The following is a 235,728-nucleotide window of genomic DNA, read 5'->3' as shown; positions in this document are numbered from 1 at the left end:
CGCTAGTCCGCGCCGCGTTTTGCGGGCGCCCGGCGCGTAGTAGCGGGGCCGCGCCAGCGCCCGCCCGTTGTGTTGCTGTTGCCGCCCGCCATCTTGTCGCCAGCGCTGCTGCCGGCGGGGCTGAGCCGCGGGGGCGGCGCGGCGCCTGCGGCCGGGCCGAGGAGCGGGCGGGCGGGCGGGCGGCGGCGGCGGCCGGGGCCCGCGCCATGAGCATCGAGACGCTGCTGGAGGCCGCGCGCTTCCTCGAGTGGCAGGCGCAGCAGCAGCAGCGGGACGCACGTGGTGAGACTGCGCGGCCGGGGGGGCACCGGCACCGGGAGGGGGGCGAGGGGGGGGAGGGGGAGGGCAGCGGGCGGGGGGGAGGGGGGCACCGGGGGGAGGGGGGCAGCACGCGGGGCCGCCCCCGCCCCTCCCCGCCCCTCCCCTCCCGCCGGGCGCGCGGCCGCTGCGTGACGCCGCAGGCCCCGCCCCCCTCCACGTGCGCGCGGGGCCGGCCCCGCCCCTTCCCGCGGGCCTCGTGCCGCCGGGTCACGTGGGGGGCGCCGAGGGGGCGGGGCCGGGGCAGCCCCGCGGGGCGGGAACCGCGCGGAGCCCCCGGGACCCCTCCCCGGGACCCCCCCCCGGGACCCCCCCCCCGGGACCCCCCCGTGGCGCTGCGGAGCGGCCCCCGCTGGGTGCCGGGAGCCGCAGGCGCAGGGGCTCCGCTCCCGGCTCCGCTCCCGCCCCCAGGACGCGCCCCGTGCCGCTGGCAGCGCCGTGCCCGCCGGGTGCTGCTGCGGGGGCAGCTCTGGCTGCAGCTCCCTGCCCGGGCAGCCTTTCTGCGGCCGCTTCGGCTCTGCCTGGAGCTGCTGCCCCCGTGGGCACGGGCAGCCATCGGGGCAGAGCGAGCTGCGGAGCTGCCCAGGCCCTTGGGTTCTGCCCTGGTCCTGCCCTCCCCGTGCTTACGGACACACGGGGAGGCACGGGGCTGGGGCGGTCGCACAGACAAAGCGCTGCCTGCAGCCGGCAGCTGCTCCCTGCCGGAGCAAGGCAGGATTCCCTCCGGTTTGTGGACGCCTCCCTCGTGTCTCACCGCTGCGCTTCGCCCTGCTCCCAGTCCGTGGCTGCGCCTTGCGGCCACGCTGAGGGCTCAGGCAGAGGAGCCGAGGGGCAACGAGCGCCGTGGGGGGCGGCTGCCCCCGGGTTCTCCTTGTTGTGTTACGGAGCTGGGAGCCGGAGGGTGCCTGGGGTCCGTTCCTTTCCCCGAGGACAGCCGGCTGCTGTCAGCTCCAGCGGAGGTGCCCCCGGTGCGGCCGTGGCACAGAGCACAGCGGCGGGCGGTGGTCGCAGGGCCCAGGGCTGATACAGGAGCTCCTGTCCCCCAGGTGCACGTCCCGAACAGGTGGGAAGTGCCGGGCAGGTCGGGTCTGGCCGTGACTCGGTGTGATGTGGGGTCACCCAGCCCGTGCCTGCCCCAGACCCACAGGGCAGCAGTGAGACAGGAGCGGGGCTCTGCTCAGCGCGCCGGCTTTATTTCTTTCTCCTTCCCACCAGGAGTTAGTTGCAACTAAAACACAGCTAAAATGACCACCCAGGGCTGCATCAGGGCTTGAGTTGGGCACTGGAATAGCAAACCCAGGCGTGAGATAAATTATCCGTAGAGACTTGGGTGGTTGTTGTGTTGGGAAACATCTGTGAGGTTATTACTTGGTTATGGCCGATTCTTCGCTGAAGCTTGGATGGTGAACCAGGAGATTTCTTGGGGGTCTTTCCAGCCGCCCTTCCCATGTTTGGGAGCCTCAGTGGGTTTGGTGGGGGGAAATGCTGGCTGCTTGGTAAGCCCTCTGTCCCTCTGTCTCGGTGAAGTAGGAGTGAAGCACGCCTGCTCCCCGCGTTCCCTTACCAGGGTCATCTTGTCATTTCTCTAATCTATCTCAGGCTTGGGGACCGGGGTCCCTATGATTTCCAGAGCTAGAGCTAAACCCACGGCACTGAAAGCACCGATGGGCCGTGCTGGTGGTGCTAAGGAGGGGTGGTAGATGCAAAGGCCGGTTTTCCTTTGCTCTTACAGGTAGGGCATGAATGTGTCATAACACTCTGGCTGAGAAAATGCAGACCAAAGGCTTTCTGTTGGCACCACCGGACGGTGACACCTCCCGCAGATAAGGTCTGGGGAGCGTGCGGTGTCAGCGCGCCGCGGCGGCTCGCCGGTCAGCCACAGGTGGGCCTGGAACCGGGAACTGCTTACACCAGGAGTGGAACCAAATGTAAAAGCCCCAGAATTGAAATCCCAGCAGGGCCGGTGAGCTCTCACTCCCCAGGAGTGCACCGCCAGCTCCTGAGTCCTTTGCCAGTAGCGCACTTTAAATGCGACCCGGTCTTCCTGGAGGAGCGCAGGGATCGTGTGCCAGCCTCTGTGGGTGGGCAGAACAATGGGGCACTGGGTCGGGGCTGACACCCGAATGCGGCCCCTGGGTCGGCAGCAGCCGGGGGGGGCTTGCTGAAGGGAGGAGAGTTTTGGGGGAGCTGCGTGTGGCTGCTGGAGGAGCGGCGGTGCGGAGGCACGGGCTGATCTCAGCACACCACGGCAGCCTCCAGGTCCTCAGCGCCGGGCACGTCCTCGCGGCGAGACTCCGGAGCTGGGAGAGGGGTGAGAAAACGGAGGGGTTCTGGCAGAGATGGGAGAGAGGAACGGGGCTCGTGTTCTGCTGCTGTCAGCCACGGTTCAGAGGCGCCCAGATAAAGGGGTCACGGCTTTGTCAGGGCTCCAGCTCGTTTCCAGGCACTTGGAAGTGCCACGGCTGTTCCCTGGCGTGTCCTCTTATGTCAGCACCATCCGAGTGACTCAGCCCTGAGTCAGACTGCGCCTTCTCTAGCGTGGCTGGCCTCCCCTACGAGTGCAGCCCAGAGAACAGCCTCGGTTGTACGTAGGAATGAGGAAACAGGAACCTTGTTTATTCGATAACGAGCAATCAAAGGAATTGTGCTGCAGCACGCGGGGCTGGGGCGAGAGTGGGAAGGGGAACGGCAGTTCCTCAGCTTCCCCCCTCACTTCTGCAGAGTCACTTCTTCCCCTTTTCTGCGGGGGAATCTCCTGTCAGGAGCTGACAGGAGCAGGTGTTTCTTTGGGCAGCCACCGCTGGCTCGCACACAGGCGTGCCCAGGAGCGAAGCTCTCCTCTGTGGCATCGTCCCCCGGCCCCTGGCTGCGCCTCCAGTGCCCGCGGCGTGCCGGGGAGGTGCTGGCTGCTGGCAGGCTCCATGTAGGAGCTGAGCTGGAACACCAGATGGCAAAAATATGTCCGTGCAGGTACTGCCAGAAAGTTGGGCTGAGATCTGGTGCTGACACCCAGCAGGATCTCCTTGGACTTTTCCTGCTCCCTGCTGCAGACCGCGGGGCTGTGCGGGAAGGAGCCACCCCCCTGCGTGCATCAGGGACCTTCCTGAGGTGTTTGTAGTCACAGTGCTCAGCATCGGCAGCTGCTGACGGAGATCAGCAAAGCCCAAACCACGCTTGGGCCGCTCGGATTCTGCTGGAGATCACCGTGCTGCCATGGGCTGCAGCTCCCTGCTGCTCCCCGCGTGGCTGCCAGGAGCCTGCACCGCACGGCTGGGAGGTGTTCCCAGGGCAGGCCAAGGCAGGAGATAAATTTAAACCTGGCAGATTATTAGATGACAGAGTTAAGAGTCCCTGCCACCGCGTATTCCTGGATCACCAGGGCCCCAAAATAGCACCAGTCCACCGGTCAGGGGCTGTTGACCCCGTTTCTTTGCCCTGCTGTGACAAGACCTGCCGCTTCCCCGTGGCTGCGGGCACTGCTGGCCCTGCTGTGCTAGGCGCAGCCCGGGAGCTCTGGCCACAGCCTCTTGCCTGTCTCAGCTGCAGTTCAGAGCCCTGAGGGGCTGCCTTGAGCCATTCAGTCCCCAGTCCCTGTGCTGAGAGTGTCAGGAAGGAGCTGGGATCGCATTGAGTTCCGTGTGTGCCTGCCTGCCCAGCCGCCCCCTGCCCTCTCAGCACTGCCGGTCCTCGCCCTGGTCTGTGGCTCCGACAGAAAGCTGGGGAATTGCTGCTGGTGGGCAAATCGAGAGCCCTGTGGGCCCTTTGTGAGGGGTGGCTTTGGTTTGTTTGCAGGCTGTGGGTGCGAGGCGAGCAGCAGGCACCTTCCCAGAGCCTGGAAGCGCTGCCGGTGCGGGGGGGCTGCCCAGGGCTGCCCAAACACCCTCAGAGGAGGGAGCTGAGAGCTGGGCTCCTTTTGCCGGTGAACGAGTCAAGTGCAGGGGCAGCGGCTCACTGGCATCAGATTTTGGCTAACAAAACCCCTGAAATGAACTCTTTAGCTTAAGGGAGCTCAAGATTTGGAATACCAAAGGCCTTGCTGGCAGCTCGTCAGCAGCCTGAGGGCTGCACCTGCTTCACAGAGACATTTACATAAACATTGCTGAGCAGTAACGCTCGCTCATAACCTTTCTTTCCTGTTCTCTTGGCTTCCCCAGCGAACAGAAATGGTTTGTTGTAGGAATTTCACTGCCAGCCCCTGTGGATGCCCCGGAAAGCCTTGCCATCAGCACGCTCCCTGGCTGGATGAGCTGTGCTGGGTGAGGCTGCCAGGGGCCGGTGCAGGACACATCCAGCACGAGCACAGCCGCACGGCGCAGGCAGAGCTGGCACTCCACCGCTGCCCCGTGCTGCTGCTGGCCCGGTCTCGTACCTGGAGCTGGGCCCGAGGGCGTTAACGAAGGCTGGGGACGTGCCAGGGTGTGCTGCAGAAACCTGGGCTGAGGGCAGCTGCCGGAGATGCCCGCGAGGTCCTTGCGTTCCCTGCCCGCTGCCTGCGAGCACAGCGTGCCGCCTGCCTTGTTTCTCGCAGCCCGTGCTCGATGAAGCCAGGCACAGTTTTCCCCCCAGGTCTTGGCACGTTCCTAGGAGGAGGTGACGGCCCCGGGCCCGCTGTCAGCGTCCCTCCAGTTGTTCTTGCAGCTCCTGGCCCTCTGCCGGGGGCGCCGTGCACCGAGCTCCATGGGCAGGGTGCGGGGAGGCGTTGGGTGAAGGCCGCGAGATGTCTGGAGGCCGGGGCCGCTGGCGCCACAGGACATGGATAAATAAATTTCATTTGTGCCGTGTTCACACAATTACAGCCGGAGACCTGGAGCACGTTTAATGAGGTTTATTTTGCTAGTCGGGCCACACAGATCGCGTTTACTTTGTCTGGTGTTCGAGGAACATACAGGAACAGCTCCATCAAAGGGAAGGCTGGGAGCCTCGGTGAAGTCCACAGCAGCACAAAAACGCCCGCAGGGGCTCGTATTGCTGGAAAGCCCACGGGGTTACCGTGCCCACTTGAGGGCACAAGATGTGGGGCTGCAGCCCCAGGAGCCCGCCCGGCCCCAGGGGTGGCTGCGGGGCCCGGCCTCTGTGCCCGGGGTGCTCCTGGCCCTGCTCCTGGCCCTGCCTCGCCTCCCGCGAGGGGACGGCCCCGGCCGTGTGATGCCAGCAGGGCCACGGCCGGCTCCTTGGCAGAAGGTCGGGTGTAAGCACTGAAGAGGAAGAGCTGAGATGTTTGCTGTGGGTTGCCCTGTGCCGTTCGGACCCAGATGTGAGCGGGGGCTCTGGGTGGAGGTGTCGGGGGGAGCGGTGCCGGGGGCCGCGGCCGTCCCACGGGGATGGGGGCTGAGCCCAGCTCCCACGGGCATCGCTTCCTTTTTCTCCCCGTTCCTCCCCATTTTGCAACTGTACGGGCTGTTGGGGAGAAGCGTGGAATAAAACAAACAAATTCTCTCTGATTTTGTCAGTACCGGCACTGCAGATTTCTGCTCACACCCCAGAACCGAGGGGGGGCCAGGTCGGAGGTGCTGCCTGGGGCTCCTCAGCGTGCCCTCCTGTGCCGCAGGCCGTCTGTCAGGGCTGCGGGGTCTCTCTTGGCGTGGTCATTTTTCCTCTTGCCTTGCGATTTGGGCGTTCAGGCCTCGGGACGGAGAATCGGCTGGCGCTGGCCGTGTGCCTTGGCGCTGGGGTGGGGCGAGGAGGCGGCGGTGGGGCACCCAGCTCCTTTCTGCCTGCCAGTAGCAGGGCAGGCAGGAGGCAGCCCGGCTGATCGCTCTGAGGGCCGAATTTGGGGGCAGAACCCGTGGCGTGTGTAAGACGTGTGCTGGAGCAAAAGGGACGTGGGAGGGGAGTGAAGCACGGCTGGAGCGCGGGGCTGAGCCCGGCTCCCACAGCTGCTGTGAGGTGTGCCTGGGGGAAGGCCTCGGCTCGGTGCTGAGAGAGGCCGCAGGGGGAGATGTGGGGCGGGAGATGCCGTGGCGGGGAGTCCCGTTACCTTACTCACTGGCGGTGTCCCCTTTCTCTTCCAGACGAGAATGAGAAGCACGAGAAGCTCCGCCTGGAGCGAGAGCAGGAGCAGCGGAAGGCCAGCAGCGCGCCGCGGGCCAACCATGCCGCCCCCCTGGAGGAGCCGCGGGGCGAGCTGCTGGTGCCCATCTCGCCCCCCGCCCCGGCCCCGCCGCCGCCCCCGCCGCTGGCAGCCCCCATCTCCGTCATCCCCATCCCGGTGGTCGCCAGCCCCCCGCAGCCGGCAGCCCAGGCCGCGCTGTCCCCGCCGCTCGCGCAGCGCCACCAGCCCCTCGTAAGCACTCCGGGCGTCACCAAGGAGGCGCCCGCGGTGGCGCCGGTCATCCAGCGGCCGCCGGGCCCGCTGCTGGCAGACGGCAAGGCCGGCACCCCGCCGTCGGGCAGCCCCAAGCAGCTCCAGCACTACGCGGCGCCCGTCCTGGCCATCTCGCAGCACCATGTGGTTCAGCAGCCGATCCAGCCCCAGCCCCTGCAGCACCCGGGAGCCGCCCCGCAGCTCGGCGCCCTGAAGCTGGCTCCGGCGGAGGACGTGAAGCCGAACGAGCAGAAGAAGCGGCCTGGAGGGTGAGTGTGAGACCGGGCAGGGGCAGGCGGCGGGGCCTGAGCACCGCAGTGCCCCCGAGCAGCTGCTGCTTTGTAAAGAGCGGCCAGATCAGAAACACCGAGGTCCAGGGATGTTTGGGTGGCTCTTTGTTTTTTTTTGATTGCACAGTTTCTTAGCTCGGTGTCTTTTGCCCCCCCCCCCCCCCCCCCCCCCCGACTAGAATATACAAGGGTTTTTTGGTTTTGTTTTTCCCCCAAGCCAGAAGCGTGTTAGGAAGCAAGGCCCAGCGCTGCCTGCCTGCCCTCAGGCAGCACCTGCTGATGGGCTTTGGGCTCTGCTGATGGTGCTCAGGGAGATCGTGCAGCAGCCCTTGCAGGAAATTTGTTGAACACTGGACTGTGCTCTGGGAAGTTGTCTCCCAGGACAGAGATCAGAGGAGTTGCCGAGGGCCTCCTGGAGCTGGAAGGGACTCGAGGCTGTTTACTCCGTCCCCACCCTCAGACAGGGCTTGTGACTCTGCTGCTGCTCCTGGTCAGCGTCCACCTTGCTCCTAAGGACTTTGGCTCCAAAGCACAGCGTGCTAGGACGTAGCCTGGTGTTATTTCTTGGGCTATTTCCAGCGGACTGGGAGAAGAATTGATTCCCTTCCTCTTTGTAGCAACCTTTTACCGCTTTCCTTTGCCCCCTGCAGTCTTCCTTTCTGCAGGATAAATGACCTGGATCTCTTCGGTCTTTCCCCTGGGCCCTGTTACCAGACCTCTGACCATCACCACGCTGCCTGCAGCTGATGGTGTTTCTCTGGGACTGCCCAGACCGGGGGGGCTAACCCCGCAGGGACACGGCTGCGTGCTGTGCCCTGCCTTGGGGCTGGGGCCGGGCAGCGGGGCTGTGCTCGGGCTGTGCTCAGGGGTCCAGAGGAGGTGCTGGGGCCCGGTGCCCCCTCCTGCCCAGCCAGGTCGCAGTGCCCAGCTCATCCTGCTGGGCAGGGCTCGAGCTGCTTCTCGTCTCTGGTCCTCCCCACCCGAACTGGTGCTGGTGGGAGCTGGGCAAAGTGCAGTCCCCTCTCTGAAGCCGCCTGCTCGGGAGAGATGTTCCGGCCAGGTCAAAATCTGGCCTTGCTGCTTGCCCCCTGCCCGCTGGAGCTGAGCGCTGGGCGTGTGGCAGCGCGCTGGGACATGGCAGCTCGCTTCCTTCCCCTGGGTGCCCCGCGTTCGCTCCCGTCCCCTGTGAGGCAGCACGGGAGGAGCACGAGCCGTGGGGTGGCACCGTCTGAAACGGTGGAAATAACGCAGACAGAACTTCGCAAAGATAAAAGCCTTGGTAAAATGCCAACGCAGCTCCTCGCAGAGAGCTGGCGATCTTCAGCCCCTGTCTATAAACCGCTCGGCCACGGGGCTGGCGCTCGGTTGCGTGCTGTGGGCAGGGTGAGCGGGGCCCGGGGGGTGCTGTGCCCCCAGCTGGGGCAGCCCTGGCCCCGCGGGGTCGCTGCCGGCGCTGTGCTGGGGGTGCACTGCGTCTCCCGCTCCCCAGAGAGGAGCTATTCTGGGTGTAAGCGCTGGGAAGGCGCTTTTTCCAGCTTGTAAATGTTTCATGGGAAAAGGCTGTCAAATATTTATTTTTAAACTCCTGAGCAGTTATTAAATATTAACCCACCTCCTGCAATGCTCACCTCGCTGCCGGTGCGTTTTCAACCAAAAGCACCAGAAGCAAATAATCACTTTGCGTACTGTCAGGAGGGTATCAAACTCCCCACGAGCCTGCTCGTGTGCTTTATCACCACTGTAGCTGCAGAACTAAGGTAACGTGAATTTGGCCTTTCCTAGAAGTTCTCCCATGACCTGGGGAGGTAGGGACAGACCAGAGCCCCCCGGGAACAGAAGCCGACCCTGGTTTCCCTTCAGCAGGGCCTGGAGGATTCCTGGATTACTTCACTTCATACTTGTGTTTGGCTGTGTTATTTCAGGCACAATAAAAACGAAAGAGGTTTGAAGTATGTCTGCCAAGTCATGTGTACTTTAATTTGCAACCGCATAAATCTCACCCCGCTGGAGTGTAGGCGTAGCTCAGAAATGGGTCAGAATCTGGGCAATCCAGGGCTGCACAAACACACACAATTCAGACCTGGGGTCTCCCCCTGTAGCTGGCAGTGGCCGTGTCTGCGTGCACACCGACGCGTTACCCCGGTACCTCCTTGGAGCTTGTGTGCAGCCTGTGGGTGATGCTTAGCCCATCTAAATGCATGCGGAGTATGGGGTTTATCTTGATAGAGTACAGGTAGATTATGTATGCAAAGAAAGCAGTGATAGCTCAACAACTCTATTGCTCGTTAATATTTGCCTCCGTATCCTAGACACACACACGCTGCTGAACGTAGAGGTTGAATGGCAATAGTTTTAAACCTGACACTGAGTTTATCTTTGTTCTGTTTGGGTTACAGGGTTGGGACCAGGGAAGTACATAATAAATTGGAGAAGAACAGGTGCGTAGAAAGCCAGGGTTTTGCTTTTTTTCAATTATAATTCCCTTTCACTTTTTACTTATTTTTTGGCCTATAGTCTGTCAATATTTGTTTGGCTTGGGTTTTTTGCTTTTGTTTTTAACAAATGACTTGAACAAAATTCTTAGTTACTTTTAATGAATCTTGCAATATTGCTTTGCTTTCTTATAGCTCAATTCTGCATCTCTTGCTTCCCAGTATGTTTTATTTAGCTGCATAATTGCATTGCAATAACCCTGCAAAGCCCTGATCCCGCAAAGTAAATCCCCACGTGCATAACGGTGTGATTTCTTACTTGATTTGAAGTAACAAACTAACACGTGTGCAGCCAGAATACAGAATAAAGACCAGTCCCTGCTCTGACGCTCCTGTAGCCTAAATAGCCAAATCAGAAATGTGGCGCGAGTGAAGAGAACAGCCCAGGGAGACGTGATATTTTATTTAAGATCGCACGATGGTTTCCTGCCAAAGCTAGGACGAGAATCCGAGCCGCACAAGGCACAGCCCAAAGCCTGTCTGCTGGGTTGAGGGGGTGCAGCGTTAAGCACGCAGGTAGTCCCGGTGACTGCTATGCACATGTGTAAGTGCTTTGCTGGATTAAGGCCCAAATTAAGCTTTAGCCCTCTGTGAAATTGATTTCTGGTGTGTGCTCGCAAGCTGACAAACCACCTGTGTTTTCTTTAGACGTGCACATTTGAAAGAATGCTTTGAGACATTAAAACGCAACATCCCCAACGTCGACGACAAGAAGACCTCAAACCTCAGCGTCCTAAGGAGTGCCTTGCGATACATCCAGGTACCGATGGCGTTCGGGTGGCTGCTGCTTACTGTTGGCCGTTGTCGTACGGCGCTTTGTCTGCTGAAACAGAGAGAGACAGTGCTGACCTGCCTTAAACCGAGCTAAATATCTGCTTCCTGTAGTGAAAAGGAGAGAAGTGAACCCGCCCTGCTCTACCCCCATGCAAGTGTAGTCACGTAAGCTCCAGATTTCCAGGACTCGTAGGTCTTCTAGGAATGCTTGCTTCATGCAGTCTCCTTGTACTTGAAATCTTATCTCACTGTAAGCCATCAGTACCAGCAGCAGTGATGGACCGGGTGGCTTTCACCCTGGTGCGACAGATAATCTGGATGACCCTAAAAAGGGACATCTAGTCCAGTATATGCTGCCACTTTTTTACTTGGGGAATTTTAACCCATGTGATTTGGGGAGGTTTTCTGTTTGCTTAGCCAGAACAGGCAGGCTTGTTCTGAATGTCTCGTTTTTGATGAGGTGGAGGTGTCAGTGCGTGTCGCTTACGTGGAGGCAGGGAAAGACTGGAGTTTAGGGTTAAGTGAAGTGTTAACGTTTGCTTAATTGTTTTTGTCATACTGACACGGTCGGCAGTCTCGTCAGCTGGCTTTGTCCATTGCATTGTTCTTAACCAGTACGTTTTCCATGTTGATTGTGTGGGAGAATGGTTAATAGTTGCCCAGAAGTAGTTCTTAGAGGTGTCCTCCGTGACTGTGAAGCCAGTAGCATGTAATGCAATCAAACTCTTTCTAGAAAATGGAAAATTTGCTAAATTCATAGCACTCTCTTGCAAGTGAAGACAGCCAGTAGACCTCCAGCATTTTGGCTGGAATAAAGGGTGCTGAGGACTGCTCACAGGTGGGCTTTCCACAGTGGTGTGTTGTCTGCTTTTTTCTCTTTCTTCCCGTATTTCTCAGTATCTCTCAGATGCCATTTTAACTGTATATCAGAGGTACTGGGCACTCACTGCTCACCTTACCTTTTGTGTGGAGCATCTCTAGGTACTCGCTGACTGTGAGAATTGGGCCAGCTCGCCCCGTCTCAGTGGCCTTAACCCGTGATGTCCCTTGCAGAGCCTTTGGCTAGGGCATGGAAACCAGATTGTAATGGGACCCGGCCACTAGAGAGTAGCAAACAAAAAGAAAAATCTGTGTTGTTTAAAAAGGTCACTTCTGGAGATGTGGTTGTATTATGGCTAATAGGCATCAGAGAAGATAAGAGCATTTCATTTGATTTCGGGCAGCCTGGTGTCAGCGAGGAGATGAGCTCTCATTAGCGCTAACGGAGATGGAGTGATCGCATCGCCTGTTCTTGCACTTGGGACTCGAGTCCAGTCGTGATGCCACGAACAGAGCTGTTCCTCGCCTGCTGACACTCTGTGAATACTGATGCAAGTGCAGGTCTGTCCGTGAGCAGGCACTGCTCTCTGGCAAAATTTTTGCGCTGTGCTTTTACAAGACAGCTTAAAATGCTCTTTGAGGCTGTTGGTGGGGGCGGCCGATTCTTTTTCTCCTTCCCCTCTAGATCTGTCATGAAATCCGTTGACTCTGATGCTCTGATGCAAGGCACTTCTGTGCTCCCCACGTGCGTGTGTACAGACAGCTCTGTAAATTGCTGGGAATGGAACTCTTGTCGTGTTTTCTTAGGAAGCGTAAACTACTTTTTGATGGTCCACCATGTGCCCATGGATTCAGAAAAACACTTCAGTTTCTACCACGTGGGTTGCAGTTCAGTGCCACCTCTGAACTGCCGTCACCAGCGTGGATCCTTTGGCCCACTTCTGTCTCTCTGGTTTTGCCACCTGCAAATAGCAAAGGGCAAACGAGGCAGGCTTGGTTGCTTGGTTTTGGTTTTACTTCCTATCTGCCCCTCTGCTCACCCCTGGAGCTTTGCACAGGTGAAGGGAGCTCCGACCCCAAGGCGTTTGCCCTCAGGTGAGCAGCTGCAGGTAGGGCTCGGAGGGACACGAAGACGCAGTGCTGGTGCTCTGGGCCCGTGCAGCGTTTCCACTTGGGGTTTGAGGGAGGTGTAAAGATGCAGAAAACATGTCTGGTGACTGCTGTGGTTCACTGGTGCGTAATTGCTGCTGACAGGTTAGGTTAGGAGTTATTTATTCTGCTGGAGAGTCAATGTGCGTTCCTCATAAGCTGCTTTGAATTTCATAACAAGAAAGGGAAGGGGAAATTCTGAGCTGCCCTCACCCAGCCCCGGCTCTGGGCACTTGCTGCCCCTGGGCTGGCAGAGGGGGCCGGAGGGGAGCTGTGGGCCATGTGGGAAGCGCGTGCCTCGGCAAAGAGCTGGCCCTGAAGTGCTGGGTCCGGAGGCCACGGGCTTGCTGCCAGCTGCCTCGCCGGGAGGCTGTGCAGACACCGCAACCCAGAGCGGCCTCGGACCCGCGGCGGGGCACGGCTGGAGAACCAGGTCAGGGCCAGCGCAGGGCCCGCTGCGGCCGGTGGGTGGAGGCAGGAGACGGAGCCTGGCCTGCGTGGTGATGGCGAGGAAGGTCGTGCTGACTCCATCCATCCTGGCCCGCCCTCCCTCCCTCCTTCCTTCCTTCCCGGCCAGGAGCTCCCTGGCCTCCAGCACCCTGGCCACGTGCGCAGCGCACTGATGGTGGCCCCGGGCTGCCCACCCTCAGTGCCCACGGGCCCTGGGCACGGCCGAGCTGCCTCCTGCGTGAGCTCCGTGCAGTGCTGCTGGCAGCGCCTGCCCCTCGGGGGGCTGCCCCCAGCACCGGCCGAGCATCCCCGGGGGCTGAGCAGAGGAGGTGCCACCCCCGGCACGTGCAGAGCAGCAGTGGGGCCATGGGCAGCACCTCGCTGTAGGGCTGGGCGAGGTGAATCCCAGCCTCCTCTGCAGACAGGAGCCGGTTACAAGAGCAAACAAAGGAAACTGTCTATTCCTGGCAGCAGGAATACAGAGCTAGCACCCCCACACGTGGAGCGTCTCCGTCTCAGCCTCTGCAGCCTTCCAGCTTTCTGCAGACAGCCACAGGGTACCGCGAGTGCCGCGCCGAGCCTGCACGTCCCGCTGACGGGCTTGGTGCTGGCCTCTCTCCTGCAAGGAGAACATGGGATTGTACAAAAGGGGTTTAGAAATCAAGACACAACATGGCAAAGTGTTTGTTCACAAAAGAAAAAAAAGCCTTCCACAGGAGGAGTGCAGCATGCCAGCCCTGAGGCTCTGCCTAGCTGATGAGCTGTGCCCGCAGGAGTATGAGAGTGCGCTGACTGCTGCAGCCTCTCTTCCTATGAAATCCTTTTTCCCCATTCCAGCTGGAACTTCTTAGAAACAGGCTGTTTGTTTCCTTGGCCGGGTTTGAACATTTGTATCTGCATCAAATCAGATCAGTCAAGAAGTTAAATTCCAAACTTCCCATGGAGCCATCATTCTAATTTATCCTTCGAGCTGGGTCTGCGCTCTACAAGAGTAAATTAGAATCTCTGCAATTAAGCACACTGTTGCACAAAGGAAATTAGGCTGAACACAGCTGGAAGTTAATAATCCTTTTAAATGGCGATTCGGTTTTAGGCAGTGCAGGCTGTTGTGGTGCAGACCAGCTCTGTGGCTTTCGGCTGAGGGAGTTTTGTCCCCTGCAGGTGGCGGTGGCTTGGGCTCCGTGCCTGTGCCAAAGTGTGTGCTTGTGCAAGCCACCTGCCCTTTGTGCCTCGCCGTCCTGCCTGCTGCAGGCCTCCTGAAAGTTCCCCTAGGTCCTCAAGTGCCATGGGGAGAAATGCAGTGGGAGGAAGATGCTGGGGTCTGCTTGTGGGGAGCAGTGCCCGGGTGCCCGTGGCAGGGTCAGGACCTGGGCAGAGAGCAGCCGGCCGAGGCCATCCCTCGGCGAGCAGCACGTGGGGGCTGCAGCGTGCTCACTGCCTGGGGAAGGTGCTGCTGGGGCGGCTGGGGAGCAGAACTGGGAGCAGAGGACTGCAGACGCAGTTTGTAGCCAGGACTCCGGTGCAGCTGGGTGTTGTGATTTAATTCTCTTTGAAGGATTCCTTGCCCCCTAGGAAATGTTGTAATCATCGTAGTTGGAAGCTAATTGAAGCCCTTAAGCAAGGCTGTTTTCTCCTCTGTGTTCTCAAACTGCGCCTGTCGCTATGGTACCTGAACACCTTCCAGTTTCAGGGGTTATTTCCTATTGCATAGTGAGTGTGAAACAGCATCCAGGCGATGAGCTCACCGGGTAACACCGGGACAGCCAAAGCGGGCAGCCTGCGAACAGCGCCGAGCCGCAGCCCCACGGCCCTGTGCTCACACTGCAAGTCCCGTTTGTCTGCCAGAGCTTCCCGTACAACCAGAGGCAAATGCTGGTCAAACAACAGTGTGCTTACAAAATACCAGGCAAAGCTGAGCTTCCTGAAGCTTGCAGGGGGCAAAGAGGAGAATCCCTGGCAGCCCTCTGTGAGCAGGACACGCCTGATCCACGGGACTGCGTGTGCTGCTTAGCACGAGGCTTGGAAGAGCACTGAGGGGGGAGAAAAGGTGCTGTGATAACACGCCAGCTCCAGTTGTCCCAGAGGGATACATGCTCTGTATAAGCAGTGGACTTCCCTTACAGATTCGCAGAGCTCATCTTCCAGTCCGACTCGCTGCTTTTGTCGTATTGGAGATAGAAAATAACTGAAAATAACTTAAATGAACTAGGGATTGACCCAGATGTCATGTGTTGCCAAGGAAAGGAGCAGGAAGGGGACAGTTTCTCCCTACCTCAGGAGCCAGGGTTTAAATTATGCCCAGCGTCCTGCTGATGGAGTGATACGGGAGCAAAGCCACTGCCACCAGCTCAGGCCTTGCCTCCTGCTCTGTTTCTGCAGCCTTCCCAGTAAGCACAGAGAAATTCTTGTTGCTGAACAGTCTTCTGATTTTTCTGGATGTAGATGCAGTGTAGAACAATCTTACGATTTTTCTGCATGTAGATGCACTTAAATAAATCTGTACATGAGTGACAAAGCCTTCGGAAGTTACACAGCTGCTGGGGTGAGCGGGTGGCAGCCCCGTGCTCTCACTCAGGCTGCCCACCAGCAAGCCCAACAAGTGTGTTAGCGCAGCACAACATCACATCTGCCCCTGGGCCGGGCTCTGGGAGCAGGGTGCTGCCTCAGGGCAGATGAGGTGCTGCAGCAAAGCTGTTCTCGGGGACGCCAGTGCTGAAGCAACCCTGAGCCCCATCCCGGGATGCGGGAACAGCTCTGGGACAGCTCCAGGAGCAGGAGCAGCGCCTGCCAGGTTGTGTGGCCCTCGCTCAGGTGCCCCCTCGGGCTGAGTTCATGCTAAAAGCACAAAATGAAATAGTGTTGTACTGGACTCGAGGTAATTGACATCTCTTTGGATTCACATATAAATGACCGCATTGTTCATTTTGAAGGAAATGTGCCCAATTTCCTCGTCTGATTGCAAATGCAGGCTTCCTCCGCTGACCTCCCGTTGCATCGCTGCCGTGCCCTCAGCTGACCTGCTGACAAGGATCAATGTCATTGCCCTGTGTCAGACGTAACTGCTTCAGAATGAAGCTAACGCAAGGACAGCATCCGTCAGTCCCAGATCACTGCCAGATGGAAAGAAAAATAGTTTGGCAAACTGAAACCAGTGGACAGGGATGTGAAATAGGAATAAAGCAGGGAGTGATGATCCTAGGAAGCAAAAGGGACTCTCTCCTTTTCTAAACAAAGAAAACCACCAACAACATGACCCTGCAGTAGAGAGTGTGTCAACATCAACGTCAGTCACTGGGTTTTGATGCAGGAACCTTGCCTCATTTTGTTATCATTACCATGCTGGTTCCTTCCATTTTCCTTGTGTCTGCTTCCTCCTTTGTCACCTCTTTGCAGCCTGAGCTCTTCTGCCACCTCTCCTCAAGTCACCACCTGAGCTGAGAGCACAGGATGCTCTCATAAGGTGAACAATAAATTACAGAGCTGGTTCCTGACCTCCTGCTGGGAGTAGAAACCCCTCATAAACTGATGGATTTGCGCTAATCAGTAATGCTAATTGTTTGTGTGAAACATTTAAAATATCCTCACCTGGTCTCTTTGGCTCAAACTGCATGAGGTGACACACTGTGCACCTAAAAATGGTGCAGTTTCCCGTCTATGCTAACAATAACCAGAACAAGATGAGTGGATTTGTAAAGCCCTTTGGTAATGCCTGAGTTAGGGTTCACACGTTTCATAGGTAAAGGAGGACACCCCCAAGGGAGCGCCTTGTGCTGCAGAGAGGTGCCGTGCCGCAGACAGAGCCCACGTATCTCTGGTTCGAGTTTGGTCTGCCTGCAGTCCTGAATAAGAAAAGAGAGCTCCTCTGCGTTCCTGCCCTGTAGTGGCCGGGTTGTTGATCAGGATGCATAAAACCAAGCGGTGATGCTGAATCTGATCGGTCCCTCACCTTGGAAAGCGTGCCCGTGGCTTGTTGTGTCGGTGTCGTCGGGTTGTTTTAATTCAGTGCCAGCTACCGCCTGTAAAACTTGCCCGGTAGGAACCTGAGTCCATGACCAGGCTCAGTGCCTGCTTCATGTGAGCAGCACTCACATGCAAAGCGGAGCTGCTGTGTGTTGTTTACCTGGCCCGATCAATTGATTCTATCTTGTCTAATTAGCCTGAATTTCATCGCAAGTAATAAAGGCTTCCAGCAACAATAGGCTGTGGTCATGGAACAAGGGTATGGGATCAGCTGTGGGCGTCAGAAAGAGATGAGAAATCGGACTTAAAGAAAAGAAAAGGTGTTCAATAAGTAAAGCGAATTGGAACCTCCTTACAGCTGTGAAACACTGAACTGGAGCACGGGGCTGGGCTCCGCTGCAGGCAGGGGGAGCTGCACCGGCACAGCAAGTGCAGCCCCTGCTCCTCGTGGAGCCACTGAAGGATTGATTTTAGCTTCAGGGCCTGACGTCAGGCTGCATCCGCACAGGAGGAGGGGTTCGGAGCCTGAGAGGCTGGGGGAGGCTCTGAGCTCGCTGTCCCTCGGCACTCGGCGTGCTGCCTGAGGCACGAACTCTCGAGTTCCCGCTGCTGGGCATCCTTCAGCAGCTTCCAGCACGTAGCGCGGGGCCGTGCCTCGCGTGCAGCAGCACTGTCAGATTGTTTTCCCTTTGGATAACCTGCACAGTCATCGAGTACGAGGAACTCGGGATTCTCTTCTTGAATCAGGGCGTGCAGTGCTCCGGCTGGCGCGTCTGCTGAGGGTGATGTGGGCCCCGGGGGGCTGCGGACGTCTGAACCCAGATCCCCAACCAGCCCTCACCACCTGGGGCGAGACATCCCCAGAGGGAGGCTCTGTCTAGAGAGCAGTCGGTGGAGTAACTTCATTTGCAGCAGTAGCCACAAAACATGTCATGCAATAGAAATAAAAAAGCCGGTGTTTGGACCTTGTGGGGTGAGTGGAAGCCGTCCCCTTGCCAGAAGGGATGGTGATTTTCCTGAGCGGTGTCTCACTCGTGACTCACACACAGGAGTTTGGAGAGAGTAAACAAATTAATAAATCTTTTACATATTTTTTTTAGTTGCTAGAAAACCCACAGCTATCACCCTGCTATCATTTGGTAATAGCTTTAGGAAGCGCTTAAGGTTCTGAAACACAAACCAAAGCTGGCAGAGCGTAGCAGAGGGTTTGGAAATGGCAGCTGTGTTGCAGTCCGTTTCGAGTACCATTGCTCATACTCCTGGTTGCTGTCAGAGAGCAGGCACGGGAGAGGCGTGCACGGGATGTGACAAAAGCAGTGATGTGTACAACCTGATTGCGTGGGTTTTATTTCACGTATAACACTGCAGAAGTCACCTACCATTAAAGGAAGGCAAAAACCCCAATCAGCGACAGCGAAAAAACTCACTAACAAAACAACCATTTTGTTTTGTGATTTTGCTTTTCTCTGAGAGCCTGATAGGAAGAGCTTACAGCCCCACGGCCCGTGTTACCCGGGGAGCTTGGGTTCCTGTTCTTGTTAGCAGACAGCAAAGGTGTGTGCTGATACTCTTTGCAATTATAGGGAAGTAAATACTGACCTCGCAGCACTACAAACAGTCACAAGAAAACAGAAGCGCTGTGTGTGCCTCACACAGCAGAGTTCAGCCCATGTTGCACAATGCTTTGCAGCCATAGGTGTCAGGGCAGTCCTGCTCAGGCAACTGCAGGATAATGAATGAGGGGGGGTTCGAAATTACAATACAGCAGCAGGAAGTGGTATCAGCTTCACCTCCCGTTGTCATGTCAGTGCGACTATGATGTGATGGAAATACTGATAAAGCGTCCTTTGGAGATGGTGGAAATACAAGTACAATTGTACAGGGCCCCTGTCTCAGTTCTTTGTATAACCTGCAGTGATGCTGATCCTGCTTGTGCCTTTCTTCCCTGCCAATTCTCACCGTTCTGCCCGAACACTTCTCTGTGGGCAGCTGTGACTTCTGTTCCGTCTCTTTCTCTTTGAGTCAGGCCATGGGAAACCGGGTGACTGTAGGAGGTGGGTGCCATCTGTTGGGCACGATCACTCCCTGTGTCTGTTCTTTGAGAAAAGAGGAACTGGCCCTGGGGATGGTCGGGCATTTTTCTGCAGCACTAGAAAGCCCAGCTTGTGTTTCGGTCCACATCCCAAAAGGTCTGAGATACTCCCAGCGGCACTTTCCCCTCACGTGGTGGTTCATTCTGCAAACAGACTCACCCAGGCAAAATGCTTCGTCAGGTTTTGAGCACGTCGGGTGCTCCCAGGTAGCTCAGAGCCTTGTGTTAATCCTGGGGCAGTGTCTTTAACGAGGTGACCTGGCACCAGGGCCTGGCTGTCAGCTGCCGTTCCGAGAGTAGGCTCCAGGATGTGTTGGAATTGGTTGCTGAGATACTGCATTTTTCTCTGCAAATTGCTACACCAGGGAGAAAAGGCATCTGCTAGATACTAATTTGTGTGGCCCTGTAGGAATGCCCCGTGAACCTTGCAGCTTACAACGTGTCTTGGCCAGTCAGCGTCTCAGTCACATTCAATTTTGATAGACTTCAATAATAGCTAATATATTTAGTAACACAAAAGCTGTTGAGTGTCAATAGGCTGGTCTAAAAAGGGGATAGTTTTAGGACCAGTTAGGAAACATTACCCTTTGTTCCCCTTCCTGCTCCCCCATCATCTTGGGGCCAAAGCATGGCTTGCATGTAGGGGTGCCCAAAACACCTTGTGGCTGCTCAGGGCCTCTGTGAGATTGAGCAAAATCGGAACTCACTTCTTGTAACACCTTCTGTGTTGCACAAGTCAGTGAATTTGTACAGGTTGGGTGGCTGAGAATTACGAAAACTGTCAGAAAGGATTGAACCACAAATACAACTTTTAATTTAGAATTCTTGCTCTGCTCCGCTGTGCTAGCTTAGAATTCGTTGGGATTCAAAGCTCATCGTCCCCAGCAGCTGGCACCATCCTGTGGCTTTATGCTAAGGGTTTTGGGGGGCTCTGGGGCTGCCTCAGCCCAGCGGGGAGTGCTGGGGCCTGCAGGGGTGCCCCCGCTCCAGGGCCACGGCAGTGAGCAGCGGGGGGACTCCGGGCACCGGCCGTGCGGGGACGGTGGGCACAGGGCAGGCGCGGAGCTGCTGGCGCTGGCAGCCGTAAACCCTCCCCGTGCACGTTTGTGGCATTGATTTGTGGCCTCGCGCAGGTGCAGGCGTGGTTTGTGTTTAACCACGGGCTTCTTCATGCTGCCCTGAGATCGGTTCTGTTCCCTCCGTGGCCGAAGCAGCGAGGGAGGGAGGTCGACAGAAATCCTCTGGTGACCCAGATCCGATCTGTGGGCCGTAGGTGGAGCTGCCCGATGTGAGTCACCAGCGCTGCCCTCCTTACGGCGGGGGAGAAACAGGGGAAGGAGGCGATGCAGGAGCACCGGCGCCTTCCCGAGGCAGCAGGAGCTCAGGCTCCTGAGACCCGAGGCCGAGGCATGCGGTGGGTGGGAAGGGGCCACCCGGCTCTGCCCAGGCAGGGCCCCCGGGGAGGCCGTGCAGCCAGCATCTGCCAGGGGAGCGCTCATCACGGGGAAGCCTTCGCCTGGTGCTCCCCGGTGGCAGCCGCTCGGAGCCCCGGGAAGCCGTGTGTGCGCCTGGGGGCTGAGCCAGACTTGCAGAAATAGGCACAGAGGGGGGGCCGTAGCCAGGGCCCATCCAGAACCGTGCTTTGTCTCGCGCAGCAGCCGCAGTGAGATGCCTCCAAGAAAAATAGAAGAATCCCGCAGCACGTAGATGCAGCGATAACGTCTCCACATTTATCTCCTCCTCGTCTCTAGCTGTCAGAGATTCGGCTGTAGCCGGAGCTCAGCTGCGGGTTGGCTCCCAGAGCTGCTGTCTGCGCGTCCCACGTACACCCAGGAAAGGCTCAGGAGTCTCTAATCCGGTGATTTTGACACTAATAATAATCGCTCCTTGAAACGCGGCGTGATTGATTTTAGCTTGCAGAAAACTATTAGTTCTACCACAGACATATTTGCCGTGTGAAGCAAATTAAAATTACTTGATCAGTATAATTTTCCAAATAACAGACCCCACATTTCGGGGTATTGGGGCATCCAGTATCTCCTAGCATCATTGAAAACATCTCACATTTCCTGAATGACAGAGATTATTTAAAAAAAAAAAACAACAAGAAAACCACACAAACACTCTTAACACATTGTCATTGCAGACAATACTTCAGTGTTTTTTTAACATTGGATTTCTCTTACCCTTGAAAGCCATGTCAAAGAATGGGGCAGACCTGCTGAACTGGTAAAAGCCAGCGTGGTTTTGGTGATTGCCACCGGGAACTGCTGCGCCTTGCCTTGGTTTGTGTTTGCACTGCGTGTTCCAGTCATTTGCTGCTTCTCTCTCTTCTTTTTTAAGTCCTTTATTCTTTGTCTTTTTTTTTTTTTTTTTGGATTCTTTGTCTTTTTTTTTTGGATTCTTGCTACCCTCTATCCAGTAACTATTTATACCTCCTTCAGAGAGCTGTGCTCACGGGAGGCTCGATCCTCTCGGAGCTGCAAGGCCAGTGCAAAAAGCCATTTTTCAAGTGCATTTTTGTTCCAGAGATTGTGGCCCACTGTGTTTTTTATCAGGAATTTTATGTGCTAACAGTGTGCAAATAATAAATAGTAATAATAATACGTGTTCTCATTCTCTCATGACTCTCTTCTCCAGACAGATTCCCTATTCTGTGAAGTATTTCTAGATATTTAGCTCTTCCTCTGCAAACCAGAGGGAGCGTGCTGGGTGCCCAGAAATACGATGGTCACAGTCCCCTCAGCAGCACAGCCCTTGTCACTCGCAGGAAAGCCGGGACAGCAGCTGGCTCATTTCCTGAAGGCACAGAGCTTGCTGCGTACGTGTGAGGCTGAAGTCACATCCTAGAACGTAGCACTGCGAGGTGGGGTTTGGTTTTGGTGGTTGTGTGAAGTGTTAGTTCTGAGAGCTTGGGAGACTGAAACTAATGGAAAGCCAGCGGTAAACAGCCCCGAATCCTTGCTCTGCACCTCCTCCTTCCTTTCCTCCCTCCGCAGACAAGCTCTCACCTTCCCAAAGTCAGCAGGGAAGGGAGCTCCTGCAAGACCCCCCCACGGGCTGGTGCTGCCCGGGGCCTGCAGGGACACGGCTGCTCCGCGTGTGGGCACTGGCAAACAGCAGCTCTTGGTGGATAGCCACAGCCAGATGTCGTTCTGTGTCTGAGACCGAGTGGTTGTCAGATAAAAGGTGCTGAGCCCGTCGGTGCTTACAGGGAAACGCAGCGTGTGCTGCCTCCCTCGGCAGTGTCGTGCTGCAGCCTGAGCCTGTAGGTGAGCCTGCGCCTTAGGGCCCCGGAGCTCTGCACGCTGTCCTCAGGTTCCCTTGCCTCTGGGTTGGTGAGACCGGAGCCCTCTGCCGAGCAAACGCTCCCAGGAAAATTCATGAGGGATGGTGGCAGGTCGGTGCCCAGCTGGACCTGCTCCCGGCTGTGCGGCCGTGGGCAGCAGGGCAGGGATGGGGCAGGAACGGGGCAGGCGCTGCTTCGGCCGCTGGTGGCGGCGCTGTGCCTGTGTTCTGCGGGAGCCTGCGCGGCCCCGCTGCGAGATGGCATCTGTAAGAGCCAGCCGAACCATGCAGTTGCCATGGAAACGAGGGATTTTGTTCCCATGGCAACCAGCCGAGGCTTTCCCACCAGCCAAGCGAGCTCCCGAGAACAAGCGCCAGCCTCACCTCCGCTTGGGGCCTCATCCTGCCCGGCGCTGCTCTCTGCCAGGGGCAGCCCAGGCCGTGTGTGGAGGCTGCGGGCACGGCCTGACGCCACGGCCTGACACCACACAGGATGCCCATGCAGGAGGCAGGCACCTGGATTTTGGGCTTGCTCTGGTTCTCCTTCAGCACTGCAGGCTCGGTCCAGTTGGGCACGCGGTTGCTTCAGTTTTAAAGAAACTGTTCCTTGCACCTGAAGAACTTGATAGAAGACATAGCGAGATACGAAGCAGTAATGTCCATAATTAATATGAGTCATATAACATCCCAAAAGTACCGCAGGTGGGTGTAACACCTCTGCCAACAGCCTCGGGGACTTAGGCTGTTTGGGGCCTGCGCTTCCCACAGCATGCTGCCTTCCTCGAGGCGTTCCAGGAGGCAGGCTGGTGCCATCCCGCTGCCCTGCTGCAGCGTGGCAGTCCGTGCAGGGGTGGGAGCCTTTTCCTGGGATTTAGCTGTTTTCATTGTGCCCAGGTGTCAGCACGGTGCATGGCACCGCACAGCCCGCACTGACCGGTCGGGTTCTGCTGCAGTCTGCGGGGTGCCGCACGCAGGATGGCGGCAGGGGGGCTCCTGGGGCCCGAGAGCTCCGCGGGGTGTGCTCCGGTGTGTGCAGCCACAGTAGCCAAGAGTTAAGGAATCTGGTTCAAAATCACAAATCGCTCTCATGATTGCTCATTGATGGGGAATTTTTAATCGGTGCGCGCTGTGTAATAGAGCACAGCAGCTGAAATGTACTTCTGGAAACGCTTATAATTGAAAGTGAGTTTTTAAATTGCTAATATAATGCCTATAAGGGGAGCTTTTTAATAAGACCTTTTAAGCCTCACTGATGCCAACTACAGGGTTAGCATTATTCTTGAGGCAAGCGCAGAGAGCGTCGGGAGCATTATTTTCCATCTTGACATAAGAATAAGCAATTTAATTACAGCCAGCTATAAAATGGAAAATTCTTTACAGTGACAAATGAGCTTTGCAGTGTAGTGACAACAGTAGTTTGTTTCTGGTTTGTTTACCAAATAATGGCAAGTGGGATGCACACAAGGACCAAATAATGGCTCTGCAGTGAGAACGGGCACAAAGGCGCAAAACGTTCCAGCTCGTATCGCACCGTGTGCTTGCTGCCACTGCAGTTGTTCTGGTTTGCTTTAATAATCCGTGTGGGAAAAGGCGGCTTTGAAGCTGGCAGCTGCATGTGTTGGAGGAAAAGCCGATCGCATGGGTAGCAAAGGCAAACCCCGTATGGATTTCGACTTGGTCGCTGCTGTTGCAATAAGAGATGAGAGACCTCACCATGCCCTCCCTTCCTCGTCACCGTCTCCACGTGTGCGGGGCGGGTTTGGGGTCAGGCAGCACCGCAGCCGATACGTGCAGCTGCCCGGCATTGCCTGGCTCGCACCCAGCCAAAGGACAGGTGTGTTTTCCCTGGGATTGCTCCCGTACTTTGCATCGAGGCATGCTGACGTGCGTGGCTGAATGACCTTGTAAATACAGCCTTCACTTTCAGAATTGTTCCGCCCTTCTGGGAAATGGAAGAAACTGCCCAACAAGAGGGATTCTCGTCCCTGCAGCACACTGTTCCTGTGTGCTTTACGTGGCCCCTGCTCCCGGTTTCACGTGTGGTCAGGAGTTAAGCTGCAAGAACTCTGAATGCTCTGAGTGAAACCACCAACTCCTTTTCACTAGAGCTGGCAGCTGGTGTGCACAACTTCTCAGCCGCCAAAAGCCACGGGCACATCCGCATGAAAAGCAGGAAATCCGTGATTTCTTCCTGGGGTAGAGAGATCGGCTTCTCCCACAGCACTGTCAGGGGCCGTGATGTGTTTGTAGGTTTTTTTCAAGTGCCTAAGGAGTAAAACAAAAGCCAGATTTAACGGTGTGATTGTCACGATACCTTCCTTATGCTGCAGCGTAAGAGTTGCCAGAGCAACCAACGCTTCCATTCCTTAACGTCGAAAGAAGCAGTCCTGCAGTGCTACTGGCACAGGAGAAGGGTCTGGGCCGAAATGTGGTGCCTGGGGAAGAACCATGCTGGCGGAGCCGCGCGGCGTTGCCCTGTGCCAGGCTGGTGCCCTGGGCCCAGCCCCGCAGCACGGTGGAGGCCTCACTGCCGGCAGCGCCATGGCAGGGCCGGGGCCCGCAGGCCTGGCGGTGACCCAGGGGCTGTGGCCGTGGCTCCTGCTCCCTCAGCCCTCCTCCAGCGAGGGTTGTGATGTCCCTGAGAGCGCTCCTGCTGCCACCCGGTGCTGGCGGAGCTGCCTGGTACACGGCAGGGATTCCTGGCCTACTGACCGCAGCGGCAGGGCTGGGCAGCCTCGTGGTTCAGTGTTTGGGGTTCAGCTGCTTTGGGTGCAGCCGTCCTTAAAGCAGTGGCTCCCGGGAGTCTCTGGGGGACTCCAGACTGGTCCTCGGCTGCGGGCAGGGAGCTCCCGCTGTGGGACCACGGCCCAGAAGAAGCTGCAAGGCGGTGCAGAGGAGAGCAGCATCTTCTGGGCAGTGACGGTCTGAGTCTTTGGGCCTGGATCACACCTGGGGAGTGCATCCTTCCGCATCCTGGCTGGCAGCTCAATCTTCGTCCCAGTTATAAGCACTTTATCAAAGCCTTCGCTGTCGCCTTCCCGGCAGCTCCCAGTGGGAGCGGTGCTGCAGAAGTGGGTCAGACACAGCTACAGGCCTGCAGCTGGCCCGCGCACACACCTCAGCTGAATGAAATTTCAGACCTGGAAAGACAGGTGGTTGGCCATTTGTATGAAGTCCTTTTGTTGATGTTTAATTCTTAATTGCGTATTTTATGGAGTTTCAGGGTCTCCTCTGCCTGTTTGAGTTTTAGGTCTACGTGCTAATTCTGTTGGAAGATCCCAAGGGTTTGGGTTTGGTGAAAGCAGTGTCGGTGTGGTCGCTGCTTATTTTAAAAATAAATGTAACCGCCGTGACTTGCTTTTTTTTTTTTTTGTATAGAGTAGGATCTGTTGTGATAATACTGCTGCAGCAAGAAATTCCTGTTTCAGAAAAAAGGTGGAGGAGACCAGTGCATGTCTCTGAAGGTGTTTTCTGTTTGAGAACATATAGGCAAGCGCAGTCACAATACTAAGGTCTGGCTGACCCTGTGGTGTTTCTGATGTGTGACTGGAAAGCCTGGCACCTGACGTGGGCAGGGTGATGCGCAAAAATTGACCCATCGACAGGCAGGTGCCAGGTTGGCAGTCTGCCCAGGGGGCCGCCGATGACACTGCTCAGGAAGGAGCACGGGCAGATGATCACCCCCCCCATCAGTACCAGGCCCCCAGCGGCACCGATAGGAAGAAATGCAGGGGCAGGAGGGGGTCTGCTCCCTGTCCTGCCATCCCTTCTGGGCTGCGTCAGCCCCTCTTACCCAGCCCAGCTTGCAGGGCATCCTCTTGCCCTGGTACAGGAGATCCAGGCGTGGGAGATGGCAGAATGGCCAAGCTCCTGCTGGGGACACGGGCGTTGTGCTGCAGGGGCTGGGGGGCTGGGGACAGCTCTGCTGGAGCCTCCCGGGCTCCCCTTGCAGGGTAGCACACACGTGCAGCTCCTGCAGGGCCCTTGGGACTGTGCCTGCAGGGGGATGCTGCTGGCACAGAGCAAGGGGAGGTGCTGGAGAGGGAGGCAGGCTCTGGTTAATTACACTAGGTTCGTTACTAAGCCGAGTAGCAGCTCAGCCGGGAAATCCGTCTTTACGTGGCGAGCTACAACAAAACACATCCCAGAATAGTTCCTGAAGGATGACTGGGGCCAGCAGACTCCGGCCATCTGCTCTGCTGCCTCCCGGCACCTTCCCCTGGAGTGCGCCTGGCCCGACGGGTCAGAAGTGGAGAGAGAAAGAACTGTGGAGGTCAGGAGAGAGAAAGAATGCAGGAAGAGGGTTTAATTTTCTGTCTGTAGAGTGGCAGAAATACTCTTTTTATTTTTTTTGGAGAAATACTTTTTTTTTTTTTTTTTTCAGAGAAAAAGCTTCACAGATTTTCCTAAGGAGCTTTAGGCTGTTACCCCCGCAGCTGAAGTGCCTCACCCCTGGCGTGGTTAACCATTTCAGCTTTGGAGGCTCATCAGTTTTCCTTCAGAAAACAGAAAGCGGTTGGCCAAAGTAACCCTCCAGGCTTTCATGGCCAGGTCTCCTCCTTTCCCCTTCTGCATGAATTCGAAAGGCATAACTACATCTGATGAGGTCTACACCAGTATAACTGGTAACAGAAGAAAACCAGTAATGGATGTGGGAAGGACCGGGTTGGCATAGGTTACATTTGTCTTTTTTCTCCCTAGATATATTTTTTTATTTCTTCCTGTCTTTAGACTTTAAAGAGAAAGGAAAAAGAATATGAGCACGAGATGGAGCGGCTGGCAAGAGAGAAGATTGCTACCCAGCAGCGACTGGCAGAAGTGAAGAATGAGTTGAGCCAGTGGATGGACATCATGGAGATCGACAGAATTATTCGACAGACAGTTCAGCCAGAGGATGACCAGGCATCTACCTCGACAGCATCAGGTATCTGCAATTTCTCTCTTCTTTTATCATCACTGTACATCACCGGCACAGCTGTGTAGTGGTGGTGGTGTTGGGAGTCTTCATTTAGCACTAGCACAGTTTCTTTGCATTCAGAATGAAGTAAGAGGTTTTTAAGTGTTTTGTAATCATTGATGCTGGTCTAATAAAATACTTCTACTTGTGTAAAGTACACTGAAAATCATGCCTCAGCAATGTTAGGTAAATACAAAGTGCAGGTTTGCACATTCAGCCTGCTAGTATCTCACATGAAGCTCCCTGCTCTCAAAATGTAGTTTCCCTCTTGCACAGCTGTGCACCACTGCTCAGTAGAACTGACTGGTGTGTAAGCATCTTGATGTATTTGTGCATGGAGGTGGGAAGGTGTTCAGCCATGCAGAGAAGAAGGAATTGGTACAGGAGAGATCACCAGAGCATTTGACCAACTTAACGAGCCTTTACGTTGCATGAGAAGGATTCACTATGAAGATAAAATGATACTAATGAAAATCGAGTGTGCTGCTCCCAGTAAGAAGTTTCTGTGAGGTAGGAGAGTGCATGCGTTTCTCCATACCAGTGATCTGCAGCAGGAAGAATAGGCAGTCGTGGATGGACAGTGCTTTGCTTTCCAGGGATTGGAAGGGGGTAGCAATTCTTAACTATTGGCAGCAACTCCTTCAAATCATAACAGCGTTTGCTCTTGGTGCTCCAGGCAGACGATACAGCAGCTTCCAGAAAGGGAAAACATGAACTTTCTGGTTCATTCGGAGTCCTGTATTGGGTTCGTCACCTTTGAACATGCTCTCAACCATCTCCAGGTGGAGGCTGAGAGTAGGGGTGCTTTGTAAGTAGGGGCATCAGCCGGCTTCAGCTGAAAATGATGTCTTCGAACTACTCCTAACCACAGCGCTTGCAAAAGGGAAGTACGTTCCCTGGTTTTCCTGCTGCTTCCGTGTCTTCTGAGATTTTTAGTCTACTGCATGGCTGTCCTCAGAACATGCAGTGCAAGGTGCCCTGCTCACGATCCTCATCTCCTTAGGGTCAGTATTGCCGCATTAATTTGTGGGCTGAATGGAGACTCCTTTTTCCAGAAGCAGGCTGAGGAACTTGCTGCCATGTTTCTTCATCGGTGTTTCCTTTCTGCTCTGGGAGCAGAAGGGGTAGTTCCAGCTGGTAGAGCAACTTGCCAGGATGAGAAGTCCTGTTCTCTTTGTGCACGGAGCACTCCTAATCCCAGGTTGTCTGTCTGCCTCTGCTCAAGTTGCTTCCCATGCCTGCCAAGTGAGATCTCTCAGCCTTTTGTGGGCACCCCTCTCTGGGCTGAGAGCCTGGCTCTGTGTCCTTGTCCCACACGCAGAGAAGAGAGGGATGTGCCCACCCCACTGGGGCTCAGTGAAGCCTGCTGTGCTGTGCTGCCCTTCTGTAGCTCAGCGTCTCCTCCTGCTGCCATCTCTTCTGCTTGTGCTGCCATGTAGGAGAGGCTGGTTACCCCAGTTCGTGCTCTGCTTTCTTTTTTATGGGAGTTTCTTCCTTTCGTTTTTTTTTCCAGAGGGTGAAGACAACATGGATGAAGACATGGAAGATGACAGGCCAGTGAACTCTTTACCAAAACTAACCCAGCGCCAGCACCCAGAGCTCCTGAAAGCCGTCCCTTCAAATGCTGCTTCCCATCACCCAGCAGTTTTGCCTCAGCACCTGTCTATCCAGCAGAAACAAACCCCAGCCCACGCACAGCCTCCCATCCAGACACAAGCACTGGTCCAGCCGCAGGCGATCGTCCCAGCACAGACTCACATCGTGGCGGCTTCGACCGTGCAATCGACTGTTATTGCCCACACCGCCACTACCCACGCCTCGGTCATTCAGACTGTCAACCACGTGATTCAGGGTCCACAGACCAAGCACATTGCTCACATTGCACCTTCCACGTCCAGCCCTGTGCAACTTACCACTGCTGCTCAGCCTATCGGCCACATCACTGTGCACCCAGCCACCATCAACCACATGGCCCACCTCGGCCAGCAGCTGCCCATCTACCCTCAGCCCGTGGCCGTCAGCCAGCCTGTGGTGAGCCACATTGCTCACACTATCTCTCACCAGCAAGTGAATGGAACCACAAGCCTTGGCCAGCAAGCGGTGATGGCCAAGCCTGCTGTAGGAACCCAAGTTGTCCATCACCCGCAGTTGGTTGGGCAGACGGTCCTAAACCCGGTGACTATGGTAACCATGCCATCATTCCCAGTGAGCACACTGAAGCTGGCCTAGAGAGGATTGTCCGACGGCGCAGTCGTTGTTGGGAACCTTTCCTAAACTCCATACATTCCAACCACGTCCGACTCCGCGGGAGGGAAGTGCAGCAAACTCGGAGTGGCGGGGTGTGCGGGGCTGGGGCTGGCTCAGCCGCCCGGCCGTGAGCCTGCCGGTGATAGCGAGACGGGGCCGCTCTGCACTTGGGTTTTGCTAATCCGAGAAAACTTCAAAGACAGTTGTTCATGGTGATTTTTTTTTCCTTTTATGTGTAATCAGTGAAATATGGATATGATGTTCTTAAGACTTTAATTTTCCCCTTATATGTGTTGCTTCTTTGTAGAATAAAATTGCTGATCTCTTTATTGAGACATTGCGTAGAATGGGAAAAAATCATAGAAGTCTATATTTATATATATGTGTGTATGTGTGTGTATATATATGTATATACATATATATATATAAATATAACATTTGAAGAAGGCCTTTTGTAAGGTTGATTATTTTGCAGGATTATTAGACAAAATTCATTTTTGGAGGAAGAAGACAGAGTGTCCTCTCTAAACAAGAAACTTTAAGATAGATGGTTTGGTGGACCAGGGTACATATACAGTGACAAAAAATGCGTTAAAGGTATTTCCCGTCAATATATTTCAAAAAAACATCTAAAATCACTGTGACTTGTTATGGCATTTCAAGGAAATTCTCCTACCTACTGAAAGGAAGAAGGCAAAAACGCCAGGAGGCCTGCATGGATGAACAAGGTCTCCTGATGAGCTCCTGGACAAACTCCAACATAAAAAGGAAGCCTCCAGAGGGTGGAAGGAAGGAAGGACAGGTAGCCTGGGAGAAAATAGAGAGAAATTGTCTGAGCAGCCAGGGATCAGATTAGGAGAGCTAAGGCCCTGATAGAATTCAATGTGGCCAGGGACATTAAGGGCAACAAGAAAAGTTCTGTAGATACATCGGTGATAACAGGAAGACTAGGGAAAATGTGGGCCCCCTCCAGAAGGAATCGGGAGACCTGGTTGCCCAGGATATGGAGAAGGTTGAGGCACTCAGTGACTTTTTTGCCTCAGTCTTCACTGTTAGGAGCTCTAGCCACGCTGCCCAAGTCCCAGAAGACAAAGGCAGGGACTGGGAGCACGAAGAAGTGCCCAGTGTAGGAGAAGATCAGGTTTGAGACCAGCTAAAGAACCTGAAGGTGCACAAGTCATGGGACTTGATGAGATACATCCATGAGTCCTGGGGGAACTGGCAGATGAAGTTGCTAAGCCACTATCCATCATATTTGAGAAGCTGTGGCAGTCTGGTGGAGTCCCACTGACTGGAAGAGGGGGAACATAGCCCCCATTTTTAAAATGGGAAAAAAGGAAGACCCAGGGAGCTACAGGCCAGTCAGTCTCACCTCTGTGCCCAGAAAGATCATGGAGCAGATCCTCCTGGAAATTATGCTAAGGCACATTGAAAATGAGGTGATTGGTGACAGCCAGTGTGGCTTCACTAGGGGCTAATTGTGCCTGACAAACCTGGTGGCCTTCTTTGATGGGGTTACAGTGTTGGTGGATAAGGGAAGAGCAACTGACATCGTCTACCTGGACTTGTGCAAAGCATTTGGCACCATCCCACACAATGTCCTTGTCTATAAACTGGAGAGACCTAGCTTTGATGGAAGGGTCACTTGGTGATGAAGGAATTGGGTATGGACGGGCATGCTCAAGGAGTTGTGGTGAGCAGCTTGATGCCCAAGCTGAGAAGAGCGATGAGTGGTGTTCCTCGGGGGGTACTAGGACCGGTGCTGCTTAACATCTTTGTCAGCAACATGGACAGTGGGATCGAGTGCACCCTCAGCAAGTCTGACAGCCCCAAGCTGAGTGGTGCGGCCGACACGCTGCAGGGAGGGGATGGCACCCAGGGGACCTGCAGGCTGAGAGGCGGGCCTGGGCAAACCTCGTGAGGCCAAGCACAAGGTCCTGCAGCTGCGTTAGGGCAGTCGCGAGCACAAACAGGCTGGGTGGAGAGCAGATTGAGAGCAGCCCTGAGGAGAAGGACCTGGGGGTTCTGGTGGACGAGGACGAGAGGCTCAGCATGAGCCAGCAGTGTGCACTTGCAGCCCAGAAAGCCAGCCGTACCCTGCGCTGCACCAAGAGCAGTGTGGGCAGCAGGGCAGGGAGGGGATTGTGCCCCTCTGCTCCGCTCTGTGACACCCCCCTGGAGCCTGCGGCCAGCTCAGGCCCCCGGCACAAGAAGGACATGGACCTGCTGGAGCGGGTCTAGAGGAAGGACACGAAGATGATCAAGGGGCTGGAGCCCCCTCCTGCGAAGACAGGCTGGGGGAGTGGCGTTGTTCAGCCTGGAGAAGAGGAGGCTCCGGGGGGGCCTTATAGCACCTTTCCAGGGGGCCTACAAGAAGGCTGGAGAGGGACTTCTTACAAGGGCACGTAGTGATAGGACAGGGGGTAAGGTCTTTAAGCTGAAAGAGGATAGATTTAGATGAGATATAAGAACAAATTTTTTGCTGTGAGGGTGGCGAGGCCCTGGAGCAGGTTGCCCAGAGAAGCGGTGGATGCACCATCCCTGGAGGTGTCCGGTGGTTGGAAGGAGCTGTGGGCAGCCTGATCTAGTGGGACGTGTCCCTGGCCATGGCAGGGGGGTTGGAACCGGATGATCTTTAAGGTCCCTTCCAACCCAAACTGTTCTACGGTTCTTTGAATACACAACCAGACTTCATTTGTTGCAGTTTTATAAATTACTTGACTTTTATAGCTATGTCAAAAAAAAAAAAAAAAAAGTTTGTTATTATTTTAATGGAAGACAGTGTTTTGTTCAGATGTTTTTGGTGGGGTTTGTTTTTTGGTTTGACTTGGTTTTGCTAATGCAATAATTGGTTTTTCAGAATTCTGTGCTTGGCCCTCCCAGTTTCAGGATTCCTTGTGCCAGTCCCAAACCCCAGGTTTCTTGGGTTTATTTTTATTTTTTTACAGAGGCAGACACTTTGTGCTAGCAACTTGCAATGTGTTCATCTGGCCTGATAGGATGGAACTTGGGACAAGAAGACCAACGGAAATTGAATTAATTTGCTGCATGGGTTACTTTTCTTTGTTAGTTTGTTCCTGAACTGACCACACTTTAGTGTGGAAGTTAATGGATTAGAGAAGGGATAAATGTGCATGTGATATCTTCCAAAGTGCAAGCAATTTTGACATCTTTTTTTCTTTTGGGGAAAAAAATAGTCTTGTGTAGGATAACGGTATAGTCCACAAGCTCAGTATGCATAACCTGACAGTGAGTCTAACAGACTACAGTGAGACGTGCACCAAAGAAACCCCACATCCTAAGTAACCACCTTGTTCCATCTTTTCTGGTAGTGAGGTCAGATCTCGTTGCAGTTAATGGCAAACTCCCACTGAGAGTGAGGGATACTGATTGCTGGTCCCTGCCAGGCTGCCTGGGAGGTTGCTTTGGATGTGTTTTATTGCTGACTGAATATTCTGCTCCTTGCACTGTTCTGTCTGTATTGCTACTGTTCATGATCTTTCTGTTCCTTGCACCATTTTGCATGTAGTATTACTATTAACGTTCTATTTTCCATCTTCCTCCCTTCCTAAAAACAAAAGCTCTGCAGTCCTTAATGCAGGTAGAATTCCTGTTGTAGCCAGGGGACGTTCTCCTTGAGGCAGGATGAGAGGATGGTCCCTGCTAGCATCCAACCAGTTACACTTTGGAAATGACACCCATTCAGAGGAGGAGGTAAGACGGGGTTGAGCAGTCATGAGACCACCTTCACTGTGCTAGCCAGCTAAATCTAGTTTTGAGTTAAGATCTTCCACAGGAGGACTTGATCCGTAGTCTGTCCAAAATGCCTGTCAGCTCCAGCAGGACTTTAGCTTGGTTGTGGACTGCTGTAAACAGTGGCAGGGGTAAATTAAAAAAAGCTTGCCAGTTCTAGACTGCCCATACTATAGTTGAAACTGTGCTGGAGGTGGCAGTAATTACTGCAAACAGGAATCAAGTGTGATTGTGCCTTCTGAGCAGTCATGGCTGAAAATTGCATTTAATCTGTATTTATTAAGCTGTGGGTTGCTCAGTAGTTAGTACTGGTTTTGTTTGTTTGCTTTTTCTTTCCTTGCATCCTCAAGTCCAGGAAACTTTTGCTCATGTTGCTAGCACGGTTTCTACAGCAGAATGGACAAATCTTTAAGGATTCCTTATCCTTGAACCACATTTAAATAGGTTGTTCATGCTCACGTTTAGTCTGCCATTAATGCTATGGGGAAAAGGGAGTCACCACAGCTTTATTGTCTCCCTTGCACATTCAGGTGCTTGGCTGAGACAGTTGTGTTCTGTGTGCCAGTGGGAGCCTTTAGGTCGTATTTCTGGAGATGGGTGTTTGAAAGCAGGACAGTTACTCTTCATCAGAGACTCTTAAAAAAGGAGTATTTGCAGCAGGGTCACCTCCCTTCCTAGGCAGACCTGCACGGCTTTGTCTTCTGCAGTTGTGTCAGGAGGAGGAGGAAGCAGCCTTCTGTCATTCTTTGCTGTTCCAAATCATGGAGCCATGCAAAATAACAAAAATCATGGCAGAAGGTCTAATTTCTGGCCTACAATGGTTGAGCTTATTGAAGAAGAAAAAACCCTGCTTGGGAAGCGGAGCTTAGCAGTGCATGGCTGCTGCGAACACAATAGCAGCTGGGCACCAGCAGTGAGCCCCCTCCTCCCCAGGACATCGTTCCCCTTTTGCAGGTGTTGACAGAGAGGTACAACAGCAATATTTACACGTTTGTCCTGTGCTTTTTACATGGAGTTTTGAATGATGGCCTGCTTTCTGCATTGAAAATTTAGCTAATTCCATTGGCTTCTTACCCCAGGAGAGCTGGTACTGGGTTACTGGCAGTGACACAGACACGGTTACTCCTAAATTGTGCAGTGCCCTGTCAGTGTTTCCACAGTAAAATACGTAGGAGATTGAGAGCAGGGTTCCCATTTCATTTAATACAGACAGAAGAGCTTTCTGGTGGATTAATGGCCTTCACCTTACGGACACGAGATCCCACTGACCTCTTCATCTTTTACTCCCGTATGGTTTGAAGGTATCAGTGTCACTAGCCCTGCTCACACGTAAGTCCTGCTTTTACCACTTTTCCTCTCTCCCTTGGCTTTCTGTGACTAGTCTGAACCTTTCCTCAGTGTTAAACTCCACCTGAAGAAAGGCTTGTCCCACCCAGCCAGCCCGTGAGCTGCTCCAGATGTCACGGGTCATCCCTGCACTTGTTTGCCTTCTCCACAGCTACCAGAAACATTTCTTTATTTTTGTTTGTTTGTGTTTTACAGTCAGCAAACTTCTTTCTGTTCTGTGGGGAAAAGAACAAACCACAGCCCTTCTTTCCTCACAGCTGTCATTCCTGCTCAGAAACTTCAGATTTATGCTAATGCTCTTAGAAATCATGTTCAGTACTGTATAACAAGGGGCACTTTAGAAATGTCTCTCCTCCTTTGATATATGTGTTTTCCCTATGGAGAAAGCTATATATAAATATATATATATGTACACTTTGGGATTCAGAAGATCTAATTTGTCCCAAAAAAATCAATAAATATGAAGTTTACAAGAAATCTTTTCTGTTGTTGAATAATATTAGTTACTGGTAACCATACCGCAGGAAAAAAGGAAAAAAAAAAAAAAGAGTTCTCAATGTAGTAGTTTTGAGAAGACTTTTCTGTCCTTTTCAAGCCTGACTCAGCCTGTAAGTTGGTGGAAATGCTTCCAGCACTTTGGCAGGCTCTGGCCAGTCACCTGCAGCGCTGTTTCCTGACCCTGCAGCCTGTGTGCTCGCCATGGTTCATCTACCGCCACCGCTAGCAAAAATGTGCTCAGAAGCTTGATCTGTGCTTAAACCTTCAGTCAGCACAGCCGTGTTCATTTGAAATACACACCAACAGGCCTGTGTGAGCAAAAACTGTGGGACAGCTGCAGTTGCACATAAAAATACTCTTTTGCTTCCATAGCTTGCCCTGGCTGGGGAGCAGATGGTGTGGTCCCGGTGGGAGAGCTGTGCCTGCGCTGAGGAGAGCCCCTGCACTGAGCTGCAGTGGGTGGCCAAGAATAGTCCGCAGGTCAGGCACCTCCAGGTCTTTGGTTCAGTCTGATTTCTGGCTTCAACCTGCCTAGTGAATGCAGACAAAGGGGAATAAAACCAGACAGTTACTTCAGAATTATTCTGGAAAGAGTTCTTACAGCTGACACTAAGATACAGCAAGGCATTCCTGACCTCTCCAGTAAGAACCATCTAGAACCCCTGTAGTTTAACGTAGGAAGATGAACAACCTGATTTTCCACCATTGCCTGCAGTTGCTTGGGTTGTGTCTGAGACCCGGAGGGGTGGGCATCCTCGTGCATGTGTGTGTTGGCGTGCATGGTTGATGGCAGGTGGCACTTTGCTCTCCCGCAGTAGAATTGTGAAAGGAATTGTGAGACTGGTGACACTGCCCTGTTGTTTCTAAAATTCTCGGTGTGGTGACGTGACCAGTGCTGGTGGCAGTGGTGGCCTCTCACTGGTGAAGCGTTTGCTGGGGCCCTGGCTGAAGCGGTGGCTGTCCCTTTTGGTCACCCTCAGGTTGCTCAGGATTTTTAAAAATGATCAAAGCAAAATAGGCAGAGAAGTTGAGGGAAGGGGAAGAGTTAAAAAAAAAAAAGGCAGACAGATTTACAAAAAGTAATTACAACCATTTTTTCATTATATCAGGCAAACACCAGGAATCTTTAAACTCCTAGTTCAGTAGCTATGTTTTAAAGCCCTATTCAGGATTATTCCAGCAGACAGAGGGCTTGTCCTGGCTGCAGAAACACCCGAGCTATTCAGTGCAGTAACCGCCGCGGTCCTGTCAGTGCTGCCATGGAGGCAGTGACTCGCGGGGCCGCATGGCTCCTGCAGAGCCCCCGCCCGGCTGCATCCTGAAGTCTCAGCTCTGAACTTCCAGGGGCCAAGCCCGTGCTGATCTCAGGGAGGACTGAGAAGAGACTTCAAGACAGCGGGTTGGGCTGCAGGGACTGAGCTGCTCACTGGGCCGCGTCCCTTGTCCCCTCAGGCCAGAGCACGAGCGTGGTGCTGTGTGGGCGGTCAAGTTTCCAGAGCTGGAGATGGCATGCAAACTGCATCGTTTGTAAAACATAGATCGTTTTTATTGGAGGCTAAACCAGATCATTGGCTTTGGCCTTCCTGTTGAACAAGACCATTTTCTGCTGGTGTTTGATTTGCTGCTCTTGCCAGCCCCACTGCTGGGTGGCTGTGGAAGCTAGTTTTGACCAAAAACATTTCTTGTACATTTCACAGTATTGAAAACAAAGGAAAATTGGTACTAATAATGGCATGCTTTAATGAAGATGACCCAGAGAAGGCATCGCGTGCTTTGTGGTTTGTGCTCAGGAGCGCCATGCCCTGTGGGGCGACGCTGAGGGGAGCGCGGCAGGGCCGGAGGAGGGGCGGCCATGCTCCCGCCTCAGCAGGGCCCTGTCAGCACAGTGGGGGCCGCGGGGCAGCTCCCCCTGAGCCCATTTCCTGCACGTCTGTGGGCCCAGTCAGACACCGGGTGCCTGAGGAAGCAAAGTTCAGGTATTAAATCCCTGCGGGGGAGCCCTGGTGATGGGGGGCGCTCAGCAGGAGCACGGCGAGTCTGTCACAGCGCAGTTAGCAGCGAGCCGCACGTCCTGCCGGGTGTGCGGCCCCTCAGACCCCTGTGTGCCCCGGGCAGGGCTGGGTTTGTGTTCCTCTTGGCCAGGCTGGTGTGGGGCCAGTGCCAGGTGGACGAGGAGGAGGGGGTGATCGGTCAGAACCGCTGCAGGCATCCAGGAGCTGGTCCTGCATCACTTGGAGCCATCCCACTGCCTCCTGCGGAGGTGGAACTGGGCCCAAATAGAGCAGGAAGAGGTGAATTAATTGTGCTTTGCTTCATCCACCTGCTGGGGAGCGTGGCAGAGGCGGTGGGCCTCCTGCAGAGCTTCTTCAGTCGTGTGCCCGGGTCGGGACAGCCCCCACCAGCGGCTGGTTTTTGGCTCGCTGCCGCGCTGTGAAGGCGGCGGGCCCAGGGCCGCGACAGGCTGTGGTGCTCTGGTGTTGGCCTACTGCTCTCTTTTTCTTTTCTTTTAATTAAAAGTGGCCTTCTGTAACAAAAGAACAAAAGAAACAAACAAACAACAACAACAACAAAAAAAAACAACATAAAATGCCTTTGAGTGGTTTAGATGGAGGTGAGACTTGCTGCTTTTGTCAGTATTGGTGTGGTTGTCTGTATGCACGCCTGTTTATATACGTATAGAACTTCAAGACTCTATCGTGTCTCCGATTTTTGTATGTAGCCTGTGTCTCTTTTGGACTGATTTGCATCTTGAGTGGATTTTTTGCATTTAAAAAAAAAAAAAGGTGTGAAAATTGTTTCTGGTTGGGTGGGGACAAGGGGTGTTTGAAGACCTCACTTGTGTGATTTTGGGAGGGAGGGAGGGAGGGAGGTTGTGGGAAGAAGACGTAATTTGCCTGGTGTGAAGACGCATTTGTTGCTTGTTTGGACCCCCTTGCTTTCTGTGATGTGTATTGAAGTGTCTCCGGGGTGGAGGTAAATGTCCTGGTGCGTGTGCGGGCAGCCTGAGCTGCCAGATCCTCTCCGTCCTGCAGGAACAGAGCTTTCCTGGTTCCTCGGTGGCTTCCCTGGCTCCTCAGGGTCTTGGGATCAGATTTAAGGCCCAGATAAATCACCCAGTTCCTGCCTACCTGCACAAGACGCTTGCTTGGTCCCGTCAAGTTACAGGCACTTGCTTAAGCTCAGTGACACCTGTGCGTCGCTGGGCTGCGACCCCAATGCCTTAAGTCTCTCGGGAGTGGCACAGAGGCGTGCGGCTGATGATCGCCTGTGGGTGAGATTCCTGGGCTTTGCATCCCATTTTTCTTGAGCAGCTGTTCATTTAAATTTTACTTTAATTCTGAAAAATTGGCATTAGCAAAAAAAAAACCAAAAAATTCTAATGTTTCTGACCTATTTTCCATCCTTTGTTATCATTCTGAGAACTGATTAAAACGCTATCTATCTTTAGGTTTTTTTTCTTCTTTAGTCAAACATCAGTTGCTAGGACCAAATGTTTAGAGTTAAGGAAATTACATTGTGTAGTTTCATGGCATCCTTCTCTTCCTGATTTGTAGAGCTGAAAAATAATAATTCAAAACTTGAATTATCAAAATATTAGCATAAATGCAGCACCAGAGAAGTGCAGCTTCAGCAAATGCTGTGTTTGGGTGTTTGCAGGCAGTGTCGCAGGGCCAGCAGTCCGCCTCCCTGGGAGCTGTGTAAGGGTTTGTGTGCAGCAAATGCTAAGGACCCGTTCTTATTTACTTGCACAGCTGCTCTGCGCTGCCAGTGCCGGGTGGAGGTGTTGATCTGTAATTGGAATTGGTATTTATGCCTCCCGTGGGATGCAATTTTAGTCTCTCAGAGGTATTGCATGGTTCTGCTGTAAAACAGTATGAGGCCCCTTAATTTGACCCCTTTCTTTATGCTGAGAAAATGGATTTGAGTTTGAAGAAGTGTTTCTGGCAGGAGGCAGAGCACGCCGCTGCCCGCCACAGTGGGGCCACCTGCTTCCAGGGAAGCACCCGAACTCTCTTTCCCGTGTTTGCACGGGGATCGTGCCCTCCAGCTGCCGGCACCCCTGCCCGTACGTGTCTGTTTGTGCTCTGGAAGGCCCCAAACCATGGGCTCTCTGCAGTGCTGTGTGGTGAGAAGCCAGAGAGCAGCGCCCGGCCAGCGCGAGCTGCCGGTGCCGTCACAAGACATCCCGCTCGGATCCCCGTGCTTGCAGATAGTGAAGCCTGAACGAATGCCTTACAGATACGCCTTAAGAATCTGACCCAAAAGAGTGTTTCTTCACAGAGTAAGAGACAAAGTGTTAACTGAATCCACCAATATGAATTTGCTTGCTTTAAGCACTCACCGAGGTGTTCTGCTTAGTGAGGACCCATGGCAGGAGCGCAGAACCCTCCCGTCCCTGCTGCCCCCACTGCTGGTATAGCACGCAACCAGCCTTGTGGCTAGGAGTTGTTACCCTTGTCACTGCTGAGCTCTCTGCATTAGGGATGTTTCAGTGAAGATCCTGATTGTAAGTGCAAAATTGCATCCAATGCTTGCCTCTGATTCGAAGCCCTGGAAATACATTTGCCTCCCACTGCACATCACAGGAAAGCCACAAATTGGCAAACAATCACACTGGGCAAATGCAGTCTTTGTTTACAGTGAGGACTTGTCACTGTGTTATCAATTTATTGAGATATTAAATATTGAAAAACTTAGACTGTAAAGATTTTTATGTGTTTGGATACATCTGCTATGTGAAAAAAAAAAAAAACAACAACAACAACAACTAATTTTGTACATATTGTATTTTTACTATTCAGCTGTATTATACTGGCTCTTCATGCTCCAGAATTTAGGTATCCAACATGAATAATATCCATGTAATAAGCACTTGCCTGAAATAAATATAAAACTGAAATAAACATGCACTGAAATCTGAAACAGGATTCTGCATTTTCATCCTCGTGCTTTGCATGCAGATATTTCACTCTGTCATTTTCCAATTATAAGGGCAGTGTTTTCTCTGTGCATGGCTGTAGCTTTCCCCCCAAGTCGGTGTTGGTGAGCAGCAGGTCTGCAAGCGCTCCCTAGGCTGAGCCCAGAGCTGCTCCTGTGTGCTCCCGGATGTGCCTGTGCCATGCTCGAGAGGAAGCGAGCCTTCCCTGCAGAGCCCAGAATTTATTAAAACTTGGAAAATGGATGTTACTCGGCCATCCATCAGCAAAGCACCTTTAATTCACTGGCGTCCTTTAGAGAAGATTGAATTGTGTTACCTGTCAAAAGTGTGAATGGGGGGATTGGCCACTGGTGCTGGCAGCACTGTGAGAGCTCTGCAGCGTGCTGTCCCTCGGCCAGCTCTGAGGCTGGGTGCTGATGAGCCAAGCAGGCTCTTTCTGGTTCACAGCCACCATTCCTGGCTATTGCTATTCATCTTTGTTTAGGCACAGGACTGTGGCTCCCTGAAATTAATAGCTGTGTGTGTAGGAGCAGCAGTGCTATGGTGGGAGACCCGAGGCACCTCCTGACCTGCAGGCTGTTCCTAACCTGTGTGGGATTTGGGGTCGTTTCTGGGCAGAGCCCCATAATTTTGATGCTATGGGGGTCTAGCTCTGCTCCCAAGCCTGTAAGCTTTGTCCCGAGGCAGTCTGCTCGTTATTGTCTGTAGCTGAGACCACTTCTGGTCAGGAATGTCAGGGAGAGTCATTCTGACATGTTTTAGCATTGTTAACACTGTTAAATAGCAGTTTGATTAATTTTAGTTAGCTGTTATGAGATGTAATAAAACAGCTGCTGCTCTCCCTGCCTGTGATTCTGAGGAGGGCGTCACGCACAGGCTGGGGCCCGTAACCACACCTCTGCCAGCAGCCAGCAGTCAGAAACCTCCGGACTCTGCCAGTGCTGTTCCTGTCTGGGGGATGCTTCGGGGCCCTGGGAGTGCCCAGCCAGGCCCCAGGTCTCCGATGCGTCCTTCCTGCCAGGTGGGTGTGAGGACAGGGGAGCTGCGGTGTCCGTGCCGCTGAGATGAGGAGCTAGAAACACAGCCTGGATCAATCAGCTTCACCTAACCCAGATCTGAATGCTCTGTCCTACAGATCGCAAAGTTGGACGTCTCAGGTTTTCAGAAAATCCTCCTGGTTTCCCTGCCTCTGGTGTGTGGAGTCAGAGCCAGGTAAGCTGGAGCAGTCAGCCCCGGCACTGTGTCGTGCCCCAGCTCATCCCTGTGTAACCCTCTGCTCGAAAATCAGCTGGGCCAGGGCTCACAGCTGCAGCTGAGCCCAAACCTTTACAGTGCCTGTGGCGGTGCTGGGTATTTGTGCAAGCTCTGGGCTGGGGGAGGTCTGGTCATGCCTCTCAGGTGGGACGGGGCTGCCACACTGAACTCAGCCTTCGCGTGCTGTTCCAGCTGTGTTTTTGGCTCTCTCCAGGCATGCAGGAGCCAGCAGTGAGAGGTGTTTGGTTCTGGACATCACAGAGTGAGCCTGAAGTGGAGGAGGGTAACAGAGGAGCCTCAGACCAGCTGCTTTTTTCCTTGCCTTTCCTTCCCACACAGGTAAGCGTGGCAGTAAGAGCGGGGCTGTGCCAGGCCGGGGAGAAACCTGTGAGCACCCCGGGATGGGGCTCGGCCCCGGCCAGCCAGAGAGCTGCAGCCGGTGGCGAGCAGGGCCCGGGGGGGCTGCGCGGTGCTGAGCAGCCGCCGGGTGCTGGTGAGCACATCCAAGCCTCCCGCTCGTACCGGGAAGGCATCTGGAGGTGTCTTGCTCCTCCCGGTGGCCAGGTTAGCACTGAGGCTCGGCCTCGTTGTGCAGTGAGCTCACCGCAGCGCTGCCCTTTGCATTTTTAACAGGCTGTAGGGATCCCTGGTCCTGCCTGCCGGCCTCGGAAGCACTCTGAGTTATGCCCCACTTGATTTCCAAACTGCTAACGAAGGCCTTTTGCTGAAACGTTGTTACACTATTTTACAGTCTGCCCTGTCAGCCCCAGCAGATTGGGTTTGGTTAATTAGATGCTGGTAAATAGTCAGGGTAGTTCAGTAATTTGCTCTCATTGGTATGTGACTGACCTGTCCTCTCTTTTATCCACACTCTGGACGTGTAAGATAGCGTTCATCTCAGTGTTTATAATCAGTTGTCTGGTTAGACCTTACAGTGGATTTATGAAACATTCTGGAAAGGGAAACGATGGCTTTTGAGGCTGAAAGGGCAAACACGGTGGGACCCAAACTTGTGCTACTGCCAGTGGTTGCTCAGCTGTGCCTCTGATGCTGCCCCAGCTACACCTGGGCAGGCACCAGGCTGGGTAGGATTGCTGTGTGGAAACGGATGGGTTGAATTGCAGGGACACTTGAGGAGCAGCACCTGCAAAGGAAATTTTCTGCTTTCCACATTTCTGAAGAGTTCGTTTGGCTTTTCCACCCCCCCATCAGAGGTTTCCAAGAGCACTACGTGATGGTCAGTAAGCAAACTTGGATGAATGCGTTGGGGTGGCGGCTGTGCATGTTTCAGGCTGAGACACGGGAAGCACGTTTCAATGCGACTGCACGACACAACTGGTAAGTTGTAAGGTGGTGGAACCTGTGTCTTGGTGGGGCAAAGAACAGTGGGCATGGGGCAGGTTTAGTAAGTCATTAAAAGTGTCACTGAGCTGTAGCAAAAGTTATGTCCAAGCGTGCATCAAAAAAAAAAAAAAAAAAGCTGTGCCTGGGCAGGCTGATGTGGCAGGCTGTTACCAGCAGTATCAGGACCATGCCTGACGGAGTGAAAGGCACATGGGCGTTAAAAGGGACGGAAAGTTGGAAAGTTTTATGGAACATAAACAGTGGTGAAGCCTTTGACCACCCCACAGTGCCAACTTGCTCAGACTCCTCTTTCTGAGCTATTTAGGAGGCACGGGGGAGATCCCTCATAAACATCCAGACAAGGGGATGCCTGGACCAGGCAGGTGGGGGTCTGGGGAGGTTGGAAGTGAAGGCCCCTGGGCTGAGCACATCCTCAAGCAGCCGCCAGCTTTGAGGGCAGAGGACCCTCCCTCTGCCCCTGAGCAGCACCCAGCGGCAGCGGTGAAGCAGAAGGCGCCGCTCACTGCCCAGCAAGGCTTCTGGCAGCACGTGGAACAGCTTGGGAGGGTGAGGTGGTACCTTCCAAAAAACAAACCCAAAGCAGTGCTGTCAGTGTGGTTTGGGGGCCGAGTTTTTATTATTATTGTTGCTGTATTTTCTTTATGAACCTGTAAAGGTGAGGTAGAGCTTCTGAAGGCAGAAGGAAGTCAGTCCGTGGAATAATAAATAAATAGACTGGCACTCAGAGTTTAGTGCCACCTCTTACAGCAAAGTTGTTGTGTTTGGCAAAATTGGTGGTAGGCTGGAGGAAACACATGAAACCTAACCAAGCACGCTGTTAGAGCTGTCTCTGGGTTGCAGAAAAGGGGGGCAGGAAGCAGGGGAGATTTCTTTTGGTTTGATTTTTTCTGCTGGCACTGGGTAGAAGTGAGAATTTTGGGGTGATGAAACTTCACTGGGACATTGCATCTTGCTGAAATAAGTTCATGTTGCTGCAGGGACTCTGCAGCTTTGGGGGACAGCTGTCTAAGGTAGAATACCTCGTTCAAAAGTTTCTGAGAACTTGCTAGAAGAAGAATGCTGAGGGATTGGGGTGGGGGGTGTTGGTAATAAGAAAGAAGGTCCTGTAGAAGAGAAAGCAAATGTGTAGTTGTAGCTGTGCTGTGCATGTCTCCCATCCCAGTCCAAGCTCCCACCACGTTACAAGATGAAGGCAAAGGACAGGGTGGCACCAGATACACCTTGTAAAGAGCTTATTCTCTTTTATAAGGATAAATACATGATTAAGAGCTCTAACAGTCACGAGTAATGGCTGAGGGATGGCTGCATGCTCTCCAGTACAGAGAGCCATTATACTTGGGTGTTTTTACAGCCGGTAGACTAGGGAAATGCTCCAGTGCCCTTCAGGAACCACCTCTGGGCAGAGCTCTCCTGCAGAAACACAAATGAGGCTTACCTAAAAACTTGGAAAGGCAAAAAACTCTCTACAAAAACTGGTAACAGAAAAAAGAAAAAAAAAAAAAAAAGGACAAAAAAAAAAAACAAACAAAAAAACCAAACACACAGAAAAGGCAAGTAAGATAGCAAGTTCTGGAAGAGGGAGAGTCACTGCTCTAGAAGAGGAGCAGCAGGAGGATTTTTTATAGGTTTGGAGGATGAACTGGCAGTGCTGGAGGAGGATCTATCCTGGAAGCCCAGCAGTTCTGCTAGATTTTAATGTTAGCTGCAGCACGATCAGGCCTAAAAATGTAGGATGAAACTTTATTTTTTAACACTTGTCATAGGCCTACTTCTGTTCCCACTCCTCCTCTGAAGCTGAACTGCCAGCAGGCTCAGCATGTGACGATAGGTGTTCTTAGGCATGCACTGTATGTAATTTAAATCTCTGCTTAAAGTCATCTAAGGGACATCAGCGGTCTACTTGGTGATGACCTATTTACTTTAAAGCTACTGCTTAGTACAAAACCCATGCGCGCTGATCATTGAAACATTAATTACATATCACGCTCTCTTCCCAGACAGCCCGCTCCTTAGGGCTCCGTGTTCTGTCTCTGAAATTACCTTGGAGGGAGAGAAATTATTTCCAAATTGCTCCACAGAATGCCTTGACAATCAGTATTTATTCATATGTTACATTTAAACATAAATAATTGAGCAATAAAGAGAATAGTCTGCTCTTGACAAAAATAAATAAGTTAATACACAATATTCATAAAATACAATTAGACAGAACATTTTAACAAGTACAACAAAGTTTGTAGAGGATTTTTTTTTTAAACAGTAGAGTGGTATAGTACATTCCCAACAAAAAAAATAGTGCAGTTTTTATTTTTTACATCACTTTCTCAGGCTCTGTGAATTGGAGGGCTTTTTCGCTCATCGTTTTTTTTTAAATACTATTTCACTTTTCAAGTGAACAGACAAACACACAAACTGAAGCGCTTTGGAGACCTTTCAGCAGCCATGCACTGGCCTACAGAACAGTTTGATGCACAGCTACAGGTAACGACGAGTTCAGGCTGTGAGCATGCCTGCAGTACAACTTCTTGGCTTCTAATCCTGAGCACACCCTAACTGTGGGAGCACGTGGCGGGAGGGGAGTAAAGCTTATCATAACTTTCTTCCTTCTGTAACTCCCACTGCGATTATTTTAGCACTGTTCTGTGTAGAAAGGGGGTTTCCTTCTAACCCGCCTCCTCCACAGTACCTTTTTCAGCATTATGTAGGCTCATCTGTTCGCACTTGTTTTGTGACCATGGTGCTTCTGAGCATCGAGAACAGGCTTGATCCCACAACAGCAGCGAAGGTGCGTGTGCCTACACCAGGGGCCTGATGACCTGGTCTGGGGGGGCAGGACTGAAGTGACGCAGGCTGTGTGACAATGGAGGGAGGGATGGGTTGGGTTGGGTGTTTTTCTTTACCATCCCATCAAATTTTCAGAGACCGGTTTAAGGGCTTAGTTATGGAGCTGAAAAGCACTTTGTGTCCATTTGGACTACTATTCATATTTTTTATTTTCCTGCAATCATAAGAAGAGATCTAATCACAGATGCTCATTCTAGAACCAAATCCCTCTTGCATGTGCAAGTAATGCTTGGCTCATGAGGCCCCAAAGGCAGTACAAATGTAGTGCAAAAAGCAAGAGGAAACTGCTCACTGTTTGTGCAATAATGAGAGCAGAGTCACCTCTCAGGATTTAAATCTTCAGAGTAATTTGATTTCCTACACCCATTTTGCTAAAAATCTGATTTTAGAAGCTCACGTGAGCTGATCTAATCAATATAAACTTCTTAAAAGCAGAGTTGAAAACTGTTTTCTCTATGAGGTTCAATGGAAACAAAGCTATGTAACCCTGCGTGCTCTGAATGATTAAAAAAAAAAAAAAAACAGATTCAAACACTCTTTTCTCTCTCTTTTTTTTTTCCTTCTTCTTCTAAATCACTGAGGTTCTAATAGCCAAGGGTGGAATAGTTAAAGTGCTTAAGCTAAATCACTAGGACTTCTAGGAGCACAGGTCACATATCCATGAAATCTACAGTTAACCCTATTTGCAACAAAACTGCTCCTTCCCTTCATCTCTTATGCTAATACAGAGATACACTTTTATTTAGAAACAACACCTACCCTGGGAAAGTAGTTCAGAGTATACATGATAAATGTTATCTAGTGTGATGAAGTGCTAAGATGGCAATAGATTTGTTTAAAGCTGCACAGCTGAGCCCCAGCTAACTCTATGTCACCTTCGATCTCTATAGAGCATGGATTAAAGCCTATGCTGCTACTTAAAGCATGCAGCCAAGCACAAGAAAGAAATGGCACAGAACTGCCATGGAGTGCATGGATGGCTTGACAGAACAGCACAGTGCTACAGCAAAATGGAGCCTGTGCAACAATTTGAACTGCTTAATCTAGCAAGTACTGACACCTGCTTGAGTTAGTGAGTGCCTGGTTTGTGTTTGCAGGATCCCAAGGAAAGTCCTCCCAGAAAGCTTTGCAGAGCAGGGAGGAGGAGGCTAGTAGTGAGCAGTGAATAAACTGGAGGAGGTGAGGCTCCGTGGTGTCTGCTCCGTAAGTAGTGACTGAACTTCATGGGATTCCACACAGATGCAGTGTGGGACTTGCTAACATGAGCAAGGAAACTGTTTCTGTGTGCTCAACTTGTGTTAACCTGAACTATATTGGGCAGGTTTGTCATTTGGGAATACTTGCAGAGTAAGTTTGCAAAGTAAAGTGAGGGCATGTTTGTGGCATGTGTAGGCCATGAAGACTCAACAGCATGCGCTGTCAGCAAAGGCTAACTCCCATTTCTAGCCAATGCTGCCAGATCTTCACTGCTCATCTTAATTATGTTATTTACTATAAGGCTATTTTCTCAGTTGGTAACCTTGTTTATTTTACTTGCTGCTAAATACTCTAGTGAATATAAATTCAAATGTTTTAGTAACAGGAGCTGCATATGCATTCTCTTCCACTTTCAAGGCATAGTCCACAAACTGTGTCCGTAACTGTGTTCTTCCAGGGACCCAGTTCAATGCTTGTGACACTTGAGTACTGGATTAGGGCTTACCTCCTTGAAAAGCTCTGTCAGAGCACAAAATGTGCTATTAAGGGTGCAGTAAGTCAAAACATAAGTTTTCCAGTATGTCACCCCCCCCTTTTTAATATCTCAAATATGTAGGTAGACAGTCTTCTAGAGAGAGGGAAATACAAGAATGAAAAAAGATTCCGTCTTGAAATACAAAGTTGAGTGTAACAAGGACTATCAAACACAAAGCTTATCTTGTGAAGGAAAAGTTCAATTTTTAAAAGTATTACAAATCTGTTAGATATTTATTACATTACATGGAAGATGCAATTAAAACACCGTTTTGAAGTTACAGTGCAAGAAATGCTCCATCCAATAGCTCACAACAAGGCCCACAATGACAGTCTGTTCGTTATCACTTATTTTCAATCAGTGTCTGCACTTTGTAGACAAGGTCTCTTGCTATCCTCAGTATTTCCTGGGCATTATGATGCTCTGCCATTTCTAAAAGACACAGACAAACATTCTTAACTGTCAGTGACAGGAACTTTTGTGCCCTAGCATTGATAGTACTATAACATTAGCATTGATTAGTTAGTGTAACACAAGCAGCAATCCAGAAGTATTGCTGGGCTTTACGTTTGTAGAATTAACAGTAGAATAAATGAACGAATCCCTTAGTGCTATAGGTCCTTGCATGAAGATCTAATCCTTCAGATGTCAGTTCTCTTGCTCCAGAAAACCCCAGTGCCTTGTGACCACAGAACAGGAATGGGAGGTCTGCACCCACACATGCCTGTGAACAGCCCTCCTGGACTCTAAAAAATGTAAAGCTGCAGAAACAGAACCTAACTTGATCAAAAGATGTCCTTCCAGGAAGGGACCATTGCTGGATTGACTGGGATGCAAGTGATAATACAGTTAGGAAGGGCTTTGTGTACCTGGAGCAATGTGGCTAAATAGTTCCACATAAAGAAGCCTGTACTAAAGTAAGATAGCTAGAGTAAAGTAGCTCTTGACATCTTGACAGACCAGAATCTTTAGTGTGTTTTTGTTTGTTTTTGAGGGAAGCAGGAATGCTGCTGTTTGTGTGCCAAGTAAGATCTTCAGGAAGTATTTGAAAATCTGGGCTCTTCACTTCCATGAAAAGCAACGTGATTGAAGGGGTAAGAGATGTGCAGCTTAAACTGAAATGGGGCTTTTCACATCAGCAAGAACACTGCACAATTGCAGGTGGTTTGTCAGAATACGGGAGAAGCAACAAACTCTGAATACTTCCTTCTTATCAAAATGACTCTCTTAAAAATGTCCCTTACCATTAAAAAACTTGATGATATCAGTGAAGTCCATGTTGTTATCACGGATAATCTCTCGATAAACTTCCACAAGTGCTAAGGCAATGAAAAGGACAAAATGTTCTGAAGAGATGTGCTTTGCTGCCCAAATAACTTCCCACACTGTAAATACATCCTCGTACAACAATTCTGAATGGGAATAAACATTACAAGAGCATCTGATTATTCAAATTGACCTTTTTACCCCCTCTAATTAATGTCTTGCAGGCCTTATGCAGAAAAGAATAGAATTTGATGAATCTTCCCCTTCCCTCTCCCCTTCTCCAGCCAACATCATTCCAATGGTAGTTAATCTCTGAGAACTCTAGTGAGCCTAGCTGCTGATCATCCAGACAACATCAATTCAGTTTTGCACAACCCTAAACTACAGGCATAGAACATTATTACCTCTTTTAAAGTCGAGCAGGAACCAGCGATAGCAGAAGTAAAAGTGAGTGTAATCTCCATTCTGGTGCATCAATTCAAAAAGCTCTGAGTCTAGAATCTGAAATGCAAAACATCAGATGTTAAACGTTATCTTGTCTGAAAGTAGCCCAAATCAAAGGTGTTGGAGGCTGGTGAAGACTTCTTTGCTACTTCTTATCAGCTGACCCTATGGTTATTCTGAGCAGCTGCTTAGCACAGATCCGCCCTTTTGTTATGCATTTGCAAAATGCTGATGGTGTGGGTGCCCTGACAGACTGACAGGGTGAAGGCTTACTGTCTGTGCAGCTGTGATGTGACTGGATTTTAATGTGATTTCTCCTTGACTTCAGCTGAAGCTGGAATGAGCCGTAAGTGTGAGTCATTACATGGGATAGCTGGTGTACTGAACGCAGAAGTTTTGGGAATTTGTTTTGTCAAGTTAATATGAGCTGACCTGCCCTAATGCATAGTCTATTGTGACAGCAAATATCGTTCCCTAAAAAGCAGAAAATCATTCTGGGGCTGCATAAATATCCTCCACAGCTCTGAAGTACCAGATAGCTAGGAATCCCATTCACTGGAGTCCTTGCCCTTCAAGCTAGTCCTGAGCCTCTGAAACAATCTCACCTTCTTTCAAATAAAATTCAAAGAGACTCACTTGGATTAGGGACCGCATGTTGGCAAAGTGTGTGTCCATAGCACCTCCATTGGGGAAGTTCTGGCTCATCCTCTTCATCAAGTGGCTGAAGCAGCTGTAAGCCAGCTGATCTGCAAGGTATAATGCAGAACACTTAGTGTTCCAAGTCTTCTGATGTCCTTGAACCAAAGTAATGTACAGCAGGGCAAAGCCAAAAAAAAAAAAAAAAAAAAAAAAAAAAGAGGGTTTTCCCCTTTGCTGTTCCCTATCCCCATCATCAGTATTAAGGTGAAACAGAAGACAGTACCCGACTCTGGACCATTTTAATTATGTTTCTAAACAACACAGCTTAAGGTTGAGTTTTCAGCGTAAGCAACTGCTGGAACACAGCTGCTTAGAAAATGTAGTAAAATTTAATCTGGAGTTGGTCAGTAAACAGGGAACCTCTGAGATACTAATGTTGGTCATTTCAACAGCCACATTTAGAGAAAATATGGATCAAGAGCTGCAAGTTTGTTTTTCCTAGTGAGCTAACCTTGATTAATGGTTCTTCTAAAACAACATTTATAGAGAACTCCCTAAAGATACCAACATATTCCTAAAGAAAACGCTTCCTACCGTTGTCAAGTATAACCATCAAAGGAGCCAGGAGGTCACACATGCCTTGAACATAACCAACTTCTAGGTGCTCCCAAACATAACTGCAGAAAGAAGAAAGCACAAGTGATAATAGGATTAAATAATCCTCTTGTCTACCTAGTAGATGTCCTGCAACACTGTATCTGGGCACCTCACAATTATTAATTGCCATTTATAGCACCCCATTGCAGCAAGGATATATTATCCTCATGTGGAGGAAACCAGAGCTAATAATACATTAAGAGAACAGTTCAAGGTGAACGATGGAGTCTGTTTCTTGAGGTAAAAGGAGACTCTCTCAAGTCCATGTTCCAAACGTGGACCACCTATCATATCTGTACTTTCTAACCTTCCATACTAGGAACTACCATTCCTTCTTTTAAGTTCATTACTGATTTTTTTTGTACAATTATTATTTTCATATTATTATACTTCATGGTTTATGACAGTTATGTGAGAAGTATTTCAGCTTACAGGCTGTATTACCTGCACATGACATTGCGGAGTTTCTCCAGATTATCAGCAGTAAAATACCAGTAATTCCGATCACATCTCTGGACATCTTTATCAATTCTGTGCAAATTTAAGGCAACAGTGTCCAATAATTCTATCTAGAAGAGAAAAGCTTAAGCTAGATCTGCTGTTCAGTCAAAAGAGAGGCAGGCTGCTAAATCATTTTTAGGCAGACATTTAGTTTAGATAGATATCATCAGCAAGGAGCATGTAGCTGTAAACAGAGCTCTTATCTTTTTTCCTCGCTCCACAGATCAGAGTTGATGCCAACCTTATGACTACCTTAGGTGGCACTAACAAGAGAATATCCATCAGTAGTGAGTACAGACTGAGTTAGAGCATTCCCAGGTGCAAATTCAGTCTAAGAATCAACAAACCAGAAATAGTAAAATTATGCTTTGGACTTACAAGAGCACTGAACTACTCAATTACTGTCAAAAATCCCAAGTAAACGGTGCATAGTTTCTCTCACAAATGTTCCAAGCCTGTCCTCTTTACAAAGGGTTATGTCCATATGAGCAACTCCAACAGAGGAGTGAAAGAAAAAACTCCATCTGTTAACAGTAACACTAATAGACATGGTGATGTCTTGGATCTTCATTTAGGTTGTGGTTCAATTTGATTAAATGGGGATTTCAGCTTGAATTAAATGACACTGAAATCTTACAATTGGTGTCTTATTCTCTCTTAAAATTTTTAGCTACTAGATCTTTACCATGTTATTTTCACTCTAAAAAGACCCAAAATTTTATTGCTGTCTTATAATCTATCTCAAAATACAGATGAAATAATTTGGATGCAAAGATCCTCAATTATCTTCCCACCACCTGCAGTTCTAGTTTGGGATTGTCTCTCACTAAATCCTATCTGAAATCCAGTACAAGTCTTTGCCAGAAAAAGATTATGATAAATAAGTTGTGACCTACTGTGTAGGATGCAGCACAGACAGAAGCAACATCCATTAAATAATCCACCTGGGAACACAGCTGCTCTTCTGATACAGAATCCTGAGACTGCAGTACAACTGACTTGGCTTTCTGCACATGTGGCACATCTGGATCAGTCCTTTCCAAGTCAGTGCTAGTTTCTTCTTCAGCCCCATCTTCAAAGGAGACACTCTGCCCATCATCAATACTGGACAGGATGCCTGAGGCCACAGAATAGTTCCGTGAGGATGGCAGCCCAGAGTCAGGGGAGTCAAACTCTACGGACTGTTGCTCTACAGCAGCTACTGCTGCTGGTGTGTCGACAGACACCACAGTGAAAGTAGGGTCATCTTGACCTTTTGAGTCTTGTTCTGCTGAATCCGCTTCATCTACTGATATAAAGACCTTTGTGTGGGCAAGGAGGGAGTAAAAAAAAAATAATAAAAAAAAAATTCAGATAAAGCAGGGGAGAACAGAGAAGCAGAAAACATTAAAGTAGCAAACCAACCTCCAACTACAAGAGACAAATAACTACATTGCTGCAGTGAAAAAGATCACTGATTAATGGAGTTTCCCTGCAAGCAAACAATTGAGAACTACTCAGTCTTTATATTGAAACTCTCTAAAAATAATACCAATTTATGATCTTATATCTGTCTCCTAAGATGATGTCTTCCTCTCTCACAATCGTCAATTAGAAATACTTTGGAAAGCAGTGAAGCTTCCCTAGCTGCAACACCAACTCTAAAAGCACCTGCTCTTTTTAAGTTATCTTTGAAGGGGACTAACCTACCTCTGGCCTCAGACAACTGAGTTCAGATACTGTTGTTTAAAGTCAAGACTGGCCTTCAGATTCTTTTAACTGTGCAACCACTTTACCTCTTCTCTTGCTAAAAACTTTTTCAAACTACTGCAAGTTGTATTCTCACTTGCCATTAGTTAGCTAACTGAAGTCTGCATAAGTAACGAATACACAGAGACACTTTTGGAACACAAACGCCAGCTCTCCTGTCCAATTGTGACTATAATCAAGAAACCCCTTTACTGGTTATTTAATTTACCAAGATGTTAACTCAATCTGCCTTTCTACTGCTTAGCATCTTAGCTTAGATTCACAAAGATCCTCTCTCCCAAAATAAAATTACACACAACCTCTCAATCAGGGACAGGAGAGAATCAAAAATACGCTTTAATAGTAGTGATGTCTTGCTCCTATGCTGGATTTGAGTGAAGGACCTATAAATAAAGATAAATAAATAGCTATTCCACTACCGAGAGAATGAGGTGAACCTTAAAGTCTTCAGGCAGGTCCTGCTCAGAACAACTATAGACTACCCAAAATACAGACCGGCTCTTGGCTGTATCGTGGAAGGGCTACAGTTTTAGTTTCCATACAGGATTTAAGTAGCTCCAGACTGATAGAGCTGTGGCTACTGGTAACCTAAATCTCTGCTTCCTTGTGCTGTACCCGTGCCAATGCTAAGCCTCCTGCACTGCTTGCATCAGTTCTGCATCACTGCCTGCAGAGTGAGAGGGAAGGGAGTACTTACATCATTGCTGATGGTGGAGTCCCTGTGTATCAGTCGCTGGACGTGGCTGTCAATGCTGCTACCTGACGAAAACTTTGCCAATGTGGCAGAATGTGATTCTTTCTCTCGCTGTTTTACGATGACCTCACAGGCCTTCCACTCAGCCATGACCTTCTGATACCGGAGAGCAATGTCTTCATCGACCTGCAGACAGGCAGATAAGATACTTAAATGCTGGTCCTCCTTGACAGACAGCATTAAAAATGAATGGAAGCCAGAAGGGAAGAACTAAAGCAAATGTAACGTATCAAATCAAAAGCCTGAAGGCTCCTGAAGTCCTCTTGCTAGAGCACAAATCACTGTAAAATGCAATGACTGGAACAGTAAGATGTTGCACAGGAAGGGCCAATTAGGTATTTACTGCAGGGAACAAACTATCACTGTAGATGCCAGAAAAGATTCATATAGACATCTGTATACGCTATCAACAGTGCCTTGATGCTGTTCAGGAAAGAACCATAGATGTCACTGACTGTGAAACCTCACACAGTAGTCAGATGCAATCTGATGGAGCAATAACTGGATTAATCCTAATTTCATTATACTTCCTTCCCAACTCTTTCTCTATTACATCTCTAACACAGCTCCTGCAATGAATTCCAGGACACAAGTTTATTGACATCAGCCCATGAAGAATTAGATGCTGGAACAGAGTCTTGAATAGTAGAAATCCCAGCTCACATAGCCTAGTATACTGCACATAGCCAGATCTAACCACTCTGGTTCCTCTAGTAATAAAACAGATTTGTGCCATCTCTGGCTTCCTCCATTGAAAGATGGACACAGAACCCTGAGCCGTTAAGGGACACGTAGTAATTTCACTACTCTGTCACTTGTCAGGAGCTGAAGAGAAACCACAATTGTGAATTGGCTCCAGGCTCTGGACTGTGCTGACTGGAGTTGCTACCAGAGCATTCATGCTAAGAGCTGCAGGCTATTTGTCACTTGAGATAGCTGCGGAGTCATAAATCACAAAATACAACAGTTAGTGGAAGGCTGGAGGACAGCCATGTTTCGAAGTCCCCCAGATGCTGATGGATGACTGCAAAAATATCACCAGAAGGCAACGATGATAAATTACCCGTGATGGCTTCAGTTAAGGACAGAAGTTTCCCATACGTGCTGATGTTATGACTGTTCTCATCTTTTTCATTTAATAGACTGTTAGATTCAATGGCAAGCTTTATTTAGAGTCCAACAGCACATTTCGTTTAGGAGTCAGTTATTACTGTTACTTACCGATGACGTTAAGTTAGCTCATAGGAATCCAGGTAAGGTTTCAAGTACCCTTGTGTTCACACGGTACAAACTCAGGGAAAAGAACTGGTTATAGGAGCTTATATTCTGCAGAACAGGATAATATTCTCCTTAATAAAGTAATAAAGACTAATGCTTGCTATTTGAAAACCAAAGGTTACTCTGCAAATGTAATTCAAATCCCCAGAAAATTGTACTTACCTTGTCCATTTCCTTTTTGGCCATGCCGAATTTGTAGTGACCTAACAAGAATGGCCAGACTTCCTTTCGAATCTCATGCTGTACCCCACCATAATAAACTCTTCTTAGCAATTCCAGTTCCTTGTAATTCTGCAGCAGTTGTGAGAAAGAGGTATTGAAGGTAATGCGTCTTTATTTTCCTCAGGCATGCTCATATACACTTAATTTCAAGCACAAAGAACAGTGAAACGCACACAAGGCACTAAACAGATTTTGCAACTTGATGCATGCCTTTAGTGCCCTAGTTCAAATCCAATCTAATAAAAGTTGTCATGTCTCCCATGAAAATAATCTAATTTTTAATAGATTAGAGTCATCATGAGATCAGTTGCTTTGATGTTCATTGACATCTTTGCCATCATCAAAGAAGCAAAAGATAAAGAAGTGTTAGAATCAACTGTCTTTCACTAGAAAGAGAAGTCACCCTGGGAGGACCAGAAAGCTTTAATACATCCTGCGGGCCATTCGAAGGGATACCATGCTCACCACAGCAGCGTATGGGAGTTGGTTTAATGATCACAGAGGTATTCTGTTACTTACTTTTCTGTCCTTCTGATACTTGCTCCAAACCTCTTTAGTCAGACCTCCTGCAGCACTGGATGGCTTGTCAGGTGGGATAATTGTGTGGTTCACTAGGGCAGACAGATGTGTTCGCACTGTTGACAAATGGCGGCAGTAGGCAAGCCCTGGGATTGGGGAAGGAGGTAAACGTGAATGAGCAACCTACACAATATCAGCAGCCTTTTTCAAGATCTGGTTGTGACATTTTAAACTTGCCACTAATAATCCTATACGAAGTAACCTTGTGCTTGTACTATAAAAAAATGAGGAAATGCAACAGAGCCAAAGATTAATCCATTTTACACAGACAGGTGAAACCCAAGTAGAGTACTGCATTGCAGTGTAAAATTACGTTCTGTCTTCACTAAGGATCAATTTCCCAGAACTGTATTAAATCCTACAAATAATGGAATTACGAAGCTGTGATACTTGGGTCACGACCACACTAATGCCTTGAGTTTATCTGACTTGCAACGATAAATTTGGTTTTAGACTACTTTCTAAAGCAATTATTACGTGTTTTTTAGGTAAGCATACAGATACCACAAGGGCTGGATCTAAAAAGCTTCACTTACATCCATAAAAGGCTCTGGAAACTATCTGCCTCTTCATGCTTTCACACAGCATCTTTAATGGAGTTCTGTGGAGACACATTATCGGGAACATGATAGGTCACAGGGACAGAAATCATCGTGAACTTTATGCTGATCCCTATGATCTACACATAGCGATTCTTTCTCTGCATCAAGATTTATTTACCTAAGGGACAACCATAATTAGAAATTATACTTTTAAAAGCATTTTCCCACCAGCATTTTGGCCCCAAACAGATTAATCTGGTGCATTTAGCTACAACTGCTTCAGGTGCGTTGTAAAGGTCCTTGTCAAATTAGATGAGTTGTTGTCCTTCATTATAATCGTTAATTACTTGTTAAATAACATGCTTCCAGAGCTGAATTGCACTGAACTAAACTAACAAACAAAAAAACCAACTGCAAATTTTCTACCAAAATGTGACTTGAGATTCGTTTAATAGGCTAGTTTCAATAAGCTAAGTGTCTTGCTATAAAACTCCATCTTTTCATGTTAGAAGCTATTTGAAAATTGTTATTCTTTGTCTCTGGTGCTGCAACCAATAAAATACCTTTGCTTTCAACTGTGGCACAAATTTTCCCACCTAAGCTGTCTGGACAACTTGCTTACCTATCGTGGATGCAGTTGCAGCAGCTGGGTATGTCATAGGGAGAGCTGCTCGTTGAACAGGAGACGCATGAGGAGCCTTGGCTACAATGCTCCAGCTGCCATGAAAGCAAGTTTGCCCCAAAACCTTGCATCTCTATCACTTCACTCGTGTCTAGGGAAAACAAAAAACAAAAAAACAAAAACAAAAACAGCAGGCCATCAAATTTTTTTTCTTCTTTCCCTTTCTTCCTTCTGTGCATCCTGATGGCTTCATGCTTTACTTCTCAGCAGGCTTTGAACCTTGATTGCAAAAAGGGGAGAGCACTGTCTTAGTTAACCTCAGAAATACTGCTCTCACCATAACCTAAACCCGCAGCATGCTGTGCACATTCACCTGAGTGAAATCCCTTCACCATTTCCCCCTTTCTTGCCCATGCACATCCCAGCCCATATTTAAAGAGAACCGAGAAAAGGGTGCTGTAGAAACAACTAAAACTGGTTATTGTGCAATGTTATGATAATATTATTTAAAGCTAGAAGAGATAATCTAACCTGACCTTCTTTTTAATTCAGGTCTTAGAATTTCATTTTGCAGTTCCTGGAATCAGCCATGTAACTGCTAGTCCAGCTAGAGTGGAAGTTTGAGCATAAAAGAAATAAAAATTGGTTCAGTTATTTTTAGAAGATGCATATTTCCCCCTACTTACAACTAGAACCTAAATTATTTAGCATGGGATAGTTCAAGTCCTACTAACATCAACGTTATGTTTGTAAAGTAGGATTCTCTGCAGGAAAACGTGATCCAACAGTACAGTGCAGCTTCTCGAGTTATCCCTGCTCACCAAAATCTAATTGCTTTTTTTAAACCAGCTTCATTAAGGCAACACCAAAAAATCACCAGTTGCCTTTAAAAGCTTCGCTTCTCTCTTTAGCTTTTCCAGCTGGCCTTTGAGCTTGTGGGTTTTTTGTTTTTATAATAAATAACTGGCCTTTCAGCTCACCCATGATTAAAATTAAGGCAAATGCCATAATACTATATGCCAGTGAATTAACATTTGTAAGCAAAATCCAGTCCCCTGGGCCGTGCTTTTAAAACAGACATTTATTGGGTGGTGGTAGGGGCAATTCCAAACCATCTCATGCATTTTAAATCAAGGTAGCATAAAGCATTTTAGTAGTGCCTATTAGAAAGTGGGCATAGGTGAGGAAGGAGTGGAGTAGAAACATTTGTTAACAGAAAAAGCACAGGCTCATGCGGAAGCAGTCATGTGTATTTCACTTCACAAAACAAAGTGTGATGAAAAAATGCTCTTCACCTTAATTCTTCAAGGAAGGAGCTGAATGACCCAGTATTTATTGCAGCTTCTCATTTGGTTCAAATAAAAACCATTTGGCAAACATTTTTAGATCATTATTTTTTGCCTCCCCTCTACAGACAAGAAAAGTGGGTTTTTCAGTTATTATATATATATATTTAGAGAAAGAAGGAAAGAACCCCACAGAACCTAAATATTCAGATGAAAGGTACCTGAATTAGTGAAGAATTAGAGTGAACAGCATCTTTTATTTAATTGTAGTATTATCTGTAACTTCAGCTACATGCAGAAGTTGAGCATGTTGCAAAATGTAAAAGCAAATAGCTAGCAAACCTGCTACAACAGTGTTGTCATTATTCAAAAGGGATGTTGCTGGACAGACAACAGCAAGTCCAATCTAGTTCAGCAGGAATCACTACTCAAATAGCAGACATAACCCTAGCTATACCATTAACATTAATCCTAGCTACACCATTATACCAAGATATAAATAAGTAAATAAATAAATAAATTTACCTGACAGCCATTCTAGTAGCATAACTTAAAATTTCCATGACCTGACTAAAGACTAAATTGTTTTTGATCACAGCATTAGCTTCTTAACGTGCATATGTCAGCGTTAGACCTCCTTCCTTTCTGTTATCACCCATATCCAGAAGTGATCAGTTAAGACACAGAGCGACTTTCTGAAACAGCACCTTTCTTCAAGGGTAACCACATATACCAGTTTCTTCCCATCCACACATTCTAAGACATCTCTATTAACTTGGGCTGGACTTTATCAGTTTTAGGTGTTACTACCTTGGGATGTATGTGAGGGCAACCTACCAGGAGAATCTCTCTGAATAAACGTTCATATCCTATCTAAACAGATCTTAGGCACTGTATAGATGCAGGCAATTGCACTCTCCTACAGGTGGTTCCACCAGACCAGGGCAATCATCCATCTAGAACTAAACTTACGACTCTGCTATTTAAAGGTGTGAGTGTCATATCTCAACTCAAGATATATTGTGTTTTTCTGAGGGAACAGAAACACCAGAAGAAACATGTTCATGCTAACACAACGAATGAAAAATATAGACAAGAATCAAACTTGCAAGCTGCTGCTCTCCTTCCGACTTCCTCTGCGGATGTTCAGCTTGTGACAGCTACTTTACAGCCTGATAACAGAGAAGCTTTTCTCTTGCTGATAACTGCAGTTTATCAGCAAGAACAGAGAAGCTGTTGTTTTGATTATAACAGGAGCATGCCAGAGTTGGCATGTGTACTCAAGAGGTATCAAGGCCAAAGGTCTGGTGGTATTGAAGCTGTTCAGTAACTGGTAAGCCTAGAGGAGTGAGAGATTTCACATGAACTGGTGGGCAGGCCGGGATGACATCTGTCTGTCCTTTGAACAACTGCAAGCTTTAGAATTCTAGCTGTGCAGGAGACCTTGGGAATGGATTTTGTACATCATTCAGCTTCCTCCTTTGAGGAAGCAAGGACTTTTCCAAGTCTCCAGAACTATACTACTACATCCTGAATGCTTGGAAATACCTATACTTCTTGAGAATACTAATTTTATACATCTGTTACGAATGGTATTAGGAAAAGAACAAGATGACACATTCTGAGAGGGTAGAGATTCTTGCAGCTGATCACCTAGCCTACAAATGCAAGAGATGGAATGAAAGCACCTGACCACAAAAAGGCTTTGACCCCAACCTTCTTTGCACTCTTCTGCTACCTTACGGAGTTATCCAGAGTTTGGGTGGGAGCACACCTACTTGTACCACTGCTGGGGCTCAAACTCACTGCACTTTTGTTCTCCCTATTCTGTTTACACAGGCAGTCTCCATGTGTGACTCTGCCCAGCACAAACCATACTGTTACTGCTGTAACCGTGCACCTCTGATCTCCTATATAAGGCTGCCCTCCACAGTCTGTTATGCTGCACATGAGCAAGACATGGTGGGAGAAAATAAAGGCCTGTTATACTCCCTCCCTCTCTTGTGACAACATGCTCTAGTATTCAGTTTTTATGAAGGTGGGGCAGGAGGCCTCTGGAAGTAAAGAAGATTTGTTTGTTTAGCAGCACAGATGCTCAAAGGAGATGGAAGATGCTGCCGTTTCCCCTTCCCATAGGTTGTGAGCATATTCCCAGCCTCACCACAGTCAACTTAATCTCCAGGTCTCATGGCACAAGTGAAATGTTTTGCCCTGTAATAATGCCAACACTGTTGTACGCATCAGTGGAACGAGCTGCAATAGAGCTCTGGGACACAGGGGGAGGAGGATAAAAACCTTTCATCCTATTAGGAGCTGTGAGGTTCCGAGAGCAGATCATTGATAGCATTGCGTGTAGCTTATCTTCCTCCTCCTCGTCATCGTCAACAGAGGCAGAGCGGCTGGCAGCTAAGTGGTGGTAGTTAATAGTTACTGCTCAAAGAAAATAGTGAAAGAGGAGCATAAGAAGAGAGAACTTGATTCTGCGGGAAAGCTCAAAAGGACATGTTCAGCAAAGACAAAGGATTTGAATCCTGCCCTCTTTCTGAGGGCACAAGCTCCTGTGTGAGTGAGCATGAAAAATGAGGTTCTTACAAAGAAAAGCATGCTCCACCAAACACAGGCCAGCTTCTGATTGTGCATAGGCTGTTCCCCGAGAACACACAGATCATGGCAGTGAAGGAAGGTCCCAATGCTAGCCTGCAGTAGGTGAGTATGCTCCTTAGCCAAACTCCATGGGAATTCAAGGCTCCAACTAGTTCACCTCCTTCACCATGCCAAATCAATACTGGGGCCTCCTTTCCACTCTCATACCCATGTCAGATGCATCCGGGCAGCACGCAGTCTGCTCCCCAGCTCTGCCTGGCACATCAAACGTGCAAGGTATGGGCCAGTCTCTAAGGAAGCCTGAGGCAGGAGCCTGCTCTCTCTGCCTTGCACTCAACAAGCAGGTCTGTGCTGATTGTGCCCACAGAATCTGCAGTCCCTTTGATTCACGCAAAGGGAGAACATGCTTTTGCTGGTGTGCGGGTGCATGAACTTACCTGCGCAAATTCAGAGGCCCTAATAAAGCATAACCACTACTGTGGTTCAGTCCCCTAGGGTACAGAGGGGTCACAATTGAGATTTCTGCTTTCTCAGCTGCAGTCCCAATATAAATAATAAATCCAAATTCCCTGTAAACTTTAAGGTCTTATTTTCCTGGGAAATTCTTGCTTCTTTGCCGTGGGGAATAAAACTGAATGTACTGTTTGAGAACTAGCTCAAAAGCTTTCTTGCATGTAAGGAGTTTGTATTCACTGATGACATGAGGTGGTTTGGTGCTTGGGAATTCATTTAGTTTCCTCAGAAGGGCATTTATTTATCCATTGTTAAGTTCTTGCTTCCAAGCCAGGAAAACTCAGCCCAGGGAGTTCTTGGGGGTACTTTAAGAGTCAAGTTTATGTTTTGCTTGTTTGTTTTTCCTAATAGCAATATTACGAGCAAGCAGCATGGCCAATAAAAAAATATCCTCACTTAAGGAGCAAAACTGCTCCTGGATAGTAAAACAATCTTTTTGGTTTTGGTCTCAGTTTGCAAGCCCAGGGGAGTATTTTGAAAACTTCCTCTGCAAAACACAGAGCAGACATAATATCTCCCACCTCCACTCCATTTCCATGAAGAAATTTCACTTTGTTAAGGAAACCTACAGTAAGCTGTACCTGTTGATCACAATTATCAACCAATGAAACTTTGTGGTAGATTTCCCCAACACCGCTCCACTTCCCTCCACCCCCAAACAGCTTGTCTGCTACCTTCAGTTATTTCCCAGGATATTACTTCAAGATTTTCTTAGCTGTGTTTGGTTTTTGTTGTTGTTTGGTTGGTTGTTTTTGTCTGTTTTTAAACAAAGAAGAACAAAGGCACTTACTGTTATCATGCTTGTGTCCTGGATAGATAATTCTGAACACATAGTCTGTAGAAGTGTCTTCAGTTGGCATTTCTTCTAGGTCCACTGATTTGTTGCTGTTTCGTTTTCGAAGCTTTGGAAATACCTTACCCTAGAGAAAGTAATGATCCCATACATTCATTCAGCTACCAAATACTAACAGAGCACAACAAACTAAGTACTTTGGACCTTTGGCATATTAAGTCCTAAAATAAAATTTTCAGCGTTGGGAAGGGGTGAGGGAAAAAAACACTAGAGTCATAAATAGATGGTGGTTTAGAGATACACAACTTTTCTGTGCACTTAAAATACAACTTTTTCTTGTACTCCATGGGAGCTGGGCACCAGCTTCCTCAGTAATCCAAGCCTCTGACAGCAAGTATATCCCAGACTCTTGGAGTCTCAGTCCCTATTGTTTGGGACTGATACCAATGCATCGTGTTTTGATACAACAGCAGATTCCAGTGCAATGCTCAATGAAGCAATGAAGGTATACACAATTTTTATGGACAATCTTTGTAAGAATCAGATTGGACTAAATGGAGTTATTTTGCCTCCCACTTTGATTTCCAGCTGCTTTATAATAATGCCCGGACTCTGTGGGGCAATTTGCTGTTGCAAAGATGGTAAGATCAGCCCTACTACAAGCAGCTCATCAGAAAAGGCAGTACCTTGCCCTGTTGGGACCAAAGTGGTGGTTCCAGCTGACCACGAGGCAGAAGACCATTTTCCAGACAGGAAAGAAATGCAAGGAGGTGACCTCCTTGGGGGAAGTGCAGTGGAGGTCTCTGAGTTCCATCCTGACTCACCAAGACTAATGTCCATCTGCTTTCTGCTGCAAAGGAGGACAATGGGAGTCCATACTGTTACATCGGAATCTCTATTTGTTGCTCTTACCTTCTAAGCAAGTTTCATTTGTGACCACCTCTAAGTAGATAAATAAACCTCTGTAAGTCACAGCATAATCTAGGGGTGACCTCAGTCCTTTAGTCCTAAAGAAGCTCAGGATTCAAACAAACTATGACAGGCCTCATGCAGAAACATTTAAAGTGATTCTGAACATTAATATAATAAGTAACAAATGAATAAGTAAACTAAGTGTTTGGCGTGTAGCGTAATCTACAAAGGACACGATTTAGAATGAAGGCTAGCCTCATGGATATAACCAAAAGCTTTATTCCTGTGAGAATTAGCAAGTCACATTCCCTGTTGTAAATTCTCATCTATCTTCACTGTCACTAGAAACTTAGCACAAATAACAAAACCCACCCTGGGCTCTGGGTACTCTTTCAAGTGTAATGATCTGAATCTTGAGTAGAATTTTCAAAAGCATATAAGTGAATTAGGCTCTTCATTTTCTTTTTCTAAATATTACTGAATGAAGAACATAACTCACCAGAGTGCTTTTGAAACTTTTATCTCTAGTATTTATTCCTCTACGGCATTTAGAGCCACCTGGAAAATGGGAAACGTCTCAAGAGCAGGATGTGTGCCACAGCGTGGCTGTACAAGTCCCAGTCTGGTAGCTAGGTGCTATGGCAGGACTGCCAAGTGTCTGTCGTCTTGTGCAAACAACAAAAATCTTGCTGTGTATGCACCCGCACCTGTTGCCGAAACAGTCTTCTCAATGAACAACAACAAAGGCTGTCACATTTCACATCTGTTATCCAATTCTCCTTTTTCTAAGAAACTGCCACAAAGCAGAGTGGTGACGCACCTGGCCAGTCAGTTCCACCCTGGACAGGCACAAAGTGTTCTGGGAAAGCTGATCCAAGTGAGGCAAATAAACCTGCACTGGCATTGCAGCTGTCCTCCTCTGCCAGCTAGGACTGTATGTTTTAACATGTCCCCATATGCCTGGGCTGGCATGGGATAACTAGTTCTAAGCATTAACAACACGGAGGGAAAGTGATCAGTCAAGTGGCTCTTCCACTTGCCTATTTTACAGCAGTACATATATAAGCTGTCTTTGAAAATACGCACTTAGTTCAAAACTTCTGTTAGTCCGACTGCAGTTCCAATCTGAATGCAAATGCAATTTCTGTATGTTCATTGTCTTTGCTCTGTGATTTTGGTTTAAGGCTCGTGGTAAGGAAAGCAGTCAGAGATGCATCTTGTTCAGATCCCCCTCTCTACACTGAGTACAACGGGCTCATCAGAACTCGATGGTCAGGCACACTCCATTTCTACAGGTTGATAATGTCACTAACAGACCTGCTTTTTTTTTTTTTTTTGGTAAAGGTCAATGGATTAAGGCCCATGCTTAGAGAACCAAAGCTTCTATGTTAAATACCTGCTGCTAACAGTTTCCAGAAGTACTGTTCTGCACAGACGACTCAGAAAAAAACAGAGCACACAGGAAAAAACAACATGGAAAGCAAGTGACAACTGAAGCATTGCTTGGCAAAGTCCTTACCAGGTCTTTCAGTGAAGACATCTGAAGAAGAAAAATGGTCTGCCTTCTTTTGCATTAACCCCCTAATAGGCACCATATAAAATGGTAGCAGCATTAGCAGCATTAAAATTCACCTGGCAGACAGGGGCTTTGGGGGTACCCCCACGTGAAGAAGGTTTATGCTTACGTTGTTGATGGCAGTGAATGCAGACGATCTGGCAGAGTGGCACTATTAATGCGTAGTCCCAGTAAACGCTAATAGGGAAGGAAAAGTGCAGGAGACATTTTTTTTTTTTTTACATTCAGGAGTACTCGTGGTTCCAAGCACCCCAAAAAAAGACTTTGCTAAGTTAATAACTGCTTTTTAAATTTGTCCGATTAACGTGCATTAATAGTCAAGTAAAAGGCAAAGGAATTAGTTCTCCACCAAACCTACATCTGACACCAGCCTTTTCATGATCTCCCTCCCTCTTCTCGCCCCTTCCTCGCTCTTCCCACCCCCACCTCCACCCCCCAGGTTAGAACAATGTTCCAGCTAAGATTAAAATGCCTATGACAGACTTCACGGTGGTCTTGTAGCTGGGTTTCACAACAGACAGATTCACTTATGTCTTCTTGCACACAGGATTTTTGAGCAGAAGCATGTAAATCCACTGGGGCTCAAGCTTACAGATTAAACACTGGAAACAGCTCTGAACCCTTCTGAGAACAACCTCAACAATTTAGCATTAAAAGCAAGGACACAGGGCTTCAATAACGCTCTATTAGAAATATATATATATATATGAAGTTAAAAAATAAAAATCCCAGTGTGGATTAAGCATTAGAGACCACTGTTCTGGGACTGAAGGAGACATTCTCTGAGGAAGCATACTAGCCTGGTTCAGGACTTTGCATTCTCTTCCACTGAAGCAGAATGCCACATTAAATGAGTAACTGATCTAACGAAAGAGAATGACATTACAGGTCTCTCTTTTGAGGCTGAAATTAGCAATGCTTGTCAAGTGATTTATGACCCTCTGAAGGGAGGTACCAGAGTTGTAAATGATGGAAGGTAGTGTTGAGTCCCTTCTCCAGAGCATGTGGAAAAGTGGGCTTTTGTTTTCCATTTGAAAAGGCCCTGTATCCAACTCACACTTTGCAACATCCTGTTTGTGATGTATATTACTGTATCACTCACTAATCCAGAGGGCCCTTTTTTAGACTAAATACTCTGGAATCAATTAATTTGTTGTTTTTGTTTATTTGTTTGTTTGTTTTAACAACCACCCTAAGCGAGTTTTGAAAAGTTCATTAGATGATTAGTGTGTTACTTAATTTTGAGTTTTACCATCCAGAGGCCCCCTGCAGGGTCCCAATTCATTCCAGTAGTTATGTATCTGAACTCACTTGTGGGCCTGCATCTGGGCCTTGTCTAAACATTTGTTCCTTTCCTGTTTTGTTGTTTTAAGACAAAGTGTACTACAGGACATTTGGAAAAGTCACTTAATCTGTGGCAAAACAGGAACAGAACTCAAGCTGCCTGACACCTCAACCTCTGAGTTATTCAGAAGCCCTTAGATTAAATCACTTCTGTTACACTTATGCCCTATTACCAAGTATATGAGAAATAAGCACCACGAATACTTCCAATCTTTTCCTGAATTCAATGACTACCTTTTCTCCAGCTCTGAATCTCCGAGAGTTCCATTCATCAGCTGATTTGGAGTCCATTTTAATGTCAAACTATCTGCTGACTGATGAAGGGAGAGATACCCAGGAATTGCCTCCAAGTCATCTTTCTGTTCACAGAAACAACAAAAAGAAAATGAAGGTGATTCAAGTGCATGCATGCTTTTTGCTTCTCCTGTTTATCTACCCCTTCCCAATTCTGAGATCTTAGTTCCAGCCCCCTCAATGATGCACACCTCATCATCCCAGTAGGTTTGGCCATAGTCAAATGCCAGGCCATTTTTATCTGGCCTAATCACACTTCCAGGTCCTGCACAACTTCATCATCTGTGCACTTAAGTCTTCAGTTCAAGAAACCTATTTTTAAATTAATACAACTTACAAGATTTAGCATGACATAGTGATGGAGCACTGAAGTACCCTCCTCAGAGACATGAAGATCCTGAAAGTAAGAACTATCAACCTTGTTCTCAATGTTACATTAAGATATTTAAAACTTTTTGGCAACGAGGACAAAGCCTGTTTCACAAATTCAGTAACAAGAATAATACCCAACCACATGTGAAAATACAAGAGAAAAATGGGAAATTTGGCCCACCCTACACATCACTACATTATATATACTTTGTTTCTCTGATGGCCAGATAACACAGGTTTCTGTAAGTATCAGCGTACTTACTGGCTGCACTAAGACGTTGTTTTTGCCATACAGGAGGTGTGTTCGGGAATTCTGGTGCAAAGACTCCACATACTCTCGTGCTGAAGCAGCAAAGCGATCTTCTGATGTGCTCCCACTTGAATGCCGTTTCCGGATCTAGCATGCACACACACACACACACAAACAGTCAAGGCAGATCAAGCAGCATGGGAATGACTGTAATGACAGCCCAGTAAAACAGGAACACAATTCCATTCAGACCAATCTCTGTAGAATGCAACTTCTTCTGGAGCCAAGAGACCTTGCAGAGAAACGATTTGGGCTCTTCCTCACCCCAGGCCAAGGCAGCTCATAATTCTTGTGAATTACTTGATGAAATCACACATCAAAAGCCACAGAATTTGGCCCTGGATCTCAAACTTTTTTAAACAGACAAAATATTTGGGTCCAAATGGACTTTTAACCTGTTATAAAGGCTCCATTACAGAAGAGAAAAAAAAGGTTCTTCTCATTCTTCTGGGGTTGTTTATTGTCAACATAAAGAATCATAGAATAGATTGCTGTGCAAGGGACCTCGAAGATCATCTAGTTCCAACCCCCCTGCCATGGAACCCACTAGATCAGGTTGCTCAGGGTCTCATCCAACCTGGTTTTGAACATCTCCAGGGATGGGGCATCCACAACTTCTCTGGGCAACCTGTGCCAGTGCCTCACCACCCTCTGAGTGAAGAATTTCCTCCTGACATCTAATATAAATCTCCCCTCTTTCAGTTTAAGACCATTCCTCCTTGTCCTGTCATTATCTGCCCGAGCAAAATATTGCTCTCCCTCTTTTTTATAAGCCCCCCTTCAGTATTTTTAAGCTGCAATGAGGTCTCCCCAGAGCCTTCTCTTCCATCCCCAGCTCTCTCAGCCTTTCTTCACAGAAGTGCTCCAGCCCCTTGATCATCTTTGTGGCCCTCCTCTGGACTCACTCTGACATGTCCACATCCTTCTTGTGGTGGGGACCCCAGACCTGGAGGCAGTACTCCAGGTGGGACCTCACAAGGGCAGAGTAGAGGGGGACAATCACCTCCCTCCACCTGCTTGCCACTCCTCTTCTGATGCCCTGGAACTCTGAAATAGCTGCATAGTAAATACCTACTCCCAGCGCTGGGCGCTTTGAAGGTGAGTCTTGGCGACCATGAACTCCATGAATCCGGTGTCGCTGAACAAGTTCATCTGCTGAAGGGTCTGTCCAGTAGTGATCAGCTGTTTTTAGCTTGGTGTACTCCAGGGCACATGGTCCAACTAAGAAAAATAGCCCAGGAAAGAAAACTGAGTCTGTTTGCACACGTACGTAGTCTTACCCTGCTAGTCAAGTACCAGAAGTATTATTTTCCTCTCAAGCCAGGTGAATATTAATGATCACTTACTGATCCTACAGGATCAGCACATAATACAGACAGTACATGTAATATCATATCCTTTTATCTAGGGCTGCATAAAAAATATTTCTGTAGGACGCAACCCTGCCAAAGCAGCATTAACAATTCCAAGCTGCTAGCAAGCATGCTGCAAAAATACCATTTTCTTTCTATTCTTTGATCTAACTGATAATTAATAGGACTGGTCTCAGAGGCAACAAAACATCATCTTCTCTACTGCTCTACTACAGCTAGCCAAACTATGTGCTAGAGATAAAAATCACCTTTTGTAACAGTTATAAAATAAAATGGCTTAAGAAACAGTGTGTTTACTTTAGCATAATAAGAAGTAGCTTTGCAAGAACTTACCTAGAAGAGAAGCAAGTATTGGGCCACAAACAGGATCTGCCAGTAAAGCTTCTTTTTCATAATATTTACTAGGAATAAAAGATTGGAGACCAGTTAAAAACACTGGCTGTTATTTTTAAAAGCTCTTATGTCTCCCAGTAGTATTAGTCCATTAACTTTAAAAATATTACATTATTGCTTAATAAAAAGTAAGCCAAAGAAAGCAAAATAGATAATGGCTGTCATATATGAGGTCATACTTAAAACATAATAAAAACTCAAGCCAAATGCTCATTTGAAGTGTGAATTCAGACAACTAAATTATCTACATAAAAGGGAAGATTTAAGAGTTTGGAGTTCTAAGAGCCTTACCAAGGCTGAAAATTAAATCTAGACTGTATATCTGTAGTGCTTTCCAAGCTTGGTTTTAGTTTCAGTTCTAATGCAAAAGGAATTCCAGCAACAGAATTTAGCTGTGATTATCAAATACACTCTCTCACATAATGGGCAATAAGAAAATTGGCTACCAAAACCACCAGAAGTGGGACCAAAGGGATCCAAAATCCATACATTTCCTGAGCTAGACAGGTAGAGGAAAAGCAGTTGCTAGGAATACCTAGAAATCACTGGTGCATGCACCTCCTCGGAAAGCTCTAATAGGGACCGACTGGCTCATGTACCAATCTCCAAAGAAGAAATGCTGTGCTGGCTTTGCAGGTAGTTAGGAGGCTTTTACCACATGGTGCGTCATAAATGGAAGCACTACAGGACATAGTTTAGTGATGGCACTCTGTAGGTAAAGTTAATGGCTGGACTTGGTGGTCTTGAAGGTCCTTTCCAATCTAGATGATACTATGATTCTACCTATTCTTAAAGTGTATTAAAATATATTGCAAGAAAGCTATGAAGAAATTAACTTGGCCTATTTTAGACACTTCCTTTATTATTAGATCATTTCCCAAACTCTATCAGTAACATTGACTAGATCTCCATGGAGTATAAAGGGAGCCTAGAACAATCAGTTCAATAAACCTACCCGCCAGACTTCTAGATTTAATAAGAGGACCACCATCCCTACTCTTGATCCATATTCTGCCACTCATCAGCTGTATAATCTCAGGCAAGTCACTTCCTCTCAGTATGCTCCTTCTGCCTCATCTATTTTTGACACTGAGCTCAAGAGGCAAGAACTTGCCTTTTGCTAAATGTGTTTACCCAGTATATTTGATTTGAGGCTTTAGACACTAATGCAATATGGAGACAAATAACAACTCTCTGTAAGCAATTTTGCCAGTTTTCCACAGAGACCAAGAGATCCACACATTCTTAAAACATCTTGTTCATCTGTAAGGAATGTTCTTGAAACACTGTCAGGAACAATGAACTACAAATAGTAGCTCTTGCAGTGACCCAAAAGTCTTCCCATCACAGCAGGCAAAGCTGACTTAAAAAAAAAAAAATTAAAAAAAATCAACAAATCTAAACACCCAAATATCTCAAAATGTCATTATCTGCCATCTCTTCCACTAGATGGGGCTCAAACTCTAAATCATCTCTTCCTCAAGAATGAGAAGCTGAAGAACTTAAACACGTAGCATTTGAGCAGTTATTTCACAAAATTGCATGAGAACAAGCCTTATTCACTGAGTGAGGTTCTCAAAATCAGACACCTACAATTAAGGACATGGCCTTAACCCATCTGCATGAATGGAGAAGCCAGTAAGGGAACACCTACAATACATGGCAATGAAACAAGTGTGACCTAATTCTCTTGTCACACATCAAGTGAATTATGTGGAAGTAAAAAAAAAAATCTTGTATCCATGTATCAGCAAACATCCTGACTCACTGGATACAAAATACCTTCAGTAACTGTGTCTGTGGGACACAGCCAACCCTCTCAGTTTCTTCTACATACGGCTCTTGAAATTGTTCTCAGACAAAAAACAAGTGTTTTTTTTCTAAATGACCGAACGATTTTGTAACTGTTTTTCTCCCTACCAGATCTATTTAGTATCAAAGAAGTTTGCAGAAGACTTTTGATGAAATCAAAAGACACATAAACACATCAGTCTAACAAACCTCTGTACTTCTCATTCTTTCCTTACCTGCAGTTATCAACAATATACTGCACAATCTTGTCAAGCACTTTCTCAATCAATGCTGTCCGAACCCATATGTGTTTGATGGCCTGAGGTGTCAGTACAGGTGTTTTACTTGTGGTTGATCCCTGCCTCTTGAGGGGTTCCTGTCCATTTGGCTGACTTTTCCTGCAAAAGGAGATAAAGTAAAATTTGTCAGAATTCAGACTCTCTTCCCCTCACTGGAAACCTTCCAGTGAAAAGAATGCTGTTGGAATACACACCATGTATGTGACAAATGCATACCTGTATACTAGCTGTGTATATTATGGTGTTAGCACTCACCACTACTGGGGTGTGGAGTCTTAGTCAGTCCCTCACCTGGGATTTTCTGAAAATCACAGCTCTGACTACTGATTCAGGATGCTTCTGTTCTGGGCTATCAATCTGAGACGTCTGTAAGGACTAATTCAAGAGATGCTAAACAACTTCTAAAAAAAAGCCCCCAGACAGGCCTGTATTGGGTATGTCAGTCGTCCCTAACAAAAATATCTTCTTGCTATTGAAGCTTTAGAAAAAGCCCAACGTTTGAGCTCCTCCAAGACTTCCACAAACTATAGGCTGAAATGAGCAGGCAGCAAATCTCTTGCAGACCACAGGCCCCAAAAGAATGAAAACACAACAAAATGCAAACTATAACGTAAAGTAAATTGCACTTGAACAGAAATTTGCTTCTTATCAAATAAAGCTTCATACTTATTTGGGAAAGCTACATGGAGGATGGTAAAAAAGATTCTTGTCTCCTAGCTTTCTCTTGCACCTTCAAGCTCAAGCTACCCATGAGCCCACGAGGGCACAAAGCTGCTTCAGCATGAGATATTCCCACTGAGATCAGGAGCACGGAGTAGGATTTGAGATTAACACAGGCAGAGCTGTTGCAGGGAGCTCCTGCCACACAATTGTCAGGCAGTCCTTGGGCACAGGCCCATCTTTTTATTCTCTGTAAAGCACCATGTATAGCTAGCTACAGCACAGTCTGTGCTAGTGTCTTGGCAGTGAGATCCTCTCTCTTACCACCTACAGAATGACAACAAGACAACTAAGAGATAAGCAACATCAAACTGAGAAACCAGAACTAAAGCAAATGAGCATCCAAAGCCAGCTGGGAGCTTGCTTGCAGCCAAGCCCCCTGCTTGTTCCGACAGCATAAGGTAGCAACAGGCCCACTGCAGAAATGGGGAGTTCAATGCTGTCTTTTAGTGACAGGATGGCAAGCTGGTTATACAAAGCAGAATCACTTCCCAAGCTCGGCTGTAAACAAGAACGTGGGCACTGCTCAGCAAGGTGGCCTCTGAACCACGCAGGAGGTTGTCACCCTTCCTGTGGAGTTACCTGCTGCCCAGCAAACCTATTTGATGCCAGCCCAGGGGGCACTTGTGCCTCAGGCATGCTGTGAGGAAGTGTTCTGCTGCAGGAACAGGGCGGTACTGTTTTCTGTAGATCCCACGTGTTATGCTTCGTGCCATGCTACTGCACAGCTTCACATGGTAGAAATGCAGTTTCCATGGAGCAACAATAGTTGGGCACTGTTTTGGGTGAAGTCCATAGTACTTTGCATTTACACAGCCCCTACTCTTCCATTAGCCCATGACAAAACCTCTGCAAGGCAACACACACGTGCAGTGACAATCCCAAGTCAAGAAATAGACAACATCACTGATACCCTTCTTCCCAATATTTAAAAAACTAACTTGAATAAAACACCAGTCTAAATCAGAAGGCACATAAATAATAAATATATCAAAACCAAGTATGTACTTGCTAAAAAACTACATGAGTACATGAGGTCTGATAATTAGAAGAAGCCTAATAAAGATAAGAGCCAGAAAATTACACATAAATATAAGTGCTAATTTAAACAACTGTCAGTTATTGAAGACTTCAATGCAACACAAACATGCAGTCGCTCTCTTGACAAAACCATTTTTACAGCAAGCTGATCAAAAGGCTAAAAAGTTCCTACAATCCACAAATACGTCTTAAGGCTTAGCAGTGCCACTGTACAACAGTCCGTACAAACGGGAGAAAAAATGCTTCTGTCTTGTGTACAATACAAAATACTCTTCCCACAGGCTCATGTGCTGTGATTTTGGAGCACCGCTCCTATGAAGAAAGGCTGAGAGAGCTGGGGATGTTCAGCCTGGAGGAGAAGGCTCTGGGGAGACCTCACTGCAATCTCAAGTCCTCGACTCCAATACAAATTCAGTTGCGCCCAAGCCCAGCGCATGCCTAAATGCACTCCTCCGGTCAGTCTCTCATTGCTGTCCATGTCTTCTCGAGTTCATCCTTTCACCTACTGTTCTTTGTATCCATTAACTCAACCATTTCTGCTGTGATACCCACAAATCAAATCTGTTACTGGTTTGGCAAGAAGCGTGCCAAAGCAGCTTTTCCAGTAAGTCTGTTCTATCAGTTAAAACAGCTTTTCCAGGGAGTCTGTTCTATCAGTTCCTCTTGCCACCCACATCCCGTCCCACTAACAGTCCAAACTGGTCCATCAAACCCTGGCTGTGAGCGCTCTGTCAAATCACCAGTTATTATTAACTTTTGTTGTTTTGTGTGGGCTGGACACCCCCATCCTCTACACTACAAGAAACCACACAAAACACCAAAGACCCAGTTCCCAAGCTCTCTTTGCTAACTATCAGCTTGATGACACAAAAACATTTGTCTTATAGATACAGACACTAAAGAGTCAAAGCTACAACAAATTTGGCTAATAAAAGACTCTCTGCATGAACCAACAAAAGTCCGTAACCTCTCCAGGCTGCATACACATTGCGGGAATTTTGCTGGTCAACAGACATCAGCCTCACCTGCTTTCCACCTGCTGCTGCAGTTCCTGCACTTTCTTGCATATGTCCCCTGCTACCGCGTACGTCTTGCCAACTTTGGTGAACAGCGCAGCGACCTTGTCAGTCCGCAGGAAGCCAGCAGCCCTGCGCTTCAGCATGTGCAGGAGACATGCTTCCACAACACCTGTAAGAAAGGGAAGGAGATAAATTCATGGGTACTCCTGTCCTTCAGTCTTCTGCTTGGTGATTGTCGTCCGCTAACGCCCACTGGCCAGGTGTGGAGACAAAAGAACAGGGAGATGCAGAGAGAGACAGACAGACTGGATCTCAAAATCAGATGATGCAAGTACGTACCTCATCTGCAACAATAAGCACCTTGTAAGTTACAGGCAGTGGAAGAATTCCCGATTCTACTGAAAATGAACCCTGAAAACTAACCCAAGTCCCAGACAAGACTAAATGGCATGTGGAAACACCACCTGCAGTAGCTAGCCTAGAAGCTCCAGCAGCTGAAGGACTACAGGATGTGTCTGTAATGAGCAGCATTAGTAGAGATGTCCCCTTGATTTTCAGCACTGCTACCCCACTGCTTCACTTTGCAAGACTGAGCAACTACCTGCTGAATGAATACACAAATAAGAGAAGCATTTATGAGGTATTAATAACTTCACATTTTGTGTCTTATAACTCTGGAAAAAAAATAATCTCTACTTGGCTTCCTGCTAACACATCCCTACTACACAAATTAACCTAATGTGTGTTCTGAAAACACTACCATTTGCTCTTAAAGTGCTGAAAACAGCATTAGAAAAGCACCTGGGAAATGCGTTGTGGGATAACAATGACACTATTTTGCTTTCAGCTTTGGAGGCAGGTATGTCTTTAAGCTAAGCAGCAATGGATAAATCTGACAGAAGGTAAACTTTCCATGGGAATCCCTGATTTGCCTGTGGAAGAGCCAGTAGAATTAAATACTGATGGTTTGTGGATTTTAGATTGTAGCCCAGGAGAAGCAACAACCAAAAACCCACTGGGAATTGGTGTGGCAACAAAGCAACAGCGCAAATGGTCTCAGCTCCTGCAGAGCCCTGTTCTGCATCTCCTAGGAAATGCACTCGGATTGCATCTCACGAGGCTCCTGAGCAGCACGCCTGACCCTGCTCCCACACGGCTGTACTGCCCAACAAGCCAAAGCGCTGCCTCAGAAGACAACCACCGCTTTGCTTTTGCACCCCTGCCACGTGCAAAAGCTAAAGAGCAGCACTACTCCGCGAAAGAAAGGCCAGGAGCCACGGGCACATCCCTGCCTGGCCCCTCGCAGCATCAGCTTATGCCAGGAAACATCTGCTGCAATCACAGGCCATCCGTAGGTGGCAGAGGCGCTGCCTGTCTGCCTGCAGCCTTACAAGCGGGAGCCCAGCGCTGACGCCATCCCTGCAAGCACGGCTGCTCCTGCTCGGATGCAGGGGGAGCATCTGTGCACCTCATCCAGAAGCAGCAGCGGGGACGGGCGCGTTTGGCTGCCCACAGGTTGTGCGAGGCCAGGCAGGGCGGCACGGGAAGAACAAAGAGCGATGACAGCACGGGGATGTTCACAGCACAGCCCCAGATCCTGTCTAGCAACCATCACAAAGACTCTTAACTCGGCTGCTGTTTTGCTCTGTCTTTCAATTAGAAATGAAGAAAATATAAGAAGAAAAGCAGCTTTCCGGATGCCTGAAGCAACGCACTAATAATTGGTACCAAATCTGAAATGAAGCAACCTGCCTTTAAAAATAACTGCAGAGCGGCGCATTGCTGTTGCTTAGGAAACAGGCTCCCTTCCCACCTTCGCTGTATTTTTTTTTCTTTCTTTAAAACAATAAAATATTGATGAAGCAAATTTAGTGAAAAGCATAGCAGGCACAGCTTTAATTATTCACAAACGTTGCAGCTGCCATGGAGGGCATTTCCACAGCGACTGCCCCTAAAGCTCCAATATTTAATTATTCCATCATGACATTTCTCATCACAAGGACTTGGCGTAACATCAGTACCTGACGGACTGCAACACACATGTAGTGGCTATTTGCAAGGGGAAAGACACTGGTATTCACTCCTGGAAATCCTCAAAATATGTGTTCCACGGGATGAGAGATTAATGCAGCACGTCCAGCTTTATGTGTAAGGTACCCTAAGATCTGGGTTTAGGTTTTAGTCCCAGCTGTAACTTGTGCGACCTTCCAGTCGCTTCATTCGCCTCTACTTCACCACTGGACTGAGGCTAACACTACTATCTCCAACTTTTCTCACAGAGCTCCTCTATGCAAAGGAATTATTGCAGAATAGCTAATTGAATTTGATTTCACACCAGACTTAATGTGCACTGGGTTTCAAACACAGTGGCTTTTATCCGGCTAAGGACAGAGATGTAAGGAGGAGAGAGAAGAGGCAGGAGATGCCGGATGCGTTCCTATTCCAACGCCTGGGCAGAGGAGCAGGTGACGGATGTCACCTCTTCAGTGCAGGGCAGCAGAAAGGCGCCCCTAACACAGCAAGCTGCACAAGAGCTGCACAGCACGTCGGGGGGCAGCCGCCTGGAAGATTCAAGGCCTTTTTGTCTTCTGCGTGCCCAGCGGCAGATGCTCTTATCTCACTGCCCTGCACCTCGTCAGCATCGCCCACAACAGCAGCATGCGTGCACATGCTCCACTTACCTTGTCTCTTTTTTTCCCCCCTCTTTTTAAACCTACCACAAAAACTAGATCTCTGTTTTCTAAACAGTGGATTGAATCAGTAAAAGCACACTTTCTAAAAGGGAAATACATCAGCAATTACAAACTCTTCTTCCTGGAAACCTCCATGCCTCTCCTTCTCTGTGCAGAAAGGCCTCCAAAGTCTGCTGCTCTGCACTTAGGCTGCTTATGCCTCTTGCATTCTGTTAACCTGTAAGAGAATTAGCTTGTTTCTTGACCACCTCTTGGATTTACATCAATTCTCCACGGCATGCTCTTGACATTCATTTTGTAGGCTTGTGGGAATAGGTGAAAACAAACAGAACTCATTTACCTTGCATGTAATACACCCCCTTCTATTGTTACGCTGGACAGTGTCAGAAACGACAAATTTTAACTGAAGACACAAAAGGGCATGGTGTGCACAAACACTCCCCTTCCTCACTCGCACAGTGCCTCAGCATACATTTTCAACCAGCTGCAATTAATGCAGATTATATATTGCACCCACACTCAGACACACATGAACCCAACCACCATCCAATGGAGACAACGCCAAAAATGCATGGAGGAGCTGGGCCAGGGAAATCTTGACAGGACTGTTTTGGGAGAAGAAAGCTGGAGAGTTAGGTAAATCTGGTTTCTGCAAGTTTGCTACCTTTCCTTATTTATTAAGAAATCAGAAAAAGGTAATTGTCCTGCAGTTGCAAAGTGCAGAGCACAGAGATTGCTGCCTGCAAATATAACACAGAGAACGTTTTAGGGGGTATAGTTGGAAGAACCTTTCCTTACTTAAAGAAAATGAGCCATTTTTCCCTTTCTGGAATCTACCAGTCTTGAAAGACATAACAAGAGATGAAGGCTTAGCTGTTTCTGGGGGACCTGGTAAAATCACAAAGACACCAACAGGCAGTTTTGCATACAAACAGGTAGCTTCTACACACACACACATGCTTTTATTTATTCGTCTGCATGCACATGGGTAAATAACTGTTGTAGGCTTTCAAAGCACAGCATAATGCAATCTCCAGCCTGCCTACTGTCGCTGTAGCTACGATATGTACAAGCAAAAACTGACTACAGAAGAACACAGCTACCCATTATGTGCCCACTGGAGGAGCAGCACTGTGCTTGGAAGAAAATCAACACAGCTCAGGTAATTCTTTTCTATCATTCAGCTGACAGCAGCCATCTCAAAATTCATTAACTTCAGCCAATTTTGAGGAACATCCCCCGCAGTATCCACTGCTGAATTTAATTAAGTGCAGATATGTTATTGATTTACAACAAAAATAATCTCTGTCCCCAACAGCTTTAATGAACGTCACATTTTTATGACTTCAGCAGGGATATTTCTTGCAGGGTCAGACCGACAACTTCGCTTTTCTCCTTTTTTGCCTCTATCAAAATCTCGGCAAGAGTTAATGGGCCGAGTAATAAGAGAGCTCTAGGGGTGGGTTTGGAAGGGTGGTAAGCAGAGAAAAGGCCTGTGGAAGGATCATTTATGGGATTTATTTAGCAGATGAGATTTTCCTTAGACAGGAAGAAACACCACAGCTAAATGCCTTGTTTTCATGGAAACTGGGTACAGGGAATAGAATCCATGAGGCTCAAGAAAATAGGAACAAGCAAAAAGAGGAGGATGACAAGCAATAAGATGCTCACGATCTCCAGCCGCTCTTGCTGTACCTAACTCATCACAGACCTGCCCAGCTTGAAACCAATCTCACCCCCAAGTTACAGCATGCCACGTCACTGAGAAGTGCGTGCAGAGCAGGTGAGACACCCAGAGGTACCGCGTTCTGACCAAGAAGTGACTGCAGAGGAGATACCCAAATATGCTCCTTTGTCCCACGGGTACTGCTTTGTGCATTTTAAAGAAGAGGGGAAAACAGTATTGTATATGCTTAAGTCTCAATCCCCTTTTAACATCCTGTTAAAAAGAAACAAATTGCTTCATAGAACAGAAAAAAGGTAAGATTACAGTAAGCAAAGTTCAGTTAAATATTTTCTTTATAATTCCAACCTCAAGATAATGCCTCAGTAGTTACGTACAATCCCTGCTTTATTACCGGGCATTCCTTGATGTGGACGTGCATCAGAGTTATCTGTGCTGATGTGTCGCATCCATTCCTGATGTACTCCTCCAACACTCTCTTTCAGCATATATCCATTTTTCATTTCACCACAAGGTTTTGGCAACTGAAGCTTGCAGCTTCTCTGCAAGTCTGGTACATTTTAACGCTCTTATTTACAGCAGCCCCATCACGGTTACACTGGAACAACACCAGCACTGCTGACAGAGAGATTTAGCAAGGCAGTTAGAGGCACTCTTCCTGCTGTAGCTCATTCTGGCTGCTCAGCTGAGAAGTCACGATGCCTGATGTTAGGCCAATCGTGTGGGCATAAATATGTTTTCGTATTTAATTTCATTTTCCTTTCAAGCTGCAAAAGGTGGACTTTTAAAAACACTTTTTATTACTTTTATTAGCAGCACCTGTGCAATAAACCCCAGGGGAGGTATCCGAATGGACAGTCCTCAGTTCTAAAGATAACTCTGGCTAGGACACATCAGGGCTGGAATTTGGTGACCATTCCTCTTTAAAATCTCGAGCACTAAGTTTCAAGAACCTCAATACTCTTCTGAAAATGGAAGTGTTTCCATTAAACACTATTACGGGCAAATCAAAATAACTGAGGTTTCTCTAAATAATTGAACGTGATCCAATTTGATGGCCCATGACTAACATAAAATGTTTAGCAGAGTGCTGTAAAAAGCATAAGAAATCATATTTCACTTCTCAAGCTAAAAGCACGTGCAGTTTAAAAAATGATTTCACATCAGAGCTAATATTCACTCTTTTCTCCCCTTCTGTAACGCTCTGCTCATTACTTATAAGTAACCTTTGGGGCACAATCAAAAAGCTTTCCAATTTGTGTGAAATAGTATTTGCCTCCCATCAATTATGATAATCTCTGGCACTCTCTTTGGGCTAATGTGTTTATGAAGTGAGGTAGAACCTCTGTAAACTATTTCATAGGCATTATTCATCACTGAAAATGTTCCATTTGTTTTCCAAATAGGAACAGAAATACAGGAAAGCTCGTATTTTGTTTACAAGAGACCTGCATTTCCATAGCTGATTAACTGCACTTTCTAAAATACCAACGCCAAGGATAGAAAGCTAAAAGCATGAAAATAATAAAACGTCCATTTGGACAATGGTTATTTACATCTATTTCTATGTACACTACATCTTTGCAAGCTAAGAAAAAAAGAAAGAGGGGCAACAGATCTCTTATTTTTTTGTCAGACCCCAGGAATATGATGCTATTTAGAAGCCTTGAGACAATTTCCTATAAACCCCAAAGCATAAAGCATCTGTTCCTAATGGAACTGATTTTCAGAGGAACTGCAAACCTGCGACTCCAACTGAACTGCCTGGGAACAGCTTGTTGTGCACACAGACACGCAGGACAGTTCAAAAATGAGGTCCAGGCAAGCTCCAAATCAATTTCCTGTTCCTTTCATGGAACATCTGCTAATAATTTGTTGCCATGCTTTGAAGAGGAGGCAGAGAAAGGGTTTCTCTCAGGAATTTATTTCTCACCTTAAAAATGAACAAAGAAAGGTTTCCCACATTGCTACTTTCCATGATTTTACTGCAAGTTTGTGGATATTTGATATTCTTCTAAAAGCTTTATCATCTTGCAGAATATCACTGGATGAGGATTTCTGCATAAGAACTTATTTAAGAATGCATTTCTATTCCTCAGTTGATTCTATTTTCCTGTTGTAACCTTTAATCCAGTCCTGCAACTTAGGGCCATGAAGGAAAATATTTCTGACTCATGATTTTTCATTACTCGGGGCTGGCAATCATGACGCTTGGTGACTCTGATAATTGCTCGGATTTCAGGTCCTGAACGAGAAAAAGCAGAACACAAGCTCCAGCATCATAGAGTCATTGGTTCCTAATTAGATCTTCTCTTTCAAACACAATTAACTTTGTGCAAAATGGGATAACAAGTCATCATAAAGCTAATGAAGAAAACAGTCCCACAACTAACTGCATTTGTGTTGTTAACCCTTAGGCATGTTACCAGCCTGGGCTCCCAACTAGCACCGCAGGCCCCCCGCAGCTCAGGCACGCTGCTAACCCCGAGCCACCCCAGGCTCCCGGCCCGGAGCAGTCACCAGCCACGCTCGTGTTCAAAGGCCTCCTGCTCTGCCTTTGCCAGCTTTGACAGAGACATTCTGCGGGATTTCAATTAAAACTACTTGATTGCATTCCTGCAACCATTTGCAGACCCTGAAACTTAAGCACTTAACCAATCTCAGCCTGAGCGTCTGGCGGTGTGCTCCAGAAGATGCAGCCTCCCAGCTGCTGCCCTGCTGGCTGCCACTAACCTCCTGTACCTGGTTAAAGCTGGGAAGTAACCGTGAAAAGGTTTGATAAAGAGGCTCTCTGAAATAAAAGCGAGAGGACTTCGTGCCTCACAGCCCCCAGCCCGCCACGCAGGCAGCAGGTCACGCAGCACACGATGCCCTGCCTGGGAACACTGAGGGTGCACTGACACGCACACGGGTTAAAGACGGTGCCTCAGCGTTGCTGTGCCCGAAGGGCAGCACTAACACCAGCCAGGTACTTCACAGAAGAAGCCATTTTCATTCTCGTCAGTCTGGAGCCCAGCTCTGATGTAACACAACCTGTCCAGAGTCAAAAACAGATATTCTGGTCTTGCTGCACTGAAGCATACACAGGGAACCTGGACGAGGTACTGCACACCTCAGAGAAGAATATGAGAGAAATTATCCTGAGAAGTACCACAACATTTCCCTATCGGCTGGGCGTTACGCTATGGACCTGGAGGTCACCCCCAGAATAAAACAGCCTCTCACTGCAGTGCCCTGAACAGAGCTTGCTTTGTGCATCTCCTTCTCCAACATCACACAGGCAGAAGAGAAGAAATTTGGCTGCTACAAAAATAATTTTTTTTCACCTCTCCTGCAGCGCAAGGAGCTCCAAAGGACAGCGGGCACCAAGCACCACGGGAGAAAAGGAACGGAGAGCAGCAGTGACCTAGCGATAAGCCTGTCCAGTCCCCAGCACAGCTCCCGTGCAAACCCCAAAAGGTCCCAGAGGAGGTCTGGTGCCACAGCTGCATGGGACAGCAGGGGAACGCCCCCCCCCACTCTTGTCTCCATTCGCATCCCAAGGACCACGTCGCAGAGGCTCATGTGATGCAAATGTCACGTTACCTTTTCTACTCGTGCACTGCTAACCTCCCTCCACAGCGCAGCAGCTACATTCACTGGGACAAGCAGGGACACTGGATTTACACCTACACAACACACATGTTGACTCTGGTACACCTCAGCTCTCGGTAATCCACCTGATGTTTATGGCTATTATGTCACAGTATGAGAATTAACAATTAATTCACTTAATACACTCAAAATATTTACTTTGAGAGAACAAACTACCAAGACTTATTTTAAACCGTATAAGAACACCTTTAAATTATAAACCAGGTAAAGCATAAATACGTTCAATAAACAATAATTTAATTACAACTCAATTCAAAGTTCACATCTCCTTTAAAACAAATATGAAGTCAATGTTAAACATTTTGTACAATGCCAGTTCTTGGCAGCATCCCTGCTACTCTGAAGTATTAATTACACCAAGCAGAGCGATACAGTTAACTTCACTGAGGAAGTATTGTCTGCTCAAAGTTTGTTTTGAGCTGGAGCAGTTATCAATTTACCTTAAAAATCAAGGCAAATTTACTACATTTAATTACTATTATTACAGGAGCAATATAATTTCTGGCTACATAACTCATTCATGAAGCATCAAGTACACACCGTGCACACAGATTGCTTTCAGTCTTTTCCAGCCGCAGGCTCCCCCTGCCCCTTTCTTTTTCCTCCTTCACCAAATAACGCACACAAATGCAGCACAGCGTTTGTGCAGTCGGGGCAGTTATTGCAGCTCTGCAGACGCAGTAAACAAGCAAAACACGAAGTGCGTTAAACAAACACCACAACGATAACGGAGCAGAGGCCAGGGCAATAAATCTCCCTTTATCTACTAGTCAGATAGGTGATTTAGCTGTAAAGCAGCCCGGCTCTCACACCCGCCTCAGAGTCGGGGCTGCCGTGCTGCACGGGGGCCTGGCGCTCACCCAGGGTGGCAGGGAGCTCGGCCAGGCAGGCGGCACCGCTCAGCACCGCTCAGCACCGCGCACCCACACCTCTGCGCTCGCTGCAGGCACAGCAGAGAGCTTCTGCTCTGCCCTGCCCTGCCGCACAGGGTGCTGACCAGACCTCGGCTCCAGAAGTCACTTTCCAAATTTGTCAAGTTCACTGGAGAAAAAGAACAAAAGGCTGCTGCTGTCCAGCCCCTTTCCAAGGCTCCAGTTAGACTTAGTACAGACGTCTCATGCTCCTCGCAAGAAGTCACAGCATCCTGAACTACGGGAGGAATTTACGAAGAGAAATACTGGAACTGAACATTGGGACTGATTCATAACAACAAGAAAACAGCAGTATTTGCAAATAACGCAATTTTCAGGAAGAAGCTGAAGATTTTCCAGTAAGTTAGGTATCTATCTCAATCAGTTTAAATTAAATTGAGTTAATCTTCAAATCTCTTGTTTCCTTCAAAAATCCTAAACTAATATAATTCATCCTATAAAACAATAACAACAACAATACAAAACCCACACATTCTTTATGATTTAATACAGCAATAAAACTGGGAAAATAGAGTGAAGAAAGAAAACCAGAAGAGTTAACACTACCTATATAAAGTCACAGAAAAAAAATATCACTTTCTAGACACTTACAAAGTTCTGCTTTTAAGTCACAGAGTTTTACTTCTTTTTTTTTTTTTCTTTTGACAAGATGAGGCAGTCTTGTCAAGCACAATTTCACCTTCCAGAAAGTCTTCTGTACATTTTTTCTTTGTGAGTTTATTTATTTATTAATGAGAGAAGAAAATGAGAGTATATATTAAAAGCCGAGCTAATGACATATCTTGACTGGATACAGTATAAAAGAGACCACTTGGAGGAAACAGCCCTGTGAGATTCACATCAGCTACATGCTCTCAAAGGGAGCATGACCAACATTCAGGCAACCTTGTCTTTGGATTCATTCACAAATAAGAAATGTTTTCTGTATGAAACTGATTTAAACAGATTTCTTATTCTTTGCTTACAGCAGCCTGCTGCTGTCAGAACTAAAGACAGGCAACCATGCAGAATAAGACTTAGAGCTGTGGGTAGCTTACAGACAAACGTGGTAAGTGCAATGTGCTGAACTGGAAAGCCCAGCTTGCCGGTAACTGGTAAACACACATCCCATCAGCGATAGATACAAGAAAAGCTTCTTTTTTCTTCCCTCCTTCCCGCGGAAATGTAAAGCTGGGAAGGGCTTGTGCTTCAGGTGACAACGCGGCCAGCCACAAATCCTTTAGGGCAGCTCGTGCAGGGCAGGGTGCAGGAGGAGAGGAGCAGTGTTTGTCCCTGGCCTGCAGGGATGGCACTCGGCTGAACAAGTCACAGACCACACGTAACACGATGTCAGCTGCCATCGCCAAGGCAACGGCACCAGATAACCCAAGCTGAAAACATCCACATCCAGTTCCTAACAGAAACGCCTGTCCACAAAAAATGTAAAAATTGAAACAGAGCCTGCATCAGCTCATTGCGCTTCTGACTGACAGCACAGTATGGGAGAAATTCAACCACGAGCAACCTGCTGCCCGTGTTAATGAATAAACAGTAATTTGGGAAGATGGAAAGTGCAAGTTGTTTTCTCCTCTCACACAGGGCAGCTGCTGAAAGCTTGAGCAAAACGGGCATAACAGCACCCAACCATTCCATGGGTAAGCAGGCTCCAACATCAGAGGGGAAGGTTGTTCAACATCCCAGCTCCAAGCTGAGAAATGGTCAAAAAAGCTTATGCAAATCCCATTTCAATATGCACAAATCCACAGACCCACTATCTAAAATCCTGATCTTGTGCTCATTTTCCCCTAAACATCCGTGATAGCTACTGGGAATTCTGCTTGAGCAAGGTGCTCGAGCCTTGTCTGTACCAATCTCCACATGTGCTGTAAATCACACACGGCACAGCCCAGCATGGTTTGCCCTTGCCAAAACACAAGCAGTTGCCGTAACAGCAGCGTATCTGAAGCAGTTGAGCAATAAACCATCAATGTAGCTCGCTCTGCAGCTGCACTGCTTCTGAGACACAGATTGAGCCCCTGCCTCCAAACGTATTGAAAAAGGCCTGAAAATGAAGATCTGTGCAAGGTCATCTGATCCCCAGCTGCCCTCAGAAGACCGAAGCACACCTGCTGCAGAGGGATTAAAGGATTCCCTGTCCTTACAAACCCGTGTGTACTGTAACAAAGACAGACTTGAGGACATGGGAAAAGTGGCACGCACTATTTAAGTCCTAGTGGTACCTTTAGCCATTTAGGATCTAGGAGAGCTAGGAAATTTTCAGATACTGGTGCAAACAGGCCCTGAAAATCAACTACACCCTGTATTTAAGTGGCTCTTGCTAAACTCAGCCTTGCAGAGAGTAAAATGATTCACAAGAACTCTAAATTTATATCAAAGATTCACTGAAAATGACTCATGTACTGAGCCAATCTAATTTTAAACAAAGGGAAAAACCTCCTGAAGCACACAAAACTGGAATGGGGGAAGAGAACTGCACACACAAAGAACCCCAGCCAGGAGCAGTTGGCCAAACCTACTGGGAACAGCCTGTCCATTCAACTAGCCAAAGTGACGGCGGCAGATTCAGCTTCACCTACTTCTCTTTAAAGTTAATTAAGTCGTACGCTCAAAGCAGCAACCTTTCTGCAGGTTGGAATACTTCCTTAGGACAGGTAGGACTGCTAGGCAATAGTAAGGCAGCTGATGGAGAGTTCTAAGTTCTTCAGACCCTACCAAATTGAGAACGCAAACAGAGTCAGAGCAGGAGAGAGAGAGACAAGTATTAAGATTTTACAGCATTCCTAATTTTGGACAACCAGATTCTAACAGAAATAGCTGCCACCCCAGTACCCCTTACATCAGCATTGCAGCACATCTTACAGGCTGTAATTTCAAAGAGAGAACAGACACACAGCACTAAGAGCAATCCAGAACAAACAGGCAGCCTGCAGCAAGGACACGGAACAAGGGTTTCTTCACCTGCTCCTATCTCAGGACCATTTCCCTGAGTTACTTCTTCTCCTCTCTATAATATAAACACACAGCAGATTACAGGAAAATACTTAACATAATGGCAGATGCAAAACACTGTATATGCAGAGCACATATGACAAAGAATATGGTCATTCATGTAGTAAATCTGGGATTTCTTGTTTCAAACAGAATTGATACAACAGCCTATATTTGCCAAGTTCTTCATGCATCCAGGAAAGCCCCGAGCAAGTGTGAAATACTGATGAACGGTATCAACAGAAAAAGGTCACTGTTCTCAGAATTCTGTGTTCAGTAGTGCGTCAACACTTACTGCTCTAAACAATCCACCTATCTTCAAAGCCAAATCTAACTTCCACTCTTCTTAACCTCTCCACTGCCATTAACATATAACCGGGTATGTTTGGCTGCAATTGCTCCGTTCTGTGCAACCCAGAAGTGTTTAGATGATGGCTATTCTCCAATTATTCTTAAGCATCGCTCTGAGTTAGGTCTTTGATTTGAAGCATGAGGAGAAAGCAGCCAAGAGTTCACAGATGAACATGCCTCTAGCTTTCAGAGCTTTAATTCTCAGTGATACCTTTTTGTGGTATTTTTCCACACACTGAAGTCAGCTGGATAGTGTTAAGTTTTTATTGGCCCCAGTAAATAATGGGCTGGATTACAGAAGCGTAGGACCAACATTCAACAGTTCCTTTTCAGGCACCTGAACAAAGTGACTAAGTCTCCAAAGGAGTACTTGGTATGAACTCCTGGGAGCTGGCCCCTACTGAGAATCCTGCATCGGAGCATTCTTTATCCACCAGCCCACACAGGGTCTGCTTCACTTCATCATCACAATCCACACGCACACAAATCAGTCTGCAGGAACCAAGAGAACAACAGCCAAGTTTTGTAATTTATTCAGCCTTTGATCTTTTCACAGAGAGTTCTGAAACACCAGCTGTCTTTGATGGATGTGATATTATCTCCGAAGAAGTTTTATTTTCTTGTTAATTCTTGGTAATTTCCAAAACACAGCCATGAGGAAAGTCACCAGCACAATGGCTCACTGATTATATTTAAAAATATACAAGAATATCCACAGTGACAAAGCCTAGACCCTCAACCTCTCAAATGCACCATTTTTGTAACATAGCATTCAGGTCACAGCGGAGAGCAGAGAAGTGTTGTGAAGATCTAAAACATGCCAATTACCCAGTGTGGTGATGCTGGCTACAAAAGTCACTGAGGATCACACAGATTTCTGTTGTTGCTCTTCTTTTAAAAGATGGCAACAGCTCTTTCAATGGCTTTCTGGGATGGACTCTGCCACCTTTACTCAAAATGAGAGATCTTATTCTTCAAATAGATTGAGAGAACTTACAGAACAACGTGCCTTCACCTGGAAGGCAGCTGCCAGACTTGAACCCAAGACTGCGAAAACTTTATCTTTAGCAAGTTATTCTCTGGGTTGCAGCTTAATAGTCACTTATCTCCGACTGCATACTTTTAACCTATTAACGCCTCCTAGTAAATCCCTTGTTGTTTTGGCTTGGTACTGGTTTTGGATAATGCCATTTTAAAAAGTTACTTTCTTACTTGTAATGTACACATGGATGTAGCAAATGTAAAGGGAAGTGGCATGGGCCTGAGCTCCATGTTTTCCTAATACTGAAATCCCTGTATTTACCCCCGTCAGCAGAATAAATACATTTCTATAAGAAAAGTAAGACTATGCAGTGTTAATTTTTCTGTGTGCCATTTACCACATAAGGCGATGATATGACTGCTGTCTTCATGTACAAATTTCCTGGTAACCGCTTCTTCCATGATCTGCTTTACCTAAAAGAGAAAAGGAAAAAGAAGTGATTGTAAGATCCCAACGTAAACAAGCACAGCACTTGGGAGTTTCAGTTTGTTTCAACCTTTAATCGCCTTTTCCCCATCAGAAGACCGATAACTCATTTAAGTTACTCTTTCCAGGGAAGAAAAGATAACAGCATTTAAGAAGGGGAAGAGAAGGACAAAACTCAGCACCTTTTTGTGTGATGGGGTAAACCAGTGGGAGCACAAGGACAAGTCTGTTTGGAGCAGACCTCTCAAAAAGACTGAATTATTTCAGGGCACCCAGAACGACCTCAGCAGAAGTTCCAAAGGACTAGCAAGGCTTGTTATATGACGTGTCCTTGGCCTTCCTGTGCACAGTTACTTCCACTCATTAAACAAGACTGTGCATTGCTACACGCTCTTTCCACTTGAGGCACTGTGCTCTTTTTCAAGCAAGAAGTACCTCCGAGCTACCCAGGCATACATCCTAAGCAAGGTTTACGGCGACCTTTCTCCCATTCTGGCTGGGAAGAGAACCGAAGAGCAGACAGACCACAAAAGGCTCGTGGGGAGGTACAAGGCAGCGACATTTTGCAGCCGGTCACACAAACGTTTCCTGACACCGTATCTCTGTGTGAGTGGATTAGAGCAGAAAGAATAGCACATTTTCGAAGAAATCACCATCGGTGTCATCTGTGCCAATCTGGCAAACCAGAAGGAAAGCCCATAAGCATAGCCACATCCTTTGCTGTTTTCTCATCCACATCTGCTAGAAGCGCGGCATCTCCCTCAGTTTGAAAGGAAGCGATACAACAGACTGCCTCTGGAAACAGCCACACCTCTGAGTGCCTGTACTTACATCTATAAAGCACACGTTTTAATGGATGGATGTTGTTAATAACCGGGGACTTCAGATGTCAGAGTAATTACAAAGGATGTTCTCACAGCTCTGCTGTGCCAGACACTATACAAAAATAATACACTACCCATAAAGACGACAGTGCCTTCAGTTAGAGCTTCTAGACAAAATTTAACAATTACAGCAACTAAAATAACATTTATCACACTTCTTACTGATTTAAAACAAAGCTCCCCTACAATTTCAAGGCTGATGCGTCAAGCTCCAGGGGGAATTCGTTACAGATTACTGACTTGCAAAAATTAAGGAAGAAAACAGACAAATCTTCCAATTGGGCCCTTTATAGAGAGGCTGCAGTTACCCTCCATTCATCTGCGAGCTCGTTCCTCCCCCAGTGGCTTTCTTAGCCTGATGCCAGATGAAACCTATTTGCCTCAGTCAACTCATTTATCAGGCACTCATTCCTTTCTGGCCGTGGAGCACCTGCTTCTCTAGAAACAAATCCACAACCATTTTTGGCTTCTCTCATTGTGAGCTATAATTACAGGGTTAGGACATTCTGCCTAAATAAATGCCATATCACTTTTAATATACGGAAGTAAGTGCTATTGTAGAAAAAGATTTAACAAGATACTCTCTGCTACCAACTTTTTTTTTTTTTTTTTTTTTTTATCTTGAAAACAATTTTTATGGCAGCCCTGGAGTCCAACAGAGTGAATTATCTGGCAGGTAATCAGTGTCTCCCCACAGGCAACTCTGTACCAACAAGCTCAGCAGCTCAGCCTGTCCATCAGTCAGCTCGGTGTGACCTGAGTGCCAGTGCAAGCTGCAGAGCAATGCCTGCCACTGGGGCTGGGTTTTAGTGCCTAGGAGACATCGATCCCTGCTTCTCAGCAGGGCTGGCAGCCGTGCGCTGAGCTCTCATTAGGCTGCACCTGGTACCTGCCGTAAGCAGCTCGAAGTTAGCTGGGTTACTGCTTCTCCATAGCATCGACAGGTCCAAAGGTTGCGCGCCTTCCCTCCTGGTGTTGGCAGCAGGAGCTGCCGGAGCAGCACTTCGCCAGCAGCTGGGCTCAGCATCTGCACCGCTCTGCCCTGACGACGAGGTGGCCGCTGGCCACGAAGGGGCTCTCCTCAGAGCCCCACATTCTGGACCCAGCTGATCCTACAGAATTAGTACTTAACACACAGGAGCCCTCAGGGTTGCGAAGAAATATCGGAACAACAAAGCAAATGTGTAAGAGGCTCTGAAAGCAGGAATGTTTTATAGCTGAGGACTTCGAGTATCTTGCGCTTTATAAAACTGCCTCGCTGTTCTTGACAACATCAGCTCCCAGCATGGCAATGTGTCTCTTTCCTGTGGCATTGCTGACATGATGGTAAGAACCTTGGACTTACTGGGAGGTGGAGGAGTGACAGGATATCAAGAAAAGAAGCAATGGTGTGAGAAGGGCTCTCGGGTGGGCGCTCTCATGGGAAGCACCCTAATTACCCAAGAAGAAAAAAAAAAACCTGCAGCAACAGTTCAAAAGAAAAAGGTTTGGGACGCAATAACCAACATGACTGTTGGCAGATTTTGGACCCAGGCCCTCCAGAGCTAAGCAGTGCAGACCAGGCAAGCAATCCATGGCTGTCCCCAACCGCTGCCAAATACAGAGCAACCTTTTCCAATTTCCAGGAGGTCAGTGCACGCCAGCAGAACGCATTTGGGAGCGTAGACAGTAGAGGTGAAGATTCAGAAGCTGGAATGCACTGTTCTTCAATCCCACGTCATCCCTCGCTGCCACGTAATTCAGGGGCGCTTCAGGCAAGCAGCTGAAGCAAACAGCTCTGATCAAGCGGAACGAGCCCTCCCCCTGCCCTCCCGCTCTCTGTGCAGGGAGTCGCGCTGCTGGGGCTCTGCTGCCCGTTCCAGGGAGGCTCCTGGCAGAGACACTTTCGGAGCCTACACAAACACCCGCCTGCAGACACTGGCGGACCGACCAAACTGCCAATTAATCTCATTAAAAGAAGCACGAACACACACCTCGCTGCCCCCCCGTACAGGTACACAGACCTACTAAAGCTGCCGGACTGCTTTCAGCACCACACTTGCTGCCAGGGCGAAAGGCTGCCTCCTCCAGCTGCACCCGCATCGCCTGCCGTGCCTCACCTCTCCGTCCACGACCCACAAGGAGCAGCGCAGCAGCAGAACCACAGAAAGCTGTACTTCACCAGCCTGCTACGACAGCCTCCAAAGACACTCAGCTCTCCCTGGTAAATGCAACAGACTGCGTACACCAAAAGTTTAGCGACCCTTAGAAAGCAAGGATGGAGAAAGATCTAACCACCTGAGTAAAAACCTTGGCATTTGAGGAGCAAAGACCATCACAATGGGATGCTGGAGGAGCACCACTGGGACAGTGCAGTGTCAGAGGCACTGAACAGTGCTCACCAACCACAGGAATAACCAGAACCACAGTTAAAACGCATGGCATTTATCCCTCAAAGAAGAACACCTTATCTCCAACACCCTCGCCTTCTTTGGCTTGTGCAGCTACTGTCTGTTTCATTTATTGATCGCTCCTGCTGTACTTTCTGTTACTCGTGATGAAGAACTGGGTGCTGTAAATACAAGCAGGTAAACAAGTCCCGTATTCCCGTTCAGAACTTGTTGCACTCTAGCTGTAAGATGACCAGCTGCATTTCTGAAGTGCTCTGAAACCTTCTTTGGTGAAACTGCTAAGGTTAATGTTATCCTATTTGTTTCACAGCAAGAAAGAGTGCTGGTTTTAAATCCAGAAAGAGCAAAAAAACTTCATTTCAGTAGGTAGACCAAATGGCTAAAGAAAGCTTGTTTTATGAGCCTACTTGTCACAACAGATTTTCCTGCAGAGAGAGATAAATGTTTGAAACATGAACTTACAAGCAGCCTCAGCATGAATCCCAGTAGAGTCAAATTTTGAAAACACATTACATGTCCTCCTTCCTACTAGAGGCAACAAAACACATTCTTTACCAGTGGGAATGGAAAGTCCATTTGAGATAAAGCAAAAAGCATTGCATTTCCCCAAAGGAAAAACGCAAAAGTTTTTCCTGAGAGGGAGAGAAAAAAAAATAAATAAAAAAAACACTTTGCACCAAATGACTTGTAGAGATTGCCCTTTTATATTTTGTGAAGACAACTGAATTTTAATGGGATTGGTGTAAACAACATACTGAAGAAACAAGCTTACTCTGAACTCCAGTAGATATTGAGTTGACGTGGAAATTAAGCAAGAAGATGAAGAGCCTGCATTTAAAGGACAAAGGGAGGGAGCGCAGCTTTGAAAATGTACACAGACTACTCAAGTTTCCAAAGCAAGGAGACCAACACACAGAATACAAACAGGCAGGTACAAAAGGCTGTGTGAAATGTCATACAGGAAAAAAAGGAGGCGGAAAATTCTACGGGATAAGTTTATTTACCATCATTAAGGGTGGCATAATCTGTTGGCTGTTATACTAGAGATTTGCATTCAATTCCTGGTTCCATTGACCAATTGTTTTAAAAAAGGTCTCCATCTCAGAATCTGCAGCTGCCTCTTGGTACCATTTATCTGAATGGCAGCAGAGCAGGCAGGATCCCCGCCCCCCACTACAGGTCTGTGCAGTGCACAGCCAAGGGCTGTCACCTTGACATAAGCACAATTGTCAAAAAATCTCTCGTTATTATTTTACGGTGGAAAGTTCTGGGCAATCTCCCCCAAAAGCCAAAGCAATATAAATCCTCTTAGAGAGCGTTTTGCGGAGTGAGAGAAAAAAAAAAAAGCGAAAACCAAAGCAGATATGCAGATAACATAGTGTATGAATAACACTTCCAAGTAATTTAAAAGCCAGAGTCCAATTGAAACCACTTTAGAGACTTTGAAAACAAATTAGCTTCAGCTTTTTTAATTATATACGCTACTTGTTCTCAGTTCAAGCTGGCTTGGGTCACGAAAATCCATTTCACTTTCGCTCTCACGCATTAGCGCAATATTGCACTGCTCAGACTGGGAGAACATTTCTCAGATTTATTTATACACTCAAACATTAACCCAGGAGAGCAAGTGATCGCAACTCTAAATCGAGCTTTATGCGACCGTGCTTCAGAGCTGGAAGTTTAAGCCGTAATTTCCAACCGAAGCGGGGGCTCTGGGTGCCAGCCCGCGGTGCCCGGTGACAGCGGTGGCTGCCCTGGCCGGGTCACGCTGGGACACGGCCCCACGGCTTCGTGCTCGGGGGGTTCGTTCCGTGGCAGGGCCTGGAACACCCGGTATCTCCCGCTTCCAGCGCCGGGGATTGTGAGGGCAGCGGCTCCGGGACCCCCGGCTTTGCAGCACCTTTTTGGGGGAGCCTTGAGGCACGCTGCTCTCCTGCCACGTCCCATCTCCCCATGAACCGCGTGAGGAGGGGACGGCGCGGGAGGGTAATTACCTGTCAGGCACAATTTACTGCTGCGATGTTTAAGCGTTACCCCTCGGCTGAGCTCCCCGCAGGAGCCAGCAGCTGAGGCGGGTGTGCCTGATGTGCCCGAGCGCCGCACGGGCGGGATGCGGGGCAGCGGAGCGCGGGGCTGAGGCGCTGCCGGGAGCGGCGGCACGGGGACCCGCAGAGCGGTGCCCCCCGCCCGCTTCTCCTCCCGGGGTCACCTCAGGAGGAGCCGCCGAGCAGCCCGCTGCGGGGGGCGCTCACTGAGGCGGCGCCCGGCAGGCTCGGCTCGCCCTTACCGGCCCCGCAGCCCTCCGCAGGAGCCCCCCGGGACCCGCCGCCCGCCCTCACCTCCTTCTTCACGTTCCACAGCAGCTTCTCCTTCACGGCGTCCGCCGAGCAGCTCATGGCGGCGCGGGGCCGGCCGCCCGCGGGGCCGCCCTCAGAGCCGCCCGCCCGCGCGGCCGGCGGAGCGCCCGCGGCGAGAAGCCTCCGCCTCAGCCCCGGCCCCGCTCCCGCCGCGAGTCGCCGCCGCCATCTTCCGCGGCCCCGCTGACGTCACCGGCCGGCCCTCCCGCGGCGGGGCGGCGCTGAGGGGGCGCTGAGGGCCCGGGGCCGCGGCGCCCCCTGGAGGAGCCGAGCCCGGCACTCGCCGGCCCTCAGCTGAGAAAGTGAGGTAAGAGCAGAGAAAACAGCTGAACGGCACACACAGGTAAGGTTACACTGGCAACCTCACAAGCACACCTACTGCAGAACAGAGGCTGAATCTCTGACTGACTCCCTGGGTCAGCCAAGAAAAGTTAAAGACTTCCAAAATACAGGCTAGGTTACTTTTGTGGTCATATAAGTTGTGTGTAAATCTTAATGTAAGATCGATTTTCTCTGCAATTCTTATTAAAAACTCAAGTTTATTCCCTGAACATGAAAAAACAACATTGCTAACCAGTGGTTTTACAATTAAAGGAAAAGCCCACAGAAAGTCGAAGCCGGTTGCCTGCAGGGCACCTCTGAGCACACTGATGGCTCCTGTAAAACTACAGCCTGCAGGGCATGGGCGAAAAGTAGTGGTAGATCCATGCAAAAAGCCATTTGCAGATCCAGTATTTCTGTGTTCCAGGAATCCTAACTGCTTGGTGAGGATCAATAACTAAAATGCAGAACGAAAGTGCAGAGACCAACACGACAAATAAGAAATTTCTTACACTGGAGAAAAATCAAGGAAGACAAAATATAACACTTTATTAAAAATTGGTGTTCCATTTCCACACCTTACTCAATAGTTAATATGGTTAACTGCATTAATTATTTTATTCATAAGACTGACCTTTAAAAGTTAGACAAAAATAAAACAAAGCCTGATGCTATAAGAAAACAGCTTGATCACAGAATGAGTTTAAACAACAATAGTATTTACTACCTTCTGGATACAAAATCTTATAGAAAACCAAAGTGCTTTATTATTATGAAACAAACTAAACTTCAGCATCCCTCTGACTTAGGGGAGGGTCTTACCCCCATTTTTATTACAGAGGAGGAAAAATTATGCACATACAGAAAAATTGACTTACTGTATGTCATCAAGTTAGTGGCAAAGCTGGAAACAGAGGTCGTGCCCCCTCATCTCTTAATAAAACCTCAGTTATCCCAACAGAACGGATGGTATGAGATTTGGCCGTTAAGGTTTCATGCCAAGGATTGTCAGAGGATATAATCTAATTGTGTAAGAAGGGCTCCTGGGCCAGGCACATTCTGTTAAGGTATACCTCATCAGTATTTCTAAGAGTAAATTATGTCTGAAAATTTAAAACCAAATAAAATCTAACCAAAACCACAAGGAGCACTGCCTGTTCCAAGCAGAAGGCTGTTTTTCAATAACAGCACGATATCAGTCTCTTCAGTGCCCTCCAAGCTTGGGTCAGCTTTTTTTTTTTTCCCTTTAATTTTTAACCAAGAATTGTAAGAGATAAAAAGTCATCAGAATGGAATGTTACAATAGGATAAATGTCTTGCATTCCAAAAACTAAATGTCAAGGTGAAGGTTAAACATTTAGTTTTGTCTTGGCATTTATCAAACAGTTGGAGACTGCTACCCTGCAGAGCTCTCTCTTTTGACATTATTGCCTAATTAACACTGATATTGAAGAACTGTTTAACATAAGATACTCACTCAAGGCACCAAGTCTCCTTCTCTGTTGAAAGGCTGAGGCTGTTTTTCAATATGTTAGGACCCCATTAGAGAAACACACAACCCTTTATTACAGTGCTTGTGTACAGATGTCTGTTACTGTTTTCTATTCATACTCTCAGTCTGCTAATACTATATCTGAATGTGCAAAAGTTCACTTAAATTCAAAGCAAAGAGGACAGCGAGGTTACCGCTGAGGCAAAAAGGCATTTCTTCTTCCTAAAGGCTACTTTAAATTCACAGTCACATCAGTAAACACATCCACTGGTGATGGTTTATGTAGGAGGCCATTACAAGTCTCTTACTTTGCAGACATAAATGCATATAATTAGAAATCTATATTGTCTTAATGGTGATCATAATTTATGATATTTAAAGCCAGCAGAGAAAATTCTTAGGAAGCACAGCTGTTTGCTCTAGAAGTGGACAGCTTACTACAAACAAGCAAATGCTGCATTTCAAAGCTGCATTAGCCTTTTCAGTGCTGCTTTTTCTCCTTTCTAGGAGGTTGTAAAAATGAATGTGTTCTTGTCAAAAGAACATATACCCTGCAACTAGGTAAAGGAAGATTAAGATGAGAATATAAAGTGTTAAAAGTTCTCAGAACCTGGCAGTCAGACTGTGCAATCAATATGCCATGATTTTGGTGGAAGAGACATTCAATTAACATTCAGTATGAGAGCAGTTTCAGATAGGCAGGACTCTTAAGAGAACATAAAGTGGTCTGTATTACTTGCATTAGAAAAAAAAGTTTGACCTATGAACTGTGTTAAGTGATGGCAGCATCCATGTCTACATTTAGACTTTGAGATTTCATGCAACTCACCCAATTCTGTAACCAATCGGGTAAGAAATAACCCAGGACACTCCACATTGTATCAGGAACACACAAGCACTGCAGCCCTACCTAGGAAGGGGATCTCTAGTAGTACAATCATTTAGCCGTGTGCAAGTGTCCCACAACATACCTATGCAGAGGATTTCCTGTTGTTCTCCTATTCCTGATGTGTCCACCAGTGGAGGGAACTATAGGACTGTTAGTAAAATCCAACCACAAATATTTATCTAGGATCTCTCAGCCACATCCTGAAAATCTTATCAGGACAAAAACCAAGAACGTGGTTTTAAAATGTCTTTTAAATAGACAAAGCTTCAGTGTTTATAAAATTAGATTACTACTAAGTAAAGCTAACAGCCTGTCAGTGTTCTGGCTACAGTGGCCAAACGCTATTTAAAATCATTCCAGTTTTATTCATAACTTAATCTAAAAGCAGATGTTTTGCAACCAGTACTAACTGGGAGTAGAAAAGGAAGAATGAATGGCAATGAGGGGAAGGTGGTGAAATGAAAAGGATATCTGTAATCATTTAAAAAAACAAAACAAAACAACTGCTTACAGTTGTGATATTCCACATTTCTCAAAGAGGAAGAAGTTATTTTACACTTTTTAAGAGGGTTCTCATAACACCAGGTGGTTCGCAAAAAGGTTTGTTTTAAAAATTAATCTAAATTCAAACCAGAAATTAGTTCTTGTTGGCTATGGGATACAGGGAAAAGAAAACTTGCTAAATCAAAACAGAAGCTTTTTTCTGCTGCTTGCGGCATAGTCTTTCACAATTTGAATCAATCTCTTAGGGAATACTGGGAGTACAGAACTCAGTCACTGAATGAAAGCATCTGGACCTGCAGACTGACTGGGCACTCCTGTTCTTTCACATCCTCCTTCCCAAACCTGAACTTCCAAGAGAGAAGAGGTGCAAAGATGATGTTTTTCTGCTTATAACTTCTTTTAAACAATTTTGCAAGGCTACCAGCATCATTTACTTAACCTGCTAACATTGACTATTACAGTAGCATGAAAAAAATAATCATTTGCCAAGAAATAGAATGACATTTAAAATTCGTATTTGTGGCACATCTTATTTGTTGCAAGATGGGGAAAAAAGTACAGGAGAAAAAAAATGAAGCTGTTAAGTATAGAAAAAAGATCTATCAGTACAGCCTCTGCTGGTAGCTTCAAAGCACCCACCACAATTTAATTTAAATAATATCAGTGGAGGCAAAAAAAAAAAAAAAAAAGGAAAAAAATCCACATCACACTTCAGCACAATTAAAGAAGAAAAAGTCTTTGTCAAAACTAATCGCAGCAGCTGTATTTTCACAGGCAGAATAGAAAAATGAGCTGGAAAGCAACAATTTGCAGAAAGCAATATAAAAAGAAAAGAGGTTTTTAGAGTTTTAGAGAGGCCTTTCACAAAAAAGGCAGGTGCATTACTGTGGCAACACTGCTTCCTGAATGCCTTTCACAGAGTCCCAGCTAGGCAATAAAAACCCTGGAAGCTTGCAGCCATTAGTGTTTTCTTACCAAGCGTCAAAAATTTCATTTTCAAAAGCCTAATTGAATGGAAATCACTATTTGGTTCCCTCCCCTGCTTCTGTTACTACCAAGCCATCTACCATCCTAGTTTTAGTTATGACTTCACTGTATTTGCTTGCCTTTTGCATTAATTTGCTTTAAAACTTATATAAACATTTGGCACTGGTCAAAGGAGCTCAAGACTAATCACTGTGGAATCTGAAGCTTCCCCATTCACGTACAATAGAAAGAAATAAAAGCCACTGTCACATATCCATAGGTGCCAAAGAGCAACCACCAAGTAGTAACCATTTAAGTGGTAAAATTTGAATCTGCAACCTACACCTGAAACATACAATCAAACATTTAAGACATCAGCAACTTTCCATACTAAACTTGAAACTGGATTTCCAGAGACCCAAATTGCAGAACAGCCTTGACTCCAATCGTTTCAGCAGTCCTTTAAAATTAGCACCCAGCCGAGCACTCAGAATAAAGCTGACATACCAGTTTAAAATTCAGTATAAACCATCTCTCCCCTTTGTACACAACCTCTTGCAGTTTTATGCTAGAACAAGATTTTTATGATTATTCTTCTCTCTCCACTTCAACTTCTATGGTCTAGAAGTGATTCAGACAACAAAACTTAAATTCACTCTTCAGTACGTGAACATTACCTACCACTACAAATATTTAGTCTGTACTTCCCCAGTCACTGCAATTTTTCCCCTGTTGCTTGAGAAATTGGACATCAAATAGCACTTTCGGGCTACAGGAGCAAAACTTATTCTGCAGACTGAGATTGGTTCCATAAACAGGGTTATGGCATCACAGTCCTCAACACTGCCAACCCTGCCACAATCTATTCCTGATGTTTTCTAACCAGATAAAAGTTTCTTCCTTCACCATACCTATTTCTCCAGCTCCCCTGACAAGTTATTCCATATATAAGTCTTTTAAATTTTCTCATTTTCACATGACTCTACTCTTACCTTTTCAGAAGAGTTTGCCTTAGAATTCATGACTTTTAAAGACAGCTATTTTGGAACACAATCTTTTGTATGTGCATTGGGGAAAAAACAGGTGGAAGATATTGCACATGCAGTGCATCTGACTATTGGGTAGCTAGACATTTCATCCAAGGGTTATCAGATGTAGTGTTTATTAAAAGTAGTCACGTTTGAGTTCTGTCTGCCCCCTCTTCAGTATCTTGATTTAGGAACAGGAAGTTCCATTACACCAAACCTTAAGACGACAGATATCTGGAAAAAGATTTTCAAATCATACCATCTCACTCAGAAAAGAGTACTTCTCACAGGAAGTAAGATATCTGGCAATCAGATTTAAAAAAGCAACCACAGACTGTCAGAATCAGTGTTTCAGATTCCACTCCTCAAGTCACATGAAAAGGGGGCCAGTCTGTATTTAAAAAACACGGTGCAAAACAAACATATTAGTTCTCAAAGCCCTTGGCCTTTAGTGTTGCTTTGTGTACAAATGCCCATTTGCATCTCTACGGAGACAAGAAGCCAAATGAAGATCAGTCCACAGAGTCCAACCGTCCCCTCCCTACTTCCTGATCTCCCTCAAAGAATATTGATACAAGCCTCAAAACCAAACCCTTTCTCCTTGACTGATATGCTAGTGGCCCAGCTGACGGTCATCATAGGTGCTGTATCTCTTCACATGGATTCGGCGCACTCGGTCACGAAGTTCAAAACCATCATCGTCCTCACTATGAGAGGCCTGGCTTCGGCTCCTGCTTGTTGCTTCCAGCAGAGAGTTATCAGGAACCCGTGGTGTTTCATACAGTAAGACGTTTAGAGTTTCTTCATAAATTCGTGCCTCAGGGAATTCAACCTGCAAAAAACAACAGATGTCCTTCTCCTGATCTATACATGGTAATGTGACTGGAACACATGCCCATAAGAAAGAAGATACATACAGTTAAAAAAAAAAAAGGCACGCACTATGAAAAGAGTAAAATAATTGTAAATGGGAAAGATGAGCAAAGCAGTCGTATCCCAAACCAATACCTTGGTTTGCTTCTTCTCTGTGGCATACACTATAGAGGTACAACAGACTTCAGCAAGTTTCCGACCCTGTCCGTAGAAAGACCAGCAGCAGATTTCATCCCCTATGACATCCTTAATGAAAAGGACTCTGCCGTTGAATCGGAGAGAGAGCTTGTCAAACAGTTCTATGTTCTTCAGCAAGTTGTCATCTGAATTACTGAAACCAAAAAAAAAAAGGAATGAAGTTTTTGTATTTTTTCAACTGGCTATCTACGATATTTATATACCTATTCCACCAGAGCTTTAAGCATTGATCTGACTGCAGAATACAAGCAGTGACTCACTACCATATGCTGCCAAGAAAAGAGAGGGTAATAGCCATCTTCAGATACAAATAAGATGCTCCTGATCCCCAAGAGCAAGCACATCAGCCTGTAGAGGTTAAGCTACATAATCAATAACAACAGCAGTTTTCCTAATCATTACATCAACTTTCTCTTGATTTAAAGCTGAAGGTGATTAGATCAAATGCTAACTGCAGTTCTGTTTAGCTTAGCAACAGCAAAAGTCTAAAGAGTCAATGTGGTCAAAGGCCAGCCAAAAAGGATGGTGTTCTGCATGTAAGACAAGTGATACCTTATACAAATTTATAGGGTGAATAAACTATTTAGGAAATGAAGTTTTGTTGACAATCAGCAAAATTTAGGATCTTATGTACTTTTCAAAGCAAGATCTAGATGTTCTGAAGACAATAAAGTACAGTGTTGTAGCTTTAAAAATAAAGTAAAGCTACCAGAATGCTACCTGTAAAATTTAAACTATTACTCAAATAATAACACCATGACCAACGCCCAAAAAATTAAAAGCATTACTCCTCTGATAATAGCTTGAATCCAGCTCTACCAGAAGTTTGTACTCTGTGCCCTTTTCTGTCTCATTTTATAGGTGACTGGGACTTACATGCAGTTATGTGGAAGCTATTGAATATATTGTCTAGACAACAAAGCTAACTTTACTACCTTTAACAGTAAAATTCCTTACTCATTGGACCCAGAAGCTCAAGGTTTGCACCTTGCTGCCAAGGATTTACCCAGAGGAATGAAATCATACTGTTTTGTGCAGTATCTTAACTTTTGCAAGCAGTCCTGGAAGGCTAGGAGATACTTGTGAAACCAGACACTGTTAATATGAACAGCCAACTGGGCTCTCCATAAAATACTTAGTCTGAGATGTACTTCTGTTCAGATCTAACTCAAAAAAGCACGATGTACAACCCGACACAGTCTTCAGCTCTCAAGAATCACTTGATAAAGCAATCTGGGATTCCACCGCCAGCAAATCCCAGGTTTTATCAAGTGCAGTACTTTATTAAGTGTGAAAAAAACTTAGAAGTCTTCATCCATTTATGTTATTAGACTACACTGACAAAGTAACTATGAAAACTCATAATGATGAATAGGAAGAACAGAAGGAGAAAACTTTTGCTTGCTAGCCACCAGCATAGAATTTTAAATAACAATTCCTCATTTAAACACCATCAAGGCATGAAGATTCATGTGGAAGGAATAATTAGAACCCTACAGCTAGTTGAGAAACCAACACCTCCTGGTATCGGTTCTGTTGCTCTCATTGCTAGCATGTTTACATTTCCAGACCCACGGTGACTAATGTGCTATTCTGCACTTGCTTAGCATCACTGCCATAAACTAAAGGGTAACACCGTGAGGAACGCAGGATGACTGGCAGATACAGAATGCAGTTAGCTGAAAAACAGGCTGCTCTTCAGCACTCCCTCAGGTAGCATTTCCTGACTACCTGAAATTTCATGATCAGAATCCATCTCTCTGACAGACAGACAATCAGTTTGTCCAGAGAAAAAAAGCTTCCAAGATTGCATGTTAGATTGAAAAGGCTGAAATTGAGGATTCTGCATAGCATAAAGAATTACTCACATCACTTCAATGACTGGTTTGGGAAAATCCAGATCCATTCCAATGGCATCATAACAAAGGGATCATGATAGTTAAACCATAAAACTAAATAAATAATGCTACTTAATACAGGAGGAAAGCCAGTAAATTCTTGCACTGTCCCCATCTGGGTTGTTCCTGAACAGAACAGATGCTTTACTCTGTAGCCAAATAATTAATTCATCTAGAGGCACTGGAGGAGATGGAACATCAAGAATTTCTGTACTTCAGGGTAAAAGAGTGCTGGCATAGGTACATGCAGACTCAAAAGGAAAGCTAAACTGAAGAGCGAGGGATCACAGCTGCATTAGCTGTGTACTGCAGAGGTAAAACCCTGGTAACAGCTTGCACTGCATTACCTAAGTTACACCTGGTTTCAGCCAACATTAATAGTCTCATCATTCTCATCTCTTATCCCTCCTCTCTGTTCGTTTTCATGCACAGACCTCCAGCACAACTGATCTTCATGCTACAGTTCCGATACAGTTTGTCATCTCCCCCAGCCCCATTTTAGATAAATTTCAACCAAAAATTGCACTCAAATTCACAGAACAGCATGGTTGTGAGCTAAGTAAACAAAAAAATACAAGTTCAGCTGTATCACATCTTCCTCCACTCCCATAGTTAAAGGTAAAATTTCCCGTAACAGTGGGGTTAAAAAGTGACATACCTGGTGTAAGAGTATTTGTTGTTGCTTCTATTATAGAGCAGCTTAACAACGGGCTATTGGGAGAGGAAGAAAAAAAAGCAGAAGAGTTAAGTTTCGTGTTTGAATAAATTTAGCAAGCATTCGGTTTCTCAGTGGATAGTTGTGGAAAAGCAGTTACTTTCATTGATGATTCTATCAGTCTTTCTTCTTCTTTTGGAGATGTGATAATAGGGATGTTACAGACAGGTTCATACAAGTCTTTCTTGTCCTGTTTAAAAAAAAAAAAAATGGAGAGGAAATAAACTCAAAGAGATAAATGCTAAAACTAACATCTGCTGCTGCTCTCCCTTCCAAACCCTCCAGCCATGTTCCCAGACCCTGTGATGCAAAGGAAAAGCTCTGTGTTGCCATAGGAACCACACAGCATTACCTTGATCTGCAACCCAGAAATACAGCTGAGAGATTTCCTATTCCCAGAAGGCAACAGTGATTGAAATATTGGGATGCAGGTGGATGTCCTTCTTAGCTATAGCAAGGACTCTGAGCTCAAGTCATATCTGGTTTAAGTGGGTTTACTATTCTACGCTTTTTTTGAAGAAAAGGATAGTATGAGTTTGCAGTAGTTTTAATCAAAACACTGCGGTACGTAAGAGTATCACCCATTATGAACTGAACATTTGGCAAGAACAGCATGTCACCAAAACGGACTTCAGCCCCCTGTGATACAAAAGCAACAATCAAGAGCGTGTGGTACAGCCTGTGACTCCAGATTCCTCATGTAGCAAATTAAGGAGAGCTCAATAGCTAATAGGAAAGCTTTAGAACATTTTGTTTTTAGACAAAACATTTTAAATTCCAAACTAAAAGGAAAATTGTCAGTGAACCTTTGCATTTATTTCAGCGGATACAAGAAGCATATTGAACATAATATGAGAGATTTTTGTCGTGCAAAAAATATTATTTCATAATCTTAAGATTAATGATATCTATTATATCTGGGCTAACCTCATTAAAAAACTGGCGAAACAAGCTGATTTCAGTCAGCTGAACTTGAACTTCTGAGACTAGTGAAGTGAATAAAGCCAACGTGGGCTTACGTATCTGCAATGCCTAGTAATAAAATAACAGAAAGCAAAGTCCTTAAAGTAATGAGTGCTTACCAGATCAATCTTTTTCTCCATTAAGATTTAAACTCAGAAAAAACATGAAGTTACTTGAACGGGTGCTGCTTATAAGCATTATCTAATCGGAAGCAACATAACTTGCAGGACTTTTAGACAAATCCCATAAGATCTTTTAAAACACACATTCAAAACAGCCATGTTTATTCTAAAGATCTCACTTGACTGCTGTTTCATTTTTGCTACGTTACTTTGTCTATCTACGACTGGATGCATCTCTAAGGCCATGAAACTCTCGTGTTGTCTACAGGAATTTTTATAAGCAATGCACACACCAAAAATTTTTACAGGCTACTTCTACTTCTTACCTGCAGGGCTGCCTGGCACATGTCCACTAAGCCTTGAATGAGATAATACTTGGCTTCTGCCATCAGCTCTTTGATCTCCTGCCTGTGTTTTGGAAGTGCAATCGTGTCATCTCGGAGATAGTTTAAAATTGTTCCAAAGTGCTTCCCACAGCGGTCTATAAGGATCCAACCTGAAAAATAACCATCGAGACATTTCAACGACCTCAACGCTAGGAGGCAAGAAAAAGCTGCTCAGAAAGGTTGAATAAACCTACTGCTTCCTGAACTCCACGATATTCTTCCCATTTCGTTCAGTGGAAGTCTTTATTGACTTTCAGCAAATTGAAGTTGGTTACAGAACAGAACCCGACAGTGGAACCATTCTTTTGGTACCTCCTATGTTCTCACTACTTGCCAGCACGCCAGAAGAAAAGCCTCAAACTAAAACTACTTGGCTTGCTATCACTAGGCATTAAAACAATGCAGCAGGCCCATGACTATCAATCAGGCAGTGTGCTGCCGGACCAACGTTATTTTCTGTGCTTCATCTTTTCTGTATTATGTTTTGATTAAAGGAGTGGACCTTTACAACTACCAAAGGAAGTCATTAGTTTACATCTATTTAACTGACTGGCTGAGCATTTCAAGCCTTAAAAACAATATTTATTGTTAGGTAGGTTGCTAGTTCTATTTAGACACTTGTCCTATTCCTAGCAAAATGGAGGTGTGCTGTGTTTGGGAATAGATTTTAAAACTGTTGCTACAGTGTAATGCTGAGCAATTCAAAACTTACCTGTAAGAAAGCCAAGGAACGACTACAATAGAGAACTCAAGAACGTTTGCAACAAATTAGACTGGGTCTAAGTTTTGTGGCCTTATAAGAAGGATTTGGCAGTTTTCCCACCATATCTTCTCCTGCTCAGAGTTAAAGAGAAGTGTTCCAAAGATGCTAAAAGGTAGGCTAGCCCCAAAAAACCCACTGTTCTAGTTTCCAAACAGAAGGAAAGAACAGGACAGGGGTAGATCAGTAGAGAGCAGAGGAGGGATGCAGCACAGGAAACAGCAGGAGACAGTTTTTGCAGTTCCAAACATCCCTGAAGTGACGCTCGCTAGGAAACAGGATGTCTGTCTTGCTGGCAAACAATAGCAGTGGAGGACATACGTAGGCAGAGGTCTTAATACAGTGCCAAATCCTTTTCCATAGCGTGGAAGGCAGGCAAAAAAAAATAAAAATATCTGGGGACCTAAGCATAGAAGACAACACTGGGAAGACGGCTAACCCACTGCTAGTCTCCAGCTGCAGCTGTCTGAAGACGAGCAGAAGAGCTTTCACCGATGAGCATTTGGAAACCACTAGAGGCTAAATACTTGACATCTTCTCTGAACTTCCCCACAGTGCCCTGATTCCTAAGGTACCATTTTTCCCTGGACTACTATAGAGAGGGAAGTTAAAACATTCATATCCACTGCTGACAAATACTACTTTTCTTAATTGTCCTACTCTCTATTATGAATTTTTCTGCTGCCAATACTCAGTATCCAGCAGGAGGTAACACAATACTTGCCTGATGGCCGAATACCACTGCAACATTGTCAGCCACAAGCAGAACATGCTGCTGGGAAGGGTAAAAAAAAGTCTTCAACACAGCAAGCAAGGCTGTCCTGAGTTTTAATGCTGAAAACTGAATCTCCCCTCCCTAAAGACATTTCGATTAATGCCACTGCACAACACCACGTAAATGACAACCCACATGCTGTCTGTTCAGTCCTGATAACAACATCAACAATCTGCATACCAACTGCGATTGCAGGAAAGAGAACCAGTCCTTCCGCTCGTTAATTTTAGTAATGAAAGAACACGTTTTTATAACGCACAGAGGATCGTTACAGCCAATGGGATATGGCCACCTAATGTTCCACGTTATTTTTGGAATACATCTTTACATCTTTCACAGGGCATAGTCTTAACATATCTGAAAAACAAAACCCAGTTGTTTTACAGAATTCTCAATAACAGAAGACATTCCTGTACCTTCCTTGTCCGTGAGCACTTCCATTCTGCCGCTGAACATGGCCTTCAGCATCGTGTCGTGCCTGGTCAGTACCTGCACTGTAGTGTAGTACAAGGAGCCCCCGACGTTTAGCCGCACGTACTTGTTACCGAGGCTGCCTCCTTTGAAGCTGCAAGCTTTGGGCTTGGGCCCTGCAGCTGGACAAAGGGTGGTGGTTAGACACGTGTCCCCCGACATCTCCTTCTGTAGGTAGATGACAACCCTGCAGAGCGTGGGCTTGATGGACTCCGCCGTGATTGGTGACGAGTCACAAGTCACTGGGCGAGGACGGTGAGGCCACAACGGTCACGACCACCGGACCCCTGAAACACAAACGTAAGATCAACACAGAAGCCCACAACTTCCATGAAGAAACAAAACCATGAAGTCCATGTTAAAGAAGAGACAAATTAAGGAGACTCCTAAAGACACATCCACACAGATTCTGACAAAACAAGATCTAGGTGTTTTTCAAAGAACTCTCACAGCACTGCGGTGGCTGCTCAGCACCACGCAGCCAAGTTACGACTGCATCACCGTGAGCGAGGTCAGGTTAACTTGTCTGGACTTCCTGTTGTTCAGGCTCCAACCAACACCACAATCACCACACAATACTGCAGCCCAAGCTGAAATGCTGGATGGAAGTCAGCTCCCTCTCAACTTCCTGAAAGAACGTAACTTTTTTGTGCAGATCTGAAGCAGGATGGAAGAACTCATGGCAGTGCCTTCAGCTGCAGCGATATCAGAAGCGCTTAACTGGAGGCATTTACAGAGCCTGCAGCAGCCTCTTCCTCAAACGCCTTGCCAGTGAAACGCTCCAATACAACTTGCTGTTTCCTGACAACTCCTTTCATTCAAAGCTTTTTTCCTCCATCCTGGAAAACCAGTCAATGTAATTTTAATCTTTTATTATTATTTTTAGGCCCATCCCACCCTCAAAGTATGGCCACTATTTGGAATATCTGTTTCGTTAAAAGCCATATGTTCACTGCTTCTGTCTCTCCTCTGTCTCACTACACTTATCGTTCCATCAAAGATGAGCTCAGATTGGAAACAAACAGAATAAAATTCAGCCTAACAGGTGGGATCTGAAGTTCTTTAATTGGGAAAGTAAAAATACAACCTCCTCATCTATCCTTCTTTTTAATAACTCTTGTTCTCAAAAGCATTTTGCTGTTTCTTTGTTTGTTTGTTTTTTATGTTAAAACTATTTCAGACTACAAATATTTCCTCCCTTCTCTGTTCCATGACTGTAGGACATGAGTAATCTTTTATAAATAAATATAATAACCTGCACATTTGCTAATCTGCTAAGGATGTTACTGTTCTTCCCGCATCCTTCTTCCTTCTCACCCCACCTCAGCTTTCAGTGTGGAACAAACCCTGCGACTCGCTACCATCCATACAGCAAGTTATTTACCAGCTTCAGGTGCATCTTAAAATTGCTAGAGATCTTAATAACTACTGAACATGGAACAAGACCTAAAATAGCATTATTCTGCAACTCCCAATTCAGTTACTGTAACGAAGCAAACACTCCAGACAAAACACGTCCTGTAACAAGCAACACAGACACCGAGCAGCGCATCAGGACAGCGACAGCACCAATTTTAGCACCACGGGAGCACACTTTGTCTGTAAATGCTTTAACGGGGCTCCCGCTCGCTGTGACCGAGCACACCAACCCCAGCCGCAGGCTCCATCGTGCAGCCGACCAGGCGAGGCTTTGCCCGGTTACCTCCGGCAGGCCTGCAGCAGGGAGCCGAGGCCAGCAGCGCTGTGCAGGGAGCCCCCCCCGCGGCACCCGCGGCACCTGCGCCAGGCGGACACCGAGAGGGGCTCAACGCCCGGCAGCGCTCCGGGGGCCGCGGGCAGGGAGCGCTCCGAGCGCCGCCGCCTCCCCGCCGCGCTGAGGGGGCCCCGCCGGGCCCGGCCCCGCTCCCGCTCCCGCTCCCGGGCCCCGCCGCTCACCCGCCCGCGGCCGCCCCGCGCCGCGCCCCGCTCAGTTCCGCCGGCGGCCCGGAAACGCGTCCGGGCCCGGCCCCGCCACCGCCCCCAGCTCCCGGCGGGCCCCGCGGACACCGCGCGCTGCGGCCGTGGCAGCCGGGGCCGGGAGGGGCCGGGAGGGGCCGGGGGTGGGGGGGCCCGGCGGGGCCATGGCGCAGGCGGCGCTGGGCGCGGCGGGGCTGCACTTCGACGAGCTGAACAAGCTGCGCGTGCTGCAGCCCGAGGTGGCGCAGCAGACGGCGCAGCTCCGCGAGGAGTGCAAGGCCTTCGTGGACAGTAAGTGCCCCCCAACCCCCCCCCCAAACCCCCGTGGCGCCGCGCTCCCCTCACGGCCCTGCCCTGTCCCCCGGCAGGGATCGCCGAGTTCCAGAAGACGGTGGGCGGCCTGATCGAGCTGGTGGACCAGCTGGCCAAGGCTGCGGAAAGCGAGAAGATGAAGGTGAGCACAGGAAGGCACCGGGCGGGCACCGCGGCACGGCCCCGAACAGCCCCGAGCAGCCCCGCTGCTGCTGCTCCCCTGTACCCCGATGGCTTCGTGCTGTATTTCTACGTGGCACCAAGCGGTATCTCTTTCCTCCTGTTACTGTGGAAGCAGAAATGAGGTCTCCAATGCCTCGATCTGCCCAACCACTACAGGGACTGCCTGCCTGCTCTGCCAGTGTTTATCATTATGATGCCCCCTTTTTTGCTAGCGTGGCTGAAACGCTTCAAAATCAACCTGCTGGTAGTGAAAGGGGTTAAAAAAAATATCTGGGTACAACAGCATCACTGAACGTCTGTTTTGACAGGCCATTGGTGCACGAAACTTGCTGAAGTCTATAGCAAAGCAGAGAGAAGCTCAGGAGCAGCAACTTCAGGCTCTAATAGCTGAGAAAAAGATGCAGTTGGAAAGGTGAGTTTTCTGTTAAATACTTCTTAGGCATTGATTTAATGGTTGAAAAGAAAGCAGTGTAATATATGAGAAATGGCTCAGTTACACAGACTGGAAAGTTGTTCTTGCTGTCTGTGCCTGGCTGCAGGATGCTGCCTGAAAAGGGTCTGTGTACAGCTAAGGTGCGTTCTGCACAGAGCACACACGGAACAAAGCAGGGCTGTTTGTGTGGTGAACAGAAGGCCCTGACTGCCACTTACTGAGAGTTCGTTTCTAATTGATTTGTACAGCTAAAAGAACAGAGGTGGCCTGAGCTCACGAAGAAATGAATAAAAGTAACAGAGTGCCACGTGTCTGACTTCTAAAGACAGCTTAGAACTGCAAAGTCTTAATTCATGCTACCATTGCTTTAACGATGACTTATATGCCCAGCCTAAGCTTCCTTTACCTCAGACAAATGAGCGTTGTGCTAAACCATCAGCTGGTAACCTTTTATATTCTCTTTCAGGTACCGAATAGAGTATGAGACTCTGTGTAAGATTGAAGCAGACCAGAATGAATTCATTGACCAATTCATTTTTCAGAAATAGAAGATTTTAAGATTAAAAAACAAACAAACAAAAAAACCCACCTGATTTGGAGCATTCCAGAATCCTGGGAATTTCAAAAATATGCAATTTTTCACTGTGTATGAATGAATAGATGGTTTGTACAAATGAAAGTGTCTCTTAACACAGTGTGAAATACACTAAAAGTGGCAATAAGGAGGGCTTTCTAACAGATGTAAAGACTGTTCTGTCCTTTAATTTTTATAAAAATTTTTGTACAGTTAATATTTCAAATTATAGTTGAATTAATACTACTTCTACTGTTCCTATGTTAATATCTCACTTTTTGAAGTGTACAGCTCTTTCAAAGAAATCGAGAAATAAATTATTGTTTTTGGACTTTCTGGGTATACCAGAATTAGTTGTTCCTGCTGTGTTATTTCTGAGCTGAACAGTTTACAACTCCCTGGATATTAATTGTGAAGAATTTCCTATATGTAGAAATTTCCATGTTTATAAAAACACACAACAGAGAGAAACAGCAGTAACTTTTACCTGTATTGACCAGATTATTTTTCTATCTAGTTAGTTAGTTTGTTTTTCTTAGACATAACAGAAGTGATCTATTACAGATACACAAAAAGTAATTAGAAAATATAGCAGAATTTTAGATTAAACTCTCTGAAACTCATCCGTGCAGGTAGTGATATTAGAGTAGAATATTTTCATGAGCATTTCAACTATAGAACTTCAAACTGTTGAGCCAAACCCTTCTAAGTGTATATTGGCACCAGGAGCATGTAAAAATCTAAATACGAACGTGACATTTAAAAACTGAATGCCCATGATTTAAATGTGATCTAAAATCAAGCCTCATGTTGAAGTGCCAATAGATGCATTTTGTATCTTGTCTTTAGGCAACCAACTATGGAAATGTTGCCTTTCTCAAACTTTGTGGAGGGTTTAAATTATACACCAGTAAAGTCCTGAAACACATAGGCAATGACCAAAAAGCCTGCTCAGTGACCTATATTTTTTGCATGAGTCTCCAAATGTCACTTACAGATCTGATTGAGAACTTAAATAAAACCTAAGTTTCCTTTAGTCATTTCCTTGGGAAGATTAAAGGCAATGTGGATGTGTTTAGTTATTTCCATACTAGAAGTGATTTCACAGAAGACAAAAGTTTACAAATCCTTGTTTACAATTAGTGAAGTACTTGAAAATCCTCTAGGAAGAAATATGCCTCATTGTCAAACAAAATTAATTTTAATTCGGAAATCCAGATTTTGGCACATTATCGCTGGCCAGATGTTTGCAATTAATCAAAATTACAGCAGAGGAAGAGAAGGTGAAATTTTAAATGAAGGGATGAGAAAGGTAAGGATTATTACATGATTTGAAATGCTTCAAAAGTTGCAGAGAAAAAGATTATAGCTTTGCAAATTTGTATGTAATCAGTTACGGATTTTGTAGGATATGTTCTTAGAAGACAGATTTCTTACTGAAGTCCTCTTGGAAAAAGGCAAGTTGAAAGAAAAGTGTCAGCTGCAGTTTCCACCCCCCCCCCACGTCCCCATCACACGGTTACACATCAAATGGTTAAAAGTTCGTTTTCCCGATACAAAAGTACCGCACAAAATCGATACTGGGAGCAGAGCTGCTGGGTCCCTTAAGCTATGCACAGCCCAGGCACCACAAGGAGCTGCCAGTTCAGGCTTCTGCCAAAGCTGCTCCTGATTAAAGGAGAGCTGCAAACTCAAGCCAATTCGAACTTTTCTTGCGGGAGCCTGACGCTCTGGTGAGAGGCGTTGCACTGACAACACGAGACAGGTGTTCGTCCCAGAGGACTAGGGGCTGAATCAAAACAAGTATGAATGTTGTGCATCCAGCTTTTACAGCAGACTACTTCCTCTTCCTTTTCTCCACTTGGTTGTACTGGGGGCTGTACAGCATGGTGAAAAGAATCAGAAGTGGTATCAGCAAGTAAGGGATGTATATAGATAGCAGAATTAGGCGTTCCTGTTGTGTCCGAGGACCCAAATGCTCAGACTTTGAGAAATCATGAAAAAGGATGTGAGCAAGGATAGCAACCAAAGATGTAGCTACATGTGTGGAGTATATAATTGCAGGAGTCCTTATCCATTTGCAACCACCTGTATGGAAGCAAAAAAGAAAACTATTTAAAAGTTTTGAAACAAGCTGAATTTGGTGACTTTAAAATCAGCAGTATTATCTGTATCTATCACAGGACAACCATAAGCCATACCAAAAATGTACTAGAAAATAAGTACTGGTAGCAACCCAGAGAAATAATTAAAGCTTTCATGACTAAAACTTCACATGCGCATTCTAAATTTCCACACAGTTAGAAGTGGTGAGTACACAAGCACGATCCAGAGCTTCGCTGACATTTGTAGCTTGCCAGATGTTAATTGTCGATGCTGGTTTCACATAAGTGACTGCTGCTGGAAAGGGTCTGTAGTCTATAGTATTTATTTCTGACAAGGCTTCTTCTACTCTTTCTCAGATGAAACTTGCCATGAAAATAGCACTCCATGGGTTATGTCCCTATAATCACTTAAGACTGATAAAACTGTGTCTGCAGCCAAAAAGCACTACGCATAAATGCTGCACAGGACATTTTCTTACACTTTTATACCAACCTTTTATGAAGGCGTACGCTGCAATGGGAAAGAAAGGCATTTGTAGGAAGGCTTCACAATACATAAACGCCTTAAACCACTCTGGGGGCTGCATCATCATGGGATCTCGAAAGGTGACTGCATACCACTCTAACAACTCCGTCAGCTTAAGAAAAAAGAACAAAGCTGCAGATTAATACACTGAGTATCAATGGCACAAGGAGAAAAATAGTTTTTGGAAAGCAATCGGCACAATTTCCTACCAAAACGAGACCAAAATCACAACAAAGCTGCACGTTGGTATCAGCAGATAGGAACAAACTCTCGCCTCTCCTTCCTGCCCCTGGCAGTGCCCATCCAGGGGGCTCAGCACCTCCCCGGGGGTGGCCGGGGGCAGCTGCCCCAGCCGGGCCCCCAGTGCCTGGCAGCGTGCGGGGCTGGCGGCTCGCTGCGCTGCCCCAGTATGATGGAGGCATCGGGGCTTGGGGAGCTGCGGTTAGTTTCCATGACAGAAACGTAAGCTCCAGCACGGCTTTAAGTTGGACTTTGAACAGAGAGATACGTATTGAGGTTTGCTGGTTAACTATTAATTAGAAATGGTTCCTCTAATGAAGTAATTGTACAGAACGGCAAAAATCAAATGCTCTAAATGTAAAGCTAGTGGGAAGGTACCGGACTCATCCTGATAGCACGGGTCAAACCACTCATCTTCTATTCATCTACCATTTTAATTGCCTTCCACAACGTTATTCAAAACCCAGCAACGTAGAAATTTTTACTAATCAACGTGGCTGTCGGCCTGCCTGCTCCCACGTGGCAGTGACAGTTCCCCTCGTGTTTCCAGCAGGCCGCTGCGAGACCAGAGCTCGGCAGCCCCCAGTGCCGGGTGACAGGAGCCCAGCAGCCCCAGTGCCGTGCTCCCAGCAGTGCTGGCAGTGCTGCAGGTATGTTCCACGCGGGCAGATCGTGCTGGGCCGCTTTGCTTCCCTGCACTGCGAGACGCGCAGCCCACGTCCCCCATACAGCGGGAGGGCCGCTGCCCGGCCATGGATTTTTTGGGCGCTTTTCTTGCCTGAGCTCCTCACTGGAGGCGTTCACGCTGGCAGGAGCAGCCTGCACTGCAGGCTCAACCAGCTGCTGAGCGTCCCGGTGAACTGCGCTAGTTCCAGTCCCTAGGCGGGTGGCTGCAGGCAGAACCTAAATCCCAGCACAGCACAGCACAGCCACGGGAGCGCTGCTGGACAAACCCCGCGCTTCCCCCCCCACCCCACCTCCCCCCCGGGACCCCCGGGCCCGACTCACGCTGCGCGGGTAGAGGCCGTCGGCGGGCAGCAGCGGCTGCAGGTCGATGAGCAGCGAGATGGGGATGTGCGACACGAAGTAGAGCGCGAAGAGCCGCTCCGCGCACCGCCACCACCCGGCCATCGCCGCACGGACCCGCCCCGGCACGGCCCGCGGCGGAAGCGGCGAGCGGAGGCCGGGAGGAGGCCGGGGGGGGGGGGGGGGGCGGAAGCAGCCGAGCCCCGCGGGCTGAGGGATGGAGCCCCCCCCCCCCCCCCCGCTGCTGCAGGCGGCCCCCTGAGCGCTGCCCGGGGCTCGCTTGGTGGTGCTGTGGCAGGGGGCACCGCCGGGCTGCGGCCGTCCTCACGGGGCGCAGGGTGGGAGGTGCCCGTGCAGCTCACGCGGCTCCTGCCCGCAGCCCCGCACTCCCAGTGATCAATGCCACACATGGCTCTACTCGCTCCCAAGCTGGATTGCAGAAGTACGCAATTTTCCCATGAAATTATAATTTTAAAAAATTCTTCTGTCAGGTATAAAGAAGTAGGTACTCTGTTACCGAAACAAATAAAGCATAAACAAGATTATTAGAAAAATCGCTAGCCAGTAACCATTAACACTGTCTGTTCGGTCTGGTAAGCATTCATAGCCTCGTGGTAGCGCAAACAGCAAGTCCCAAAATTGTCTTTGGCAGAAGCAGCTCTTAAGAGCTCTCACTTTCATTGTAATCAGCTTACATTAAAAATGTAAAATGCAGTAGAGGCTACTGAAAACATTAGCATAGCTTTTTTTGTTGTTGTTGGTAGCTACGTGCACACAATTTTACTAACACATTTGTGCCAATTGTGCCAGTTTTAAACTACTCATTCTGCACAGTGCCTTGCCCACATTCATACCAAGACACCCTGGAAGGTAAATGTTCAAAAAAAGACATCTTACTCTTAATACATTTAAGAACAAAATTAACTCATGAGCCTCTAGCGATGAGCTCAAAAAAATACACTGATGAACAAAGTAAACTTCACTAACTGTACCATTTATGCACTCATACCCTAACAAAACTGTGTGTCAAAATGCAAAGACCCAGCTGTATGTACCTTTGTTTCCTAGTCTTATGCTGAAGGAGAATCTAACAAACAGAATAAAAAATGGCAGTGAATGAACAAAAACTAGTTCAGCAATTGACAGCCATGAAGCAATAATGACACCAGCATCACCAGTTCTAAAACATGTTAAAACTTATCTCGTAAGCGTATGAAGACTTGGAAGAAGAGGCATGTACCTGAGTCCCGGTATCTGTGGCACCCCTGGGAAGGCAGACGGTGCTAAGAAGGCTTATCCTCTTTGTGTCACTTCAGTTCTTATGATGTCTTGAGGCTTTAACTACACAGTTCAATTTGTTTAAACAAGTCATACACATAAAACATGAACATTTTTATTCATATTGCTGCAACACCACTGCATGTTGGATTGTTTCCATTTCGAGTATAGAAAAGATAAAAGCATTTGCACTGTAAAAAATGTCACAAACTTTGCAAATAGAGTAAAATCTACACTTGCATGGATGGCTTTCAACCTCTCAAGTGCCAGTAAGTTGCTTGTTTTCATTTAATCAGCAAGTTTTGCCTTTATCCAGGATCAATTTTAAAGAGTAAATGAATATCATTAAAGTCACATATATGTTCATATATATGCGTGTATGCAGATGCATGTGTAAAGAAATCAAAACCATGCCCGAAACAAGATGTTATAAACTCTTTTTACTTGTATTCTTTTAGACAGCATTTAATCAAGATTGTAACAATCGAATCTTAAATAAAGGTAGGAGATGAGATAGGAAATAAAGATAACACACTTCTTTTTCAAATGTCACATTTAATGTTTTCACCACTGTACTTCAAATCTACATTTTACAAAGTGACCAGCAAGTGTGCCACATTAACTGACCAACCTCTGAGATTTTACCTTTCATACCAGTGTCTTCTTGGGCTCTTTTAATTAAACACGTTTCTCATTCAAGTGAATTGAAATGCTTCAGTTGGTTTTATTCTCAGGAGCCTCATAAAAAACAAAGATATTGCACCATCTTTGTTCAGTTATTCAATGTTTGTCTCTTTCACAGCAAATAATTACTTCATTGAAGTTAAAACTTCCAAACATAACTTACTAATAGTCTCCAATTTCAGCTCAGATCACTCGTTGAAAATACTCTGCTAAATACAGATAACTTACAATAACTTTAACAGTTAATTGTCCATAACAAACACCATGGTTTTTCTCCAGACCAATGTTCAAATTTTAAGACCACCCTTTAATATTTCTTTGTACAGGTGAAAAACAGTCTTCAATTTTCTAGTCTTGTTTTAAATATAAAAGTTGGAAGGGACATTCAAGTTTCAAGTCTCCACACTGAACTTAAAAAAAAAAAAATCATGTGGAGGTAAACAAACCAAGTTGTATACTCCAGGAGGTAGAGGCCTTCAATTTGTGTTCATATATACATATGCACAGAATTCAGTGTTCCAACAGAAAAAGAATTAGCCAAAAAGTAATAAAAGTTATTTACTACTGTGACATTTCAAGACTTCCACAGCTTTGCCTAAAGACACAAACACAATTAACATAATTCCCTATGTGCTTTTTTTTCCTTTCCTTTTTTTTTTTTTCTCTCAACTGTCCAGTGCAGGAAAAAATTCTCACAAAATTTCACAGACCTAAAATGTGCAAGCTAGTTTCTCTCTATACAGCAATGATGTCAGGGATCTCTGAAATTAGCCCATAAATGGAATTATTTACACACATAGAAGATGCATGCTGGGGGGTTTTTATGTAAGAAAGAGCAGAAAAAACTTCTAATAAAAATAGATTAAATATATATATATATTTATACTGGGTAAGGAAACAGAAGTTTAGTCTCTCCTAGTCACAAACTCATTCTCTCTACTCACAACATCTGATTTTAGAACAGCACACATCACCATCACAGCTCTAGTGAGAAGCTATTTATAGATTGGATCACCAGGTGACATGCCCACCTACCGTGGTCACTGTCATCTGACATGACTTCATGATTGGTCGCAGTCAAGTTTTCTGTATTCCTTAGTTTTAGAAAACCCCAAATCTTCAGGAATGGCTCAATATCAAAATGTATGTCTATCTTTTTGTACAAGCTCTCTTTGATTAAAAAAAGAAAAGAAAAAAAAAAAGAAAAAAAGAAAAAAAATCCTTCCCAAATTTGGTTCAATTCTGTTTGTTCTGAGCTGAGCCATCACAGCTGCACTAGAATTCATAAAACACGTGCAACTCTGGGTAAAATATTTTCTTCTAAAAGCACAACCACTTTACAAGATTAAAAGTCTAGTACATTTCTAAATATTATTCATATTGTACAAGTAGTGGTTGTTAATTTAAAACTTCATTAGTAAAATTACAGTACAAGCATGATTAACCTCCAGAATTGCAAATCCCAGACTCCAGTGGAAAGCTACATTACATCTTCAGTAGTATATTATCTTCCACTTTACTCCCAAACCAGTGGAGATGGCGGCATCTCAGACGGTTGAGCAACTGTGGAACTAGAATGCAATTGACACAGAAAATCAGTGTTCATTTGCAAAAGCTAATAGACAAGAAAGTTAATGCTTGACCAGTAAGCAAACATTTCAAGTAAGCGAACATTTCATCCCCTCCCCACACCCCCCAAAGAACAAAACAAAACAAACAAAAAAGACCAACAGGTAACAACACTGACAATGACTATTTCAGTATACTTTATCTACTTACTTCCTTAACGATACTTTAGCTATAATTGTCATTCACTTCAATGTTTTTACAGTGCAATTTTACAATCAGAACTCAACTTTTCAATCCCAATTTTTAGTCTTGACTACTGTGCTTTTCTGTATTTACAAAAATATTACTCAAAACCTTTACACATTTTATTTGAATTCTAAGTATTCATATAATCTAAGTGTTCGTATAGTTATTTTAAAAATGTAACTACACACATGCTTAAGGCATTTTTTGCAGAATTTATCTATGGACCTCTCTTATCCTCAGAAACTCAAAACAAAAACATTATGGATGTATGAATTCTGTATTAATAATAAATGGGAATTAATATCAGATGTGATTACATACAGTTACCTAATAAAGCTCTTAAAAGCAGCAGACTGAGGGTTGATGCAGAGAGGTACTCTGTTTCCTTTCTGCTGTTCCAAAATGAACTGATGAATTATTTCTGTAAATAGGAGAAAAATAAAAAAAACAGACTATTAGATTAAAGCTTTGTGCTTCAGTTAAATGAAATTCAGACTGGAGGAAACTAAAGCTTCCTTCACCAAAAGTACATGTTAGTAAGGATAAAAGAACTCCAGTTTACCTAGCTCTAATCTGATAGCATACCTCTTACCAGGAATTCACACAGAACTTTATGTGCACACTGAAATAAATGCATACAAAATAAAACTGTCAGTCAATACTCTAGTACTGAATTGATGATAACCAGTTATAGATTAAATCCCAATTCAAATTATTTCCATCATCTCTTCCAGAAAAGTACCAGAAAGGAAAAAAAAAGACACCTTGCATTGTATATGCATCCAGATTGCATATCCTAACTATATACTACTGAAGGATGGAGCAGGAGGATAAAAGCATATGCAAAGATTTAACTACTACTCACCTTTAACCTGACGAACAGAACTGAGGTTCTTTTCAAAAGTGTCATCAAATTTGGGATTAGTGATGGGTTCAAAATCACTAGTATAAACTCTTCCAGTAGATGTGGAAAAACAGCATTTGCACATACAAGTGTGGTATCGCAACCGCCCTTCATCGAGATATGGGTGAGCTAAGGCATCCTTAGCAGATATTCTTTTGGACTGGAACAATGCATTTAAAGAAATTAAAAAAAAAAAAAAAAAAAAGTTAGTGTATCTCCTGAGGTATTGAAACAGTGTAAAGACTCAACGTTGTTTTATAAACCCCAGATGATGGTGAAGGACTAGCTGATGTCAGGAAAAGTTCTAGCTTTGCAAACACTCTGCCACTAGGGGGAACAATTTACTTAAAAACAAGCAGCATCGCTAAGATGACATTGACCTTTCCGTACCAGAGCTAATGATAGAAAATGCTGCTAAAGATGATTTCTATAAATAATTTTTTCAATAATTACTTTTTCCATATAACCTTAAAGTTAGGACTCTTGCAATACATCAAAAATAAAACCCATATTTATTTTTTGTAATGCTAGCAAATACAGCATTTTGTAAGTCCATATTCTGCAAAACATTTTAATGTGCCCCTAAGTACATATTGAAAGTAAAACAAATTTAAGCATTACTGAGGCCAGTATAATTCAGCATATGGCACCCAGAGTTCTTAGAAATCCCTTACGTGTCATGTTTCAGAAAACAAGTGGTGAAGGAAGAGAAGGGAGGAAGGCAGTCAGAGTAAGGGATTAAATTACAGTCTATTTTCACATTAATGTGACTTTTTTGTGCCTAACCTGAGTAGTCAGGCTCTAAGTGTCCAACACCAAAAAGGAGAACATTCTCCATTTTAAAGAACTGCAGACATCACTGCTATTGCATTTTCAAGGTGTAATGAAATCCATTGTTATAAACAGATTAAAAAAAAAAAAACAGGAATAAAAGTTACTTGCTCAAAAATACAAAGCAAAAACAGTGGCAAAGCTTGAACTAGAACCCGAGTGTCCCAATTCCCTGGACATTTTTTAGATAAAATTAAAATCAACTCTTCTAAAGGATTATCCGTGTTCTTCAAAAAACAAAAACATTTATTCATTTATTGAAATGTGATTTGGGAATAAACAGTGTTCTGAATGTTGGGGGAGATAGAAAGGAAAAAAAAAATACATATAAGTTATGTTATAACATGTCTGTGTTTTTGTCCAGTAAAGGTATCTTAAGACTTTTTTTTTTTTTAATTATTTTTTATTCAAGAGGTACTGTACTGCCTTCTGAAAACTTTACCAGTTACAAGCTTCGTCCTTTGCTGTTCAGTCAATTTTCTATTTTTCATTTAAAATTTCAGGGATTTTCCTGAATAACTAAGGTCACCTGATTCAGGTATCAGATTTTCCTGTAACTTTTTTTTTTTTTTTTTTTTTACAGTAAGCTCAAAGAGATGAGATCTAATAAATCCAAAGCAGCAAATTTCTATTAGAAAAACAGATGCTCAGTGGAAAAAAAGATCCTGCTTTGTGACTGTGTCACAGAAGGAATTTTTCGTGTGTTGCAAGACCATGAACACCCACGTGTCTCTAATTAGAACTGCATCAAAGTATCTGATGTTCTGCTACCTACACCTAGCTAGGAAAAGATAGCATGATTCATGAACACCCTCATCTCTCTCACTCCATCAGAGCTTTCTTCAAAAGACAGATTTTAATTGTGAAATACCCATTCCAGGGGGAAATTAATCGACCAATTATAAGATGATACTTTTATGTCTTTTACAGAACCAGAAGTTCTGAAATGCAATCTAGAAGAAAGTCAGTTAAAGCAACTCTTTACTAACAATATTCATATACATAGCAGACAACCAACATTTTTAAAATAAAATGTATTCAAATTATTTTAAAGCATACTTACTGGATCGAAGACCAACATTCTGCAAAGGAGATGAACTGCTTCATGAGTAGCTTGACTGGAAAGTGTATATAGGACAGGAAGGGATGGCTGTAAGGGAATATGGGAAAGAAAAGCACAGATAGTTATCCCAGCAGATCCATCAGCCAGAAAATACCTCTATAGCATGCACTGTCCTAGAGTTACTGGCGACAAGCTTCGTGCTACGAAGGACAAGCACTAGCTAAAGCTACCCAACAAGAGCATAATCACTAACACAGCAACTGCAAAAGAAACCTAACTGATGATTTTTTTCCTTAGTTGAGATGTTAACCCTGGACATGTCCATATTTCAACCACCACATTTATCAGAGAGTAGTTGCTGCTTTGACCACAATACAAACCTACAAGGTACAAGTTTTTTTCTCTCAAACAAACAAATTTGGTAATACCAATAGCTGCCCAATGCTAACAGTCATTCCTCAGCTACAAGACAAACAAATTTTTATTCTCGGTGAACTACTGCTGTAACTGATGCTGAAAAAGTTTTAAGCAATTTTCTAAAACCATTATAAAAGAGTAACCACCAAATTTTGTAGTGCTTTCTTAAATTATAACCACAAAAACATGGCAAGATGTAATCAGAAGTCATCCATGTATAGTCTTACACTTTAATCAGCACATTTCAGTGCTTTTACTGGGAAGGTTACTTTCATTTCCACTTTACATCCAAGGCATGTAGCAGACCAATTCCATAATGCAGTGCTCCCAGTCCCCAAACACATATCTTCCATGCACATTATGCCATTTTTCGCCTAGCACTTCTGAAGCCTCTTGAAGGGTTGTCTTTAACTCTCAGTTGTTATAAAACCACCGCCTGCCTAGTTCTTAAATATTTATTTTCAACATTTAGTGCAAACGCAGAGTCCTTTTTCTAGGGGAGATATTTATTTCTCTCTGTAAACACTACTTGAAGCTGTGCTGCTGAGAGCTTTGATTGCCCACGTCATTTCCAGTATTTCATTGTTCTGATCTCAATGACTGCCAAATGATGGATTATTTTGCTTTTCTTTACGCAGCCAATCCATATCTAACCGACAGTGTCATCTAGTGCAATTAAAATGACCTTCAGGCATCCAGCGCTTTGTGCAGAAAGAAGCAGGCCAGCCCCCCAGGTCTGAAGGGAAGGGAAAAGGGGTTCAGTGCACGGCACCTCGGGGTTGCAGAGGCTGCAGGAACGCGGGAGGCGATGTGCATCAGCAGGACACCGGCCACATCAGCACCGCAGACCTGTTCCCTGCTGTACCTCCTCAGCTTGTCCATGCACACAGAAGCGCGTCAGCCTGTCCCTTCTGAACGTTTCCAGCTTTAGTTGAAGGTGCAAAACCCTTGCGGCACAAATGCCCAAGTTAGAGCAGATTTTAGCTACATCCAGCACTGTCGGGACTGCAAGGACACAACCTGCCTTCCAGCTGCAGGCCTGGGGCTAGCTCCAAGCCCCTCAGCAGGGCTCACTGCCAGGCAGCCGCGAGGACGAGGCCGGCTGCTCCTCCCCTCTCAGCAAGGGCCCCGCTAGTTCGACAGGCAGGTAATATTTTAACAAGGTTTTACCTGACATACGAGGTTGCCATTTGACAACGTTCACATATTCTCTAGTACAAGACTCTGAAATTGACTCTGAAACTGAATGTTAACACAAAGACAGCAACATGCAAAGACAACCCACGCCAATTCCTAACACGAAGTAACTGCTTGAAGATGTCCAGAGTGAGAAAGAATCAACAATAAAAACTTTACCATTATATGCCATTCATTTGAAAGCATCAGCTACATCAGGGACTCTCTGGGTTGAGCTTCCAAGATATTTTTTTAAAGCCACAACTATGGCATTTGCCAAAACCAAGCACTGTATTTTTCTGCTTCATTTCCATTATTCATATTCCCAAATCAATGCACAGAAAACATAACACACAAAAAATGAAAAAGTTTCCTAAAAAATTCTACGTAAATTAAATTTGATTAACAGAAAATAAAGTTTTAATTCTTTCACGCTATAATCTTGTTGAATTTGCATCAATAATTCAGTTGAAAAAGCTTTCACTACCTCATAAAGGGTGCATTAAGGCCAGTGCTTTTGGTCACTGCAGTAGAGCGCACTACAGTAAGTCTTCAAAGTAAATGAAGTGTCGCCAAACAACTGCGCAGTTTCTCCTTCACAGTGAAAAAAGCAGTACTGGGGTAGGGGGAGAGTCTCAATTTTCACACTTAGAAGAAAATGAGAACAGAATCCTGCCAGAAACAAAACCAAAAACCCAACCAAGCAAAACCCTGCCCCTTGGATTTAGGCCAGGCACTACTCCAAAGAAAATTCCTACCATGGAGTCCGTTACTGTTCAAGACCCAAAATTCTTAAAATTTATCCCCAAACTCCTAAAAATTCTTTTTTTTTTTTTTTTTTTTTTCCCCTTTTGAAAAGGAAATAAACCAATGCGCATACACACAACCACCCCCACATACACCTTGGTTCTCCTCCCATGAAAACTGAAATAGCATTCACACCAGCAAGTGAATGATTAATTGCAGTTGAGGTGGGGGCAGAATACACCAGCCTACGGACAGAAATGACTACAGCATTCTGCAAAAAATTATAACGTCAGCTGAAAGCTAGCTGGTGTACTTACGGGGCAATATTCACTGCCAAACTTAGACCATGTATTACAGCTGCGTGGATCTGCAGGACTTCCAGAACTGCATGAACTCTACATAGACTTAACTGGTATGCGGTGCTAATATTTGGCAGGCATCTATTGCTTCTATCTGTTCAGCAAAGCTAATAAATATAAGTTGTTCAGTTTTTGTAGATTTGTCCATATGTGTAAAGATTTAAAAAAGTGTCACTGTGGAGGTATAAATCTGCAACACCGAATACAGCACCATGCACTTCTCTGTATTTGGTGCAGGCTATAGCATATAAAGCTGTAATATTTGGTAGCTTCGTATGATTTTCTCAGTAGTAAATACCATCCATGCAAAACAGTACGGTCATCCAGGCTTTGTGATTAAGTAGATTTCACCTGCATACTGGGGCAGAAAAATATGATAGCATTCCTCATTTATAGAGCCTGCTGCATCCAGTACAAACAGGGATGCATTTTTCCACTACATGTATGCCCCTTTTTGGCAGGTTGTCTGTCACTCCAGGAGCATCTGCGAACAGCATTTGCTTGAGAAACTGCAACCAAGCCCACTGCTAGAGATAAGAAACAGTCCTGATAAGAGAGTGCTAGCCAGGTAGGAAGAAACTGCTAACCTCTGAATTCCTGTTAAGATTTGATTATCATAGAATCAACATTCAGGCGTTTCAGCAAATATGGTGCATCATACTGGGTCTCCTTCCTCCATAACAGAACGCAAGAGCACAGCAAAGGGAATGAGCTCCAACACATTTTACTTTTAGAAGTGGGTCAGCACGTTCTGGCAGGGAATATGGTAAGGAAATCTGAATCCCTGCTCACGGTCCTCCATGAGTGCAGGAGGAGATGCTCCAACTAGCACTGCTAGTTGAGCAACCTCAGTTCACTTAAAACTCAGTTTGAGGCACAATTTGGTAAATACAAAACCAAAAAAAGTAGTCTATACAGTATGCAAGATTTTATGATGACAACATACGGGGCTTTGTTGTTGTTGTTGAAATCAGAAACTTGACGCATTAATCTGTTTGTACATAAAGCAGCCCAATACTTTACCCCTTAACTCCTGTTCTCACCTACATTGATGAAAAATAGTTTGTGCAAGAAAGCAATTGTCTGCTTCAAACGTTTTTCTCTTCCTGTTAATTCCTTTCTAATTAAGAAACTGGTAACATTTAGTTATTTATAATTACTGTAATCTCCATTTTTAAAGATCAAAAGCCATGAATTTGCATTCAAACATGAAGTGTGCTTGACACAGTAAACAGAAATAATCAGTAAAGAAATCAACTACATGCACTGTAACCCCTATTTCCAAGTTGCAAATGAGCACACCAGCTCCAAAGACTGTTCAACTTCTGTAGCATTCCATGAAGAATGTTATTTTCCTCGACATGGACCCAATTGGTTATGGGTTGTTTCCTATAACTAATAGGCCAATATATCTCTGTTAGAAACATTTTATACCATTTCAACACACTTGCTTTTTTGTACTCCTGTAATTCAGTGGGTAAAAAACAGTTTCAGTGGCTTGTGGAACAGCCTTCACACTGGGATTAGAAAAATCAGAAGACATTCTTGTATCCATTTCAATTCTTGATAGTTAGCCAGGCTTAACAAACTGAAGAAGTCTAGCAAATTCTAAAGTTCTTGCTTGCTCCTATCTAGAGGACAACTACTGCACTTTGGAAGTGTCAAGTGATTATCAGATCATCAGAATTTAAAAAGAACACGTTCCATAAAGTATTTGGACGTATTCATATACTGTTATATAAAGTGCAGTGGATGTATTTCTCCCAGTTCCAGGTACTATCAAATTTTTTTTTTTTTTAAACAACTCAAATATTGAAAGTGCAAGACTATACAGGCTTAAAACTTAGAGCTCTTCCAGCATGTGACAGCAAAAACAGTTAGATTTGATTAGCTTTAAAACCGGCAGAGAAAGTCTTAAGGAAATCCTCCCATTATTAATGTTAAAAGAAAAAAAAATTCATAAAATAGAATACAGACCACAATGTAGTGAATCAAGATTGCCTAGGAGGCAGAACTCCCACATTAATAATACAGCAGAATATATATTCAATGCTCATTTCTATGGTAACTTCCATTGCGGTGAGTAGACATTTGAGAAATTGCTTCAACATGGAGAAAATAAATATGCAAACTTTCCTGGAAAGATCTCATGTATTAACACGTACAGGTTACTCATTTTGTTAATTTTTACTATCTAACAATCACATAAATGGCTAAACTGGGTGGACATACTGCTTTATTACTGAACTAAGCATTCCTGCCTAAGCAGTTCTTTGTGTCTATTAACAGCACGTTTCATTTGCTCTTTTTATTGGCCAGTCAGTATAATGATACCATCCCATTTTTTTTCTGTTGTTTTTTGTTTGTTGTTGGGTTTGTGTTGTGTGTTGTTGTTGTTGTTGTTTTTTGTTTGTTTGTTTTTAAAATTAAATTCTACATCAGTGATGTTGAATGTTGTATCTCAGTTTTCAGTATGTTGTTAAATCTTTCACAAACAGCGCAGTTCACCCAACAGATGTCTGAGGGGACCCTTGGTGATGAGTTACTGGACTATTCTGTTACAGATCTGGATAATGGGCGATTTACACTTCTAACACTCTTGCTCCTGTCAGTAGAGGAGTCCCTTTGGGGCTTTCTGAACTATTGTGCCAGTTTTAATTTATGTCTCTTGCCAACATTATCACTTACATTTAACATCTTCATTTGAAAAAGCTATGAAAACACTGCCTCTTCAAAAAATGGGGAGATGGTCGCTTGTATCAGCAAGTCAAGCAATACGTACAAGACAAAAGCCAGAAATGCACTTTACTAGTGGAAAAAAAACCATCTTGCCTGAATTGGAGTTTGAATAACTCACTATTAAGTAGTGACACTGCAACAACACAACCACCTTTGGAAAATTTAACTCAGTTTACAGGCAGAGACAACTCTGAGATCAGAGATCCAAACCAAATATTTACAAACATACATGCCATGCCATGCCAACCACCTTTTTTCCTCCCCAGCCTGAGAATACAATCAAGATGTAAAACACCGTGACAATGCAGCAATAGCATCCTGCACAGAGGAAATCCTACGCTGTGAAGGCTAAGTGAAGGATAGTCTAGACCCAGTGCTAAGAAGGCCAGTAATCTCCAGCAGTACCTGTTTATGAGGACCCCTGAGTATGTGTGCCTTGGCGCCTTCACAAGCTGTCCTCATCGCTTCCAGTGATGGTGTTCCCAACAGGTCAGTGATCAAATCCAACTGCAGGTACAGAACACAGAAATTTGAGATCTTCGACACTTATTAATATATTTCACTATGATAGAAGATTCTTAATCTAGAGTAACTTAAAGTTTGAATCAATTTGAAACACTATTTTACAGATAGCAAACAAAAGAAGATTAACCTATACATGTAGTAGACAGCAAATGCAAACACTTGTAGCTTCACTGAAAAAAAAAGATTTTAAAGTTTGGAAGCTTTATTTTGTTTATTGGTTTAGTAATGTATTTTATTGCAATTTCAAAAGTCAACTTTGTATCACGAAAAAAACTGAGAAGTGCTGTTAATGATGTGTTATTCATTCTAAAAACCAAACATTCTCAACTGAACATAAGCATTGCATACGAAGATACCACACAAAGTCATCCCAAACCAGGACAACTTCTACTTTACACAAATATTTTGCACTTTTCACAAAATATCAACACAAATAATTCCATTGAAGATGAAAAAAAAAAAACAACTCAGAACTACAGTACAAATGCCTTATACAAAAAAATCCAATATATGGGGAAAATAAGTAAAACAAGCAAACAAACCATATCTATCTATCTATATCCATCCAGCACCAGAGGAAAGAAAAGGAGTGGTGCTGGCTGTAAGGAACATAAAAACTACCTAAAAAAGAACTAAGATGATGCTCTGCTTAAAACTGCTACCAGCTTTAAATGAAATGACATTTCATTCACCTTTTTAATTTTTAAAAGCAGCAGACAAGCATTCACCTTACTTCTGCAAAAGTATGTGCATATGCTCCTCTACTGAATAAAAAAAGCCAACCCCGCAGGAGTCAAACAAACAAAACAAAAAACTCCTGCCAGTGGTGAGCTCAGCTCCCTGGCTCCAAGTGTTCCCTCGTGACCACATCTACTCATGCTAACGAGCAACTGCCTACCTCTCCTCTGAGAATAAACCCATTATCATCATTACACAGCCCTTGTATGCGTGAAAATAACTCATTGACTGTTGGTCTCAACTTGTGAAATGTGACTACTGTCTACACACCAACCATGCTACTCTTCCCTTGGTGTGAGCAGAAACCCTAGAGGTTGCAGGGGGCCTCGAGGTACGTGCAACTTCCTAACCCTGTACTGACCACGTCCTCGCTGCGGCTGTCATTGCTTCACAGAGGAGTGACAGCAAAATACCTACATTTGTAAGGAGAGGGAAAACTAGAGAGAAAAAAAAATCCTAGACCTTGAGGTTTTTGATGTGGGAAAAATATGATTTTGTAATACACACATGGAACAGATACCATAAAAGCCTGGTATATTCACAAAAAATAGGAGGTGCTAGATAATCAGAAAAAAATAGGAGGTGCCAGATAATCAGAAACATTTTCAAATATGGTATTCCCTAATTCTCATGGTAGTTTATCTCATGTCTTATTTTTTTTGTAAGAAATCCCATAACATTCTTATCCACAGTTAGCTATTGTAACTTGAGTAAGTAACCTAGATATATTCATTTATTTAAATATTCTACTATCCAAACTTTAAAATACCAAAATTACCAGTTCCAGTCTGCTTTTGTAATGCAAAGCTTTATGAACTTGATCACAGTTAGAAACTGCAGCACAGTCAGTTTTAAAACTCTTGCCTTACTTCTACCAGGAAAACTTAGTAACACTACTATGGTGCCAATGGTAAGAGCCACTGGACATGACACAGTATTGAAAAAATATATATATGCACAATGCAAAAACATTGTAAATATACAAATGTTTAAAATAGCACATCAGTGTGAATAATGTCTTTCAAACTCATGAGAATACTTCGTGCATAAACAAACAAGAAAAGTATAGGGTTTGGAATGTCCCTTTTAACAAAAAGTTTGGTATGTGTTTTTATTTCTTGCCAGTCAATGTAAGTCATCTCACAATTTTGCTGCTATGTAGTTTCTAATCTACTGATGAATACTAAGGACAAGAAACATTTTTATGACAGCACATCTTGTTCCTGCTCTTACATAAATGAATAAAAGTATCCATCCCTAATACCTTACTGCAGACATCACTGTGGATCTACTTTAAAAATAACACTTCAAGAACAGTAGAGATACAGGCATGTTGCATTAGTTTGCTTACTGCTGGAGTGTTGATGACGTGTTCCAGAAAATCGAATGATTTTACACCTAGCAGTAGCTATATAAGATGAAGAAAATAAGGAACATCTCCTTACATACCTGACCACTACTACAATGAAGTAGTCTGAGCAAAACTACCTACTGGTACGTTTTGAATAGTTCAAGTGCCAATACTGTATCTTCAGTAATAGATTGATAGAAACGTGTTACTTTTTCATATTAGTTGTTACGAAAACCTTGACGCCACTTACATCACCTTTACCGTATCTCAGTAGACTACAGTAGACTTTAGTAATGCAGCAGATTCCAGGGGAATATAACTAATACATATTTCAAAAGCTAATGTTAATAACCACTTTTAATACTGTCTAGAAGCTATCATTTCAGTGTTTCAAAGTAGTTTTTTTTTTGGTTTTGTTTTTTTTGCCTGTGTGTAAACCAAGCAAAATAAAAGCAAGTTTGAAATTCAAAATGCATCAGTAATAGACTCCACAAAGTTATGCAGTAGATTTTTAACGGGAAATTTAATTATACCTGCTGAATGGGACTCTGTGCCTGAAACAATATTCTTCGCCCAAGTAATTCTGCAAAGATACAGCCTACAGACCAGATGTCAATAGCATTGCTGTAGTGACGGCTGCCCATCAGGATTTCTGGAGCTCGATAATACTGAGTGACAACTTCCTGAGTCATGTGACGAGATTCATCTAATTCTTCCACCCTGGCCAATCCAAAATCACAAATCTAAATTGAGAAGGTAAATAAAAAAATTAAAATAACCAAAACACTTAATGCATTTCAAATAGGTAACCTTGTGGTAACGAAGTAGGAAATTCCAAGCCAGCATTTAAATAAATCAGATAATCTGTTGTAACTGCATAAGCAAAGGGAAAAGGGAATAGGAAGAAATTACACTACTTTGTTCCGCATCCATTTATACTCTCTACAATTTATTTGAAATGACAGTATATTTTTATTTGGCATTACAATATTCATAATTTAAAAGAGTACAAAAAATTGCAGTAAAAATAATTACATTGGCAACCTCTTGGGTTCAGAATATTTCATCCCAAAGCAGATTTCATTTGTTCATGATATGCCTCAAAAAGTTACAGAAAGATTCAACCTTCTCTCACTTTGGCTACCTCTGAGGATATTTTTTTAATTTCCTTAACCAGAAGGGTTAAGAAAACAGACCAAAATTTTCACAATTTAGAATGCTTAGCAAATCAATGTAAACAAAACTTTATTGGTATTTGGCATCACTATTCAACTTGTCTCAGCCCTCCAAAGTTTCATATACCCAAGAAGACAATGGAAGAATCTCGAGCATACTGAATTGCCTTTATAACTAGCACACTGAACACTAACACATACCTGTAGAAACTGCCTGCCTTTCTAAACTGCTGAGGGCATGAGATATCCCACTCAAGTCAGACGAAAGAATTGTGTCTGCTTTGCTTTCATAGATTTGGGGAGAGGTAGAGAGAAAAGGGAAATGGAAGACGTTCATTTCATTTCATTTATATTTATTTTTAAGAATCTGTAGGTTTTTTTTTTTCTTTTACAATGACTTTACAGGAAAAATGTTCATATTAAATGGTTTTGTTTAAAAAATTAGACACATCTGATTGATAACGAACAGCATACACATATGTACATTTTCAATAAATTTAAGTAGCACCTTAAGAACACAGTTGCTGTTCACAAGTAGGTTCCCTGGTTTAATGTCTCGATGTAAAATGCCAGCAGAATGTAGGTATTTCAGACCTGAAATATTAAACGAAATTAAAATAAGTACCTCCTCTTCCGTCTCAAAAAAAGTTTAAGGCTGACAACACTTTCCTGAAAGGTCCTGCAACTCCGGATGAGCAAAGACTTCCCCATTGACTCATCTTAATGCAATTCTCACTTCAATTATCTAGTGCATATTTGACCTCTCAATGAACGTAAAAAACTTTTGGAGTATACAAACCAGACCCAGAGAGTGATTTAAGCAGTCTTTTTTGTCTTCCCCCAAAACAAAACCAAACCTAAACATGACCTCTCTGGTTATGACATGGATACTGTGGTAATCACAGCCCTGGAATACGGACATGGCTCTTACTGCTCTGTTTCCCAGTAACAATTTTAATTTCTACAGCACTAAAATTTGACTTAAAAGTTTCCTAGTTAAGAGCAGCACTTCAGAAGTAAACTCAGATTAAATCCAAGCTAATCTGTGTCATCTATATGCTAAGTGAGAATGTGGATATAAAGCAAATAAATTATAGCATGAAACTGGGCAAACACAGCTCTCAGGTCAAATGCAAAATGAAGGAGAAGTCAAATAATTCTTGAAGAAACTTCAAATGACAATTTTGCATTGCCATCTGGATAACAAATAAGAGTTTTGAGCATTCCCCCAGCCATCATAAACCAAGTAATCACACAGGCACAAATGCCTTTTGTCCTTTAGGTGGGTAAATCTTTTCTCTAGCACAACAGGTACTATCAGTAGCCTATATCCACCGGATATCATTCAGATTCCTTTGCTCTGCTCTTTACAAATGTACTACCAGATAAAACTGACTGCTTACTGAGAGCTTACTCCAGTGAAACTATGCAAATAAAGCCAATGGAAATGCAATTGGACTGACAATGATCAGATGTTCAAAAGGCAAGCAAAATAATCTAATTTCTTGGATAGAAGTTTCCAAATAAACTAAAAAAGATCAAAACAACCATGCTTAAAATCATCGTTGTAGTAACTTGTTTTAGATAAACTTACACTTTAGTGGTCAGCTCCCTAACAATTTAAACTAGTGTTCCGAAAAATGCATTAAGTGCATATAGTTATATATTTACTGGTTTGGTTCAGCCTAGGTGTCCTTTCTGTACCTTGATTCAACAAGCATCAGAGGACTGTTAAAACACACATCCCTCCTGAACTTCACTCTTTCATAGACTGTTAAAAATCCTCTGCGGATGAAGCCTTGCTGTCTGCACCCATGTACTATAACAGAAGGCAGCAGGGCTGCCATATTCTTATAACTAGAATAATTAGTGCTTGCTTAATTCATAATATGAAATTTAAAAAAAAAAGGCCAAGTTTCCATAGGAAACTTATTTGAGATGAGGACATCTTAAAAACAAACATTAAGAAACAGAGAAAGAAATATAACAGTACTACATAACTTACATTCATTTTCAAAGAAAAAAAAATTACCTCTTAAAATCTGGTAAAGAAAAACTTTGACATGATCCGAGCTGAGTGGCTGAGGAGAGACGATAATCTTATGGAGGTCACTCTGCATCAATTCAGTGACAACATATCTTCAATTTATTAGTTAAGGCAAAAGCAGAAAGTCCAGCATGTAATCTCTTGAAACGTTTACTCTAACTTAGAAATTCGAGCTGTTACAGGTCAGAGCTATACAGTAACACAGAATAAAGCTTCTTTACGAAACAGAGGTCAGTCTCCAAACTCTTAAAAGAATGAAAATAAATAATAGGTTGTGAAAGAGAAAAGATTATTCAATAAAATACCATTTGCATTAAGGTAGTTGTTACAAAATTATCCCCAAGTCCAATCACGACTCAGAAAACAAAATAAAATTCTTAATATAATTAATGGCATGTCGAAATTTTAATTTTTCCCTTATAATCCGTAAACCACAAATTACAAGCAACAGAAATAGCACCGTCAGAGTGGACATATATCAACACGACACGTGCAGGCCTGTGAAAACCTGTCATCAGAAGTCCTTTGCAGGCTGCTGCGTGTCCAGTTACGCAGACTGTTAGGAACACACATACCTCCCCAAAGCTGCCCAGTATCTGCTATTTCACCTTTGCAAGCATCACGTACACACGCATCCAAACCCCAGCCATAAAACCTCTTCTGAGTTATAACATGAGAAGAGAAAACTAAGACCAACAAAAATATTTTCTGTCTGAAGGAAAAATGAAAAACCAAACAGAGCCCAGCAGCTGAGGTGCCGCAGACATGGCAATAGCTGGGCCCTCTGACAATTTACAGAAACAGCTGAAGGTACAAAGAGATACAAAATGCTGTGGCTTATCCTGAGGTGAGGTGTAGATTAAGAAGGGTATTAAATTTATTCAGGAGACACTGAAAATACTAAAAATAAAATGTTTCAAAAATGGAGGAACATGGAAGACACAAGGAGCATATCTTAACCCACAAAATCAATACCACTGGGCCAATTTCCTGAACGTGTTACAGTAATAAACACTTGCAAAAGTTCAAAGCAAAACCACAGCATCTCAACTTCCAGGAAGAACTCAACTTGCAACACTGAGAATTTTGAAAACACTTATTTCAACTTTTACATCAAATAAGCTGGCTAAGATGACTAAGAAATATTTCTGCTTTAAAAGTTACCTTTAGCAGTCCCAACTGAGACAAAAAAGCACATCTCTGATATTACATTCACAGCTGCAGAAGGTAAAGCTCGGCTGCCAAGCGTTAATTAACTCCTACTTGCAGCACCACAAACACCTCACAGGCTGCTGCGCTGAGCACGGAGCCACACCAAGCCCTGCGACGTTCGAGGCAGACAAAAGTGAGGCGGAGAGGTGGCACACGCTGCCAAGGTCATGCAAAAGATCAAGGAGAGTTAGAAATAAGCTCCGTTTCCTGGGCCCCAACCTCATCGCTCCCCTGGTGCACCGGGTTCACTCGCAGCTCAAGGCAGAGCGGCAGGCAGCGGGCTCAGCCTTCCACAAGCACAAAGGGATCGCCTGAAGGAATCAGGAACACCCCGGTCACCCTCCTCACACCGACGTGTTCACACGTTGCCCTACTGCTCTACAGAAAGGAACAGGGGTTTGCTTTACGTGAGCAAGTCGCAGCCTTGGGTGCTACCTGTCCTACAGACCTGCTGTGCAGAAGCTCCGGTGACTTCACGACCTCGCAGGGGCATTTTTAAGTGTGCCCTGGCCTCCTCTCTGACACCAACGGAAGGGAACTAGGTCAGCCCCAAGGCTTGGGTTTGGTTTTGCTTTTAAATCTCACCATATCCTGCAGGAGCCTTATCAGTTGGTTCAATGCTCTTCATAACCAGCTCTGTTACATATCATGCCTGAAATACAATAGCAAACCCTGACTTCTGTTGAGATATTTATCTCTGGGTAACACAGTAAGCAAGTCAGCGTCAGCAGAAACTTCTACTTCTTCCCATTATCTGCAATTAATCAGCACAGGTTAAACCGCACTTACAACCATCTAGAGAAAACTTAAACTTTCTTTCACCTTCTGTTTTTCAACTTTTTTGTTTTTCAACTTTCTGCCTAATCAATGTTCTCTTTCCATCTGTTGCTCTGCATAACCTACCTGATTTAAAAAAAACAACAGCCAAATTGCTCACCTGTCACTAGCACACCACACAAAAATTCATTTTAGAAAATAAATATCGCCAGCTTTCTGACCTGAAATCCCAATTACAACTGCATTCCTAAAAAAGTTATTAACATTACTTTATAAAGAAAAAACTAACCCTGTAGCACCGTAGTTTCTAGTCCTCTAATTTTTCTTCTCCATTTGCAAAGGCCCTCTTAAATATTTATACCAGCCTTTTTAAATTTGATGCTTTACCTTCTGGCTGCAATACATCTTTGCATTTCATTTTTAATGTAAAGTATTAAAAAAATCCAAAAGCATTACTCTGCATTTTATTATGATAAGATTTCTGTTTTGCTACACCACAAATCCTCCTAAATCTCAATCCTGAGCATAATGTCTCCCAGATGTCTCAACTAGTTGCCATGCCAACTAAAGCAGCTTAAATTAAATGAGGGCCTGAAATGGCACCTGCACCACTCCAGGTCTGCCGCGCATTAAATAAAGCTCTCTTGACAGGGGCTCAGAGGTGCCATTAACTTGAACAGCAGCTATCTGATTATTGTCTCTAGATAATTTAATGAGGGTCTCTAAACAAGAGCAAAAGCAGCACTTGCTTGATGTTCCTGCCTTTTATAAATGTGGCGGCTTCTTAAACAGCTGGTGCCCAAGTGGGTCAATGACTTTACTCCGGCCACTACTATAAATGTTTAACAAAAACAAACTGCACCAGCCCTGGGGGATTTCTGTCAACTACTCAGACAGGTATCTGCATGTTTTTTCTTTTTTTCTTTCCTTTTTTTTTTTTTTTTTTTTTTTTTAAACACACACAGTATGCTGGCTATGAGGTGGTCACTGGAGCTGTAACACGCAGCTAAGCTGAACATCAGTACCAGATAAAAATTGCAACTGACAGCAGTAATTAGTTAAGTAGCTGTACAAAATTAGAACTACAAATGTACCAATTCGCTTCAGAATAATTACCAAGGCAAATGCACAGCCCAGAAAAACGTCACTTACTCTGACTGGGAGACTGCTGAGTTGGTAAGTTTTACACAGTGACAAGCAAATTTTAACAAAGAATAGAGTACTGTGATGCAATATTCTCGTAATGACTCAGATTCTTCTTCACTATGTCTCCGCATACTACAAAATTTAATTTTACAAATATTCTTTCCTGGGATGAGGCCAGCATTTTGTGAAAAAGTTCTGGGGTAGGTGGATTAGCAGGATGCCACCAGTGGAGGGGAGGTGTGTATCTGCAGGACACTAAGAAAGACTTGTAAAAAAAGAAATCCTCAAAGAAATATGCTTTCTTTTTTAAAAAACATTATTTCTAGCATATTTCAAGATTTTCTATAAAATGTGGACACAGGAATCACTTCTATTTTAGTAGGTTATAATTATTTTTACATTTGGATCATATCAAGCTTTGTTTCTGATGCCATCTCTGCTCTCTTCTAACTCTCTGCACACCTTACAGCCTCTTCGTAGAGAAAGTTCTGTAACATCTTCATTTCATATCAATGTCCAAATCACACCCCCACAAAAAGATCTGGTTCATTTAAAAAACTGCATAAGAAATATTAAAAGTTAATTAATCTAGTTACTACTGGCAGTGTGTTTGCTATGGAGTCACCTCTAATTATGCGAGGTAGAAATGGCAATCTGTGGCACATGTCAAAGACTACAGAGGAGCAATAGCACAAGGATTTTGGAAGGACGTGGTTTTGGAGGCAGAAAAAGCACCCCCCGCCCCCACCAAATCAATCAATCAATCAATGAATTAAAAGTCAGTTCTTAACACGAGGAAGAAAACACTAGAACTCTGTCTGAATCTTACTTCTGCGTAAGGTCAGGGCTTTAAGCTCTTGCCGATTTCCTGATACTGAGAAAATTCAGCCTTTCAACCTAATTCAGCCAGGGCACAATGAGAGGAGCATCATCTTCGTGTCCTTCCTCTGGACCCGCTCCAGCAGGTCCATGTCCTTCTTGTGCCGGGGGCCTGAGCTGGCCGCAGGCTCCAGGGGGGTGTCACAGAGCGGAGCAGAGGGGCACAATCCCCTCCCTGCCCTGCTGCCCACACTGCTGTTGGTGCAGCCCAGGGTACAGCTGGCTCACGCTGAGCTTCTCATCAACTTGCACTCCTGACTCCCTCTCCTCAGGGTTGTTATCAAGAATGTTAAATAGTGCCAGTCCCAGTTTACTACTATTACTAATAATTTATTCTACAAATATCTTTTAAACAGATTTAAAAAGATGCAACACCAAATATCGGTGCACACAGTGAAGAGTTCCTACTCAAAGTTAGCAGCTTAAAACCTTCTCTCAGATTGTCACTTAAGTTTTTTAAAAACCAAGTCATAATCCCTAAGATAGAAATTAAGATAAGTTATCAAGTACCTACAAAAGGTTTAAAATTAACAAGACAGAGGGGGGAAATATCAGTCTATTTTTACTGAGTCATTGACAGCCAGACACATCCTGCTAGCAGATTCTGCTTGAAAGATAACTGCTAACAATACCTGATATTCAACTTGAAAACCTCTCCGGTATTTTCCCATGAGTACACAATCTTCTCAATAGAAATAATTTCACATTGATGCATTCCAGGGAAAATCACTGTAATACCAGTATACTTAGATTCAGTAAGTTCCATGAGTAGTTCGTTCTCTTATTAAATGATAATTACACGGAGCAGACAGCTCTCGGTTGAACTAACAGCCTATTCTCTTTTTTTTTTAAAAAACAAAACAAAACAAAACAAAACAAAAAACAAGTCTGTAGTGTCAGCTGGTAATGCTGTACAGCTTTTCAAGCTGGCCTTTAGATATACTTTCACTGTAAGAAGGGACCTTGAACTAATGTCACCCTGCAGAGCCAGCTTCTAATCAATTAAATCCCTCCTGCAGAAGTCTGCCTGGTGCTCATGCATACTTCTGCCCAACTGAAGACAAAATTTTGGGCTTGGGGGATATGCTTGCACGTAGATAGAGCTGACTCCTAGAATTACATTCTCAGTTCCAAGCAATATTATCCAACTGGATACCGCAAATACTACAATAAAGGTATTACAACTTTACTGCTGAATAAGGTGAAATTTTAAACCCCTGCAAGAGCTGCTCTTGTTACAGAGCATAGAGCCATTTTGGTTGACGGTTCATTCAAGCAGACATTTGGACTCTTTCTGATGCAGTTTACTGGTATGACAACACATTTTTTTCATTACCTGTATAACGAATGTCAAGCTATTCTGTTCACAAACTTTTCCATTGAGAATCTAAAAATCTAAGTCACAATTCTTCCTGATCCACCCAGAATATAAACTGTTGTGCTACCAGCTGCAAAATGGCAACCCGTAGCCTTCTACAGAATATACTAATCCTCTTAATCCTTGAAGCCCTTGTTCGATTTGCTTGTGTGGAACTTGCTGCAATGACATTTTAGAAAGCTACTCACCAAACAAGAAGGCAGCCCGTTCTAAGGATACTGGGAAAGACCAGGGAGCAGGAGCACACTGTACGTGGTATCCCAGCGGTGTTATCATCATCCCTTTCACTGGCCGGATGAACCGTATTTACTCCATAAGAAGTAAGGAAATAGTTCTGGCACCTCTTAACATGACCAATGGGAAGGAATTGCTCCACACCATCTCTTTTACTAGCATTAAAATCTTTCCAAGTCAATATACAAGTCTGACAAAAGTTACATCTTTTCAACTAATTCTAATATTCACTTTAACGGAAAAAGTTTTCTGTTGTGAAAGTGGAGCATCAAGGAACTAGTGGATCAAAAAAAAAAACCAAAGTTTTCTAGGCCAGGTCCCCCAGATATGGACTCCAGTTACCTAACCTTCTTAATACGAATCTGAAGCAAGTCTGTATGCTACAGTAAGCAGAAGCACATACAATTAAAAATGTGCATAGAAATTGAAACACCTATACATTCATTTTTCTTGTGAATTTAACAATCCTAAGTGTACTTACTGCAATTACTGCAACAGAAAGGAGAAAGATGATTACAGAGCAAAGCTTTTTATAACCAATATTAGAGTCAGGAAATTCAACAAATAATAAAAAGAACACAGGCCCATAACATACTACTTGGAATGACTTAAAAATCAGTTAACCGTGAAAGAAACTACCATTTCTGGTTTTATATACAAAACTTGGCAGTAGCTAAGCTTATCCCAGGGCAGACAACCCTTAGTATGATTCCTGATCTGTAGCTAGTGAAGGCTGCAGGGAAGAACAGAATCACTCCAATTTTAAATCAGTAATGATACATATATGTTCTAAATCAATCTCACAATACTTCAATATTCCTAGACACTTTCTGTACCACAACAATCTGTACATAATTCACTGCATTAATTTCTAGCGATGTAACAGGCTAATTACTAACACAATCTGCTCTGAGTCCCAGAACTTCTCTTCCACGAGCCAGTAAGAGCGCAATCCAGCTTAATGAATCACTTAACTCCTCAGGATTTTACAACGCAGAAATTCCCAGCCCCAAAACAGTTTACCCAAAGATTGAAAAAGGAAACAAAGCAAAGCAAAACATTCTCATGTCATGTCATGACGAACAAACAATCTAACTTTTAACATGGTTACCCACAGACAGCACATAACTTCGTACCAGTGACACATCCAACAGCACACACTCTGTGAGATCTGTCTTCTTAATCAAGATAGGAGCTGAACAAAGAAAGCCACAACCCAACTAATCTGCTGAAGCATCCCCAAAAAGTCATGATTTCAAAGCATGTGTGACAGCAGTGCTTTTTGAAAGCACCAGAAAGTATTTTAAGGTACTGATAGGAAGATAATTACTAGATATAGTTTTCAGATAAATATTTTGGAGGATTCACAATTGGCAGCAGCAGTATACACTGGTAAATGTCACAATGCACTGCATTTACTGGCTCATATATATTGAGAGTTTCATGTTCCAGCGCTTCTCCAATGCTAACATTAATCAAGATTTCTTAAAAGTAGATTCCCTTCTTCTAACAGAGCTGTTCAGATACAGGCTCAAGGTTTTTGTACTTCCATTAGACAGGTTCCACCAGCTACTTGCAGTTTCTAAGCTAATGAAGATTACACCTACCTCAATTAGGAAGCTCTATTTTATATTTAGGATACATTTCTTCAAAATAGTCAATGTGTGGAGGCTGGAGTATGTCGAGGGCTGAGAGTACCTAGGAAACACCACACAAGATCAAGACCTACCCCAGTCAAACAAAAAAAAATCCCTTTCAAAAAGACAGTCAGACTGCACCTTTCTTTTAGAACACATTTTGTTACTCCACACCGACAGACCAATATTCTGTCTCAGTGGCGTGTGAGTTTCATAGCCCATCTAGTCAGACTTTTTGTTCTGTACATTCAGGTCTCTGTTTCCTTTCCTTCCCCCCCTCCTCCTTTGTTTTTAATTTAAGAAAAAAAATCCAGCTGTTCTGGTATTAGTTTGTAAACCCAAGTTAATCTATCCACTATATTTTTTTAATCTCAAAAATATATAACCATAAAATATTGGAAAGAAGTAGTTCTAACAGAGAAATGCAAAAGAAAAAGATACTACACTTTTTTGCCATTCATCTTCAACTGTTCTTTGATACACTGCTTCCACGCAGGAATTAACAAAAAGCATGTTCACATACTGAATCAGAAGCTCAGACCTAAGTTCTCTGGTGAAGGGCAAAAAGGCAGAAAAGCAGCTGCACAAAATCTACATCCTCTCACAGGAAAAAAATACTACCTGCCTGTAGTCTTTTAGGTCATGTCCTACGCATATCATTTGGGTGAAGTTCACAGACTTCAGTGGTTATCAAGCATGAATTTTGACTGCTTACACAGATGTTTTTATTCAATTTTAGTCCCCAGTAAAAACTCCCCCATAATAAAAATCCTGGTAAGAAGCAGTTGAAGATCCCAGTTCAAAAGAAGTCCTGTCCCAGAACATCTCCCAGGGACGGGCGATACCGTGGAGGAGGAACTCCTTGCAATCTGGCACTAGCTCACGAGCCAGTCCATCTCTTTTGCATCCCCACTAACAACACTTATCTGAATCCAGGGCTTAGTCATAAATAAAATCTTTCTTGGAATATGATACCCTCAGGTAAAAATAAATAAATAAAAAGAGCTATTTTGCGAAAGGAGGACAGGCAGTGAAATAAAGTTCTAAAACAGATTCCCACTTCCTGAACCAGCTCCAGCAGGAGACAGTGCTCCCAAGATGCTTGTTACTGCGCTCCAAAGGGAGAGGTTACCACATGCACAGTTGCAGCTGTGGAGCAGTTACTGAAAGTGCTTTTTTTATTCACTTCAGACACAACCATAAGGGAAATTCAAATCATTTTTAAATGGTTTAACTTAATCTAGCTGATTTAACCTAAAGAAGATTTAGGAGTGCTTGCACAGCCACTCTGCTGGAAGAACTAAGAGCACAATAAACTCTGACAAAGGGGAGAGGAAGATGGAGTGAGAAACAGCTTGGAAGCAAAAGCGTTTCCAGCTGGCATAGCTTTGTGCAGATCGAAATTTATCTAGAGCCTAAAATAAAATTAGGTTGAAGTGTATTGCCAATTTGTAACCATTTTGGAGGAAAAGTGTGAGTACCCCTAGATTCTCGACAATCGAGTTTTTAATTTTTTCCAGTGTTTACAACAGTAGCATCTGAGTTTCCAGGAAATCTGGTGAATATAAAATTAAAGAACTTTTAAAGCATGTTAGATATTCTATAACTTAAAATAATATTAATAAAAAACCTTCAGCTACAGCTAGCACCATTTTACAATTAGGCTGTATAATATACTTCAAAGTTACTTTGAAATATGTTAAAACTACTTACATTGTCATGCTTAAAAAAACACAACATCTTCAACTCCCGGAAGACCCTTTTACAAGAGACCAAATTTTGGAAGACGTTGGGCATCTTTTTGAGTGCAACTCTCTTTCCATCTCGTGGATCTGTTACTGACCTACAGAATAAAAGATTCAGAACATCACATACGACTGTTAGTCAACTTCTCTACATCACAAAAGAATATTTTAGAGTTCTTATCATTGTCAACTTAGACAGTGAGTCAAAACAATGCAATATATATTGTAGAGGGGAAAAAAGTATTAAGCAAGGGTGCTGTGCACCGTATTTTAGACTGTATAACATGTAGCATGATCATTCTTTGATTAGAGTACATATACACATACGCAGGCAAGCTTGGGTACTTCTAAGTGGCTCGACACACACCCATGGGTGCGTGTGCTGCCTGCCACTGGCATACACTGCAGCTGGAGATCAACAGCTCGAGCCGAGGGGCAGATGTGACCACAAACATCTTCATCTCCCAAGGCAAACCTTATTACGAGTAAAACATGTCTGAGCTACAGAGATTTGATTTTGTCAGGACTACTGCTTTCTTCTTCCTCCCAAAACAGGGTGAAAACTTTAATAAGCCCTTTCAGACGGCACAATGGCAAGTATAAGGCTATTACTTGATCTATCCCTAAATCACTTTGCATCTGGAGATGCAACAGCACATGGACTCTTAAGTTTCCACAAGTGTAAGGTGGGCATGACACCTGTCTTTTTCCCAAAGAGCTTATGGGATGTAAGTATAGTAGTTCAGAAATTATAAGGTGCTTTGCACATGGCAAGTGTTTTAATTTAAACTAATTAGATACTGAAAATAGAATTTTATAATGAGAACCAAAGAACTAGAGCAAGGAGATTATGGTGCCTCAACTCCCTATCACTGTGTTTAAGGTGAGGTTGCATGAATCTCACTACAAAACAGGGTTTCTAGATCTTCAGTCATTCGGAACCTTTTATTTTTTCCTGCTTATTTTTACTGGGATGACCAAAATAACCTTCTTCTCAGCACACTCCTCTAACCATGTAAGAATCTACATCCAGCCATGGATCCTGATGACCACGTTTGACCTTAAAAAGTTGCTGCTTTTTCTGTCACGTGAACCTCATGCAGATATCACAGAAAGCTTTCTCTTTTGTCCCAGGTCTCTGCTGTTTTAAGCACTTAAATACAAAATGAGAACTGGCTAAACAAAGAGGTCCTATCTCCAAGCAGCACCTCTGTCTTCAAAACACACACCAATAAAGTCCAAAACATCAGAAGCAGCCCCTGGCACCACCGTTTGGGAGTCAATGGGGAGCTATCCCAGCACACTCAGCTACACCACTTCCAGAACAGCCACTATTTATTTACACTTTAAATAGGGGAGAATAAGTTGGGAAAATTGATGCCAGACTATTTCTGTGTTGGGAAACACAAAGCTGAAAATAATCGGAAAAATTCTTTAAATTCACAGCCTGCTTCCTATGTTGTGCAGGAACTTTGCCTCTTGCCTCTGGCAAGAAAGGGAATGAAAACTGGAAAAGCTACAGAAAATCCACTGCTAACACAAGTCGGCACTCACCACTGGTCATACTAAAAAAAACCCTCCCTCACACCGTGTAGGAACCTGAGCGAGCTCATGTGCAAGGCCCAGTACTGTTCATCGGGTGTAGGGGACATTTCAGGCTGGGCTGTGGCTTTGGGATTACAGCAGAGGCAGGTTCTGAATGCCACCCAGCAGGGCTGCTGCAAAGCTCACAGCTTCACAGAGACTGATCCCAGCACGAGCTGAGAGCTCCCACTGCTCACAAGGTCAAGCACCACTGATCAGCTAATTACTGGGGGCCTTGCTTTCAGAGGCAGCCTTTCTGGCTCACCCCACCTTTCTAAAAGCTAAAAAATAAATTAAAAAAAAAAAAAAATCCAAGCACCAATCCTCTAACCTGTATAAGAAAACTTAAAAGCTGATTCCTGGGCATTAAATGGATATATTCTTGCTCCAATAAAAAAGGCGTAAAATTACATTAGGAAAGATCTGCACTGATTGTGCTACAAATGCTCCCGAACTGCTAATTTTTTCCTTTGGAGTTCCGACACCTGCTGAGTGCTGCACACACACAAGACACTGCCATCAGGAGACCTGCAGGGCTAGGGAAGAAATTCCCGAGTGGATCACAAGGCTGAAAAGCTTCAGTATGACACAGAGGCAGGAGCTGAGACCTTAGGCAATTTGAACATATCTTTTGATGTATCTGACAAATGACCGCTAATATTTGGGCAGTCCACAAGCACCTTCCTCAGCTGTGTTATATTCAACAGCACAGGTAAAGCTACAGTTCATCTGCTGTCCTGGCTATGAAAATTATCCAACTGAAAACTGTCACAGTAATATTTTGTAGTAGTTTTATGCTGTGCTATATTATAGCATGCTAAGAACATACTCTGTAACTACTTTTGAATAAGGGGAAGAAAATGACAATGTGTGGTTTAGTTTCATTATTTTTCATTAGAAAACACAAGTATTCTAAAGCATAACTACAAAAAAAAAAATCTGTAGATGAGCAGCTTCTCTAAAACAGTTTCAGTATAAGACAGAGGAAATCAATGCTTGCCAGATAAAACCCTTAGAAAGATACAAAAAAAGCAAATGTGCTAATAGAAGCTGAAATGCGCTGTGGGGAAGCCATCAGAAGTCACCGAGAAGTACTTTTTGAGGCTAACAACGACCAAAACACCTACTGACAAAAGGCACCGGGACGACTCTGCACTGCTGGGCTGGCAGCGCTTGCATTACAGCAGTGTCGGCCGTCAGGTGCTCTGTTATCACTGATAGCCCGAAGGGCTTTCAGACAGAACGCACTGCGGACCGCATACGCAGGGACAAAAAGCAGCCCCACTACGGCTCCACACGGAGGATTTTGGGCCACGTTCGGGTCTCACACTTGCAGCAGCACCAAGAAGAAGCCATGGAAATTACAGCAGGCGACAGAGCTGTTTCTGAAATGCAACCTGTCAGTAGGCAGGATGAAACCGATCTGCTGGGAGAGGAATAAATACCAAAGCAAGTTTCCACTTGCTTGCCAGCTCATTCCTAACTGAGCGAGGGGGAGCGCTCATCTGTGCTGAGGCCACATCCTGCTCTGCCCGTGACCAGCACCTCGCGGGCTGCACGCTCACCAGCAGCACAGCTCCATGACCTCCAGGGGTTACTTTTACCAGCCACCCTTTAACCACATTTCCTCTCAGAAACTTCCTATCTGCCTTCTTCCAGGCCCTGCGAGAACAAAGATTGTCCCAGCGTGCGACAAGAACGCGACAGCAGTGGCGCTGACCACCCATACACCGGGTTTTAAATCCGTGCTGTATCTTGGTCGTGTTTTAAGGTAAAACTCACCAAGTAGCGTTTGGTGTTATTCATGCAAAGACCAGCCATGCCTGTAGCTGGTAACACTATAACTCTAATGAAGTGGAATGGCAGCGCAGGAATTTCACAGCACGTTGCGTTTGTGCCCGCTGCACGCGGGGCAGCAGCTGCTGCCTCTCCACACGAGCAGCCCCAGCGCAGGAGACGAGTGCTGGGCGGCTCACGGAGGAATGCTTCCAGGTCTCTGCTGCTGAGCTGGGCTGCTCCACTCCTGCAGCACGTGGCCGTCCCACCTCCAGCAGCTAACAAACCTCTGCTGCCAGCTAGCCACCGGCTCGGCCAGCTCCGTCAAAGCGCCTGTCGTCATGACCGGTGACTTTTCAAGCCAAACTTCACAAATTGCAAAAATTGGTGCATGTGAATAGCCTTTTCCTAACGCACCTGTTGTAGGCTGTGATAAAGGACGGAGATAAACGGGGTTGCCGGTGCGTATGTATTTGAGGCTAGTTTCTTTTTTCTTTTAAATAACCCCCTTCTACAACCTAGTAATGATCACCTGCAGCACCCCACAGGAAAGCAGCCCCTCAGCCTCTTCCCCTCAGCTGCAGCCCGATGCCAGCTGCTCTCACCCCCTCGCCCTGGCTTGGGAGCTCTGCGCCACTCACAGCAGCTGTACTTCAAGGGGCAGCACAAAACCAACAGCCGAAGTTATGGAGATCAGAAACGTCAGGACTGCATTCCAAAGAGGAAAAAATAAAGAAAGAAGCCTCCAAAAAACTGGCATTTACATCCAATAAAGATGCTGAAAATGTTGCTTTTTGCTTGTATACAGTACCTACTTCGGTACTAGTAAAATAATTATTTATAGCAATAAGCTATCAGGTCACGTATCCCCAAGAGGAACTAGAAAAGCATGAAAATCTCCTAGGAGCTAATTGAGAGAACAACTAGAAAGGCAGCTTTGCTTACTGCTGTTCTCAGAAGAACACATTTCAATTCCCTCCTCTGCTTTGTTAGGATATTACACCCTAGGTGAATCCAGCAGTGAAGTGAACAGCAGGCAGGGAACCTGTCCATCACTCCGCACACAGTCAATGGGGCGCTCCTGCAAGCTACTACTGACGTCTGCAAAGGCTCCTCTTATTAAGCATCAGCTGTGGCTGGGGATAAAGAGATGAGAGTCTAAGACTTAAACCCAAAATAACAAGAAGCGCTATATAGGCGTGGGGCAAAAACTGAAGTCATAAATATAATCTGGAGGGAAAAAAAGTCAAGGAAGATCTGGTTCAGCTTTCATCACGCCTTTGAGGATTCTGTCATTCCTGGTGATACTGTGAGAACACCCAGCTCTTTAGGAATTTTTTATTATACTGCACAAACCATGGCAAAAAAGCTCTATTAAACCGAGTCAAACATTTTGCTTTCAGAGCAGTTACAAGTCCTTCAGGGCATCTCCCGCTGGCTCTGGGCAGCAGCCCAGCTGCCCGGAGGAGCAGGCTCCTGGCCGTGCTCACACAGCTCCGACCGCTGCCCCTGCTCCGCTTCACCGGCATGGCCGTGGAAGGACAGGAAGCTGCAAAAACTGTCAAACCACACATTTGGTAACACTCAGAAAGGTTTCTTGCGAGATCAAGATGCTCTCCCTCTATTACCTTACCAGTTCGTTAGTACACAGGAGTGCTGTCCCCAGTGCAAACACTAATTTCCACTTCCACTAATTGGCTTTGTGATTCAGCCACTTAAAAATGGTGAGCAACCACAACTATTTGTTGTAGCGCTACCACCTACTGCTACAGGTAATACCAAGACTACTACAGCCAAAATATTACAGAAAATTATTTCTCTTTTCTTGTCTTCCCAATGTATTTGATACCATGCTGTTTTTCTGAGCAGCTTGCTTGCTCTGTAACATCAGTTTGATCAGTTCTGCCTTTTTATAAACATGACAGAAATTATCCCCCTGGCCAAAAAGGGGGAAGAGAAACACAAACACGAAAGGAGTAAAAAGATGAAGATACAGGTAAGCAATACAAAACTATTTGTCTTACTTTAGGAAACATCAAGGTATAATCCGTGATCCCTTAAAATATTTCCCTTAGACAGGCAACCTGCCATATTTAGTATAATAAAACAACTGATTGCAATCATTGGCAAAAAAATCAATAGTTTTGCTGAGTTCAACAAAATAAGCTTTTATCAAGCATAGACTTTAAGGTTATAAAAGTTCTTAAAACAACACTAACTTTGAGCATTCACATAAACCAATACACAGCAGAATATGTCCACTTACACTGTAGCACAAAACCCCACAACAGTATTATTGTAATGTTCTTTACAATTGTCAGCTTTCGGTTCGTACTGTTCGTATCCACAGCTAAAGCTTCCAAAGCAGGGTTAGGTGCAGCACGAAACCAGGCCCTCAGCCATGATGCAACCCCGTGGACAGCGCCAGGAACAGGGACTGCACCTCCTGAGTTACAGCCCCGAGCTGAAGGGGCACTCTTCTCTCCATAAGAACCCTTTTTTTTGCTGATCATAAGTAATGCACATGTATATGTCTTACTATATTTAAGAACTACATAAAAAGTAAAAATCTGACATAAAAGGTACTAAGAAAACAGACACTCCACACAAATTGTAGCTGCTGTTTACATTATAGGCTACTTGCTCCAGAAATAGTACAATTTCATTAGGAACAGAGCACAACCCAGAGCTCTACCTGCCAAAGCCAATGCTTATCGAACAGAATTCTTGCAGGCATTTGGCCTTTTCAATTACCCTTTGTAAGTCTTTAGCAACTCTCCACCTTGTTGCTGGCAACTTTTCAAGGTAGAGATTATGCCAACTGTAACTTTTCCTCTCCAAATCCAGGTCAACACATACGCACTGCTCCGTAGCTTCAACTGCTAGAAAAACAAGTCTGTGACTGCTGCATGGCAATTATTACACAGCAACAAGATAATGAAAGAATGTTCTCAGAGGGCGTTGTGGGAAAATCGCTAATTGAGTTTGTTCTATGAGGGAAGCAAACCTTCCCTCATGTTTACAGGGAATGCCCACGAATTTATACCCAGACTTATCAGAAGGTGGCAGGGGGGCTTCATAGGATTACATTCCAAGTTCCCTTTACTAGTCAAAGAACTTTTTTCCTCAGTTGTTCAACTCTTTTAATCATAAATACCTTCCCCAGAAAGCCTTACCCTAAAACATGCAACAAACATGGTCCCACAAGCATTTCAGCTGCTCACCCAAGCACCTTTGATACAGCACTTTTAAGCAAATAATGCAACTTGCATTCAAGGGTATGTGATACTTGATACACCGCTTTTTGAGTACACAGCACTACAACAAATCCAGGATGCTACAAACAGTTTTATTTTAAACTATTGAGGTTAATAGGTAAAAGAGCTCTGCTTTAGTCTGCCTAATGCTTAGAGGCATCTTATACATTTACTATAACAAAAGCTCGCAAAATATATTTTAAAATGGAACAAAACAAAAAAAAAAAACGTTAGATAAGCTCACAAAACCAAAAGATTCCCAAGACTAGTCAAATAGCAGAGAAAGGGTGTGTGGTTATCACATCACTTATCTGGGAAATGTTTCATCGGGTACATACAGTTTACATACAGGAATAGGCCATCAGATCCAGAATATCTGGTCCAGAATATATCTGTGCAGAATTATTGACAGATAATAAGCCCTACTAAAGCACTACAAAACTGATCAGCAAAATTTAATGGACTGTTGGTTAGTGGAGAGGAGAGGCAGGGAAAGCATGTAGATAGTGTATGAAATCATTACAAATATAAAACATTTACACATATATATTTATTAACAGATTTCTTATTTCAAGAATAAAAAGGAAATTACACTGTGTTAATTAATTTCCAAACATATACTGAATTTTTAAGTAAAAGCAAAGTAGCTGCTTTACCAAGTCTTGTCTTATTCTCACCCAGGGGGCCTGCACTGGACATGAGCCCCAGCAATGCCTCCCCCTACCAGTTAACGGCAGGGCGAGCTGAGCTCTAGCTGAAAACAAACTTTCACTTCTGGATAACCAAAGCTCACTGATTTGAGGACTCTCCTTTCTAAAATTTACTTACGTTTCTTCTTCCCCTGTGTGCCAAGTCCGAATTCAAAGCGGGTCGTAACCCACAGCACTGACATTAATTCCTGTCCTGGCAGCGGGGTGACTTTGTCTTCCCTTGCAAGGAGAAGTGGGAGCGGTGGCTAACTGCGTGCTGCCATCAGAAGACAGGTTTTGTTTTTGTTGGATTTTTCACAAGAGAAGCTGAGCATACACACGCACACAATTAGCATGGCATTATAATGTCTTTTACCCTCTGGCTGTACATACATTGTTTAAGAGATGCAAAAGCTGATAGATTCCAGTTTAAAGGAGATATTCATCATTTTAATTATTCTGTTTAAAGGGAAAGCCACACACAGATGAGTTAGGAGAAGGAGGAAAATATTACAGCAGTGCCATGTTGTTGTCTTCACTTTACTTTCACCACTACAGAAATAGGAACGGATGGAAATCAACAGATCGGACGGTTTTAACATCATCGGGAATGAAGAACCTGAGGTTAGGGAAGTACAAGGTACCTGAGTACGACTACCACCAGAAAAAGGAAGGGCTCTGACAAAAGGAGGATCCTGTACTCATGCAGTGGACAGAGATCAAAGTCTAGGGATAAATTAAGTAATTCCTTATTATCCTACTTGCAAGCTATATTAAATATCTGCTCATACTAAGCAGCTACTCAGGGCCCACAAGACGGGCACATGTAAGACACAAACACTGACACAAGTGTACCCTCATATTTTCACCAGCTGTTCATTGACTTAAAAAAAAGGTTTCCACAAAATCTGTTTATACTCCTGATGCAAATCATTACCTACAAAGAGCTCCTAGTAGCTGCAGCACAGAAGATTAACCCATTTCTAAAAGAGTTTGAAAGAGAACACCGAGTGAAAGTCACTGCTGATAGCAGCACATGGGCACGGAAAAAAATAAAGAAAAGGCTTCATTGTTAAAAGACACATTATCAAAAAGAACAGCTGTTATTTTTGGAGATATTTAAGAAACTGATGTGCTGATAATGACTTTCAGGCCATCATTACTATGCAGCAGTCTCCAGTTGGCAATACTTCAAAGATGCTGAAATGAAATATTAATAGTGGGTAAAAAATCTTTATTTTAAGAGATATGATATGAAAGCAAACAGAAGACAACAGCTGAGAAGATACTACTGAGCAAAACTTTGCTTTTGCTTACACTTAACTTCGAGACACAGGCAACTGAGACCTGTCAGTGTAAGAGCAGTAAGGGACTATGTAGGCAGTGCAAACGACAGTCAGAGGCAAGAGATCTATCAGAGGATGCAACAGCATAGCCACCACTAGAAGACACAATACCTGTTGCCATCTCTTGGATGCATAATTGACTTCTCCAAAACGCACCTTTGCAACATAAAGCAGCAGCTTGCTTTGTTGTCAGTTGGCAATGGCACATGCTGCCCTTAAGCTCGCCTGAAATCTACAAACATATATTCTACCAGCCAAGTATTTTCCTGAAACTTACGCATGTAAAAATAAGTTTCACATTCAGGAATTTGCATCTGAATGCTGGTTTATTTGTGTTTTAAGAACACTGAACATAAGACAAAATCTTTAAGGTAATTAAAAAAGACAACACTAACACCTATATTAGTAATTACTACAGATGTGTACTTTCAGCATCTCCGTAAATTACCTCAAAGTGCAGAATACTGCAAGGTACCCCTCAGCCAGGTGTCCCAAAAAACCTGCACCTGAAGTTCTCCGAGCAGCCGGGTCTCCCCGGAACAGCCCCAGGACAGGCGCTCTGCTCTGCTCTGCTCTGCTGAGCTGGGTGGCTCATTCAGGGAGAGAAAAGACTGGATACGAGTTAACAGATTTCACAGATAACTTCAAGATGAGCCCAAAGAAAGCACCTAGATTTAACTCTCACCAGAAGGTATTTCATGTGAAAGGGTTAAGCAACTCGTTCTTCATATCACACTTCAAAGGTATGCTTTATTCCTGTCTTGCTCAGCTGCCAAATGCAGACCTCTCCAGAGCTCCTTTTTCAGCTGTAGATGTCCTAAAAAGCCTTTTAACGTTGCGCTCTAATCACACCCTCGAGCATGTGCGCCATTATCACTTATTCTTTAAAAATCAGAGCTAAAAGCAAAACTGATTACTGCAAAAAATCCGTCTCCTTGAACAAAAATTGATTCAGAGTATCTTACTTAAAAGAAAAGGATAGAAAATTAAAGGGATACTGTTATGGTTAATATCTTTAAAAATGTTTAATTTGTCTTCCTTCATGGAAGCTTAAAATTGAAACTGCTTTTCAAATCAAATTTATTTCCCTGTTTACATGAAATTTTCTGGCTATGCTTGAGACCTTTTTATTTACTTCCCAACCGCCAACATGAACAATAGCTACAGTAACTACTGCACTACACAGGACATTCATTCTGGGGTTTTTTATTTTTATATGTTTTTTTTTTTCAGTCAATATCATGGCTCTGTAAAGTCTGTGATGCTGACAAATAAACATGCCCAACAGACATATAAATCCCCACGTATTTTTGTTCCTTTCTTTCCCCCCAAACATACACCGTATCTCCATGACCTACTACGTTGCTGTCCCAATTCACTGACCTCCATTCCCATTCCCACCAGCCAACCAAAGAAAATCCAAATGTCAAACCTTCTTCTCCATGTCCAACAAGCCTCTAGGCCTTGGCACAGTTCCTAGAACATTTTTGTACCTCCACAGGAAAGTAGGTTAATAAAACCTCTGGTCATATCCCCTAGATAGATACCTAGCTTCCAGCACTAATCATCCACGGCGTCTCAGATCTCCCTACAAGCTTTCCCGTCTACCTCTCGTCCCCCCTGCCACCCTCTCCTGGGGGCTGGGGGGACCAAAACAACAAAAAAAGCAGCAATTAATTCCTCTTGCCTCATGACTCTAACGAGGCTCACGCGTAATCACGGAGAGCCACTGCCACACCTCCCTAGTTCAATACTTCACCTTCCCAGGTAAATCCCCCCCTATTGCAGCCATCCCAGTTTTTCAGTGCCACCACGTTTGGCTGTTTGCCAGCATAGGAAAAAAATCAACAGAGTATTCAAACCCAAGTCTGCAACAAATATTTGAAATGCAGGAATTGGCTCCAGAATAAGCACCGTCCCGTGTTCTGTGCTACAACCTAGGGAAATAATTGTGTCTCTTGGTGTACTGAGCCTCCAGACTTGGACACATTCGTTGCATGAGGCTGACAGTGCCTTTTAATTTTTGGAAATACTGCTTTTTATGTTCACCCCCAAAATTCGGTAGGAATGAAGAACCATACACCAAGTGACCATACACCAAGGTTTTATCTGCAAGAGGCAAATCTTATTTACTGACCTTCCAAGTTTCAGCTTTTATCCTGCCCATTATCATAATCCAGAACATTCATTATAAAAAATGCAAAATACTGCATTACAACACAGAGTACTTATTAGTTGCCACTCTCATTTCCATTACTCTTGCCAGAAATTATTTTAGGCAACAATATTTGTTATCTATCTGCCTCGGACGGCAATAGACATTAGAATCATAGCCCTTAACATTAAAGTCTCACTTAAACGTGTGCAGCCCCATAATTGCCAACACCACCGTTTCACAATGGACCCAGTGAACACTGACCCAATTCTTCCTCTGCTGAATAAACCAAAATTAAGAGCAGAGAAACAAAACGAACTGTGCTGTCTGTTTTGTCAGGAACACTATCTGACAAAAGCTCTTTTAGTGCTACCTCTTTCACAGACAATACAGTTTCTTTCATAGTGGCAACTCTAACTGAAGATAATCCTTTATCTATTTTGACAGTAGTGGTAAAGAGCACAACTACATTAATGGCAGTTTCCTTGTCCCTTTGCACAAGGCAAGAGGACATCAGGTTTCTGAAGCTTCCTCTGCACATTTTATTCATGTAAAGTACTGAAAATTGCTCTGTTTTTTCTCTTCTCCCGTGTAAAGATTTCTATGTGACCGAAATTGCACAGCCATTCTTTGAATTACTGCAGGAGCAGAAGGGATGCGTCAAAACACAAGTGAAAAATGAACTTAGAGCCAGTACAACCCAAAAGCCTGAAAGATGCTCTAGGTTGTGGGTTATTTTTGGAACATGGAAAGTTTTCTTCTTGTTTTTTTTTAAGTATATATTAATGAAGATTTAAGAAAGACCCACAGCATTGTAAATATATAAATATTACAAGAATACAAGGAAATTGCATTTCTTTCTCCTAAAAACAAAACAAAATGAACTAAAAAAAACAAAACAAAAACAAAACAAAAAAAAAAAAACACACAAAAACAATAAAATCCTGAATTGTTATAAACCAAATTAATTTATATCCTACAGAGCAGCAATTTCAGTTTCACAACTTCACCTGAAGAAACACCAAAGACAGACCTGCAGGGCTCTTGTCTAACCTATTAGTTTCAAAGCCATATTGAGTTTTAAATGATTTCCCATGAACTGACCTGAAAATCCTAATACGTGTTTCTCTATTCTGAAAGAGTCAGAAGCCTTGTGATAACATAAATCCCCATCATGGCTGCAATTCCAGTCTTCTCAGGTCTCTAAGGTGGAATACAGACTCTTGGAAGAAAACATGAAGTTTCAAAGGGGAATTAAGTTAATGGCTCAAAAACAGGTTTGACCCAAAATTTAAACAGCAGTTCAGTATGAAATAAACATTATTATAGAAGGATTCCTTTTACCAAGTCATATGAAGATGGCAAAATCTTCTTGGGAACAATTGTGGGAGTGGTAATATTATACAGATTTAACATTCAAATTACCAAACTTGTCAGTTCTTAAAATTTTAGGTGAGTCTTCAGATGAGTAAACAGTAGCATGAAAATGATAATGTGACAAACCCAAGACAGAGACAGAGAAAAAGCCACAAGTAGGTCAAGGCTGGTCCCGATTCTGTCAACATTCACCTACTTTTCAAATCCTTTAGAAAACAAAACAATCCAAACCTAAATTACCTAAGTCATCTTTACCTTCAGCAGGGGCAAAAGGAAGGTTGCCCTTCAGATTCTGGGCTCGCTATGCATGTCAGTGCCCCGCGGTCAAAAGTGGAATGGAAGACCTTAATCCTCACCTTCCAAATACAATCACTGTGCAAATACGAACCCCACTGGAAAAGCACTTTACTACCTTAACCCATTTTTAAGAGCTTAATAAATAAGTAAATAAAAGGTACTTTCCACTTCATAATTAAACCCCGCTTTCAGTTAAGCTGTTAGAACTCTGACTTAGTTGTTTGAATTAAATCAGATGATGTATGGGATTTTTTTAATTTTTTTTTTTAATATTTTTGCCAGTTAGTATTGCTTTATTACATTCTCTATCAGGATAATCATGCATAAAGACCAGCCCCACGCAGGACTTGTGCTGTGCCTATGGTAGCCACTGACACAGAAGCACCCACAGAAGACGCACTCAGGCACTTTTTGAGAAGCGATCTGGAGCTGAATGGGGAAGATAAATGGCAATTGATAATGGCATTAAGATTTAAACCTGAAGATAATTTTTCCAGGTCTTAATTTCACATTCTTTGGTTCCAATTCATAATCTGAATACTCACTTCTGAAGCAGCACTAAATAAAATACGAACAATTTAGGACACTGTCACAGGAGTGCTAGTTCGGGCACATTGGTGGGCTGCCACTTCCTTGGCTGTGAAATAGCATCCTTAACCAAACTCAGCTCCTAAATTAAAACTGAATCTTTCAACTCCCATATTTACTATACTTGTCAAAAAAGATTAGGCGCTATCACAGAAAAATATAGAGAATGTCGTGGACGGTCACAAGTGAACTCATTAGGCCAATTCAGAGCAGTGGAAGGAATAAGGGATGAGGAAAAGCAGAGTTCTCCCTGTTTTTGCAAAGACTTAAATTAACAGCAATTATTATGTGGGAACTTCTCTCCCCATTGTCCTTCAACTGTACATCATGTTAATGAGATTAGCTTCCAGAATGATGACTTAGAGGAGACGTGCGGTTAAGAAAACTATTGTTAGATCTTCAGTTTCCAAGATGTCACTTTCAGCCTGTGTGTATTCTTGTTTGTTCTGGATACGTCCTTGTAATTAGAAAAGGAATCGTGACTCAAAAAATGCTAATTGACTGTAAGACTCCTCACTTTTGTTAAGAAGCAGCATCTCAATTTTTCTTCTAGTGTTTTGACTATTTTCACTTTTTATTTTTTAATATGCATACGATGAGTTAGCAGCTAGTTGCAGATGCACCTTTCTAAGCATTAGCCATGGTTCAGGCCAGCTGCAGAGCTGTTGAAGTCAGGGCACGCTTGCCTGCCAAGGATGCAGAGTGTTCTACAGAGTCCGCATTCGTAACCTTGTGCAGGATTACATTATGCATATTAATTTTATCAATATCACGCGTCTTCCCATGACCTAGTTGATCCATGCCCCCTCAGTCAGTCAGAACAATAACAAAAGGGATGATTTTGCTTCATCAACATACCCACCAGCTACAAATCAACATCAAGGAGGTCTGGCCTAGAGGATTTCAAAAGCACTCGGGGAAAGCATAGGGGATTCAGAAGCATTACGAGATTCAGAAAATTCTCTTGCTCGTCTTACGTAGAAGTGCTAGCCAAGGAACTTATGAAATTATGAGAGATGGATTGCAAGCAGCCTGGGAATAGCTGCTGATCTGTCTCCATTCTTCCCCGAATACCTACCTGCGAGATAATCTCCCTCCGAATCAGAGATGTGAAGTGAGCAAGCCAACAAGAACTTACAGAAACATCAAGGAAAAGTAATATTGCCCTATTAGAAAGCCCTTTTAACAGCGCTTCTGTGCTGCTCACTGTGTAACCTCTGGGGAGAGCAAGCTCTCACGTAGTGCCCTCAGATAGTTTCAGACGGGTTGTTTTGGGCCTTTAGAAACAAACCAAGGTGGGGAAGCCAAAGGGCTCGCTGCCAAGGGCAGCCCCGCGGCCGCCCCTGTTCCGAGAGCCGCGCTGGGAGCTGCGCCCCGGTCAGCAGTGCTGGACCTACACGAGAAGGGATGCGGAGGGCCTGCGGGGCAGCCCTCACAGCATTTCTTCCAACTGTAGTAAACCTCAACATATTAACTAGTAACCAAAGCACTTAAAGAGTCCACTGAGCTAGACCACAGGCCAGCCTCTCCTTCCTAAGCTGCAACTGGCTGACTTGCAAGGCACACCCAGGGAAATCAACAAGTGCCAGCACAGACCAGCAACTGCCACACAAGGATTACCCATGCCTGAAAAATGCTACTACGTTTATGAAATGAGTTTTGGCTGTTCATTGACAAATATTCTTCAGTGGTTGCAAGCATTTACATTAAATTAAGTAATCAAATGTATTAACTGAAATAAAAAGAAACTCTATAAACACTTTCAAGAAGGAAGAGAAAGTCAGCAGCTTCTCAGAAAAACAAACGATGGAGACCAAAGCCAAGTAAGTACCTGGCTGCCAGGTCAACATCATCCCCAGCCGTACTGCTCCCATTAAGCACAGGCTCTATTCTGCCACTGCACTTAGGTAGCAAAATGAAGAAAACTATAAGAGCACCGCCTGGTGGTGCCTGAATAAGGAAAAAAAATATTATTGTAAAACTAAGAATAGATTTAGGATTAAAATTTGGAACAGCACCATTCCAAAATGACAAGGAAACTAAACTACCAGGTTCTCCAGTAAGCAATTTTCTTTGCACCTACTAAAGCATATTTGCATATGAAAGAGAACGGGGGAAAGAAAATCATTCACTAGAGCCCAAGGATTCCCACATTTCCCAATATATTTTAATTTTCCATAAAATTTCCTGCAACTATTCTTCGACAGAAAGCTCAATTTGTTTTTTCATAATTCCGCAACAAATACCATCAGACCACGTCCCAAGAAATTAAGGAAATAACAGAAGATAACTTATCAAAACGTCTATTCTTTGAAATGATTCTGCTATCACCATTCTGGTGTTACAAACAACATCAAAACCAGCATAGAAATTCCACTCACACACACGCGCGATTCCAAGTCTTTACAGAAAAAAACACAACAGGAAATTAAAGCAAGATACTAGTAGGACACGCTGATCCTGCTCCAGCCCTCACGATGAGGGCCCAGGCTCTTACTGAGCACTTTTAACACGGTCCAGGGCCACGGGCCATGGCCATGAGGTCAGGTAGCACCACGGCTAACCTACGGCTGCCCTTACTTCTTCACCATCACGTACCAAGAGAAAAGCAATACGATTTTAAACAGCATAACGAAGCTCAGGTCATTCTAACACCAACTTTACACCTGTCAGGATGAAGAGAAATCTTTATTTTAGAGGCTTCCGTGGACATTTATCCTTGTTCAGCTGCCTGCAAGCCCTGCACAACACGCATTTTGGTGCGCTGATGGGAGCGCATTTTGGCAATGGACTGAGCTCACCTCGGTCTGCGGCGTGCCCGCTGCCGTGGCACTGCTGTACCCACACCGCCGCCTGGCACCCGCACGCCACGCGCCCCACCGCATTTCTCCCTGATCACAGAAGCTCTCCGCAGGCAATCTGTAGCACAATTACAGTCAGAGCCCTGGAAAAACGTGCTGCCAATCTAACTGACCAAGGCTGTCGGATTGCTCTACAGCACCAGCAGGTACCGACTGCCAACGCTATCAGCACCGCAGCGGTTTGAACACATCGCGTCTCGGCAAGTCAGGGCACTGCAGAGCATGGGGGAGGTGGGCTGCCCCTGCCCCTGCCCCTGCCCCTGCCCCTGTGGTGGACAGAGCTCGAGAGCCTTCCGCAGAGGAGCAGCCGGCACTGCCCACGCAGCCCCTACCCAAACACTGCCGGCGACGTTTAAACTTGCTGCCGGCGAGCTGCACTGCATGAAGTACCACAGCCAACACTGGAAAAGTAAGAAAAAGGGGTGGAGGAGAGGAAAAGGAGCAGTCAGAACAAAGTGAAGAAATGCATTTTAAGAAAGAGGTTACTTGCGGTATTTTTTAAAATGCATGGCCCGCAGACACAACTCTAATTTGTACGGCCTCTCCGCATGCAGGCAGCAATCGCCGTGGTGCGCACCTTCAGCTCCTCCCCATTCACTCCCCATCCCATCCGCTTCCACTCGCATTCACTTTTTCCTTGTTACTGCTTATTATGGTTAAATACTATTATCAATAAATAAATGCATTAACCACATAAGCCTCTGTCCTTTACATACGTATTTGTACTGCCTGTCACAAGCCACTCTCATTTAAGCATCTACCACCTCACTCGGGGGTCTGCTTTACAGAATTGGACGTAATAGTTGGTTTGACTCACAATAAAGCGACGTTTGCAGCCCCTTCCACGCCATGTACTTTCAAACTACAATGCCAGGACTCTGCCTACACCTACTGCACTTAAAGCTTCGTAGAGCAGCCGAACACATCCACACGGGACAACTTCAGGAGCGAGCGACAGGGCTCAAAAACCAACCCACGCCGCTCTGGCCTGGGCAAGAGAACTGCCAGCCCCGAGCCAGGGCACTGCCACAGACGCGAGCGAGCGATGCCAGCAGCTGCGGCACGCAGCACAGTGCCGTGGCCCCGCGTGTGCCCCACCTAACCCATCCCTGCCCCGTCCTCCACAAGCTGCCCCCACTGCCCCTCTGGCACAGCCTCGCTCCCCTAACCCGTAGCGGGGCTCCATGGGCTCAGCACCTCGCTGAGTGCTAACGAGCCTGGCTGCCAGCTCATCAGCGCCACAGTTCCGATCCCAAAGGCCGGTATTTACTTCCTAAAGAACTTCCCAGCTGGGCAGGTAAGTCGGGACAGACTCGAACTGGCGAGTCCAAGCACAGGCTGGAAATCAGATTGCTGTTTGTTACCAGGGCGTGCTTACAGCCCCGCAAAGTTGGTACTGAGCAAGAGAGAGCTTACTCACTGCTTACAGTCATTGAATAATCTGTAACAGGAATTTTAAAATATTTTTTTAAATTGATAAATTGCTTTATCAAGCAATAATACCAGGCACACCACATACTTGCACTTCAGAAACGAAAGCCAAACATGTTCAGATCCATCACTCTTGTAATAATATTTATAACTTAAGCATGGACCAAGCGCTTACTGCTAAATTCTAAATGTTACAGTGGAAATTGCCGTGACTGAGCCCAGTTTCTTTTTATTGAATTCTTTTGACCAGAAATAAATGGGATTTCAGTCATGCCTACAAGTTGTTTTGAATATAGATCCCGCTTTTTACATTACTTCTGATACTCCATCTACAAACACCAGAGGCATCTGTTTGCTGGCTGGTCAGAGGGACAACTCAAACTCTCTTTAAAAGAAGTGAAAAAGTACGTGGGGAGAGAGGGGAAAGAACATCTGAAACATGTCTGCAAAATCAAAGCTGGACTGTAGAGCCAGTCACAGGCTGTTCTGCTGTAATGCTTGTGTGGCTGAGAGGGAAGAGAATATATATAATATATTCTAATATATATTCTAGCAGTTTTGTCCCAAACAATTGAGCTACATTGCTTACTTGCTCAGCACGAGGCATTCCCTCCCAGCAGCGGTCAGGAGGCCAGCGGTTTGTCCTAACAGTGCCTGTCCTACTGCTCTGCTTTGGATCAGCACTGATAACCCCCATTAATTGTTGTCGGGTACCCACATTGATACTTCTACGCAATATTTTTTCAATTTTTACTTAGCATTGACCGTAGTGATTTCAGGCCATTGAAGGCCAGGAACTAAGTATAAAATTAGACTAAATTATTTCTGCCATTAAGACCAGCCTGTACATATTGTACTACCTTAAAATCAAGAGCCAAACTCTTTGCAACATTACACTGCTATTTGGCTTTCTGGATAAAAAGCATTAGAAACAAATGCACTGAAAACCACACTGCAATTTAAAATCACATAGATCAGGCCTTTTTAAAAAACAAACTTAGATCTTTTTTCTAGTGTCCTTAGTATCCCATTTCCCCCAGAGACAGGTGCTTTCTGACACGGTTTTTACAGTAACAAAACAGCCTGCCTGATTTCATAACCCTTGATGCTAACTTTTCGCAATTAGAGACACGAACACGACAAACCCCATCCCCACACACCTTACAGAGCCGCGGGTTCTTACCCTCCGGGGGTGGATGTATCCCAAGCAGCGAGACCTTCCCATACAGTCCCAGCCATACAAGTCATCCTTCCCCGCCTGCCTCCACGGCAGCTGCAGTTTTCCTCTGCTCTCGGCACGTGGCATGAAAGCAGCACGAGCTCCTCTTGCAGACGTATGGAGTCTTCGCCCCTCTCTCCCAGCCAGGGTCAGGGCATTTTTTATCGCTCTTATTTTTTAAGGATCCCACCAGATGGCAGTAGCATGTCTGCCCGGCAAAACAGGGAGCACTTCTGCAAAGGACAGCTCCTCATTCTTGGGATATACGCAAGGCTTCCCAACACCAGATACGCGTTTTGAAACGTGGGGCACGGAGCTTTCACTGAAACTAAAATCTGGATTTATTTCCCCAGTACTTCCAGATGTTGTCAGCAGGACAGGTACACAGCTCAGCTCTCAGCCCTCCACCAGAGCAGGACTCCACTCAGCAAATCCGCAGGAGCTGGTGGGAGGCCCCCGTGCGCCTCCTGCCTCAGCACCTCCCCTGCCACCCCCACGCTGCTGCATGTGCAGGAGCAGCGAGGCTCAGCGGGGTGATGGCACACACAACGCCAGCTGCAGAGCCCTGCTCTGTCAAGGCAGCAATTGAACGGTGACTGGTGAAGAGATTCCCTTCTCCTTCGCCAGCCTGGGTTAAGTTCACTTTAAAATCAACACTCGGTCACAGAGGTGCCCAGCACGGTTCATTTAGGACCTCCTGGTGCAGATAGCCACGGCTGCAGCCTGTGTACACAAACACGAGCGCAGCCCACGTGAGTTAATCATGAAAATGCTGAAGCACGATGCTTCGGCTCTTCGGGAGTGACAAACTCCAGCGGCACATTAGCAACCCCGACACATCATCAGGCACCAGACAAACGAGCTAATGACGAAGGCTAACTCAATGCCAAGCCAAAATCCCTCCCAGTAACCTAACGGGAAACTCGGCACCGCTCCCTGCCCACGGCTTCTCTGAGGAGCTCAGGCTAAGTGCAGGACAAGCTGCATCCTCCTGGACAGCACGACGACACGTCGCAGCAGTGAGATGAAAGACTTCAAATACTGAAGAGCCTGTAGAATAACACCAGCTTCCCTCAGCAATGCACATATGAACTTTTCAGTTATTTATCAGTGCCGGTAAGTGCTCAGGAAGAGATACAGATACGCCACAGAATCCTTACTCACAAGCAGCTTCGGCCTTATCTTGCTGAAAATTTTATGTTACATTTGCACCAAAGTATGCATTTTCTCATGTCTAAGTTAACTCAAAGTGTAAATACCCAACTCAATGTTTATGTTCAGTTCCATTATCTTATACGGCCGGAATTAAATTACACAGACATGCCCTCATGATTTGAATGAAACCTAAAATTCAGCTTAACTCTTGCTGGCATGCAGACTCCCAAATGCAGTACCCATTCACTTGCAGAAGTCAATTTGAGATGCCAAAAGCCTAACGGTGACCACAGAACTCAAACACACGTGAGCAAAGAGGAACAGGAGTTCAGCCGATTATGTTCTCAGTCTGTACAGACTTACAACTTCACCAAGGAGATCTGACCTCCAGGCTTCTGCTTTTAGTTCATTTAACACCCCCATGGCCTTTAAAAACAAAGAAACAAAAGCCACAAAACTGTCGTTATCTTGAAGTAAAAGCTGTAGTTACAACTTTGCAAGCACAGTCTCACCAGTGGCAATTCCTGCTGGCGTGGGTGCAGCTGGACAGCCAAGGGTTTTGGGACCAAGGGGCACTTCTGGCAGCACCCTGCCCGACATCAGTCCCTGCAGCCCAACATCAGTCCCTGCAGCCCCTCCTTACTTCTACTCTTTTTTTCCTCGGCATTCTTAATGATACTATATTTAAATATGCAAACGTAACCTTTTATTCTACTGAATATTACAAAAGAGATCTTCTTGGCAAAGATCTTTTTTTTGGCAAATAAAACCGAGAAAAATAAAGATCCCTAGGAAATATGTAGAGGTAAACAAAATGTTAGAACCGAACGATAACGAGGTCTGATCTTACATAACACCCTACATTTAAGCCAGCCTGTAACAATTAAGATTAAAGAGAAAAAAACACTTTATCCAGAAATAAATACACAAACAGATGGAAATAATCTTTAGATACATATTCTAAAGATTTCTTCTCAGTTTTGGTTCTTTCATAGACTCCTGTACGCTATCGCAGCGAGAGCAGCGCAGCGCCGGCTGCACAACAGCACCCCCCGACTTCGAGAAGTCGGCGTTTAGCTGAACTTCCTGGACCTGCTGCGTTCGGGGCACAGCTGTAACACCAAGCTGCGCCTAGCTCCTAGCCAAGACGGTTTATTGCAAACACTGCTGTGACCCGTGCCAGGGCAGGGGCGAGGAACTGCCCTGCCGAGCTCCCAGCCCCGTACCGCAAAGCTCTCCGCGGCCACGACCCCAGGCGCACGGCACTTCTGCCTCGGTGCAACCCGAGCACGGGCAGTACCTGAAGCAGAACTCCTCAAGCAACACAAAGTCACACCGACCGAGCGCCGAGGCAAGCTCTGCAGGGACGCGCCACAGTTACCCACTTCAGACTCGGTGTTCCCTGCACAGGAAGCGTGCTGCAGTCGCTTGCTCTCAAAAACAAAACCCAGGCATCTCCTGCGGTCCCACAGAGCTTTGCAGAACAGGGTAAAACTGGCAACGGCTTATAAAAAGCTACTCAAAAATCACTCTAGCTTTGCTTCAGTGATCCTGAAGGGCAATAATTGCATACATTACATTAAGGTGGTCACAAAATATATTAGAAGAGATTACAATCCACTGACAAAATCCTCTGAAACAGCAGCTGGGGGAATAAAAGAGCTGTAGGCAGCAGTACAGGAGACAGAAAATCCCATTTACATTTATGAGAGGAGAGCAAAGTTCAGATATTCTGTTGTAGGCAGCACATAGCATACCACTGCAGGTCAGGCAGCTCCTAGACAAAGATCTTGACAGGTGACTGAAGGAGGAAGACATTTTCATACGCTTTCAATTTCCAGCTCTTATGTCAGATCAAAACCTACATTCTAATACTCATTTGTTAACCTGAAATTTTAGGAAGTACAGCTTAGCTAAACAGAATACATATTCTAATTAAGTGCAGGGAAGGCATGTAAACACGCTGCGTCTGTCTTAAAGAAGACTGGTGGTGTGGCCTGCTAACGGGAGGTTGCTCTCCACCACTCTACGCCTTGCTCTGCCAAGAGAGACAAGTGAAGCCAACTTTCTAAGAAGAGAGAAGAACCAGCACAAAAACTCTGTGGTAAGCAGCCTTCTTGTATTCTGGATCAAATGGCAAAACCAAGAATGAATTATGATTTGGTTAAAAATAAAAATGGAAAGATTGGTTCAGGTTTTTTTCGTTACTCACCAGACAACACCAAAGGCTCCATATCCAATAGGTCTGTCCGGCTCAATATCCAGTTGCTGTTGTGGATGTTGTGAGTGCTGATGATGGTGCGCTTTAACTGCAGCAGCTGCTGCAGCTTGTACCTGAGCTGGGGCTGCTGCAGCTGGTCCAGGGGCCTGACCCGGTGCCGGTGATGGGAAATATGGCTGCTGCTGCCCTGGGTTTAACATCGCCGCGGCCGCGGCCGCAGCCGCCGCGGCCGCAGCCGCCGAAGAGGCATGCTGCTGTACGGGGTGTACCGCAGCCGCAGAGCCGGGATGCAAGTGATGCTGCGGGTGGTGGTGGTGATGGAGGTGAGGAGGAGGGAGGTGAGGAAGGTGGTGGTGATGGTGGTGGTGGTGACCTGCCGCCGCCGCAGACGTACCGCCATTGTAAGCCGCCATCATTTTTGCGTTGGCCGTCGCGCCGCAAAGAGACATTCAACCAAATGCCCCCGGCGTGGACGACAACTGGGTCAGGCTGTCATTGGGCCGTAACACCGAGCTTCGCCACACTTCGCCACGAGCTGGCTCTCAGCACGCGCGGCCCACCCGGCGGCACATGGAGCCCCTCGGGCCTTATCTCCTGCTGCCGCCGGGCGCTCGCGGGGTCCTCATGTGCGCGCGGGCCCCAGCGACCCCCTCAGCCCCCCGGCCGGCTACTGGAGCTCCATCCTCGGGCAGCGGGCCGGGGCGGGTCTGCTTTGTCCGCACGTCTTTATATATTTTTTTTATTATTATTATTATTATTCTTTTTTGATATATTTTTTTAAAGAAACCGCGCTGGGCGCCCCTTCCCCGCGGGGGTTGGGCTGGGAGCCGCTGCCCTGGGAGCCGGTGCGCGCCGTGCCCAGCCTACCCGCGCCATGCCCACATCCCCACTTATCTCCGCGGGCCTCCCGCGCCTCCTACATCGCTGCCTCCGGCCGGGCACCTGCCGCGGGCGGGCCGCTCGCCACTTCGCAACTTTTTCCTCGAAGGCCTGCAACGGACACACAGACACGGACACGGACAGACGGACACGGACACCACACACACACAGCGCCGGGCGTCAGGGGCCGGCCGGGGGGCGCCGGAGGGGGGGGGGGGGGGGGGGGGGCGGCGGCGGCGCCCTGACAGCACGGCCCGGCCCGGCGGGGCGGGGCGGGGGCCGGGGGCGTGCGGGGGGGGGCCCCGGTGCACGGTGGGGGCGGGGGGCGCCGCTCCGCCCCCCCCTCATCCCGCCCCCCCCCCCTCCCCCCCGGCAGCCCCGCACTCACCTCCCGCCGGAGCCCCAGCGCGCAGCGCACCGCGGGCACGCGCAGCCGGCCTGCCCTCCCCCCGCCGGGCCCCCCCGCCCCCATGCGGGGCGCGCGCCCGACGCCCGGCCGCAGCCAATGGGACCCGGCCCGCCAGGCTCCGCGAGAGCCGCCCCCACCCAATCACCGAGCGGGACCCGGCTCGGCCGGCCCATAGGGCTCGGCCGCCGCGGAGACTCCCTGACTCAGTCCCGCCCCCGTGACCCCCGCCGCCCAATCACCGCGCGCCTCCGCGCCCGGCGCTGGCGAGACCCCGCGAGATTCCCTCACCTCATACAACCCTCACCCCGGGCGGCCCCGCCCTCCCCCGCCTCCGCCGCCAATCGCGTGGCGCCGCTCCGGGCCGCCGGCCAATCGGCTGTCGGCCCGGGCCGCGTCCCGCCCCCGAGACCTGCTTTTCGCCCAACCGCGGCTCCCTATCCGCCGCCGTCAGCCAATGAGGGGAGGCGAAAGCCCGAAAAGGGGTTACTGGGCCAATGGAGCCGGGGGGCCGGGCGGCGCCGTGACTGACAGCTCCGCCAGCCAGTGCCCGGCGTCGGCGCCGGCCGAGGGGCCGCGTCCCGCGAATGGCAGCGCGAGGCAACGGGCGGCGGCCGGGGAAGCCTCCGGGGCGGCCGGCCGCAGGTGGGCAGCGGCCAATGGGAGGCGGGAGAGCCGCTGACGGGCGGCGGGAGGAGCCAATGGCGCCGGGGGGGCGGGGTCAGCTGAGGACGCGGCGGGGCGCGGAGGTCGCGGCGGGCGCGGAGGGGGAGGGGCGGCCCCGTGCCTCAGGCGCTGACCGCGGGCCCGGAGCCGCTTCCCGCGCACGGCCGGGCCGCCTCAGGGCGCCTCGCGGCGGGGCTGGGCCCGGCCCCGTGCCCCCGGGGCCCAGCGGAGCGGCCCCGCTGCAGCGTCGGGGCTGAGCAGCCCCGGGCCGGCCCCCTCAGGGCCCCCTCAGGCGCCGGCCCCGTGCCGGGCGCTGCTTCCCGCCCCGCCGCCGCCTCAGCGCCGCAGTCGGTGTTGGTGAGGGGCGGCGCGGGCCCGAGGGGCTCGGCGGCCTCGTGCCGGGATCGCTCCCTGCAGCGCAGAGCTTGTAGGCAGAGCCCCGGCGAGCTCAGCCGCAGCAGCGGCAGGGCCCTCACGGGGCCTCCGCAGGGGGTAAATGACGGGCACTGACCTCGTGTGTGTGGGGATGTGTGTACCTGTGTGTGTGTGTGTCCGTGTGTGTGTGTGTCCGTGTGTGCTCCTGCTGTGGGCGAGCCGCGGTGCTCCAAGTGCGCTGCTGCCGTGCCCCCTCCTGCCATGCCTCCTCTGAGCTCCCCTCCAAAACGTGACCAAAATCACCTGGACAGCCTGGAAGAAAGGAGCCTAAACGTGCCAGGCTGTCTCAGTGCCTAAAATTTGAGCGCCAAATGTTTATAAGAGTGGGTTTGGGTGCTCCTCATCTTCAGATGAAGTGGGCAAGAAAAGTTGGAGGAATTAAGATTGTTAAAACTTTTTAGTCTGTTCATTGATGTTGATAGCTGCTATTGCAGCCTGGAATTGTAGTGGAGTTTTGCTACCGTGTTTACTTTCAAAACACAAACTTTGTGTATATAAAAAGGTAGGGCTCTGTCATTCTGTGAAGCTTAAATTTGTCAGCTCAGCTGCTTTTTAGGTACTTTGTGCTATGGAGGGTAAGGGGGACAAGATCAAAACTGATTGGTGCTGAGGTATGTTTAAGGAAAATAAACTTTTAAAAGAACATTAAGGAAATGTGAAATTGGCAGACAAAAACAAAGTGCTGAAAATCTCTACTAGAACTTTTGTTTCCTCAGTACAGATCTGAGGTAGAAACCTGTTACATGAAGTAGTGTTAAATATTAATTGTGTGAATCACTTCGACACAGAACACAGCTGCAGAACGAGCACATTATGCACCTTGTTAAGGCAGTGCTTCCTTGTCATTTAATGCCTCTGTGTGAGAAGCATACGTCAGCTGAGGGGAGCTCGTTAGGGCTGGTGCACAGCTTTGGGCAGGAGGGCTTTGTGAGTAGCAGTGCTCGTAGTAGTGCTCACTGTGAGTAGTCCAGTGAGCTGAGCTGCTTGAGGAGAGACTTGGCAAAATCTAACCGTAGCTCCTTGAACAAGGCAGGTGGAAGCCCTGCTCTAGATCCTGCCAAAACCTCGTTTGATTGTAACTAATTTGTCATCCTCATCCCCAGCGATGCATGGAGAAATGCAATTGGCGACTGCTGCTGATGAAACATGACAGATCGATTCTAACCTCTTACTGGTGAAGATAGTTATTCATGGGGACGTGCATCTGTCCCTTGCGATTTTAGTCACAGTACGAGTGCTTTAGAGCAGTAGCAAGCCTGCTTTTTGAGTATCAAACACAGAACCCAGTGTCTGTATTTGTTGGACACTTAGCTAACCCCATTTAAACTACATTTAAAAATAAATGCTGTACCCTGAAAATCTACTGCGCTGAGTTTAGCGCTTCCTCCTGACTCTTGGGAGACTCGCTCTCCCCTTGCATTTGCCACTTGTTTTGTAGAAGTATAATCATTTTGACAGCACTCCACATAAGGGCAGGTAGTGGGAGACAATGTGTAATCATCCTGTTCAGCTTCTTCGTGCTCCTCAACAGTGTTTCAAGTTGAAAATTCTTCACAAAAAATGGCATTGCATTGTACTGTGTAAAATGCTGTAGTCCAGTTCCAGACAGGCTGGGTTTTTGTGCCACAGGAGCTAGTTGTGAAAACAGGATTCTGTGTGGTAGAATGAGTCTTTTTCATTTCATGGCTGAGTATTGTCCATAAGTGTCCTTCAGCACATGTGTGTAGTTCTTTTTCTTGTGGCTGCTTGATGCAGGAAAAGTAACATTAAATGGAACAAAGCATAATAAAATGCTTGCATAGATTTCCTGATGCACAAAAGGGGTACTCTGAGCTGCACTATTGATAATTTATAATGTGGGTGTTTGACAAGCCCACACATACCTCAGTATACGACTCTGTAGATACATTCTTCAGTATTCTGTAACACCCTGTTAATATTTTATTCATAAAACCTACTACTGAAGCCATTAAAGTGTCAGATGGTGTTAGTGCCTGCGAATTTGAGGGGTTTGGGCTAGCCAGGTAAATACTGCGTTGTATGTTAGGAGCACTGTGTTTTAATGCAATGTTGCATGTGCACACAATGTGTTTACAGCAAAGTAATAGTACATGTTGATGTATATTAGTCTTTTCTTTTGTGAAGAACAATATTTTGGAGCTTTTGTCTTTGAAATCTTTTCCCTCCCTACAAAATTGGAAATGAATAAATTAATCTATCTGTTTGTCCCAAGATTAGCTTTTGTTCTGTCATTGATTCCAGTGACAACAAGTTGAAGAAAACAATGGAGTTGATGGTATGCCTTTTGATGTTCAAATGCCTTTTGCTAAGCATTTTGTTTACAATGTCATGGCTAACAGGCACGGTTATTTCTTGTCCTGCACTCGGCTGTACCAAAGCAAAGTGCACACTAAAACTCGCTGAGTCAGAATAGCCGTGTTTTGACCCAACACACTGCAGGTCTGATTCAGTGAGTGCTGGGCAGGAGATTAAACCTGTAGGTTGTTAAGTTCTTGCAGATGATGATGCCTCAGTAAATATCACTTAGTTTTGTTTATTCTGCCTTTGTAATGATAGCACAAAGTCCAGCCTGTTCTGTTTTGTTTTATTTTTTTTCCTCTCTCATTTTGAGTTTGGATCACTTCTTCATGCTTGTTCATGGAATGACTAATCTGGTCCAGCAGAATGGCTCAAAAATCCTTCACCACGTCAGAGTTCCTGAAGTGTTGTAGTAGACCGCGTTCATTCCATATCAAAACAGACCAGTGCGTTATGGACACACTTGAAACCAGTAATTTTTACATTGAGGTCCTTGTAGCAGGCACACCTATCCATTGCAGCAGGGCAATCTTGAGAATGTAGCTTAAACAGACTGTTCTTTCACTGAGGTACGAAGAAGTGGTTATTCCCTGCAGTCTTGCAAGTCTTACTGTATCTCTTTGTCATACATAAATGTCAAGATGGAATATGTACAAGGCCAAAACATCTGGAAAATAATAGGAAACGACAAACTTGCAGGCTGGTTCGTGACATTTCATTCCAGCGTTGTCTTTGGAATGTGACTCCTATAAACTGCAGTCATGTAATGCTAATTAAACTTGTTTGCATAGGAGATTTGTTATAATTGGTGCAACTCAGAGCCTGTGCTTTATTAGATCATTATGGGTACAGAAAAACAAGTTTCATGTTGTCTACAGACCTACGTCCATATGTCTGACAGTAGACTTCGGTCCACAATGTTCATTTGGAATGGGCTGTGTGAAGCCAAATCCTCAGCCCGTGTAAGCTGGGGTTGCCTCTTCCAAGCGGGCCTCCATGTTTGTTTTAATTTCAGAGCCAAGGTTCTTTGTCAACCTTCCTTTAATTGGAGGTGCTTTGTATTTATGCAAGGATAATTATGATATGCAGCGAGGAATACGTCTTCTACATTTGATAGACTTGGTAAAAAGAGGTGTTTCTGCCAGGAATGTGAAGACAATCTTTGACAGGTCTGTGAATACCTGCATACCTTTTTTTTTTCCCCCTCAGACTCAGTGGAAGGGGGAATTGAAAAATGAAAGTACCAGATGCAAAAACAGAATTGATAACTGAGGAACATGGGTGCTTTGTAGCTTCCTAACCATACGTGTCCTAAGTTTAAAGAGGAGAAATATTCAATGTCTTTGATTTTTTTTCACCTTTTATGAAAGACTGGAAATAATTAGTATTACTTACGGAAAAATGTTTTTTAAGTTACTCTAAGATTTTTAATGCTTTCCATGATTGTGCTTTTGTCATGATAGTATCACATTAAGAGCTTTCCTTCACCAAATCAATTCATTTCCTACTGGAAGAACTAAAGCTTTTCAGCTGTCTGTCCAGCTTATCCTTCTGAACTGAATTTCTCATATCAAGATAACCAGCAGCAATACTTCCCTCAGGAGGTTTATGTTAATTAGTTCTGGATCACTAATTTTTGTGGCCTTGGTGCACCAGTCAGTCTTCAGAAAGCTGTCTTGTAGCCAGTTCTGCCTGTTGGGGGTAGGGTGGGGAGGGATGGTGTTGTAGAGGGAGGATTTATGTTTTAAAAATGTATTTTACGTGGCAGCAATTAAACTTGCACATTTACATGTTTGCATGAAGAGCGATGGGGGCAACTTTACCTTTGGCCAGGTCCTTCTGGGAAGTTAGCTGCTTGTGGAGTTCATGTAGTGTTAACAAGGAGCCATATTATACACTGCTAAGCATATTTCTTCCAAAAATACCAATGCTGAAGATGATGTGTCATCCAGGAGCGATAGGGTGCTCAGATTGCGAGCCCATATCACATCCATGGGGTGTGTGCCTGCTGCACTGCTGGCGCTGGCTGCGGTACCGCGCTTCTCATTGCAGCTGTCTAAAGGCTGCTGGTAGCTTTTCTTTTTCCCTGTGCTCCTAATGACAATCAATTTAATTCGCTATAAAGGGAAGTGGGACTGAAAGAGTCTGTAAATGAGACCCTGAGGTGATACAGTGGCAGTCTGTGGCCTTGAAAAGAAGTGTGTGCATCTGAAGGGAAACTGTATCTGCGCTGACAGCTGTGGCTGGGAAGGCACTGTGGCAGCGCTGCCATCCAGTGCATGTCAGCAAAAAGAGGGGGCTCTTGTCCCAGCCTGCCGTAAGCCTCGGTTTGCCTCCGTGTGGCTGTGCAGCTCAGCAGATTCCAGAGGATTTATCAGCATCCGAATTTTCCCATCTGCCTCATGCAAGCTTTTCCGGCTAACTTCTGTTAACTACTTGGTGGTTGTGTGGCTTCCTGCCCCTTCGCAGGGGAGCACTCGGATGCTCCCAGCAGCAGCTCCGTCTGCAGGATGAGTGCTGGGCCCTCTCGCGCTCAACTCCTGCGGCCCTTGCCCTGCCCGTTTGTGCGTGTGCCTTTGTCTCGTGGCGCTGTGCGTGGAGAGATGGACTTGGTGAGAACGAGAGCCGGGAGCTAAGCACGCATTTGTTGCATTTTCTACTCTGCAGCCACAACAGTGGCCTCATTCAGTCCCTGATGGCTTTCTGTTGTCTCAACATCATTGGCTGTGCTTAAGGGAGTGGAAAGAAAATAAGGTGCGGTGTGGATTGTCTATCCCAAGCTGGAGTGTGGCTCAGGCTCCATTTAGTCTGTCCCTTAGCCAGACAAAGGTGGTTTAAATTTATCTGTTACGTATTTTTGTTTGTTTTCTGTAGCACTGAGCTGTCTGCAAGTGCCATGGCACTGTTACAGCCTTTTAGGAACTATTTGCCTTACAAGCAGCTGAAAAGGACATGAAGCTGTTGAGTCACTTGAGTCCAATCCCAAGTAGTGCCATAGGAGCTTGGGAATGGCTTTGGGTTTGTGCAGAAATGGATGACAGGATAGCGTCATTCTAAAGAACCTCCTAGCAGCCATCTTAGGCAGCTGAACTTCTGTTCACTGTTGCTTAAGACAAAACTGATTTCATATGACTATTAGAGAAGGAAAATTATAAGGACGGAGTCATGCAGGAAGCTCATTAAAATGTAAACACTGAAATAACCGGGTGATTGGGCATTGATTCCATCCTCACCCCCTCGCTCACGTTATGAGCTGCTTTGTATTAAAAGTAACGTGTCTGCAGGATGATGCACCAACATCTGTTATTGCTGAAACAAAATGATTTGCTTTCTCTTTCTGCATTCTTCCAACATCTGCATGTGGAGATCTCCTGTATATTAATAATTTCTAGCACTGATTGCTCATTTGCGGGAAAAATGCATCTAAGGGTAAGGAGATCTGTCTTCGCTGAGAAGGGGAAAGTTCTGGTGTGGAATTCTGTCTTGTTGTTCACTTTTATTAGGTAGTAGGTGACTTCACCATGAAAAGGACTAATGATAAGACACTTACAGGCTATGGCCTGTCTTCTGAAATGCTAGTGTCATCTTACACAATTAAAACTATGCAAATAACTTGCCTAATTTCCCATGCTTGAAATGCTTGCAGACAAATTACTACTTTTTAAAAAGCATTTCATATTGAAAATGCTCTTTTTTTTGTTGTTAGGACTTTGAGTTCTGACTTTATGCATTGACCCAAGAAGTCAATTATAAATGAACGTTGCTGCCTGCTTGCTAGTTTCAGGCGCTCTGGCTGTGATTGCCCTGGTAAGAAGCAGTACGTTGTATGTTTGTTTCCTGGTTTGGGTGATCGCTGAAGTATTTGTATCATAAGCATCAATTTTAAAGTTCAGTGTGTTTAGGACTGTGACTTTATCACTTTCTCAGTACTTGTACTAGAAAAGCACAACTGCAGAAATTTTCATCCCAAATAAAAAAGACTGGACAAAAGATGTGAGAAGAACGTTTAGAAATTTTTCCTCTTCTCTAATCATGGTGTCATTAATTCTACCTTCCAGTCTTCAGTCTGCTTTCTAGTTGGGAAGGTGCATGCTTAAATCTTCCACATCCTGGAAAATGCTTGAGCTTAATTTTAAGCGTGTGCATGAGTTACATTAGTTAATTGACTCAGAGCTATTTGCTGAAATCCTGCACGGTGTCTGGCCGAATTGGAATCGCAATGTCAATACTGCGGCAAATAAGGTACACACGGCTGTCTGGCTTTGCTCTCAACTTATCGCTGCTTTTGACTTGTAGTCATTTTCTGGTATACAATTGAAATCAAACTATTTTTTTAATGCGCCGAAATGTATTAAGTTACACAAAAGAATCCATGTTCTAGTAATCCTGCATATATACAGGAAAGGAGCACCGAGCGTGCGTGGCAGATGGTTTCAAAGGAAATCCTCGAGAGCTAGGATTAAAAAGCAATTTTCAGCAAGTTTAAAATGGGTCTCCATATTTGGGTCACGGATGTTAACTCTTTCATTGCAAACAAGTGAGGAGGAAATCTCGTAGGTTCATTATGGAAGTGTTTCTCTTGATCAAAGCTGACCAGCGTGCCGTGCCGAAGGAGGAAATGAGAACGTCGGTTGCTTCTGTTCCTAGCCCTGCGCTTCTAACCACAGTGGGAAGCGGAGGTGCAGCGTGCAGAGCCAGTGGCATGTTGCGAGTTCATGGGACTGATGCAACTAACAAACATTGGCAGCTTGTTTGAAAATAATGTATATGTGGCTTCAATTTTTTCTGCCCACCCACACAAATTTACATAACGACAAACATATATTGCGGACTGAAAATACTCAGGGATTTTTTTGTTGTTCAGAAATTGGAATTTTCCAGGACACCCAAGGTATAAAGGTTAAGGTACCTCAGTGCTATTTTACTTCAAATTTCTGAACTCTGTTCCTGCCTCTGACAGCTTTTACTAATTTAATTGGTCTTTAGATCAGATTTTTGTATTTTTATGCCTCAGACATTTGTGGGTAATCCTGTTTCTTTCTCCTACCCATCATTTTTCATTTTAAACTTTGTGATATACGATTTCTGGTATGTTAGAAATACCAGGTTTCTACCTGGTTTCGTACAACAAATTGTATTTGGTTTTGAAATTTGCAACACTGAATATTGAAATCTTACTATAATTTCAATATAGTATTTTCTATTTCTTTTGGACAAGTTTGATCTATTATAAATAAACAATTGAGCAGCAATACAAGAATGTTTTGTTCAGTCCTACACAGAAGTGAACATGTGCTCAGAGTTTTGCTTGGAAGTATGGCTGTGCTGACAAATACAAACAAGCCTGTGTTTCCTCAGACATTGGTTTAGGGAGCACATTATTTATTTTTAAAATCAAGCTACATTTGGTTATATTCTAACATAAACAGCACCACGCAAGCAGTGTTCCAGGCTGCAGCTGTTTACATTGGTGGTGTTTGAATAACCAGAAATATTGCCAATGTGATGCGTGAAAACGAGCGCTTGGTATTCTGAGACAAGACACCGAGTCTGTAGCTGGTATAAAACACGCAGCAAGTTGGAGATTATTGGCTTTAGCCAACTTACACCAGCTAGTAAACATATTAGGAGCGTAATTCGCATGTCGGTGCTCCTTTGTACGCTTCTCACAATGTAAAGGAAAGTTGTTTGATATGGAGTAACTTCTTTTAAAGACTTCTATATTTTCAAGGCAGAAATTAAGGTTAGACCGTAAGCAATATTTATCACTAAACGTGACGTGCGGTAACTGCGATTATTTTGTGTTCCCCAAGCTAGGGTGTATTTTGAATAGACTTGGACAGCTTTCGGAGCGGAAGTGCCTGATGCTCTGCTAAGTGAATTATAGAATTAATTGCTGGTTTAAATTTCAGCCCATGGAGAAGTTAATTGCGTTCCTCTTTGGCTATTATATTAGCCACATGTTAACAGCAAAGGACAATGTACTTCTGAAAGGGCATCGTAAATGTCCTACTGGGATAACTAACTGCAGACATATCTACAAACTGTTAATTAACAAGGCTAAATAAGAGGTTTTCTACAGCACTGATGTAAGATACTTCAAAGTTCCTACCTGCTATTTAGAAAAGAAAATTCAGCTGATGGATGAAAATAACATCCAGGTATTTGTCAGCACTCCGTTCTTCTACCAGAACTGGAAGGCCTCAGTGGGCTCACCACTGGCTTTTAACTGAAGTTGAATCTGCTCTTCTGGGTCCTTGTTTTCAATCTCCTATGAGAAATTTATCTGTGAACATCTTGAAAGAAGCTGTCTCGTCATATCAGTCTTACCAGGTGTTTTTATTTGTTGTATGTATTAGTTCAGATTATTAGTCCAGCAAAAGAGAAATTTAGTTTTGTTTTTTTTTAGGGGTAATGATTGGCTCTTCAAATTCTTGAGGCATCAAGGCAAGGACTAAGCATAAAGAATATGTGCAGTAATGAATAAGAACATAAATTTGCAAATTAGAGGCAGAATTCTGCATCTCTGGTAAGACAATTAGGGTGAGAGAGGTTATGAGGGACTCGAAAATGAAAGCAGGTTGTCCTGTATTTATGTAATGGAAGGGAGAGGCAGAACGGGAATGTGAAGAGAAGACTGACAGACAAAGCAGTGGGTTAGGAATGTGTTTTTGTGGCATGGATGAGCAGTAGTAGGGCAACACTGAGCCCAGGGAAAGGGGCACTGGCTGCTAATGATGCAGGCTGAGAATATGGGTGGCAGCGGGAGCTGTGTGGGTGGATGGCAAAGGCTTTGCTCAGATGCCTTGTAAGAAGGGAGGCATAGGCCTTGGCTGCAAACAAAGCATCTCCTACAATCACAACTAAAGTGCAATTTTGAATGCTTCAATTCTTGGAACTGACATTTTTCCAATTTATATTCCTTCAGTGAATAATTATGGGTGCCCATAGATACTAAAAAGTATCCGAAGCTGTTGTCAGCCATTATGTGACCAAGTTATGATATTCTTAATTGAAAAAATTCTGGATTTTCACCCTTGCCAATAGTTGTCTCTGATCTAAATTCTGTAAATGTCTGCATCTGTAAATCAGATTTCTCAAAAACTTCTGTCTGTCACAGAAAGGCACAATAAATCAATCCAGGTTCTTCTGTCATGGGTGTCTTCAGGGCTTTTGTTTCAAGTTTGTTTTATGAAAGTTTGTGGAGTAGCAGATGACCTGAGTAATTCTTGATCCGTTTGTCTTTGGATAGCCAGTACAGTTCTCTCTCAAGTTCAGTGAAGTTAACTTCTAACTAAAGGAATTAGCGTTGACTTCAGAGAATTTGTCTTCTTGATTCTCTTATAGTGCCATCAAATATTTGATAAAGCAGGAATTTCTTGTAGAGCCACATGTCCATACGCAGTGGAAGGGGGGGTGAGCTAATGCAGAAAACTAAACTGTTACAGAGGCAGGTGGAGAAGAGGCCTGAATTCCCCTGTTAGAACTGAATGTGAGTCATCCAGCAACAACAGCAAGGTGCAACTCCAAAGCAATATGGCATACTGTTAAAATGTTTAAAAATAGTATAAAAGGGAAGATTCTCAGATGCTGTTTGTCTGATATAATGTAGAACATTTATGCAGCTCTGTTTGTTGTGCATTGCTTGTTTTCAGTTAAAATAGCAACTGTCAAGGAAGTCATTTCTAGTTTTCTGCAGCCTTCTGGCAGCTAACTTCTAAAAGCAAGGGCTGGTGCTGCAAATCAGGTATTGAAGAAGTTATTCCTCTGCTCCTTCCTGCAGAAGGGCACTTGAGCGCTTTGAGATGAGATTGCAGCGCTGTGGCAGTGGAATGCCAAATGACCGTGTAGGCCTAGAAGTTCTTGAATTTTACTCAGAAGCTGCTGGGTTGTCCCACTGTTGAAGCATGTTTTTTTCCAAAGCAGTGTTCTGCTGTTACAAATATGTAATTCTCTGTGAAATTATCATTTTACAAAGTTCTGAGTACTAGAAACTGTGGTTCTTTAAAATAGTTAAGAGTTTCTGCAGGTAAGAAAGTATTTAACGGGAAATATTGAAGCTTTGGTTCCACTGAGTGCTTTGGAATTACTCTTCTTATATTTTGTAGTATATATTTATTAAAAAGTGTTTTGAGTAGATTACTGAAAGCAATAACCCATTCATCTCAAGGCCATGAATTCATGGGTAATGTAACTAGTTAAGTGAAAGCTTATGTGCTGGTGAATTTGAAATGTGTGCTGTGGATGGGCTCCTCTGCACTTCTTTATTGATGGTACTTTAAGTAGTGAGTTGGGGAGAACCAGGTAATGAAAATTGATTCTTCTCTGCAGGTCTCTTGCTTGCTGTTGGACTTCGACAGACCTAATCCGTGAAGATAATTAAAGTTCCTTTGCTTTGAATGCTGTAAGTGATTATTTTTTTTTCTTTTGGTTTTATGGAAATCATTAGGAGCCTATTTGCCCCATGTAGGGAAAAAGGCGAAAATGTGAAATCACGAACAAATGGTAGAAATGGAGCTGATGCAATTTGTTAAAGCTGTGCATGTTTGCAGGAGCAATTTCCAAATAGTGTTTTGTATTCAGGAACACCCCTATTTTCCTTCCAGCCATGCTGACAAATACGGTAGCAGAACCTCAATTCTAAATTGTCCGTAAAGATGCCAAATGGAGCAATATTTTCATGTGTTTATCAAGATTACAACTGGATCAGTAATTTCAGCATCTTGGACGAAATCTGCTCTTCCTGTGTGTCTTGTATTTAGTTGAGAATAAACACCTGGAATATTGGTATTGTGCCTTAGCCAGAACATTCCCATAGGGAGGGGATAAAACTTGAACGGAAAAACTTTGTTAATGATATAGGGTGGTGGCCCTTGCTGTTATTTAGCATAACAGTTGTTTGAGCTTCAGGTGCAGTGATGACATAGCAGAAGACATTTGAAATATGTCCTTACCATTTAAGACTTCTCACGGTAGTAGACCTGCCTGCTTCAAAGCCTGTAAATGTGGAAGCATGGCTTCTGGAGCATCTGGGGTGTACCTTCTGTAGTATATGGGATCCAGCAATTGGCCGCTGGGCTATTGCAGGGAGGCAGCATATGGGTGGGAGGCTGGAAGCAGAACGCCATGTTTCTGACCTTGTTTCAGCATCGCTTTAGTATTCTTAGGATACAGCTCTCTGCTGATTTGATCACTTATGTATGTTGCTAATGGCGTGTCTTATTTCTATGAGAGTGTTCCTACTGACTTTGGGGAAAAAATAGGGGTACGAAGAGCTCTTTGCATGTGTTTTTTGGTACAAGAATAATAAATGTTCTACGTGCCAGAAAATTGTCTTTAAAACAAAGTTGGAACACGTTACATAGCCAACATCTCCACCTGGCGTAGTTATTAAGAGAGTATTTGGCATAGATGCTGAACTATTTTCTGCCAAGAGAGCTTGCCGATACAGTTGTTCAGGGATGAAGATGAGATGATGGCTTTTCCTCTTTGGTTCACTAAAACCATTTCCTTGATCAGTTAAAGTCAAAATCTTGTTAGCAAGGAAAATGTTTGATTTTTTAGTATCAGAGTTTACTTAATGGTTAATCAGACTATTTATAACAAGCCACACTGAGGTTATTCTAGCATATCATTTGGTTCCAATGGCAGACACATTGCATATGGGTTGCCATTTTGATGGCTTTGAATGGTAATATGACCCATAAAAACCAAAGCATAATATGCAAACTGATTTTTCTGGCCTACTCTGTTCTTGATGCCATCTGCTTTAGGATGGAAATGAGCCTGTTCAAAATGTGGTCTGCCAGTTTTAAGCAGAGCGGTTGTGCCAGTCACAGATGGATTTAAAAGAATAGCCTCATGTAAACAAGAAAAGAAAGGAAGATTCTCCCGAGAGCAGGAAGCTCTACTTTAAAGTATGGCTGTTAAATCCTGTGGCCTGTGGAACATCCATCAGACCCTTCTGTGAATGCTTCATAAGGATTAAGTAAACTCAAGTGACTTTCTAACACCAAGAATAACCCCTCAGCTTCCAAATGCTGCTATCCTACCACCGCTGCCTTCTATTGCTGTTACCTGTAATGGAGGAAACTGCAGGAAGCTGACAGTAGCTGTCAAGTATGTGCAGTACATTCACGCAGCAAAATCAATTACGGTATATTATTTTGTAAGCTTTGAAGAAATGTGTTTTTAATCCGTTATATGAATCCTGCTGAAATTGTTGAATTCAGAACCCTGGACCACTATTTCTGAGTTCCTGCCTTTGACAATTAACAAAAATCTCTCTTGTAGGTGAAGGTGAGTGCCTATCTGCTCAAACTCTACTCAAAACTGAAGTGTTTCAGTTCCTAATTTTCACTGTAGTCAATGAGATCTCAGTCTTCTACTCAATTTGAGAGCCTGAGCTTTGTAGTTTCAGATTCAATGACCTTGTCATATGTGTAACCACAAGTGTGTCTTGGTACTATTTATAATTCAGAGAAATGCATTAAGTGATTTTCACTGGTGAGGAATATAGACTATATAAGTCTCTCCTTTTTTTCCCCCTCTTTAAATAGATTACATTGTTTGAGCTACAATTTGCTTTTGCAGTAGGGAAGAATGTAAAAGGAGGCACTCATCAATGAATTTCATGTTCTTGACACTTGAACATCCCTCTCAAGTCCTCTTTAAGTCTTTTATTTGCAGGCTAAGTAAACACCAATTTCAGTGATGTCTCATCTACTCCCTTTAATTACTGCTGTTGAGAGAAAGTTTCTGCCGATGCAAATGTGCTATTTTGTCATGTCACATCAAACTGCATCAGCCTTATATTTAGGAACAGAAAGAGGGGGAGGCAGAGACAGGATGTGGCTACAAATGGAACCAAAGGGTTTTCTTAAATACAGGCTGAAAATAGACAATTGAGGCAGTGATGCTTTTTCAAGCATAAATCCATGAAAGGGAAAATCAAGTCTGTGACGACAGAGATGAAAAGCAGGCTAGGGGTGTGAGAAGAGGGAGCTCTAGATGAAGGCATGGGCTGGTGTCAGGGAAAAGCTGATGAACTCATGCAAGCACCCTTTGCATCGACAGATGGATGTGAAGTGGCTTTAGAATGTCAGACCGCATACAGCTGCTCTTCTTCCTTCTGTGCTGGCTAAAAAAGTTCTGGCTGTGCTTCTCTCCGGCTGGTTGCAGGGCATGCTACCTGCCCTTTGTAATCCTCTCTCCTTCAGTTCTCAGAGCTGGACTGGTTGGTTGCTTCTCAACCTGACTTATTTTGATTGGAGAGAGGAAAAAAATAATGCCTGGTCTTCACTACCTCGGCTGTCTCAGCTGAAGCCAGTCACTTGCAGAAACAGGCCTACGTAAACACGGCTGGGTTCTCATTACCCGATTATTTTATCGATCTGTTATTACATGCTGCTTTGATCTCCTCCAGGGATTATTCATTAGATTTCTTTTCTCAAAGCATTATCGCATTCCCAAGACTAAAACCAGTATGGTGCAGAATGGCTCAGCTTTGTTCAATTCTTTGTGCCTGTTTGTGTGATGGCTGCATTTACTAATATTAGAAGAATTTCTTGTGGCTCTTGAGTCCACCCACAGAATTCCAAATATTTTCTGTGGCAGCTCAATATGTGGAAATTGAATGGTTTATTCACCACTATTTTTGTATGCATCTGTTAGGGCTTGTATCTTACTAGATTATTTTATATATATGTATATTTATATACATGTATATTTATATAATATATATAAGTATATTTATATACATATATATATATATTGCCAGTGAGGTAACTGAACCAAGTCAATAATAGTAAAGATAAAGGAAAAATTTGCTGAATTAACTAGAAAGAAATGGAAGGAAAAACTGTGAGGAGGCAAATAAAATTTGTGAATAATGATATATATTGCATTTCAGTTAAACCACAGTGCAATTATATTAAATCATTATTTTTAAAGTGTACCTCAGAAGCAACTGGTGATTTTGGAGGTAATATTTTTGTCCCCAAGGACAGTCGAAATGCAGTAGAAGTTGAGAAGTCTGTATACTTACAACATTAACAGATGTGAAACAAGCAGGATGTCAAACTGAAGCAAGGCAGGTTGAGGTACAACACTCTTCATAGTTAAATATTTTCAGTCTTCCCAGTCTGTAAAAATATCAAATATATTGATGCTGTAATCCAAACTCTTAATTTTTGAATTCTTTACAGCAGGAAAATAACCGCCCGTGGTGCTCAATCCATACGCGCAGAGAAGCCTGGGGGGAACAAGGCAACGAGAGGTTTGCCTCAGGCAGCTCATGTACAAGGCTGGGGGCATGTGGGTGGCGTACTCTAGGCACTCAAGGTGGACAGGCTCAGGAATGGGAAACGCAACACACTACCGATCACTCGTAGTCTGAGACGTAAGAGGCTTATGTCTTCAACTTGCTTGCAATATTTGGTGTTCTGTCTCGTGAATTTTATATTGGTAAATGCACCCTCGGTCCGTGGCATCTGACCAGACTGTAAATGGAAGTGGAACAGCAGCCTGGGTGTGCATCCTCCAGTAGTGGAGGGAGGAGGTGAGAAAGTCCTGTAGAGATTCTGGCAATACTTAAAGCAGTAATTTGTATGTTATTTCTTATTTTTCTTTTTCTATTTTTTCCCCAACACCTAAGACAATCACACCTAATTATTTTCTTCTCATGACTTTAACTCACGAGAAAATTAAAAAAGCCACAGTAAACTCTATGTTTTTCATAACAAAAAATGCAGTTCTATTGTACTTTTTCAAAGCAAATCACAAATATTAAATGGGGAAGCAGAAAGATAGCTGTTTGTTTTATATTTGCTATGTTTATTTTGAACTGAATAAGTCTGGAAAGTACTGGATAAAACTGCAGATCAAATGAAAAGACTCCATAAGCTTTCTCCAGATTGTTCATCAAAAAGCATCCAATTGACAACACTGCAACAAGAAAATGCTTTTAATTAATGTCTTCAGTTAAAGGCAAAGCATTGTGGCTCTCTTAAATATATTATTAAATCTGTATTGTTTAGATAATAGGATGGGGAAAGACGCTTGCACTGAGTGCTGTGTCAAATTCATCAGGGCGTGTTTTAATTCTAGTTCACTTGCTGGATTTCACAGCTATTTGTCTGGGTATTGGGGTAATTTGGAGGGTTGAGTAAAGCTAGATGACTGTAATGAACTCATTTTGTCTTTGACTCATTCTGGCAAAAAAAAAAGCGCTATTTACGGGGTATTTTGTATTGTTAAGACTTCTGTTCCTCCTGTCTCTCAAACTTTCTCTGGGCCACTGTCTTTGTGCCATCACCAATAATTACATCAAATTAATTCAGCATAATTGAGTTAATTATTAGCACTGAAGGTTAGCAACATGACTTCAATTGAACCGAAGCTTTTATCCTCTTTTCCTGAGGTTTCACAAAATGTAAACAAATCTGAATCATGGCTGAAACCAAAGGCAGCTCCCTCTCCGTGAGGTGCTTTTGTCATTCAGAAGAGCTGTCCTGCCATGTGCTGTCTGCTGCGATGGGAGAAGCATACTCTGCCATTCTGTATCAACACCCAAATACTTACAAAAAAAAGAAATATATGAATCGCCTCAGAACCATTCCATCAAAATCCAGACAGATCAATCACTAACAAATTCAGATATGTAGAGGATATCGAAACTGGTTTATCTGGCAAGCATCAAAAGAATTAGGATGTAGATTCCAAAGATTCAGGGGATTGTTTTCTGAGTTAGGGATGCTAGGGATGAATCACTTGAGAGGCATAGTCAGCAGCATGATTCCCTGTATAAGGTACTAGTGTGAGAATCAGAGGATAGGATTCCTGATCCCAGCACAAGCCGCTCCATTTCCTGGAGCACAGTTTCTTTTCAGGATGTTTTTCCTCATACAGATCCAAGAGGCTAGAGTTGGCTGTTTACACATCCATGGTCTGGGCATAACGCAATGGGATATTTGAATTCTCAGCGTTTGCTTTCTGATCTCATCTAAACAAAGGGCATGACTCTGCTGTGAGGCTGGATGGCAAACAGCCTTCTTCCACATGGGGTGGGCAGAGGCTGTTCTAGCGCTATGAGAGCTATGCTGCCAGTGGGGCCTGAGCATGTACTGCAGATTTCTTCAAGTCAGTGTTGCTGTGCCAGCCTGTTGACATCACTGCAGGTCTGATCAGTGGGCTTAGGAAGCCTATTCAGAATGAACAAAACTGTTTCCTTCCAGCACGTGGTGTTTGCTTCCCTTTTGGAAGCCCATCTTAACCCAGAGTAGGAGAGAAGCAGCAAGGACTGAGCAAGGATCCCTTTCTTTGCAATAAGCTTATTGAAAGCCATAATTTTCCTTGTTTTTCTTACCAAGCAGGTGGTCTTTCAGTTAGGCTAGGCCAGGGAGAGTGACAGTAAAATTTCTAGGAAAACTTGAGATACGGCTTTAAGACCTCTCGAATATTCCTAAGATATGGTGGGCATTTGGCCACGTGATTAACTGTTGGTATGGTAACAATCCCTGATTAGTGAACTGTGCAAATTAAAATCCCCCTTAAGAGGCTAAACACTCTCAGACTTAAATGTTCTGTAACACTGCTGCTTGTAAGCATTTCTCCCATGGACGGGCCTGGATTTTGCTCAAGGTGCTGTGGGTCAAATTCATCTGGAGTACGATTCTGCCACTGGCAGGGTTTACACCATGGAAGGTTTGGGTACAGGTCATTACTTGGATTGAGGGCAAAGGACTGGAAGATGCTAAATCGCAGCAGGTGGGGGTTGGGATAATGAGATGGCAAGTTGGTCTTCGTGCTGCTGTAAAGGATGATATAAATTAGGAAGGACGATTACAGGGCAACCCGCAGATACCAGGGCATTGTCTGAGCACCATTGTGATTAGTTTGGGATTGTGTGTGGATAGGATGAGAAAGGTGGTGCTGCAGTACATCAGTAAAATAAGAAGTTACACTGCAAAGCCCTCCTGTAGTGTAGATTTTACTCCCTTGTAGGCTGGGTGTGGTATTTGCACTGAAGGAATGCTGAGAGACCTACTTTGGGCATTCTTGGTTTTAAGTAAAAAGCTTATATTAGCCTTTGGTCTATAGTGAGAGTCACGGTGACTTTTTTGCTTTTTCTCAAAACCTGACTCTTTATGCTGTCATCACTTTGTCCTTCTATTGAACTTGTGCACTTTTATTTTCCCAGTTAGAGTCCTTTCTACACTAAGTGGTAGCAGCTTGTTTGAATTACATGTTTTTACTCTTTTGCTAAAAAAATAAAACAAGATAGGCTAGTTTTGCCCAAGCAATCCTGCTTTATCTTAAAACAAAATTAAAATTAATTTTGTACCAGTTTCAGTCCTGAATTGGATCAGGAAGCATGACAAAAGCATATGTAAAATTTGCCGATTCTTGAGGACCTACTTCTTCCAGACTTACATGACCCATAATTTATAAAACTAGCGCTTCACTTAAAGACAGCATGCATTCATTTGCACCCTTCAAAAGAACTTTCCTACCTTATGCTGCTAACTGGGTATCCTTGTTTTGTGTTTAAATGGAGGCTTCTTCAAAAATCTTCAGAGATTCAGAAAATATTAGAAGGTGATATACGCCTATAATTACATCCTGAAAGTTGTTATACCGAGTGTCACAACTGCACTAACTGTAGGGAGAGCCACTGGTGCTAAACTGGAACATGTCAAAGTGCAATATTTACAAGAAAGGGAGGAATGAACAGGCAGTTTTGTTTTAAAGCTGATGGTAGCAAGATCCAATTCAATTCATATTCAGGCATGATCTTGCCTATAAATACTTACAGATTTGGGCAGTAAGAACAAAATAAGTGTTGACAGCACTTCACTGAGAAGTTTACAGCTGGGAGGATAAAGTTCTTACAAGACGGCCTTTCAGAATTTTCTTTGCGCTTGGAAAAGTCACTGTTGGGAGAAAAAAGTGGAGAAGTTTGCATTGCACCTAAGCCAGAGAGATTCCTGTCTATTCCTCCATTGCTGCCCAAACTTGGCATTGGGTAAGCATGCTACAAAGAATATTTCTTCAATTAGTCTAAGCACATTCATTAATTATCCCCAACTGGGTAATCTGGCCTAAGTGTAGGAAGCGTGTTTCTTCCCTGGTGCTGGATTGGAAACGTCTCTGCCTAGTGGCGTTCAATAGCGCTAAGCCTCATGCTGGTGCTGTCACACTGCCTGAGGCATGTCCAGCCACTGGAGATTCCTTGTCACAAACCAGGTCTTTGGGATGTGTGGTTCAGCCAGCTGGTAATCTCCTGTATTCTCTGCTGGTGCTCTGTAATGCCACCTTTACAGCGCTGTCCTCAGCCCCCAGAACGTGCTGCTGGTGCACTCTCCTTTGACATTGCTCGATGTGCGAGGCAGAGAAGCAAAGCACAGAGCAGTGGAGAACAGAAATAGAAATGAACAGAACAAAAATGTCTAGCTATCATCAGTCATGCAATAAGACATTACAGATCATATTTAGAAAGGACAGAATTCACAATAATGACAGGCCACAGCTCGTCAGAAACAATCACATCAAACCAGCAGATCTTAATAAAAGCTCAGCATGCTGGAGAGATGTGTTTATTACAATGGGATTTGAGCATTGTACATGCTCACCCATACAAGAGAGTATATCTACAGGGCAGGCCGCTGCCCAGAGCTGCAAGACATTCAATAATGCTCTGAGTGAATGTGATTTGGTCGGGACGGACGTTTGCTGGTTTGCCTAGGGCAGCAGAACCCACAGAGCTGGCCTTGAACACAGCACAGTAGTCCCTCTCTGGTGACCTTCTAGGGAATAAAGAAAACACATTACGGATTAATAACCAGAGAAGAAGGCAGTTACTTCACTGAAGCAGGACAGCTCTGCCACTCTGCTGCAGGAAGTTGTAAATGTATTTTCACAAGGAAGCTGTGAAATGTGGAAGGGAAGACTAATGTAGCCGCGTACAAAGACCAAAAAAAAGAGTGAGGATCCTAGCGAGTAGCAGCAGTCTGCTCGGGTGTCGTCCTGGCCTGATGTCAGATCCTGAGCCAAGATGTTTTGTGGTTAAAGAGGTTTCAAGAGGCTTCCAATTTCATTCTTATTTTGGCAGCTTGATTATTACTTCCCTGCACAGAACATTTTTCCCGTTGCATTTTGCACAAACACCAATTCTGGAATCGGTATTCGTGCTGTTGTAAGTGGGCCCAGCAATGGCATGATGAGTCAGGTTACAGAGCTGGGCTATGAATCTTTAATATTAGGTTCACTATTTATTTTCAGTTTCTTTTTTCTTTTAGAGTCTATTATTGGGCACTTAGATTTATATTTTCAAGGAGGACAAATAATTTTGACAGCTTAGATAATTGTACATGTTCCAAGTTCAGCACTGAATTCTCCAGATACCTAAAATCACGAAAAAATACTTTTTGGAAAAAAGAGAACAAAACAAGCTACTTCTGTTGTGCTTTGTGAACATTCATACAGCTGTAAATATTCTGAAGCATTTTCCTAATTAAAACTAAACTAATACTGCTGAATAGATGCTTTGCAAGAGTTTTTCCTTTTTTGTTTTTTGACAAGGTTTGATTACTCAATCCTATTTTGCAAAATGCACTGTGTACATCTCAGAAATTTTTGATTGAGTTCAACCAAAGCCTACTAACAGCTGGGGAGACAGCGTGGTTTCCTCGAAGACGCAGTGGGCTCAACTGGTAACAGAATCTGCAGTGAGAGCATCAACACTGCTACCAGCTTTTGGACCACAGGCACCCTCAGTAACTTAGAGCCAACCGAGAGAAATAGAGTCGTATGTTCCCACGTTAGAATGGTAAAGGCACAATACTCTGAAGGAGTAAGAAAACACACACCCAGCCTGTGTATGTGGGGTGAGCGCGAGGGGGAACAACCTTGAAACAGCAGCAGCTCAGGTAGTTCTTGAAGCTTTAACTCACATTTGAAGTCTCTGAAGCCCAGTTTTGGTGGCTGTTTAACTGTTCTGGAGGGATTGAGGTTGCAATTGTTGAGCCATAGGGATTTGCTTGAAAAACAGTTGCAGTAGCAGGAAAAAAAAAATATCTGAGAGCAGTGGCACAGTGTTGTATCGGTATCACGGGTTCAGGTATTCACAGGGTCAGTTGACAGGCGTGCTAATGCAGAGTGCAAGTTTAATTGGCTTTGGTCAGCTTTTGCTTCACTATCTGAATATCATTATCAGGAATGTAAATGATTATGCTATGCAGCGAAATGCCACAATAGTCTCAGTGTCTCCTTTTATACTTGTCTCTTTTTAAACAGGGCTTTATCTAAATGCAAATGTGATTTCAGCCTTCTGATTAGGGCATTATACAGTCATCCATTCCAGAAAAGCACAATTAGTGGATTATTTTGTTTCTGACTCAACAGTTCTTGGTTTAGATAGTTTGTTTGTTGTACTATGCATGAAATTTAAGTTATCACAAGGAGATTTACAGTATTAGTCACAATTACAGCCAGATTTTGTGAGGTTGAGGTTTTTATTTTTCATGGCAGATAAAAATTGTAACATTTGTGGAGTCTTTTTGGAACAAAAGCATTAATGCAGACTCTTACTATGCCTTATTGTCCTTTTTGTGCAAAGTGAGGGGCAAATTAACTATGCAAATTCCGTGATGTCGTGGGGTGTACAAGTACAGAATTCAGTCATACCTCTTCTCAGGATTTATTCAGCGTTGAATTGTGCTAAGATACCGTGGCACTGTATGAGAACCTAATGGTGGGTCAACTCGTAAGATTATTTCTGATCAAACAACTGTGTTAGTAAAATTGCCATCAGTTTTTCCATGTCCTGATTTCCAGTGAAGTGAGATAAAAAAGATCCAGTCCAGTTCCCCAAGGCGGTTGTCTCCCAGCTGAGATAACATGGCAATGCTTAGTTGATGCGGAATTGGCTGAGGCAGGAAGGTGCAAAAGCATAGTTGGTGGGACAGAGTACTTCAAAAGCAGTTAAAACTGTGTATGTCATCTGGAAGAGAAGAACTGTATTGCACGATAAAGCTAGGATGCTGGAGGCAGCTCAGAAAGGTTAAAAGGGGGAAAATAAGAAACCAGGGAAAGAGAAAGACCTGTCCAGATGACATTTCAATATGCCAGATCGTAAGAAGAATTTGATTTGATTTCATGGAAGCTGGATACACATATAGACAGGAAAAGAAAGAGTATTCGGTTCTAATAAACTATCAAATGGATTACTGCTTTAGGGTTTTATACGGCTTTTCCAGCCAGTAGGCTCTGAAATCACGTTAGATGCTGTACGTGGAGCTCACAGTTGAGCATTATGGTACATAAAAAGTTCTAATTATCTTTCTACAGTTGCAGACTGAGGCACTGAATACACTGAAGTGTATTCTTGAAATTACAACGACAATGTTGCAAGATTGTGGTGGTCCTAAAGGGAGCAAAAGTTCCAAGAATGCCAAGAAAACGACTAATGAATAGGAGAACTTAATCCAGACTCAAAAATTAGCCAAATAGTGTTTGTTTTTTTTTTTTAATGTACACAACAGTGGCTGTCACAACTTAGGTAACTGAGGTGACGATACAGAGAATGCGTTTCAGCACTCTGAAACACAGCTCCCGGTACCCCGACAAGGTAGCAGTGGCTCGGTGCCGCTGGTGAGGTGTGGGGGGTCCCTGGGTGGTGCCGCAGCTGCAGGGAGCAGGTGGAGCCCCCTGGAATTACGGCGCCCTTCACAGCCTGCTCAGGGTGGTACAAACACGGGGACGCTGCGTGCTCAGAAAAATACGGGGTTTTGGTGGTAAACTCCCCCGTGAAGATAACTCATGTCCCAAAGGTTGTAACGTTTGTGACGCTGTGGATGTACAGCAGCATTCGGGATCACTTTTTCTTTCAGTATAGGGCCTTCCTGTAATGAAGGTTTGATAACTAGAACTGGTGAAAATGTCAAATTTCAAATCCATTACGAACTCCAACATTTGGGGGAAAGCAGAAGCAATTTTTCTGAAATTTCGTGTGTTGGTCACAAGATTTGAATTTAACAGTTCATTGTGTTCCTATGAAAAATACTGCAGTGGAAAAATCATAATTATCTAAAGTGAAACACATTTTTCATTCCATCAATCAGCTTAATCATTCCATATTTGTATGTTTATGAGACTTTGGTTTCCTGCTCTCTCCCGTAGATGAGTTTCTTTATGCTGAAGCAGGCTGTCCTCTACATTCCCAACACATAAAGAATCTGTGCTTTTGCGACAGGAAATCTATAGCACCACTTAGGTTTAATTAGAGCATGGTGACAGATAGGACTTCAAAGCCTAGAAACAACTCAACAAATTGGCCTTACTCCCAAAGCATGTTTTGAGGTGTGCCTTGAGCTGGGATTCAGTGGGAATATGGGAAATACAGGGTTAGGAGCTGAAGGACAGTGGAACTCTCCCAGTTCTTACCAGCTAAGGATCAAACCAAATGAACCTGCGTATAGAGATAAGCTTGCGTTCAGGTCAACAAAACACTTTTTCTATTAAAGCCTGAATGTCAGTGCTACAGAACATCCCCAACTGCCGCTGAAGGAAGGAGGAAAGGGAGAACAGTGACTGGAGCCAAAGGTGTGCTGTATGAAGCTGGTCTAATCCTTTAATCTCTGCCACTCACTGTCCTGTAGGCAAGCAGGCCCGTCTCAGAGTGGGGTTCTGGTGTGTCCGCAAGACACGGGGAGACCCTCAGGGTACAGGAATAGAACAGATTCAGAGATGCACTTCAAAAATGGCTGGCTGCAACACCTCTACGTCCTTAAGCTCCAGTAACTCCAAGGTCTTGCTTACCCTGCGCAATTTCACATGGCTAAAAAAAAACTTAAGGCAGCCAAAGAAAGTCAGTGTGTATGCTGCTGGACTTCTTGACTTCTTGTTATGAAAGAGAAGTGAAGCTAGATTTTGGTCCAAAACATAAAATCCTGTTCTCAGCTCTTCTGAAACAGAAACATCAACATCTTCTCTAAATTGAATTGTGTTGTGACAGAATCCCTTAAAATCACAGTGTGTGTCAGGAACGTTGCTCAGTCTAAATATATTGTTCTCAGTTTTTTTGTCACCTGCAGTACAAAATGTAAAGGGAAGAATGAAGTGAGGGGATTCAGCATGATGCTTGTGCAGTAAATGTTTATTACAATATATGATGTGAATTAGTAACCCCAAAATAGTTTAAGTAAAAAGATAACAAACACCAGGTGAATTATTTCAATAATTCTATTTAAATAGTTGGGGGGAAAGAGCCAGGTGTTGGGTGAAACTAAATTTCCTGAACAGGAAAGCAAAGCAAAGGCATTTGCATAATAAAGCAAGCTTTGTCCAAGATGATTTTCCTGAAGTTTCATTTGCATTTTCACTGATAGCTGGTAGGGGAACACAGTGATACGGCTGAATTGAGTGCTAGCAAGAAACTGAAGGAGAATCTTCTTTGAAGGTCCGTTCATATTAGAAGGGTTCCAGATTTGTTAAGAAAACAACTTCAGAGAAGTCAAGGAAAGAAGTCAGTGCTGAGAGTGATACCGAGGGTGGAGTGAAAGGTGTGTGCTGCAGGGTGCCCTCGGCTCTGAGTGCTGGCAGCCAGCCCCAGGACTGACTGAGCCCCTTCTGGCGGCTGGGGAGGCGATTCTCAGGGATGTGCACAGGCTGTGCTGTAGGCACTTTAACTTCTCTTTTTTTCATAAATACAAACTCTTTGCTAATAAGCTTGATATGATTATATATCAAATCAGTGGTCTGAGGGTAAACTGATTAGGACTGAGTGTATCTATTGCCAGTGGAGCTGCAGGTCTGCACACACCAGCAGCTTACTCTCAAATTGCTTAGCTCCCAGAGCCTGCCTGCTTAAGCTCATTGCAAAAAGTTTAATTTGGGATGAAAAGCAAATGAGGACTTCAACACTTGGAAAGTAAATAAATCTGCTGGAATATTATACAATGAGGTAGGTGCCCAATATGCCCAAGCAAAACTGAGGTCACAGACATGGAATTGTTCTACTTAACTTAACCTTGTAACAATAGGCGCTGTATCATAACGCTTCCTTCTGCATTCAGTGAGAGAAAGGTAGGGAGGGATTCAGTCTGTTTTTTTGGAGCTGTTTTTTTGGAGTTTATCTTTCTGCTGGTTGGAGGGGTAATACAGGGATCCCTTTACAGACCTTGGAGTGTAATCACCTCATTTTACTCAAATGCCAAAGGGAAATGAATTCAAACCAAGTAACTGCATGGAACTGATGTCCAGCATAGGTTTAATTGCAAAGAGAAAGTGATATTTTAGAGAAAAGAATGGAAGAGAATGAGATGAACATTCCTAAGCCCGGGGGAGTTCTAATCTGTATTTTAAGCTGAACTTTTTAGGGCAGAGCCATAATTAGCAAATCTCGTGTGCTTGGAAAATGGGCTGGCTAGTGGGGTAGTCAGACTGAAACCATTTTAAGAAGCCAGCTCTTGGTCTCTATTTCTGAAGTTTTGTAAAATCTTTCTGCCTTATGTGTTTTGTTTTTGTTTTTCCTGGACAGTAGAAATCCTGTGGTGTGTGAGGATGAATGACTTTTGTTACACAAATACGAGAGAACAGAACTGGAATCAAGCAAGCAGAATGAAAAGATTGCAGTAGCGGTGGAGAGCCAACTTATTGTCCTCATGATGGAAGAATAGTTTTCTAATTGTTCATGAAACCTAATGGAAGCCATATTTTGGCTGTAAATAATTCTCAGGAGGGACCATTGTGAAGTCTTACCTCATCTCTCTTACTTTACTAATAAAACATATCAAATATTCAAAAGCAGGCACGCCCTAGGAAGCTCAAAGTGCACTAAACCACTTGTCAGTTTTGGATACCAGAGAAAGATGGGACTGTCCAGAGGTTTTTCTGGCACATCACTGACCTGTTGGAAGCTAGTGCCGATTTATCTTTGGTACGTGTCAGCTGTGAGAGGAGAGGATAACAGGCAGAAGGTAAAGATTATGAGGACGGAATCCAAGAGCCAAATAATTAAGGTTTTCTTACTCACAAGACATCATGATATTACACCCAACCATGGTGAGAGAGGGGGGTTTGAAAATTAACTCCAGTTAGCATCTGCTTCCGAGTTACCTGTAGCCAAAAAAAAAAAAAAAAGGAAATACCACATCTTGCATTTTGTCCATGGAATCTCTCCTAAGTGGTGTAACCATTTCGGTCCTGGAGATCTGTATTCTAGAATCCAGTAATAAGACCCAAACCAAAGTTACTGTCTTAAACATTAAATTCAGCCTGCGTTTTGTCTCGTTGGTATGTGTTAGTTCTGACACCAGGTGGGGCACTCCCAGCACAGGACTTATTGCTGCATTTGGCGTTGGCATCACCCATCTCTCCGCCTGGGGAACGATCCCTGTCTACTCTCCTTCTCAGATCCCCCGAGTGGCAGTGCTTTCCCTGGGGTTAATTAAGGGAGTGTCCAAGCTGAGCCTTGTGCGTGTTGCTGGCCAGCCGTGTTGCATTAGCTACGATGGGAAGTTACCCCAGCCGTTCCAGTGGCTTACAGATCAGGGGATTCAACTGTCGTTTTGTAAGTGCTTTTTTTTCTAACGTTAATGGTAGAGTCATGGTATCAGCACCATAGATTGATCTCACAGCTCTCTGCAATCAAAAAATTATATGGCATATTGGTAACAAGGTATGGGTAAAAGGCCAGTTTGGAGTTTTTAAGGGGGAAAAAAAGGCCTGTAGCCTAGAATTACAACACTTAAGGGTGTTTTTCACTAAAGGGTTAATCGGTGTGTTCTATTGTATATCTTTAAATTAGTTTTAATAAGTTACATCACATAATTTACATCAGCTCATCAGATAGTAACTCTGCAAAGTTCTCCCCTGAAACAGCCGTCTTTTTCTCTTGAAGGCTAGAAAAAGGTTTTCGTTCTGAAGTGTCATCAGAAGCTTTCTTCAGGGCTTCTATGGCACCCACCATTAGCCATGACTCACTATTTTTTAAGGACCTGCAGAAACAGTGTTATAAAACTTGCCTGTTGATAGCAGCTAAGCAGGTGGTGAGCTATGTTGTGTGCTCTATTAGGCTCCACAAAAACATGTTCGTATTACTGTCACCTCCTCCCCATTCCCATCCCACCTGTTTGGCTCATCTGCTTCATTCTGCCTCATCTTATGACTTGTCATTAGTCTGCCTTGTAAATTCTTTGTGGCAGAAACTTTTTCGTTAGACACATATATATGGATATACAGAGAGAGGGACTACCTACCACGACCAAGCCCAAGTTCCTGGCTGAAGGGTATGGGCCCGATCCCAATACAGAAAGTAACGCTAATATCGCGAGGCTTTTTCTTATATATCTTCTGTAGACAAGAAGCTCTGCCGCAGGAACAGCTCTCTCTCATTTTACAGGATTTTACCTATTTTTGAACCTAACCACCTTTTGTCTAATTATGGCAGCATGGATTTCACCAGTCTTTCCCTAATGAGCAGAAGCAGCATTGCCATGAGTCACTCAGATATAACCTTGTCCTGTGGCTTGGTGCCATGAGTAAAGCAGCATTGTAGAGGCCCACCCTTCAAGAATAGGGTACATAATGTGTTTTTCTCATAGAATTGTTTAATTTTCTTCAGATAGAAGAATCGTACATAACCAGCATGAGCGTACACTAAAACCAGAGTATGAATAGAACACGCAGAAGAAACTCTCGGGGCCAGAGCAGCGAGCAAATGTTTTTCTCTCTCCCCCTTTATCATAGAATCATTCAGGTTGGGAAAGACCTCTAAAATCATCTAGTCCAGCCTTTAACATAATATTACTTGCTGTTTTAATTTTAATTTCCTGGCCATGTTTTTATTGTTGTAAAATTACTTTACACTTTTAATACTGTTTTTAATAAAATTCAGTGGATATCTTGATTCGTGTTCTTTGTTTTCAGCAGCTAAAAAACGTGATAATGGCTCCACTACCCAATGCTAAATTTGTTCAGAACCCTTTGCAATTACTTGCTTTTCAAAGGTGCTTTGCAGTGAAGGTGCTGTATCAGAGCTGACTGACGCTTGGAAGTTAAGTACATCAGCTCTGGGCACTGCAAGGTCAGCGGAATATTTTGTTGTCTCAAGAAGAAAACTGGTATTTATTTCTTTATGGCTGTGAAATTTACATATTGGTCAATTCAGAGACAGAAGTTTTTGCTTTATTTCTGTCCAGATCTGCATGGCTGATGCCTGGCATTTTGCTTACGTGACTCAGGGGAAGTGAGCAGAGCAGCTGGTATGTATGTGCCTATTGGGCAAGTCTGGAAATTCCGGACAACTTGCAACCCAACCAAACCTCTCTGGAGGTCTTGACCTAACGTTTTCAAATTCCATTGAATACGACATTTAGGCAGTAAAAGAATGTATGTAGGGATATTCAGATTCATGTGTAACAGTCCCATGCATTAGCTTTAGAAATCCCATCGAAGAAGGCCTACTAAGTCTTGTACTATCTTGTGTTACTGCAACTCTTCGTATGTTTAAATCTGGCATTGCTCCTGTCTGGGCACTCCTGTGGCTGCACGGGTGGAATGCTTGGGCTGTTAGCTTGGAGGTGTTGAACCTGGTAGCCAGTGCAATCTGTGAGATGTAATTAACTTCAGGTAAAAAGCATAAATTTCTCATCTGGAACCTCAGCAGCCCATGCATGAGATGCTTATTGTGTTATTCTACTTGGAACTAAATTTGGCCAAAGAAATTTCTTAAAGGAAGCAAAAAGAAAAAAAATATCCAAGTGATAAGTAAGTATCATAGCGGGTGCTAAAATAATGACTTACACCTACTTCATTATTTAGTTACTTATGTATTATCTTTATTCTTAAGAGTAATGATGTAAAAGTGTTTTTTTCCAAATGTTAATTTAGTTCTCTGCAGATGGTAACCATCTGTTAAATGACAAGTCATTTACAGTATTTGATTAGCACTTTATATGGATTGGGTGGACTTACTGTTACAATATGTAAGTGTAGTTATTGAGGTGAAACTTGCTAGATTTGTTCTTTTCCTGTTGCTGTTCCAAAAATGAAAAATTTCAAAGCTAATGTTAAGCCACAAACCTCAGCCAAATACAAGTAAACAGATCTCTTGGGGGCTGCCAATACTATTCTGTTTACTGTAGGGTTTTTTTCTTCTTCTTAAGAGAAAAAAAAAGTATTAAATTGCAACACAGCTTAATATTACTATTTTAAAGTGATTTTCTCTGCTTGAACTGCACACTGTTTTTTCTACTTTGATCGGTGACAAATAACCACAATTTGTCCATAAACTAAGCAAGTTCTGATGTATTTCATGTTGTTTTCTACTGCTCAATTTTAATTTACTGGCCATGTTTTTATTGTTGTAAAATTACTTTATGCTTTTATTACTGTTTTTAATAAAGTTCAGTGGATACCTTGATTTGTGTTGTTGGTTTTCAACAGCTAAAAAACGTGACAATGGCTCCGCTACCCAATGCTGAATTAGTTCAGACCTCTTTGCAATTATATCGCTACCTGCTTCGCTGCTGTAAGCAACTTCCCGAAGAGAATATTCGTCAGCATTACAGGCATGCAATCAGGCAGGTGAGAAACATATTTCTTTTCACTGGTGGAATTCAGAGTTGTGTGGTAGTTCCTTTTTTGTTTATTTTCCCCCTACAGTTTGGACCAGCTTCTTATAACTTTGGGCATGTAAAATTTTCTGTAAGCTTGAAACCTTTGTGGATTCAAAGGGTTATGCTGGGAGTGTGTGAAGGAGCATTTCCTTTCGTCTGCTTTGAGTCTGAAGTCTTCAATTTTTCTTTTGCTTTCATCTCTACTTCTTGTGTTAGTCCAGAGTGAACAACAATTCCTTATTCACCTAAACACATCTTTTATGGTAATACTTGCTAGATCCTTGTCTGTTACTTTTTTTTTTTTTTTTTTTTTCAGGACAGGTAAATCTCATCTAACTGTTTATATGCAAGTCATTTCGTGCCTTTGATGTTCTGTGTCATTTGTAGTTTTACTGTGCCAGACAACTCCAAGGAAACTTCACTATTCAGCATTTTACTTAGGTGCTGTTGAATTTACTAGGATGTGAGATGTTTATTAAATTTGGTCATGTACTTTGCATTTCCATGTAAAGAAAGGTATCATAGAATTGTAGAATGGCTCAGGTTGGAAGGGACCTTAAAGATCACCTAGTTCCAACCCCCCTGCCATAGGCAGGGATGCCACCCACTGGATCAGGTTGGCCAAGGCCCCATCCAGCCTGGTCCTGAGCACCTCCAGGGACGAGACACCCACAGCCTCTGTGGGCAACCTGCTCCAGTTCCTCACTACCCTCTGAGTGAAGAATTTCCTACTAATGAAGAATTTCCTCCCAAATCCTGAATTCCTGAGGTTCCTCCCAAATTCCTGAGGTATCTTTACCTCCTAAAGGTACCTCAGTTTTTGTCCAGAATTCAAGTTCTCAGTAGTCTGTGATCATCTTCTCAGTGTTTTTTGCTGATGATGTTTGAAAGGAATATAATATTTAATATGAAATTACATTTACTAAGCCTTGTTATGGAAATAGCATAGTCAGGTGCTATGATGTATATTTTTTACCTTTTCAGATCAAATGTTTGTGTGCCTCAAATTTTCTTTAGGATTTAAAAGGATCCTTATTTTGACAATTGTTGCAGTAAGTTGGTCATCAGTGTAACACTGATCAAATGTTGCAGAGTTTCAAAGTTCATGCGGATGAAGACAATCCTGAGAGGATCCAGCAAATTATTAAGAGAGCCATCGAAGATGCTGACTGGGTCATGAATAAAGTAAGTGCATCAGATTGTTGAAGTTTAGCTCTGACTTAGTTCAAATCAAAGAATAAAACACTGCAAAGTGAATTAGGAGCAGGAAACTGTTCTACTGTCCTGGATATTGAAGCACCTGAGTGAAAGGAAATAACCTAGCTGTTTGGGGTTTATGAATTTGATGGTTCTCGTTTAAAAATTCTTCTTTGTCAATATAAATTTAAGTGTATTTTTTAGAAGCAATGATGCTTTAAATTGATCTCTGTATATTTTTTTTGTTTCCTTTAAGAATTATATTAAATTTCAGCAGTGGTGACTAATGTCAGTTTATCATAGAGGAACGACACAAGTCACAGATCATTGTTAAAAAATGGCTTCTTTCCTAACAGGAATCTGTCCTCTGTTGATCAGTTTACATAAATTCCCTGAATGCTTTTTTCTCAGGTCTTACCTGTGACTAAATGGATCAGGGTTAGACAACATGGTGGCAGAATTGTGGTAATCAGTTCACTCATGCCACAGTTATCACCAAGTGGAAATGCCTCCTTACTGTCACAGCACTGAAATGTATCACTCAAACAGGCAATGCCACAAGGTCCATGCCAAAATATCATACTAGCAGAGGAAAAGTGGATTGACAAACTGGATTCTTAAATAAAAGAATGTTTGCCATTGGACAGCTGAGTTGCATGGACTTTGGATTTCTCAGAGTATCATGACACAAGTCAAAAATTTAGCTTGCTCTAAGTATCAGTGACTTAATTTACTAAATGACTGCTAAATCCCTATCTCTGCTAGTCCATGAAATCCAAATAAGAATTGTTACAGGAGCAAGCACAGATTAGTCATAGATTATAAATTTATAGCAGTAGCTAAATCCCAGCGGTTACAGTCTAGTAAATAACTGTCTGTGCCTGAATCTGATTTTGTTCTCCCTACAATTATGAAAAGCCTCATTGTGGTTTTGCAGCAGATTATATTGTACTTAGTTATATTGCCAGTTTTCCAGTGGTGCAAGAGGAGGATCCAATTTGGTGTCCATCAAGAAGCAAATGGCTCCATTATTTTATATCGCAGAGGGAAAGCCTATCGCATCTCAATCTAAATTAAAAGAAACAGGCAATTTTGTGTAGACCATGAATAGGATTGTAAATTCTTGTTGGTGTGAATCATTATTTTTAGTTATGTATTTTTTCCCACAAATATATATATTTTTTCATTTCAGTATAAAAAACAGAAGTAGAAGAAGGATGAAGACAAGAATGTCATTGGTAAACATCTTTAGAGGACTTGCAGTCAAATAAGTCCAGTGCTATGTTATTGTCTGCTATTTTCCTTTATATAATGCAAATAAAATAATATTTCTGAAGCTATTTGAGATAGTAGATAAAATGACATAGTCTAGGTTCAAAGTATTTAGCATGCATAATCACAAACCTTAGCTTAAAGCTCAAACTTCCCTAAGATTTGCATAGCACAGAACACTTCTTGGGAAAACTTACTGAGCATTAAAATATAATGCAGTACAAGTTATTAACCAATAACAAATAGTGCCCTGTCTTTTGTTCATATCTGGTGAATTAGAGTCTCATCTGAAAGAATTTAACCCGTATTTGAGCATAAAAGTCTGTCCTGAGAGCCTGAAAACTTGTGAATTGCTCGTTCAGGTTCAGAGCAAATTTCTATTTCCTTGATTATGGATTAGATTATTCTGTTAGGCCTGGGGAAAGGCATAGCCTACTGAGCGGAGAACGTTCCCCTGAGGATTTTAAGCCCATCTAGAATTTGAACTATGGTATTTACACTCCTGTTGATAGCAAGGCTGATTTAGTCTCATCTCTTGCTTTTCCCTGCTTATGGATATCTTTGTTCCACTTTGTAGGTTTGCACTTGAACTGATTTCTGTCTTTTCTTATTTAAATATAGGTGCCTGCCCCTTGTGACCCTAGGCTCTAAAATCCCATGAAAACAGATGCCATTCGGATGGGTTCTATGCGCTCCATGCATGGTATGATCACTGAAATGTGTAATCTTGTACAAATATAAAGGCTTTCACAGCTTTTTGCAATGTGTAATAAATGGTATTTAAAAACGTGAGTCTGTGTCCTTTTTAAGAAGACCATCTTTTCGCTGCCCTAATAGATTTTCATCAGGAAAAAATCAAAAGGAACACTAGGTATCTTAACTAAAATTAATTTAGGGGTGAAAGTTTCCTTTTGAAGCATTAGCTGTACTTTTGAAGCTTTTAGCTTGGAGCTTTCTGCCTCCAGGTGGCAGTGCATGCTGCTATGCATATCTGAAGTCCTAAGTGTTTGGGGGTTGGATTTGTTTGCTTTTACTGTTCGTGAATTGTGAATTGTTGAGCTTCTTCACCTGCCAAAATAGAACTCAGGTGCTAAGCCAGATCTATTCTGGGCAGATTTTATTTTTTCATGCAGCCATGAAAGAAACAAAATTCCAGCTCCAACTAGTCAAGCAGAATTTCAGACAAGTGCTATAAAAGAAATGAAGGCCATATGAGAAAGTTTATACAATAAAGTATTGTATCAAAAAATTTCCTTTGTATCTGCTCATCCTAGCCCCTACTCTTCAAACATTCTTTCACTTTGTTATTCTTTCCTCTGCCATCCATGCTACTGTCCTCTCTCTGGTCCTTCATCTTTTCACCTCATCTTATATACCTTCAGCTTTTGTAGCTTTTGTCCCAGATCTTCTTTAATTCTGGTATTTCTCATCTTGTCTGCCTACCACAGTTCTTTCTCCTTCACAAATCCCTTTCTGATAATTATCTTAGAAGATACTAAGGTATTTTGCTGGGGCCACCCTTCTACTTAATTTCAAATAATAAAGCACAAAGGTAATAGAGGATTTCAAGAAAATAGGAACAAACTTTTCTTCATATGGGGAAAATTACTTATCTTTCTGTGTAAATTTTTGGAAAGTGCATCTGTTTTAGTTTATCCTTCCAAAATAATTTGATGCAAGGTAGAACACAGAAAATTTCAGCCCTGGCATTTGGAAAAGAATATACAGTATGAAACCAAATGCTAATAAAAAAGCTCAAACAGATTTGATGACATAAATATGAAAGTGCTACCTTTAATCAAGAGCAAAAAAACAGCTGACCCATGCTGTATTCCAATTCTTTTATATATACTCTGTTGTAGTGTAGAGATGCACCAACAGCTTTATATTGTTGCAATAGTGAAAACATTAAGACCCAGTAGCAGTAATATTGTATGGAAACATGGTAGTTTCCTGAACTTTAAGTGTGGTGTGCTCAACAACCCTCTGTTGCTTTCATTATCTAGCTTTATGTAGTGAGAAGCATACTGATTTGCTTAGTTACTTAATAAGATAATTGCATGTGTTTATATCATTCTTACATGCATGTTATTTAATTTGTGGATAGTTCAACAGGGAATACACCAGGGAGCTGGAGGATGCAACTATGGCATGTCTGCAGCTCCAAATGTCTGAGGTGCCAGCTGAGAGATGGAAACATCAGACCCAGAGGTATGAGAGCTATAACTGGTATGGCAGGACCAGGATGTGTGAATTCTAGTCTTTGGCAACTGGTAGAGCGTGCAGTTCTTTGTAGGGTGAAGAGGGAGAACATGGTTGCTGAGGCAGGAGACATGACTAAATATTTTGACAGTAGTGATTCAGGGCATGATGAGATGCCTGAGTCATTTTCTTTTATACAAACATAATCTCATTTTCAAAATAACAAACCTTTTAATAGAATGGGAATATGATGTGAAGGTAACTTTATTTACTCTGTTACAGAACAGTTAATTTCCTTGCTAGTGGGGAGACATGATGCAAACATCTTTTTACTTCCTTGTGATAGTGAAAGTAATCCTGCTTTCTGTCTAAAACAGACATGTTTCTCTAATGACTGGACATTGCATAGCTGAGGCTTTCCTCCTTTCAACACACAGTCTCTTAGTCTGTTCTTCAGCAGCATAATTTGGGATGAAAGATGTTGTTTTAGCCTAAATACAGACAACAATCTGAACTCTAAAACAGGATTTAAGCAGTGATTCAGTACTTTAGACCAAAATTATTATCTGTAAAAACCTCTACTCAGAAGTCATTTGATCCTGGACGTGCCTGAATTTGCCTGTCACTCTCCTGTTCGACCTGAGAGTTAGTGCAGTAAATAGGGTTCTCTTCATCAGCTCTGTGCCTTTCTACCACCCAGCCTTGCTGAGACTGAAGGACTGTTCTCTGTTTCACTAATGACTTAATTTGGTGTTAATACCAAGTGGTTAATACCACTGTGCTAATGATGATCTGTCAATCACTGTAACAGGGCCCAATGTGGGAAAGACTTGTACAGTCATAGGCATAACTTGATTTCTGCTGCTCACGTGGGAATGCTTAGTTGGAAAACCTCCTCAAGGGCTCTGATGGCAGTTGCAAAAAAGCTATCAACCCCCAATAGATTGGTGTATTCACGTTTCCCTATTTAATCATTTAGAATTTCTGAAAATAAAGATGTTGGGTGCAAAATAAGTAATATAGGATAAAAGACTGTGTTGAATCAACAGTTGAATGAGCAGTGTAAACTTTTTATCACTTTAACTTTGCAATAGTAGCTAGCGAATGAAATACAAAGGATGATATCAGGAAAAAGGGATAGGCATATTTCATTTATGAGTTCCTTATTTCAGTAAAACGAAACAAAAATCTATTTCTGTAATCGTACATCATGCCAGTTCTGGTAAGTAAAGGATGATTGGTAGGTATATGAAATAATTGAATAACTAAGGGCTCGCCAGGAGGTCATATCAAAGCCTCAGGTTTTGTTGGCACCAGTGACAGGTATTAACAAAGTAAATATTGTTACCAATGCTGCTTTCAGTGCGGAATGTTATCACTGGCCATTCATCAGCCTGAGAGTTTTCATTGTGTTTACAAATTAACAGCTATGTACTGGAAACAACAATTTTGCAGCTTGTTACTGTAAGATCTTAGGCCAATAACTTCTCCTAAGTACTCCTGTAGAAGTTTACTTAAGTAACATTAACTGTTCCAAGGTTGTGCATGGACAGCTCTGTCAGTTATGCTATAGATAGGGTTTCACAGGAGACTTGTACAAAACAAACATTTAGAACAAAGGAAAAGACAGTTGAGAGACTTCTGCTTAATAAGTTGGGTAAATTATTTGTAGTTTTTGAAACATGGAAAAAGATTATTTGTATCACATTTCAGCTGTGGAAAACGAGAAACAATTTCTAAGTCATTAGCTCCAGGTTATAGACTTATCAAAATTGAGTCTGAGGCTAGAACCAAATCTGGTGCTTTACTTTCTATATGTGTAAACATTGGGAACATAAAGCTGGAATTGTATGGAAATGACCTATACAGTACAAACACAGAAGTGACGTGTCTAGAAAGACTGGAACAATGACAATTTACGAGAGAGTTAGTTGAAGCATTTTGTTTAGTGTATAGGTTCTTGCTCTTAAACCTGCAAATGTGTTAAGGGGTCGACTTCTGTTATTACCAGCCTCAGAGCCTTGTGTAGAAGTTTTCTGTTTAGTAAAAGTCTTTCTTTTTTTAATTTGCTCATATTAGGTTTTGCTATTTGCAATTAGGTTTGTTAATTTGTGGTTTATCTAAAATACAGAAAAGCATTCTGCACTTCCCATCCATAAAGATATGTATATTTATCTGATCACACTCTTATGCCAGAGATGTTACTGATTTCAGTTTATTCTCGCCACTGAAAGTCATTTGAGCCTTGTGGATACTGAGTAAATACCAAGTAAATACTTCCATCCCAAGCCAGGTTTTGCTTAACATCATTTGTCAATAATTGAGTATTCTCTAAATCATCCTTTGAACTGTAACACTTTGTAAACTTTTTCATTTGCTTTGTTATGTCACAGATGTAGTTTTTTGTTTAGAGACACATGAGCTTAAGAATATAATGCTAAACAAAAGCATCTTGTCTGTAGTGTTTGGCCTATTTTCAAATGTCATGAGGGAATGGTCCTTACTGTGATAGTATAAAGAGCAAGTGTACACACTATTTCTGAGAGAAATAATATTCACTCTGATCTATAGTAAGGGAAATAGTTCCTTTTTTATAGGTAGCTTTTAACTTGGCGCAAACTCAACAAGTGGCTGAGTCTTAGATGCTCGGTATTTCTCTGAAATACAGATAACATTCGTTATCAGAGTCCTTGTCTTCTGAACTGTAAGCAGTAATCTTTAGAACTATATGCCCCACAATATAATGTCACTTGGTATTACAGAATCACAGAATGGCTGAGGTTGGAAGGACCTCTGAAGATCATCTAGTCCAACCCCCCTGCCGAGCAGGATCACCCAGAACACCTCGTGCAGGATGGCATCCAGACGGGTTTTGAATATCTCCAGAGGAGGAGACTCCACAACCTCTCTGGGCAACCTGTTCCAGTGCTGTGACCCCCTCACAGTAAAGAAGTGCCCTCTCGTATTCAGATGGAACCTCCTGTGCTTCAGTTTGTGCCCATCGCCTCTTGTCCTGTTGCTGGGCACAACTGAAAAGAGTCTGGTTCCATCCTCTTGACACCTTCCTTTTGGATATTTATATGTATTGATGAGGTCTCCCCTCAGTCTTCTCTTTTCCAGGCTAAGCAGGCCCAGCTCTCTCAGTCTGACTTCGTACGACGGGTACTCCAGTCCTCTCATCATCTTTGTAGCCCTCCTCTGGACTCACTCCAGCAGCTCCGTGTCCCTCTTGTACTGGGGAGCCCAGAACTGGGCACAATACTCCAGGCATGGCCTCACCAGGACTGAGTTGGGGGGAAGATCACCTCCCTTGACCTGCTGGCAACACTCTTCCGAATGCACCCCAAGATACTGTTGGGCTTCTTGGCCACAAGGGCTCATTGCAGACTCATGCTCAGCCTGCTATCCACCAGGACTCCCAGGTCCCTCTCTACAGAGCTGCTCTCCAGCAAGTCACCCCCTAGCTTGTATTGGAGCCTGGGGTTATTCCTCTCTTTGTGCAAGACCCTGTACTTGCCCTTGTTGAATTTCACGGAGTTCCTCTTGGCCTAACCCTCTGGCTTGTCGAGGTCCTTCTGAATGGCAGCACAACCCTCTGAGCTCTGCCATCCAGCCAGTTGCCAATCCACCCCACAGTCCACTCATGTAGCCCGCACTTCCTGAGCTTGTCTGTGAGGATGTTCTGGGAGACAGTGTCAAAAGCCTTGCTGAAGCCAAGGTTGAGCACATCCACCACTGTCCCCTTGTCTACCTGGCTAGTCATCCCATCGCAGGAGGCTATCAGATTGGTTAAGTATGGTTTCCCCTTGGTGAATCCATGCTGACTATTCCTGATCACCTTCTTATCCTCCCCATGCATGGAGGTGTCTTCCAAAATCACATATGTTTACCTGAGAAGTCTCTTTGTCAAGAACTGTGTTCTGAAGCAAGTCAATAACCCATGGAAATGGCTTTACGCAGCGCTGCGCTGCCCGCTTGGTCAGTTGCTTTGCTGTGGTGTTTCCTACTGCTGAGAGGCTGTGTATTTCTTCTTGAGCATGAGCCAGCTGGTGTGTCTTTCAACTTTTGTATTATTTGATTTAATTTATCTTATACTTCTGTCAAGCCAGATTTTATGAAATAGTGTTAACTGAAATACACACTAGTCATCAAGTATTCCTTTCAGCTCGTGATTAATCAGGGCAGACATTAAATTAAAAAAAAAATCTTTGAAGAATATTTTCTGTTTTGCTCATAACTGTTTGCTGATATTTAAAATAGTTTTTAAAAGTTCAGAAGCAGATGGAGACATCTGCCACTTGCAGGTAACAGTTTAACAATGTTTGGTTTTGTCATTAGTCGGAGAGATTCCCCCCACTGCACACTTTAAACAAAGGGAGAAACCCTGCACGCTTAAGTAACCTGGGAGAGTCTGAAGAGAATTCTGGACCTGGTGTTTGTTGTCCCGACCTAGGACCTGGGAGGCATAAGAAGTTAAGTTTCCTGTTCTGTCATTATTAACCTGTGTGCGTTTTTCCCCAGAAGAATCATATGCTACATTAATCCATTTAGAAAAGGATTAACTTGTGTTTTGAGTCAATAACTTCTGAGCAAACTTTGGTTGGGTGCTTAACTGCCTCGTATATAGTCCTCTATCAGCTGCCCCCCAGCATTAGATTGAACCTTTGTTACATGTCCTTCCTTCTGCTTGTGTTAAGCTTCATCTGCTTAAAAACTAGTGCTTATGTCCTTCTATTATTACAGCTTAGTTTTTGCACAGTCTGTGGTATCCTTCCATTCTTCTTGAAAGAATTTTAAAAAAAGTGTTTTGATTAAGATTTCCCGCTATTCCACAGAACATTTTAAAATATTTTAAAAGTGGTTTTTAAAAGACATAAAGTTGACAAATTCTTGTAACTATTAGATTGACCTATGTTCTGTATTAGGTAACATCACACGGGATCAGGGATTTTCTCAGTTTTACCTTCATTTTCTCTGTAGTCATTTAATCCTCAGAAAGTCAGCTGTATCTCAGATGGTATGAAACAAGGAACAAGGAAAACAGTGTGTTTCAAAACTTCAAACAGAAGTTTAGTAGCCTGGAAAATATTATATCATGATGGCAGACGGGTATAGACTGTGTTTGCTGGTGACACTTCCCTGGTACTCACTGATCTGAGGACTGATTTTCATGCCTAAAAATAAAGCATTGGTTTTCCACCATTGTGCAACTGCAAGGGCTCTCTTTTATTTTCTTTTTTCCTTTTTTGTTTTTTTTTTTTTTTTCTTCTTTTTAGAGATCCCAAAGTAGCGTTTAATTGTTGTTTACAGTAGAGAATGCAGAAACCTGTTGAGTCTTAGAGAGACTTTTCTCCCCGAAGAGATCCATGGAGTTTATCCTCTGTTAGCTGAAAGCATATCACAGAGAAGGTTGCAGCTTTATAGCCAAGATTTCCAAAAGTAATTCTCATATTGCTTGTAGATACTTATCTTGGAAGACCTTAAAAATTATGCTTGGTGTTACTGTGCTGTTTCACTGTGTTGCCATATAAGATCAGGAAAATAAGACCACTTTTCTGGACTGCTGTTTCATGTTCTGTCTTGTCCACTTGGGTTACGTGGAAGGGTCTCTCTTTTACTATTTGTGTAACAGTGCAGAATTGTAACTGCAACCAACAATTGGGGTGTCACGATCAAGACAGTAAGCAACAGCTCGTAGTGGATCTGGATACTGTTTTTGTTGTGGTGGGTTTTATTTTCATGTTGGTTCAGTTTTCTTTGTTTTGGGTTTTTGTTGTTGTTTGCTTTGGTGGGTTTTGTTTTGTTGTTTGTTGGTTTGTTTGTTGCAGTTAAGAACCAAGGGAATTAGAGCTTTTACCTCTCTGGCTGTTTAGGACTTTGTTGACAAGTGACCAAATGACAGTTAAATGGTTATTCCACTACTAACATGATGCTGAATTGGGAAGATACTAGAATGGCCACAGTCATTTTAAGAAGCATTATTTAAGAAGCATTAGCCTAAAAATAGAGAGAAATCAAAATTCTGCTCCCAACTGACAAAATTTTACAATCAATAGTATTTCACACAGTTACATGCTCCCGAGTCTGGTAATTTGTCATTGATTAAATGCAGATCTTCTGAAAAGACACCTGGTGTGTATTATGAAATTTAAGAAATAGTTAATCCCTGCGCTGTATTTGTTCATTATCCTTCAAGTTCCGTCATAAGCAATAGTGCAGGTTTTACAGCTGATTTAATAATACAAAGAATATATACAATATGAATGGTAGCATAAAAGGGAACTTGAATGAAAATCCATGTCTAGCTGAGGGAGGAGTGGAACCCTAAGCTCTCATCTAACAAAGGCACTTTGGTAGGAGCAGATCAGGTAACAAACTGAACCTGTAATCAGCTGACTTTACAGTATGCTGTGCTTGTGTGATTTTATTTATTTATTTATTTACTACTAATAATTTATTTTCTAATTTGTGTCTGAAAGAAATCACAGGTCATAATGGTGCAACTTTGGTCTGTAGAACTCTGTAACAACCTAAGAACCTGGAGTTCATAGAGTGCTTGTTAAAAGAAAAGCCCAAGATAAATCTTGCCATTATGCATTACCGAGTTCTGCATTGGTCTGTAAGAACAAAGATACTCTGTGTAATTACATCTCTGGTTGTTTACTTCTCATGCTGTTAATTGGTGATCTGATCTAAACCCTCTGAAGCAAAAGGTAAGACCTCCGTGTACTTCAGTGAGCATTCAGTCACATTTTACACCATTTTTCACTGCCTGGAATACTTACAGATATATACCATGCTTAATCATGTTCACCAGAATTAAAAGTGAAATGCTTTTGTTTATCTAATTTTACAAAACGTAGTTTCTGCAGTAGTCCAAAAGCAAATACATTCCTCCTCGTTACAATGACTAAATATGGGGAACACATAAGGAGGAGTTTAAAGTTTCTTTGACTACTGATTAATTGCCTTTATTTGCCATGCCACGTACAATGCTTTGGAAAAGTAAACATTACAGGAGACAGCAGCATGTCTTTTACTGAGGAACTACACTCCCTTTTTTCTCATTTTTGACTTTGCCAATATTAACACCTGCAGTCTGTTCAAAATTTAGTTGATGGATTGCTGATCGTTAAGTTTATACTGTGCTCATCTGTGTTTATCAACGTGCACTTGGAGTCTTCCTCTTTGATGACAATGGTCTCCAGTTCTTCATGGTGCATTCAAGTCTGTCAATTATCAGAGGTGCGGTGGTGGGTTGGTTTGGTTTGTGGTGGTGTTGATTGTTTGTTTTTTCCAAAATTATCCTCTAACTGGGTAGGAGTTGGTCTGAGATGAGGAAGGTAGTGCAAAAAACCTACCAGAAGTATTCATGAGCTATCACTTAATTTCTTATCCAGAACTATCAGACATTGCATGGGAAGAAAGTGTGGGTATGACATTATGTGCTTGGAAAGTCTTCGTTACAGATGCGGTCATTCTACCAAATCAAGACATTTGTTAACTGTGAGAATTTGTCTTTTCATTATGAAGTCATTTCAGGATGTCAGTCATCTGTCTTACGTTCGGATTTGCACTTCTGTTGACAAGAAATGAGATTTCAAAAGCAGAAACATGGGAGGAAATAGAATTAGACATGGTATGTTGGATGATGGCTTTGACACTTCATGGAAATATAGGGAACACTGATCCCAAAAAGCACCGCTAGGAAGAATTCTCCATTTGTAATTAAGTCTTAGAGACTGTGTTGGTACTGGATTGGCTCAGGCTTGTACAGGAGAAGAAAGGAGGAAATAACGTAGTGGTTTTCAGCTTGTGCTGGTCATAGAGCTATCATGAATTACTTTAACTTTATGGACAGTGTTGTAAAGGCACAGAAAATTCCCCTTTCCAGTCCCTTCTGCCAATTATCAGATGACTAAGCCAAAACTAATCATAAAAATGACATGAGGCAAGAATGTGCTAGAAGTAGTATTTCTGTCAGTCAGGAACCTTTAAACCTTGTAAACAGTGAAGTACACTCTACATCAGCTCCTTTTGCTTTGGTGGCTGTGGCCCAAATATACCCTTACTGCAATAATTAGATGAAACATTTAGACTGCATTACATGATTATTTTACAGCCTATCCTTTTGGGAATAGAGACAAAAAAAAAATCTTGTGGGTAATCAGAGCACCTCCTAATTAATTTGTAGTACTCCTTTCTTTTTATTAGGACTGTTTATTATAGATTAAACCTGACGACTTAGCTCATTTCATAATCAAGTCCATAACTTTCTACAATCTGACCTTACTAAATTTCAAAACAGTTTTTTCCACATCTGTTTTTTTTTCTTCTTCTTTTTAGTAAGTGACTTGTCTACCTCCCAGGCGGTGTTCGTTCTTCCGAGCATAGCTTCACAGACTAGCTTTCCTGTCAGGAACTGGGGGAATAAGCAGCGTTTGTCCCAGACCAAACTAAATAGTACAGCGCTAGCCTGGAACCCTTAAAGAAAGAAAGTGGGAGGGGAAGAGCTGCACAATCAGAATATCTGCATCTTTCTCTGCTGGAATACTGGTTCTAGCTTGTGCCCCAATACAAGAAAGACATTGAGAAATGAGAGTGAGTTCAGTGGAGGGACACCAAGGTGGCCAGGGACTAGGGCACATGCCTCAAGAGCAGAAGCTGGAGGAACTGGGCTTATGCACCTGGAGAAGAGGAGACCCCAGGGACATAGTAGCAGCTTCCAAGACCTATGAGGAGGTTGCTGAGGAGATGGAGCCAAGTTCTTCACAGCAGCACATGGTGGGAGCATGAGAAGCAATGGGCAGACACTGAAATAAATGCAGACTGGGTATAAGGAAAAACTTTTTTTCCCATGAGGACATTTTAGCAGTGCAGTAGGTTGCACAGAGATGTTGTGCACTCTCCTTCCTTGGAAGTTTTCAAGACCAGCCTGGATCAAGCCCTGAGCCACCTGCTCTGACCTCATTGCTGACCCTGGTTTGAGCAGGAGGTTAGACTAGATGAACTACTAAGGGAAAGATAACAAAGACATTATGCTGTGAGGAAAAAAATAAAGTACTTCAAAGCACTTTTTTTGATTGTTTCCCGCTACAGGTAACGATCTTTAATCATTTCTAATGAATTAACTTCCTGCTCTCTTAATCCACAATGGAACAATGTTCCTTCTGTTTGCATCTAAAGTTATCCTGAGTGTATTACCCACTTTAGTATTAAGCAAAAATGTGATTTTCAGTATTTTAAAGGTGTGCCTATGTGCTTCCAAAACATAACATAGCAAAAATAGATTTCAGGCTTTGGGGATTTTGGTAGAGTTCCCAGTAGACTTAATAATAACATTTTTGAGAGCTCATTAAATGCTGAAGAAAGATTCTCTGTTAGTATTTCATAAAAAGAATGCAATATGTTTTGCAATTGCAGCATTAAAAACATATGAAGTCATTCATTTAGTAGAAAGTTATGTGGAAAGCTAAGAAACAACCACATTTCAGAACTCAGTGATGGGACACTGCATTGAGAGAACTCGCTTAGTGCTCAGACTGACCTTAAACATTAATTTGATGTGAGTGGTGGGTAAGTTTTCAAGTCCTATTAAGCTGAAGAACATGACCCACCTTCCATGATAACACAGAATTATAACCATACTTTTCTATAGAGTGGCTAAATCAACCTTCAAAACTATCATTCTCTATTCAACTTCAGTTTTCTGAGCAATTTCTGTGGAAGCGAATTGTTTTCATGATATTTCTAGTATATTCCCATGAGAAGTAATATAGCATTTGGCTGTATTTCCCTTATATTGTGAGGGGACTGTGCAGTGAGATCAAAGTTATGTGTATTTTGCAATGATATTTTAATACCTTTGGATGAAAAACAGCACAGAAATGCAGAATGTAGTTATGCCACAAAAAAGTAGTCCTCGTGATTTCTTAGGCTGAATTTTAGCTTGTGTTCCATTCTGGTTTAGGTATTTTTATTTTTTTTTAAGGGTTACTTCTATACTTTTGTACTTCAATATTCTGTTCTTAATTTCAGCGCAGATATTTATGGATTTTATTTCTCGTAACCAGTATTCAAATCTATTGTGGTCTGACCTTGAGTAGAAGTTCCGTATTGCTCTGATATCAAGCAGTTGTCTGTTAGTTCAGGCCATGCTATTACTAAATGAAAGCATGCCTGCAGTTCTGTAGCCCCTGTTAATTCTTGAGACAAAAATCTTTTTGCACACGATAGTCTTAATGTCACATTTGTTAACACTACAGCTGTGACAAGCATGAACTGCAGGTCCCAAGTAGTTCTGTAGTTCTGTTTTCACCCTGCACACACAAGCTTTTCCTTATTCTCCAGGCAGTGAAGCCTTCAATAGTCTCAATATAATGCAGTTATGGCACGGAGCGTAGGGTGTGCAACCCAGTGTGCACAGAGCCCAGCGAGCAGCCGCACACAGGCTGCTGGGCAAGTGCCAGGTTCTGTTTTACCTTTTTGCCTTAATCTGCTAGCAGCCAGCCTCTGCTGCTGCAGCTGGGGCTGAGGATCCTGCAGGACTGACGCACCGAGTCAGGACTTCTGGGAAGTCACTGCAGTTTGTGCCTGGGTGCACGTTGTCTCAAAAGTCAGGTTATTGGTTGTCTGATTGCTTTCTCCCTTTACTTCCTTTACTTTGTGACGTGCACAAATGGAAATTTTGAAGAAGACGGATGATGAAGGGATTTTATGTTATTACTCCACTTCTGTATTTGGCCTGACTCTTACAGCTTGCAGACAGGAAGGGATGGGTTTACGGGCACAGCACTGTAACTCTCCTCACTTTCATTTTCACTGTCGCTGTTCACACCGTGAATTTCCACTTTGCCCTGTCAGCTGATATGCAATTTTACACTTCCTAGATCTGCATGTGGCAGATGAAACATCACACGTTTACCCTAAAATGCATTTTAATAAATTTTAAGCAGGCACAAAATAAAAAGTGGGAGTCCAGACTGTAGATTTGGGATCATACTCAAATTTGCATATTTTAAAGTGCCTATACCTGAGTCTGTGTTTTCAATTTTGATAGAAAGTTGCTATACCCCCTTTATAAAGTACATTCCAAATTAATGAAGAACCTAATGAAGATGCTACAGTTAATGATAAATACATTAAACTCCTTTGAAATGGCATGGATGGTCCTTAAAGATGCAGTAAGCAAACAAAACACTAAACTAAACAAATGGGTTTGCAATATTGCAATTTTTAAGGCTGCACTCAAAGCAAACAAATTTTCTTTGGGAAGTGAAAATCCAAACCAGTGGAACAGAAGACGATTAACGATAGTGACTATGAGGAGATATTTGGGAGCCCATTTTAAACAATAGTTGTTAGGAGTATTGATCATATGTTTCATTGTCAGGAACTGGTACTGTAAGGAAGCTTCCAATAAAAACAGAGCATCTATTGCGGTTCCAAAGTACAAAGGCAGGAAAGGATTGGAGAGAAACTCGATTGTATCACTGCATAGATCTTCATCTGAAGACATACAGTGTCTGAGAGCTCGCTGCCATGGACCAATTTTTTTGTGGTTGAGGGTGGGATGTCATAAAGAAAGCAAGTGTTCTAAGAAAACCTTTTACATTTTTTCAGCTTCTAAATTAAATGCAGCAAACTGATCAATTTGAGGTCTCACATCTTGATAAAAATTGCCAGTTTCATTTTCCATGTCTCCATTAGACATTTAAAGAAGTAGCAAGTAGCTTCTAGTCTATAATATCGTGTTACTGTCTGAATGTGATGTGCATGTGCACTTGTCACTGTTTCTGTCTCCATCCTGCAGTACAAGGGCATTTGCACCATACTCCACCCAGAAGAGTGGAAAAGCCAGTGACTGAAACAGACCCAAGTGAGATTAGCAAGCAGTGAAAAACTAGACAAACAAAGGAGGTGAGTCACCTGTCACCTGTAAGAAAACTTCTCAGCCTATCATTCCTAGATTCTTCACGATCCAGGTGTTGCAAGCTGTCTCTTCCATTTCTGGTAATTTGGCATTCAGTGTAGGAATTTTGGAACTCTTTTTTTTTAGGAAACATTTTTGTATGAGAAGTGCCAAGTTGCTAGCAAAGGGACTTGTAGACACTCTCGAGGTGATATGGCACCCAGTCAATGACACAAATCCTCACTGTTGTCATTTTTTATTCATTTACCTCTGAGCTGAAAAAGTAAAGCGAGGCTATCTGGTCGCTCAGTGTCCCATTGTATCAGAAACAATACTGCACAACCAAAGAGAAAATGCTTATCTTCAAATAACTTCTCTTGTGTGTACAAACATAGTGAGGAGTTGCCAGGGAAGTGATGTCTTTCCTACAGTTAAGTGATGATAACGAGACAGAAGATGTGAATGAAGAGTCATAGCTAATAGAAAAAACAGAACTTCAGACCAGAAGAAGAACAGAAAGTGAATGAATGTTCATTAGCCAAATGTGTTAAATTGTTTGTACCATGAAGTAGTCAATTGTGAAAGATGTAACGAGCATTTTACTGAAGAGCATGAGTCCATTTTCTTAATGTAAACAGTCTCTGATGATGATCTTTGATGATGATTTTCATCTAATCGTCTTAATCTTTGGTATCTCATCTCAGTAATTAGGCAGGTGTTTGTTTGTTTTTTCCCATGAGTTTTGCCCCTCATACTGACCTGTATGTGTTTTCTGGTGGTTCAGAACTACCTTGTTTACAGGTATCCTGCAGACAGGGCTGGGAGACGGACCAGGTGTCATGTGGGGGTCCTTTGCAACCCTTTCCTAACACTTCTGTGTTACCGGTGCTCTAAGCACCAATTTCCTGGTCAGCCAGTGAAGACAGGAAAAGGGGAAAAGCGGGAAGCAAAGTGCATGTTTCCTCAGGAAAAGGAAAAGCATAAAGGACAGAGCCAGCAGTTTGTAAATGCAAATAGAGAACTTCCACCTATCAGAGGTGGAGCACTTGAAGTCAGATCTCCCAAAGTGACAGGTGGCTGCAGTGTTACGTGTCTCAGTTGTGATATGGTACGGAACATTTCTGGGAGACCATCAGAGGGACGTCTTGGATTAGATAGGTAAAGAAAATCAGAAGAAAATCCCTAGTGATTTAAGGTGAGCTGGGACAACTGAAAATCTTTTCTGTGGGGTTACATGAAGTTAGGAAAATAAGTGTTTGTTATCATCAGCATCCCCTCAGTGTAATAGTTTATTTAGGCTGCAAGTTTGCAGCATCTCGGAGGAGCAACCTTACAAGCATACCTCCTTACAGCTTCTTGAGCTCATGCGGAATATTGCGGTCAGACAAAGAATGTGACTTGATTTTGAATGAAGCTGAAGAAAGCCTGTTGTTGAGGCTACAAACCATAGTTCTGCTTGTGTTTGCAGAAAAAAATTTGACTCAAAATTGCTGCATGCTTCAATTGCCATTGCATAGGTCAAACATTTTGCTCTGGAAGGACACCATTTTGTCAAAGGTAATGCAAGAAAAGCAACTAGTTCTTGTGTTTTAATATGGTAGAAGCAGAAGTGTGAACAGGTTTTCTAAAGGAGGAACTCTCCATGCAGAGTACGATATTTGTGGAAGGAGTGCACGGTGAGCTTGTTTAGCTAATCTCTAACTCCACCTAAGAAATGAGTGGTGCTCTCTTGTTCTTGTAATAGTGTTTTGTCATTGATCTGGGTGAGTAAAAGAGCAGATCCTTTTTGAAAAACTGGTGTGATTAAGCGGTTTGCTGAATGGCTGTGTCTCTGCCAATCCTATAAACAGTGCTTAAGAGGAAAGAAGATGTTTCTCCTCTTCTGGTCATTCCAAACCTGATCTTTTGTACCTAACCCCTATGTAACCTTTCCTTGTTCTCAGCAGTCTCAAAGCAAGGGGAAGTGGGGATGGTGAGTAATGAAAGCTGAGAAATAATTGAGCATCATTAAATTCATTTAAATCTCAATCTGCCCTTTTTTAAAGTACTGTGTTAAGATTCCATGTGATCTATAGAAAAGGGAGGTCGGATTTTAGAAGAAGGGGAAGGACTGAAACAATTTTTAAACATTGACAAAACAGCAAATGCCAAGATGGGTGTAACCTTGTTTTTTGATTTCTCAAGTTTCTTTCACTTCAGACACTTTCAGTTTGACTAGTATGATACAGTTAATAAAAACAAAACAAAGCAATCAAACAATAAAACTGCATTAAAAGATATATGGAATATTGACGAGCAGTGAGTGCAAAGAGGCACAAGCACGATACAGTCAAGCAGGTGAATGCTCAAACTGCAGAAAACTCAGGTCCATTTTTCAAGAGATTCTTCTCTAGCAATCCTGGTTGTGATATATATACGGGTGTATTCATGCACAAACCCGTACTCATAAATCTACGTCTAAGAGTACTTTACAAAGGCACATAATGCTCATTTTTAAATAGACAAACTGAGATACAGAAAAAAAGTGTCATGCCTAAGCTTGTCCAGTAGAAAAGTGACAAATGAAAGAGAACCTGGGATTCTTTGTTTCTCTTATAGCCCTGTGCAGATCTACAGATCCTTGATTAGCACTTGTAAATCCTTCTCTCTTTGTCATTGTAATTTGAAAACAGATCTAAAACGTTTCTTCAACACAGTGTTATTTGGTCATACATAATGCTCATGAACAAACAGCTCAGGCTAAAATCCTTGAGACCTTACTGGCACACCACAGTATTTCTGAGCCTGCAGTTGCCTGGGAGCACTTTGTTCTGCGTGCCACTGGTGGCTCCTGGGTTGCTTGTGGCCTCAAGAAGGAACAAGTAGACCTCAAGTAGAAACATAACTGTGCTATATTTAGATCCACATTTTGTCTAAATTTTATAATCAGCTCCATAGTCCCATCTTCATCATTTATTTGTCCTTCTGGCATTTACACATAAATTATGTGAATAATTTACACTTCCAAGGAGTTGCAGTTTCCTTCCAGTTTGTCTAATGTGTTGGAAAAGCACAAAAGAGCAATCCTCACAGGCAGCAATAGCTCCAATAGGGAAGTTTGGAGAGGAAACAATTCTACAAATGCTATACTGAGAAGGGTTCTTTAAAATGGTATCAAAAATTAGGAAATAATACATTATTATGTGTAATTCCATGTTGAAATACCTGTGTTCATTTATAAGCACCTGTTTAAATGAGCTCCATAGAGCTCTCTGGTTCTGTCCAGTTTCTATAAAATTCTTTATGAAAGTCACAGACTCAGGCTTTCTGCAGCCCCTGGCTGAGTGTGGAATGCACCCACTGATCTGTTGGTGAGAGTTCCTTCATTTCAAGAACTTCAGTTCATTCAAGAGCATTCTTTTTTTGCATTTTGACATTGCCTCCAAGATTGTAAAAACTGCTCACTGTGATCTATTGCCTTTATCACTGAGCGCTTGTAGGAAGCAAAAGTGCAGCACACTCCAGGGAGGGATGCTTCCAACACCAGGAATTAGTCACAGCTCTGCCTCCAGTCACTTCAGGTTATGTAATGCAATAGCAGGACATCAGCAACACACCCTCCCACGCTGAAAGAAATCGGGGCCTTTAGGGATTCCCCTTCTGACCACTGTCCATGTGTAGTCTTACTGCTGTTTTGCATACATAGCCCTGGAGTATAAAATGCTTGTGCCTCACAGGACGGGTGTGGAGCAGGAGAGATTAAAGGGGAGCAACTTCCATAGAGAAGACCATCTCCTTGCAGATTTGGAAAACTCTCTCACAAAGACACGGTAAGACAACACTGTGTAATTGTTCAATTGACTATTCATTTACTGCAGCTTGCAAAGGAAAATAATTGTATGGCAAACTATTTTTTCCTTACTAGGAGCAAAGTGTTGGAATCAGTTTCCTCTCTCATTTCCAAGCTATCCTGCTGCTCTGAAAACTTTATCCCCCTTCCAGCTGTCTTTAAAGGTTTGTGCATGTAACACTAAACATTATAAATATTCTTTGAATATTTGTTCCTCATTTGAACATCTCTTGTGAAAGCGTAACAAGCAAGCAAGTTATTGCTCTAATTGCCAGTGAATGGAAAATGACTCTTCCTTCTCTTTTATTTTTTCTTTCTTTCCCTCTTTTCTCTTTCTCCTCTCTCTGTTATCTCTTGCACGATTTTCTTTTACTGTTTTGTCCTTTCTTTTCCTCTTTTTCTGTTTTCCTCCTGATTTTCTATTTTCTATATTCTTCTTTTTTGTTTACTTTCTTACTTCCCCTCTTCCCCCCTTTCTTTCTCTCTACTTCTCCTTTCCTTCTCTCTTCATTTATGCATGCTATACAATAATATACAGTATGCTTTATAATAATAAGCACTCATATTGCATCATTTTTTATTTCAGGATAGTGGTCTAGATTTGTTTCTGCTTTTTAACTGTTAAGAAATGCTTATTACGCACTATTTCTTTTACTGATGTAACACACAAGTTTTAACACATTACAGCTCCTGCACAGATAGTTGCATTCATTTCTTTTCCTGTGTGATTTTACAGCAGACAGCATCCTTGTAGACCACTTTATGACTGTTATGATACACATACAAACTTTGGGGCTAATTCTGCTTTACCTAGCCATTTTCTAGTTTGCTCTCTTTCTCCTTGTCACACAAGTTTTCTGTCTTCTTCCTGGCACAAGAATATCCTTTATCAGAAATTAGCAGAAAATCTATGTTAAAATGAATAACAATAAAATCTAACTTTTATATAAGAATTATATAAAATCTATATTCAAATATATGCTATGTACATATATATATTACAAAATACAGAATTTGGGATCTCACAATTCCATTTGGCTCAGGCAGCTGAATATATTGCAAATGCTCTGGTTCAATAACAAATCATATTTTTTTTTCTGATGAGAATCATTATTGTGTGAATAAACCAGCAAAATTCTACATACATTTTCCTTGCAAAAATGTAATGATGAGAATTAAAAAACAAAACAAACAAACAAACAAAAAACATTTAACAAACTATTGAAAAACAAAGAACTTAAAAAATACAAGTTTCAAAGTGTCTTTTGGAGAAGTTGAGCCTGCATGTGTTTTTCAGAGATACAGTTATTGGCTATTTATGCATCTGGGAGACATTTGAAATCCCTTTCCCTCTAGTTTAGAATAAAGCATGGTTGTGGCATTACTAAAATTAACATTTCTCCTTGTCAGTGTGTCATTACTCTGAGTCAAGTAATTCTTATTTTTAAATACAGGAAGTTAATTAGACCAAATCTGTTAGTCTGCTGAGTTTCTGCATCCTTTTAAAGGGAGTTACCTTCTTAGTCAAAAACTGACCTTGTTTTCTTTTCCTCCTCTCAGAAGTGTTCCAACATCACTCAAAACAAGATTTCAGCAGTGTGAAGTAAAATTGTAAATAAGGTATAAAAAATGCTGTGCCCATGGCAGTTTGCATTCAAACCTCATGCTGTTAAGAACCGGTCCTCCAAAGAGACGGATATCAATAATAACGTGGAGAAAGATATGAAGATCAATGGGTAAGATCTTTGTCCTTTGATGGTTTCATAGTTTCTCTTTTGTTTGAAATGTAAAGATATTAACTAACATGGGGATCTGGAGAAATTAGTAGTGTGTTTCCACTGCAGTAATTTTAACAAAAGAACAGTTGTCCCTGGGAGTCACTGGGTGGTGTTGACTTAGTAAGATACATTTCAGCTATTGTGTCTAAGTTACACAATTATTGAGGAAACAAATCGTCATGGTTTATCTTTCAAACTTCTAAATGTATTTAGTGTACTGTAATGGTTACATGTATGCTGGGACTTAAAAGGCATATGCATACAATAAAAATTAGCAAAGTATTTAAGTTGATAAAATATTTCTGTGATACAATTCATACATGGCACTGAATAAAATAAATTGTACATGCATATTACTTTTCCCAGTTTTCAGTCTTCTGCTTATGTCAGTTCTCTAATGCATATAGTTTATTTCTCTGCTTATACCCTACCCTTTACTACCATTGCTCAAAGCAGTTCATGTTCAAACGTGAAGTTAAGTGAAACCAACTTATTTTGGAAGTGAAAATGGGTGATCACATACTCTTGTCTAGATAAAACCTGTAACATATAACTCTCTGAACTAAGGGGTTTGGAGGTCATGGGCTGGATGTCTCTTGGGTGTTTATGAACACCTTCTGAAATTTGGCTACCAGTATCCAAATTCAAAAATGGGAGTGCAGAAAGTCAGGGTTAATATTGAAAACAAGGGAAATTAATATAAAATAATACTATTTGCTTAGTGAGCTTTCTGACTTGAGCTTTCTGAAATTTTCACACATTTTCAGAAAGTTTCTCTGAAGCTTTCACCCTCTTTAATTCCTCTGAGTATTTTCCGGTCCGATCATGATCATACAGATGTCCTCTGCTTAGCTTACAGCAATGCTACTCAACCTTTACCATTCTGGGCCCTCTCCATTGCTTTCCTTCCCACATGGAGATGTGGAAAGGATGTTTGTTGTTTTACTATTGACTTCTAGTCCACTCCATCCCTCATGCTGCTGAGGATGTTTGGCTTATTGACTCAGTGCCACTTTCAGGGACAACTCTGAGCATCAATTTACTGATGCTACAGGATAACCTAACAAATAAAAACTAAGTATGTTACCTTATACTGAATTGTCTTTGTCTCTTTTAAAGCTTAGTGAAAGATGATGCCAAATTGCACGATCTAATCAAGAAGCAGAAAGAGAAGCTGCCTATCGTAACTTCAGCAGAGGTCAGTGGTGGGAGAGAGCTCTGTTTAGCTTCATTGACTGATACTGACAGTTCACACAGGTTGTATTTACTGCTCGAAACTTCTCAGAGGACTCATACAAGGAGTCACTGTGGTTACAAGAGGTTAGGACTGCTGTGAGATCTTTGGATGAAAGATCTTTTCTGAATAAAAAGATGCTTTGGTAAGCCTTAAAGGAAAGAGATACCAAGGACATGGATTGGAGTGCCAAACTCCTTTATTTTCCTTTACACCTAAAACCTAGCCTTTAGTAACAAACATGTCCTTTCTCTAATTTTGTTTGAATCACTGTTTTCCTGAGACTATGACTGTTATGTTAAGAGGCCTTAATGAAATTAAAAAGGTGTTTGCAGTGGCAAATATTGTTTGATTAGTACAAAAATACTTAACTTTTTGGCTATTTCATATCAAACCGTGGATTGGATCAATAGTTTTGTAATCAAGTGAATGTACTTATGTTAGAAAAGATCACATTTCTGCCTAGTTCATTGTATTTAATTTTTAGCATCCAATGGTCAAATAAAAATAAAAATCAAGCATTAAGATATTCAGTAGGTCCAAAGACAGTATGTATTTTTATCTTTCCCTTGTCCAGAAACCCCCAGAAAATGGTATCAAAGCTTCAAACCAAATATCAAGATGTCCAAGACATATAAAAGTAAGAAACTTGGAAAATGGATCCAGCTTTCTTGACACACTACACCTGACAGCAAAGGAGGTAAGATGCATAAATGTGGGCAGTGATTTTTCATACCTTTGAAAAGATCCATAGTGCAACATTGCTTTTAACATTTTATTGTTTTCCAGGTTATCAATTGCCGCACCAAAGCATGCCAAGGGGCACTTATGACCCCAAAGGGCTTGGTGAGGGGCACTAGAGATGGGCCAGTTCCTCAGGCAGAGCTTTTACCTCAGGCAATAGACTTTGTCAAGCAGTACTACAGTTCATTTAAAGAGTAAGCCAACTTTATCCTCATTTTTGGTATAAAAATCCTCTACCTAACTACCTACCTGTCTGTGAGACTCGGCTACTTGATTTCTTCACAGCTATTGGCAGCTATGCCATTACATAGTATGCATTCCAAAAATGGATATGGATTATTACAAAACGCAAACAGAACTATTACTGCACATCATACACTCTGTCTGGCAATCTCAGTGCTGGGGAATACAGGCGTGGACACTTTGCAGCACATTCCTCAGCCCTATCTCTTCTGAGTGTGTTGCATTATAGTACATCATAGCAAGCAGCTTGCTTTGGACTCTTCCAGAATGTTACCTTCTGTTTTCTTAACATTGGATGCTAATGAGATTAGCTCCTACTCATACTGGTTTTAGACATATAGATAACGTGGATAATGCTTTTAGTTTGTGCTGTTCCAATCATCTTTTCTCTGTGTTCTTTTATTGTATGTTTTGTATCTCAAGGCTTTGGCCACAGGGTAGAAGAACACTGTCTTGCTTCTCAACCTTGCTTTGTGATATCGTCAACATAAGCTTACTGAGCATGCTGAGAGAGATGCTGTAGCTTCAGAATAGGTTTGTGTTTTTGCAGATATGGAGATGGTGCAGAGAGCTGTCACAGGAAAAGCTGGAACATCTGGTTTAGGTCCAAGAATTTGCAGTGACAAAGTTTTCAAGTGACAGGCTTTCAAATCATAATTCAGTGCTTGCTCATTTCATTATAAAACATTATTGAATTTTCAAAGGGACTCAGCCACATAATGGCTTCTTCTTTAGACACTTTGAACTCTTCTACAAAGCTTTCTTCCAGACAAATCTTTCTGAAAATCCTGATCTTGCACACAGGCTGTGCTCACGTGCCAGAGTATTGTATTTGTGCATCTCTATGGTTCTGCCCATGGCTGTCTGATCACATTGATTTACACTATCTTATATGCTTGCCCTTGATCTTTCATCTTGTTGAAAATGTGAAAATTCTCAGACAGTGCAGGCTATTTTCATTCTGTCTGTAGGCCAACAAAACAATTTTTGTCTGTTCTGTGATAAATATTTCCAAATGTTTTGACTTCATTCTCTATTATCAAACGAAAGAATTTTAGAGTTGGTTTCCCTGACAAAGGAACTGCTCAGCACTTCCTTTTTGGTATCAACTTACTTTGCTCAGAAGACCTATGTCCCTGTGAAAATAATAGAACTTTGAGAGTGCAGTTAGGCTGAAGTTAACCTGTTCTCTAAATTTTATTTGCTTGTGTTTTGACACTTTTTACCAAGCTAATGTAGAAATTTTGAATTTAAACTGAAAATTTGCACAGAAAAGCTTTTGATCAATCCATGTACATACTGGGTGGTGAAAGGACAGTGTTGTTACTGAAGTTTCTATTATGTTACTTTCATTAGTAACATAAGGCTAGTAAGCTCTGTCATTTGCACCCAGTAAGGCCAGTTCCTAAATTATGAAGCCAAAAAAAATACTCCTCATTAGACCTCAGTCACAGTCATATGTACTTAAGTCATCATTTTAGGGTCTTTTTTGGTAAAAATCTCAGACCCTGGACTATTGCAGTAGATAACAGCTATGCTTTGGGGACAAAAATGTGGTGCAGCAGAGGACATAGGGAGCAGATGATGGTGACTTTTCACACTTGAAACACAGCGAAATTGCTGACTTTTTGAGGTAATGGATGCTTTCATAAATGATAGAGTATTTTTTGGCTTCTTGATTCATATTCAGACAGTGTAGATTTATAACAAGGACAGATTTCTCAGTGTATATCCAAACTGGCCATATCCCAATCAACATAGATAACCAACCCGTCACTGGAAAAGGGCTCTACCTACATCCAGGCAGATAAAATCATCAGTGAAAATGGAAGTCTCTTGCAAAAGCATGGCTTGTACTCTAAGGCTTTCTGGCTTCAGTAATGCCTGGGATCTTCTTCACCCAGAACATAAGGAGAGTCTGCAGTTTAAATTAGTTTTCTAAGTAATGATATTCTTATTGTTTCTTTTCATGGCTGTTTCCTGTTCAACAGGTCAAAAATAGAAGAACACCTGGCCCGACTGGAAGCAGTGACCAAAGAGATAGAAACAACAGGAACCTACCATCTGACACAGGATGAACTGATCTTTGCTGCCAAACAGGCCTGGAGGAATGCTCCGAGATGTATTGGGAGAATCCAGTGGTCCAACCTACAGGTAACCTATGAGTCTAGAAATTAAGGCCCAAATAGCTGTCTGCTGTAAATCAGAATGTCATTTGGTAAAATTTGCCGGTTGCTTCAGCTAAGGACTGCTCCCTCCTGTACATATTGTAAAATCAACATTTTTTTGTACTTCTCTACTCCATACTTGAATAAAAGCCTGTGTAGGAATGCTAGTTAGGAACCAATTAAGTCATGGAACCATGTGCATGTCTTGGACCTTGAGGGATTATTATGTGTGAAAATAGTACATATAAGAAGAGTAAAAACAAACTTTCCCTAGTGGAGCTACAAGTAAATTGAGAAATTGTTCGTTTTTCATGTTTTACTTAATCTTTTCCTTTTTCCTTTTTTTTTCCTTTTATCCTTAAAGTGTTTTACTTAATCTTTCCTTTCTGTAGCTGTGTTAGAGAAATAATAAGCTTACATTACTCTTTCAAAATCATTTTATTTTCTTCACCTTTATTTGGGAAACATATAGGTATTCGATGCACGTGACTGTAAAACAGCCAAGGAAATGTTTGAGCATATCTGTCGTCATGTTCAGTATGCAACAAACAATGGAAACATAAGGTATGCCTCTATTTCATTTGAATTTTAAACAACAAATATCACATCCAGGTCTGCATTCAAAACTTCACAATAGGCCTGAAATAATCTATATAAATATTTTGACAACTTGTCTCTGCTCTTAAGTCTTCTGGTATTCACATGGTCCTCTCATATGTACCATCAACTACTTTGAAAGTTAAAGCTTTTATGGTTGAAATTGCAAAAACTTTCATCCTGGGGAAAAAAAGATTATTTGAAGATTTGGGGAGGTGGGTGGAAAAGAATGGATGATTTTATTTCTGCTGATGTTTATTTTAGAAATATAAAATAATTTCAGCTGGCAACAATTTATGTCTTAATAATTAGAATGTGTTTGATGTGCTGCTGTTATGTAATGGGATTTGATCATCTCTCTTGGCAGGTCAGCCATCACTATCTTCCCACAGAGGACTGATGGGAAGCATGATTTCCGTGTTTGGAACAGCCAGCTCATCCGATATGCTGGATATCAAATGCCAGATGGGTCTGTCCTAGGAGACCCTGCAAGTGTGGAGTTCACAAAGGTATAGTTCCAAATGCAGAATTGTAACTAATTTCCATGTCCCCTAACCTATCTGTATTTCATTTATTTTTCTTGCATGTTAATGCAGAGTGGGAGGGAAGTGTGGGTGGAAGAAGCAAATGGGGTATCCAGCCCCACATATTCTACGTGCAGGCTGAAGCAATAATTTCTAACTTTCCAATAAAATACTCCCCTCTATCTCAGAACAAGGAGAGCTAAAGCTCCCCTTAAGTGAGGTACACAATCTGTACTTGAACAACATGTCTTGGTGCTGTTTGAATGGAAAAGACCTTTACGACTGAGAATTTACCTCAGAGGGTTAACATACTTTTTTTCTTCAAATCCGGGGATGGAGGGACTTCAGAAAATGAAACCCACTTTCTTTACTTACAGTTGTGCATTGAGCTTGGGTGGAAGCCGAAATATGGCCGCTTTGATGTAGTTCCACTCATTCTCCAAGCAAACGGCCAAGATCCAGAAATATTTGAATTCCCGCCAGAAATTATCCTTGAAGTGCCAATGGAGCATCCAAAGTAAGCACACCAGATTTAGATAATTGCATTTTTGCCTCTGCCTCACCTTGGCAAGTTATTAGCCTTTGCCTGTGGCAGTCATTTTATGAGTTCTTTGTTAGGATGAAATTATGGTAAATTGTCCTAAAAGATAAAATGCCTGTTAAAACAATGAAATTAGATTTAAATTAAGGAAGCCAATAGCATTTCTGTTGGAAATCTTTTTTTTTTTTCTAATCTCTGTTTCACTCATATCCCAAATTAAAAAAACATAGCTTCTTATGCCGGTGCAATACACATGTGAAACATAGCTTCACTCATAACATAATATCTATTGCCTTTTTCTCTTTGTTTCTTTCTTCATCTTTGCACTGGGAGTGGCCTGCAGGTAGCAGAACTCTGTTATACTGTTTTGCAATCTCTTTAGCAGGCAATTCCCAGTTACCACATTGAAAATGAAAACTTTGCTACCACCTTTTGCAGATGGGTCATTCTCCCTACAGAGAGTACTCTTCCACTTCTTGGACTTACCTGGTTGCTGCCTAAAGAAGGAAAAGATACATAAAGTAATAAATCAAAATTCTTGTTTAACAGGTATGAATGGTTTAAGGAGTTAGATCTGAAGTGGTACGCACTGCCTGCTGTTGCCAACATGCTCCTTGAGGTGGGAGGCCTGGAATTTACTGCGTGTCCTTTCAATGGCTGGTACATGGGGACAGAGATAGGAGTGCGAGACTTCTGTGATGTGCAGCGGTACAATATCCTGAAGGTAATCTTCTGAAGTAGAAGGATTGTGGAGATCTGAGAAGAAGATAGACTCAGGGGGTGAAATGTTTCTGAAAAAAGAGACACTATCAGCCTTTACTGGGATGAGTGTTGTATTGACTTCCCACTAACACATCAGTGCTAATTTGACGTAGTCTCGTGGCTGTTAAGGACATCTTTAATTGCTGTCAGGATTATGACTGCCAGATTGCATGATTGCTTTTGCGGTGTTCTGCTGTATCTGTTCCAAATACCTATCCAGAAAGGAGAAACCACACCTGTAAAAAAAATACAGAAATTGCTGTCCTAAAGCAATTTTCTTCCCCATTTTTAACTCGAATACTGCTGATTCAGGACTTTTGGTCTTTAACTGTACATTTCTCAGAGACGTATTTGTTAGTTCCAGTCTGCTGTTGATAAGGCAGTGGGATCCTAGTTGTTAGCTGCAGGTCTTGGGCATCTTGCCACTACAAATTAATGATGATTACTTACAACCAGATGCTGCCACTTTCTAACCATTTAGTCCCAGAGAGCCCTCCCTCCACTTCCCCAAACTGGAATAGCTTCAAGAACCATAACTTCATAATAAAAGCTTACCTCTAGTATCAAGTGTGCACTACCATCACTTTTCCTGGCATAGGATTGACTTGTCCCCCTCCTGTAATGTTCTTTTCTGCATATTAATATGATGAGGTGGAGAAATTATGAGATCTAAGTCTAGCATAAAAAGGTTTTTTTTCCCTTTTCTCTCTCTTTTTCACTTGTAGGAGGTAGGAAGAAGAATGGGACTGGAAACAAACAAACTTTCATCACTATGGAAAGACCGAGCTGTTGTAGAGATAAATGTGGCTGTGCTTTATAGCTTCCAAGTAAGTCAACGAGTCTGTTATCTGGAGAGACATAGAATAACGTGCATCTCTTTTTCATTTCACTTACAACAGCTTTATGCAAATATATTGCCAGGGTACACTCAGTGTACAGGAGGTTATCTGTGTAATTCCAATTGAGTCATTCTTCATCTACACCTGGAAAAGTGCCGGAAACTGTATTTCCTGTTGTTGCCAAAAAAAAATCTCAGGTGGAGGCAAAATGGAGAGAAAAAGAAAAGGAAGTTAAGGGCAAGATTGTTCACCCTTTTAGCACAGATGTCTAAGTGTCAACATCTATGTAAAGCCACTGGATTAATTTATTTCATTCGCATTTACGGTTTATTTAAAATATCATGATAATATGAAAGACAGGAAAACTGAATCGAAGGTTTTTCATTCTCCTAATGCTGGAGTGGTAAAAAGCTGATGTAAAAAAAAAAAACACAAATAAATAAATAAATAAATAGGACTTAGTAAGAGTCCTTTGTCCAAGGTCCACCTAGATCTTTATGTAATAGTTGCCAATACTAACTATTTCCCAGCATTGCATAAAGTCCTCGAAATACTAACCAAAGCAAAAAGAGTACTTTAACTATGTTAAGAACAAAATCAGGATTGGATTTTTGATATATCTGTCTTTTTGCAATTATTCTAGAAACAAAACGTTACTATCATGGATCACCACTCAGCTGCTGAATCCTTCATGAAATATATGCAGAATGAGTACCGTGTGAGAGGAGGCTGCCCAGCTGACTGGGTGTGGATTGTACCTCCTATGTCAGGGAGCATAACTCCCGTGTTCCACCAGGAGATGTTGAACTATGTCCTCACTCCCTTCTTTTACTACCAGGTATGCATTGTCAAAAAATAAAAATAAAAATTCTATTAGATAACTTCAGCAGTTCAGATGCTAATATGAAACATGGAAAAGTCTGAATAAAAAGCTCCTGTTCCTCATACCACTCTTAGTCATGGTATATGCAAATGAAAGTTCACTAGAAAGATTCATAAAATAGCAGGAAATTTCTATTATACTGTGGAAGGTAGGGTTAGTTTTGTTGGATTCCTAAGTTGCAAGTAAAATGCAATTTACTGCTAGAGACTGATCCAGTATTTGAACAGACAGTGAATCATATATACAGATTCTGATAAGTCTGTCTCTTTCAAAGATACAGAAACTGTATATTTGTTGTTTTGCATTTTACCTGTAAATTAATTTCCTTTCCTAGGTGGATGCATGGAAAACACACATCTGGCATGATGAGTCTCAGAGGCCAATGAAAAGAGAAATAAAATTGAGTGTCTTGGCAAAGTAAGTTGTTCATCTTCATGATTTTGTTCAACTATTCTTTTTTTCCTGATGATTCTGTTATACATTTTTTGGATAATTGTTACAGTAGGGACCACCTGAATTGTTTGAATCACAGACTTACATCTCCACATTTAGGTAATACTCATATCTAAGGTTCTTATTCAGGGCTATCTATAGTGTATTTCTCCTAAACAAGCTTCCAAGCAAAAGCCATGCTCAATATGAGCCTTATCTAGGAAATTGTTTGGGAATCAATCTGAAGTACTATATAGGTATATCCAACATGATATGTTTTTGTTTTTTTTTTTCCCTCAGGGCTGTACTCTTTGCATCTTCACTCATGCAAAAAGCAATGGCAACAAGGTCCAAGGTCACTGTGATCTATGCAACAGAGACTGGGAAATCTGAAACACTAGCCAACAATCTGTGCAGCTTGTTCAGCTGTGCCTTCAACACTAAGGTAAGAAAGTATAGAGCACTCACACCAAACGGAGGATGAAGTTTGCTTAGTTTTATTAGCTTTTGCAAGATTCTTCATTCTCTAATCCTCCTGTTTATAGAATGGCCACTAAAAGTAAGTTGGACTAAATTTTGATTTTTTATTCATATGGAATAATGCTTGTAAATTTGGTCACACATGACAATCAGAGATATCTAACGCTAGTCCTTATGTCTGCTAGCAATTTCTCATGAGCTTTATACCTTCCAGATTCTGTGCATGGATGAATACAACATCAGTGACCTGGAAAAAGAAACGCTTCTTTTAGTGGTTACTAGCACTTTTGGAAATGGAGATTCTCCAAATAATGGAAAGGTAATACTTGCCTCAGAAGCATCTATGAGGCTCAACTCAAAGACTACTGAGATTAGCACTGAGATGCTCATCTATTCTCCCTGGTCACAAGTGATAGGATCTAAGGGAACAGTATGAAGCTGCATCAGGGGAAGTTCAGACTGAATATTGAGAAAAAGTTTTTCTCTGAGAGAGTGGTCAGGCACTGGAACAGGCTCCCCAGGGAAGTGATCATGGTGTCAAGCATCCCAGAGTTCAAGAATCATTTAGGCAACAATCTTAGATGTGTGGTTTACTTGTTAAGTAGCCCCATTTGGAGTCAGGAGTTGGACTTGGTGATCCTTGTGTGTCCTTTCCAACTCAGGATATTTTGTGTTTCAAAGATAACATTTCATTTTTCCCATGTACATGAGTAAGAAATGGATCAGGGACTCACTTCTGTTTTAAATCAATCAAAGAGTGTTTTTCTAACCTTAAATATTTTATGAATTTTTATACAGACATTGAAGAACTCCTTGCTCACCCTGAAATTGCTGAAAAAGAAAATTAGGTAAAATATTTTGTTATTTGGTTCGCATACAATGGAGTCCTTTTGCATTTCATTCAGCGTAAAACAGTGATCTTATTTGTATCTCATTCTGCAGATATGCCGTGTTTGGTTTGGGATCTACCATGTATCCTGAATTCTGTGCCTTTGCTCATGCCATTGACCAAAAACTGGCCCAACTAGGGGCTTCACAGCTCATTCCAATAGGTGAAGGAGATGAACTCAATGGGCAAGAAGAAGCCTTTCGCACATGGGCAGTCAGTGCATTCAAGGTGACTATATAAAAGCTAGTTTATGGATTAGTTCATTCAATCATTCATTTCCTTTATTCCAGTCTTCACTAGCATCCCAGAAAAATGGGGAATAATGAAGGAAAACAAATATGCATTTATATCTGAATTTTGAACTCCCCTCTCTTCTGCTGCATGCTTAAGTTGAAGAGGAAACTGGGCCCATTTTCTGTTATTTTTTAATATTCACATAAAGTTCCATAAAGTCTTTGGGATAGTGGGATGTCCAGTATGAGTAGACCTCACAATTTTGCTCAGTAGATCATTTTTTTATCTGTATTGGTGTAGAAGTGGAATCTTGTTGAAATTCTATAACATCACTGAGCTCAACAGACTGAATAAATAACAACAGTGAGTGAAACTGGAGCCTCCACACTAGGATTAAATAAAAACATAATTAACACTAACTCCTCATCCTGGTGTCATTGTTATTATTGAAATAAAGATAACACCAGCAAACTGACAACAGTAAGAATATTTATTTACCATTAATTGTGATATTTTATTCTTTTTTTCTAGACTGCCTGTGACATTTTTAACATCCGTGGGAAAAACAGTATTCAGTTGCCTAAGATGTATACCTCAGATGAAATCTGGAATCCTAAGAAATACAGGATACTGCATGAGTCTCAAACCATGGACTTGGCTAAAGGTATTACCTGCGACCTTCCACTTCCTCTGTCAATTTTGCTTCAAATAGGTCTGAATTGTAAAGGCTGTCTGAGATTTATAATGGTCCCGCTACAGTGCTAGATGATAGAATTTGTATAATGAAATACAGTGGTCAGAGAGAAAAAGACATTGATTTACACTGAATAAATCATTATGTCTTCCAGCGTAAACACATTAGAACACCAGAGCTAGCATACATTTTGACAATCCCAGAAGAACAAGAGCTGAGATGAACTACTTTAGTCAGGGAAGGCATACACAGAGGACACATGACTGACTAGAAGTATCTTGCATTCTAGGACAAGCACTATTCAGTTCTTTTCTGTGTATTTTTTGAATACATATTAAACAAACCTAGCCACAAAATTTTTCTTGAGTCATATCTTCTTTTCTCAACAGCACTTACAAACATTCATGGAAAGGATGTAATTCCCATGAAGCTGAAATTCAGACAGAATCTTCAGAGTTTAAAATCCAGGTATGATACCTCATTCTTTTTGATATTTTAATACATTTTACTAAAATCTTTAACAACAGAAATGCCTAGAAATAAGCATCTCCTCCCTGTAGTTACTAAGAAATGTATTTGAATTTTGTACCATCCTTAGTAGAAGTAAATCATTATCACCAGAGCACAACAATACCTAGGGACTTAGCTTGTAATTACTTAGTAACTGACTTCCCAGTGGACTCTCTGGGAGTGCAGGGATCAATATAACTTGGTGAAAATAGCTCTTTGATGCCTACTACATGTGGAAGGTCAGATGTGTGGTCCTTCTCCCTTGCTTGGTATGCTACATGTTGGGCAAATACTTACTTCATTTAGGAAAAACTTGACCGTTAGCAAAGGGAAAAAAAAAAAAAAAAAAAAAAAAAAAAGATGTTACAGTGCAAGAAGCTGCTGCTTTCAGTTGTACTACAAAGCAAGCTGAAACAAGACAATATAATAGTGCCAACATCTGTCTTAAAAATAGTGTCCATGAGTGGCTCTTCAACATCCTCCAGTAAGTCTCTTTTATCCCTGTTCTAAATAAAGTCGTCTTATAGGATGTACTCTGAGATGGTTTAAGATGTGAGCTGTATTCAGTTTTCAGTAAGCTATGCTTCCTTCCATTGGCTAATTACAGACAGACTTGTTCTATACTGGACAGATCAGGCAGCACTTCAGCATCTTATTTGTTCTGGTAGAATCACTTCACATCTCTAAGCTGTTATTTAAGTCTCCATGAATTACTAAGCTGGTCTGATAATTTGATAATGAACACAAGTAAGCCCTTGGCAATTGTCAGTTCTGATTTATTCCTTTTCTGTATAATTCAAGGGAAATCCTGTCGACGTAACCAAGATCTATCTGATCTCTTTTTTCTATATCTAGTCGCGTTACCATTCTAGTTAAGCTTTCCTGTGAGACTAATCAGGAAGTGCGCTACCTGCCCGGAGAACATATTGGGATTTTCCCAGGCAACCAGCCAGAACTGGTCCGTGGCCTCATTTCACATGTTAAGGATGCCCCTCCAGCTGATCAGCCTGTCAGACTTGAAACCTGCACTGAAGGTATGTTAGTTCCCTTCAGATAAAGTAACAGAAAATATTTGACAGTTTTTTCTAAAATTTCTAAGAATTTTTATAGGCTGAATTTGATTCTGTTATCCTCTTCTTAAGTTTCAATAGGTTTTTGTTGATGGTTTTAGGTATACTTCTGATTCTACATTCTGCTTTTACATTCTCATGCAGTCCATGGTAATGTTGTCAATGTTGGCAGAGTTATCTTAGGCTGACACTGTAATTCAGTTCCTAAATTGGCTATCGACTGCATTTAAATTAGTCAACAGAGTTTGCTTATTGTTGTTACATATCAGTGTTCTAAAATAGATTTATATCTCATGACCATTTTTTCCATCTTAATAGCCTCAGTCTATGAAATCATGGGATTCTGACACACATACAGATGATTTCCATTTTTCTTTTGTTTAAATGTGGTGTTTTATTATCATATGGTTTTATACATTAGATTCGCCAATTACAAAAAGCTTGAAACCTGACATTAACCTATTTTCAGTAAGGTCCTGTGGTCGAGACCTGTGTGCAACCTAATCTGAAGTCATACTTTAAAGGACACTGTTTTGCAAAGCTCTACAGCTGTCAAATACCTTGGGAATTGCCAAGTGATCTTTTATTTCCCTTGTTTCCAGGTGGCTACTGGACAAGTGACAAAAAGATTCCAGCCTGCACACTCTCCCAAGCTTTGACATATTTGCTTGATATCACTACTCCACCCTCCCAACAACTGCTAAAAAAGATTTCCCAGCTGGTAACAGCAGAAGGAGACAAACAGAGACTGGAAGTTCTATGTCATGTAAGCTTGGGCTGCAGTTATGCTAAAAGTACCGTATACTGGGCCATTCCGTGCCCTTTTACTATATAGCGGAAACTATACATTTTTGTAGTAGTGGTACTTGATTGTCATCCCTTTGTTACATGTTCTGTGTGCTTATAAAACCAACCGCAGTGAGAGAAACGATGGTCTTGTGGCTTGACTTGGGCGTGGGAATTGAGAGAGATTTCCTGTGTGGTTGTGGGTGGGTCATTTTGCCTGCCTGTTTCGCTTGGCACCCCCATGGTGGTTTCTGATGATACACCATTATAAAAAATCTTTCCGTTAAAAAAAAATCAGTTTGCAGGTGGAAAGGTTGTAGGGGAACTGTTAGATACTTTTGTCACAGAATTTGGAACCATGGAAGTAAGAGGGATGTCACTTTAAGTAACCAAAGACTCACAGTTGTGGTAGGTGCTTGCTTCTCCTAGTGGGTTCAGCAAGAACTCAGTAGGTATCAGGACTTGAGCCTACACATTTTGGTGTATATCCTGTAGCAGAGGACTGAGAAACAGATTCTGCTTGAGTTTATACATCCTCTCTCTGAGAGTTTATATGTTAGAAAAATTATAGCGGGTATTTCTGTTTACAAAAATTAAACAACTTTTTAGGAAACCCCAGTCTAGGCAGAGTTTTGAGAATTCTCTGTTGATTTGCTGTTTACTGCTTATTTAAATGAATGTAAAGCAGGAATCTTACTTTAAAAGTTACATTTCAAACATCTCCTGAACTCAAAATGACCTGGTAACATTGTAATGGTGGCCTTTGGCTTTTAGAACACAGAAGAATACAATAAATGGAAGTTTTACAACAGCCCAAACATCCTGGAGGTCCTGGAAGAGTTTCCTTCTGCTGAAGTCTCAACAGCTTTCTTGTTGACTCAGCTGCCATTTCTGAAACCCAGGTACTATTCTGTCAGTTCTTCCTGTGACATGACACCCAGAGAGATTCATCTGACAGTTGCAGTAGTCAATTACAGGACAAGAGGTAACAAATTCTTGTTTTAATTTCTCTCTTAATTAAGTGATACTTAGTCTGTATTGTTGTTCAGAAAAAAATGTGTATGCTGTATGGCATGAAGCATATCTGTAACAGAACGTTTATATTGTGATACATGCAGAAAACTACATAGCAGTAGAGATGTTCATACCGTATCAGGGTATGTTAAAGTACTGTATCATCAGTGTATCCTTGTTTTATACACAATTACTAGATAATTTTAAGTATAAATCATTTTAAGCATAAACTGTGCTTTTTGAAAAACAGCTTTTGAATACTTACTTAGTGATTTTCCTTTCCTCTGATTAGATGGACAAGGGCCTTTGCATCATGGAGTTTGCAGCACATGGCTGAATAAAATAAGTCTCAATGAAGTAGTGCCATGTTTTGTGCGCAGGTGAGTGTATGCCAGAACAAACAAACAAACAAACAAAAAACCACCAATTTTTATTTAAGCTTCTTTGGTATTTTCTTTTCAATGTTTGCACATGATTGTCAAGTAACTGCTGATTACACGTTGCAATATATGAGTTTGTGAGGAGCGAGAACCTCTGTCTTCCAGAGATGAGGCCCTTTACCGTGTCTTAAGTTGAGTAAAATCATAAATCATTAGAAAATTCTGAAAATGTGACACTATTCCAACTAGACAGGTTAGAGATGAGGAGGGGACAACAGAAGGAGATGATCATGTACTTTTTTCTACCTTGTGGCTTTGGGTAAGGGCTTAGACAACTGGTGTTTCCACAAAATCATTGATATTTATTCTCTTACATCACTGGGTACTTATCAGTGTTAATATTTATCATATATCTGAAAAAATAGTCTGATTCTTCACTGTTTCAAGGTAAGTTTATCCTCATATATTTAAGCATAAGAAGAAAAGATTCAGGACACCAGAGATGATCACTAGGTATCAGTCTGTCAGCTTTGTAGCAATAGTTCTATTCTGAGTTTTACTTTACTTATTTAACATGTTTTTGCATGTTAGTGGTAATGGATTCCAGCTCCCAAAGGAGCCAACCAAGCCCTGCATTCTGATCGGCCCAGGAACAGGAATTGCTCCATTCAGAAGTTTCTGGCAGCAACGTCTCTATGACTTGGAAAAGAAAGGTACTTACAGGGATTGCCACATGGGGGAGGTCAGAACTCATGCAGCCACAGGGGACATCCCTAGTCCTCCAAACAAAATCTCTGCACGTTAGCCAAGTAAACCATGTAGAGATTTAGACTGATTAAACACTGCACTGGAAAACAGCTAATAATTCTATCCCACTTGAGACCATTCTGGTGGTCTTGAGCTTTTTGGTCACTCAGAGGGAACAGCTTATGTGTGTCCTAGTAAATACTGTATGTGCAGTGACTGCCCTGCTCTCACAAAGGGGCTGCAATGCAAAGAAGAAAGCTTAGGCCTGTCTGTGTTAGCCTGGCTGGGGAATGTGCTTCAATAGGTAATTCCACATAGTTCTTCAAAGATTCAGGTAGATTCAATCCTACTGCAGACCCTAAAATCATAATCTGTCAGGTGTGCACACACACACACACACCCCTTCTCGGATGTTTAGTGAGAAAGGCTAATCAGAAATAACAGTTGCATTGCCTCACTAGTTGCTGTGACAGCAGGACCCTCTATGGGGACGGTAATAGGAAATAATAGGTCTTACTAGGAAAGACAAAAAAACCTTTCCGATGTTGGTTTCAGGGATCAAAGGTGGTGACATGACATTATTGTTTGGCTGCCGGCAGCCAGACATGGATCATATCTACAGAGAAGAAATAGAAGAAATGAAGAGGAAAGGAGTTCTGAAAGAAGTTTTTACAGCTTACTCCAGGCAACCTGGCCAAGCTAAAGTAAGGCTGGTTCCTTTGTTCTTTAAGGGTTGGCTCCTTTGAGAATGGTCCCTCAAGTTGAGATTTGGGCTTTATTAGCAATTTTCTTTTTTAAAACAAGCAACAACAAAACTGTTAGCATTTTGCTTCACCGTATTGTGATCGAGTGACAAAGGCCCCATTCCTTCAAAACAATCTCACTATTCACTTCTGTAGGAGCAAGATGTATTTTTAAAACCTTCACTGCCATATCAATAGGTGCAATAGACATATAATTAAACCTCTGAGTGCAAACAGCCTTTGAAACTAGATGTTGGAACATTTTTGGAAACCTTACATTTTGCAGGTTATGATTAACCCATGAGTTAGAAATGAGTTGACTCCGGTCATTTGTCACCATTTCAATGACACAGTGACCCTGGAAATTACTGTTGTGTATAAGAAATTTTGATTGGAGGAGACAATAATTCTCCTACCCTGGCAAGTTAGGAATCGTTGGCAGTGATAATTAGTTCTAAGGAAAAGAGTCTTAATCTGCTCTAGTTTAATCAAAAGGCAAGTCCAGCCTTCAAATCTGGAGCTTGTAAAGACAGCACGAAGACATTTTTCTTCTCCTTTGCTGTGGTACAGTACATGGAATAGTTAGGGCATTTTTAACCTTACTCTGCTGTGTAAGCCCAAACTGAATTTAGAAAAGCCAATAGCCAAAGTAGCATCAAAAAGACCTTGTCTGATGATCCTTTTTTCTTTTTCTAAGGTCTATGTTCAAGACATTCTTCAAAACAAGTTGGAAGCCAAAGTGTGCAATCTCTTGCATAAAGAGGATGGACATCTGTATGTCTGTGGAGATGTACGCATGGCCAGGGATGTTGCTCAGACTTTGAAAGGGATACTTGTAAAAAAATTGAACCTCACAGAGCAGCAGGCAGAAGAGTATTTCTTCGAGCTAAAGGTATGTTGTGGTGTGCAAGGGATTCTTTCCATTCAGACAGTGCTCTCGTGTGGGTTAGAGAAGACTTCAGAGTTACACTTGAGATCTTACAGGCTGCAATGAGCTTCTTTTCAACAACATGCTAAAGAAAATAGCTTAAGTAATCAGCTTAGTCTAACCACCATTATTTAAAATGCATAGCTTCTCTTTGGTTAGGTTGTATGGGTGACATGTCACGTTCCTCTCTCTTATGCCCACCATTTTGCCCAGTGTCTGTCTTTGGACCCTGGACATGAGCTTTGTATCTGGAGATACATGAGACATGTATCTGGAACATCAAAAGCTTGAGACTTTATTGTATCAAAGGAGGAATGTGAGTTTAAGAAGTTGATGAGGCAGTTGCTGAAAACACAGTGCCTGAGTATGCTGGCTTTTTAGGACCATTTTGTTAGCAGAACTTGTCCTGAAGCATGTGTGGCTGAGATTTGGATAACTTCTTTTTATTGACAGCAAAAGTCCACCATCACAGAATTGGTCATAATGCAAAAAACCTTTTAGTTACTCAACTGTTACATAAAGAGGTGCTAGCAGGATTTAATTCATCTCTTGGTGTTTTGTTTTTGTTTTTATTTTTGCAGAGCCAAAAACGTTACCATGAAGATATATTTGGGGCTGTGTTCCCACATGAAGTCAAAAGAGATGTAAAAGCTTTGCAACCCATCAGTCCAAGCACAAATTAACAGACATCTTAAACCATAATTGCACATTTGATGTTATTTTCAAAGATCAAGGGGTCAAATTCTCTTCCTTATTCATGTTAAATAACACACACATATCTGATTGTAGGATTTGACTTCTAAATCCTAAATCTTAGCCTTAAGTAAGGCTAATGAAAAAAAAAATATGAAATATAACTTACTTTTTTTTTTCTTTATTTTTCTATTTATTCTGGGACTTCTTTTAATTATCTGAATAGTGAAGATGAAAATTATTTTTTTAATTCTGTCTAGGCTAGTACACATCTACTGTCTTTTGTAAATATAAAAAATATAAAACCTGCTCACGAGGAAAATAGAGTGGTTTTTACTATGAACTAGAAGTAATGGTTTTTTGTTTATTTGTTTTTAAATGGACTATTTATCTGTGTGGATTTATTTATATTGTTTTACTGTTTTATGTTCACTTTAAAGCAATAAAATGAACGGTTGTGTCACTTGGAAATATCTAGTGACACCTCTTGTTGAATCTGAAGCAGTACTTGCAAATGTGGTAATAATATAATGGCTCATAAGTGGAAATACCTGCTGCATACACTTCAGATGTATACACATGAGGACGTAGCAGTTTTGAGCCAGTGAGACTCAGAAAATTCCAAAGCACTTTGCACATTTGAATTGTATGCTCTGACTTACTTGATTTGTTTGCAATAAAAGACACCTTTATGTTGAGACAAACAAGTTGGTGTAGCTTAAATGTACTTCTTTGTGCTATTGTCTTCAGCCTGAAAAAGGGGAGGTGGGTAAGTTCTCGGGTACCATTAGAGTGGGTTTGAGCTCCGACCAGCACTCCCTCCTTACACAAAGAGCCCGTCTCCGTGAATTACACAATCCACCAAAGACTAGTTACATATTTTTGTTACTGCCTGGAAAGAGTGAATCTGTCCCTAGTGAGATTGGCTTGTGAACTAAAGAGTATAAAATAACAATTACAGCAATGTATTTTGCTGTGGTTATATTTTGACTTTGTCTCTTTCTATGCCTTGCAGTTATGTCACAACTTATAGTTCTTTCTCTAAAATTACCAGGGTTTTATGATGATATTAAAAAGCTAAAGGTGAGATTTTCCTGTCATCCTTTGTCTCCAGGAGCTAGAATCTGATGAAGCTGACACCCAGAAGTCAACAATGTCATGTACATACAGTGTTTCACATGTACTTCAGGACAGCCTTAAGCATAAGATGAAAAATACAGCATAATTGAAAGAATGTGGACAGTGATGGCAGAGAACAGGAAGTATCAGACAGCAGATACAGACAGTAAAGGACAGAGGAGGTTCATAGCAAGTATGGGGTCCTGATGGGCACCTAGTATACACTGTGAGTGTTATTTCATATTTTGTTTAACAAATGTTCTTTGATAGTACAGTTTTGGGGTGGGATGGAAGTAGAACAAGGTAATTTCACTTTCCATTAAGAAAGTTCTCAATAAGCCCAGGTCTCACTGAGTACTGGAGTTCAAACGCCACAAAGGCAGGAAACAAAAGTTCTGCATTTTAAAAGTCCGATGTGTTCCTTGCTGTTTTGGGAGGTACATTACAGCACAACCCATTTTTCACGCACATAACAAAATAGGTACATTTTCTTGCTAGGATCCTTTCTTAACATCTCATGTTTTTCTTCTGCGTAATCACTTACTTTTAAGTATTACCATAATACTTTACAAATGCTTGCCCATATTTCACTTTCATTTGAAGAGGGGGAAATTCCCATAAACCTCTGACAGGTCAGAGCAAGAGACCCAAGTATTTGTGTATTGGTTCCGAAATTGCATGACTTCCCATTGATACATTCTAAGTTGATGAAGCAAGTTTTACTTGGGGACTTTTTAATCTTAATTCCACCATTGCAGAAATCTCCCCCTAACAGACAGGTTCTAAGGCAGTTAAGGGAAAGGATTAAAAATAAAAATAAAAATAGAGATCTGTTTCAACTCTGTGAATTTATTTAAACCGGCCCAATTGTAAGTTAACTTCAGTTGCAGCACTGGTTTGAAGCTGTGTATAATTGCTTTTTTTTTTTTAATAAATGGGGAATAAAGGGGGAAGATAAAATGCAGATGTTAAGGTCAGTGGATAATTATTCTATTCCAACACAAGAACTGAAACTTCATTTAAGAAACCGGATACAAAATATATATTTTAAAATCCCGAAGATGATCAAAAAGCCTGCTCTGCAGTTATTAAAGTGTTCATTACAGCCCCAAGTCAGTAACAGATTGAAGCACGTGCATTAGTTTAAGCACTTAAGTAATTCTGCTAGAAGCAGAGGAATTGTTCAGGGGTGCACGCAGACAGCAGGCAGCTCCACTGCCACCACAGCCTGCAGGTAGCCAGGGAGCCTTCCCAGCACTTATTTCTTCCTGGTCGATGGGAGCGTAACCCCAACGGTGCAAAGGCTGCTTCTGCTGCTCCCCGCCCCACACACAGCAGGGCTTTTGGGTCAATTCCTCCAGAAAGTGAAACCGAGGAGGGCACGGTCTGTGCGATGCTTTGCAAGCTCTCCTGTCTCAGCTCACAGGATAACTTATCGAAGCTCACCACGTGCTATGTGGAGAACTAAACGTGAGCGCCCCGTCACAAGGCAGCCCCACTCCACAGCTCATACAACGCGCTTTGGCAGGCCTCAGTCCTCCAGGTACCGGCAGGCGTCTGAGCAGCGCTGTGCGGGGCAGCTCCCGGTCCCCTGCCTGCCTTCGTGCCCCCGGCCCCGCGGTGCTGCTCGCCACATGGCCCAGCGCTGCAGCAGCACGAATCGCCGCTGTCCCACAGCACGGAGAGCCCCGGCCCCGTGTGTCCGGGAGGGCAAAGCTGCCCTGTGCGAGGCGGGCTCCGCGTCCCCGGGAGGGCTGCGGGTACCGGCGGCAGCCACGAGGCGGCGGGGAAGCCCCGAGAAGGGCGGGTTCGTGCCTGGGGGCCGGCCGGGGCCGGCTTCTCCTCAGTCCTTCACGGTAAAGCCACGGGCACGCTCAGTCGGATAGGATTTGTCGCAAGAGTCCGAGCGGGTTACAGCCAAAAAAAACGTGAGCGGCCTCCTGGCTCCACCTATTAAAGTGGTTGGAGGAAAGGTCTGCCCGCTGCTGAAGGCCCCTTACGTCTGATCCTGCCACGGGTACAGCACAGACACGCTGAGTACGGCCTGTGGGAAGGATGCAGCGACTGACAGCTAATACCGGGAGAGGAAAGGAAATAGCTCAAAGGCTGTGGGTTAACAAGTCTATCTAGTGAAAGAAGCCAATAGGACGTAGTGCTCCTCTCTGTAGCCCTTGCCCTCGTAGGCTCTAATACTGTTTTTTACTTTTCCCTGGCAGGGGTTTTGGAGGGTTACAGTAACACCGGGAAACAAAGGTTTGTCAATCCTG

General features: G+C 43.8%; 8 protein-coding genes across 20 annotated transcripts; 4 read left to right on the top strand and 4 right to left on the bottom strand.

Annotated features, from left to right (window-relative positions):
* The first annotated feature begins 206 nt into the window (after nucleotides 1-206).
* MNT (MAX network transcriptional repressor) lies at nucleotides 207-30,466 on the top strand. Its single transcript, XM_032201173.1, has 6 exons — nucleotides 207-282; nucleotides 6,330-6,891; nucleotides 9,309-9,350; nucleotides 10,053-10,164; nucleotides 26,668-26,860; nucleotides 28,407-30,466. The coding sequence occupies exons 1-6, from the start codon at nucleotides 207-209 to the stop codon at nucleotides 29,120-29,122; spliced, it is 1,701 nt and encodes a 566-aa protein (XP_032057064.1). The 3' UTR covers nucleotides 29,123-30,466.
* A 15,240-nt stretch (nucleotides 30,467-45,706) lies between these two features.
* Nucleotides 45,707-92,227, bottom strand: SGSM2 (small G protein signaling modulator 2). 7 transcript variants are annotated; one of them, XM_032200718.1, is made up of 24 exons: nucleotides 92,149-92,227; nucleotides 86,447-86,522; nucleotides 72,772-72,934; nucleotides 69,923-70,084; nucleotides 67,836-67,903; nucleotides 67,205-67,350; nucleotides 66,082-66,216; nucleotides 65,388-65,512; nucleotides 63,919-63,986; nucleotides 62,008-62,171; nucleotides 61,319-61,448; nucleotides 59,707-59,841; nucleotides 56,126-56,276; nucleotides 55,498-55,562; nucleotides 54,902-55,047; nucleotides 54,323-54,451; nucleotides 52,826-53,008; nucleotides 51,276-51,680; nucleotides 50,323-50,447; nucleotides 49,816-49,898; nucleotides 49,219-49,328; nucleotides 48,543-48,639; nucleotides 48,117-48,284; nucleotides 45,707-47,304 (listed from the first exon to the last, which is right to left on the bottom strand). In XM_032200718.1, the coding sequence occupies exons 1-24, from the start codon at nucleotides 92,203-92,205 to the stop codon at nucleotides 47,216-47,218; spliced, it is 3,180 nt and encodes a 1,059-aa protein (XP_032056609.1). In that variant the 5' UTR covers nucleotides 92,206-92,227; the 3' UTR covers nucleotides 45,707-47,215. The 7 variants fall into 7 exon arrangements, with proteins under 7 accessions (XP_032056609.1, XP_032056614.1, XP_032056612.1 ...); XM_032200723.1 differs by having other exon boundaries at nucleotides 48,117-48,191; XM_032200721.1 differs by having other exon boundaries at nucleotides 59,707-59,817.
* A 5,256-nt stretch (nucleotides 92,228-97,483) lies between these two features.
* Nucleotides 97,484-104,829, bottom strand: TNFAIP1 (TNF alpha induced protein 1). Its single transcript, XM_032200840.1, has 6 exons — nucleotides 104,473-104,829; nucleotides 102,462-102,631; nucleotides 101,151-101,240; nucleotides 100,994-101,046; nucleotides 98,375-98,570; nucleotides 97,484-98,198 (listed from the first exon to the last, which is right to left on the bottom strand). Exons 1-6 carry the CDS (start codon nucleotides 104,687-104,689, stop codon nucleotides 97,980-97,982), a joined length of 945 nt encoding a protein of 314 aa, XP_032056731.1. The 5' UTR covers nucleotides 104,690-104,829; the 3' UTR covers nucleotides 97,484-97,979.
* Nucleotides 104,830-106,644: 1,815 nt separating this feature from the next.
* IFT20 (intraflagellar transport 20) lies at nucleotides 106,645-108,335 on the top strand. The gene is made up of 4 exons (XM_032201098.1): nucleotides 106,645-106,774; nucleotides 106,852-106,937; nucleotides 107,287-107,390; nucleotides 107,878-108,335. Exons 1-4 carry the CDS (start codon nucleotides 106,648-106,650, stop codon nucleotides 107,957-107,959), a joined length of 399 nt encoding a protein of 132 aa, XP_032056989.1. The 5' UTR covers nucleotides 106,645-106,647; the 3' UTR covers nucleotides 107,960-108,335.
* Nucleotides 108,336-109,167: 832 nt separating this feature from the next.
* TMEM97 (transmembrane protein 97) lies at nucleotides 109,168-112,003 on the bottom strand. The gene is made up of 3 exons (XM_032201096.1): nucleotides 111,865-112,003; nucleotides 110,584-110,728; nucleotides 109,168-110,073 (listed from the first exon to the last, which is right to left on the bottom strand). The coding sequence occupies exons 1-3, from the start codon at nucleotides 111,985-111,987 to the stop codon at nucleotides 109,823-109,825; spliced, it is 519 nt and encodes a 172-aa protein (XP_032056987.1). The 5' UTR covers nucleotides 111,988-112,003; the 3' UTR covers nucleotides 109,168-109,822.
* A 3,067-nt stretch (nucleotides 112,004-115,070) lies between these two features.
* NLK (nemo like kinase) lies at nucleotides 115,071-162,027 on the bottom strand. 3 transcript variants are annotated; one of them, XM_032200687.1, is made up of 12 exons: nucleotides 161,963-162,027; nucleotides 160,687-161,685; nucleotides 138,708-138,837; nucleotides 137,000-137,055; nucleotides 129,717-129,823; nucleotides 128,193-128,278; nucleotides 127,043-127,252; nucleotides 124,301-124,402; nucleotides 118,458-118,544; nucleotides 116,525-116,723; nucleotides 115,987-116,080; nucleotides 115,071-115,415 (listed from the first exon to the last, which is right to left on the bottom strand). In XM_032200687.1, the coding sequence occupies exons 2-12, from the start codon at nucleotides 161,142-161,144 to the stop codon at nucleotides 115,361-115,363; spliced, it is 1,584 nt and encodes a 527-aa protein (XP_032056578.1). In that variant the 5' UTR covers nucleotides 161,145-161,685; nucleotides 161,963-162,027; the 3' UTR covers nucleotides 115,071-115,360. The 3 variants fall into 3 exon arrangements, with proteins under 3 accessions (XP_032056578.1, XP_032056579.1, XP_032056580.1); XM_032200689.1 differs by having other exon boundaries at nucleotides 115,355-115,415; nucleotides 115,981-116,080; XM_032200688.1 differs by lacking the exon at nucleotides 161,963-162,027 and having other exon boundaries at nucleotides 160,687-161,726.
* A 535-nt stretch (nucleotides 162,028-162,562) lies between these two features.
* Nucleotides 162,563-195,135, top strand: LYRM9 (LYR motif containing 9). 5 transcript variants are annotated; one of them, XM_032200694.1, is made up of 7 exons: nucleotides 162,994-163,138; nucleotides 173,732-173,804; nucleotides 190,600-190,662; nucleotides 191,846-191,986; nucleotides 193,111-193,203; nucleotides 194,408-194,453; nucleotides 195,109-195,135. In XM_032200694.1, the coding sequence occupies exons 4-6, from the start codon at nucleotides 191,861-191,863 to the stop codon at nucleotides 194,423-194,425; spliced, it is 237 nt and encodes a 78-aa protein (XP_032056585.1). In that variant the 5' UTR covers nucleotides 162,994-163,138; nucleotides 173,732-173,804; nucleotides 190,600-190,662; nucleotides 191,846-191,860; the 3' UTR covers nucleotides 194,426-194,453; nucleotides 195,109-195,135. The 5 variants fall into 5 exon arrangements, with proteins under 5 accessions (XP_032056584.1, XP_032056585.1, XP_032056582.1 ...); XM_032200693.1 differs by lacking the exons at nucleotides 162,994-163,138; nucleotides 190,600-190,662 and adding an exon at nucleotides 162,563-162,625; XM_032200691.1 differs by lacking the exon at nucleotides 190,600-190,662.
* A 17,230-nt stretch (nucleotides 195,136-212,365) lies between these two features.
* Nucleotides 212,366-232,458, top strand: NOS2 (nitric oxide synthase 2). Its single transcript, XM_032200638.1, has 28 exons — nucleotides 212,366-212,409; nucleotides 212,505-212,593; nucleotides 213,990-214,165; nucleotides 215,327-215,405; nucleotides 216,019-216,141; nucleotides 216,231-216,379; nucleotides 218,420-218,582; nucleotides 219,069-219,160; nucleotides 219,561-219,702; nucleotides 220,095-220,234; nucleotides 220,808-220,982; nucleotides 221,746-221,847; nucleotides 222,503-222,697; nucleotides 223,077-223,159; nucleotides 223,475-223,619; nucleotides 223,869-223,973; nucleotides 224,453-224,502; nucleotides 224,597-224,771; nucleotides 225,309-225,441; nucleotides 225,861-225,939; nucleotides 226,837-227,015; nucleotides 227,654-227,817; nucleotides 228,612-228,822; nucleotides 229,144-229,231; nucleotides 229,823-229,944; nucleotides 230,534-230,682; nucleotides 231,419-231,613; nucleotides 232,231-232,458. Exons 3-28 carry the CDS (start codon nucleotides 214,059-214,061, stop codon nucleotides 232,330-232,332), a joined length of 3,447 nt encoding a protein of 1,148 aa, XP_032056529.1. The 5' UTR covers nucleotides 212,366-212,409; nucleotides 212,505-212,593; nucleotides 213,990-214,058; the 3' UTR covers nucleotides 232,333-232,458.
* The last annotated feature ends 3,270 nt before the right edge of the window (nucleotides 232,459-235,728 follow it).

The sequence above is a fragment of the Aythya fuligula genome, chromosome 20 (genome assembly GCF_009819795.1).
Source record: "Aythya fuligula isolate bAytFul2 chromosome 20, bAytFul2.pri, whole genome shotgun sequence".
Taxonomy (NCBI): domain Eukaryota; kingdom Metazoa; phylum Chordata; class Aves; order Anseriformes; family Anatidae; genus Aythya; species Aythya fuligula.
This window is presented reverse-complemented; position numbering and strand designations above follow the sequence as displayed.

What these genes read in the sequence shown, in the direction of transcription:
- NOS2 (XM_032200638.1), top strand. Translation starts at nt 214,059, where the DNA reads ATGCTGTGCCCATGGCAGTTTGCATTCAAACCTCATGCTGTTAAGAAC. An exon ending in CTCCCTTCTTTTACTACCAG is followed by an intron (nt 222,698 to 223,076) that starts GTATGCATTGTC and finishes TTCCTTTCCTAG; the next exon opens with GTGGATGCATGGAAAACACA. An exon ending in AACCATGGACTTGGCTAAAG is followed by an intron (nt 225,442 to 225,860) that starts GTATTACCTGCG and finishes TTTTCTCAACAG; the next exon opens with CACTTACAAACATTCATGGA.
- IFT20 (XM_032201098.1), top strand. Translation starts at nt 106,648, where the DNA reads ATGGCGCAGGCGGCGCTGGGCGCGGCGGGGCTGCACTTCGACGAGCTG. An exon ending in GTGCAAGGCCTTCGTGGACA is followed by an intron (nt 106,775 to 106,851) that starts GTAAGTGCCCCC and finishes GTCCCCCGGCAG; the next exon opens with GGATCGCCGAGTTCCAGAAG. An exon ending in AAAAAGATGCAGTTGGAAAG is followed by an intron (nt 107,391 to 107,877) that starts GTGAGTTTTCTG and finishes ATTCTCTTTCAG; the next exon opens with GTACCGAATAGAGTATGAGA.
- TMEM97 (XM_032201096.1), bottom strand. Translation starts at nt 111,987, where the DNA reads ATGGCCGGGTGGTGGCGGTGCGCGGAGCGGCTCTTCGCGCTCTACTTC. An exon ending in ACGGCCTCTACCCGCGCAGC is followed by an intron (nt 110,729 to 111,864) that starts GTGAGTCGGGCC and finishes TTTTTTCTTAAG; the next exon opens with CTGACGGAGTTGTTAGAGTG. An exon ending in AGCGTACGCCTTCATAAAAG is followed by an intron (nt 110,074 to 110,583) that starts GTTGGTATAAAA and finishes GCTTCCATACAG; the next exon opens with GTGGTTGCAAATGGATAAGG.
- LYRM9 (XM_032200690.1), top strand. Translation starts at nt 188,910, where the DNA reads ATGGGAAGTTACCCCAGCCGTTCCAGTGGCTTACAGATCAGGGGATTC. An exon ending in GGGGATTCAACTGTCGTTTT is followed by an intron (nt 188,970 to 191,845) that starts GTAAGTGCTTTT and finishes GGTTTTCAACAG; the next exon opens with CTAAAAAACGTGACAATGGC. An exon ending in ACAGGCATGCAATCAGGCAG is followed by an intron (nt 191,987 to 193,110) that starts GTGAGAAACATA and finishes CAAATGTTGCAG; the next exon opens with AGTTTCAAAGTTCATGCGGA.
- SGSM2 (XM_032200718.1), bottom strand. Translation starts at nt 92,205, where the DNA reads ATGAGCTGCTCGGCGGACGCCGTGAAGGAGAAGCTGCTGTGGAACGTG. An exon ending in TGTGGAACGTGAAGAAGGAG is followed by an intron (nt 86,523 to 92,148) that starts GTGAGGGCGGGC and finishes TTTCTCTTTTAG; the next exon opens with GTAAAGCAGATCATGGAAGA. An exon ending in TTCCAGAGCCTTTTATGGAT is followed by an intron (nt 55,048 to 55,497) that starts GTAAGTGAAGCT and finishes CCCCAATCCCAG; the next exon opens with GGCTTGCCTACTGCCGCCAT.
- MNT (XM_032201173.1), top strand. Translation starts at nt 207, where the DNA reads ATGAGCATCGAGACGCTGCTGGAGGCCGCGCGCTTCCTCGAGTGGCAG. An exon ending in CAGAAGAAGCGGCCTGGAGG is followed by an intron (nt 6,892 to 9,308) that starts GTGAGTGTGAGA and finishes TTTGGGTTACAG; the next exon opens with GGTTGGGACCAGGGAAGTAC. An exon ending in ATCTACCTCGACAGCATCAG is followed by an intron (nt 26,861 to 28,406) that starts GTATCTGCAATT and finishes TTTTTTTTCCAG; the next exon opens with AGGGTGAAGACAACATGGAT.
- NLK (XM_032200687.1), bottom strand. Translation starts at nt 161,144, where the DNA reads ATGTCTCTTTGCGGCGCGACGGCCAACGCAAAAATGATGGCGGCTTAC. An exon ending in TCTTTACCAGATTTTAAGAG is followed by an intron (nt 128,279 to 129,716) that starts GTAATTTTTTTT and finishes TTAATATTTCAG; the next exon opens with GTCTGAAATACCTACATTCT. An exon ending in GAATGTTGGTCTTCGATCCA is followed by an intron (nt 116,724 to 118,457) that starts GTAAGTATGCTT and finishes GCATTGTTCCAG; the next exon opens with TCCAAAAGAATATCTGCTAA.
- TNFAIP1 (XM_032200840.1), bottom strand. Translation starts at nt 104,689, where the DNA reads ATGTCGGGGGACACGTGTCTAACCACCACCCTTTGTCCAGCTGCAGGG. An exon ending in AACAAATACTCTTACACCAG is followed by an intron (nt 98,571 to 100,993) that starts GTATGTCACTTT and finishes TTTTGGTTTCAG; the next exon opens with TAATTCAGATGACAACTTGC. An exon ending in CAGAGAAGAAGCAAACCAAG is followed by an intron (nt 98,199 to 98,374) that starts GTATTGGTTTGG and finishes TGTTTTTTGCAG; the next exon opens with GTTGAATTCCCTGAGGCACG.